Source organism: Eschrichtius robustus, chromosome 2, assembly GCF_028021215.1.
Source record: "Eschrichtius robustus isolate mEscRob2 chromosome 2, mEscRob2.pri, whole genome shotgun sequence".
In the NCBI taxonomy this organism is placed as follows: domain Eukaryota; kingdom Metazoa; phylum Chordata; class Mammalia; order Artiodactyla; family Eschrichtiidae; genus Eschrichtius; species Eschrichtius robustus.
The window spans coordinates 25,839,116-26,116,494 of NC_090825.1; the positions used below are offsets into that span (position 1 = coordinate 25,839,116).

Here is a 277,379-nt window from a genome sequence, read left to right on the forward strand (position 1 = left end):
ATCACTTGAAATTATTTCAGCCATCAGTAGGCTAATTACAAATAAGTCTAAATTGTTTCAAAAGTTCTTGAAGGAACTTTTCTGAGACAAAGTTTAACTCCTTGTCTGTAATTGTCAGTATTATTCTAATATACTTGAAAGTAGCAGTGTGAAGTAAAATAATTCATATTCTTCAGATACTTCTTATACAATTAAGTTGCATTAGTGAAGGTAGATTAAATAAAACTCAGATCCCTCTCTCAGAGTCTAATGGGGAGGTAAGAGCCAGTCACACTTGAACTTGACACCCTGTCCTTCACGTTCGGAAATATCCATATATTTATATAACATGATACATATAGACAGACATTGAAATCATGGTGAAAACCTACATATTACATGTTTGGAAGACGCTTACAAAGGGAAAATTTGGATTGCCTTCAACAAGGGTGTTTAAGATTGTAATTAAAATGATAGCTGACTTTCAAAAGCATTAAAATTTTCTCATTGTTTTTAACTTTGTTTCCACGGCAATCCTGCCATCCTTGTCTTTGAACTAATGATAAAGTAATGGTCTCAAACTGCAACAGAAAAGTAATGTACAATCCATCGAATCCATTATTTCTCTAATTATGCAATTAGCGTCATAGTTATCATCCAGAGGACCCAACTGAACTGAACTAATCCTTTTGGCAGGTTCAAATCATTTATTTCATACGCTGTTCTAATGATTTTTGTCATTAGACTCTTACATTGTGCAGTCATCAGAAATTTCCAAAGTACTGTAATGAAACATCCTTGTTTTGAAAACTTTGAAAAAAACAGGCTCTGTATGTATATAATATGTACTTAAGAATATGCTGACTTCAATTATTAGTCTTAGGGATTTATTTTCAATTAATGTTAATTTTCTACAGATAATCTTAGTGCCATTTCCATTTGGGGATAATGTCCTATCAGCACATACTTTCTATTTGGAAACACACTGTTGTTTAGTAGTTAAGTTCTAAATAGGTACCCAGGAAGTAAAGACAGCACCTTTAAAATAAGAGAAATATAGTCTTTTGGGTTACCCAATGAGAGTGAAAATTTTTTACAACCATATTATTCCTTGTGTTTCCTGAATGGATGGACTTCCCTGTATACTAACAAGTATTTCATGGTTGGGCTGTTTCCTGCTTACAAGGTTTTCTTTTCTAGTTCTTCACACACACACAGACATACACACACACAGGAACGCAGACAAAATACTACAGGAGGGCTTCACTGTAATGAATTGATATATATCATAGTCACAGGTAAGTGTCGAAAAAAAGATAGCTTAGTAAAGTTAATTAATAAGAACTAGTTATTTAGAGCAATAGAACAGCACCTTAATCACACAACTTACTGTAAAATTTAAGAGCTCTCTATCCTTATATTTCATGTCATGTAATAAAGTATATCAAGAAAGATAGTCCTGTAAAAAGAAAGGTATCATCAGAAGTCTTCCTTTTGAAATTTTGGCATTAATTGGAATGTGTGTGGGTTGACGCCAGCAACTTCCATGTTTAAGGGTAAGGTTTACGCTCTCCTCCTAAGTGAAAGTAAGGAGTTCTGCAGTGGAATTTCTGAGGTGTAATTGGAAGTTACCTTATTCCACCCTGAAGATGGGACAGTTATACCAAGAGCAGGTTAATATGACTAAGTATTCAAATAACTGTTAAATCTCTTACCACAAAAGCTGATGATGAAGTGAATTTCTAAGAAATTGGATAGATTGGAGCTGAATATTTTGCACTAGGGTCCTATAAATGTCAAGACTGAGTAATATTCTCCTAAAATTAAAGCTGCCTGATGTCATGGAAACAATAAGAGCCATAGTTCCAGCATTCTGTGCTGGTCTCACTTCCTTCCACCAAGACATCAGGTCAAGAACCTGGATTGACATGAATGATTACTGGAGAAAACATTAGTTTTCAGCTCAGTTTTCACATTGTCTCTGTCCTGATATTAGATGTTTGTGATGAGAAAGGAGGAAATTGAGAAGAGGTAAAGTTGTTTTAATATTTGCTTTAATCACTGAGAAACAAAATTCATTAAATATAGGGAGATTGCCTTTGTGGTTTGTTTCAAGGACTTTGAGGCCCTTCTCACTTTTTTTTTTTTTTTTTTTTTTTTTTGCCCTCTATTCAAAGCGGAAAGTTTCTTCATCACTGAGATGTTCCCTAGAATAAGCTGAAATTTTAAAAACATTAAGCTATTGTGCATAAGTTTAAAGCCCCTTCACGTCATGGTACTTTCTTCTGAAAGGCCTGGAAAACATTCATTCCCAAATGAAAAACTAAATCAAATGAGGGAGAATCAAAAATGGTTTCATAGAGCCATAAGAGAGGGGACCTGGGCCCAGAAAATATATGTTTTTGTAAGAGCTTTCTTAGCTTTACAGTTTAGGTGCATATAGGGAGGTTTGTATACAAATCAACTCCATTTTCAGATGGAATAACACCTGATGTTATATTCTAACTCAGTATAAAAATTTTGGTTTAGTGTTCATTTTCAGCTCCCAAAAAGTTGTACAAAAAGTTCTTATAAGTTGAATCTCTATCTTAGAAGCATCCAAATTTTATGGATCTAAATTAACTTCAGAATGTTTTCATTAGTTTCATTTTTAGGTAATTTTTAAATTTAAACATTTAAGTAATACATACATTTGAGGTGTTCTGATTTGCTGAGCAATACCTTATACGAAATGCTTTGTCTTGAAATGGGTATTTCATTGGAGATAATCATGTATAAACTACGAATTGGGCATTCCTCAATTCTATATACTTGAGGACCATTAAAAAAGTATGCAGTTGAAAGGAAAGAAGAAACTAGATTCCTGGGCACAAACTAAATATTTAAAGCAGGTACAGCTAAATTCATTTTCCCCAGAGACTGAATGAACCACCAAATAAATTATTTTTTCATAGTCACTAGTGTTGAAGTGGTGTAATTACTTTGGAAGAACACTAAAAAGTCATGATCTCCACTATTTTGAAAGGTATCCTCTGAAAAGGATCATTTTAGTGTAATTTTATTCTTTTTTTTTTTATCTAGATTAAATCTTTTTTGAATTGTGACAGGAGATTAAAAATCCAAGCAGTCTACTATTACCACTACAACCCAGCCTCCTTTATCAGATTATAAGAGTGGAAAGATTAAGACTTCGTGTGTGCGTCTTCAGGAAAATAAACTATTTCCTGAGGTCTGACAGCAGCTTTCTTTTCTAGAGAATACAAAATTACAGTATCATCTCCTTAAAAGTTCAGTGAGTCTTACAGCTGCAGCATTTTTAATCTCCCTTTGGCATCTTTATGGAATAATTTTCTAAAGGGATAATTCACTACTAAAAAATATCGGACCCCGACCATATTTTCTGTGCAGAGCAATACATTGACTCACACACTTGTTAAAAGTTAATAAAGAAATAGTTCATTTTTAAAGCCAGAAGTTTATGGTCTCTGCCTTGTCAACTTAATGTAAGCATTGCTGAGACAATCTTTAATCTACTCCCCATTTGGTAATACCTTATTTATGATGCATTTTCATTTTTAATTTGGGGGGAACGTTTGCCCGACAGAGCCAGCAGATGAAAGTGCTGAAAGGAGGTCAAATGGAAACAAAGCCTATTACCCACTGTATTTCAGACAGGACCAGGCACTTAGCCGAAGAGCCACTGGGTTATTAGATTAATTTCAAAAGAGCTTTTACAAGTTGCTTAATTCCCTTTTTTTAAAAACGCATGGACTACAAACTCAAATTTCTCCTCAAATGGGGTTAATCTGACAAATGAGGCATGGACCCAGCGTTGTGGAAAAAGCATTCCACTATAATGAGATCTTGGTCTTTCTTGCAAGACTATGCTATTTATGTAACTATGTCTAGAGGCACCTGCTATAAGCTTTTAGTTTTCTATGATCTATTAGTTTAGTGTTTATTAAGGAATCATATGTATAGAATTACTAGGCATTCATTAGGAATGCTGTGTAGCAAACGTAAAACTGATCTGCTCGGGAGAAACATAGGAGCGATTCAAAACCACTGTACTATTTTGTTTGTGATTATTTTCATTGCTTTGAAAGCAAACTGCATAAGAATAGGACTTAAAATAATTGCTATGGGCATCTTCAGTAGTATCAAGCTAAGGCAATTTGGCATTCTCCTACTGTGATTTGTGATTTTAAACCCCCAAAATAAAAGCTTTTTGGTATTGATTGTTTTTAATTAAAAATACTCCCAAGTATAAATTGAAGCTGATACCACCCTCGAAGATTTACTGACTGGAGAGCTCAGTTCATATGGTTTTTCTCGGTATCGCTCGTGTCTTTGGCAAGAACACCTGATGGAAACAATCACTGCTCAGCTTTCATCCACATTTCTATCTAGGGAGATCTTCATAACTTCACAGTTTACATGAGAAAGTTTTCTGTGTTAGAAGAATGGGGTTGAGATAATTACCTTTTAGCTCAGTGTGTCCGGGCCTTTTGTTGTAGTCAAATGGCAAATACACGCTCCTTGAAATGGCTTCTTTTATTTTCCTTTGTTTTCTTAGACGTAAAAATTTGAAAAGAATGCAATTTAAAAAGTGATTCCTCACAAAGAGTAAATATGCCTTTTGCAAATCAATTTTTGTAACAAGTTATTTATATGATATTACTTAATAAACTGGTTTTTTTCTAACTCGTTTTTTTTTCAATTCTCTCAAACTGTTGTTTGTAATCAGAGATCTTTAAAATGTACATACTGATACACACTTTATCTTTCCAAATCTGCTGTTTTAACCTCTCAGAGAGCTAGCTAAAGCCAACTTGTTATACAATAATTAGCTTGTAAACAACAGTTTCTTCCAACCAGTAATATATATCATTGGCACGGCCCTGCAGACTTCTTACCACTGGGACATCAAGAATTCTACTGTTATTTATGGAATCGCTGTATTAAGAAAGCTGTTTATCCTCATGGTAATTGCTTTAGATAAAAAAGGACAGTTCTATATTTTTGCCCATCCCAAATCTCCATCCTTTATTTCCCTCCCATAAAAGCAATTGTCTATGGATCTCTGATTTAAAAAAGAAAAAGGGTTAGTCCAAAGGGGAATAAGAATAAAATCCTTCCAGCATTCTGATACTATGAGTAAATAAAATGTTTTCAGCATATTCAGAGCTATAATATTTTACCCGCCGCTTGCTCTTTTTTAAGCTGCCTCCAATTTCTACAGAGGCAGTTTCCCAATTTTTTAACTGGGAGAATTGAATTCATTGCTTTGCTACAGAGATTTTTATTTATTCATTCATTTGTTCAGTATACAGTAGGCACTCCACTGTGTGCTGTGGAATAGTCAACAATAAGCCAGATATATTTTTCCCTTCTCTCCAGATGCCTGTCCATGAGGAAGGGCTGCCATAAACTCATAACTAGAGTACCTACCAGAAGGTGACGTGGGATGTTTTCAGAGAGGTATATATGAAAATGTTCATAGGACTTCATAGGATGGAGAAACTCTTTCTGCCCAGGTAGAGGAGGGTGTGGGAGGTTTAGGAATTAGTGGGATTGAGACAAAGGGAGGTAAGAATTGAAAAGAATAGCAGGAAAAGGAGAGAAAAGAGAGGGATGTTTAAGCAATGCCATTGATCTCAGCTGAGCTTCCGTGAAGGGGACTAGGTTTGGAAAAGTCACATGTCACCAGAACAAAGAGGATCACCAATGCCATAGCAGCTGGTTTTTCTTGTTGCTTTGTGTTTTCATTTTTTGCCATTTGGCTTAAAGTTAACTTGGTGGGAAACAGAAAACGATGGAAATGAGTGATGCTACCAGAAATATACTTTTTGAAGGATATGTACATTGTACACTAGTATGCACGGTGCACTAGAGCCAAGCCCTTCCTACCCCGCTACCCCATCCCCAGCTCTGGGCCACCCCAAGGCAAGCATAGTCTGCAGGATCTAGGAAACTTCCCTGACCTAATAGTAACATAAGCAGGAAGTGCAATGTGCTTTCTCAAGGACCCAGTTCAGGAAGCAGATTCCTGCAAACATTCAGATGGGCTAAGCCCTTTCCCATCGCCTTAACAAACCACTTCCCATAATGATATTTACTAGTAATTCACGCTAGCTGCTGCAGTAGACAAAATCCAAAATCTCTATAAAATTTATGTCTCACCCTTGTGAACGTCAGGGTTGCTGTGGGCCTTTCTCCCTCTTGTAGCTGTGCCATCCGCAGCTCGCTGCCTCCGAGGGCTAACATGCCTGGGGAGCAGAGCGAGATGGATGATATATGAGCTCTTCCCAAAGTCAGGGCCTACACGTGGCTTATGCAACTTCTGCTCATATCTCATTGGCCAGAACTCAATCATATGGCCCCAAAGGCACTGGACAGCAGCTGGGAGATGTAGAAAGACGAGCAACATATGAATCTGTTCAGCACACGTATATGTATCTGCCACATATAAGTTCAGTCTCTGTCAATCTTGCAATATCTTTCCCAATCCCCGCCCCAATTTCAGTCACCCTAATAAGCCATATCCCATAATAATCTTGAGTGTGTTATCAGAAGAGCAGGTAGAAAGTCATTTATATTCCGCCAAGGGAATTCCTTGGCGGTCCAGTGGTTAGGACTCGGCGCTTTCACTGCTGTGGCCTGGGTTCAATCCCTGGTCGGGGAACTAATATCCTGCAAGCCATGAGGGGCAGCCAAAAAAAAGTCATTTATAAATTCAACCTCCAAGTTGAAAACCCTTGTAAGAGATGTTTGTCTACCATCCCTGGACTCTAACACCCATGGTGGGCATTGCTGATGACTTGACTCATGGATTTCTAGCCTTAGCATCTCTAACAGCAATGCTCCAGCAGCCGTCAACAATAGAACAATGTTGACCTATTTGCCATCCCAAACCTTAGAGATTAAGTCCTCTAGTAAAAGACTTGCTTTTTTTTTCATTCTAAATTTTGTTGACTACTCGCCACTGACATTTGGGAAGAGCATTCTGGTCTTGAGGTTATCAAAAATTTGGAACAATTAAGGAAGCTAAAAGGCTCAGCCTGCCATTATAATTAGCTCACATCTTTATTTCATAAATCTGAACCAACAAGCCTGTATCTCTTTCAACAATTCAGATGTGAATTTCAGCCTTGTTGTTGCATCTCTCCATAGTGATACTCATGAACCTTTATATTCATTCTGCAAAAACCATTTGAGAATTTACTATGGGCCGGGCACTGATCAAGGTGATAGGGATACAGGGGTAAAAAGACAGACACACACCCTGCTCTGTGCATTCCCTTCCCTCAAGACTGCCCTGATTTAATCTCCTATTATTAATCTTAGTTTACCTGACTAAACATTTTGTACAGAATGACACCCTGACTCTTTAGATCACTTTTCTGGGTCTTATATTCCTGAATTCAATACTTTTCTAAATATGCTATGAATAGATATGGTTCTTTAGAAGGAGTAGATTGTCTCCTACTTGTCTATAATATACTTATTCCTTTTCTTAAATGTCTCCCTTGACATATTAGATCATCTTTATTGCTTCCTGAGCCATTTAGTCTCAAAAACTTAACTTTTAATGGTGAATATGTCTTGTTTGCACATTGATAAGAAAATGTCTCCTTATAGTCAGTAAAGGATAGGTTTTATTAAAGCTTTTAACTCTGCTTAGCTGCCTGATAATAATGCCTTACTTTTATGCAGCACTTTAGAAATAACTATCATATATATGACTTAATATAACTCTCACAAATGCCCTGTACACTAGGCTGTATCATTCCCATTTCACAAACAAAGTGGGGCAATTTGTCCCTAGGTCCCATCACAGGAATTAGGATTAAACTCAATTCTTTTAACTCAGGCTCTGCAATCCTGCCACTGAATCCCCCATTTCCCCCTTTGTACACATAGGCCAATCCCATCCATTTGAGATAAATATTTACTGGCAGAAAAAAAGGATTATTTTTTCCTTTATATAAATTCAGATGAGGTTGGACTCCACTGATGGCTGCAACCTTAAAGACATTCCTCTCCATAACATCAGTCCAAATACTCCGTGAAGGAAAAAAGAGACTGAAAAGCAAAATTCTGCCTATTAACACCAATCATCCAACTGATTCCTATTATAAAATACCACTGAAACACAGTTCCCAAGGAAAAATATTCCTGAGAAACATAAAATTCCACCCCAGACTGCAAAACCTCTAGTTGTTTATATAATAATCATCTTGACAGTATTGATATTTCACACCATCAAATCGTGGTAAGCCCTCTGTAGGGTAACCATGCCCTTCAAGAGATGGGAGAGAAGGAAAAGAATTAGGACTTCCTGTCGCAATTCAGATTTCATGAGTTTGGAGGAACAAAGGAGACTTGCTCTAGCCAGGAGCATCCGTTGAATCCAAGCACCCACACCAACAGCCCGGTGTCTGTCATATCCTTGGAAAACCCAACTGCCCAGTTAGGTGGTATCCATGGGCCAGAGCAGTAGCTACAAATCTTTGTTTACAAACTAAAAGTAATGTACTTTCCATATTTTTCTACAACTGAACTTCATTTCTGATTTGAACCTTGATTCCTGTGAGCAACAGAAGCTCAGCTTTAGTCATTTAGGGTTTCTTTCCACACCCTTTCGCTGATATTATAGCTAAATTCTAAGGGGCCAAAGTAACGTCAAGAGTGGGGGTCAGGAGAAAGACGAGGCATAGTCAAAGCTTAAAGCCAACCTGCTAAGGGAGCTAGGAGGAGTAGATGGATTCCAGAAAAAATAGGATAATTCTCTTAACCCTCCCTGTCTGTCCTCCCACCTATCGCAAAATGGGGAAGCTGCAGTTTATTGATCAGAAATGCTTTTTATGTTATTGTCATTTCTCATTCTCAGAAGGTCAGGATCAAAAGCTTAAGAAAGACACCTGTTTCTTTCCTGACTTATGGCTTTGGCAGAGATTCAGAAAGAACTCAAAGTTGCCTTAGAATGTCACTGCGTCAAACTGAATGCTAATTTATAACAGTGTTTTCTTATTCTTTACTATCTCAAGCATTATAAAAAGTATTCATGATAGTATTAAAATATAATAAATCATATATTAAAATTGAGCCAATCTTCAAAGATTTCTGAACATCTCTTATGTGATGAAAACTTTAGTACCTACTTTTTGTATAAAATATATTTTTCCCTTATCATAATCAAGAAGAGCATGACAAAGTATTTTCTGATTTGTGAAGACATTTATACAAAAGAATCTTGCAAAGTTACAAAAATTAAATCACAAATGAATATATACTTAACAAATAATTTGTATTGAAAATAATAAATGTACAATCCAGACTGTTTGGTTCCCTTTGGATCCAAAGAACTATATCTACCTTAAAAGAACTTGGCAAAATGACACCAAGATTCAAATGATAGCTCTCAAGTGAGAAAAGGTTGAGGGGCAGATTGATTTCGGCATTAAGACCTGAGCTGGGCCTCAGAAGGAGTGCTAGAACCTACGGCAGTGTCACTGGAATGCTTCTCTAAAATGCAAGTTCCCTGGTCCCATTCCACAAATAACCAGGGCTATTTTATGTACTCCAGAGGCTGTAGGCATTCCAAAGTTTGGAGGCTCCACCTTCACTATATTCAACATATTAAATTATACCCACACTTTAACCTGAAGATGTGAATCAAGCTGCAGTTCACTAGTTTACACAATATTGTTATATACTCATATATATATATATATATATATACCATTAGATTTGTATTGATTTTATATTTGCAATTTTCCTTCTGTATTTTAAAGCCTTTTTAAAAAAAAAAAATTAGGTTTTTTTTGGGCTGCAGCTCATCTGAGAGCATAAATAAGTACTGTGTGTACTGTGCCTAATATATTAAAAGATGTCATGGAGAAAGGGAAGACAGGATTGGAAATCTGCATTTATAGCAAGTTCCCCAGTGATTTTTATGCACACCAGAGTTTAAGATAGAAGCAATTCTGTTGAGGTAACAAAGGCAAGGCATGCTCAAGGAACTTCGGGTAGATGGATTTGACTAGCAAAGAAGGTTCTTGAAGGGAGGAGGAGGGATGGAAGTTGTAATAGTTGCACGTGACTTCCAACTTTCCTTTACTTATTGAATACAATGCAGGTACTTGTCTAGCAAATGATAAAGGAATTAAAACAGGTGCCCTCCCTAGAAAAGTTTGCAAGTTTCCAATGAAAATACCAGGAGTAGTTCATACACGTTGGTTTAAATCCTCAGGTGAAGCTCTTCACTCTCCCATCTTATTTTCAGAACTTTTCTGGCTATGTTCCCTGCATATGTCAGTCAATAAGTAAATAATTGAAATCCCTATAGAGTCAATTCTCCAGTCTTCCTAAGCATTTGCTTCTGTTTCTCTTTTTAAAGTCAGCTGTTATTCTATGAGCCTCAGCTGGGGAACTCCTCCTCTCCCAGGGCCCAATCAGAGTTCCACTTCAGTTAGCTTAATTGGAAGAAGACACAACCAAATTTCCAATTAAAGTTCTAAATGAGCTATTAGAACAGACTATTTTTGTCTTTTCAGAGAAAGCTCTTCTAATAGTCATGTTTTAAAAGGTAAAAATCCTTAAAGGAGGAAAGGTGAGCACAATCCGATCAATTACCGCTGTTAATCATTCCTGCTAGGAAAATGGGTCTTTTCACTTAGGTACTTTGGAAGTAAGCCACTTATTCATCCTTTTATTAATTTTAATTTTTATTAAATTAATATATGTATATCGTCTAAAATGCCAAATAGCTCTATAAAGCTTATAAGCCAAAACTTCCCACTCTACCCTCACTCCCTTTACCCAGAGGTAATCCCCTTCAACTCTTCCAGATAGTTTACTTCCATATTTCTAAATAATGCTTATGTTAGGTTGAATCATAAGAAATTGCAATTTTTGTAGGTAAAAAGTGGTTAACATCAACGGTTTCAGATGGTTCAGCTTAATACTACTGTCTCTGGGGTTTACAGTTCTGAACATTGTCTACTGACTTCCCACTATGGAGAGAAAGGGTTTAGATTTCCTACAACAACCCCCCAAACACACGCACACGCGCTCACTTCTCCCCCCATCCTTCCCATATAGTTATAGCACAACTGGTGATTAAGAGTTTATTTACATTATTAGCCTGTGTAAATATGATGACTCACAGTTGAGCCTTACACTATACTGTGATTTCACCTTTCTTGCTCAACTTTATTTTTCCCTGAAATTAGTAATTGTCTCATTTTAAACTTTGCTTGTTTTTTTATATACCTGTCATAATTCAGCCACAAACATCCTGATGTGATTCTTAAATTTCTCTCAGTTACATAAGGTAATCTGTCAATTCTCTTTTGCTTGCATATCCGTCTAGAAACTCTCCATCTCTCTGATACCAGGAATGAATTTTTAAAAGCATTTTCTTCTACTCCTGTTTGCTTATCTCTATTTTTTCTGAATTTCTTTTCTGTTTGCTTTGGTCTTTGTCTTCCACATTAGAAGTCTTCCTCAAATGTCTAGCAACCCTTAGCTGTCTGTTCCTAGTTAACAGCAAGGTACTGAAAAGCTAATTAGAAGGTCTAATTGTCGGCTGGCAGGCCTCCCCATAGTGTGATTGAAGTAAGAACCGATGGTTTCACTGGGCACTCAAATGTCCGCATTCATGAATGTCTTGTCTTGGGTCAATTTCCACTGAGAGGATTCTTCCAATCTCCTCCCCAGGGGTCCAATCCTGGTTGCCATATTTAGAAACCTTTACACGGGGAAGGAACTGGAGGAATCCCAGTGTTCAGAATAGACATTTTTCATGTAATTCACCTTTAAGGTACAGCTCTTCCCCCCTGCCCTCAGCTATACCTGTTGTTCCTGAGCACAGGATTTCACTGATTCAGTGTTTCTAGAGAGTAAACCTCCTAGCTTCTGCTGGGATGGGGAAAGAGCAGTGAAAAAAATCAGCTGGATGTGCAGGGTAGGAAAGAGGGTCTGGATACTAACTGCTCCTGATACAGATTTACAGTCAATCTGCTTCCAGCCACACCCCACCCCCTGGCAGTCAGAGGTACCTGGCACCTCTACGCCTTGACCTTGCCTGAGTGTTGCATTATAAATTAGCTTGCTTCTTATTACATTCCCACCCCATGCTAGAAATTAGGCTGCAGTTTCTCCATTCTGCTGAGTACGTTGTTACTCATTTATCCTCCTTTCACCTTCTAAATCCATCAGTCAGTGAATATGAATAAATACTTATGGTGACAGATGTTTGAGACTACAGCTTTGAATATGACAGACACTTGGGGTTTATAGTCTAGCAGAAAAAACACCAAAAAATTAAATCACGAGTCATAATAATGTGCTACGATAGAAGTATGGGGGGGAGGGGGAACGTAGATACAAATCACAGCTTCTGAGAGGAATGCATGATTATGCTAAGCAGTGAAAAATAGGCATGAGATTAGGGAAAGAACATCCAAACAAAATGAACAGCCTACGAGAAAACCTAGAATTGGCAAAAACCATGGTACATTTAGATAACTTTAGAAGTTTGGTGTGATTAGAGTGTAGTGGGCGTGGGGACGGGAAAGGATGGTGAGATCTAAAAGAGAAGGAGGGTGGAGACGAGGTGGTGAAGAGTAATAAAAGACATTTTAAAGAGCTGGGACCTTAAAATGGGGGCCATTGTAATATTTGAAGAAGAGGAGTGACATGATAAGATTTTCTTTTGAAAGATACCTCTGGCTCTAGTGTGGAGAAAGGCTTGGGACAAGATGGATTTACGCACAAGGGAACACAATAGGAGGCTAACGTGGTCATTCAGACAGGAGGTGAAAATAGCCAGTACCAGCACAGTGGTAACAGTGATTTTATTTTTATGTGCTTGGATTCATGAGAGATTTAGAATGGTTTTGCCCATTGACTGGGTTGTGGACCATCCCTACATGTTTCTGGACTGAGCATTTATGTGGCTTGTGGTGCTATCATAGAGAGGGTTCAGGAAAAGGAAACGATTTGAAAGAAAGATAATCCATTCAATTTGAACATGCTACGTGTGAGGTATTCGTGTGACATTCAAGAGAAGTCAGGCAGCAGTTGAATATACGGATCTGAAGTTTAAGGTGAGCAATTTGGGATGTAGATGTAGCTTTGAGAGCCAGCAACATATAGATAACAACTTCAGGCATAGGAATGGAAGAGATTGTGCAGAGAGAGTCTATAGAGTGTGAAGAGGAGAGGGACAAGACACAACCTATCCGAACACCAGTATTTAAGGAATAAACAAAAATAAAAGAACCTGCTAAGTAGACTGAGAAAGATTTTCTCAAGAACTAGGAGAAAAGCAGGGTTTTTTTTTCCAATTTAGGGAAAGAGTTATAATAAGGATGGAAGGGTCAACAGTACCAAATGTCACCCAAGGGTCAACTAAGATAAGGACTGAAAAGTTTCCAGTGGGCATAAAGAAGAGGAGGTAGTAGATGACCTTGGCTACAGCAATTTCAGTAGAGATGGGACATTAGCCAGGGTGTAATGGGTAAGGAGGTGAAGTCAGTGAACTTTGCCAACTCTCTGTGGAAGTTAAGAAGTGGTGAGAGAGTGTAATGGCAAGGAAATGAGGCACTCATAAGATAATAGATTTGGGGTCAGGAGGTTCTGTAGTTTCTGTGGAGAAGCAGGCATAGCTACCTGTGTAGAGAGTAGGAGAGAGAGATGACTGAAAAGAGAAGGCTTTCCAGGTAGCACTAAGATCCAAGTTAGCATTCAAGACCATGAATTTACAGTAGCTCTAATCTGTAGCCTGATGTGATTAAAGTTTGAATCATCTCCTTTTTCCCCAAAGACAAAAAAGATGTAATGTGATATAAAGCCATTCACCTTTCCATCAAACTTTGTAAGATGCATAGAAAATTTAGGGAAATAGTAATACTGTATTTTGTAGAACAATTCAATGACATATTTAGCAGTGTTAAAATTTCAGTCTCTTGACAATCTAGTTCACAGTTTGGAAGCTCATGTTTCTTCATAGAGGAAGCCTTTAAGTGACTCTCTTAAACAACCTATTTGATTATTCTTGCTCCCTTACTTTCAAAGGCTATTCATTAGATCCTTAGAGAATGAGCAGCTTGCTATACATTAAAAAAAAAAAAAAAATCCTTCTAATCATGGGATTCCAATGTTGCATTGCATTGACACTTTTTGTTTTAAATCTGTATGATTATCTCAGAGAACAGATGACCTCTAATCAAGTCAGGCTTATCTCATTTCACTTGGAAATTTTTTAAAGCATTGGTTCATAGTGTCTGTTCTTAACCAAATTTGGTCTAGGACCATTTCCTCCATAGAGGAGTCATTTTAAATTCTCCCTGGTTACTGGTAATATATAATGGATCTTTGGGGCGACAAGGTTGTTAAAGGTATACCTGGTCATGTTACTACCGTACATAAAGAATAACTTTCAACACCATTTACAGTAATCGGTCCTCCTCATTTCTGCTTTGTCAGCAAAGCCCTCTAGGAAATGATATATACATGGTCAATATCATATGTTATACATCTTTGTTATCCATCAGTGTACCTGCCGTGTTACGTACACAACAGGCTCCCAATGAATATTTATTGACTACCTGAATGAGTGAGTTTTTATATCTTTGAAGAACAGTTACTCTTTAATATCTGTTCTTCGGGAATGTCAGGTTGTGTCTATAAGTAATCAAGTGTGACAATTGTAATATTTTCCTAAGCTTTTGTACATTAATTTACATGCTTTCACATTCACTTTCAGATAGCAAGTGCATAAAGCATCTTTTTCATGTTTGCAATGATCCCACATAGTCAAGATTCTCAGTGGAGCTATCACACATTGACCTTGAAATCCCAACGGTACAACATCGGATGGTGACTCAGGAAAAGACGTGTGTTTGTGTGTGTGTGTGTGTGTTGTTTTGTTTTGTTGTAGGGTTGAATATTGCAGCTGGGCTTCTTAATAAGGAGACAAGAGGTTGAATACCTGGGGGACAAGTGTTATACACACACTGAAAGGCAACGTTCATCTCTTCTGAATACATGATAACGGAGAGCAGAATGGTGCTGAGCAAGCAGTATGTTCAGGATATTAGTATGGACCATGAAAAACTGCTGCACAGTCAAAACCGATGGAAAAAGTCTCATCGAGCAGCTTTGAAAATATTTTTTTTTCAAAAGTTAGATTTTTCTAAAGATTTGGGATTAAGATTGCTTTCTGAATTTTTGGCTCTCTGTAAAAAGAAAACATTGTTTTCTGAATTTGGCTACTTATGTCTATTGGTCTATAATTGGGGTGAGGGTGTGACAAAGAGAGATTGTTGAGGCACAGCACCAGAAAGTTCGAGCCAGGAAAAAACCTTTTAAATCACTGCTTTAGAAAAAATAATAATTTTCCAAATGAGAGTTCATGAAATGGATAACCTTTTACATGTAAAAACTCTTTTGTTCTAAGTTTACTCTCAACATCCCAAACATCGAAGACATTCAATGTGGGTTTTGCTTTCAGCACACTCTTGTACTAACTTCTCTTTGTTTCTGCATCCATTTTTTTCAGTTGTTTCTAAAAGCATTTGTCACGCACCTGCTCTGTGCAAAGTTCTTTGCAAAGTCATGTCAGAGATAAAAAGAGAGTAGGATTCTTATTTATCCTAGAAGAGTTGTTAAATATTTTCATGCTGGGAATGGTTCAGCATTGTTCATTAAAAATGTCTGTATATACTCTCAGCAGTTAGAAGAAGAAATTACTTGATTCTCTAGCTATTTTACCCATAATGGATGCTCTTCTAACTAGTCTGTTTTGTGGTTTGAGTTAATAAATTCCAAAGGAGATATTAATAGGCTACATTTCCATTTGCAGAATTGGATACATTGAATCATGCTTCTAAGTGTTTCAAAGTCTTTTACTTTGCATTATCTTGCAAAGAGTGAGGAAAGAAAAAAGCTTTACAAGAAGTATTTTTCTACTTGTAGTAAAATTTTAAATTTAAAATAGTCCAAATTACTAGTGTCCTTCATTGTATAAATTATTAATTCCTGTCATGAAGTTAGTGGATAATTATTATAAGAATTAAATATTTAAGCATTTTTATTGGTGTAAAATAGTATTTGATGTAGCCAAATGTGTATAATCATTTGATATATATTTCTTATTATTTTCTTGTGTCTGTATTTTCTATGGAGGAAAGATTTGTATTTCTTTAGATAATTTTCAAATTTGGAGGAAAACAGTATACCTTAAATGTGTTGATAGAACTGTGTTTTTATTACAACTTTCACAGTATTCCATCTGATGAGGCAAAATTATGTTACCAACGAATCTGCATCAAATATTTTTCTCAAGTACCAAAATAACTCGTAATTAAGGAGCATACTTAATTATCAGAGTTCATCATCCTTTGAGAATTCATGTTATATCTGTAAAAACCAAGTATGATAATAATTCATATGAACAAAAATGCAGGATATAAAACCCTGAATTTAATAATAATGCTAAACCAATACTAAAATTGGTTTAACATTATTGAATTGCCTATTGGAAGTGCCTATTTCTATTTTCACCAGAAATAGAAAAAAAGATGGACTTTCAAATATTTATAAGCTGGTTGAGAAACAAACGGGTAAACCAATGAATATTGTGGTAGACACCTGTGGAGTCATGTGACCAGCCTTGACTACCTGAGGACGGACAATCCCACCCCAGTGTGATTGGGGTCTCCTGGCCATAGCTGATTAGGCAAATGCTTTAGGTAGCTCAAGTTTTGTTTCTATTGCTTCTAGTCACTTATATAGTTTGCTTGCATTATTTTGCAGAGCGAAGAGAGAAATAATGTTACTTTTGTTTCTGTTACTCACCCAAACAAAATGTTACTAAGAAAATTATAAAAGTGGTAGTTTGGGGTGCAAACAATAGGCAATGGTCAAATCCCAGAGGACTCTGCTCAAACACCATATGCTGGTAGCAGAAGGAAGTCCTTCTATCATCCCAGCTCCCACATGCGGGAGAAGCTCTGAGGAATGGAAGCTGGCTATGGCTGAGTGCGGCTAAAGCACCATAAGTGGAAAAAAGACCCTGTGCCACCAGCTACCAAAGCAATAATAACTCCATGAGGTTGTTCCCTCAGTGTGAAGGAAACCAGCCAAGGCCTTCACATCAAATCTCTTTCCATTCCCTCCCTCAGCACTTCAGGGGCAGGTGGAACAAATTCTGGTGTCTGTCACCTCACAGCCTGTAGATGGCAGATATTTGGGCAGCAATGGAAAATAATTGCTTCAGGATGAAGAACCATTCCTGAAGTAAAAATGCAAGGAATGGCTGCTGCAGCTGTCCTGTCTCATGCTAAGTGCCCAGTTCCATGGTGCTTGTGAGAATATCCTTCAAGGGAAGATGGTCCATTCCATCCATCACGGCAGGCCATGCCTTGCTGAGCCTGAGTTATCAGCCCCTTCTGTTCTCATGTAACCACTTCCTAGGGCAAAACAGGTCCCATGTGAACCCATTCAAGGCCATGTCAGCAGCACCTAAAGTCCAGCCTTTCACATCTCTCTCTGGACTCAAATTAGCATTATGTGAAAAGCTTTGCTGTCCTTCCCTATCATTAGACATTCATCAGGTCAAGCCTGTAAGCCCTAATGTCTCCACGAACTCAAATTTCAGTGCGAAGAGACAGAGGAGTGATTAGACCATCTTTCCCAGACACCTCTGAGCTTCCTATGCAAAATGCCTCATCTCTGCTCCAAAGCTGGTCATACCCTAAGACAAGCATAAAGATCGAATTTTACTTCTGGACCTGAACTAGACCTTGTCTGGTGCAATGCACGTCTGCATGACCCTGGTCTAAATCCAAGGTCTCTCTACATTTTGGGAGAATGGTTGTCAGGATCTGTCAGTGATGAAGGGAAGAAAGCCCCCTATTAAGGTACCCAACTATCTAATGAAGAGGACCCTGTGAGAGAAGTGTCCATATCTAACTCATAAAACACTTCCTGGAAAGGGATGATGAGTTTTAAGGATGAATAGCAATTTTTCAGACAGAATTGGCAGTAGTCTTCCAAGCACAGAGTAGTGCAAATATGTGCTTCCCTGTAGCAAAGGCAAGTAATTTAGTATAACTAAAGCCAGTGTGAGAGAAATTCAAGCTGGAAATCTTATGCCAAGGAGTTTGGATTTTCTCCTGAAGGCTATAGGATGTCCTCAAAGGAGTTGAAGTAGAAGAGTGACGTAATCAAATTAGGGATTCAGAAACTTCAAAACAAGAGCAATGTAGAGAATTGAGTAAAGCTCTGAACTATGAGGTTATTATACAATTATAATCAAGAAGTAATGAAGGCTAAGAGTAGATCTTAAAAGTTCTCATCGTAGGAAAAAAAATGTGTGACTATGTGTGGTGATGGATGTTAACTAGACTTATTGTGATGATCATTTTGCAAAATACATAAATAGCAAATCACTATGTTGTACACTTTAATATAATGTTATATGTGTATTATATCTCAGTAGAAAAATAAAAATTAAAAAATTAATGAAGTTTTCAAAATAAGACCACTCAGTGAGAATAAAAATTAGAGGAGGTATTTGGGAAGGACAAGTGACAGAACTTGTTGACTAACCGAGAGTGAGGAAGAGGGGGAAGTGGAGGCTAGGATGACTACCATCTCTTTCTGGTCTAGTCAATGGGTAGGTGTGGAAGAAAAGAGTTAACATTATATTTTGGTTTAGCCTCTCTTTGCAAAAGCATTGCAATATTCCCTTACTTCTTCCTATCCAGAATTTATCATCCGATTTTTCTCTGAAACATATGAAGCAAGTGAGTGATGTTTATATATTAGTTTTCCATTGCTGTGGAAAAATTATTACAGACTTAGTGACTTAAAACATCCAATTAATAGCTCAAAGTTCTGTAGGTCAGAAATCTGGCATGGCATGCCTACATTCTTTGCTCAGGGTCTCACAAGGCTTGTAATCAGGTGTCAGCTGGGCTGGGCTCTTATATGGAAGCTCTGGGGAAGAATCTGCTTCCAAGTTCATTCAGGTTGTTGGCAGAATCCAGTTCCTTTCAGCTGTAGGACTGAAGTCCCCAATTATTTACCGACTGTCAGCCAGGGGCTATTGTCAGCTTCTAAAGGTCAGCCACATTCCTTGGCATATGGTCCCTTCCATCTTCAAAGCTAGCAACGCTGTGTTGAATCCTCATTCTTTGAATCTCTGTGACTTCCTCTTCTGCCACCAGCCAGAGAAAACTCTGCTCTTAAAGGGTTCGTGTGATTAGATCAGGCACACTCAGATACTCTCCCTTGTGTCATATAACATAACATCATGGGAGTGATACAAGGTGACAATGGTCATGGGTGCCATCTTAAAATCCTGCCTACCACACCCTACAAGGGTGGAGCTAAAAGAAGCAATTCTCCTCCAAGACCAGGTAGTGTGAAGAGGGATATTAAGATCAGAGTAGAGAGTTGAATAAAAAGCCAGACTCAGAGAGCCAAAAGGAGAAGTGAACAGATCTCCAAAGAGAATGTCCAAAAGCAGAAACTGAAACAAGGATATGGACATAGAGGAATAAAAGCCAGGAATACAGGAGTCCAATGAGTCAAGACAAAATGGGAAAAAGGAACTGTATGTAAAATGGTGACTTGAGCAAAGATGTCTAACTGTCTTCCCAGGCCCTTGTTACAGTGACACAAGGATCTTGAAAACAGTGAACAAGCTGTCTCAACACTTGAATGAGGAAAAGTTCCTCCACATGCTATGACTTCAGAGAGATACAACAGAGATGGAACAAGATGAAAATAAGTAGAGGAGGTCTTGGGGAAATTCCAGCGACATCTTCCAAGTTTGAAGGCTGAAGAAAAGAATGGATCATGGGAAAAGCAGGAAGTGTGTCACAAGGGAACCACAATCATCTAGAAGCAACTGTTCTGTGAGCCCATAAGCATGGGCCAACCTACCTAACAGACAGTTGGATAGCAGCTGGACTGGATGACAAAATGGGTAGAAGAAACAGGAAAGGCACAACTCCATGGCTTGTGCTTGGAGTAGAGGTTGAACCACATCAAACATAAAATATAGATATTTGGCCCCTGGAAGACAGTTAGCAGAGATTCAACATACAGATAAATGGAACTTCTGAAAGACACCAGAACAAATGGAACAGAAGCAGGGCTCAAATAAATGAGAGGATAGCTAGCATTCGTTGAGAACTTATGATGTTCTAGGTGCTTTGCTAAGCACAGAACATATATCACCTCTAGTGGTACTCCTTCCATTGTTTTTGGGAATAATCGCAACTGTGTGGATGACTCATCCAACACTCTGCCTTCTCAGTTTTTAACTAGTTCACTTCTCTGAGCTGTCGTTATGATTTATCTTAGATGATATTCTAATAACATTGCAACCCCTGCTTCCTTTTTGTTTGCATTGGCCTTGATTAATTGTGGGTTTTTTGTTTTTTGGGGTTTTTTTGGCAGGGGAGGGGGAATGGGGGGTTTCCACACACCTTTAATTTTCAACTTTGCTAAGTTACTTTGTTTGAGATGTGTCTCTTTTACACTTCATCTTGTGGTATTACATTTTTAAAGCAATGTGAGGTATGAGGAGTTTTTTTTTTCTTTCTCTCAACAGATTGTTTACTCCATTTACATTTATTAATTTGACACTATCTTTAGTCTTAGTTCTATATTTTATGTATTTAATACTTCCGTTGTTTTCTCTATCTTCCTATGTGATCTGGGTTTCTCTATTTTGTTTTTGTGTGATTTTGTGTTTATAATAAATTTTTAGTTTTTAGATTTTATACTTTCAAACAATACATTTAAACAACTTTTAAAATTTATTCATCAACCTTAAACAGCATCTACCAATTTCCCCTAAGGAAGATGAGGAAATTATCGTACATATCTATCCTACTAAATTTATACACCCTCCACATACTGATTCGGTTGGCTATATTGCTATTTTAATTTATTCCGGTGTTATCTCTATGCATTAAAATAACACACTTAAACCTTCATAATTTGAATTATCAGCATTTGTTAGAATTTCTTATGCTCCATAATGAAATAAGAGGAAACAAACACTTCCTCTCATCTCTATTTTCTTCTGACCTCCTGATTATTGTATTGAGATCATTATTTCTATGTTGTTACAATATATAACCTTTGCATTCTCTTCTAATGCCATAATCTCCAGGTTATAAACTAAATGGTATCACTATTCTCATCATTCTATTCCTGAAATCTTCATTTATCTCTTATCTCTTGATTGGCTGGATTTCATAATCAAATAGTTTTTTTTCCCCAAAAAAACTAAAGAGCGCCATGTTGCCTGAGTTCTTTGGTGTATCAAAATAATCTGTTTGTATTCTATATACTCGAATGACATTTAACTGAGTATAAAAATCTCAGAACACATTTTATTTCCCTGAAGACTTTGCAGTAATTGCCGTAGCATTTTCTAGCATTGTTGCTAGGAAGTTTAAAACTGGCTTGGTTTTCCTTTGAAATAGGTGAATTTCTTCATTTTCTGGCTTAGTTTCACTCATTAATTCAGAGAGTATTAGTTGAAAGTCTACTGTAATAGGTACTTTTCTAACTGCAAGATCCACATCAGGTTCTTCGTTCTTGACGTCCAGCAAATTTACCATTATCAGTTGTCCTATGGCAGTGATTTTTTTCTTTTTACCTTTAAAATGTTATGGGGTTTCCATGAACTCTGTTCTCTTTTTGTTGAAAAGTGTTTGAAATTTTATTCACTGCATGATTTAATTCATTTTCTGACGTGTATTATCCACTTGCCTTTTTAAATGTTCTCTTTCCTCCACTCACGCCACTGGCTATTTTTTTTCTTTATGTTTTTCTTGTTTTTCCTATCTTTCAAATATCTATACATTAGTCTATGCTAGTTTCTTTCTAATTATGACTCATTTTTTAAAAAATTTTTTTATTTTTTTAATGCTATTCTTGTCTGCTTACACTCTTTTTATGTATGTATGTATGTATGGCTGTGTTGGGTCTTCGTTTCTGTGCGAGGGCCTTCTCTCGTTGTGGCAAGCGGGGGCCACTCTTCATCGCGGTGCGCGGGCCTCTCACCATCACGGCCTCTCGTTGCCGAGCACAGACTCCAGACGCGCAGGCTCAGCAATTGTGGCTCACGGGCCGAGTTGCTCCGCGGCATGTGGGATCTTCCCAGACCAGGGCTCGAACCCGCGTCCCCTGCATTGGCAGGCAGATTCTCAACCACTGCGCCACCAGGGAAGCCCATGACTCTTTTTTAAATGAGAGTGGCTCCATCTTGTTCAGCTTTTTGCACAGGAGTCATATCAGGAAGGAATGTGGGAGAGAGCCAGAATCACAGGAGCCTCATTGAAGCAGTGTCTTCTTAGAAGACTTTCTCATCAGCTCTGCCGTGCCTTTGCTCCAAGCACGTCTCCTCCCCATGACCCGCATTCCTTCTGGGAGGGAGCAGAAGATTTTGAGACTCATGGGGAAGCCCCATAAGGCTCAAGTTCTCTTGTGGTGACTTGACATTTACTTTCATTCTCCTTCAGCTGACCTTGAGCCACTGATCAAAGTTGATTCCATGCGCAGAAGGCGTGGAGGTGAAGAGGACAGGCTCTATAAGTGACCAGTAAAATTGGGATCATGATAGTACCCTCACCATAAGGTTACTGTGAGGATTACCTGAGTTGGTGCATGTAAACCACTTAAAGCCGTGCCTAGCACATAGTAAACACTTGATAACCATCGGCCATTGTTATTGTTGATACTATTATTAGTGGTATTGATATTCCCATTGTATGCCTCCAGGATGTTTCCTGCAAAGTTAATGGATTTTTCTTCTTCCAGTCCCATCGGGTCTGCAGTTCCTCAGTGTGGGATGTGGAATTAATGGTTTCCAGTAAAGGGTAACTGGTGAAGCAGTTCCAAGCAGTGCCACCTACTATTGGAAAACTCTGCAGTGTGTGCGTAGACTGTCAAGTGTGAATCTACTTTTGGCATCCTTTTGGAATTGAGGCCAAATGTCCCTATATTTAGAAGCAGTGCTTCATAGTTTGGGGTTGTATCTGTCTCCTGGTTTCATTAAAGATAGACTATTTTTTTTAGAATCTGTGTTGCTTTCAGTTGATATTAGAGAGTGGTGCTTAATCCAATTATCTTTATGCTGCCATCTTTAAGCAGAAGCTTTTCATGTTTTTAAATCCAGGAATATTTTTAAATAAGTGAGAGAATGATGAACTCCTCTTTTTTTCCACTGAAGCTTAAATATGAAGACATTATAAGAAGAATTTAAGAGTTAATGCAGTTTAAAAGGACAATTTAAACCTTAAAATCACTTCCTAAGGGAGCTTATTAAATCTTATTCCAATTTTATACTTGTCACTAAATATTTTTTATTTAGAAAATGGCTTTGCATTAGTTATAAAATCTTGGTAAATACATTTCAAGTTGTTATTTAAAGCTTCTGTGAAATTTCAACTGAGTATAAATAGATTTATTTTATATTTCTATGTAAATATCTATGTATGTGTCTGTGCATATATATGTGAATATGTATGTGTATATATGAACATAGATATTCAAAAGATATATTTCAAATTACATTAATCTGGTTTCAATCCATTTTACCCAGGACAGAGTTTGAATTTTATGGATCTTACTTTCCCTTTGAGTCTATGTCTTACTTAGTATATTGAGGGAAGTAAAATAATTAAAGAAGTTGATGGTTATTTGTTATTTTCATGATGATGATGATGATGATGATTTCACAGTATGTTTGTAAATTATTTCATTTCTTTTTCAAACAGTCACATGAGAAAAAGCAATTATTATGCCTACTTCACTGATAAGGAAAACAAGGCTTAGGGGGTAAGTCACATGCCCAGAATCATCCAACCAGCAAGTAGCAGATTTATCAAGTCACGCTGGCTCAAAACCCACACTCCTAAATAAATAATGTGCTAAACTACCTCCCCTCTTTCTCCAGTACTGCCTACTTGTGTCACAATACTCATTTTACAAGGGGAAAAAAGTAAACTTCAATTCAATAATTGTCCAAGGTCACCCAATTCAAAAGAGAAAGAGATAAAAGACGTTCTTTTCACTACAGCTCTTAAAAATTAGAAAATTAAGGTTATGTGTCCCAGAATAAAGAACAAGTAAGAAACTTTTAATTAATATTTTAAAATTCATTGATAATTTTTGAGACCTATTTTCCTGTACTAAGGCAGCAGGGGGAAAAAAACACTCTCAAGGACATTCTTTTCCATCGATGGTCAAATCTTCCAAAGTATGAACGCATCTCCAAAACAAATGATCTCTTGGCTATTAAACATAGGGAAAAAGAAATTGCTCTGAACAATGGTGCATATAAACTGAATTTCTGAGGTATAATAAATATGATTTTCCTTGAAGGTGATTTTTTAAAAATTCAGGCTGCCGAAGTAAGTCAAAAGAGAAAAATATAGCTCTTCGCTTCTATATGCCAAGGTTAATCATAAAATGCATCTTTGTTTTAAAATCCTATGAATGTCAGAATAGGAAACCATCCAGTGTCAGTTCATAAATGGACCATTCTGTTTGAAACTTTGACAAATGACTCCCTGGCTTTGCTTTTCTTTGCTGCGGAGGGAAGCAGTGGCCTTCTGGGGCAACTCCTTAAAGATATTTCTATGAGATTTATGTGACATAAAGCACTCTCAAAGACAAATCAATATATCCAAGTTGAGCATTCTGATATAATCACACTGATCAAGAAAAGTGCTTCATTGCCACAGATCTGTCATTTCTTCCTTTCATTGTGTGGTGATGCCTAAAGATTGTATGTCCCTGAAACAAAGCTCTGAATGACTGTCTTCAGTCATGTAGGGTATTAACAGAATTCCATAAAATCAGCCATCACTCTGGATACAGAACTTATTTCCCTTGGGAAAACCATTCAAGCTCAAACTTGGTGGGAGAAATACATATCAGAGAGCAAAACTTAATGAAGAAAGATAGGCCCGGATTATGGCCTTATAATTAGTTGTGAACTTAAATATACACACAACGTTAACCTCAGATATTTTGGCAAATCGTAAATTCCGTAGGGTTGTAGAAATGATGATCTCATTGCCCCACACTGTTTCTGAGGGAAGATGTACAGTCGTCTTGATTACCAGGGGCTCAGGTTCTCACCAGGCCCTGTCCTGAACTCTCTCCAGTTCCCAGAGATACACAGCCCAGCAACCCTCCCCCTACTGGGATCCAGCCTCTGAGCGTCACTGACCTGCTTTTTCTTTAATGAAATTAAACAGTGCCCTGATTAAAATTTTCCTAGTTCTTGGCATTGAAGCAAATAGAGTGAAGGGGGAAAAAGTCGGTCTCAAAATTGTGTTTGAGAATGTATTTAGAAAGGGAACAGGATAGGGGCTGTTGATGAAGTTTTAGAGGATGAATAAATACCATTCTCTCTCTGTTGTGGGCTGAATAGCGACCCCTCCTCCCATTCATATGTTGAAGCCTTAACCCCAGTACCTCGGAATGTGACTGTATTTGGAGAGAGGGCCTTTAAAGAGGGGATGAAGTGAAAATTGGGTCATTAGAGTGAGTCCTAATCTAATATGACCGGTGTCCTTACAGGAAGAGGGCATTTGGGCACAGGCTGCTACAGAGGGAAGGATGATGTGAGGACCGGGGGTGGGGGGAACAACCATCTATAAGCCAAGGAGAGAAGCCCTCCAGAGGAATCTAACCCTGCTGACAACCTGATCTTGGATTACTAGCCTCGAGACATGTAAGAAAATAATTTTTGTTGCTTAAGCCACCTGATCTGTGATACGTTGTTATAGCAGCACTAGCCAGCTAATACGCTCTCCTCCAGAGCTCTGAACCAACTGATAAATAAGAGATGAGGAACAGAGAGATGGGAGCAAAGGGTCAGCTGTATTTTTGATAACACTGATTTGGGAATGTGGCTTTGGATCCGCAGTAAGGTGTGCACTGAAATGAAAACATCAGGCCTTCCCTGGACACATACCGTATGGAGGATCCTGCCCAGGAGGCACTCTGGGTGGGCAGACAGATCTGAAAGAAAGAGGACCAGAGCCAGTCAGGAAGAAAGAGGATCCCCTGTGAAGGAGTGAGTAAGGGGGCGGAGAGAGGTTGGGAGTGTTCTTCCCCGACCTTTCTTCTCTGGGTGGGGCAGTGTAATTTTGTCCCTCAATGGAAATGTGAAGAGTGAGAGATTAGCACCTCCAAGCTCCCACCCCAGCTGATCTCAAGCTTTGCAGAGCGCTGAGGGCATCTCTGCTCATCTTCACTTGGAAACGCCACATGCAACGAAATGCCCCAAATGAAATCTCACGTTGCCCCCTTCAACATGTTCATCCTTCTACAGTTCTTTCCTTGAGGAATGACTTCATTGTCCAGCCAAGGGCCTGAGGCAGTCTCTGGGGGTTATCTAGTTTTCTCTTTCTTTCTGTCCACCTGTAGTCTCATGGATTCTTCCTCTTCAACGGCTTAGAAATCTGTCTGTCCTACTCCAGCCCCGTCGTCAATGCTTTAGTACATCCCCCTCCCCCTTCTCCCTGGATTCCCCCAATCTTCCTAAATGGTCTCTCTGCCACGTGCCATTTTCCACACTGTCATCAGAGCGAACCTTCTAAAACCCCAATCTGACCACAGCACATCGTCGATTCAAATCTTTCACACTCCTTATGTAAGCGCTAGGAAATCTGTCTGATCTGGATGCCTCTCCCTCTCTGTCTAATCAGAGCCAGGCGGAGCCAGAGTCGAGAGGCCACCACGAATCAGGGACCTCGGGTATTGACAATGAAGAAAGGGAAGACAGTTCTGCAGGAGGTCACGGGAAGGCCCCCACTGTCAGTAAGGGACCAGACCCCAGGCCTATCTGTGGCCTTCTCACCCCTTCCTCCCCAGGGAAGAGGAAGGACTTACTGATGAATGAAAGAAATGGGCCAGTATGTCCCTCTTCTCTCAGGGGCCTGCCTGCCCACAGAGACAGTGCCATTCTCTTGGGACACGGTGTAGGTTTTCATTCAGAGTTTCCGTCCCTGCAGGAAATCCTGCATCCCGAGCACTGACTGTAAATCAGTGAATCTAAATGCTCAGGAGCAATCTAAGGAAGTCCATCTGAGCCTCACACTAAGCCTCGTTCTCCCACGGTTTTACTAAAGATACTATTTAGATCACCATCTACCTGACTTCAGAGTTTCATTTCCAAACGTGCTTAAGGATCCCTGTTGTAGGCTTATGATCTTGCCCCTGGGTTATGGCTCTGTGATGCTAAGAGCCAGTGAAATGACACAGTTAAAAAAAAAAGGTCATAGTTAACAACTTTTGCTCATAAAAGAGGTGAATTATAACAGAGGGGCCCCTTTGCTTTTCAAGAATTAAGAATCAGCTGCCACGGGGGCAGGCAGTCTTTACTGCCCCTCTTGTGGAGCTTGTTGCTCTGCAAAATACCTGTGCCTTTGAGGGCTCCATTTTCGTGAATAATAGATACCACTTTCTTGCTCATCACAGTGACATCAGAACTTCCATCAGTACCACTCTGCCTTTAACCCTTTAGAACTAATTTATTAGAAGGCCATGAAGATTCTCCCATCTTAAGTCTCTCATGCCCATCATCTCCTTCCACTTCTTAGCTGCCAGCCAACTTCATTGCTTTTCTTCTGAAAACGACAATAGCTTCCTTACCCATCTCCCTGAGTTGTGTCTCTCTCTGCTGCGATTCATCCAATTCATTGCTGGCAGATTAATATTTCCAGCAGGCATATTTGGTTATATCTTTCCCCTATTCAAAACCTGTCAATGGCTCCCCACTGGTTTCTAAATTAAATAAGACTCCTCCTGCTGGAATTCAAGGAAAGCCCATCACAGTAAGTCTCCAACTTTCCTTTTCAGCTGCGTCTCCCAGCATTTTGTATTGTAGTCATGCTACATTCATTAGTGTCACTGTAATACAACTCGACAGTTTTCTGCTTTCTTGTTTTTGCTGCCACGTTCCTACTTCTAAGGATGTCTTTTTGCGTCTCTAACATAGACCTTTAATGATATGTAGGAACTAATGCACAACTACTTAATGAAATCTTTTCTTATCTCCCGAACTTTGACAAAAGGTTGACCCTTTCTCTTTTTGACACCATAGCATAAGTACTTTGTGCTTATCTTACTACATTTATTTTATTCTACTATTGTACTGACTCACCTCTTCCCTCCAGCAATACACAAATCTTTCTTTGGACAGACAATCGCTCCTTTCCTATTCTCAGCCATGTAATTTGGGTGGAAGTTACTCCTCCTTTGTTTTCATAGGAGGAACATAAACCAATCCACTAGTTCTATCTCCTCCCCCCACCCCCATCCCTGAGTCTTGATATTTTGTTTAGGGAAGAAGATACGATCCCATTAAGGTCATGAGGCTTAAGAAATATTTACTGGAGCTTTGACAATAGAAGCCTCCCTTGTCTTCCAAAGACAGTATAGTCAAGAAGACATTCTCTCTTTCTCAGGTGGTGGTGAGGGTATGAGGGCTAGAATTGCAGCAGCCATTTTGCTAACATGAGGGAAGCCGGCCTGAAGATAAATCTGGCACAAAGAGGAGGGGAAAACTAAAACAATCATGGAGAAAACGTGATATTTTGAACTTCTGTGTGAGACAGTACTTGGAGCCAGGCCTAGTTTTAGACTTTTCAGTTAAGACAAAAAATTCCTTTAGGTAATAATGCTGTATTGTATATTTGAAAGCTGCTAAGATAGTAGATCTTAAAAGTTCTCATCACAAGAAAAAAAAAAATGTTTGATGGATGTTAACTAAACTTATTGTGGTGATCATTTTGCAATATATACATATGTCAAATCATTATGTCACCTAAAACTAATAAATACAATGTTACATGTCAGTTATATCTCAATTAAAAATAAAAATAAAAATAAAGTAAAACATTCAGTGAATAACAAAACCAAATGATGAATGCTGATGTCAGCCAATGATGAAGAAAATGTATATAAACATAAAAAAACCATTAATCTTGACATGCTATTATGTGACTATACCATCTGTATGAGAATACAAATATTCCTCAATTTGTTTCAGCCAGTCTAAGTTTGGTGTTCTGACCCTAGCAACAATCTTTTCTTCTTCATACTAGACATATGGTATCTTCTCCTTTAAAGTTATTGGAGAGCTTGTAGTAACTTACATTGCAGGCTTATAATAGACATCTTTTAACGAGATTGATTTTTGCAATGGGGAAAAAAGCTCCCATGAATTCACTGAGACAAAATTTTTAAAAAGAAAGAAAATAGAATAAATAGTCACTAAGTGTTTGCTGAATTGAATGGGATACACTGATACTGACTAAGGGCACATTTTATCAAGCAGATTGATTATGGAAAATAACATTCAAAACGATTTTTAAAAATTCTGGCTGTTTAGGAAAGTAATCAGCAGGCTCTTTTTGTCAAACTAGATTTAAAAATGTGTGTGTGTGTGTGTATACATATGTGTATATATGTGTGTGTGTGTGTGTGTATATATATATATATATATATATATATATATATATATATATACACATATGTATATATATAGTTCTCAGACCCAATTTATGAGGGTAACCAATTCTTAACATTTGACCATTTTAAGGCCATTTGTATATTTAACTTAAATGGCCTAGTCCATGGATACAAATAGAGCCGCACTGGTATGTCAATAACAAAATTATAAGGGCTCTGAGGCCATATGCTTAGCTTCAGAAAGGTCAGTCTTTCATAAAGATCAAAGTCCCCAAGGGTAATTTCTAAGGGTTCCAAAATTTGTCCTATTCATGGCTCATCTCAGAGGGTGGGCAGAGCTCTCATGCATGTGTGGCTCCAAGTAAGAGTTTCACTGTTTAACTGAGTCTCAATCTTATGAAAGCTGGAGTCCATATGCCCAGAATTGGAGAAACTGCAACAGCAGCACAGACTGCTGTATTAGTTATCTATTGCTATATAACAAATTACCATAAATGTAGCAGCTTAAAACAACACCCCTTTATTAGCCCACAGTTCTATAGTATGAGGTTTGGCATGGCATGGTTGTGTTCTGTGCTCTGGTTACCAAAGGCTGACATCAAAGTGTTTCTGGGTTGAGTTCTTATCTGGAGGCTCTAGGGAAAAATCTGCTCCCAAATCATACATGTTGTTGGCAGAATTCCATTCCTTGTGGTTGTACAACTTAGGTCCCTGTTCCCTTGTTGGCTGTGAGCCAGGGACCACTCTCAGCAGCTCAAGGCCACCCATATTCCTTGGCATGTGGTCTCCTCCACCCTAAAGCCGACAACTGTGCATCAGATCCTTCTTGTGCTTAGAATCACTGACTTCCTCTGTCTCTGACCTCTAGACCCAGATTTGAAGGGCTAGTGTGATTAGATCACCCAGATAATCACCTTATCTAATGCCAACTGTTTTGAGACCTTAATTACATCTGCAAAAATCCCTCCATAGCAGCATCTAGATTAGTGTTTCACTGAATAACTGGAAGAAGGTGTGTGTGCACCAGGGACCAGGAATCTTGGGGCCACCTTGAACTCTGCCTGCCACACCTGTAAAGATGATGAAATGCCAGCCCCTCCCACCAGGACCCATCGGGATCTCAGGCATTAACAACTCCTCTGAATCTTGGGTGTTTCTGCTTACTCTTGGCTGGCTTGATCTCTTGTAAAACCAGGGCGATATGAAAATCAAGCCTTACACCCCTACTCTTATTTCCTTTCAATATCTTAGTCTGCTCAGGTTGCCATAACAAAACACCATAGACTGGGTGGCTTAAACAACAGAAATTAATTTTCTCACAGTTCTAGAGGCTGGAAGTCCAAGACCAGGGTGCCAGCATGGTCCAGTTCTGGTGAAACTCTTATAAGGACACTAATCCCATCATGGGAGCCCCACCCCCCATCATGACCTCATCTAAACCTAATTACCCTCCGAAGGCCCCATCTCCAAATGCCACTGCATTGGGGGTTAGGGCTTCAACATATGAATTTGGAGAGGACCACAGTTCAGTTCATAGTAGTATCAAAATAAATGACAACAGCAAAAATTCCACCCATCACTCAGGGATGATCAGCATTTTAGCAGAACAAAAAAAATTTCTTCCCACCACTATCTCTACCTCACTCCCCCACTGCACACTATTGCCCAAAAACAGCAACAGTAAATTTCCTGGAGACACATTTCTATCTAAGCTGAATGCAGAAAGGTATGCTCCTAAGATAGGCATTTAGCTCCTGGGTCTCAAACATGCATACCCAGTACTGGCTTCAGCCCAGTCCTCTAGAACAAAGGGTGGGCAGAGACTTACATCTCACAAAGGCTGTCAAATCAACAGGTTTGCCACAGTGGCTCCTGAAAATTGCACTACTTTTCAATTACTCTTTTTAAAATTAATTACTTCTGTTAGTTTCCTACTGCTCCTGTAACAAATTACCACACACTTAGTGGCTTAAAACAACACAAATTCATTATCTTACTATTCCTGAAAGTCTAAAATTGAACAACAGAACTGTGCTCCTTCTAGAAACTCTAGGGGAGAATCCATTTCCCCATTCTCCTGCCTTTTCCAGCTTCTAGAGGCCATTTGTCTGCACGCTTGTCTAGTGGTCCCTTCCGTGCATCACTCTGACCTCTGCTTCCATCATCATATACTTCTCTTTGACCTCCTGGCTCCTTCTTATAAAGACCCTTGTGATTACTTTGGGCCCATCCAGATAATCCAGAATAATCCTCCCATCTCAAGATCCAATCACATCTTCAAAATCTCTTTTGCCATGTAAGGTAACATATTCACATGTTTGGAGGATTAGGACATGGACATCTTTGGCGGGGGAGGACCATTACTCTGCTGACCACACTCCTTTTTTTAGTGTAATGACTTTTGCATCCCAAAGCAGACTAAATCAATGAGCTATAAGAAATGATATTCTGCAATTATACTTTCAGGCAAAGACACACCAATTTTCAGGCCAACTGCTTCTAGTTAGAGAATATCATCTGAAATAAATTGGAATTGTGTACATGTTTGGATGTTTTGCTTTGTGGACATACACTGAGCAAGAGAAATGAAGAGGTGGTATCTTTTACTAATCTTCAGCCTGTTGTACCTATACTATTTCCATGACTTTCAAAGTGCTCTCATGTTTAGCCTTTATTTTTCCCTAAAGATATTTAACTGTGCTTAAATTTATTTTTAAATGCAGTTTGAGTACAAGATAATCACGAGCCCTAAAACAGTTGAAAACTGGTGAAGAAAATGGTGCAGGGAAAAAAGTGTAATAAGCCTCCATTACATTACATTTTATGTCTAAATTCTATCTATGTATTTTATAATTGTTGTTTATTAACTAATTAATCTGGTTTCCATTATCCAATTGATACATTTCTCTCTGGGAGAAAATTGTTTGAGAACCTTGACTGAGAAAAGAATTCCTTACAACTAATGGAAATATTTTTCATGCAACAGCTTTTCACCTAATGGCTAGGATTTCAGGAAAGAATTCACAGTGATACAAGAGGGTTAGGTGTATTTCCGTGTAGTTGACTAAGCAGCCTAGGGTTGAATTGCAATGAAGGCACCCTGTTGTAGGTATAAAACATGTGTACGGAGCCTGATTTTCCATTAAACCTCTTTCTGGGCTGTCAGCAGTGAATAAGACCTCTCCTAGGTGGCGAGACCAATGGCTAGAAAGCCAAGGCCAGTTTTCAGGTATTGCATTCTAGGGAAAGCAATCTGCCCCAGTGCTTCCAGGATGCTGTTAGGGAGAAAGCAAAATTGCACTGTTAGAGGTCAGAAGCTTGCATTCATCTCTCTGTGGCCACAAAAATAGAATTGTTATTTGATGGAACCATAATATAGTTGTGGAATAGCATGATTATACCCTTGGTGTCATGGGTTGAAATCAATTTTTTAAAAGAAATCTAGTTCATTCTCTGATTTTCAAGAGTTGCTTCAAATAATTTCAGAAAATTTTTTCAGGCTGAAAAGTTTCACTAATCCCACTAATAGTTGTTACCAGTCATACACCAACTCGAATTGATTTGGGATCTAGAATATATATAACCCTCACCTGCCTCTTCAGACTCCATGAGAGTGAACTTGGTAGCATGTTGAAAATGCTACTTTGCATGCATTGCCTGAAGAATACCTACACTATTTCTATGTCTTTCAAGGTGCTGTCATGTTTAGCCTTTATTTTTCTCTAAAGACATTTGTCTGTGCTTCAATTCATTTTTAAATGCTATTTGAGTGCAAGATAACCATGAGTTCTAAAACAGTTGAAAAAATGGTGAAGAAAATAGTGCAGGGGACTTCCCTGGTTGTGCAGTGGTTAAGACTCCGCACTCCCAGTGCAGGGGGCCCTGGTTCGATCCCTGGCTGGGGAACTAGATCCCACATGCATGCAGCAACTAAGAAGCCCCGTGCCCCAACTAAAGAGCCCTCGAGATGCAACTAAAGGAGCCCTCCTGACGCAACTAAGACCCGGCGCAACAAAATAAATAAATATTAAAAAAAAAAAAAAATAAAGAAAGAAAGAAAACAGTGCAGGTGGGAATTCCCTGGCGGTCCAGAGATTAGGATTCTGTGCTTCCACTGCAGGGGGCAGAGGTTCAATCCCTGACCAGGAAACTAAGATCCCACATGCCATGTGGCAAAACAAATGAACAAACAAACAAAAACCCACTACAGGAGAAAAAAGTGTAATAAGCCTCCATTACATTATCTTTTTTTGGTGTAAATTCTATCTATGTATTTTACAATTGTTAACTATTTAATCTAGTTTCCATTTTTCAATTGGTATATTTCTCTCTCTGAGAAAATTGTTTGAGAATGTATCTCTACTCTTAGGGTTCCATCAGCTCAAGAGATAATGAAGGCTGTTGGCTAGAGTTGTTGATACAAAAGTCATCCAAACTTAAAAACAAAAAGTGGTTTTTCTGCTGTTGCACAGGGGTGATGTGCTTGACAACACTACAAGGATTTGCTGTGCTGTTTCCTAGACCCCTGCAAAGTCACAGTCCTTTGTTCCAGGGACCTTCTCTTTTGGCATGGGTCAAACAACGGCTGATTTCAGGCATAACCCCTTGCCCTCTGTTTGTCAGCCCTCTGCCTCTGAGAGGACAGGGCAAGGTTGGGGGATCAGCAACTGTCACAGACTGTTGCTTCTGGGGCCTTTAATTGGGCTCTCAAGACCCAAGGGCTAAGTGAGAAGAAGACGATGATTAGTGGGCTAGAGCACAAGCTAAATGCATTGTGTGTGTGTGTGTGTGTGTGTGTGTGTGTGTGTAAGCCTTAAAAACCAGGCCCAGTACATTTCACAAAAGACAATCCAACTGCCACGTGTATCATCCCACAGCTCCAACTGTTATGACACCATATAATCTCTTAAAAATGTCTGTTTTGAAAAGTCTCCCTGTCCAAGCTTTGTGTGTTATTTGTCCTTCTCTTCTGTCTTTTTGCCCCATAATATCCATCCTATTGGTCTGGTGGTTGCCATACTTGCCCATAGAGTCTAGGAATTCCTGCAGAGCTCTGCAAAGCCACTCTGCAGTACATGGTAGCCCATATTCTCAGAACACTTAGGAGTACTTTTATCTTTACTACAAGTATTCTGTTAGCATATACCGCTGCAACATAAAACTCAAAGGCACACAGGCTCATAATTAATTCTTTTCTAGTTTATATCAAAGTAACACAAGTATGTTGCAAGAAAAAAATCAAATAGTAAAGAACAATTTATGATGAACAGAAAGAGTCTCCTACCTCCCCCCAGTCCCTCTCCCAAGCAAAACCTCTTAACTATTTTCTAATTCTTATATTTATTATTTTCAAAATACTAAATAACATGAATATGAGATTTGTAGATGTATCAAATTTATATTTAGCCTAGTGTCTTCCAGAAATGAAAGATGAGGATTAATTATCTTTTATAACTATCCTCCTTTCCCGCCTCTTCCTCTTTATAATATTTGATGTATTATCATTTTTATTTCTTGCCTGTTTATCTGTAATTACCTTAAATAATATACTTGTGCCTCAATTTCTTATGTAACAGGTTCAATTTTCTCAAGCCATGTTCCTGGGCGTAAAAAGGATTAACTTTATTTTCTCTAACTAAAAGACCCTATTGTACCAGCTGGCAGAAACCTTAATCATTATTAATTCCATGCAAACTACGTTGTTTTACATTTAAAATCTATAAAGTCAGATTTAATTCCTCCCTTCCCTGTTCACGGGAGGGCAGGTCATTTCCGGAGGGTTGCTGTGGTGCCGAAGCAGTGGGGGTAGGTCGGCTTCTATTGGTGATTAACCTCTGACCTCTTTGGCAGGTCCTGATCTTTGGTCATTGACATCTGTGTTGGTGTCCACCATACTGATCAAGGCACCACTGTGATCTCTGGTTACTAGTCCAAATGGTTTGTATTACCCATGCTCTGATAAGAGCTCCCATCAGATCCACTAGCCAACTTAACCCTGCTGTGACCATTTTTCACTCATGAACAGTTTTCTGATTCTCTTCTATGACTATGGGGCAAAAGGGAGCTCAGCAGTGCTGTCTCAGGCCCCCTTTGCCTTGGCCTGCCCCACTATAACTCCCATTTTGTGGCTATGGCACCACTCTGTTAAGCATTGAGGGGACCTCTGCAAGCCTTGCTGTGTAGGTTGCTGCCTTCCAGGAGTTGAATACAGAGAGGTGTGCACTGCTCCCCTCTATTCTTACTTACTCTTACTCAAATCTGTCTCCTCTCACCCCAGGACTGGGGTGGTGGGCAGAGTTCAAGCAACTTCCCAAGTACTTGCTTACTCTCTAAACCTCTTGTTTCCTTCCTCACATCAGGCAAACCTAATTTTAGGCCCTGATACCTTCAGAGATTTTTTTTCTTTGGATATGCAAAGCCAAGCTTTTGGAACTCAATACATATTCTTCTCTAAAATCCTGGCTCTTGAAAGCTGAAAAATCTTTGGATTTCTAGACAGTGAATTTCAAATGCACACTCAGAATCTCAAAAGCCAATAACTTGACTGATGCATGGGGCTAGGTCAGCCTTCCTCCAGTAATAAGCTTAGAATGTCTCAGCCTAATACACGAAGTTTAATAGAGAGAAGTTTGTGGAATTAAAAACCAAAAAATGGTGAGCGTCGGTGGGTAATTACCAAATATTACCACAGACTATGTTCCAAAGACAGAAGTCAGTATCTCAATTCCACTGCACATAAGGTGAGGTTATTAGCATCCGTATCCTTCACTTCAGCCTTTCTCCTTCACTCTGCCTTCTTTTATGTTACTAATTAGTTGCTGTTCAGTTTCAAGTGATAAAATACCTGATTTATAATGACTCAAATATACCTGACTTATAAATTACTCAAATATCTATAATTTCAGAGACTGACAATCCAGAACTGATAAAATGGATAATGATGGTATGGAAGGCCTAGACTCTATCTACCCACTATACCATCCTTAGCATGTTGGCTTGTTGCTTCTTGGTTGCAAGATGACTAGTTCCAGGAATCACATTCGTGAACCAGGCAGGAGGAAGTGGAGACAGGAGGAAAGGGCCGGGGCCAGTTGCATCTGTTTCCTTTATCAATAACGCAAATGCTTCCCTAGAGTAGTCCTCTCCCTAAACTTCTGTTTATGTCTTATTGGCCAGAGCTGTGTCATGTGGCTACCACAGGCTGTGTGGGTGACTGGGTAAGTATGCACACTTACAACCTCTATGGTAAAGACAGGGAAGAGTGAAGGAGGTTGGACATAGATGTTTTATCCAATTTGTAGTGTCGGTCAAAGTCCTCCCTTTGGCTCCTCAGTATCCATATACCCTAGCAGAACACACTCTCCCTTTCAGCAAGAAAGACACCCACAGAATATCATTCAGTCGCTGCATCAACCTTGAAGTCCACAATTTCTGAATGATGGTTTGTCCTCTGCCAATTGTAGATGATTCTCCTTGGGGTCAGATGGTCTATGCTAAGAAACAATATGTCTGATATACGATGGAGGAGGAGAAATAGAATAACTGAAAAACAAAAATAAAACCAGCAAACCAAAAAGACAAAACAAAATAGGACAAATACCCATCCGTTCGGGAAATGGTAGAATAGGAAGTGTAGAGATGTCACTGCTCTACTACATATATCAAATCTCACAATCTCACAAGGTCAGCCTTGGCTCTGCTCTCTGTATGCAGCTCCTGTGGTCCTTCTGCCCTTGGTTCTGCTCTCTAGAAGACTCACTGTTGACCGTCGTCTTCAATGTCCTACTTGAGACTGGTCAAGAGGATGCCCCTCCAGAATGGAATATGACTTTGCAGGGGTGCTGCTAAACAGCCTACCATGCACAGGACAACCACCCCCCAACAAAGAATTATCTGGTCCAAAACGTCAATACTGCGAAGGTTGAGAAACCCTGGCCTAGGCCATTCACAAGAGTCTCATTCCCATTTCTAATGATTTTATAGGCATAGGCATGAGACCCAATTCCTGAGATCCAATGTGACCATAAGGAAAAGCTCCTAGGACATTTATGGGAAAGGTATTCTCACTAACAATAAGTGACACATGGTAAAAAAAAAAAAAAATTAAGCAATCTTATTCATGTAATATCTGCTGCCACCTGTAACCACGAGAAAAGAAATCATGTGCCAAGGATAGTGGAACAGAAAGATGAAAATCTCAAGTCCTTGATGACATTGCTGAGCTACTCCATTTAAGAACTCTCCATCTCCAGACTTTTTTTAGATGAGAAAACATATGTCCTCCTTGTTCAAGTCCACTTTAGTTGGATTTTCTGTTACTTTCTGTTACTTGCAGTTGAATGCTGCTTAGCTGATACAGGCTATCTTGGTCCTTCTTTTCCATGTGGTTGGTTTTTGTCCTATGACTGATGAAGTTCATTTGTATTCAAGAGCAGAAACCAGAGAAGGTGGTGTGGCTTTCCTCTGCTGTCGTGCATGTAGATCTATATCCCAAAAGGCCCTCTCATTTTTTGAGGGAATTCTGATTGAGAAGCTTGCTCACATGGATGAGGCACGGTAGCTGACTGTTTTGCTTTAGAAAGAGGAGTCAGCCTCTGTTAGGCTGCAGGTCTACGACAGGCAGAACAAAGAGGGGTCTGCTTCAGGCACCAATACACGGCTGGGACCTTGACTTTTTCTGAGTTCATAATTGTTTTAGAAAACATCCCTCTGTTTTTGCTGATTGGTTGGTGGGTTGGTTGGTTTGGCTTATGGATAAGTCCTGCTGTTCTGCATACAGAGCTGTGGGACCCATCTGTGCAGTTCTGCCATCAGATTCTCTCTGAGTAGTGCCCTTTACTCCTGTTTTATCCCACAGTTTGATGTAGAACCTAGAGTCTCTTCAAGGTTCTTGGCTCCCACTGGCGCTGCTGGCTCCCACAGGATATTCTAGGCTTCCTTCCTTCAACACACTTCCATTCTTTTTCTGTCTCCCTGAAATCCATTGAACTTTCTTATCCATTGGTGACCCACATTTCCTGGCCCTTAACTTGGTCTGCTCACTATGGGTTAACTACTTCTATATATTTTTCCCCAATGGTTTTGGAGAAATGTCAAAAGGCAAATGTGTGCTCAACCTGCCTTCTTAAAACTGAAGCACGTACTTGACAGAGTGTATCCTGATACAACAGGCATATCATCTCTGAAAGACTGCATCACACACTAACTAGTAACATCAAACTGAGGATGGGGTCAAAGTTGAAATCAGAGATTGAGATTCAAATTACTAAGTCCTAGAAACTTGAATATATCTCTTTTTTTTTTCTGGGTATCTGATGGTATCTGTCTTTATATCATGGCTATGGGCAGGATTTGGGAAAAGTTTTGCCTCTAAAGCTTATATGAACTCAAGAAAGAAAACCTGTCTATATACACTGATAAGCATGATCTTTTTAATTTGTCTCAAATAGCCAGCCTACCAGTCCTAGTATTTGATTAATTTTCAGTCCAGCTACATAGTTTGATGCCTGCCTATAAAATAATATACGTATCTGCAAAGGAGGAATAAGTTGAAGTAGTCTATGGTTCTTATAAATTCAGCCCTTGTGACTGGAACAGAGTTTGACAAATGGGTCTCATGGAAACTCTCTCTTTCATTAGCAATGTTACTATGGCAACATGAACATTGGGCCTGATCTTAGGAGAAACTAATCTCTAAATTTGAACTCCCATGATACTCAGATGGATAGAAGCAATGTAAGAAATTTTCTGAATAACTATTTTTAAGTTTCCGGAACTGTAATCTTGTTCCAACTTCCAAGCTCCATTTCACAATTTTAACTAAGAACGAGTCTGAGGGTTGGATGCTGACCATGGAGCACAGAGGTCAGAGAATGCCACAGACCACGTGGCAAAACTCTATGAGAGATCTGAGCAGAGAAACAAAGGGTGGGGTCTGGAATCGATGGTGAATTGTTTTACCTGCTGCTCTAATGAAGTACCAAGCAACAACACGGGACATGGAAGGCCCAGCTGGCAACCTTCCTTATTCCTCATACTAAATACTGCACAATGAGCCACAGGTTCATTCCTCCTACCCTAAGGGACAAGGTCCCCATTGGGAACTTAGAGTTCCTTCTTCCCCCAATGAAAGCCCAGGAAGTGACTGTTGCTCCTGGTGACAGCAGCAGCCAGCTGTTCAAGTCATAGCACCTGTGCCTTCAACTACTCTTCCCCCAAAGCTCTGAGCTGAGCCATTGGCTTCCCTGCAGAAGTCTAGCATTTCTAGTCACTTTTGTGCTTCATACACTGCATGAAACATGCACAACGGGAAAACCATTTCATGTTCACTTTCTTGCTTCTATAAACACCCACATGTATTCGTGGTAAGAAGGGTTTTAACAAAACTCCTGTGAGAACTGTAGAGATGCAAGACTAAGTGTAGATCTTTTTTTAACCAGTCCTTTAAAATGTTTCCAGTGTGGACATATTTTAAAGCTCTCCAGGGGAGAAAGCAACTACTTATTTACAAGGTTGTGCTGGGTACTTATTCCCCTATAGTCACTGGATGGCCCCTATTATCTCATTACTGTTTAATGGATAATAAGATGTATCTAAAAGAGAAGAGACCACATAGGAGGGAATTCTGCATGAGATTGTCACAAAGCAACCTAGGGGGAAAATAACAGACTATTAGTGAAATGCTAAACTGGAAAATAAGTACCTGAACACCACATTTGCAACATAACATAGATAGAGAACAATACTGGACTGTTTAAGCTCTAATCAATCTAAAAAGAATGCTGAAAATATCTAAAACAAGGCTGGAGATCCTTTAGAATTTGAAAAGTGTTTACTTTCAGTTAGTTGGAGTATTTTCCACTCAGGCTTAGATGTCTTTCTTTCTTTTTTTTTTTTTTTTTTTCACATTCTCACTGTAAGGCAACAAGATTTTTTTTCCACAGCAACCAATAACTATTCTTTTCTTCTTGTAATTATATAAGTTTCAGGTGTACAGCATTATAATTTGACATCTTTATAGACTACAAAGTGATCACCACCACAAGTCTAGTTACCAACCATCACCATACGGTCAACCCCTTTAACCCACTTTACTCACCCCCTGAGCCTCGTCCTTTCTGGTAACCAATAATCTGATCTCTGTATCTATGAGCTTGTTTTTGTTTCTTTTTGTTTAGTTTTGTTTTTAGGTTCCACATATAAGTGAAGTCAGATGGCATTTGTCTTTCTCCATCTGACTTATTTCACTTAGCATAATATCTTCAAGGTCCATCCATGTTGTTGCAAAAGGAAGGCTCTCTTTTTTATGGCTGAGTAGTATTCCATTGTGCATATATACCACATCTTCTTTATCCATTCATCCATTGATGGGCACTTAGGTTGCTTTCATATCTTGGCTATTGTAAAAAATGCAACAATGAACATAGGGGTACATTTATCTTTTCGAATCAGTCTTTTCATGATCTTCAGATATAGTCCCAGAAGTGGAATTGCTGGATCACATGGTAGTTCTATTCTTAATTTTTTGAGGAATCTCCATACTCTTTTCCATAGTGGCTGCACCAATTTACAGTCCCACCAACAGTGCACAAAAGTTCCCCCTTTTCCACATCCTGGCCAACGTTTGTTATTTCTTATCTTTTCAATAATAGCCATTGTAACATGTCAGGTGATATCTCATTGTGTTTTTGATTTGCATTCTCTAATAATTAGTGATGTTGAACATCTTTTCATGTGCCTGTTGGCCATCTGTATGTCTTCTCTGGAAAAATGTGTGCTCAGAGCCTCTGCCCATTTTTAAATCAGATTGTTTTTGGTTATTGAACCAACATTATTCTTAAATAAATTGTGTGAGTGTGTGTGTGTGTTTTCTGCAAAGTAAAGAGCTTGTTGTAGTTCATGACCCCACTTACACACGGTCAGAATGGCAATAGCACCTTCTTGGAAGGTCTCTGCTAACTATGGCTTCAGTTGCCTTTTCACACCTGTGATTCAAACTGTTCAGTCAGCTAAAATGGATAGCAAGTGACCAGGTGCAAATTACAGGAATTTGCAGGACAAGCTCCAAAAAGCACTCGGGCAAGTGCCTGTGCAGTTCTATTAGACAACCCACAATTTCTTCTGGGAATGGTCCAGAGGCCCCTTTGACAAGGAGCAGTTCTGATTCAGGGCATCTTTCAGCCCATCTTGAAGTAAAGGGGGAGCATTCCTTGAGAAGTGAGTCACTTCCAGGGCTGAGGAGTGGCTGTGGTTTTAATTTATCTGTTGAACTTCAGTCATGATGAGTAATAATCCCACAGAGAATATCTGTTCTTCACAGGAATATCAATACCTGAAGCAGAGTGAGTGGTTTGTGGGCTTCCACATAGGACTCAGGAACTCCAGATCTTAAATGGCCAATGAAAAAAATGCCTTTTACAGTCATGATAATACCAGAGAACATTAAGGTTTTATGCCTGGTTTTTGTTTCTTGTTTTTGTTTTCTCCAGTAAACACACTAAAGTATAACTCATAAATATGCTCTTGATTTATAAAAGCTAGGAAAATTGAGTGTTCCTTAATTGCCTTTCTTCTCCCATAATTGAACTGTTTGTGTTGATGCTTACAGGAAAGGGAGGGAGGGATCTGAAGTCCCCTGAACACTTACCTTTGTCAGATCATATGTCCAGAGCATCACATATTTTATCTCATTTACCTCATATGCCACCCAAGGAGATATGAGGCCTTATTGCTTCAGTCTTACAAAGAATATGAGATTCGGAGAAGCTATTTAGCTTTCCAAGGTCACAACATTAGTAAGTTTTATATAATCTGTCTGTCTTTAAAGACTGCACTCCTCCTATGACCTTGTTTCCTTGAACCAGCTCAAAGTATTAACTAAAAATGGTGAAACGGTGATTTTTCTTCTTGACCTACCATAAAGATGAAACCAACATTGGTTGTATTCTTGTAGATTACACTATTATGTTAAGCCATGAAAAAAATCCGAGAAACTCATTGTCTTGTACTTTCATTCATTTATTTCTTTGTAGGTGCAGTTTGCTTCTTTGTTTTGTAGATTGAATTCAAGATTCATTCTCAGTCTACTTTCGAGATAACCCGAAGTAATTTACAAGCTGAAGCACAATGTAAAATGTGACATCTACATCAGAAATAGAAATGAGTTGGTCAAAAGGAACTAATCCATTCATTCAGTCATTCAGCAAGTATATATTAACCAGGTACTTCTCTAGAAGTCATCTTACCAGAATCAACATTAGCCTATTATTACAATTAAGTATAGAATAATGTTCTGTAACAAGGGGGAAAGGGAAGTGTGTTATACTACAAAGTTTGCATTTTCTAATAAGTTAAAACTATAAATTTCACACTAGAGATAAAATATTCCCAGAACAAAAATCAAGTAGATGAGTCTTATGGATCTTTATAGAAAGGGCATGAGTAACCTAGGGGAGAAAATCAAAACTACCATTTTGCAAAGGACAAGACATGCCATTCAAATGGACAACTCTTGAATCAATCTTCCATACGCTTACGCTTTATAGGACTTACAGGCTTAGTCATCAAACAACATGGATCAATAACTGGCACCAAGAAGCATCTCTGAAGCATCAGACAATAGTACAAATTTCCAGTCCTCGTGCTACACAGGGAAAAATATCTTCACCCTAGAAAATTTGTTTTTCAACAGTGAATTCAATAAAAAGATGATACCAATCATCTAGACATGCTATGGTAAGCTTTCAAGATAAATATACATTAGGCCTAAAATATTTACCATAACATGTATTAGGTGTTGTTTAGTTTTTGTGTTGTGCAGTTTGGGTGACAACTTCTCAAATTACATAAAGACGAAAAAAATGTCTCAGACATATTTGAAGAAACACCATTTGTTTCTTTGTGATAGACCCTGATTCTTCCAGCCTCCTTCCTACACCACCCACTTATTCCTGATTTGTAGTTGAGAAAAAATTGAAAAAAAGTTATTCGCGAAAATGCAGGGAGATTGCAAACACAGAGGTAATACAGTGATGAAGATGAGGCCTCCGTTTCATGATTCTTTTCTTCTTAAAATATGGCTATCATTCTTGGACCTCTCCCTGCTTTGATATTCTGCAAGCATTTGGCATTTTTGACAACCTCATTGTTTTTTAGATCCTGTCCTCATTGCTTTTAGGATACAAGTGCTTTAGTGATTATCTCCTTCCCTCTTGGATCACTCCTCACCCTTACCCTCTCTTCTTTCAGCAACACACCTGGACTGTCATGCCCCAGTGCCCCCTCTAAAATAGACAATTGACCATCTGCTCTGTTCAATCTACCTCTTCCTGAGGGAAACTCACTCCTGTCTATTGTTTCTATTGACACCTCAATTTCTCCATGAACACGGTCTTTCACAGAGTTGCAGCTCAAACTGTGCCATCTGAGGTTCCGGCTTGCTCGGTAGGTATTTAATGGGCTCTCTCACCAGCATCTCAAATACAACATGGCAGAAACAAAGCACATTTTCTTGCACTATGTCTTATCCTACACACCGTGTGTTAGGCAATGGCACCATCATTCTCCTAGATACGCAGAAAATTATTTGCACACATTGTTAACTTTACCTCAACAATTTCTAGAAAGGTGATGTTTTATCCCCATTTTGGTCATGAACCACTTTGGGAATCCAATAAAGGTCGTGTGCCCCTGTGGTGGTTATGAGAATGAGCCTCTCAGATCTCCAGCTGCAGGGGGCGCCATTCACCGGGGGCCCTGGCTGCTGTGCTCAAAGCAGAGCTGCTGCCTTTGCACCTCAGCTATGCTTCTGACGGGCTGTTCCCAGATGGTTACTAAACACAGCAGGAATACTAAGGCACAGCTGTTCCTGGGAGACTAGGGACTCCCCTGATTAGTAATTTGGCTGGAGGATTCCACTGTGGCCTTTTTGAAGCTTCCTTAGATGGAATGGCATTCTGAAAGGATTCCACCAGAACTTCCTTCCTTCCTTCTCTCTCTGAAGACTCTCCCAGCCTCTTCCAGCTCCCTCCCCATTTTCTCCCACAGGCATTTTAGCTAAGAAATTTCTTAAATGTTTAATATGATCTTGGCATCTGCTTGTTGGGGGATGCGGGCTAACAGAATATTCTCCCCAGTTAAATTCATACTTACACTTCCACAAAATTTGACACACAACTTTTGAGGTTTGTACATCCCCATAGTTCACTCATGGGACTTACAGGAACCCCTCGGCCACCATGTTAAGAATTCTCCTTAGAACCTGCCCTTTTCATTCCACCCCCACTACCTTCCCTTAACATCCTACTCATCTTTCACCTGATACCTAAGACAGTCTTATAATTTATATTTCTCCTTCCAAATATCTTTTTAGAATCTATTATTCATGATCTTTTAACTTTTTTCTAAAGAGAAAATCTATTTGCATCACTCACCTGTTCACAAACCACCATTACTTGGAGGATAGCCCATTGATCAAGGTCATGTCTGCTCTACCCAACCTTCCATCATCCCTCTTCAGGCACAATGGGGTTTTTGTCATCCCTTATGTTGCTCGCATATCCTAAAATTGCCTTTCTCCTAGTTTTGCAGGTTAAAAATGATCCTCCTCCTTTTAGGCCCAGTTTGAATGCCACTTCCCTCCTGAAGTCTATTTTATACCTTTATCTCAATGTCCGTCATAAATGGTTTTGTGAGGAGCTGCCTTTCCCACTACATCGTAGATTCCACACAGACTGTTTATGAATGCTTTCCTCCCCACACAGCAATGCCTTTCCCATAGCAAGTGCTCAGTAAGTATTTGTTGACCTGAACTACACCCAAAATCCTACAGAATGAACTCAATACTCATCACACTGGCATTTAAGACATTCCATAATCATGCTCCATACAGCACTTTCTCCACCATAGCAAGGTTGTCCTCAAGAAACCTTACACAAGGGTGATTTTTGTCCCAGCAAATTGACCACCATCTAGTGTCTGGTAGTCAGCCTCAGAAACCAAAAGCGGATCTTTCCCATGAGCCAAAGTCATGATGTAGAACACCAGAATGTCCGTTTATTATTTTACAGCAAGAAATTCTTGTTGTGGAGACTAGAATACATGAAGCGTCTATGATCAGTAACTATCTCTCTGCAGGCAAATCTAAAAGGAATGCTAAGTTACAATCAAAAGAATGTGTGGTGAGTCAGAAAGAGAAGAAGAATCAGATTAATTGAATATTTAATAAGATCCTTTATTCATTTATTTATTCATCTAATTGAATATCTACTCAAGCCCTCTGAGGCTGGCATCTCCCCATACTATGTTCTTACCTATGAGACCAGAAGACTATAAATCATTTGGGTAAAACTCTCTTCTTGACAGAGTTTGATGGGGATGGCCAAATTTCATCTGCTAGGCTTTTAAGACTGACTAACCCTACTTTTTATGATTGTTTTCTTCCTATGTGTTGATTTTATATATTGTTTCGTGTTACAGTGCGCTCTCCTAGGTCAGTAATACAGCTTGGTATTTAAGGTGACCTGGCATAGCTAAGCTCTGGCCCATTATGTATTGAACGGCCTCTTTCCTCTGTGTCCTTGGGAGAGTACATCACTGTGGCCTCCTTGCTATCCTCCCAGCATCTTCCACTTGTCCCCTTTACAGAGGGGCCAGCCCTGGCCAGCCTGCCTACTTTTGCTGATAACACACCTCACTCAACTCTGCCACAGGACATTCTTCCTACGTGACCCACCTGTGCCCCCACCTCTACCTTTCCAAAGCCTGCTCCCTCCTTTAAGATTCAGATCAGATTCCAGTTTCTCCATGTTGCCCCCTCCAATCACTCCATCTCATTTGTGAAGTCTCCCTTATTAGAACTCTCATTCATTCTGAATACCACTTATTGGTCACTTCACCTGTGCTACTTGGGTTTTTATTTAACCCTCTATTGAGTGAATATGATATATCATCAGCTAAGTTATAAACTCCTTGGAAACAAGAATTTTGCCTTATAAACTAACAGTTCAGATAACTATAATGCACTTAGAGAGAGAGGGAAGACTTTCCTCTGGGACTTTCCTGGCGGTCCATTGGTTAAGGCTCTGTGCTCCCAATGCGGGGGGCGTGGGTTCAAGCCTTGGTTGGGAAAGTAAGATCCCCCATGCTGTGCAGCACGGCCAAAAAATAAATAAAATTCAGTAGTTAGAAAAAAAAAAGTTGTTTAGAATGTTATCTCTTTCAGTGGAACTAGACTGGAAAATACAAAAGTGTGTTGTGCAGTCTTGACTTTCCTCAATACCCCCTCTCCGGGACCTTCTGCCATCATGATATTACACCCTCTAGAATGCTCCTCCTGGCTGATCCTTCCCTCTGGTCCTGATGTTCCTCTCACTTACTATGGGTCTTTCTGCTATAGTCCAGGCTTAAACCTTACTGGCTCCAACCCCTGCTTTCTGTCCCCCATCTCTGCCTTCCTCTCATCCCCTATGCTTTCTTGCTGCCTTGGCAGGGCCTATGGACTTCCGAGCCATCTCTCTCCTTCCTCAAACTAGCTCCATGGAGCACCCTGGCCTCCAGACTAGGAACCTGAACCCCAAGCTTCTCTCCCTCCACCCCATCTGTTCCTCTACTCAAAATAAAACTGCATGCTCTTGCTGAGTGTGCTGCCCTTAGAGCACCTATCCCCCACTCTCCCTCCCCAACCCCATCTGAGAGGGCGTCACCACAGGAGATGTGGAAGCATAGTGATGATTGCCCCTCCTAAGTAGCAGGTTACTGAGTCATCCAATCAGGACAAGATGTTCAGCTCCATTCCCTTGCAGGAGTTGCATTTGCAGGAAGACTTTTGGGTCTGGCTCCCGTATGATCAGCACCTTGGCCAGCACCAAAGGAGCCAGTGGCTTCATACTGTGACAGCATGGATTTTCCAAGGCCATGTAGTTCAGACCAAGGATGACCAGATGTGGGTTCCAGGACTGAACAGAGTCATGGCGACCACCAGGCACTCTTCACCATGCAAGGAAAAGAGAGGATCTGGGCAGCCCTGATTCTCACATGCGCATTCACTGGTAGGAGCTGGAGACTGGGCGTGACTAGGTCTGAAAGGCTGCCTCTTGCTCCTGTTGACTCTGGCAGCAGAATTCAAGATTATGTGCAAGCAGAGGACAGATGAACTCAAAGATGGGAAAGTGGAGGCTCTCTAGACCCCATCGTTGAAGAAGAGAAACAAAGTAGGAGGTTGTCCACTTAGGCCTTACTTACCCCAGGAAACACTCTCAGTCAAGTCTACTCTCTAAATAGCTCTACTCTGAGAACGCAGATGTGGCTGAATCAGTAAGAAATCAATAGGAAATGGCTCTCATTTCTCGTGCAGCCCTGGGCCAATCCCTCTGAGTATAATTATTGTACTTCCTGGTCTTTTCAGGGAAACTGAGGCTGAGAAAGGGTAAGACTCTGAGACAACAGCCAGGAAAAAAAAAATGTCCTTTGAAGGGGCTGTCCTTCCATAGGCGAAGAGCTACTTTGGCAGCCTCTGTAAATGCCAGCAGGCCAGGTGGGGCCCCTGCTGTACTCTTATGTGGGAGCTTACCCTCTACCCCTTCTCCCCACAAGTCAGATAGACATCAGAGAGGACCTGACACCCACCAAGCATGAGATTCCAGAAGCAGGGGCATTGGCAGACGATGGGGTCCCCAGTGCTGCCCCTCAGATGGGACACATATTCTCAACCACAGTGGTAGTCATGGTTTTGAAATGGCCTGTTTTTCCATTAAAAACAAAAAAAGATAAAGTATTAACAACTTGCCTGGAGTCACACAGCTAGTAAGAGGTAAAGCCAGGACTTGAACTTGCTTTGTCAGATACATAACCACTACACAGAAGTTAACTAAGTAAACGTCAAAAATATTTTTTCTATTATTTTAAATATAGTTTAATGAAAATCTTTCAGAAATGGAGCATACATTTCCATAGATTCAAAAATAGAGAAAATGAAACTCATTTCTGCTCCCTAGTTACTGAGCAAAAACAAGAGGTTGTCATGGTATGATCCCAGTTTAACACCTTCAAACAAACTCCCCTAGACCTTGCTGATGGGTGAACGTGGGGAGGAGACAGAGGAACCTCAGTCAAGCTGCACTGCCTTCTTTACATGACTTTGTCCCAACCCCCCCCCCAAATGTGAGCAAATGCACATATTTGGGCTTGTCTATTGGTACAACTTGTCTCCCCTCAGCATACACTGGGAGCAGCCTGCACCACCTCCAGGCAGGGCCACCGTGCTGCTGGCTTCTGTGCACAAGTGTCCTTGTGTAGGCACCTCCCTGCATGAACACACCTTTCTAAGAGCGGTGTGTGTCCTGAGCTTCCAGGCTTGTTGCCTGGAGGTTCCGCCTTGATGGAAACCCTAATGCCGGTGATTTCTTCTAAGTCTTGTGTAAGAACCACATTGAGCTCCTGTGATCCAGATTTTGTGAGAAGCCAGAGGTTTACTTTCTGTTACAGCCTATGGAAAGTGGTTGCTGTCAAATCAACGTCTTCCTTTCTTACTTTCTTGTTTTTTCATTATCCTCTTATTTTTGGTCTGCCTTTGGCGCAAACCTGTTTTTCTTCATATGGTAAAATCTACTTCCTGCTACAATATTATTTGATTTTGAGCCTACCAATTATTTTATGGTCAATTTTAACACATTATTTAATGCCCTGGAAAATAGCATTTTAGCCAGTTCCTGATTCAGAGTTATTATCATGAATATACAGTATTTGATTCTTATATAAAATATGGTTCCATGTCTAGAATTTTTTTTTTATCATTGTTATGACTCTAGACTTAACATTTCACTGGCTCTGACCATGTCTCTAGCTCCCACTGGGACATCCTCTTTCTCTTCCTGGCTTTCTACACTGCTTCTCATCTGAAGAGGAGAAACCAGAGTCAGGTACTTACTTGTTAAGAAGCCTGGTCCAGGAGAGCCAATGAATCTGAGAGAAGAACCAGGGAAGTGAATACATGGCTTTATTCAGGGCAGAGTTTCATAAGTGAGGCTTTCTAATACTTACTTCTGAGTCAGGGCTATACTTCGGAGAGCTGAAGATGTAAGGCAGGTAAGTGGGGTATCTCATTCCTTTGGTAACCCCACAGCATCCCAAAGGACAAAGGTGACCTTTTGTTGATTGACAATAGACTGGATTCTGTCATTTACCTGAGGTCTTTCCTTGAAAAAGACTCACACGTTTCTAGTTATGCTAGTTATGCTTGGTTGAGCAAAAATGTGCGAAGCAAAAGGACAGAAATATAATACGTGGCCATTACAACTTTTCTCCCCAAACCAGATTCTGGCTAGCAGAGTGGTTAATGACTTGTTTGTGAGGCTCTTATATTTCTGGACTTCCTAACGTGGCATTCCAATTATTTGGGTAATGTTGGGCCTGGGAAATGTCCCTTCACATTTCTTTTTGTCTTGATCACGTCTTAACTCTTGTCCTTCTTCACTGGTGCTGTGAACTAGAGGCTAGGGCCCTCTCCTAAACACTGTAACGCCCACCCTAAACACCAGGACTAAAGTGGAATAGTCCTCACAGTCAGGGATTTATGGCCCAAATTCCTCCAAATTACATTCAATAATGAGCAAACCCTTCTGATTCAGAGGACCTCCAGTTGATTAATCACAGGACCCAACTAAAATCATTTTTGGCAGATGTTGTCCAAAACCTAATTGGTCCATAACCAATTATCTCATAAAACAGGTACATTTATTTAGAAACTAAAACAAGTACATCTTTCAATTAATGCATCCTGGCAGTTTCATCAGAACACTGCTTTGATCAAAACTATGTTATCTGTGGGCATATTATCCAGGTTTTATACAGTCATTGAGGGGAACAAGTAACAACTGCTCCAACACTTTACAGGCCCAAAGCTTCTTTTCATGCTCTACAGTGTAAAATTTTCAGGACTTAATTAATCATTTTTTCAAGTACCAGAAAAGCCCCCAAACTATTTTCTGAGCACAATTCTAGTTTTCTGCATCTGGCCTCCATGCAGTGGTCGGATGGCTATCAATCCAAGTAGATAGCATATTTTGTCTACTCGCATTTCATAAAATAGTATCAAATTGCCATCTGTTTATTTTTTATTTCCAAAGGACACTGTTCTATCCTTGATTGACATACTGCCTTTCTTTAATATAAGACAGTGTCCAAAAATATAACGCCAAACTGTCAAGTGTCCAATTCTCATCAAAATCTCAGGCTGAGATTGTTGGACAGTCATTTAAAATATATGACATACATATGACCCAACTCCACATAAAGTCTATCCTTTGATCAAAGTTGACATCGGAAGGCCCAGAACTGAAACAAGTGGTCTTGGCCTCTGCAGAATTGCCTTTCCTGAGCTGTACTGTAGGTGTCATGCCCTTGGCTTTGATCTAGACACTAGAGGAAAAGCCTTATGAGACTAGATGTCACATGTGCTGTAGGAATATGGCTTGAAGACATTGTACTCTCAGTCACTCAGTGCACCTTTTATGAACCTACTGTGAAATGCATTTTGGAATCCCTGCTAACATTATCTATAGCCACCCGAAGAGACATAAACTTTGTTAAAGGCAGGGGTGTCACTTACTCTGGGCTGCAATAATGGGTAGGTTCCTCCCGTCTGGATAGCAATATGACAGTGCCTGGAGGAGCCTCTTAACTCAGGACTTTATGGATCCATTAAAAAGACCAGTGGGGACCATATATTTTACACTATACTGTAAACCTGAACCTTGCTTAGTTACGATGACGGGGGATTCTGGACAATGGGGTTGTGATATCAGTTCCCAGACCTGAATAAAAGGCCTGGCTGGTTGGGACTTTGAGAATCGTTTTGTTTTACTCCTCCTCTTGCCTTTGTTCCATTCCTGCTGGCGAATGTGCTCTACCCTGTTCCTGCCCCACCCAGGGCTGAGCTGGAATCTTCCTTCTTGTTTCAGAGTACTTTCTGTGAGAGTCTGTTGTGCCCTTGCTCACATTGACATCACATGAGTCTTCAGCAACTGCGGGCTGAGGAGGACACCTCTGCAAGTGCCCTGCGCTAAGTTCATTTCCAAGCCCAAGGACAGCAAACTGCCTCTTTCCTTCCTCCGTGTCCCCAGTCTATGCCCTCCAGGAAGGCTGGTTCAGCTTGCGCACTGCGGCAACAAGAGGGTTTATGTCTGTTTCTTTGGCCTTGAAACAGTAATTTTCTGCTGAATCACACTTTGGGCAGACAGTTGGGGCACCAAGACAGTCTCTGATTCTAAGAAAGAGTCTCCCCGGCTGCTGCAGCTCAGGAAGACACCTGCCGAACAATTTCACTCCTAGTGGTGGGAGGAACAGGGCTGTGGTGCTTTTGAACTTGAATTTGAAGCCTGGCTTTGCCTCCTACTAGCTGTGTGATCTCAGGCAAGCTAGGCAACCTCTCTGAGGCTTGGTTTCTTCATTTCTAAATAGTACTTACCTTGGCAAGGTTGAAGTAAGGGTTGCAAACTACTGCTTCTCTTGAAGAATGGAGGTGGGGAGGGGAGAGGAGAGGGTGAGATAGATCTGTACGTATTTTTTTCAATAAGAATGAAAAACCACATCTCCCTTTCTTCCCTTGGACTCTCAGAAAACTTAAGAGATAAACTGGATATTCAGTTTGAGCAGTACAGTAGATAAAATCTTCCGCCCCACAATTTTGAATGTTTATTTCTCCTGGGTCTTTTTGTTCCTACTTTTACCTATTTCTGGGTCCTCCTTTTTAAATCATATTTATGGTTCATTATTTCATGTGGATTCTCTTTATTCATGTGGGTTTTGAGCTCTGCTTGAGATTTGAAGAATGTCTCAAATCTTTTATGGAACGAGATGTGGTGCACACATAAATATGTATATATTGCTTGTTCAGAGACGTTGCTGTGAACATCTTTGTGGCACTATATAATAATATAATAGAGAAAGCAATCTCGCACCCTGTCTTTCTTACTCCTCCCAGCGACCTTGTGAAATAGACGTTATTAATTCCATTTCTTAGAGGAGGCAGCTTGGGCTCCGGGGCTGGCTTTCTTCAGATCACTTAACCTCTCCCAAGGGTCAGAATTTCACGTGCGACCCAAGCCTTTTGAATCCCAGCCTAATGCTCTTTCTTCTGCCGCGGAGCTGCCCCTCCAGAGAGCTATTAGCTATTTCAGATTAGCTATTGGGCCTAATAAATAACACCCATAGCAAGAGCCCAGGCTACGTGACGGGCATTTTACATGCATTATCTCATTTAGTGCTTCCCACAAGCCAACCGTGTAGCCGCTGTGTCAGCCTCTCTTATAAACCATGAACCACATGGAGGCAGGCTGTCCAAGGTCCAGGTCAGAGGAGGGTTGGGATTTGAACCCAGGTTAGCGGGACTCTAGAGCTCTCGCTCTTATCCACTACCCTCCAAGGGCATCAGCTCTGTCACCGAGTGACACTTCCTGGGAGCCGTGTTCAAAGGACTTTGGGCTTGTGTGATGTCGCTGTGTGGCTGTGAGAGAAGCAGACGGCAGCAGCAGGCTGTTCCTGCTCCCCTGACCTCTCCCCACGAGGAAGCCGGCTCTAGGCAGGCAGCCGGATGGCCGGGCCACTAACCTGTCGCGGCCCATTAAAGTCTCAGGACACTGTGATCTCACTGGGGTCTGTGAGGAATGGCCACCATCACCGCGTTCGAGTCCCAATTCACGCTGTCCTTGAGGGTCAGCCTGTGCACTGTGATTTTCTTAGCATTCTCTTTGCTGTCTGCTTTAAGATCTTCACATATATGGCAGTAATAACAAAATATGCATTCCAGGTACTGGCCCTTAGAAGCATCCTGGGACTGTTTTTGGAAGTATAATTATTACCTTGAAGTCTATTCTTTTTATCTTTGGGATTTATTCAGCTTTTGGAGGCTTTTACCTTAAGATATGCTTTTGGGTTACAATAAACAAGGCTAAATATTTCTGGATATATTCAAAGAGGGTGTGCTTTTTCATCTTGATAGGGGTACCAACTCTTTTAATGTTAGTAGGATTATTTTATTTTCTCTGTGGGCTGTTGCCCCTCTTGACCGAAGCTCCAGGCTTGTCTTTGTTGCTCTATCCCCAGCTCCTAGCAACACCTGAGGTCCAACCTCCATCCACCACCGCATAACTGATTGCAGGCAGCTCCACAACTTCTTGAAGCTTTGGTTTTGTTTAGGTTCTTTCAGCCATAAAGTGGGGATAATAATCACCCTTTCTACCTCTCGGGTTGTTAAGAAGCTCTAATGAGATACTGTATGTTAAAGTGCTTTTAAAACCATGTGTTGCCATGAAAATGTAAGATCACCACTGTGGTCCCGGGTGCAGACTTCTGATAAAGGGCATGCATGGGCTTAAGGGATATGCCAGCATTAATTACCAAGGCATTTGGGCCTGCAGCCTAATTACCTGGAAGAAGAGTGGAGAATTCTATAACTCTGTCATTTTGCCTACCTGTCATGAATCACAGGCATTGATTGTGGAACTGAGGTTTGGATGACCAGCATTTTTATCCAGATCGTCACAATCAAGTCTGCAGAGATATGGGAAGAACAGGGTGTTGTGAGTGCAGCTTCCTTTATAGTAACATGATTCATTCTTCTTGAAACAGGGGTTGGCAAATTACAACCAGTGGGCCAAATCCAGCCCACCACCTGTTATTTAAACACCCCACAAGCTAAGAATGACTTTTATAATTTTAAATAATTGTAAAAAGGTCAAAAGAAGAATAATATTTTGTGGCACATGAAAATTACATGGAATTCAAATTTCAGTGTCTATAAAGTTTTGAATTTTATGTATAAAATTTGTGAAAATTTGTTTTCTCTCCTGTTCTATAAATACCTACATAATAGTCTCACTTTTGCCTGGCAAAGTCTAAAATATGTACTATCTATCTGGCCCTTTGCACAAAAAGTTTGCTGACCCCTGTCTTGAAGCATTCATTCTGCACTCGAATCCAAGGCACTAAGAGGGTCTCATCAATTTGAATGCTGCCATGCCACTCAGGGACTTAATTTGTGCTGAGACTCTAAGGGAAAGATGTTCTATATACAGAAAAGGCTGAGACTTGGGCACTGAACGGGCAGAAGGGTCCGTTTGGGACTCAGCCAGGATGAGAATGGGCCAAACGAGAAAACGTGATAGGGAGGAAAAGAGAGATGTATGAAGCTAGCAGTGGAAGAAACCAGTTCCGCAGTCCCCTTGGTGATGCGATGTGACCCAGATCTGACAAGGCTCTGTGTGTGGTCCCAGTTCTCTCCCCACTGGACTCAACGCTGTTTATTCCATTGCCGTCTTCCATTACTGAACAATAGGCGTTTTCCTAATGCTCTCTTGGGAGACACAGAAGAAGGGAGTTTGCCATGTTGAACGCACAGCACTTTGTGCCCCTTACCCTCCCCTGGGCTTTCCTCCACGCCCCCTCCCCACTCCGCAGCCATCCCTCCTCTGCTCAGAAGCCAATCTTCCTCTCCCCCTGCCCTAGTTGCTCCCAGCCTCTGAGAACCGGCAGGCCCCATCAGTCTCCACCACTCTCGCCTTCCCTCTGGGCCTTTGGCTTCCCCCCAAGTCTGGGCCAACCCTGCATGCCCACACTCACCGCTTAACTCTGCCTTGAGGTTTGCCAGCAAGCTCCCTCCGTGTTGGGGGGAGGAGGCAATAAACGACTTATGAGCTTTCCCAACCCACGGAGCCGAGGCGCCCTGAGCACCTCCGTCGGCGGTTTGGAAGTCTTGGCCAGTGATGCCGTCTCTGCGGATTTCTCACACACGGGAGGACAGAGACATGCCTGAGGAAAACGGAGCCAGGCCCGGGCCAGAGATGGAGAGCAGAGCCAGAGGAATATTTTCCCTGGCACCTGACAAGACCCAGTGCGTGGGGCTGAGTTCTGGAGAAACGGGCAAAGGCAACCGCAGAAGTAACAGGGACTGTACCAGGCTGGACGAAAACATAATTGCTGTGGTTCCGGGGGATGCCTGCACACCACGGCTGTCCATTCCTTGTCAGGCCTCATCAAGTCTGCAGTTCACATTCGCTAGGTACGTTGTGCAATGTTGTGACACCAATTAAGCTACTTCACCTAGCTTTGCTAAGAGGGACAGACCCAGGAGAACTGAAGAAGTGGAGGGCAGTGTACAAATCACCAAAGCTCCGTGCAGTTAATGACCTGGGTAAGTTCACCGAACAACCCTTTGATTAAGGAGGAACGCATTCCCGGGGGACCTGGGAGGACAGCTGAGCCACCTGTGGAACCAAGGACAGAATGTCGCTGAAGCCTTTCCGACAAGTGCCCTTTCCTGGGAATACTCTATTGTAAGAAAATGAAAGCTTACATTTTGGCCACCAACTCCTTTAAGCAGAAATGAAGTCTCAGTGAGTAAAATAACCCTGATTAGCACAGCACTACAGAGAAGCCTCCAGAGTCTGATTTCACAGCCCCTCTGGAATTTCTCTTCAGGCAGTTAAGCGTTCACAAGAAAATCCCTTCTTTTTATGTGGCTTCTCCAGCTGCATCATTTTGTGAAACAATTTTTGAAAGACAAAACACAATAAAGCCCCACACTTGTACTTCTCTTATCTTCGATGCCTCTTGAAATTTCCAACTAATCTCTAATATGCGTAATTTCTCCCCATCCCCAAGCCTCAACCATTAAATTAAAAAAATAAGAAAAGGGGGGCAGGGGGAGAGATGTCCCTTGTGTTACTCAGCAAGAGTGTGTGATTTGTAAGATTCTAAAAATCCTTCCAGCCCTGCTTATTTTGACAAAACTACTTAACACTTCAAGCAATGAACCACGGGGCATAAAAGTATAATCTGCAGAGAAAACCTTAATCCTCTACAGTAACCTATTTGAATCTCCTCAAAAACATTTTGGTGTGTAGGCCTGGAGAATTAAGTCAATTGTTTGATCAGAGAAGAAAGGCAATTAGGGCTCTCTCTTGATCTTTCTGGTTGAATTCTACTCAGGGGCAGCCAATGTTCTCAACAGCTCCATTTGAAACCCCTATTATTATAATAATAGAGGTGAGCATTAGAATTGCTACATTTAAGGGTCTTGCTGCATTTTCATTATGAGTTGTTTTATCTGAGAGTTTCCAACTGTGATGGGCTAATATTCAGCCTACAAATATTAGCAAGCTGGGTTTTTTGGTTTTTGTCTTTAAACTTCATTTAAAACTTTTTCTTTAGTCGGACAAATATTTCAGCAGAAACGAAACTTTCAGAAGCAGCTGCTTGGGTGATGGGATGGATGTGTTCGTTCACGGCTGGGTTACTGACAGAGATCTGATGGGCGGGGCTCTCTTCAAAGGGATGTCTCTGAGGGCATTGACAGTGTAAGACAGAAATGGAGAATCTAGTCGGGGTTGTTGTGAGGGAAAACTGGGGGTTCTGCCCTTATTTGCTTATAGCAGCTCCCAAATTTCGACATAGGAGCAACAATCTAGTTGGAGGTGCCAACTGGAGCTGTGTCTAGACATACAGTTACACGGAACTGAATAAAGATCATTTGTATTTGTCCATAGCAAGGAATATTGGAGAGGGAGCTGCTGCCGGAGATTATGGGGTCGGGTGACTAAATCCTGTCCCACAACACCCATTGGTGGCATCACTGGTGTCCAAGCCATTCCTCAGGTTTCTGTGGCTCTATCTCATCATCTAGAAGTAGCTCCTGGAGCTTATTCTTTGTCTGCTTGCCCGTTTATGTGAACTCCCGGCCTCAGAGAGGTGTGACAGCAACGGCTTCAGGACGACAAAAGAGACCAAGCTCCCCTGCTTCCTGCAGGATCCCACTGAGCTCATGCTCTCCTGCTCTAGCACCGAGCTCCCAGCCAAGTCCAAGGGCAGGAGGTCCAGAGAGGGTGCAGATGCTGCAGCCTCCAATGGTCATTCTCTTCACCTTAGCCCCAGGGTTCCTGCAGGAGGGTTGCTTGGAGGACGCTGGAGTTCTGCTCTAGGGTAGCTGAGGCTTGTGGAAACATGGCAAGGAGGAGTCTGGTTATTTTTATTCAGCCAACATTGATGGTGAGCCCACAAAGAGCCCACGGTTCAAAGGTAGATTAGTGATGGTCCAGCCCACCAGGAGCTTGTGGTCTAGCAGGCAAAGATGGGTGAGTCAAGAGACAGTAAAATACAGTGTGACAAATGTGATTCAGGAAAGAACCCAAGGGTGTATGCTTAACCTACATTTAAGGTCCAAGGAAAGGCTTGTGAGAGATAGTTCCTGAGCTGAGGCCCAAAAGATGAGTAAGAGATAAGGAGCAAGGAGGTGGCCTATTTAGGGCCATGCAAAGCCCTGGAGGCGAGAGAAAGGAGAAGGTGTTTATGTATCTACAACTTGCTCTGTGAGGCTGGAGTGCAGCGTGAGGGGTCCGGGGCCAGCAGAAGAGGCTGGTGTCTGGGCAGGGGGAATTGAATGCGGAGATAAGGAATTTGAGCTTTATCCTACAGGCAAGGGAGAACCCATGAAATATTTTAAACAGGATAGTAACATGAAAGGATTAGCCGTTTAGAAAGAGAAGGGGAAGGTATTCACTTTCTAATGCTGCATAACAAATGACCACAAACTCAGTTGCCTAAAACAACATCCCTCATCTAGCCCCCACTGACACATAAAATTAATCATCACAATCATCTAGTCCCCAGAAGAATTAGAGAACTGGCACTGTTGAAATTATTACTTCAGGGGTGGAGGATGGGGAACCTGAAATACACATATGCCACAAAATTTGAACCTAAACCTAAAATCAAGCCTTTAGTTCTCATACAGAGCATAAAGGAAAAATGTAAATGACACCATAAGAAAGCAATGCATCACATCCAGAATGTGGGAAACTCTTGGAACAACTGACCAGGTTTCTTCAACTAGAAAAAAAGGGGGAGTGGAAGAATGTTCCAGATTAAAAGTGATGTAGAAGACGTAAAAATGAAGGCAACGTATGGATCCTGTTTGAATCAATAGTTGGACAGACCAGCCGTACATTTGAATATGGGCTGGTTATTCGAAGTTATTAAGGAGTTTTTGATAATTTTGTTAGGGGTCATAATGACATTGTGGCTAAAAAACAAAATATGTTTGATCTGAAAAAAGGTTTTTTGTCATGGGGAGTATGGTAAGGTGGAGTCAACAGCTGGGTGGATTGACATCATCTCTCAAAATCAAACTAAAGGTGGGCCTCCTCGGACCCCACCATTCCTCCAGAAGGAATGAGTCACTCTCTCTCTCTGATACTCTGTGTTGCGCCTTATGTGCATGGGTGTATGTGCTTCCGTTTCTAAATAGTGAGCTTCCAGGACTTCCTTGGTGGTCCAGTGGCTAAGACTCCGCCCTTCCATTGCAGGGGGCATGTGTTCGATCCCTGGGTCAGGGAACTAAGATCCCGCATGCTGCAAGGTGCAGCCAAAAAGTAAATAAATAAATAAATAAAAATAACTGGTGAGCTTCCTGAGAACAAGGATGCTGCCTTCCCCAGGATTATAGCAGGTGCTACAAATACCAATAAATCTTAGAATGAATGTTCTCTAAGCCACTAATTCATATGTAAAAATGTATTTCATTTCACGGCTGTTATAATTTAACATTTCTTTTAACATAAAGGGGCATTTCTGAACCATACATAACCATGTCAGAATGAAATCAGGAACATGACAGCATTGGTTCAATATAGCATTAGTAACAGGTGGGTGAACTTTTAAAAAACTCTTGTTGGGCTGGCAAATATTCAATTAGGGTTGTTCATTGCCTGCCTCAGAAACACTTATGTTAGTGAAGGTAACATTAGTGGCTATAACGGATAAATCCCCAAGTAGTGGTTTAACACATAGATGTTTGTTTCTCATTTGAGTAAAGTCCAAGCAGTATTCTCCTATCCTTGGAGGGGAGGTGGAGGGTGGGAATGGGGGTGGAGGCTCTGCTCCACGCAGCCACTCATGTTCTCACCGATGGTAGCTTTCAAGGTCATCCTCCCTGGATGTCGGCATCCAGCCAGCAAATTGGAGTAAGGGGATGGAGAAATGGCAAACATGCTCCTGGCACCACAGCCTGGAAGCTTTTCACATTCAACGGGTGGGAACTAGCCACTTGGCTTCACTTCAGCGCAGAGGCTGAAATGTGGTCCCCTGTTGGGCAGGCAATTCCTGACAATAATTCTATAAGAATAAAAATCTTTTGTGGCCAATTAAGTATCTCTTCCACACGCTGTTCGCTTAAATGTTCTGATATTTACACAAAAGAAATATTATAATGCCTAATTATGCTTTATTTCATCTTTCATAAAACAATAAATAGTGAAGGTCTAGGGAATATTCGAGGGCTAGTAGCTTTAGGGAACGGGTCTGCAAGACTTTAGTGTGTTGTTACTCCCAGTTCAGAACAATCTCATGGAACCCAGGTAATTCACAAAGGGTCTTCTTCACTTTGTACAAGGTAACCATAGGGAAATTTCACAAACACTTCACAAACAAGGATGATGATAGAAATAATTCTGCAACAGCTGGTTGGTTTAAGAAAGCTCATCTAGAGTTGAAATAGTTCAGATGGAAGCTGAGTTCCCTCTCTGGTGTAAATATATCTCCTGTATGAAGCCTACAGTTTCAAAGCAGTGCATCCCTGGAATGGTTTCCTGACTCCAACCTGGGAAAAACAATGTTCTCCTTTGTAGATGTATAAATACCACTGAGGTTTTTGAGTCCATTTCTAATCTGTACTTGAGCTCAGATATCTTTGTTGGGCTACAAAACCATGTACGTAACTGCTTATCCAACATCTCCACAGAGACATCCCATAGGCCCTAAAGTTCAATACAGCCAACTCAACTCAACACCTAATTCTGCTTTTCTCTAAATAGTTTGTATCTTTTTTTTTTTTAAAGCTCCTAGGTATTTAATTTTTATTTATTTGTATTTATTTTTGGCCGTGTTGGGTCTTCGTTTCTGTGCGAGGGCTTTCTCTAGTTGCGGCAAGTGGGGGCCACTCTTCATCGCGGTGCGCGGGCCTCTCACTGTCGCGGCCTCTCTTGTTGCGGAGCACAAGCTCCAGACGCGCAGGCTCAGTAGTTGTGGCTCACGGGCCTAGTTGCTCCGCGGCATGTGGGATCTTCCCAGACCAGGTCTCGAACCCGTGTCCCCTGCATTGTCAGGCAGATTCTCAACCGCTGCGCCACCAGGGAAGCCCAGTTTGTATCTTGATTGTACAAAAATTAGCCTGGTGTTTGTTTATTTATTTATTTATGGCTGCGTTGGGTCTTCGTTTCTGTGCGAGGGCTTTCTCTAGTTGCGGCAAGTGGGGGCCACTCTTCATCGTGGTGCGCAGGCCTCTCACTATCGCGGCCTCTCTTGTTGCGGAGCACAGGCTCCAGACGCGCAGGCTCAGTAGTTGTGGCTCACGGGCCTAGTTGCTCCCGCGGCATGTGGGATCTTCCCGGACCAGGGCTCGAATCCGTGTCCCCTGCATTGGCAGGTAGATTCTCAACCACTGCGCCACCAGGGATGCCTAGCCTGGTGTTCTTTCACTTCATTTCTCCTACCTTGGTGGTTCTCAACCAGAGGTGACTACTTTGTCGCCAGGGGACATTTGGCAACATCTGAAGACATTTTTAGATGTCATAACCGGGGGAAGGGATGCTACTGACATCTAGCGGGCAGAGGCTAGGAATGTGGTTAAACACCCTACAATGCATGGGACAGTCCCTCCTGCCCCCCAAAAAGAATTATCTGGCCCAAAATGTCACTAGCGCTGAGGCTGAGATACCTCGCCCTACTCCATGGCCTGTAGGTTCTACCTCCTATGTATCTTTCAAATATGTTCTTTCCTGGCAGCTCCATTCTCAATGCCTTGTTTCAGGCCTTCATCACATCTCTCATGGAATACAATAGGATCCTAAGTCATTTTCTTGCCACCCAATCCCGTTGCTTCCTTGGAAGGAAATGGCCGCATGGCGCAAGCTCTCTCTCATCTTCGAGGTTCGGTTAACTCCTCAAGTGTTAACTCCTCTGTGAAGGAGATAGTTAACTTCCCTGTCTGGCCTACTCTCGCCCTTCCCCTCCCAGTCTCAGAGGCCCTTTGTCGGTAGATGCACCATCACTTCATTGTCTCCCTGACTAGAACCTAAGTGACTTGTGAGAAGCAACCTTAACATTCAGCCTCCATGAATAACACAGCACAGTTGAACTGATGCAGGATGTATACCCTCACTGGTGCTTCTCATGATCAGACGTGGAAGGTGAGAAGACTGGGTTAGGCTGGGTCAGAGGCAAAGTGGGAACTGTAGTCACAGGGCCTGCTGAGTCGGTCTGTGGGGCTAGTTCCAGAGTTTGGCCACTGGCCTCATTACTGCTCAGCAGAGCCCCCGAAGCTAACCTGCCCTGATGTGTGTTTGATGTGTTTCACTGAAAGGGGTTTTCTACCGTGTTATGGACTTAACTTCTTCAGGCTTCAAGAGCCATCAATATGGAGAGAGAACCTGAAAAAGGCCAGAATACTACAGAGAGGAAAAGTGCAGGTACAATAAAAAGTCCTGAACCCATGCTGGCTTTGGCATTACTTTGATGCACATGCAAGACTAGTGAAAGTGCTTGTTTAAAAAAAGTTCAAATATTTCCCCTTGCTTTTTGGCTTTTGCTCTAACATTTTCAAGGCTACTGATGAATTCAGGGTTCTTTCCCTCTTAGTCCTCCTCTGGGGGAGAGAACCAAGACAACCTTTTCTTACAGCCACCATCTTACATTTCTATGATTAACAAGTTAACAGACTCTAGAGAGGTCTTCTCTCTCACTCCTCTCTATCGTGTGTGTGCGTGCACGCACGTGCATGCGTTTGTGTGTGTATGAATGTGACAGCATTGTCTAGGAGAGCAACAAATTACTTACAACCTACACATCTTTCATTAGATTAGTCAATAAATTATGGTATAACCTGGCATACAAAATACTCATTAATATGCAGCCATCAATGTATATGTGGATTCAACACTGAGAGATGATTTATTAGTTAATAAAAAAGAAAGGAGGGCTTCCCTGGTGGCACAGTGGTTCAGAATCTGCCTGCCAATGCAGGGGACATGGGTTCGAGCCCTGGTCCAGGAAGATCCCACATGCCACGGAGCAACTAAGCCCGTGCGCCACAACTACTGAGCCTGTGCTCTAGAGCCTGTGAGCCACAGCTACTGAAGCCCGTGCGCCTACAGCCCGTGCTCTGCAACGAGAAGCCACCGCAATGAGAAGCCTGCGCACCGCAACAAAGAGTAGCCCCCGCTCACCGCAACTAGAGAAAGCCCATGCGCAGCAATGAAGATCCAATGCAGCCCAAAATAAATCAATTAAATAAATTAAAAAAAAAAAAAAGGATATGGAAATCATATATAGAGTACCCGATTGTGAAGGTGCACTTGAGCGCACGTGCATACGTGTGTGTATACACAGAAGGTCTAACAGGGCTTCCCTGGTGGCGCAGTGGTTGGGAATCTGCCAATGTGGGGGACACGGGTTCGAGCCCTGGTCCAGGAGGATCCCACATGCCGCAGAGCAACTGGGCCCGTGAGCCACAACTACTGAGCCCACACACCACAACTACTGAAGCCCGCGAGCCTAGAGCCTGTGCTCCGCAACAAGAGAAGCCACCGCAATGAGAAGCCCGCGTGCAGCAACGAAGACCCAATGCAGCCAAAAATAAATAAATAAATAAATTTAGAAAGGAAAAAAAAAAAAAAAAAGAAGGTCTAACAATATAAAAATCTCTGGGTGATAGAATCATAGGTGATTTTTTTTTTCTGCTTATGCTTTCTACTTTCTCCACAATATTTCCAAAGTAACATTTGTTTCTTTCTCCTGCTAATAAAACTAACACATTCTCCAAATTTTCAACAAAACATATGTAACATTTAATAGTTATATAAAGAGAAACTCTCCAGATAACCTGAATGGCTCCCTCTCCTCCTTCCCTTCTTAACTCAAATGATACCCTTTTGGGGAGCTTCCCCAACCAACTGATTGAAAACTGCACCCATCTCACCTCCTACTTTACTGTGGCCATCATCTACATCACCCTGTGACCTCTGTTTTATGTCCTGTCGTTGTGTGTATTCCTTCATCAGCACACGAGCTCCCCCAAGGGCAGGGAATTTTATTTTGTTCACTGCTATAGCCTCAGAGACTAGAACAATGCCTGACGCATAGTATGCACTCACTCGACAGCTGTTAAAGTAATGAATAAAAACACATTTGTTTTAAAAAAGAAGTTTTGTCTTTATTAATAATAAACCAGTGGGGTTCAGTTTAAAATAACATTAAAAAGATGTTACGTCTTTTAATGCAACGTTAGCCCTTTATTACCGGGACCACTGTGAGCTGATGGAAGCTATGAACCCCCCTCTTCCTGCTCCCCGCCACCACCTCCCCAAATCCAGTACAATTTCAAGATATTCTGAGACTTTCCTGAAGTCTGTTTATAAACTTCTAAAGGGTCCACTGACCCCAGGGTAAGAGCACCTGGCTTACAGCGTCCTCTGGCTTGGAATCACGATTTCTCCCCTATTCTAGTGACTCAAGAAATATGTGTGACTCAAGTATCAGTTTTCCCCCACTGCACCCCACCATTAGCCAGTTAAGTGTTGCAGAGATACCTTCTACACAGGATTCACCAGTTAGCGAGGGTAAGCACAATGTCTGCAGCTGAGACCATGATAAACACCCAGATGAAAGCTGAAAAATCGAGTGAATAATCCAGAGATTTCAAACAGTACAGATGTTTATAGAGCACAGCCCAAATATCTGGTAAAGTGAATTTTTTGCTTGTCAGCTAAAAGTCTGGAGTCACAATCTCAGAAAGACAGAAAAATCAGGATCTATTCCACATAGAATATACGTTTCAAATTTTACTATTTAAAGAGCAAAATAATAGGGAATATGCACATTTACCCAAGTGAAGTTTTCCATTAAATAGAAGAGAAATCAAATACTTCGTAATAAAGACTATCCAGCTAAAAACTGAATATGAGATCCGTAAAACAACAAGAGTGATTTGACTGTGTTTTATTTCAGTGGGCACACTTTATTCATTCCTAATTGTCTCCAGGAAAACTAGGCTAGGTCTCAACCGGCAACAGTCACAGTTATTAAGCAAGTAAATACACCACCACTTTCGTGCTCTCCTTTATTTCTTTATGTCTTCAGTCTCATCTGGCTCTTTCTCCTGATGCTCTCTTTCCCACCTCATTTCTTTTAACTCTTGTCTGTATTTCCGTTCAATGAACCGCTTCTGATGGGCCATCTGGGGAAAGTTATCTGACACGAGGAGATATATTTTACACTTAATAAAGGAGAGCCACCAGTGCACAGAATGACGCAAACTAAACATACACACATATGAACAAACATGTATTCATAGGAAATCTATATAGTTGTATTTTGTAAGGCAAGAGAAAAAAAAATTGTGTGCTTTCTTCTCTTATTCTTTTCTCATTCGGGAACCCAGTGGAAGTCTGGATCAGCACTCGATTCTGGATTTCAGTATCTGATGTGAACTCGAGCATAAAAGGCACCGAAACACGCAGGTATGTTAAAACATAAGACATGTGGCTTCAGAATGTTTCCAGCTAGGTGTTTTAACACAGTTCTCCTAGCAACAAGTGATTTTCAGGGAGAGATTAAAGGCTATAGCAAAAGGGAGTTGTATAGTTTCACAAAGCTTAAACCAAAAACTTCAAACAAATAACGATATTATCACACCATTATTTACCAACAATTAAAGTTTCTGAAAAGAGTAAAAAGATCAGATGGACAAAAGGAGGCCACATCCTAAGTCATTATTTCTGATAATTCAATTTGTGAAGCTTATCATGAGAAGCTAAAAGCTATATGGGCAACAGCAACTCAAGTAGAGCACTTTCATTTGGTGAAAGGAAACATGTCACTCAATAGCACAGTTTAACCTACATTTAGTTTGATATCTGACCCCGCTCAAGAGTGTTGACACAGTGGAAATCTTGAATAAGATGTAAACATTTTACAATTCAGTTGTTATTTGTGGTATATAATGAGTGTAGCAATGGAGTGAGAAATCAAATATGGAACAAGAAAAAGTCACTTTACACACTTAGTCAACAAACACTTACACACTTCAGCAACAAATATCACAAAGGGATGCATGCACGAAGGAGAGCAACACAAGTTATCTGGTAACAGAGGAGAAGGACACCATTCTCCCCAACCGGGTACGGGCCTGTTAAACACAAGAGGTACTACTTCATATTTAAAAATAGGAAGAATCAGCATGGCATGTTTGGGGGAAAGTTTGATTTTGTTAAGGTTGAAGCATAATAAACGTGGACATAAATATATAGTATATTCCTAACCCCCCTTCCTTTCAGCACAGTGTCCCATTTTTCACCCCAGGTGGGAGGAGGGAAGGGGAGGGTGGTAGGAAAAGGATCTGAAAGGCAGGTGGTGAATCACCTAAGACCTAAGAGTCAGTGATTGACTTTAAACAAAAGAGGAGCATAATGGCATATTTTAGAAATAAAACAGCAATAAAATCCTATTCTCTAAACGATATTAATTTGATTCCTTATGTATTGTATAAAACACAGGTCTCAAGTATTAAGAGTACTTAATTCCACCACTCAGATCTAGCCATAGATAAGCTTTTAGAATATATCCTTATAATAAGCCCTTTTCCTATGAAGTTATACTCCACACACACACGCAATGTAAATGTGCACATATATTATACAGACACATGAACACTTAAAATCATTCCCCCAGCCATCCTTACATTGGGAGAGTATAGTTATAGGCACATTTTGATGGGTACACTTGGGTTGGTAAACTACTGCCCACAGGCCAAATACAGCCCTCTACCTGTTTTGGTAAATAAGATTTTATTGGAACACAGACACCAGCCATCTGCATACTACCCAAGCCTACGGGCTACAGTGGCAGAGGTGCATAATTGTGACAGAGTACTTACTACCTGGTCCTTTATAGAAAATGTTTGTCAATCTCTGGGATAATTTATTTAAACATTTCCCTACTTTCAAACATGCAGTTTGATTGGTTGATTTTTTGGCTATTATAAACCAAGCTGTCACATTTATCATGGTAAGTGAACTTTAGCACATAGCTCCAATTATTTTCTTAGGTTTGACTCCTAGAAATGAAATCTCTAGATCAAAGCGTATGAACCTCTTTAAGGACCTGATACAGACAGCCAAACTGTTTTCCAGCAGTTTAAACAATTCCCTTCCACCAGTATGTATGTGGAGGCCAGTCTCAGAATCAGCCATCTCTCCAGTATGTTTTACGGTTGAAAGCAAACAAACCAAAAACTCAAAAGATCATCTTTTAACAATCCTATGGCTGGAAAATGGAGTCTCATTTTTATTTCAGTATGTGATTATACACATATAAAAAAGCTCCACAACAGAGTCAACAAAACTCTCAGTGAAGATTCCATGGACATGGGACCCTGGTAACACCAGCTTCTGCCCCCAGGCCTCCTCCCCCTGCCCCCACCCACAAGCTATCATCTGCCGATTACCACTTGGCTCCCGGCCCTCCTGCCTTTCCTGGAATCTCTCCCAGGCTCTGCATCCGGGGCCTCTTTACCTTTAGCTTCCCGCACTTTGCTCTCGCCCACACTGAGCTGGCATTTGAAGCATGAGGGAACTGCACTGCCAGGTTTTACCCACAGGTTCTGCTGAGCGGCACAATATACCTCAGAAGAAAACTTCCTTGCACTTAAGCCTTCAATTTACAAAAGACTCTGCAGTTCCCTATAGGGTCAATTACATAATTGAAGTTTCTTCAACCCAGCCATCCCACTCTTGGGAATCCAACCCTTAGAACTAAAAGCAGAAATACAGAGACTTTTATTATCAACAATGATAAAAAGACAGAAACAGTGTCCACCAAAAATTTTAAAAGTTGAATAAAATACGGCATGAAATATTATGCAGCCCTTAAGAAAGAATGAATTGGAGCCACTATGACCTGCAGGGCTGCCCGTGATGTATTATTTAGCAAGAAAAGAAAGATGCAGAGAAGTACGTAAATATCCCGTTTTAATAAAACAATGGTCAAAAACTAAAAAGAAAAAAACCATCACAGGTCTAAGATTTTAGAAGTATAGAGAAATATGTAGAATGAAATATACTAAGTCACTCACATGGGTTACCTGTGCTGAGAGTGGGACTCTACAAAACAGGAAAATGAAAATCAAAAATCATTTGGGAATACTTTTTTTTTTTAAATTATAAGCCCATTTTATACATATCTTACATTCTACTACACTCTGTCTGGAGAATAATTATGAAGAAAAGATCACATTTTATCAGTACTTACCATTTTTCTACTTCCCCATTTTCTTTCCATAAAATACTCATTACATTATGAACATATAATTATAGAAAAAGAGATAGGCTTACATTTTTCAAGTGCATCCATTGCTGCTCCCATTTCTGCTTGCTGAATACTATTAAATAAAATAAAGACAAGGTACATTTTAAAGATTTTTTTTTCAAAAACACAAAGCATGGCTCCAAATTATTCAGGCTGATTTTCATGTTTGGTTCATAAAGTTTTATCTGATTACTTCTACTGTCACATACTGAATTGAACAGATAGGAATACACACAAGGGCATGCAGAAATGTCATTTATTTGCACAAAGCCTGTTAAGTTATTCATTCCACACCTTCAACACTGCAATAAAATGCCTTCCATCTATATTAGGTCTGAAGTATTTCTTACTTAAATTTGAACATCTTCAGTGTAAAGTTTAAGAGGCAAAGAGTAAAAAAATACACGTGTAGACAGACTTCAAATCATTTCTCAGTTTAAGATATAAATTGGAAGGTTCAAAGAAAGGTGATAACATACGAAATTCTTTTCACCTGAAGATGTGAGCATTTTCTACAAAGCTCAAGTGAGTAGTAATAAGAGATCAAGTGTCTAATGGCCGTGTCATGCGTGACATGTTTTATGAAATGCTTGCAGCAGTGTTGGGTAACTTAAACTGGACAGACCTTACCTGTGCACCAGGTAATGTGCTTTCCTCAGGGTAGCCAAAGCCCTTTACGCAATGGCATTCCCACTGCTCAAGGCCGATTCTCAAGTTTGGGGCTGAGCTTGGTGGGGACGTTAAGCCTTGGGATTCACTTTGCTATTACCCTCGAATACTCTATACTCTGAGTTTAAAAAGACAGGCTGCAGAGTTTGGAAATACCAAGCAGGCACCTGCCAGACACACAGGATGTTCATGTGAAGAAATTTAAAGTATCTTCTTCTCATACCTTGGGCCTTTCCCACAGCCGATTCTTTCTCCCTTGAAGTAGACAGCCACGGTATAGGTCCTAGCATGGGATGGCCCCACTGTCTGCAGAGTCCTGGAAGGAAAAGGAAAAACATTAATTATGTGAAGTGTTACTTAATTGTTATTGCTAATATATAACTCCAAGAAAAACCATGTGACTTATTGCTTAGAGAGAGGAAGGTAAAATTAACGGGAAAATTAAAGGAGTAAGGTTTTGATTTGCTAACGTGACAAATATAGACAGCTTTGAAGTAGGAAATTTAAAAAATTCTACAGTGGATTTTTATATATACATATTTTTCCCAAAGCATTATAAACAGTATCTGAAGGCGAACGAAGGGTAAAATATTTTTTAACAATTTCAAAGTGTCATTCCAAGTATCATAAAATTAACAAACTTTTGTCAGTGAAAAGTTAGCCATTTCAGTCTGTTTATTGTTTTTCAGTGCTAATCATGTGAAAAATCATAAATATTTGGGTAATACACCTCAAGCCAGAGCTGAATGGTTTCACATCCTTTATGGATTCTTTCTAATGTCTGGTATCTTATCTAAAAGATCAGAAAATATATTTAATTTCGGAAACATCAGAGATCATTTCAAAGGTATGCTATGATGTGGAGTACACAACACAATTGCCAAAAAACAAAACTCCAGGTACTCTGGATTTTAATGACAAGGTGCAGATTTCAAATGTGGTAAAACTGATAACTTCATGGAAAAGGGAAATTAAATGCAGCCAACAAAGGTAATGGAATGAACACAGTAATCTTGAAAAAACTGTGTAAAACAACCCCATCATCTTGATAAAAAAGAACAAGCTCACTGCGTACTTTCATTTGGGGGATATATGAGAAGGGAGCAGTCGTCTCCTTTGTGTGTATATACTCACTAGGATGAAAGTACACGGATGGCTTCTTAAAGGTAGTGCTTATTATAGTAATCATGCTGGCGCTATGAGAAGTTTATCATCCTCATTTTATTTATTGAACTTTAATTATCACTTTGATGAGGAAATACTTTGAGCCTTTCATGTAATACAGTTTGGATGTTCATTATGCTTATTAGACACATGTTAAAGTGCTATTTCTAAACATTTGGTATTTTTCCCAATAAACAAAGGAATCACTGTTTAGCAGTGACAGCTTCTTGGGACAATTTATAGCAGCCTGCTGTGGGGTGACTCAACCTTCTCTTGGCCTCAGTTTTTCTTTTAGTGAAAAAGCCTATAACGTGTTGTGACTATTAAATAAAAACATAAAAAAGGATTTAAATTCCCGGCTGCCACTCTGGTGTTTTCCCTTGAGTACTGTGAAGTTTGAGAAAGTCCACAGGAAGGGGCTTTTATTCCATATGAAACACTCACACAAATGTGTGTACTTGCACCCATGTGTGTACAGAGACGGGGGTAACCCAGTACTAAAACTAGATACTTAAACATCCTTAAAAACACATATCCTTGGGAGGCAACCCACTTATTTTGATAATCCCTCCCTTTTATAATTCCTCTTGGAAACCACCTTCTAAGACCACCTTCTGAGACCACCCTCTGAAACCACCTTCTGAGTGTCTCATAATTACTCTACTTCAGAGTCAAACCTCCTGTTTTCATCAAAACTGGTGTTACATGTGTAGTGACCTGCGTTTCCTTTGAATGACTTTTGGCTACTACTCAAAGGATAAAGATGTGTCACTAAAGATATTCAAATGTACATGGCAGCTTTTAGTACACATTCTGAAAAGAAAAGTTCCAAATATTTGAATAACACAGCAGCGGCAAAGAAGTGCCCTGCTTCTTTCAGTGACTGCCTATCAGGCAGTCGGGACAGAGGCCAGCAGGGCTTCAAAGAGAGTGGAGAGAGACACCCAAGTACTGTTACAAACAAAGAAGCACACACCATCTAATCTAGATGTGTAGGCAGCAGGGGTTATAAGAAATAAGAAGACAACTATAAGAATGTACATAAAACAATTTAACCTAAATTTTTCTGGTCTTGATCAGAAAAATTATCTGAGCATGTCTTTCTCCCAGGGAGCATTTCCCCAAGCATTCTAGAGATGGGAGAAAGCACAGATAATCGAATGTGACCCACTTACTTAGAGCTCGAAGACTGAGAGGCCCAAAGAGTTTGAGTGTTGGGCCCAGTCAGCGTCAAGACGTCTCCATGCAGGACTCTTGTGGTCATTACCCCACAGTGATTAGTTTTTCCTCCAGGCACATGGAGGAGCTTTGCTCTAAGTTTCCCGGATCCAGCAGTCTGGGGGCAGCAGGTACTCACTTGTACAGAGGAATGTCTGGCTCTTTTCCTTCTGTCCTAAGTGTCAAGCAACACTGCTGAAGCTGGGATTTGGGGTCATTCCAATCCTGATTCAAAATGAACTCCTGCAACAAGTCCCCAAAAAGTATTTAGTAAAGGGTTCTAAAATCACCAAGCATAGACCATACAACCAATTTAAATTTTATAGGAGCTTACTTTTAATCGTGGAAAGAAACAAACATTCATGAAAGTATGAACATATTCCAAATCCTTATCAATGTACAGAGCTGCAATAAATGCTGAAAAAGAGAATACGTAAAAATAAGCCACAATGCATTGACATTTACTAGAAAGAGTACGATTCCTAGACTTTTAAGAAACGTTAACTTCCAAGCCCTCTTTATTTTTTAGCATTACCGTTTCATCTTTCTTCAAACAAGAACTACTCTTTATCACTAATATTAGAAGCAGCAATAGAGATGTGTGATTAAGATGCAAAACCACAAAGACCAAATTACGTTTGACTAAGGGATAAATGAATAATTAGTTAAAACGATACAGAAAATGCTGCTGTATAGCAGGGAAAGAATGACATCTGGGAACACAACCATGTTAACATTAAATAAATCAAAATAAAACTTGAAGATCAGATACGATGCCAGAATGAGCACACCCTTGGGGCCAGCTATTCTTAACACCAATCTTGAGGAGATCACCCATTTACAAGGGTTTGTGTTACCTTTCATGAACAGATATGGGACAATTTATAGATTTAATCTGCCGAAACAGAGAAAAAATTAATACTGGGCTTAATGACAATAAAACAATATAACCAAATTTGCATTAAAAAATGGTGACCCCAAAGACAGCTTCATTAAAAGGTATCTTCACCACACAAACAAACGGCCGAGTTTTTAAAAGAAGGAATAAAAATAGCTTTTGTTGAGCTAAAAAAAGCCAGTGAGGCTGATGACCACTCAACTTACCTTTTTTCTAATTCTAATCTTAAGTTACTTTTCTTTAATTGAAAAAGAAGTTCTTTTAAGCGCCTTAGTCAGATTGTCTTTGCATTTTGTAAATCAGCTGATCTTGCGTGGTAGACTTTAATATCTGTATGTAATTCCAATTGCCAAAAATACCAAAACATTAAAAAAAAAAAAAAAAAGGTTCCAAGGCCCAGTGGATGGCCCACTTATTTTACAGTAGTATCAGAAACAATAAAGTTGTGTGTATAACCCTTTGGTTAGCTATAATAGGATTACTTATAATGCTACGAGACCATATGAGAAACTGCAAAAGATGACAACATTGTCCATAGAGCTTTGAGTTCATTCACAACAATAGACAATAGTTTTAGTATTTAGTGAATAAATTACCTTCTTTCTTCTAGGCCCCTATCTAAAGGCTGCTGGGTGGCAAAAACAGCTATGATTCACTATTTCCAATCTTCACATTCTGTTACTGTTTCACACAAAGAGATGTGATGGCTGAGCATTAGGATGGAGGGGCGTACAGTGAGGAGGGGGGAGCACTAGTGAACACAGACTGAACATAAATTCATTATCCACAAGTCTTTTTTGTTTTTTAATTTTTATTGGAGTATGGTTGCTTTACAATGTTGTGCTAGCTTCCACTGCTCATTATTCGCAAGTCTTAATTCCAAATCATTCTCCTTCAAACAAGCTTTGGAGAGAAGCATAAATAAAAATTAAAATAGAGAAGAGGTTTCTTTAATCAAAACATAATAATAATGAGAAGCAGCATAAATTTGGTCCATTGATTTAAACTTGAATCTGCAGGTTAAGAGAAAAGCTTTATTCCCTAGGACTCACATTCCAAAAGGTCGGCCAAGGTCTTGGTCCTAAGGGCCACAGGCCTCTTGGTCTTGTCGTTGGTGATGGCATATTCCTGCATGCCCAATTCCTCTGCTACCTTGGCTTGAGTTCTGTTATTCACCAAAGAGCTTCGCAACAGCTGGCCAAAAGGAATTGAGGTACATTTAGAAACCATTTCACTTTTGGTCTCTCTCTTGCTCCTGTGTTGGGCCCACCCAGCCTAGACCACAGGGACACCTAGGCAAGCAATGGCTCAAGTTCTCAGGCACCACCCCCAGGCAACAGTGACAAATTCCACATGCTTCTAGTTTCTCCTTAATAACTTACTCTGCTCTTGGATTTCACCTAACTGACATTTAAATAGTTCATTTAGTTGCTTTAGTAGCAGTGAGCAGTGTTGGGGGAGATGCTATACTATACTAAAGGTCAAAGATTTCCTTAAGTTTAATGTTACTAAACCAAGGAGCATTAAAACTTTAAAAAATCGGGCTTCCCTGGTGGCGCAGTGGTTGAGAGTCCGCCTGCCAATGCAGGGGACACGGGTTCGGGCCCTGGTCTGGGAGGATCCCGCATGCCGCAGAGCAGCTGGGCCCGTGAGCCACAACTACTGAGCCTGCGCATCTGGAGCCTGTGCTCCGCAGCAAGAGAGGCCGCGGTAGTGAGAGGCCCGCGCACCGCGATGAGGAGTGGCCCCCGCTTGCCGCAACTAGAGAAGGCCCTTGCACAGAAACGAAGACCCAACACAGCCAAAAATAAATTAACTAAAAAAAAAAAAAAACAAAAAAAAACTTTAAAAAATCAACTTATTGAAGTATAATTTGCATACAATAAAATGCACCCATTTTAAGTATAGTTAAATGAGTTTTGACAAGCTCCTACATTTCTGTTACCCCAAACAAGTTCCCTGGCCCCTTGGCGATCAATCAATCCAATCCATCTATCACCAGGCAAGCTTGACCTACTTTCCGTCACTGTACGTTAGTTTTAAAGGAGCATTTTTTAAAAAGTCAAAAATAAGCTTCACATTTTATGGCACTGATGCTAATTTTGATATCATAGGATTTGGGGAAGTGACGCTTTAGTATTATTTAAAATCTTGAAATTATTTATTTACATTATACTTTCGTTCTTTAAAGATTTATATTGTATATATATATATATATCAGATTTATATATATATATATATATAAAGACTATATATACTATATATCCTGACTCATAGTTTTTCAAGCTGAGACCCTTTATTTTTAATCAAATTAAAATATAATTTCCGTATTTCAACTTCAGGAATTCCAAACAAAAATTTCTACTAGGAATTTCAGTCAGCTAGCAGTCCTCTAAGGACTATCCAAGTAGTAACATTAAACAGTGCATGAAAATTGTACAACCAGTCCATTGTAGAGGTGCCCATAAAGCAAGCATGGCTTAGGAATTTAACAGTCACTGATCACTCACTAAAAGAAGGTGGGGAGGGAGGCTGGAGAAAGTGGGTAGATACAAAGATGAGAACTCACCAAACAAAAGCTGAAAGTAATTATCCCCAATCTCTAGGATTTGGGGGAATAATGTACCTAAAACTAGAACTTTTTCTTACAACAGATAAAATAAACTCTTGGTCTAGTACAATTCCTTCCTGCTAAGGAATAACCCTGACACCAGGGCCAAGGAACAGGAAGCAGCTGCAAGTTATGCTGGTATTATATCCCCTGCCGTTCCACATCGCACTTTGTTTATTAGATGCATGTTTTATGCTCTGTGGCTCCACAGTGTCAACTGAGCTTATGAAAATCAAGATTTATCCTCAATGCCTCAGACTGCATCCTTGACAATAGATAAATAAGAAACAATATGTTCTTAATTTGTCTGACAATGATTCATGAAGCAGAAATACAACTTGATCTTCACATGCCATGCTTGTTGTTGAGTTAGACTATTATTCTTTGCTTGTCTCTGCTCCTTTCCTCCTCCGATTGCCCCCCAAAACCCAATCTTTTCTTCAATACAGTGTTTTCATTAAAATTAATATCCACAGAGAAGCTCAAAATTAAAAAGGCCTAGCATATAACGTTAAAAGAAGACACAACCAGGGAATTCCCTGGTGGTCCAGTGGTTAAGACTCGGCGCTTTCACTGCTGTGGCCCAGGTTCAATCCCTGGTCGGGGAACTAAGATGCTGCAAGCCACGTGGCACAGCCAAAAAAAACAAAACAAAACAAAAACGCAAGCATTAGGGAGCCCACCAGTCTAATATCTTGTAATTACAGAATAACTGAGCTGGAAGCTGGAAGGGAGACATCTTTTTCAGTCTGGATTTATAATGGGGGAGGGGGAGGTTCACAAAGTACAGGTCATGGGGGAACAGGAGGGCTATTTTGAGAATATGGCTATGCTGCGTGAACTAGCTTCTCTCTCGGTATATGCTTTTGGTGAGAGGAGAAAACTCTAACTTGGGCTGCATGTATGGAGATTTCATGCCTTAGAATCATGGCATGCCTGATGTACATATGAGCTCACACAAACCAAAATACGTCACTGGTTATTGGGCCCCAGCTGCCGCCTTCCAGCCTCAGGGCTCCTCATTCGGTGCTGAGCAGTAATGCTGTCTGACAGGGAAGGAGGAAAGCAGTGAGGATGTAAACAGAAACACTACCAATTTTATTTAAGATATGCTCCGATGGGTCTTAAAGCACAAGCAGGGTGGTCAGCAGAAAGTGAGATCTTTCAGTTCTTGCCAAAACTTGGAGCCTGAACCAAAAGTCAGTGGGGGAGAAGGAAGATATAAATGATCCATATTTTTAGAGTCAGTTTAAATTTAGAAGATGAGTTGAAAAGAGGTAAGACCTTGCTCTTAAACAACAAAGTCTGAATGGCAGTTCTTTAAATGACAACCTCCATCCTTGGCCTTTGCTGAACCCTGTTTCAGAATAAATCATGCTGTTTGCCAACGAGTGAGATCAAGAGGGGATCACAAGGCAAAAAACCACCTAAAGTTATCGCAGTTCAGTGCAACAGCTGTGGAGGCTGATGCTATACCAGACCCTGGGCTGTTGGCTGAAGATACTGAGATGATCAACATCCCGTGGCTGCCCTCCGAGAGCTGCTAATCTCTGAAGGAAGCCATACACAAAGTGGCCAATGCAATGCACTGTGGCAGCTGCAGTGACAGCAGAGGCCACAGCACACGCAGGTACTCTTTGCCAGCCCAGCTTTTCAAAAAGGCCTCCTGGAGGACCTGACCCCCGAGGAAAAACATTTCAGAGGCTTGTTGACCTACCTGGCTGTTATAACAGAATCATTAGTTAGTTCTGTCATACTGGTGGTACTCAGGCCTCTTCCAAGAACCAAGGGATTAGAATTTCTGGACAAGTACGTTTTTAAAAATTTTAGGTAGGTGGATTCTGATGAATGTGGAGTCAGAACTGAAAAGAATGAATCTGCCAGTGGGAGAAGAATGGCTACAATGGTCTGAATGTTTGTGTCACTGCAAAATTCATATGTTGAAATCCTAATCCCTAAAGACGATGGCATTAGGAGGTGGGGGCCCTTGGAAGGTGATTAGGTCATGAGGGTGGAGCCCTCATGAATGGGAGTAGTGCCCTTATAAAAGAGACCCTTATCAGCACGGACACCAGAGGCAAGCAGGAAATGCTAAGGCTGCTACTGCAGCCACCAAGAAGCCTGTCTGCAAGCACAGGTCACTATCCACACCTCCCCTCCTGGGAGCCTGTGCAGCCCACCACTGCCAGGGTCCCGTGACCCAGGGACAACTTCCCCAGGAGAACACACAGCGTGCCTCAGGCTGTTGTAACGTCACGCTGGACTCTGCCGCCGCAAGCTCGACCTGCATTCCGTACCCCTCCCTCCCCCCGGCCAGAGTGAGCCAGAGCCCCCGAATCAGTGGCTCCTTTAACCCTGTCCTGTCTGAGCTAAGAACAGACGCCCTCAGGCGACCTACATGCAGAGGCGGGTCCAAATCCAAAGCTGAACCCCAGGAGCTGTGCGAACAAAGAAGAGAAAGGGAAATCTCTCCCTGCAGCCTCAGGAGCAGGGGATTAAATCTTCACAATCAACTTGATGTACCGACATCTGTGGAATACCTGAATAGACAACGAATCCTCCCAAAATTGAGGCTGTGGACTTTGGGAGCAACTGTAGGCTTGGGGTTAGCTTTCTGCATCTAATTTGTTTCTGGTTTCATGTTTATTTTAGTTTAGTATTTAGAGCTTATTGTCATTGGTAGATTTGTTTATTGATTTGGTTGCTTTCTTCCTTTTTTTTTTTTTTAATATACATATGTATTTTCCTTTTCCTCTTTCTGTGCGTGTGTATGTGTATGCTTCTTTGTGTGATTTTGTCTGTATAGCTTTGCTTTTACTATTTGTCCTAGGGTTCTCTCTGTCTGTTTTTGGCTTTTTTTTGTTTCTTAGTATAGTTTTTAGTGCTTGTTATCAATGGTGGATTTGTTTTTTGGTTTGGTTGCTCTCTTCTTTCTTTTTTTTTTAATTAATTTTTTACTTTTTTATTTTTAATAATATTTTTTAATAACTGTCTTTTATTTATTTATTTATTTTCTTTCTTTCTTCTTTTTTCTTTCTCTCTTTACTTCTGAGCTGAGTGGCTGACAGGGTGTTGGTACTCCAACTGGGTGTCAGGCCTGAGCCTCTGAGGTGGGAGAGCCGAGTTCAGGACATTGGTCCATGAGAGACCTCCGGGCCCTACATAATATCAAACAGCGAAAGCTCTCCCAGAGATCTCCATCTCAACTCTAAGACCCAGCTCCACTCAACAACCAGCAAGCTACAGTGCTGGACACCTTATGCCAAACAACTAGCAAGACAGGAACACAACACCACTCATTAGCAGAGAGGCTGCCTAAAATCATAATAAGTTCACAAATATCCCAAAACACAGCACTGGACATGGTCCTGCCCACCAGAAAGACAAGATCCAGCCTCATCCACCAGAACACAGGCACCAGTCCCCTCCACCAGGAAGCCTACACAACCCACCGAACCAACCTTACCCACTGGGGGCAGATACCAAAAACACGACCCTGCAGCTTGTGAAAAGGAGACCCCAAACACGGTAAGTTAAGCAAAATGAGAACACAGAGAAATACACAGCAGATGAAGGAGCAAGGTAAAAACCCACTAGACCAAACAAATGAAGAGGAATAGGCAGCCGACCTGAAAAAGAATTCAGAGTAATGATAATAAAGATGATCCAAAATCTTGGAAATAGAATGGAGAAAATACAAGAAACATTTAACAAGGACCTAGAAGAACTAAAGAGCAAACAAATGATGATGAACAACAAAATAAATGAAATTAAAAATTCTCTAGAAGGAATCAATAGCAGAATAACTGAGGCAGAAGAACGGATAAGTGACGTGGAAGATAAAAGAGTGGAAATAACTACAGCAGAGCAGAATAAAGAAAAAACAATGAAAAGAATTGAGGACAGTCTCAGAAACCTCTGGGACATTAAACGCACCAACATTTGAATTACAAGGGTCCCAGAAGAAGAAGAGGAAAAAAAAAGGGACTGAGAAAATATTTGAAGAGCCTATAGTTGAAAACTTCCTTAATATGGGAGAGGAAATAGTCAAGTCCAGGAAGCACAGAGAGTCCCATACAGGATGAATCCAAGGAGGAACATGCCAAGACACATATTAATCAAACTATCAAAAATTAAATACAAAGAAAAAATATTACAAGCAGCAAGGGAAAAGCAACAAATAACAAACTAGGGAATCCCCATAAGGTTAACAGCTTTCTTTCAGCAGAAACTCTGCAAGACAGAAGGGAGTGGCAGGAAATATTTAAAGTCATGAAAGGGAAAAACCTACCACCAAGATTACTCTACCCAGCAAGGACCTCATTCAGATTCAACTGAGAAATTAAAACCTTTACAGACAAGCAAAACTAAGAGAATTCAGCACCACCAAACCAGCTTTACAACAAATGCTAAAGGAACTTCTCTAGGCAGGAAACACAAGAGAAGTAAAGGACCTACAATAACAAACCTAAAACAATAAAGAAAATGGTAATAGGAATATACATATCAATAACTACCTTAAATGTAAATGGATTAAAGGCTCCAACCAAAAGACACAGACCGGCTGAATGGATACAAAAACAAGACCCGTATATATGCTGTCTACAAAAGACCCACTTCAGACCTGGGGACACATACAGACTGAAAGTGAGGGGATGGAAAAAGATATTGCATGCAAATGGAAATCAAAAGAAAGCTGGAGTAGCAATTCTCATATCAGACAAAATAGACTTTAAAATAGAGACAATTACAAGAGCCAAAGAAGGATACTACATAATGATGAAGGGATCAATCCAAGAAGAAGATATAACAATTGTAAATATTTATGCACCCAACATAGGAGCACCTCAATACATAAGGCAAATGCTAACAATCATAAAAGGGGAAATCAACAGTAACACAGTAATAGTAGGGGACTTTAACACCCCACTTTCACCAATGGACAGATCATCCAAAATGAAAATAAATAAGGAAACACAAGCTTTAAATGATACATTACACAGGATGGACTTAATTGATATTTATGGGACAGTCCATCTACAAACAACAGAATACACTTTCTTCTCAAGTGGTCACGAACATTCTCCAGGATAGATCATATCTTGGGTCACAAATCAAGCCTTGGTAAATTTAAGAAAATTGAAATTGTATCAAGTATCTTTTCTGACCTATGAGACTAGATATCAATTAGAGGAAAAAAATCTGTAAAAAATACAAACACATGGAGGCTAAACAGTACACTACTAAATAACCAAGAGATCACTGAGGAAGTCAAAGAGGAAATCAAAATATACCTAGAAACAAATGACAATGAAAACACGACGACCCAAAACCTATGGGATGCAGCAAGAGCTCACTACAGTGAGATATTACCTCACACCAGTCAGAATGGCCATCATCAAAAAGTCTACAAACAATAAATGCTGGAGAGGGTGTGGAGAAAAGGGAACCCTCCTGCACTGTTGGTGGGAATTTAAATTGATACAGCCACTATGGAGAACAGTATGGAGGTTCCTTAAAAAACTACAAATAGAACTACCATATGACCCAGCAATCCCACTACTCGGCATATATCCTGAGAAAACCATAATTCAAAAAGAGTCATGTACCACAATGTTCACTGCAGCACTATTTACAATAGACAGGACATGGAAGCAACCTAAGTGTCCATAGACAGATGAATGGATAAAGAAGATGTGGCACATATATACAATGGAATATTACTCAGCCATAAAAGGAAACGAAATTGAGTTATTTGCAGTGAGGTGGATGGACCTAGAGACTGTCATACAGAGTGAAGTAAGTCAGAAAGAAAAACAAATACCGTATGCTGACACATATATATGGAATCTAAAGAAAAGGTTCTGAAGAACCTAGGGGCAGGACAGGAGTAAAGACGCAGATGTAGAGAATGGACTTGAGGACACGGGGACGGGGAAGGGTAAGTTGGGACGAAGTGAGAGAGTGGCATGGACATATACATACTACCAAATGTAAAATAGATAGCTAGTGGGAAGCAGCCGCAAGGCACAGGGAGATCAGCTTGGTGCTTTGTGACCACCTAGAGGGGTGGGATAGGGAAGGTGGGAGGGAGATGCTAGAGGGAAGAGATATGGGGATATATGTATATGTATATTTTATTCAGTTTATTATATAGCAGAAACTAACACACCACTGTAAAGCAATTATGCTCCAATAAAGATGTTAAAAAAAAAAACAACTAAATCAGAAGCTATCAAGAGAAAGAGGAACTTTATTAAAAAAGTAAATTTATTAAATGCTAAAAAGAAAGAAGCGCCATACTGATCTCTAGCCCCTTCCACCCTGTGAAGGTACAATGAGAAGTCTGCGAGCCAGAAGAGAGCCCTCAGCTGACCATGCTGGCACTCTGATCTCAGACTCCCAATCTCCAGAACTGTGAGCAATAAATTTCTGCTGTTCATAAGCCATCTTGTCTGTGCTATTTTGCTATAGCAGCCTGAACAGACTAAGACAGTAGGAAAGGGTTTTCCAGGATGACGAAACAGCTCTATTAAAGCAAGGGGCCAGGACTTCCCTGGTGGCACAGTGGTTAAGAATCTGCCTGCCAATGCAAGCGACACGGGTTCGAGCCCTGGTCCAGCAGGATGCCACATGCCGCGGAGCAACAGAGCCCGCGCACCACAAGTACTGAGCCTGCGCTCTGGAGCCTATAAGCCACAACTACTGGGCCCACGTGCCACAACTACTGAAGCCCACCCACCTAGAGCCCATGCTCCGCAACAAGAGAGGCCACTGTGGTGAGAAGACGGTGCACCACAAGGAAGAGTAGCCCCCGGTCGCCGCAACTAGAGAAAGCCCGTGCGCAGCAATGAAGACCCAATGCAGCCAAAAAAAAAAAAAAAAAGCAAGGGGCCATGACACAGTGAGGTGATTCCTGGGTGGAACTGGAGGAGAAATCTGAGCCTGGTGGGGAAGAGCTGATACAGGTGAGGCTGCCCAGCCTCTGAGCAGAGAGAGTCTTGCAGGTGATGTAAAGAAGTCTGTACTTTCCTATAAGGGAAGAGGAGTCCCAAAAGGTGTCAAATGGGAGTGGCAAGGTAACTTTCTGATTATAGAAAGATCATTTTGGTGGATGGATTTGAATGGGGTAAGACATGAGGTTGGAAAGCCTGCAGATGTCGATGCTATAAATTACTATTTTACAAAGAAGAAACTTTTCTTAATAGAAATCTTGAAAATGAACATTAAGCACCCAACTGAGCATGAGATGGTTATTAGACTGTTTTGCAAACAATGCCTTGAGTCAGATGTACTGGTAAAAAGCAAAAGATTTGGCGCCAAGCTGCCTGGGTTCAAAGTACGGCTCTACCACTTCCTGGCTAGGTGACCCTGTATAAGTTACTAAGTCTCTCTGAGGCTCAGTTTCCACAACCATTACATGGAGAAAGCAGTACCTACTTCACAGGGATGTAATGAGAATTAAAGTGAATGAGTATACAATCTAAGTACAATGACTGGCACATAATAAACACACAGAAACGTTAGCTGCTGTTATTACTGCATCATCATTATTAAGCAAGATATGCTTGTTCTTCGGTTATCGGAAAACGGTTATAGAAGGTTCTAGGAATTCCTCTGGATTTGTTTTCAATTAAAATTTTCTGGATACATGTCCACTAATAGTATTCAAAGCTCTCCATTTTACTAAGTGCTAACCTGTCCGTAACAACTTTTTTTAACACCTCCCCACCCCCCGCAAAAAAAGACAAAATTTAACTTGAAATTAGCAGAAAAAGCAAGGAAAGCTGTAGTTAGGGCTCTCTGTGAAGCTGAGAAAAAGACTGCTGAGTTCCTGAAGCAATGGCAAGGACCGACAAAAATATCACAAATTGCCAACTGTGATTTTGAGAATCCAGTATGTTTTCTATTATCTCAGCATAGCAGTCTTTCCTAATTAGTGTAAACTTCAATTTTAATAAGAAAAAGGTTTATTGGTTTAAAATAAGCAAAGAAACATATTGGCACTCTTCCTTCAACTTCTATTCACTCTTGATTCTAAAGAGAAAACCACAGCTGTGGGACGTGAGCTACCAAAGAGGGCCATCTAGTGTAAAACAGTAGACTCTGATTTATTATTTTGAGGACTTTACTATAAGAGCATGGGGTGAAAGCAGAACATATCATTAAAAATGACAGTGATGTGCCACACAGGTCTCTCATACCAACAGTGGTAGCCAGATGGCCTCCATTTCCCGTGATAACTAAAGAACTAGTTTATTTCTGGTAAATGCTCATATGTTCTTAAGAATTTAATATTAATTCAAGAGGAATTTCTTGTCCATCCAAAAGCAGTTAACTTTAAGTGGTAATCAAACTGCTAATTTTAAACTAAATTTAAAATAATAGTACTCCTGATTTCCCATATAATGGTATGGGGCATAGCAGCAACATAATATTCAGTGAATAATATTCACTGAGTGAATGAATTAAAGGACCATATTTTGTTGGGCTTAGAAATTCTGCTGAAAAATTACATCTAAGCATAGTCAAATAACCATATTCTCCCTAAATCCAATATTTGTGTCTCCCATAGACTATTTCCAGGGTTCACAGTTGCAGAGATAAGATCCAATTCTACTGAAAGGAAAACATGAATAGAAATTGTAGAGATGCAAATGCTACCCGCTGGAGTGCAGGTCAGATACAAACAGCCAAATTATGACAGTGATGGAGAAATTCTCAAACAGGAGGCTGCGGAATCTACCCTCTCAAAGAGATCTGTTAGATAGCTTGTTTGATTTATGCTTAGTGCTGTCTGAAGGCAGCAGGGAAGGATTAGATCACTGGTTCTCAAATTTTATCTGTAATCTTTGCTTTCTCATTACCCCAAATCATTCCTCTACAAACAAAAATTTCTGCAAGTTCATCTTGCTGGTGGACGCCTCCACTAGGCACAGTGCCTTGCACATCGTAGGCATGGGACTGACAACTATCTTTAGCTCGGAAACTTATAGTAAAGGCTAAGAGAAAAGAATGAAATAGAGGTGAAAAAGATGCAAATGTTAAAAGTTGAAAGTGTGACAAGAGAGGCATTCTTGTCTAAACAAATGCTCTTTGAGATCCTCTCCTATTTACCCTGACTCTACTGAGTAGGTTCTACCCTCAGAAACCAAAACTTCAGTCTATGAAATAGAAACTCTTCCCTATACATCCCAATTCAACTCCATCATGCTAGCACAATTATATAAGCCTGACATTCGTTCCCAAACAGGCCTTCTTGAACACCCAACTTATAGAACACTATAGATTTCCCCCATCAGCATTCAAAACTTGAAAACCACGATTTCATCTGCTCAACCGTCCTTATTCTCTATGAAGCGAGTGTGCAAGGGAACAGCTCTGAGCCAACTAATGCCTCCTCGTAGTTGTGTGTTCTTTAATCACAATAATGAATAATTAGCCATCCTCTCCCTGCCTTCTGCCCAGCCAAATGCAACTGCAGTAAGTAATCCGCCTCAAATTTTAAATTACTTTTAATCCTTAGACATTCATAAATAGTTTTCAGCTTCTTTCCTTACACATTAAAAAAACATGTTGTTTCCTTCCAATGCCACTTCCACTTCCCTCTCTATATGACTTAGCTGCCCACAAAACTCTCATTCTTCTACTTATCAAATATGTACTGAGAGCCTACATATACCAGGCACTGCTGCACGTATAGTGATAAATAAACACATGCTCTCACAGAACTTCCAGGCTAGTGGGACAGGGAAACTCAAATAAGTGCCAGGAAGGAAAAGAACACAGAAATTTGACTGGAAAGTTTCCCTTGCAGGCAGCAGTCATGCCGGAACTGACATCTAATGCAGAGTAGGAGATACCGGGCAGCTGAGAGTAAGGGCGGGAAGCAGAATGGTCTCCAGGTAGAACATGTACAAACCCAATGGCAGGAGAGAGCTTGGAGGAACACAAAGCAGGCCAGGTAAGAGGTGCAGAGTGATGAGATGAATATGTGACACAAGGCCGGGCAGGTGGGCAGGCTTGTTCATTAGTCACTCTCCAAAGAAAAAATGAAGAGCATTAGACTGGAATATGATGATTATTCACTCAGCATATTTGCTGAGCACTGATATGCCAGGACTGTCCAAGGACTCAGGGAATCAGGAGTGAAGAAGATAGACAAAACCTCTGCCCTCAGAGTTTACACTCTGATGAGAGAAGAGAGACGGTAAACAAGTAAAATATATAGTATGTGCTAAGTAGAAAAAGGAAGGAGAAAATGGAGGTAAGCTTCCAGGCTGGGGGAGGGGAGCTAGGGATGAGGAAAAAAGGTTACTATCAAGCAGAGTGAATTAAAGAAAGCCTCACTGGTGATGACATTTGAACACAGGTGTGGGATTTGGCCGCAAGCATGTAAAAGGCCCTGAGGCAAAGGCTTGCTTAGTGTCCTGCAGGACTCTCACAGAGGCTAATGTGAAGTGTCTAGGAGAAAAAGTCTAAGACGGCAGCAGGAAAGCAGGTCATACAGGGTCTTGTAGGTAACAACATTGTCTTTTACCCTTGAGATGAGAAATCTTTACGTTTTGCACAAAGGAAGTTGTAATCCAACTTCTCTTTAAAAACAGTCCCTCTAGATGATGTGCTGAACACAGGCTGAAGGGTGGGGAGGGATGGACCAGTTGGGAGGCTATGGCTGTAACTTAAGGTAAAGATAATTGTGGTCCAGACCAGGGTGATAACAGTGGAGCTGGTGAAAAGTAGTTATGTTTGGGACGAACTTTTAAGGTAAAATCCAACAGGCTATGCTAATGGCTAGGAGGTGTAGGATGAGAGAAAGAGAAGAGTTAAGGATACCTCCAAGGTTTTTAGCCTGAGCTAAGAACAGAACAATCCTTACTGATATGGAGAACACCAAGGTTTGGGGGTGAAAATCAGTTTTGTTTTGGCCATGTTAGGTTTGAGGTGCCTGATAGAAATCCAACCAGAGATCCAGTATATCTAGATATCCAAGTATATCTCTAAATATGGAGATATTTGAGTATGGAGTTAGGGGCAAGTAAGAACTGAAGACATAAAATAGAAAGTAACGTACAGATGTATTCAGACTCATGGAGAGGAAGTCAACAGAAAAGAGAAGAGGTCTGAGGAGGTTGGGGAGGTGAAGAGGAACAACCGAAGTGGACTGACGATGAATGGCTAGTGTGGTCACAAAATATGTGTGGTGAAGACTCCACTGGCCGCAGAAGGTAACTTGGCCTGCATGGGAGCAAGAGCTGATTCAGGAAGGCTGGTGTAGGAAGCCGTAACGCTGTCCAACAGGCCTGAAACCTGAGACAATGTCCCCCGTGGGAGAGTACAAAAATGCCCACAAGAATGGCAAAGACCAGCTTTTCCAATAGTAACACACATCTCATGGGAAATCTGAGCCTGCTGCATTGCCTACTACTTTGTATAAGCACAACCTTAAGATTCCTATCCTTTGCAATTTAGTAAATGCCACCTCTTCTAACCGGGTCTCTCTGTCAATCATATTCCTGTAACACTGTGACAGCTATGCAGGGACTACTGCAGTGGTCCAGGTGACAGAGGTCGGTAGAGAGCATCTGGGTGATGAAGACACAACACTGTCCAGCAGCAATATTGTCAAAACTTGCGAATGGACTAGAATATAGGGAAGGGAAGCAGAGGGAGGAATCAAAGATGACTCCTAGGTTTCTGACCTGCAACACTGGATGGGTCATGTTGCCGTTCAATTACTCAAGGAGTACTGGTAGAGGACCCAGGTGGGGGAAGACTTCAAGTTCAGTCTTGAACATGTGGAGATGATGAGAAGAGAGCTGGCACTGGAGCTCAGAAAAGAAACGGGATTGAAGAAGTCCATTTAAAAGTCTGCCTACAGAGTGAAACTAACGCTATACTTGGAAAAGACTGCCTATAAGAGACTCTAGTAAGAAGAGGAAATGCCTAGGAGTAAGCCTTGTGCATCCTGGAATATTCATCAGCTCTATAGAATAGGATGAGCCTGCAAAGGAGGCTAAGAAAGAGTAGCTCAAGAGGTGAGAGGAAAACCAGGAACGTGCAGCATCATAGAAGCCAATGGGAGACAGTGGCTCAAGAAGGAGGGAGGGAGCAACCACGTCAAAGAGACATTAATGAGAGTTAGTATCTTTTAAATATGTATTTCACTGATGATAGATCATCTTTGTTTTGTCAGCAGATCTCTTGGTCCTACTGATTTCTACAGAAGCTTTCTGTGAATACAGTTCATAAAACCATCATATCAGAATTTTGTTCTTTGTTAACATCTTTCTAAGAAGCTATCCAAAAATTCTTTAATTTTAAGACAGCAAGGCTGATAAACACATTTTGGATAAAATTAGTTACAGCACTGAAGTCATTTTGGAAAGAACACAAAACTGGAGTCTCTAGCATAGTCCTGCTTTTACCTTTATCCAGACTTTGGGCAGGGCTCATGCCTGTCTGAGTTCTGGTTTCATTATCTGTTCAGTGTTGGGGGTCGGGGGTGGGATGTGCCGTGGCCAAGAAGGGAAGCAGTAAACTTGCTGATCCATACATCCCTGAGCCACAAAATCCTGGAGTTCACAATTAATTTGTGGGAATATAGGGGTAAATGTGTGTATTTAAGTCACACATTTTCAACAGTGGCCTCTTTATGGCCATAAGATGAATTACCACTTAAGCCATTTGGTTTAGGTTCGCCATTTCTCAGACCAACCAGATACTCTGACAGCTATGAAGTCTATTCCCTAATGGAAGATACTGAACGAGCATTTATTGATTCCTGAATGTAGAGCAAGACACTAGATACTAGTTTATTTCCGGTAAATGCTCGTATGTTCTTAAGAATTTAATATTAATTCAAGAGGAATTTCTTGTCCATCCAAAAGCAGTTAACTTTAAGTGGTAATCAAACTGCTAATTTTAAACTAAATTTAAAATAATAGTACTCCCGATTTCCCATATAATGGTACATGGGGCATAGTAGGAACATAATATTCACTGAGTAAATGAATTAAAAGACCATATTTTGTTGGGCTTAGAAATTCTGCAGAAAAATTACATCTAAACATAGTCAAATAACCATATTCTCCCTAAATCCAACATTTGTGTCTCCCATAAACTATTTCCAGGGTTCACAGTTGCAGAGATAAGATCCAATTCTATTGAAAGCAAAACATGTATAGAAATTGTAGAGACGCAAAGTATGAAAGACTTATTTGCCTCAAGCATAATGAAGAACGTCGGCACTCACAAAATGTCTTATAGTGAGTATTCTTTTTCTTTGCCCAATAAAATATTTGCTTTTTCAATGCCCAATTCTAGAGGGACTTCTCAAAGGTTATTCCTCGGGCTGGGAGAGATCATCATGACTGGTTTCCAGATATGTTCTGTTCTCCACTCTGGTTTTATTACTGATTGGTTTCACAGAGTAAAAACCATATGCAGCAAATAAAAAAGCTCAGTGAAATTTTATAAAATGAAACAAAGGTGAGAGGAATGGGGACTATTTCACTTTGTTCATAAATCAAGCCTTGTCTCTCTAAGTCCCTTTCAACTCCACGTGGTCCAGCCAAAGTAGGCTTTTGATCTTCCATGCTGTGCCCTTGTTTCAGCAGTCCCAATGTGTGCAATGTCTTGGCATAGAAATTTCTTCCCATTAACTCCCAGTGGCCAAATCCTACTCATCCTTAAAGGCTCAAACATCATCATATCCATGAAGCCTTCTAGAAACTCCACAGCTAAAAGAAATCTTACTTTTCCTAAACAGCACAGTTTCCCTATGCCTCTTTATAATATTTAACATGGTACTACTCCCTGTATTTAGTTACAATTACTCACTTATACTTTTTATAGTGTACATGTATGTGTATACACACACCCCCCACACTATATCTATATACATATGTATATAGATATAGAAAGAGAGAGAGAATTTGTAGTTATTTACTTGTATTTTTAATTTCTCCTCATAGTTTTTAAACTTCTTATGGATAGACTAGGTGTCAACTAATATTTGCTCCCCCCATGAAGCCTAACTCAATGTCTTGCACTGAGCAGGCAGTCACTAAATGGAGTGTGAAATGAGCTCTTATCATATATTGTTTTGCACACAATTTACATAATGAAACAAAACCATATGATATGCTAAAGTCACCAAGAACTAAGTCAATTACATAAATATATATTTGGTTCTTCTAATCTTTGCTCTCTGTTATACAGCAATCGTATTGGAAGAAATGATTTAATACAAACTCACAGTTAAGTGTCCTTCATGATGATCTGGGAAATGAATGAATAAGTACTCCGTGGCTACCAGCTGCATTATGGAGTCACCAAGGAATTCCATCCTCTGATTGTGGCCTCTGGGAAAAAACATCAATGTAAAGAGATCAATAAGCATTTGTGGATTAAAAAAAAAAACACAGAGAATTTTTTTTAAAAGTCATGATGTTAAAAAGCAATGTGTTCATCTTGCTTAAAGCACAAAACTAAATATAATTCCCTAAGGCTCCTCAACTGAGAAGAGATCTGAGTCAATACAGGTTCAGTTTCAAAGGAGAGTAAAGTAAGTACTATTTAAGGATTAAACAACTGCTAAAATAAAGACTAGTAAATAGTGCCTGGCCAAAAGCTGGGGAGTATCAATTGAAAAATAAAGCACAGCTGAATCCTTGAACAGTGAGGGGGTTAGGGGCAGCGACCCCCCCATGCAGTGAAAAATCCAGTTTAACTTTACAGTCGGCCTTCTGTACCCACGGTTCCGCATCTGCAGATTCAGCCAATCAACCAACCGACCCTGTGTAACACTGTAGCACGTACTTATTGAAAAAAATCCACATGTAAGTGGACCCATGCAGTTCAAACCCGTGTGATTCAAGGGTCAACTGTACAGCAGAGACAACAATGTTGCAGAGACAATCTTCATACAGACAAAACAAAGCAAAAAGGCCCAAGAATTTTCTTTGCTAAATCTTTATCTTTTTATTGAAAAATACACTCCATTATTCAAATCTGGACTCTAGGTTAAGGACTAAAAAATCTATAACAAGAATCCTTAATCTTTACAGTGTAAAGAGAGCTGTGAATATCTGATTTGGGGGAAGGAAGCCAAAAATGAATAAAAAACACCATGCAAAGAAACAACGTTTTGGTTATTTTATTAATTATTTCATTAGCTCATGTTCAAATCACTCATCCAGAGCAGGGATTGGAGGACCAAATTCAGCCTATGGCCTGTTTTAGTAAAAAGGGACACAGCCATGTTCATTCATTTACATTTTTCCTGTGGCTGCTTTTGTTACTATGGCAGAGTTGAATTATCATGACAGATACCACATGGCCTATAAAGCCTAAAATATTTAATATTTGTCCCTTCATAGAAGAAGTTTTTACTTCCTTCACACTTCTCTTATACTTTACAAAGAAATAAGATGCATGACAATGAGACCAAAAATACTGGATAAGAGCATATCCTCTGGTCCACACTGGTGTCTGGTTGCTCATCCATCTAACGATGTGACTTCCCTGGAAATATGTTTGAGACCCTAACCTTGGAAGGGCATGCAGCAAACGTTTGGGACTGCCTGTCTAAATGCCCATGTTAGAACTACATAAGTATTTCTAACTTACAGGGTCAGATGGTTAAATCCCACAGTTCTCAATGTGAATGCTCTTGCCAAAAGTCGAACATGGGTAAAAATTACTCCAGTTGCGTCTTCAAATTCAGTAAGTTTCTGTAGAACTGGAGAAGTCTCAATAAGTTGTCGATCAGTATTTGGCTCCTGAAGCTACAAGAAGAAAGAAAGAAATAAAAATCACATGCAGTTTTTAGTTACAAAAGTAATTATCAATTCTAAGATAGTGTTTTGTAAACTTCCTTCCCCCACAGGCAGAAATTTCTGAAATGCCAATAAAACACGAAAGCTTCTTTCTCATCCCTTAGAATGGCAAACAAACCTAATATTTAAAGAAGGCTCAAATAATATTTTCCAATCTTCTATCAGATTTCAAGGCCAAATACTGTACACAGATAATTCAAAATCCCAAGTATTATACTAGCTCTCCAAGGAAGAGGCAAGCTGAAGAACCACTGGTAGAGAGTATGTATATATCTATCTGGTAACTCAGTGGTTCTCAAACTTTAGCGTTCATCAAACCCTTGTAGGACTTGTTAAAAGCAGATAGCCAGGCCCTGCCCCCAGAGCTTCTGATTCAGTATGACTGGAATAAGGACCAAGGATTTGCCTTTCTGATAAGTTCCCAGGTAATGCAGATGCTGCTGGCCTGGGGGCCAGCTTTTGAGAATCTCTGCAATGAGTAACTTGACCTCTGCGTGTCTTCTAGGGACCAACCTATTTTGGCAAATGAACATCATTAAAACTGGATTCAGCATACACTGGAGATTATTATACCACTAGTCAGGTGCTCCACATAACAATGAGCCTTTAACCACTAGCAGAGAGCAAATATGATGAGTTTAAATAAAATGAATATTTTCAGGAACTTTGAGCAAGTTCATACTCATAAAATATTTCTAAAGTACTCTGAATTAATGTCACTTATTACTGTAAAGCCTCTCATGAGAGAGTTCAGCCACTAGTGATGACTTTTATATATACATAATATACATTTACAAAAATATGTACATATGAGTATACATTTACATGTGTATATATATATATATGATGTATATCTCCAAGGTAAAATGGTAATAAAAGCAAAGAACAGTAAGAATTTTTAAACCAACTGGGGAAAAAAGTGTCACCATATGTAGATCTTTTAAATTCCAAGATCTTGAATAAAAAGTCATTATACTGTACTAAAATTTTAATTTACAATATGTTTTATGCATCGAAGTCAAAGCCTTCAACTTCTAAGATCCAAATTAGGTTACGATTTAGCAATGTTAATTTAGTATTTGTTCTACTTTGTAATAAGCCCAGACTTGCTTCCATATTATTTTCCCTATAATAGCAGGCATGTAGATACACTGGAGACAACATATTATGCTTTGACTATCACTGTTTTGGGGAAGAGAGGGGACCAAACCACAGCCACACAAGTAGTTCTTCCTGCCTCGTGAGGGAAGGCGACCCCCAGTGCTTCCCCCACCTCACCCCAGACCACAAAGAGGGCAACACATGGCATCGTTTTAATATTTGTTCCAAAGTTCTCCAGTCTGACACCCCAGCTTAAAGTCATAAAGCCACGGAAGGGAATCAAAGGATAAAAGCAGGAAGGGACAAAAGGCAAACTGAAGCATCATGAATGCCCAGAGTTATAAAGCTTACTGAAGACAGGAAGGTCACACTTACCTGGAGTGGGTGGAGAGGATAATTGAGCCAGACTTCGCGCAAGTCCTGGAAAATGGAGTGATGCCTTTAATGCTTGAGGGAGCCATTTAACACATTCTAGAGTGCTAAATAAAATGCCATTATGTGAAATACTGAACTATTTCAGATGCTGACTCCACTTACTGCAAATTCAATAGTGCTGGCAAACTAATTTTTTTAAAGTGTTTTCACCACTCAAACTGCCTGTAGTGACTCTAATTAGCCTATTAAGCTGGGGAGGAAAAGAGCCCCCCACACCCCCAAGAGTCAAAGACACCTTTTAAAACTAAGTTACCCATTTGCTTAACCTAATACACTGGATTAAGCTGCTGTTTTAATCACATTTTTTAGTTTACCATTCCCCAGAAATGTACATCAGCTGTGCCTTTTGTAATGAAAACTCATCTCAAATGGTCCTTTATTTAGGCACTAATTCATTATCGTTGAGTTGTTTTAAGATGGAGTGGAAAACACCCCATATCTACTTCCTAAACACTTAGATTTGTAAGACCACACTTTTACTGTGGATCATTACAAATGTATACTTGAAATAAGAGAAAAAACAAAAGAATAAATTTTGTGGAAAATCCTAATCCATTGAGTTAAATCCAGAGGCAGTTATAATTAGACCTTCCTCAGGATTAAAGTGTTTTTCCTTCAGTTTTAGACTCTGGGGAGCCTCCGACTGAATCTCCTTTCTGGCCTCGATGATAGGTTTTTGAGATAAATGACAAAACTTTTAAAAGAGGAGTTGTTTTTTTTTTAATTTTTGCAGGGGGGAAGTATAGGAAAATATATTATCACTTGTGATCAGATGATGACAAAGTGAAATAAAATACCTGATATTTTTGTACAACTTGCATCTTAATAAAATACACTTAGGTTTTGTTTTTGGTGTTTTATTTTGCCAATATAAAAAACAAGCTTAAATATCAAACTGTTCTTTTAAAGCTATTTAAAGGACTTCTCTTAACCAATTCAATAACCTTTCCCTTGAATTCTCTGTAGCATAAATTATACTGAATGTCACTCCCTTCCTGCAACTTTCTCATGTTCTCTCAATGCTTTTTCTCCTCCTGCTGTACCTGAAATGGACATTTACCAAACTTCAGCCCCTTGCCTGACCTATTCATTACCTGCTTCTCTGGAGAGCCCCGCCATTCCCACTGCTACCTCTGTTTAAATCACTTGTTCATCTCTGCTGCAGTTCTGACCTCTCACTCAAGATACAAGTCCATAACTCTAAGTGCCTTTATGGGCATCTTTTACCTCATACCTAAATGACCAAATCATACGTTTTTACCTTTCACCTTAAACTAGGGAGTATGGTGTTAGAAAAAGGTGCAGGATGAGGAGACAGGTTGCCTGATTTAATCCTGATTCCCCGTTGGCAAGTTACTTAACCTCCCTGAGACAACCTTTCCTCAAGTGTAAGACCAAGATAATCACAGTACCTACTTCAGACTGTTCTCTGATGCCTCAGTGAGCAATGTACTCAAAGCACTGAACCCAGTGCTGGCACACAGAAAATGCCACTATTAATAATGATGACATCAACAATGACGATAAACAACTATCTCTTCTGACCAACTTCAATCTCCAAAGCTCAAAACTGTCAGGGATTTCTAGATTCATCTTCCTCCTTTCTCCTATGTATTCTTTGCTCAAAAACACTGATTTCTTCTTTGATGTTTGCTGTCACCCATCTTGGTGTTATAGCTTAAAACCTCACAACTAGCCTGTTTCAATGGCATCCATTTCCTTTATTCTACCCTGCACACTGAGATAAGGTTATGTTGCTCCTCGGGGTCAGAGAAAATATCCTGGAAAAGATCTCGACTGGAATCCCAGCTCTGCCTTCTATTAGCCCAAGGACCTTAGGTAAAGCCTCTACCTTCAGTTTGCTCTTCTGGAAAATGTTCATTGACTGTTGGGACATTAGATCATGCAGCATATTTTTATTGAACACCTGTTACATATTAGCTTACTAAGATGAATAAGACACTATCCCTGTCCTCAAAGGAGCCTAGTGGGAAAGAATGAAGGTAAATAAGTATAATTTAATAAACTATGACAAATTCTATAATAGTGATGTATATATACCAAGTGCTAGGAAAATTCTGCCTGGGGTGTCAGATCAAGCTTCAAAGAGGAGGTGACTTTTCAGCTGTATTCTGAAGAACACAGAGTACTGAGGAATTCAGTACATCAGCAGAGGGAGGGAATCAAAAGCAGGGCACCATATATACACAAATAATAGGTCTCAAGGTACACACACACAAAAGGGTAACTCTTAATAGGCAGAGCACAGAGGATTTTAAGGCAGTGAAAACGTATGACACTGTAATGGTGGCTGTATGTCATTGCATATTTGTCTGAACCCACGGAATGTACAACACCAAGAGTGAACCCTCATGTAAACTACGGACTTTGGGTGATTATGATGTGTCAGTGTAGGTGCACTGATTATACCAAATTTACCACTCTGGTCGGGGATGCTGATAGTGGAGGAGGCTGTGCATGTGTGGGGCAGGGAGCATATGGGAAATTTCAGTACCCTCCTCTCAGTTTTGCTGTAAACCTAAAAAAAATTTTTCACACCACTGTAAAGCAAAAAATAAAATAAAATAAACAGTTATTTGTTAGTAAATTATAATAGACTCAAAAAAAAAATTAAAAAAACGTAATTCTTTGAATGGCACAAAGAGGGAGTGAAAAGAAAGGAGACTGAAAAAATAGGTGGGAGTCAGATTATGAGAACTATTAAATGCTATGTTGTATAATGCAGACTTTGGTAGGCAATAAAGAAACCAAAGATTTTAAGCCACAAAGACCATAATCAAATCTGTGCATGAAAAAGAAGACAACACTAAACGCAGCATGAATGATGGACTAGAGCAGCAGGGAAGGACCACAGGTTAATTATCGCAGGTGAGAGATGAGGAGGACAAACGTTAACGCAGCAGTACGGCCAAGAGTGAACCCACTCAGGAGATACGAGGGACCAAACTGACGGGGTTTGCAACTGAAAGGAGATGAGGAGAAAAAAGCTTAAGGACAAAAGAATACCCTAAGGTTTCTGGTTTAGATCATAAAATTAAAGAAGGAGAAATATGTTTGGGGGCTAAGGTATTGAATTCAAATACTAAACCTGTTGAAATTAGGTGTCTGTGGAACACCCAGGTGAAGTTGCCCAGAGGCAATTTGAAAAGACACTTTTTCCAATTTCTGGAGCTCCAGAGAAAGGCCTGGGTCAGAGAAATTGGGACAGATGTGCACAGACAAAAAGGGGTGTGTATGGGGGGGCAGTGGGAGACTAGGAAAGATTACATAGTAATTGCTCCCTATCTTTCTAAGACGGTCATTGGATGGTCAAATGGAAACAGTGGCTCTGAAGGTACTGGGTAAGCCGGGAAGGGTCACACAGACCTGAGAACACAGAATTGGCAAAAGCATCCTGGGGCTGAAAGAGTAAAACGTAGTTCAGGCTGAGAAAGAAAAACAGCCCTTCTGTTAACAGGGCTGATAGGACGACACACATAAAGCCAGCTTCCAAGTTAACGGGAAACAGCATCTCCCTCAAGGTCTTACAGCATCTGTAAAACTCTGAATGACCCCCTCTTTGAGAAACAACTGCTCTCCCACCAGCGCTACCCTCTGACCTGCTCTGCTATGTCTTACCCCCGGAATAAAGATTGCCAGGGGCACTCAATAGCTAAACTGCCCCTCGGCTTCTGACAGCACCCAATCCCAAATTAATCCCCTGCTTCTTCTAATCCGGCCTCAGACATGGCAACCAAACAAGAACTGATCCCTGCTTTCCTGGCCCCTCGGAACCGGTCAGCACCAGCCCAGGCCTCAGAAAGAAGGGCCCCCTCCCTGTTATGAGCATGCCCCCCCGTCCCCTCCCCCAGCCCCATGCATGGAGTCAATAAACCTACAGCTTGTCTCTGGCTGTCTTTGGCTGACTGGACTTTCACAGAACCATTACTCAAGAAAAAGTACGATGGCTCGCCGAAATCTCTCACATACTACAACTAAGAGATGTAAACCGATATGGAGATGTCAGATGAGTTAGACTGTCCAAGTGTGCACACTTGAAAACGCTGAAGTGAGAAGACCATATATTACCAAGCCCTGTTCAATTTCACAAAAAGACACACTAAAGTGACTAAAACAAATTCTGAATGTCAGCCGTCCCATTGGTAAGATAATGTTCAGACTCTGCTTTTTCATTTAGTCATTTATCCATTTCATTCCTTAAACAAATATTTATTAAACTCTGCACATGCCAGCATTGTACTTGGTACTGGAAATAAAAGATAAGCCTGCTAAGTAGACAAGTGGGAGAGAAGCAGTTTAAAGAGAGAAAAGAATCCAAACAAAACTATTGCAATTAAGAATGCCAGGTATAAAGCTGCATATAATTCAGGAAAACAGGAACACAGAGTGGATGGGGGCTGCAGGTAAGATGGGAGGACAGCGACAGGAGTAGGTGGAGGTGGAGGCTAGGTTCAAGGGGTGAGGGGGCACATAGAGGCAAGGCTGGAGGAGCAAACAAAGTAAAGAGGTTGCTGAAACTGCCAACAAAAAATAAAGGCCAGAACAAAGTTATTTTAAGTTTTGGGAAAAAGACTTAAAATACATCTGCTACAGATACAAATCAAGACGCACACTTGTTTATAGGTTGTAGGACAAAATGGGGGACATGGAACACCTGTAGATAATGTTCCCACCAAGAGGAAATTCACACGTATAAAATCACCACCTATCTCTATAAAAACAGGTAAAAGAAGATCAAATCCTCAGATATGAGCATCATCCAGGCCCCATTTTTCAAAACTATTGATTCTTTTTTTTTTTACCTATCCTAAGGAATACAGTAATAACATCTGACAGCCACTTACGTTGAAGGTTTCACAAAGGCTTAAAACCCTGGCTTCCTATGTTCTTTACTGCTCCATGAGGGCTATTTCATTCAATTATAATGACATTTCAATCAGGAATACAGAGTTGCCTCTCCCTTTAAATGTTAAATTGACTTGTTTGGGTACAAAAAGCAGCCAGTATGCTCTATTACATGCAGGATTAAAAAGGGAGCCCTGGCAATATTAATAGCTTAATACTTTAGTAACAACAGAAACTATTTTAGAATCTATCATTTTTTCTTAAACTATAATTTGCTTTAAAAAAAAAAAGTACTTCCATATTCTTTATTCATAGCCCTATCAGAAACTCCCTATGAACTGACTTTCTAAAATAAATATACATTTATCTAGTCTACATAACTTACATAAAAACAAATCATAAACAGAAAAGCCAAAAGGCTATAGCTTCAACTAAGCCTGCATGGGATAGGTACCCAATGATTATAAAATATAAAATCATAATTAATTTCAAGATACTTCAAAATAAAGCAAAGTCCTACCTTATTTCTATTCATATTTAACTTACAAGTGACCATGAGGAAACACGGGGTTTTGGGTAGAAAACAACCTAGTGTAAATGTCCACAGAACTTTCCCATCTGTGACAAAGTTGAATATGCTATTTTTTTTTTTTTTTTTTAAATTTTATTTATTTATTTATTTATTTATTTATTTATTTATTTATTTATGGCTGTGTTGGGTCTTCATTTCTTTTTTTTTTTTTTTTTTTTTTTTTTTTTTGAATATGCTATTTTTGAAGTGCTTGAAATCAACCATCTATGGTAAATTTGGGGTTTTTGTTTCTCCTACACGCTCTTTAAAATACAAAGACTAATTGATATAAAATCTTCTGTAATGATATATAACTGAGAAAAATCAAATGAATCGAGATAAATACCGGATCATTAAAGAGTAAGCGTCCAAATAACTGTTTGGCTTCCTCCAGGCTTCCCTCCAAGTAAACAGCTCCTAGATAAAAGGAAGAGAATGCCAAAAGGAAGGCTGCATTAGTATTCAGAGAAAATTACATATCTCCATAAAAAAGCAAAAAGGCAAGCCAAAACCCACTCACAGAAAAATTCGGCAAGATCAGAAGCAATTGTTTTAAAGGTAGCATTTTCCCTCTTTTAGCTATGCTTTGTGTTATAAGTTAGACTGAAATATGAAATTCAATTTACTAAAACATAAACCTTATTTTGTAAGAAAAAGAGGCCAACTATGAACTATCGTGAAGGATATGGGTATGAACCATTAGTGACTAAGGGAACTATGCACAAATACTTAACTTTATGAAAATGTTATGTTTTATTTTCTATATTTATAGTTTGTATTTCAGACCACAGATAAAATCTGAGTTCAGATCAATTAAGGTTTCTGCAAATAAAAATCAGGATAACCTTTACCTTTAATTAGAAATAATTATTAAAAATTTTTTGAAATAACTAAACACTGTACACATGTTTACCATTCATCATAACCAGTAAGTACGACAGTAACATCTTAACTGGGTATCAAATAGCTGAGGTAGGGTAGTTCTTAAATTCATATTTTTTACATCTGTCTTCAGAAAGGCTCTTTTCCACATAAAATATTCAGATACTTAGTCACCAGGGCTTTTGATGACTAAATACACTTATTATTTATCAATAGTTGTAGTAATAATGATAATAATAACAATAATAATGATGATGATGACAGCATTAGTAGTAGTAGGGGTTTGGGGGGTCACTCATGTCCTAGGCCCTGTGCAAAGCATTTTCACATTCTTATCTTCACCTTCAAGGGCACCTTAGTAAGAGGGTATTAGAAAAGATTTACAGGACTGGGGCCCATAGCAGGTGATTTTGGGGAGGGTTAAAGGAAATGGAACTTTGCTCTGGATTTGATGCAACCAGGATCAGATACTAAGATCGTTACAACTCTGTGAGGTGAGTGATACTATCTCCATGTCATAGGTGGGGAAACTGAGCCTCAAAGAGATTCAATAACTTGGCAAAGACACAGAGCCAATAAATGATACAAAAGGGAACTGAATCATGTGTGCCTGGCTATGGGGCCAACTGTAACATTAACCGTCAAAAGTATTATGTCTACAGAGCACAGTCACTCCACGTGACAAACCCTCTGAAAATAGACATATTTGTGCAAAACAGACATACCTGTGAAAAGACTGTGGATAATTATTAAACATTCTCTTGCTACCATCATCAGCATGGAACTACAATGGGAAGCTTTTATATTCATTTTCAAAGAAAGAGGGCAAAATTGATAAGGAAGTACAAAGCCCTTTGAAAAATGTACTCAATCATTTACCTTAAAAAATCAAGGAACTGTCAATCTACTGAAACGTTTCATTGTAAAGCATACTTGCAATCACCAGCTAATTAACTCTTCATAACTTTCCTGTACAAACAGCTAATTATATTCTAGTTACAGTAAAAAAGAAACTGAGGAAGTAAAGAGCCTGAGTGAGGAAGTAAAGTGTCTGCATCAGTCTTGTTTCAAGTGAATAAACAATAGTTACAGAGACTCAAGCCCTGGGATTTTAAATATGTGGTGTCTTCAAGATGTTTAAATCAGAAAATCCTGTGAATAGTTTAAAATGTGATCAAAAACAGTATTAGGGCCTCACCAGAAACTTATTTATGTACGTGATCCTGAATCAAATCTGGCAAGTAATCCATCCCCATATTAATACACTGCACTTCAGTTCAGTATATACTAAGCATGTACATGACATGGTACAAGGAATTCAAGAAAAGAAAGCATGATTGCTGCTCTGGAGGAACTAACATAACTATAGTATAAGGAGGTGGGTATTATACTGGGGACCTCACATGCTTTGGGAACAAGTAATTTTATCCCAAGTCTCCACATTGAATTTTATGTGCTCTCCAGACATTGCAGACATGCAGGAAACTAGACTATAAGTGAGAAATTACCTATTAATGCTTCAAAACAATTAGCCATGGCATGTCGAAGGTCTGATTCTCTACAAAGGTCAGGTCCATGAGCATAAAGCATAAATCGATCCAGTTCAAGTTTCTACAAAATTCAAAATGACAGAAAGTAAGAAAAAATCGACAAAATCGTATTGTAACTGTAATAACTCAGCATCTCCTAGGGGTATGGTTACAATTTAATTGGTCTTATGTGAAAATTTAGTCACCATTCCCTACGAGTCCTTACATATGGCTTAGCGCTGACAAGCCTCGACTTTTCCCCAAACAAGCTTCTATGAACTCTGATGGTTCAATCTGGTTCAGAACTGATAAGATCTGAGCTGTCCAATTCCAGGTTCAGAACAAGGACTAGCTTAAGCTGGAATAAGCCTCTGTTGCAAGACCATACCCTTGGGTTCACCCAATATGTCTAGGGAGATACAAACCCAACCCAAAGTTAACCTCTAGGATTCCAGAGTTATGTGGTACTGATGGCGTTTGTACCACATGTAAGAGATTTTTATGTGGTAGAGTAAATGGGGACCCTCAGAAGACTTCAAAATGCCTTATATCTCTAAATCTTTTTTTTTTATTTGACAAGGATTTGGGGAGCCATATATCTTTGCACTTATGTCCACTTTTTGAAGTTTCCACATTCATCCTTCTAAAGTCTCAGTGAGATCTAAGCAATGGGTGGGAACTATCTTAAGGGCTCTGGGAATACGGTTTATAATGAATTATATTTTCTTTTTTTATTTGGCCTCAGACAAGTTTAGAGACAAATTTATGGCCCAGTTCTAGAAATTGTGTAGGACTTAATGAATACATCTGTGCACACTAACTTTACTTCTGCCTTCATTTTACTGTCTTACCCATATTTTCTCTTTATTTTGAGTTCAGTACCTACTTATTTCTTATCCTATTGTATTACAATGTACAAATCAAGTCCTTTCATAACTAGACACAGTATCGTTTTTTATAAAACTCCTGAGATTGAATAAATGGAAATCATAATTCATTCCATAAAAGGAGAAAGATACAAACATTGCATAAGCATGCAATAAATCTGTTGCTATTACCATGTAATTCGGTTCAATAAATACTTACTAAGCAATAACATGCCACGTAAATGGAACAAGTCGCAAGTCAATAAACAACCTAGGACAATATGAATCTCATCAGCTCTCAGATAAAAGAGACTCAGATTTTGTGTGTCTTGATATGTATGTTAAAAATATCCGTATCTGTTTACATTGGAAAAAGGGACAATAAAAATGGGACATATATGCTATCAGCATTTTGTATTCCTAGGAATTCACGAGTGTATCATAAACTCAAGTGAGAGTTTTGACTACCTCAAATGCAACAGCAGAAACCACCTCTTTTTAAAAAATTGATCCCCAAGTGCAAGAGTTTATACTAGAATATGTAAATTGCACTTGTTTCACAACTTCACTGGGAAAATCCAATGGTTTGCTATCTCTGGAGCCGTGCTTGAGAGTAGAGTGCAAGCCATATTTTATATTATAAACAACTATTCTGGAATGCTCTGAATCTTCCAACTTCTCATAATCCCTCCTCTATATCTTTATTTTTTCATGAAGGCATTAGTGGAACTTTTAAAAAGGAGACTGGTGTTCCACTATGCATGTGTTAAAATGTTCCTGTCTGGAGCGCTGACCTAGAGCTTTCATTACCTTCTCAGAGTCAGCAGTCCTGCTCCATCAAGTCCCTCCTCCCAAACAGTTAAGAACCACTGGTCTAGACAGAAGAAGGGTAAGACCACCACTGCCTACTGCTGGAGGAGATGGGTGTTGAGTGCTATGGGAATGTGAGGGTTTGGGGTGGAGGAAGATCACACAGAAATCCCTGAAGGGAGAAACTGGCCACCCCTGTCATGACTCATGGCTTTGTACAGCACCCACTGTGTTACGTAACAGCATCCATGTTCATGCTACGGTAATTTCCCACACTTTGTAAATATCCCCTCTACAATTGTTTGAAAAACAATTATGCAATTCTATTATATCTGAAACTGAAAAGAAAACAACGGCGAGGTGGGGGGAGCATGCTGACAATCTACTCATTAAAGGCATTTCCAATGGACACTTACGTGAACTATCAGGAAGCATCCTGACAATTAAATCAACTAAACATTGAAGCAGTTTTACATAGCTTGTGGAATTTCATTCATTGTAAGGCTAAAACCAAGTTAGCATACCTGTTGCCCATAGTTTTTCCTGAAGGCATCACTGTTTATATTCTCAAATGCCACTGAAGCTAGGTCAAAGCCTACCAACATAGCTATGATGAAGATGTTATATATAATAAAGCAATGCACTCTTGCTAACACGAAAACCGTGGGATAAAAGTAACCACATTTTAGATGTAATTAATGCCTTGGCAAGATCAAATTAAGAAGTCAGGGACTTCCCTGGTGGTCCAGTGGTAAAGAATCCGCCTTCCAATGCAGGGGACGTGGGTTCGATCCCTGGTCGGGGAACTAAGATCCCACATGCCGCAGGGCAACTAAGCCCGTGCGCCACAACTACTGAGCTCGCACGCCTCAATGAGAGAGCCCGCGTGCTGCAAACCACAGAGCCCGTGTGCCCTGGAGCCCGCGCGCCACAACTAGGGAGAGAAAACCCGTGCACCACAACAAAGAGCTCGCAGGCTGCAACGAAGACCCCGAGTGCCACAACTAAGACCTGATGCAGCCGAAATAAAATAAATAAATAAAATAAATATTTTCTTTAAAAAGTCAGTCATAAAACTAGAATGGGTTTTATCTAGTCTTTTCTACCAGATTTCAACATTTATATCAAAATGAAGAAAAATAAAACTACTTAAAGCAAAAATCAAGGAAAACTCACAAAAGCTTTTCTAATGGATCTCTACTGTTTGGGAATTTAACAGCCACTGTCCCCCCTACCACTGAATAAACCCACAGGCCTATAAAATGTAATGATTTATAAATGTAATTTATAAGTGGCAGCAGCAATAAAAACAACTAACTCCTACTAGTTTATTCATATGTTTATGTGATTACTATGAACAGGCATTGCACCAAGCACTTTACAAATGGAATCATTAAAACTCAAATGATAATCTCATTTAATTCTCACAACCACCCTGTGTAGTAGATGCTAATGCCATCTCCATTCTATAGATGAGAAAGCAGAGGCTTGGCAAAGAGAATAACAATGTGTCCATGGTCCCCCTGCGGGTATTCTGATGGCCCATGCAAGTGCCCATGTCCTATCCGTTATGATTTATGATAAGACAGTGCAAGAAACTAACACAACATTGTAAAGCAACTATACACCAATAAAAATTAATTAAAAAAAGAGACACTGCACAGAGACAGGAAGATCAAATGAGATAATGTAAGAAACATGCCTACCATGAATCTAAATCAAGAAAAGGTTCTGTTAGTCACTCAGCTAAGTCAACGTGGCTAGCTGAACAGCCTAAAACCTAAATCTTAATTAATAGGATTTGTGATTTGGGGGGAATTCTCAAAGATCTGTAAAGTATCCCCTGTGGATACAAATGGACTGGAGTATTCTATTCAAAGCTATAATTCTGCTTGTTAAAGTAAATTAAAAACAAATGTAATACAGAAATATTACACAAAGGGAAAATACGAAATGTTTCATTTCTTTTACTCTGTTCTCATGTTCCTTTCCCCAAATGTTTAACTCTGTACATGCACATCTGTCAAATTTTTCCTCTTCTCTTAGCAAGTTACCTCACTGTGGAGTTCACTGGCTGCTGGTGAAACTCACTAAGGTAACAGAACTAATAAGGCTGAGTCCTTAAAACCCAAACAAAAAAGTCCTTCCTCATCTATAAAATATTAAACCCTTAATACACCCTAAAGGGTTACTTATTCAAATGCAAAATTATGCATGGACTGAAGAAGAGAATGACTTCACTACAGATGCTTCAGATATTGGACGTACCTTTGCTAGCATGGCAAGGTGCTGGTTCTGAACGATGGCAGTCCGATAGGTTGCTAATCCTCCCTCTTCTAGACTAGGAAACAAATAGTACAAATGGACACTGCCAAAAAAAAAAAAAAGCATAAAAGTAAATATGTATCACAATATTCTGTCCGTGGTTCTGAGTCCAAAAAACAGGCCTGACACATAATATCTGGGCAATACATACCAGCTGAAGTGAACTAAACTGTAGGGTCTTTGAAAGTTAAACGGTATGCACGGTATATCTGAATGTGCTAAAACCCAAACAACACCATTCACTCATATGTTCACATTGACTTCTGTAAAAAGATTTCCCTGAAATATGATAACAACAAAGACCTGAACAAACATTCACACGCTGCCGAGAGCAAACCTATCTAATACATGAAAATTGAGCCTGGAAACAGAGAGCTTTGCTTGGGTTGGGTTATGAGGGCCCCTGAAGAGGAGCCAGGGAGCTCTGAGCAGGGCAGCTGTGTGGCACGTTCTTCACAAGTACAGACAGGGACAGGAACAGGGACAGGGACAGGAACAGGAACAGGGACAGGAACAGGAACACGAGTGGCAAACAGAACCGGCGCTGCTGATCAGGAAAGTAAGGGAATTAGGAAGCAGGCCGACGGAAGACCCGTTCAGACCATGACACTAACTGCGCTCCCCTAACTCTCACACTGGTGTCTCAGACCCACTGTTGATTGGGGCAGCTGAGCTTGTCTAGTCCTACTGTGTCCAGTGAGAACAAGCTTAGAAAACAGCCCCTTTGCCTCATTATGTCCTTCCGGGAAAAGAAATGACCTAAAGAGAATAAAAATAGCTCAAGATCCCTTTAAAAGGGAAATTTTATGAGTATTGAAAAAACAAAATGTACTTTCCTACCCCTACCTCCAAATTAAGGACCCTAAAATATTTCTGCGGAGAAAACATACAAACATACAGAAACACACACACACACACACACACACACACACACACACACACACCCCCTACCCCAAAATCTAGTTACAAACATACAGAAACACACACACACACACACACACACACACACACACACACACACACACACACACACACACACACACCCTACCCCAAAATCTAGTTATTAAAATTCTTGCAAACTTTACTTCCCTTGAGTTCAGGAAGAGTGAGAAAGGGATCAAAGACAAATCCTAGAAAATGAAATGACATTTTAAAATATCATCCCTTTCGCTACAAATTGAATATAAGCTCTGAAGCATCTAGACCAAGACAAGCTGATCTCTTCTGGCTGCAGCAACTTGAACATAAACTTGACAGGACAGAGACACTAGCCTTTCATCTTGTAATCTTGCTCATTACAGCATCAGTGAGTGCAAGTTATCAGGGCAAGAGCCACAGACATGCAGCTTTTAAGCTCTACAGAGGAGACCAAAAACATGGTGTTTCAAGGCCTTATTTGGCTAATTACAAAGAAGGTATGTATTAAGTATGTTACCTATAAAATGCAATCATTGGGGAATGGCAGAAAAGCCTACTTACCTGGTCAGAAACTCAACAACAGCATCACCCAGGAACTCCAACCGTTCGTTGTGATTAATCCTACAGAATTAAAAAGATCACTTAAAATAGCACACGTTTATATTTCCTCCCTCTCTTCTCAAAGAAAAGGATACTGAGAGTTAGCTCCTTTAGTAATCAAAGCACCCTACCTTATTCCTCATAATCAAGAACACTGATGGCCATCTTAGCTGGAGGTACAGGGGCTGCCTGGTGGGAAAGGGAGGGAGTGTCCCCTCATACTACGTGTCTCAGGCTTCCCACCCTGGTGCTTCCTTCCCCCTGGGAGTCAGATTTAAAGCAAGGAGACATCACCCTAACAATTGTGACTCTTTCCACACCACTATCAGGTGGACGAGAGAAAGGAGAATGCATTCTTAGAGAGAGTTAGAACACTGAAAAATCAGCTTTGGTACAATGTTCTAGCTTCCCATGGTCCAAACTGCAAATTCTAAATTTAACCTAGCATCTAAAGTCCTTCAAAATAGGCCTAACCAACCTTTTCAGTCTCGTTGTCCACTGCTATCCTCTCCCACCCTTGCACAGGGTCCTGTTCCAAAACTGCCTGGTCCTCTCTGAAAAGGGCATCCCCTAAAATACTCAGTGCCTGTGTTCAGGCCAAGCTCCTTGCCGCCCTGGAGGCTTCTACTCTCCCCTGTGCACTGAGACACATTGAAAACCTACCCACCTCTCAAGGTCTAGCAAAATGTGAGCTCCAGAGGAATCCCTGCCTGAGTCCCTCATCAAAATTAATACTCTCCCCCTCAGTGCAGAGATTGCATTGTATTTATATCTTGATTACATGATGAATGTGCATCTCACAGGCTGTTTCTCATGTTGGCGTACAAGGCTGAACCGAATGCCTAATCCTTCAGAGACCTTCTCTGTGGTAACATTTCATTGTAATGTGCATGAGTTAAATATAACTATACAACTGAGATTTATGTGGTTAAATAGTGACACTTTAAAAAATTATGGGCGGCATATTCACTTGAGATGATGCCATCATAAAAGTTAATTATTTTGTAGTTTTGATAGGCAGACAGATTTTTATTTATTAATTTTAAGTCTTCGTGTCTTTTTGTAAATGTCAGCTGATCCCAAATCAGATTAAGAGAGTAAGCAGCCATTTAAACTTTTGATGGCCCTGACCATGACCTTTCCTAGTGCCCCCATTTCCCTATTTCTAGTCAACGGGTAAATAACCTGGAATAAAAGTAATGTCATGAATGGCATTCTTTCCTTTAAGACTTATTTACTGAGCCCCTGCTTTGTGAAAGGCATTAGTTGGAAAAGGAAAAGAAATTGAAAAAAGAAAAAAGAGAGTAGGACAAAAGACCTTCAAAACGCTCACGGTTAAAAAAAAAAATCAGACTATGACACAGTTATAATACCTGGGAGAACCAGAACCTGCACAATAAAACAAATGCTAGCAGGATCTGGGCAGGATGTCACAGGGTACACAGGGCATTCCACAGGTACAATTACTGCTGGCATTCAGGGAAGGGAGAGGGTACGCCTGGCAGCACAGCAAGTCCCTCAGTCTTACTAGTGTGCAGAGAGCCACAGGGAAGAGAGTGATGTGCCTGGATCACTGGGTGCTGAGATTGCCAGGTGGGGAAGTTCAGACTTATTCAGTAGGTGACGAGACGTCACAGAAAACTTTCAAGCAGGTTACAGCTAAGATCTAGAGAGGAGGCTCCAGAAATAGCAAGATGAAGCCTGGAGAGGCAGCCCGATGGGAGACCTGGCAGAAGGCGGCACTAATTGCACTGCAGGATGGGCAGGGGCGAGAGGAGTGGTATTTAGAGGGGTTGGGGGAAGAATTCCAACAAGCTCCCCTACCTGCCTTGCTCCTCCACCTTCAGTGCCAGACACAGATTCCCCAAACAACCTACTAGCTCGTTGGCTCTCTCTTTCCTTTCTCCAGTCTGAAATTCTGAGCAAGCTTGCTTGGGAGGAGATATAACCACTGACATTTGGAATTGGACAGTGTTTGTTTCAAAGATATACAAATACTTACAAGGAGCAGAGACTACTGCATCCCACTTTTTAAGAGCAAACTAAGAAACAAACAGGGAAGAGGGCACATCGTTTCAAGTGAATGCAATTACTCTGGTGCACAGTGCATAACTGACCTATAATCCGTGAACAACCACCAGAGCTCTCCTTAGCCCCTAGTCTGGCGTGTATGTTTTGTTTCTGACCTTCACTGAAGCACTTAGCAGAGTCTTCCTTATACGAAGTTACTTACGTTTACGGCACTTCTCCCCACCCCAGGCAGTCACACCTCCTGGTGAGCAGGGGCTTTGTCTTACTTGCCTTTGGATCCCTGTAAAATATCTACGAACTGCCTCAAGCTCAAAAGGCACTGGATAAATGTCTGTTGGACTGCATTTGTCTGAGTTTCTTCAGTATGGCTCCCAGGGCTGTACTGACACAGCTGGGGCTACTGGACAGCAGCAACAAAGCAGCAGCCGGCCCGGCCACCGAGGCTGGGAGGGTCTTTCTGAACAGAAACTTGGGGTCGACTCTGCATCAGCCAAAAGATCAGACCTACTGCAAGAGGCTCTCAGCACAAGCAGCAGAGGCCAGAGCAGAAGTCAAAGGACAAGAGAGATCATCTGTTTATTCTCTATCAGTGGTATCATTTTCAAAATGGTAAATTCAGAAAGAACACAGTTTCTCAGTTATCATTCCCTTTGCCACAGTAAGAAAACATAAACCATGAGGTTTAAACAATGCTACCAAAAGACATAATTTACATACCAATAACTGTGGTTGGGGTAGATGAGACAAAGATCACTTAAACCTGTGCTTTCATCATTGAAAAGGACACATCTATTGCGCGTGCGGCCTTGCTAAAGGGGCTGCAGGGGACCCAGGGTTTCACTTATTAAAATACAGAACCGGTCATCTGGAGACTCCACAATATAGCAAGGTAAAATGAAACCATGGCCACGCTATCCCTGAGGGTGTGATTAAGGGCTCCTCTAATTAGACAGTCCTTTTCTGATCTTAGACCCTCACAGAACACAGTAGTGAGGCATGTGATCATCTTCAAATTGGAATTTTAAAGTTCTGTCCTGCCTTTCTTTTTACCTCTTGATTGAAGAGGAAAGACAGTTTGGTTTATGATAACCTCAAAAGACAGCGACGTCAAGGCACGTCTATTTGAAAAGCAAAGTGATACATGAAGAAAAAGGTAGAAAAGGAAGCTGCACTAGCTCGGCTGGGCACCTACCTCACTGTGGAGGCCAGTTACCAGCTGCAGCAGTGTCTCAACTCTGTCACTTCCAACCCTGCTCTACCTGCCTTTCATCCATCTAAGTCTGGATCCCAAGAGGGACAAACCTGGCTATTCAACTCTTCAATGCCCCGTTTTAAAAAGCAAGCCGCCCTCAAGCAACCTCCTCTACTGGCTTTCAAAATAGAACCTGCTGTGCTTCACACACAGAGATAAGCCTCCTGAGAGCAACATCAGAGCCCCACCAGCATCTGGCATTTACTTCCATTCAGTTTTCCAGGGTGTTAACGAGTTTATATAGACTCAGCCTACTTCCTTCCCAGGTTCTTCAGGGGTTCCAGGCCACAAAGTGAGAATATTAATATATTAAGGTATCACTTAAAATCAAGAAATAAAATAAGGAAAGCTAACATATAAAACTTTCCAACCCATTACATGAGGCCAGTATTATCCTAATAGTGAAACCAGACTAAAACGTCACAGGAAAGGAAAACTAGAGACCAAAAATCCTCAACAGCATACTAGCAAACTAAATTCTAACTAAACATAGCATATAAAAAGGATTATATACCATGATCAAGTGTGATGTATCCCAGGAAGGCAAGGTTGGTTTAACACCCCAAAATCAATTAATGTAATACACCATGTGGATAAATGAAAAAAACGCATGATCATCTTAATAGATGCAGAAAAATCATTTGACAAAGTTCAACACACTCTCATGACAAAAACATTCAGCAAATTAGGAATAAAAGGGAACTTCCTCAATCTGATAAAAGGCACCTATGAAAAACCCAGAGATAACATCATACACAATGGTAAAAGAATGTTTTCCATTTAAGATTAGGAAGAAGGTAAGGATCCTCTCTCACCACTTCTATTTGATATTGTACTGGAGACTCCAGCTAGGGCAACTAGGTTAAGAAAATGAAATAAAAGGCATCCAGACTGTTAAGGAAATAGTAAGAATATCTCTATTTATAAGTGAAATGATCATCTATATAGAAAATCTTACGGAATTCACTAAAAAACTACTGGAGCTAACAAATGAGCTCATCAAGGTTGCAAGATACAAGATCAATAATCAAAAATCAACTGTATTTTTATATGCTTGCAATGAACAATCCAAAAATAAAGATTAAGAAAATAATTTCATTTATAATAGCATCGAAAAGAATAAAATACTTACGAATAAATTTAACAGAAGATATACAAAATGTATACTCTGAAAACTAAAAAGCATTACTAAGAAATTAAAGACAACAAAGAAAAAATAAAGACATCTAATGTTCAGGGAACAGAAGACAATATTAAGCAGAAGACTTAATATTAAGATGGTAAGCATTCACAAATTGATCCACAGACTCAACACAATCCCTATCAAAACCCCAGCTGGCTTCTTTGCAAAAGTTCTTAAGGTAATTAAAAAATTCATGTGGAAATGTAACAGGTCTAGAATAGCCGAAACAGTCTTGAAAAAAAAGAAGAAAGTTGGAGAAGAGACCTTGCATTTCTAGATTTCAAAACTTATTACAAAGCTACAGTAATCAAGACAGTGTGGTACTGGCTTAAGGACAGACATAAAGATCAATGGAATGAACTAAGAATCCAAAAATAAACCCTCAAATATACTGTCAAGGGTGATTTCAACCCAGATGATTTAGTGGGGAAAGATCAGCCTTTTCAAGAAGTGGTGCTGGGACAACTGCATATCCACAAGGAAAAGAATGCAGCTGGACCTCTATGTCATACCATATATAAGAATTAACTCAGAACAGAACAGATCTCAATGTCAGAGGAAAAAACCCATAAAGCTCTTAGAAGAAACAGATGTAAGTCTTCGTGACTTTAGATTAGGCAATGGTTTCTTAGACATGACACCAAAAGCAGAAGCAACAAAAGCAACAAAATTTATCTATTACGTGGAATTCATCAAAACTTTTATGCTTCACTAAGAGAGTGAAAAGATGATCCATAGAACGAGAAAAGATTTTTACAAATCACATACCTGATAAGGGACTTGTATCTAGAATACATTAAAAAATGATTGTAACTCAACAACAAAAAGTAACCTGATTAAAAATGGGAAAAGGATCTGAATAGATATTTCTCCAGAGAAGATACATGAATGGCCCATAAGCACATGAAAAGATGCTCAACATCATTAGCCATCAGGGAAATATGACAAAACCACAATGAGATAATATTTCACATCCACTAGAAAGCCCAGGTTCAAAAAGACAGATAATAACAAGTGTTGGGAAAGATGTGAAGAAATCAGAACCTTCATATATATTGCTGCTGGGAAAATAAAATGGTGCAGCCACTTTGGAAACAGTCTGGCAGTTCCTTAAAGGAAAGGTGAAACAGAGTTACCGTATCATCCAGAAATTCCACTCTTAGGTATATACCCAAGAAAAATCAAAACATATGTCCATACAAAAACCTGTATACAAATATTCACAGCAACAGCATTCATAATAACCAAAAAGTAAAAACAACAAATGACCATCAGTTGGTGACTAGATAAATAAAACATGGTATACCTATACCATGGAATATTATTTGGCAATAAAAAGAAACACTGACATATACTGTAACATGGATAAATCTTTTAAACATAATGTAAAGTAAAATAAACCAGTCACAAAGGACCACATATTGTATGACACCATTTATACAAAATGTTCAGAATAGGTAAATCCATAAATATTGAACATGGATTAAAAGAAGACTGGTGGATGTCCAGGGCTGGGCAGGCTGAGGGAAATGGGGAGTATGGGGTTTCTTTTGGGGGTGATGAAAATGCTCTAAAATTAGACAGTGATCATGGTTGCACCATTTTGTGAATAAACCAAAACCCACTGAATTGTACACTTTAAATGGGGGAATTGTATGGTATGTGAATTATATCTCAACAAAGCTATTATTAAAAAATCTACTTGGGGCTTCCATGGTGGCGCAGTGGTTGAGAATCTGCCTACTAATGCAGGGGACACAGGTTCGAGCCCTGGTCTGGGAAGATCCCACATGCCGCGGAGCAACTGGGCCCGTGAGCCACAACTGCTGAGCCTGCGCGTCTGGAGCCTGTGCTCCTCAACAAGAGAGGCCATGATAGTGAGAGGCCCGCGCACCACGATGAAGAGTGGCCCCCGCTTGCCGCAACTGGACAAAGCCCTCACAGAAACAAAGACCCAACACAGCCAAAAATAAATAAATGAATAAATAAATAAATTAAAAAAGAAAAAATCTACTTTACCTTGAGGGAGTTGGGTCATCTTGGCCAAGGCGTGACATAATATTTATTAAGGTGTTAATTCCTATTAAAAAAAAAATCACAACTAAATACTGTTAGAAGAATTCTAGGACCATCATATGACATGTAGAAAGAAAATTATCTATCTCACCCCAATTTGACTAGCATGTCTACAAGTTTGATCAACTTAGTTACTTAAAACACTTGATAGGAGAAAGAAAATTTTCTCACAAATTTATCTACTCTTATCATAATGCTCTGCTCAAAGTGAATGTTGTTACATATGGGTCAGGAAACACTAAAGAAAGAGAGAATGAAACAGTCACCAGGGAACCATTCCTGGTGGGGATTTAATTTACAACAGGAGACACAGAACAAAACAGGAGAGTGGAATCCAAATATACCTTTCTTCCGCATGTGCATGTGATGAACTTTTCTATCTCCATATTTGGGTTGCCGAATTCCACAGTTAGACAAAGAATTCCTGGCATGATCAGGATTCATTCCAAAATTTAAGTGATGACTTGGGTGGGTCATGGCCAGCTAAAATTTCAATGAAATAAGTTCAGTCTTAAAAACTCAGCATAAAAACAAAAACAAAAAAAACCTCAGCATAGAAGCACCATCTTTATATCACCTCAAATGAAACAGGAAAGAGATCTGTTTATCTAGTCAAATTTTAAGCCCTGATCTTTCCATCTTATTTCCTCCAGTGTCAAATTTCCAAAGCTTTCGTGCAAGCTCTTCTAAACAAACCTAAAAAACCACATCTTTCAGAGAAGAATTAGAATACGCAGCACCTGGAAAGAAGAGCCATAAAGGAGGAAAAGCTGAAAGAAGAGGTCAGGTTTGACGGGCAAATTTTAGCTTTAGTCTATTTCTTTAGGGACAGCATCAAAAAGGAAAAAAAAAAAGTGAGAAAAAGGGTTTGAAAGTGGCAATAAGAGTAGAGTAATGGAGAGAGCTTTGTTTCTAAACGTCCTCATCATCTCCCAGAGTAGAGAATCTCAGTGCTCCATTTGTAACCTGCAAGATGAATTACTCCTATCTTGTTATTATATAAATGTACAGGAGAGTAATTCTTACCTGTAACAGACAACGATCTTGGAAAGTATATCCTATCAACTTGTCCAGATGCATTAGGCACTGGTGGTAGCGAATATGATGGGTCAAAACAGGCAGCATCATTGCATGCTAGGAAAAAGCATATTTCAATACGTTTAACTCTATAAAAACTTATTAAAAACACTTCATTTATTTTACAACAAACAAGAACCATGTTTACATCCTAAATTCCATCTCACAAAGTATTGAAACAGTTTACTGGCTGCATGGCATCCTGGCATATCCTCTGTGAGGGGTGGTGGACTACAGCTGTTAAAGATACAGTCTCTAGAACCAGAATGCCTGGGTCCAAATCCTGCTCTGTCACTCATTCATCATGGGACTCAGGGCAAATTATCTAACCTCCCTGTTTCTGTTTCCTCACCTGTAAAATGAAGACAATCAGTGTAGCTACTTTCAAGGACAGTTAAAGGGATTAAATGAGCAAATACAAAAAGCTGCTTAGAATAAGGCCTATTGGCCTTCACTGAAGTAGGAATAGCCCTGGTTCATCAGTACCCAGCAGGGTAACCTTAAGGAAGTCACAAGAATTTCTGTGCCTCCTTGTCTATCTTTAATTCTAAGGGAATGGATTAGGACTCACAAATTCTGAAACTTCGTCAGTGTCAAGACACTTCTGAGAATCTAAGGAAAATGAATCTTTCCCCAGAAAAGTGCCTATGTGCACAAACATGCAAAAATTGTACGGAAGTTTAATGAGTTCACAGATCTCTAAAGCCCATCACTATCCTCTGGGTAAGAACTTCTCAGCCAGATGATCTCGAAAGGCCATTCTAGCTTTAACACTAAATCTAACAGTAAAAGGACAACTTTTATAAAACCACCGATAGAGTTAAATCACCTGAGGATACAGAACTTTTATTTTCATTTCACTTTTCATTTGGCTATAGATTGCTTATTGGGAGATTTCATGGAAAGCATATCTTTTTCTTTCTTTCGTTCTTTCTTTCTTTCTTTTTTTTTTTTTTTAATAATGTTTCCCTAGAACTCAAGAGAATGAAGGAGTTATTCTTATTCATCAGAACCTGGAGGATGGGCACAGCCCATCCCAGAATGACTGACATGTGCTTTATATCATTTTAGTCTTTGAAGTATTTTAAGCTGGCATTATTTAAAAATACATGATAATGGATTTGCTTGAAAGTACAGAAATCAGTTTCCTGTATTAACTTATAAAGAAAGATTAGTTCTCCCAAAAAGGATCTCTAATCAACAGAAAGTCTTTCTTTCCAGTTCAATTCAATAAATACATATTAAGCACCTCCACGTGTAAGGCTTATATTAGCCGTGGAAGAGAAAAAAGACGAAGACACTCTTTTTTCTCCCAAGGGCTTCTCAGAGATATGCCATTCTGATTCAAATTACTGGCATTTTGTCCACTTCGTTTCAATAAGTGCTGTATTAAAAAACAAAATAATAAACAAAGTGTGTGGCCAAAGTATAATATAGTTTTCCAGGCATTTCAATTGCAGGGGACTCAAGGGTGTTGATGCCAAGCACACACGGAGGATGGGTCATGAAGACTATGCAGTGTAACTATCCTTCTAAAGTATGAATTCAAACTGGTGTTTTAATACCTCCGGGAAGAGATAAATCATTACCTGTTAAGAAAACAACACTACCTTTACAGTACTCTGATTATTAGAAAATTATCATTAGTCCAAATCTGTTTCTTTGGAGGTTTACCCCTTTGAACTTAGATCTACCCCTGGAAAAGAACAAAACCTTTACTTATGTGAAACAGCTGTGAGTCCCTTTCGCCACTTCCTCTAAACTTGCTCCAAATAGAGCCAGTTTCTCTTTCCAGGTATGTTTCTTGTGACCACCATGGAAAGGTATATATGACCCATGTCCATCTTGTATCCCTGACAAACAAGTCTCAAGGTTATCTACGAGGCTCTAGCTCAGTGTTTTAAATTATCAATTTTTGAAATGTTAAAATACACACAATCACTAAGCATCTCCTCCCCACTCCATTCATGCCTAGAAACTGCTTTCATTTTTAAAAGCTCCTTTGGAAGACCATAAGAAAATGGCAGTGCACAGTTTTTAAATCTATTCAAATTCTCCACTAAAAATGAGCAACCGGGATAGCAAAATAGAACTGTGAACAATAAATACATAAAAACTAGATGACAAGGTAGCCCCATGAATGCCAAAATAAGTGTGGGTGAGGACAAAGACCTGTGTGTGGTCTCAGCATCTGAGAGAGAAAAAACACAGGGGGAGCAGCAGGGCTTCTGATGACCCCAAGAATGGAAGAGCCCCCAAATTAACATATATTCACTGGAATTGTGGCCCAAACTGGAGAGGGCTCTGCAGAATCCAATTCACTGGATGAGTATAAGAGGACAGTCTAACACTGTGGGAGAAGCCTGGGCCCTAAAAATGCTCAAAATTAAAAACTCAAGTTCCCTTCCAGGGTAAAGCCCCATGGTGTAAAGAAAGTGCTAGGAGTAAAAGCCACATTTAGCAGGAGGGAAACAATAAAGGGCAAGAGAAAGAGAATGTCCAGATAAAAGTAGAGGAACAAAACAGACGCAGCAGATCTCAGATATGATGAGCACCCGCCCCCCCCCCCATTTTTTTAATCACTTTGCAAAAACAACAGAAGGAGAGGCTCTAGAACCATGAGAACTATTCTGGCTTACATTTCCTTCTAAAAGTATAGGAAAATAGGGACTTCCCTAGTGGTCCAGTGGTAAAGAATCCACCTTCCAATGCAGGGGATGCAGGTTTGGTTCCTGGTCAGGGAACGAAGATCCCACATGTCATGGGGCAACTAAGCCCGCACACCACAACTACTGAGCCCGCATGCCTCAACTAGAGAGCCTGTGTGCCGCAAACTTCAGAGCCCATGCCACAACTAGAGAGAAAACCTGCACACTGCAAACAGAGAGGAGCCCGCGTGCCGCAACAAAGAGCCCGCACGCTGCAACGAAGATCCCTCATGCCGCAACGAAGACCCAACGCAGCCAAAAAAAATTTACAAATAAAAATAAATAAATAAATATTTTTTAAAAAGAGCACAGGAAAATATTTCACTTATTTAACATGATTTAACTTAAAGAGCAATGGAAAAGAATCATGATTAAATCACACTCAAGGATTTTATAAGAAAATAGACGAAAGGAATAGAACAAGATACCGCCGATAATAAAATGCCAGAAAGACATGCCAATAAAACCAATGAAAGCTATAACCAATTATTTCAAAACAAACTAAATTAAGAAAACAATAACATTTATAAAGACAACTATTAATAAATACTATATTAATTCAGAAATGAGATGACTAGAGGAAAGATTTGAAAAGAAGTGACAAAACTCAGGAAAAAGAAGGAAATAATGATTTCAAGAATATAGACTAAACAGAAGGAACACAACAGCATATTAACCAATGAATAGTGTCTTTGAGAAATAAAAGATGGAAAAAAGGAAAACTTTTAGAAAAAACAAAAAAATCAGAAAAAATGAAGGATTTAAGAGAAAATGATAGATATGGAAAATAAGCAAAGAAGATACAGGATGCATATAATAGGAGTCCTTATTAAAAAAAAAAAAGAAATCAAAACAATAGAATAATGAAATCAGTAATTCAAGAAAACTTTCCTGAGATGAAAGACAATGTGAAAGTATACATTGAAAGGGCACACAGCATATCTGAAAAAAACTGACCAAAAAGAGCTGAGACATATTCTAGTAAAACTACTGTTAGTTTTTAAAGAAAAAAAAAATCTTTGGACACTGAGACAAAAGGACCTAAGCTGTTCAAACCCATGTTGTTCAAGGGCCAGCTGTAGCAGAGAGTAGTTATTTTCACTAACAGACAATGGGATACACACATATAGAAAGAGAGGGAGAAGAGGGAGAAGTTTAATTATACAATAAAGGTAAACATTAGAACAAAAATATAATCTCTCCTAAATACAAAAAGAGATATGGAAAGAAAAAAAAAAAAGGCAAATAAAATAGACCTCATAAGTGACCACAAAACTTCAAAACAGTTTGACAGAGGGGAGGCCACATATATCGAGAGAGTGTGTGTGTGTGTGTCTATTTGCTTATATTAAAATGGGAAAAATTAAATCATTTCTAAAAGATGGTTACCTTTGGGGTGGGAAGGAAAGTGGCAAGAACAAGGTGGAAGCAACAGAGATAGAAATTCGATTTTTAAAAAACATAATTGCATTTGTAAATCTGAGTTTGGAATCATGGTAAATATTCTACATAATTATAAGACAATATGTAATTTTTAAAAGGAACCTTTAAAATCAAAAGTAAAATAAAATAAATGAATCTGTGTATCCAGTTTGTGGTATAAGCACAAATGACCTTAAAACATGGTAATCTGAGTGTGCATGCCTGGTGGGATATAGCTATAATCACAGACAAAAAGACCCCAAACAACTACTTCCCATAATCATATTGGTGGTGGTGCCATTAATACTGTTATTCTAAGACTACTGTTTGTGTATGTATTATGGAATAAACAGAATGAGCAATTTTTTTGGTTTTGTCCTATATGGGATCTGTACCTCAGCGTAATCAAAGAGCTGGTGAGGGGAATATTCTTTTTAAAAGTACTCTGATAAATGCAGAAGGAAAGACAGAATATCACTTTGGCAACTCCTAATGAATTACTGGGCCTCGGTAATGATTCATCAATAACTAATAACGTCACACACAAAAAAGAGAGACCAGGGACTTCTCTAGTGGTCCAGTGGTTAAGACTCCATACTCCCAATGAAGGGAGCCCGGGTTTGATCCCTGGTCAGGGAACTAGATCCCACATACCGCAACTAAGAGCCCACGTGCCGCAACTAAAGATCCCAAATGTCGCAACAAAGATCCCACATGCCACAGCTAAGACCCAGCGCAGCCAAATAAATAAATAAATATATTTTTTAAATTTATTAAAAAAAAAGAGAGAGACCACACTACTCCCTATGAAAAAGTCCTCCAAAAAAAAGAAAAAAAGAACTTTAAACTCATCACTGCTGTCCAACAGAAGTTTCTGTGACGATGGAAATATTCTATATCTGTGCTGGTACAATAGACACTAGCCAGAGGTATCCATTAAGTGCTTGAAATGTGGTGAGGGCAACTAAGAACTGAATTTTTCATTTAATTTCATTTTAATTAATTTAAATTCAAATAGCCATGTGTGGCCAGTGGTACTGTATTAGATAGCACAGTATTAGATCTAACTACCAATCTGTAGGAAATACAAGGGACAGAAACATGCGTTAAATGACCCCGTAAAGTTGCAATCAAGGAAACCCTGATCAGAGCTTAGGAACTCTACAGAATACCTGATCCAGTTTCTTCCACAATAAAAATTAGCAAGGAAAGCAAAGGGAGAAATGGAATGAGAACCCACAGTTTAAAGAGACTTAAAAAAACATCAACTAATCACAAAGTATGGATCTTGTTTGTACTCCATTTCAAACAGGCAAATAAATTTAATAGGCAAATAAATAGGCAATTTAATCGGGAAAATGTGAACATTGACTAGCATTTGGTATTATAGAAATGTTGTTGATACTGTTGAAACTGACTGATGAGTCCATGGAGTTCATTATACTTTCCTCTCTAATCTTGTATATTGACATTATAATATTGTAATATTGATATTTTTAAAAATAAAAGTATAATAATAGTTCTCTATCAGGCCAGTAAGCTTTTAAGCAAAATCTTCTTCCCTTTCTTCACAAGAAGCATTACTTCTCTAGTAAAAAAAAAAAAAGAAAAAAAAAAATCAAGTCTCTCACATGGTCTAAAAATTTTGTTAACAATAACTGTGAAGCCATATGCCTCTCAGAGGTTCTTCCTTTTTTCCCCCAAGTTTTAACTTAGAAAATACTTCCTTCAATGTGTTGTCCAAAATCTCTTAATCCCTAGAGATGTTTCATTTCACTGTTCAGTCATCACCTGCTAAATCACTTAGCAAGAACATCAGCTAGTTTGATAACACATGGCAGGCTTCCATCCCATCCTAGATAGTCACTGTAGGAAGCCAGCCAGCTATTAATCAGTCCAAATACAACTCTCTGTCCACTCAATACAAACACCAGCCACGACTCTGATTTTCTTATCAATGCCAGCAGTAGTTCGTCAGGCACCATGCCTCCTCATAAAAATAAGGAGCTGTAGTGTCCTCCAGTTTTGCATGAGCCTCATACTGGTTATATGACTGTCCTGACGCAGATTCTTTGCTCCTTTTCTTGACATCTCTGTGTGTCACATTTATTCATCCTTCATTCTCGTGATTCAGTTTATTGATTTCCATGGACAACCTCCTTAGCATAGCATAGGGCACATGTACCTACTCCTCTAAGACACCAATTCAACTTCGGTGTGCAAGACCCCATTCTTAAAGCACAGATACTGTAGCCACGTGATACCTTTTTTCCTCTTCTGAGTCATAATGCTGAATTTCTCAGCCTCAGTTTGGTTTTGATTTCTGCTTTTTCTTCCATATTACCTGGAATTCACTCTAACAAGCAGTAACACTGAGAAAATCTTTCAACAGTTTCTCTCTAAACATGGTTCAAGTCTGCATTTAGTTTACGTGTAATTACAGGTTACTGGACCACCCGTAGGTTTCCATTCCTCCTAACACTGGTTGGGGCATCAGGTAGAATTTTCTTATCTCTAACAACCCTTGCTGTCTTCTCTGGTTGGGAAATTACGCTTCTAGAGTGAGATGCTGGTCCTTAGGTTGCTCTGCCTTAGATTCATCATAATAGTTTTATCGCCAGTGGCAGCCAGACAGCATCACAAGGCTTTCGCTAGCAACCCACTAGCAATTATTACTAACAAAAAGGAGGTTCTACACCGATGAACTACCAAATAGAGGAAACCTCTCCCTGCCCCCACCCAACAATTTTAGAGCTGCGCTCACTCTTCTTCTCTTAAAATTAAGTATGAGTCCATTTTTTCACAGGCTTCAGGGTTATTCAGAGTATTCAGTGTATAATTTCCTTTAACTGCTATTTCTCAATCAGATTCTTCTTCTTCATTACCAAAAATACTAAATGCATTTATTTTGAATGTTTTAAACGACATTATTACATGCTACCTGCCATCTTATTTAAGGAACACACACAAAAAAGAAAACATTTATTCTGGGATAAGAAATTAAATATAGTTAAGAGCCAATGTTACTCGTAAAAAAAAATAGGAGGAGAGGAGAATGGAAGCATGGCTTTGAAACAGATGCCAGTTTTCTGTGGAAGAGCAGGAGTTCTCCAGATGGAGGAACCATTATTAGATCAAGAAGTATTCACCTTTGCCAGAGTTTTAATCAGGTCCATTTTCTCCAACCAGTTAGTCAAAAGAACTGATTGAGTGTGTTTGCCTAACAACCTCAAGGCAGATGTAAAATATAATAATACAGAGAGAGAGAGAGAAGATAGCCTCGTGCTCAGGCTGCTTCCAATAGCTGAGGAGCTATCTGTGTCACAGCTGAAGGACAGAAAACGGCAGGGGAACATCAGTCAGCACCCCTATTGGTTTTACCAAAACAAAGGGTAGAAAGAGCTCAATGCTGTAAAAAAAACTGTGTTCAGCAGGACAAAACTGCCTCAAGGACTACTCCACAGGGTGGGAGAGAGATCTCGTACAATGGGATGGATACTCCCCTTCATACCCACCACTCGCCAACCAGTTGTTTTTTTATCTTTTTACAAACTAGGGCGCCATAGGGTTTTGTTTAAAAAACAAAAAAACTTCAAAGTCAACCAAAAACACAAGTTTAAAAGCCACTGAACTAGAAGAACTCTCAGGTCCTTTCCAGTTCTTAACACTCCACAATGTTATGATCTCAAACGATCAACTTTGACTTATCACCAAGATCACCAGAGTTTGAGCAGATTGTTGAAGATTCCACTCATTGTTCTTATGATGTCTTAAGACATTATGTTGGCATTACGGTGTTGTGTGGGTTTTGAAGAAACACTGGCAAACAGAAAAACTGGGTGATACGGCTCAAGTGGCGCTAAGAAAGCATCAATGGACGTAAGAGAGTCACTTCTGAAAATACTCACAGTACAAAAAAAAACTGGTCAACTGGCAAAATAACTGAGGACTTGGTGGATGTACTGGCTACCACTGTAGATGATTATTTTCAAACTATTTAGCAATACTGCATCAATAGCAGTTCATCCTAGCACAAAAACATGTAGCTTCACATGGTAAATGAATGACACAGCAATTCCTTCAATGATACGATTACATTCCACTGTTCAATACAATAATTAAAGGCCAACATCGATTTTTTACAAGAAAACTCATTATGATGAAATGAATACCTAAGAGTATCTGAACTTATTACAATACATGCTACCATCACAACAGATAAGTGGCAGCCTGGAAGTATTCTTCCAAAAGGCCGAACACAGCAAACGGCATTACCTGACCCCAGCCCGGGCAATCATTTCCTTTACTGTAATTCCTGTGGAGTGCAACCAATATCAGTCGTAACAGAAGAATCACGTGAAGAGTCAAAGAACATGCTGGGTTTTGGGGACCTCTAATCTGGTAAAAATTCCACCCGTAAGGAAAACAAAAATACTTATTAGTGAGCCAGTTATATATACAGCTGAAATGTTCCTCTATTAAGTTTACCCAAAGAAAAAATATTATCATTTGGCTCAAACATGAAATGTATACTGTTTCTGTTCATAAATGCCTTGCGTTCTCTGCAATATAAGTCGGAGTCATCAGTCTGGAAAGTTTGTACACACCACCTTCAGGAATCTGCCTGTAGAGCTGCTGGAGGATCTCTTTTGACAGGCACCTACCCACGAGCTCAAACAGGCAGATGCATTTGAAGAACAGACTTGCCTTCATTCAGTGTACAGAGACAGAACTGAGCATTACTAAGTCAGTGCCTCCCATGCCCCCACCGTGCACATGCACAAGCACACACACACACACACACAACGAAACAAGACAACATGAAAACTGACACAAAAACAAAACCCAAATGATAGAAAACAATTTATGGTTGGTGTTCCATTTAGCTACAGGTAATATGTTCTGCAGAAACTTCTCAGAATTAGGAAGACTTCAGTGCCAGATGCCTTTTAAAGGAAGAGATGTTTGGGTATAATTGTGTTCTTAGAAGTATCATCACCTGACAGACATCAGAACGGATGCCAGTTTTCCAGAATCCTTGGCTACTCAGCTCCACTGTTACTTCTCGCCTCATGGTATTCTTCTGTCGTATTTTTTGGAGCGCTTCCTAGAAAAGACCCCATTATGATGAGTAACCTTTAAGTTCTAAAGCAATACTAAGCCAAACAACAAGCATTAGTAAATTAGCTGGATTCATTCACCCTTACATTCAGGTAGTCAAACCTCTTCTTGCCAAATTAGATTTTAAAAAAAATAATAAAGGCCTTGGGGATAAGCCAGCTTTTCCTGGTAAATGGATAAGAAAAAAACTAAACCGAATCAACTACTCTGGCGAGTTCAAACAAAAAATGCCCTTTTACTGAAAAAGAAACAAAATGTGGTGTTTGGAATTCGATATCAGCATGTAAAAATTATATTTAAATCAAGCCTTATGTTAAGCATTTACATATAAGAAAGACAATCAGTAAATTAACCAGAAACCCATGTAATTGTCAAAGCTGCCATCCAATTTGCAAACCCTTGCAGCAAGGGTACATTTTATTAAAAAAAGACAGTGATCCAAAACTTCTGCAAGACATAAACAGGAACTGACTCTTCCCTTTTATGCCGCCCTTCAAATAATTAATGATAAAAAATAATTTTATACTTGTATGCTTATTCAATAAAAATCTCATAGGAATTCATAATTACAACAGGAACCACCACCACCAGCTCCACCATTGATTAAGTTCCTACTACAGGCCAATACCACTGGAGGAAAGTTAAATGGAGTATTTTCAAGTCCATACAACCACCTTTTTCCCTGGGTGCACCAACAGAGGGACATTTCAGTCAGCCTCTCTTGGCCTTGGTTCTGTCCTTTATAATGAAGCTGACTGACTCAAGTCACAGAAAGTGATGAGGTCAGAATTCAAACACTTTTGCCAGCTTCAAAACCTTGCTCTTGGGACTTCAATGGTGACCCAGTGGGTAAGGCTCTGTGCTCCCAATGCAGGGGGCCTGGGTTCGATCCCTGGTTGGGGAACTAGATCCTGCATGCATGCCGCAACTAAGAGTCTGCATGCCGCAGCTAAGAAGTCTGCATGCAACAACTAAGAGTCCGCATGCCGCAACTAAAGATCCTGCATGCCGCAATGAGGATCCCGTGTGCCACAACCAAGACCTGGTGCAGCCAAAATAAATAAATAAATAAATAAATATTTTTAAAAAACAAACAAAAAAAACCCCACCTTGCTCTTACACTATGGCAACAGAATAAAACCTTACTGAGACAAAATTTATGTTGATACTGAATCCATTTATTCTTAAAATTAAAACTAAAACACAAATGATCCTAGAATACAGATAATACTACCCATTAGTAAAGAAATATGGAATCTGGGATATAAAACCTTAGAAAATCAGTTCACCTTACCAAACTAACAGACACATGGAAGCCAATCTTTTACAACCTTAAGACCACGAAATTTGAATAAGTGGTACTATGTGCAGTCTAAATAATGATAAAAGGCTGATCCAGCACGTTTTAAACTTTAACTTCTATAGAAGCTATATTTAGTCCCAACTTTCTTTAAAAAACTGGCCTTTTTAGGGGGGGGAAAATGGTCCCTTAGCTACTAAAAGATGAAAAAAATCAATCAGCATACTAACGTGAGGAGGGGAATAAAGTGTGAATTTTTTAAAAGTTTCTTTCCATCTTATTCTAGAAGTGTGGTGTAAAAACAATCTCAAATAAACCTGAAGTGCATCACCATTAGTCACAGGAGAACAAGGTCCAATACCGACCTCCCTCTGTGCCAGCTTCTGCTTGTCAGTCTGTTTGACTTTAGGGCTATTTGCTAGGAGGTGGCGAAGTTTTACGTAACTCTTCCACAGTTTCTGGTACCTAAGGAAAAGGACAGACAGACACCTCAGACAAAAAGAAGGCAAATCTAAAGTGCAATAAAGCCAGGTGTTCTAACAGGCCTACTCAATCATAAACGCATTCTTGTGAATATCCTTAATGGCAGCAGACCTTCATTCTACGGAAGGATGTGATCTGGGGGGGTTGAGGAGTAGGATGACCAAGAGTCACCTGGAACCTACTTATTAAGTTGATTATTGCCTATATGGGTTGAAATTGAGGTGTCACTATACAGATGAATCTCTCTGGAAAAAATTCCTAGGGAGACACACAGAAACCAATAGAAACATGTATGGTTTCTCATTGTTACCTCTTTGAAAGTTACACATTTTATTTAAATATGTGTTTTCTGCTGTTTGTTGAAAGAAAGACCCCTTACTTAATAAAGATACTGTCCGTGTCCAAAATGCCTTCACTGAAAGTAAAAGTTGGAGAGTATTAGAAAAGAGAACCCCCTTTGGGACAACACCCAAGCTACATAGCTACATACATCCATTTTTCCACTGGGAAGGGAAAAAAGACAAATGGTGTATATCAATTTGTGTATGCCATGACAAAAATAAGCATATTTGTAGCCAAATATGTTATAACCTGGCTCACAGTTAAAGCATCCTGGAAATGAAGAGAATATGAAGTCTTTTATCAGTTCACACTCCTGCCATCTGAGTCCACGGGAGCCTAATCACATTCTACTAACACTTTTCTGAAAAGGAGGGACTTTCCAAAGATTTTCTGTCATATTGAAACTGCTCCTTTCTTGGCCTTAGCTGGGTGTCTCCTTTTTGATAACATTTTTTTAGAGAATGGAGGAAAGAAAGAAGTACTTACACAGTGCCTGGTTCACTGCTTCATACTTTTATCCAAAGGGGGGAAAAAAGAACAAAACCCTTTAGCCTCTTCTAATATATCAGCCAGAATTGGACTTATGAATTGAAAATCTCCCATGCCCTTTTCTCCCATTATGAATCCTTTAAAAAAATTAAATCAGGAAACGGTTTGTTTGTTTAACAAGGTAGAGAATCCAAACACTCCTGAAGAATATAATGGTACTATTTCCATTCCCACACATCTTCATTTTCTCCCAGCAAAACACTAACATGCCAGTTGGAAAGTAACATCATTTCTAAGAGTCAGAAGTCATGGCTTCTCCTTCCAATACAACCCTTGACTTTGCATGGGATGTTGAGCTCTTACTAAGATGTCCCCAAAAAAAAAGAACTCTGCGTAAATGTGGCAGTGCTAAGAACCAACATGGCGCTACTTTCCTCTAGAGGGCACTGAAAAAAATAAAAAAGAATAATAACAGTAAGTACTATAATGATGGATAAAGGAAAAGTTCCTTAAAGGTTAAAAACATACAGGACTCATATTGACCAAGACTGCCAAGGATAATCTATTGAATAATAATTTCCTGCAGTCAAACATGTAGAGAAAGTAATTCTTCAGGAGCTACCAAAACTTGCTTCATTTGGTAACCTAAATTTGGAAACATGGCTCATTTCAGGTCTTAATTTTTAAAAAGGAAAAATCCACTAAAGGGGATTCCTCGCTAATTCAGCTGTTAGTAGAAGGTGAAATTGGCTAAGACAAACACTGAAAAATATCTTACTGTGGGTCTCCAGCATAACTCAACTGTGCAGGGCGTATCCCAAAGTGGACGATAATCGGAAAAGTAATCACATCGGGGTTGAACTGTTCGCGATCCAGTTGATCGATGCGGACAGAGCTTGGTTTCTAGGGAGAAAAATCAAAGCCATTTATTCCCTTAAGAAGTCTTTAAGTATTGTCTTTAGTCTAAGTAGGGAAGAAAGTAATCGGATTTTTCCCTAGGAAAGCCTTATCCCCAAAGGGAAAATGTCATTTAAAAACCCTTTAATCATAGCAGCTAAACTATATAAAATCTATAATGTCATCCCTATAAATGAGTCTGTGCCATTTGGCATAATGAACAATGATTTTGTCCTTGTTTGCCATCCACATAGAAACCTTTAAAAATTAAACTTTTGAAAGGACACTTAGGCAGATGTAACTTTTCCTTAACCTCTCCAAAGGCACAGAGGAAGTATTCCACACGACCAGAAAGAGATATGCTGGCTTATTCTGCTTTAATTTCACATTTCAAATGAACAGCTTATTTCTACTCAGGAGGCACAGACAGATGCCTCTATATCATTTTTTACCCCATTAGTTCTCTGTGTACCTTGTGTATTCCTTTAATTCTATATCTTTAAATTAAAAGGTATGATGGTACAAAGACCAAATAGTTAAGCTTCTCTTATTATGTCCATGTAGGCCATTCTTAAATTTTAATAGAGAGCTTCATAAGTCTTTTTTTTTTTCCCCCCAAGTCTAATAAAAAAAGAAGTGAACAGCTGGTTCCTTCTTAAGTTACTTAAGTATGAGGATCCATTTGTAAAATATCTTTCATCTTGAAAGCTTAAGTTTGTGAAAAGATGGTAAAATCACAGAGAGTATGCTTTAGCAACCTCGTTGCTTATACTCAATGCTCAGGGCAGTCCCTAATTAGAAACTAAATTCTTACTAAGAGATTGTGGGGTCTTTGGCTCAGTTGCTTTAGAGCCAAGGCTATAGAGTTGATCCCCATGGAGGCCAAGGAGCTTCATTCTGTTGAACAGCTATGCCCAACAACTATGACTTGTTTGTCCAGGACACAGGGGTTTCAATGTTAAGACTGGAAAAGCCCCCAGCAGCTGGGACAAGCTGGTTCCCCTACCCACAACCGTAGTCCTAGTCAGCCATGTGACAAATACAAGTTGATGACAAAGTAAAAAGATTTGTGTAAATTCATCTACATTAGTGAAAAAACAACTTAGACTTCAGTTTTTAAAGAATATTTCAATGTCATTTAACAGTCAAAATTTTACTAGCATCTTGAAAAGCTGACCTCTGCTCTCAAAATTAATAATTGGAGAAGATTTTGGTCACAAAAAACCTAAGATAAAATTATTTAAATGCCCATAAACAGTAGCAACATGTTATTTGGGTCTAAGAATTGTTTCCAATATTTTATGCATCAGAGCAGCAGAATTCATTTTTAAAAGAGGTACTGCACCACGGAAAAACGCTAGTGAAGTATTCATGTTTTCATGATTTTGAATACCATGCTATGGTATCAACAGAGGAAACAGTGATTTAAAATATCTATAGTATCTCTAATTTATAGGGGGAGGGGATGAAATAAGTTCTAGACTTTGGCCACACCCTACAGTATCTATCATACCATTTTTGTAGAAGAATAAAAAACATTCTCTCCAATGACCAAAGTATTCCCCAGCAGAGGCAAAGTACCTAGGGAGGGAGATTAATTCCTCTAAATTCTGCAGCAATAAAGTACTTAATGTGACCATAATGGTTTGGAAATTTTAATAAATTCCGCAATATCCTTACCACTGGGCAATCTTCCAACGCAAGTACTGCAGAGGATGAAATGTGGTGCCATGTCTATTCTGCCCTATTCTCAAAAGGATATAATGAAAGGATGTTTTATTATACTGAGTTTTCAGAATATTTTTCTCCTTTACACTAAGACTAAATACTAAATACTAAAAAAAGAAAAAAAAAATTAACTTCAACATGTCCCTAAGCTTGGCACCCAAACTTAGCTTTCTTAATTTATTTCCAATTACTTTGCAACATAAACCTTTCACCCTGACTAACCTGTGGTTTCCTTATTATCTTTAAAACTGGCCATATACCATCTCAAGTAGTATGTACATTCAATTGTGCCAATAATTTATACAATTTCTTGATTCCTTCCTTAAAGACCACAGTGGAATGTTTATGAAGAATACCTGGCAGCCCGGCCCAGTGATCTCACCAAAAACTACAAGCTTTCCTGACCGGCTTTTTCAGATTGGTCCATTGATTCAATAATTCATCACAGACTCCTTTCATATGGATATGCTGTGAATTTGCAGCTGGACAAGCAACATACATAATCTATATACTTCACTAGCACCTGGCTTACGTAGTAGTCCCTCAACAACTGAGTTGAATGATGATCATGGTAATGGAGTAAATATCCTCTATGCCATTGGCTCAAAAACAAGCAAGGAGTGAACCAGAAGCAACTGGGATTATTTTTTTAAACTACAGATCTTTGAACCCCATTATGTGGAGCATATGGGGTGGGGTCCATCAGGGCATTCTTATATTTTCAAAAGCTCTCCAACTGATCCTAGGATCTTAGGAAATTTTAACCAGGCTATGGAAGAAAGCCCCAGGGTGAAAGTGTTTCCACAGTAAATCATGGGATTCTTCAAGCAGACCTACCAAGGTGAAAAGGCATGTCTCCCACCACCATCACACCCACCCATCCTCTGACCCAACTATAAAACTGACAGAAGAAATGTAAATTTGTGCAACTGTTTAAAGAAAAATTAAGTCCAGAGTCACACCTGCATAGTACTATGACTTGTATACTTCTTTTAAAGTTACTTTAATAATTATTTGTGTGGCTAAACAACATAACAGTAAAAATTGTATAACTTCTTTAGTTTTAAACAACTTTAATGTTTAAATACGTTTTTATTAAACTTTCACTTTCTAGATTTGTTTAAAATAATCAGTATTAGTTGGAATATTTGATTTGCAAATAGCAACATTTTGCTTGTGCAGATGTTACTGTCATGCTACAACAAGTTGATCCAGAGTTTTTATTTTTATGAATCAAGGCTATTAAACAATTTGGCAGCCTTTTAAAAACAACAGCTTTGTTTAAATAGACTACTGTTTCTTTACATAGAAGTATTTTAATTCTCCACTTTTGGAAAACTATATCCTGATAAGATGCCAATATATAACTATTTTATGAAATAACATTTTAGACAAAACAATTTTTTAATAAATATATAAAACAGCATATTCTTTATAAGAGAAAACTAGTTATCTATTAATTCTCTGCTTTGATTTTTATATTTTTACCTCAAAATAAACATTAGAAGCAAATTTTAAAGCAAAAAATTTAAGAAACCAAATGAATAAAATGGGAAATATTTGTAACAATTACGGCAAAGAATCAGTAAAAGAGGACAAATACCACAAAAGAAAATGAGACAAAGGATATTGATAAGCCATTATCAGAAAAAAAAATTTAAAGGTCAATAAACATTTAAAATATCAATTTTTGCTAGAAACCAAAATAAACAGAAAACTGAACTAAACAGTATCAATTTTTTTCCTACCAAATTGACAAAGTTTTTTGTTAAACTAGTATAACTGTATGAAGGAATGGGCAATCTCATATACTCCTTGTCAGAGTGCAAATTCTACAACCCTCTGGAAGGCAATTTATAACATGTACCAAAAGCCTTCGAAAGCATGCCTTAAGGAATTACATGGACACATTCAAAGATAAATACATACATACGTATACATGTTTACACACATATATACAAATTCAACACAGCATTATTTGTTATAGCAAAAATCTGGAATCAACCTAGGTGCCCAATAACAGGGGGTTAATTAAATAACTTGGGGGCATTTTTTTTATTACACGCCTCAAGAGATTTAAGACTAAGGAGAAATAACAACTTTGTGGTTATTGTTCCTGGAGAAGGATAAGAAGGAAAAGGTCTGAATGTTAATATTTAATAGTATGATGCCAATTTTGTTTCAAAACAATATGAAATATGTCTATTCTAAAGAAACTAGAAAAGTGAATAGTATCATCTCTGGAGAATGGAATTATTGGGTAATTTTTATCTTCATTGGGCCGTTTTTCTATTTTCCTAATTTTCTATAGTGAAGACATATTACTTTTATACTCAGCAAAAAATTAGATCTGAACGTATCTAAAAACTTCAAAATTCTCCATAATAATCAGAATAAATTTACTAAGCAGATGAAATTACTACTAAATATGCCTACATTATATTTTTCTTATTTACTAAATATTTAAAGGAAAAAATTACTCAAAGAACAAGAAGCAATGAATTTTAAATTTTAAATCTTTAAAAATGTTCTGTTATCGTTTTTGCAAAACACTCAAACCTGAAACGAAGGTGATTCAGTCTCTGACTGTCAACACCAGCACATACCGTCCCAGGGTTGGTGACAATCATGCCTTTGCATTCTTCCGCATATTTCTGCCACTCAAGTTCTTCCCACTGAAGCATATTGGCAATCTCCTCTTCGGGAACCAGGGCTTTGCTACACCGTAATAAGTAAAGGAGGATCTGGTGCATGGACAGTACTTCCTTTCCTCCATCTTAGGTGACAGTGGAGAGAGAGGGAAAAATAAGACTACTCAGTTAACAGCCAGTCATCCACCCAATAAGGAAAAACAAGACAATGAGAAGAGAGCATTTTTAAAAAGGTAGTACAGAATTTACATCGTTAAACCTTTGTTTAACCAGGTGCTAAATAATAGGAAAGCCATTTGTTTCACTGATGAACGGTGCTCATAAACCATCTTATTTACTAAAATGGCAACAACAGCATTATAAATGACAAAAGGCCCATATGTAAGGTAGGAATATAAAAAAGGTGCCTACCTAAATAAATTTAAAACCACCTAATGTAAAGAACCACAGCTTATAATATACAGAACCGTGTTATGTTTTAAGTATTTTATCACTCTTTACAGGGTAACAGATGAAAGCTCTTCTACAGTGATGTTACTGATTTAAGGAAATTCTAAGCTTTTATGAGATATTTATGGATGTTTTCAGTAAGCTATTGTTGCATTATGGTCTAATTTTTTGGTGCTAATGTGCTGCACCTGCCATGAGGAATAGAGCTAAAGAGCTTGTACTAATATCATGAAGATCATTATGGAGTTAGTACATGGAAAAAACACCAAGTACTCTGAGACTTACAGAAGCATACATTACCAAGTACAGAGGATAAAAACAACAAAGAACATAATTAAAGTACCTTGGAAAAAATCAATTAATCTGGTACTTGATGAATCAGACATTCATCTAATGTGGGGCATTAATTTCAGATTCACAGGCTTCTGCCTTCTCTTTGGGCTTAGCTTCTTGACCAGCATGTACAACCACCTTTTCTCTGCCTAGTCCCACCCAAAGGAAGGATAAGAGCCCTGAAGGGGTAGAGAACAATAACTACCCTCCCCAGGTCATGAGACATGCTAGGAACAGTAGTATAGGACCAAACACTTCATGGCGAAACAAGGGGACCAAGATGGTGGAGATGGGTAGGAATAAACGAGGGGGTCCTATTTGTGCTAGATAGAAGAGTTCATGGCAGCCAAGGAATCTGGGATACTAGAAAATGGAAGAAGATAAAAGATTTTAATTCAAGTTGCTATGGGCCAAAAACTTAAGCCTACACATCTAAGAGAGAAGACAGTAAGGATCAAAATTTCTTTTTGATCTGTGTCTTTCTATCTCAGAGGCTGCTCTGGAATTAGATGGCACTGCTGCTACAGGGCCACTATATATGTAGGAATGCATTCATTCATTAATCTAAATATGCATTCATTCATTCAATAATTACCAAGCACCTATCATGTAGCAGGCCTAGGAAACACAGCTGTGTTAAATAGCCAAAACCCCTTATATTCCAGTGGAGGGGAAGATATAATAAAAAACAACTACATAATAATAGATCAGAGATGACTGCTATGAATAAGGATCAAACCGGGCAACTACACATAAAAGGGTGGTCAGGAAAGGCGTCTTTGAAGAGGTGCCATGTGAGCAAAGACTTGAAAGAAGCAGAGGAGCCCCATGCGGCTATCTGGGAGAGGGGTGTCTTGGGTAGAAAACATAGCAAAAGCCCTAAGGTGGAGTGGGATTGATGTGTTCCAGGAACTGCCAAGAGGCCAGCGTGGATGGAGTGAGGAGGAGGAGAGCATGAGGGAGGCAGCAGGGAAGTCAGATCTTGCCAAGCTTTACAGAGCACGGGAAGCGCTCTGGATTTGACTCTCAGACGGGAGCATGTTTTTCACCATCATGTGCCAGGCACCGTGAGTGGTCCCATGTAGCAATTATGGAAAAAAAAAAAACACAAACAAAAACACAAGCTCTAGGCCTTCAAGAAGCAAGTTGGCTAATGATGACTAATCACAACTGTTCCTAGAGGAATCTTTGCAGATAACATTCTGAAAACAGAGCTCTCTTAAAGACACAGAGTCTCTTAAAAAAAATAACTGTCTAAGAAGTAACTAAAGTACAAAATACAATCAACCCATATGAGGACATGTCCCACCTACCCTTCATATTATTGTTCACAGCAGTAAAAATCTTTTATGCCTCATTACAAAACATCTGCCTTAAACCCAGGAGTCACCTTTGATGAACAAACTTCCATGGTTAAGGGCATATTTCTCAGTCTGTCTCAATAGAAATTTTAATCCGCCTGCATGTGACATGTCTTTCTCAATCAATGATGTTCCCCTCTTTGCTTATGGAGCCCAGCATAGTCATAATGCCTACCCGTCCGTCTGAGCCCATGGTAACCTCTGCTTCTGGGGGGGCCTGAAGTGAGCAGGTAGACAAGAGAACTCTAAAGTCAGAGTAAGTTGACTTACACTTGCATGTGTCCACATACAGAGCAGCAGGGATAAAGAAAACCTAGAGAGCCCCGAGAAGAACTGCCACACTAACGAGATTCTAGGCACCATGGAAAGAGTAAAATAGGACGTAGATTGTAATCATTATATTTGCTAAGACTACTAAAGAGCACTGTAAGCCTATAAGGACACATCAGGAGTCTAGGATACTATAAGGAGCAAAGTGTTGTTTTGTTGCAAGGATTAGAAAAAAAATTCAGATTTTATTTGGGGAGGTTGGTGCCTGGTGGAAGGAGAAAAGATATGCAACTCCAGGTATACAAACTGGCGCCAGAATCTCCCCACAAGCAGTTGCAAGTGGCTGACTTCAGGGCACTTCAAATAAAAGTGAAAAGGAGTAGGGGCGCTGAATTTAAAGTGAAAAGAATAAAAAACTCAAAGAGCTAGTGGGAGGGGGTAACACTTAAACCTACAAACCAAGGGCACTGCCCAGTTTAGGAGAAGAATACCTGTGAGAGAAAGAAGGAAAGCCACTGAATGCTTATGAGAACGCATCTACCTAGATTAGGTGCAAAGCTGCTGATGAGGGGGGAGAGTTTTATAGCAGCACGGAACTAGAAATAATTTTTAAAAAACATACACACATCAGGTGCAAAATTGGTAATGCTGAAGGAGAAATTGTAAATCCATGTTGAAATCTGCTAAATATTTTAAATAGCAACTAAAATCTAAAAAGATAGATATTTACCAATGTGAAAAAGTAGAAACTCAGGACAGATAACCTGAGGTGAAATCCTTACGGAAATATAAGGAAAAGTAGACGTGACTAGAAAGTCCTGCAGAGCCCACGGGGCAAGGGCTGCATCCCTCACACCCAGCCCGGCAAAAAAGGCACTCCAGAAATATTTGTGGAATGACTTTCTGAAGCGGATAAATAATGTGGCCACTTGCTCGCAGACTGCCATGAATTTACTAATGTTAATGAATTGGCTCTTTTGGTTTGTCTGCTTCGCTACATGTTTATGTTGGGGATTTATGGAACTATGTCACTGAGGGCTAGGAAGTAATCTTTATCTCGTTGGCTGAGATAAATAGGACATGATATAAATGAGAAATTAGAGTGGGTAAGCTAAGGTTAGCAGGAGTTCTGCCAGCACTGGGACTGGTACCGTGACAATGGCTCATTATTCGGGAAGAACTGGAGTTTGTGTTTCAGGGAATGAATCTGGACAGTCATTAATGAACTGACAGACTTTATAAACTGTTTCTTAGAGACCCAATTCTCTCGGTTTATATTGCTTGATTATTTATATGGTTATTGTGGGGAGGGGCAATTTGTTAAGGAATTTGTGTTAAGAATACAGCTGGTTAAACGAGTATTTCTCAAGAGTGCAACACTCAATTTTAAGAAATATAAAAATACCTTCCTCTTTCCTTACACTGAGAATAACTATATAACTTCATTACCATGTCTCCTGTATATTCCTACTAAGACACCTTTATATAATCTTAAGTTTTGAAAATTTGTATTAACAACACAGTATTTTCTAAACTTTCCAAATACAAAGTTATATTAAGATGCTATATCAATTAATGTTTTTTCCAAACTACACTTCCCTCCTGGGAATTTTGATATACTCTCCCACCCTCTGGCCCTCTGTCAGCCATACCTAAAGAATTACTTCTCCAAAAATCAATCTGCTAGATAATTGATTTGCAAAATTGATTCAGGATTCTCAAAGCTTTACTACGGCAATGATATAAACAATGAACAGGCTTTCCCGTTAAGTGCAGCCTTCCTAACTTGAATTATGCCCTGCCCCAGCCCTGACTACAGTCAGGATAAAACCTTAAAGTGGCTCTAGGAGAGCTCATATCAACTATTTGGCTACTAGAGGTAGAGGCAGGGATAGGAAAGAAACAAAAATTTGAGAAAACTCTTAAAATATCAATAAACTGGTTGTTCTGTGATTTGACTTCTGGTAAACTGACCTGCACTGAATAATCCTTGGTTTAAACTATAAACTTAACTTTGGATAAATTTGTATAAAGCAATTGAGACAGCTGTCTTCAAAGCAGGTCAGCTGAGGAACTAGAGAAAAACTGGAATGACTGATAAACTTTCAGTTACATAGTATAATAAACTGATACAAACAAAAAGCAAATGAGAATGAGGGGACCATGTAATACTATATAAAAGCTGCTCATTCTCACAGGAGTTCAAGTAAGATGCAAATAATAATAATGAGATGACTTTTTACCTATCAAATGACTAGTAATATCCACTGTTGGCAGATGTATAGAAAAAGGGTACTGTTAAAAATGTTGGTTAGAACTACCAACTATGTCCTTTCTAGAGAAAACTTGGCCAACTCTTTCCAAATTTAAAATGTGCATACTGTCTTAACAAATAATTTCACTTCTAGAACCCCACCTTGTAGAAACACTCACACAAATGCAAAAGGATAGATACACAAGACTATTCCTGAAGTATTTATATGTAATGGAGGAAAAGTAGAGACCTCCAAAATACTCATGACTAGAGGAACTGTCAAAAAAGTTGACGTCCATTCATACTATGGAATGCCATGCAGGTGTTAAAGACTGAGGCAATGTATTTATATAGAGGATGTCCGAAACAGTTGAGTAAAAGGTCAAGTTGTGTAACATATTTAGTGTTATCCCACTTAAAGAAAAAAGCATAATTCTCTCTGTACAGGTTAAAACAAATACAAATCAAACCATTTATAGCACCTATTCATTTTCACATGTCTAGAAGGGGGTGTTCACTTTTTTACTTCATACACTTTTGTACTGTTTGTGCGCACACACACACACACACACACACACACACATACACACACACAGAGTTGACATAATTAAGGGCAAGGTAACACTTCAATTCTGTGAAGAAAGAATGGTCTTTTCAAAAAATGGTGCTGGGTCAACTGGATGTCATACTGAAAATAATGAATATTGACCCATATCTCATACCATTTGTAAAAACAAATTTGAGACAGATTATAGACCTAAATTTGTAGAAAATATAGAAGAGAATCTTGATGACCTTGGGGTAGGCAAACTTTTCACAAATAAGATACAAAAGGCTCCAAGCAAAAAGGGTAAATATGTAAATTGGACTACATTAAAATAAAGAATTTCTGTTCACCAAAAATCACCATTAAGATGGTGAAAAAGCAATCACAGAGAAGGTACTGGCAATATATATATCTGACAAAAGACTCACATAGAGTATATATAAAAAATACCTACAAGTAAATGAGAAAAAGGCAGACAAAACCCAACAGAAAAATGAGCTAAAGACTTGAACAGGCACTTCAAAAGACAACATCCAAATGGTCAATGTATGAAATGGTGCTCCATTTCATTAGTCATTAGGGAAATGAAAATTAAAACCATAATGTGATACCTCTGAATACTCATCAGAATGGCTAACTTGAAAAAGAAAGAAAAATGCCAAGTGTTGGTGCAAATGTGGAATAACTTGAACTCTCATATACAGTGCAGGTGGGATGGTAAAATGGTACAATCACTTTGGAAAACTGTAAGTATCTACAAAGCTTAATATAAACACATCCAGAATTTCCGCTCCTAGGTATATATCCGCTATAGAAAAGCATAAATATATGCTCACCAAAAGGCATGTACAAGTATTTGGTGAACACGTGTATGCTATCTGAAAGAGTCAAAAACTGAAAACATGCAAATGTCCATTAATCACAGACAGGTTAAATACATTTTAGTTTAGTCATACCATATAATACTATACAGCAATGAGAATGAACCAACTACAGTTAACTGTAACAACAGGTATTTCAAAAACATAATACAGAAGAAAACAGAAACAAAAAAGAATATACAATTCTAGTTTTTATAATTCAAAAACAGGTAAAACTAATACATGGTATTTTCAAGCCAGAATAGAGGCTACCTTGAGGGGCTGGGTAGTGACTGGAAAGGGGCTCTTGGATGCTGGTATCTTGAGCTGGGTGCTGAGTACACAGTCATATTCACTTTGTGAAAATTCATTGAGTCTTACATGTATGATATGTGCACTTTTCAGTATTTGTGTTCTACTTCAATCAAAGGTTTACTTTTTAAAAATGAGAGACAATACCAAAGAATGTTTGAAAAACACATTCACTCTTATTAGTAACAAAATACATGAGTATTTTACTAAGACACTATTATGACCAATTAAATAAAGTCAGTAAACAAGTATCTACTGAGCCCCTGCTATGCACCACTTAGTAGTATGTTAGTAGTGATACAAGACAGACTGTTTACTCCTTAGCCTCATAGAGCTACAGTGGGAACGGACGGAAGGAGGGAGGGAGGGAGGGAGGAAGGAAGGAAAGTCCAAAACGTGAAGAAGACTAATAATGCATTTTTCATGGCAGCATAAACTGATATGATTCTTTTGACAAGAAATTTGGTACTACATATCATGATCTTTAAAAATATCTGCCTGCTTGATGAATTATTAAAAATTAGGATGCAAAACATTTATCAGTATGATGACCACTATGCAAAAAAGTTACGAACAGAAAAAAATGAAAATATACATCAAAATGTATTTTCCTTTTGAACTTATCATTTTCTAAAGATTTTTAGTGAAGTCATATTGTGAAAAATGAATCAACCATAATTTGCCATCCAACACCAAAATGCATTTTATACATTAGACATTTTTCTATATCCTTCAGGGTTTTGCTTTTTTTTAAAAAAATAAATTTATTTGTTTATTTATTTTTGGCTGCGTTGGGTCTTCGTTGCTGCGCATGGGCTTTCTCTAGTTGCAGCGAGAGGGGGCTACTCGTCGTTGCAGTGCGCGGGCTTCTCACTGCGGTGGTTTCTCTTGTTGCGGAGCACGGCTTGTGGGCTCCAGAGCGCAGGCGGATTCTTAACCACTGCGCCACCAGGGAAGCCCAAAACTTATTATTAAATTAAATTAAAACTTATTATTACTGGAAACAGCTCATTTATAGTCATGCACTAATTGGGAGAATCTTCATTGTGTAGGCAAAGTCATAAATATTTTTACCAATTGTATGACTTTTATACTAACAGCTGTGTTCTGAAATCAGTTAACTCCATATTACATTCATTGGCACAGAAAAGTTACTGTTGTTCATAGTGACTTTTGTCTTTTGAAATGCATATTCTATTTTAAATTTGAACTGTTCTGCCTAATTAAAAACAGTCTACAATATTGTGTGCTCCTTCATGTATATGTAAATGTATTCATTAATGTGTATTACGTACATATGTATAATATTGACGTGTATATAACTGGTTGAAAATAAAAGTGTTAAATATGTTTCCTTTCAGAATCAAGCTTCCATGTATTTCCTTATCAGTCTCAGCAGTTTTTAAAGAGTTTCCACTAAGAGCGACAAAATATAACAAACTACAAATGTTTGGAGATGATCTGAGAACTGATAAGAAGATAATTCTAGTTGAAGTAAGGACAGCTTTTGAAATTCTGCTGTAACTATTGAGTAAACAATTGTAAGATATATTTTACGTGATAATGACATTAACTCTCTCCATAGTGTTAGTACTGGTAAAATATAACATAAAGGCTTTGTATAATAGAAGAAACCTAGCTTCTTGCAGTAAACTTGGATAAAGTAGCTATAGGTTAATGAACTTTAAAAATTTAATGGCCTAAGTATAGAAAGGCAAAAAATATTTGGAAAATGACGTCGTCTTAGTAAAAATATTATAACTTGTAGTGACCCTAAGAAGTTTGCTCCAAAATCCCATTGATGCATTTTACTATTTAGGATATCAGCTATTTGATGTCTCCCTTAATTTCTACAAAAGTTCTGGTTACAGTACATTGAATAGATAACATTTTTCCTGTTTTGGTAGATATAAATCTGAAAATAAATTTACATGGGAATAAAACTGAGCTAATGTTTATCCTTTGTTTTTGGTAGGATTTACCTAACCAGTTTCATCAAGATTCTCATACTTTACATGAAGTTCTGAGGTGAGTTTCAGCGAAGTTTTCTAAAACTCCAAATTAAATGGCAGGTGGTTTAAATTTCAACCTTGCTTGCTATCTTTTGTTATTTTAGGAAGTATGTGCAGATTGGTCAATGTCCTCTAATATTTATAATCTCTGACAGTCTCAGTGGAGATAATAATCGAAGGTTACTGTTTCCCAAAGAAATTCAGGAAGAGTGTGCTATATCAAATAGAACAGAAATAGAATGAAATTTCTGCTTAAAATTTTATATACATACTGTATTTTTTAATTAATCACGTAACCACTATCTTTCTTTATAAAACTTTGACAGTTTCAACCCTGTGGCACCAACAATTATGATGAAGTTTCTTAATCGAATAGTGACAGAAGCTAATAAGGTTAAGTCTTCTAAGAACTGATTAATTTGAATCTTACATTGTAATTATAGAAAGCCAAACTTAAGTAGTATTATACAAACTTGAGGAGTTAGAGACACAAACTATTTCAGTTTTTAAAATTAAAAAAATTTAATTACTCATAAAGCATGTCATTTTAGAAAATGTAGGAAATACTGATTTTAAAAATCCTTAACCTTTTTCTAGTTTTAAACTTAATTTTCTTTTTCACACTGAGGTAAATTTCCCTTTGCTTGGCTTAGTATTCTAAATTGTATCTGTTATCAAGAAACTGTTTTCTGGTATCTAGGTCCATTAGTCAGCAACATTCCAACTCTACTTTTGTCCTGTTGTCACTTTTTAAAGATTTAATATTTTTTTTTATTTTGATAAAAAACATATCATAAAATTTACCATCTTAACCATTTTTTTTTCAGCTTTATTGAGATATAACTGACATGTAACATCATGTAAGTTTAAGGGGTGTGACACATTGATTTGATAAACTTATGTAATGAAAAATGATTACCACCATAGTGTTATCTAACACCTCCATCATGTCATGTAATTACCATTTCTTTCTTGTGATGAGAACATTTAAGATTTTTTTCTCTTAGCAACTTTCAAATACGTAACACAGTATTATTAGCTGTATTATGTATTTGAAATACCTTAACCATTTTTAACCATCCAGTTCAATAGTGTAAAGTATACTAACATTGTTCTGAAATAGCTGTTACTTTTTTTTTTTTATTTGGTTGTGCCAGGTCTTAGTTGCGGCATGCGTGTGGGATCTAGTTCCCTGACCAGGGATCGAACCCGGGCCCCCTGCATTGGGAGCACAGAGTCTTATCCACTGCGCCACCAGGGAAGTCCCTGAAATAGCTGTTACTTTCATTAATTAATTAATTAATTAATTAATTCTGCCTTAGGTCTTCGTTGCTGCATGGGGGTTTTCTCTAGTTGTGGTGCATGGGCCTCTCATTGTGGTGGCGTCTCCCGTTGCAGAGCATGGGCTCCAGGCGCGCGGGCTCAGTAGTTGTGGCTCGTGGGCTCTAGAGCACAGGCTCAGTAGTTGTGGCACACGGGCTTAGTTGCTCCGCGGCATGTGGGATCTTCCCAGACCAGGGATCGAACCCGTGTCCCCTGCATTGGCAGGCGGATTCTTAACCACTGCGCCACCAGGGAAGTCCCGGGTTTTTTTTAGTAAGTGTATTTTCAAAAGGAAGTCTAATGAAAAAGTAAATCCTGTTTAAAAATAAGTCAATAGACCTTTCCCTTCTTGACAACCTAAGTGTTATCCCTATACAGTTACAAGAAACATTTTGTGAGAGTTGAAATCCCACAAAGTAAATATCTGACATAAGATTCTTCTTTAAGATGATTTTAAAAATGTCCACTTTCTCTTAGAGGTTTGTTTGGTCATAAAATGCCTAGAGGCAGACAGATACAGAAAGGAAAGGCTTTTCAACAAACTCACTCCAACACCATTTTCTAATAAGTTTACTGCTAAAGCTCCATTATAAAATCGTAGATGCATTCACTTGAAAAGAAGAAAAGGACTCAGGACTTCCCTGGTGGTCCAGCAGTTAAGAATCCGCCTTCCAATGCAGGGAATGTGGGTTCAATCCCTGGTCGGGGAACTAAGATCCTACATGCCTCAGGGCAACTAAGCCCATACGCCACAACTACTGAGCCCTCGCGTTCTAGAGCCCATGTGTCACAACTAGAGAGAAGCCCGTGTGCCGCAACAAAGAGCCGGCAGGCTGAACTAAGACCCGATGCAGCCAAACAAATAAATAAAAATAAATAAATATTTAAAAAATACAAAGGACCTCTCAATGAAATAAAACCAGATGTACAAAAGAGAAAATCTTTTGAATGCATTTTCCAAACAAAATGAACATTAACAATACTAAAAATATGATTAACACCATGCTAAAATAAAAATAAGCCATTGTGACTGAGTGGACTGAGGAAAGGGTACCATGGACAAAATCTGGAGGAAAAGCTAAACTGGAATGTAAAGACAAGAAACAAAAGCCACAAAGGACGAATCAGAGAGCCAGAAGGCAAGTAAGGAGAGTGCAGCAGGCAGACCAGAACAAGAGCCCAGGTACCACATTAGGGAGGAGACTCAACTGAAGAGTGTCCACTGGTTTTGGTCTTCTGGAGGCTGGCTCTGGCATCAGCAGCTGCAGCGGGGTGGGGACAAGGTAAGAGGCAGGTGGGGCACCAAAGCAAGGCCACACTGTGAACGGCCCAGAATCTGACAGGCTCAAGGGATGGTTCTGAGGCATGAGGGAGGCAAGGGCTCCTGCCCCCAGGAGGACAAGGGGCACGAGGAGGAGAGCATGAGCATGAGGCTGAACTTCTGAAACTGCTGATATGTAAACGTGGGCAGAAAGCTTACATGCTGAAAAGCTCCCCAGCTGAAATTATAAACCACAGTTTTATCGCAGCGGCCATTTTTTTCCCTCCCCTATCAATGAGTGGCCCAAACATCAGAGAAGAAAAGGCAAATGGTTGAACTGACATTTCCATGGAAGGTGGTGGTTAGCACAAGGGGCTGAGGTCACTAGAGCTGAGAGACAGAAGTCAGAGGACAGGACTTAAGAAAGCAAGGAAAGGTGGCGGCACACAAGGAGAAAAAAGAAGAGTCAAGCAGAAGCAAAGGGAATAAGGGAACGAGAGGTGGAAGTATAGATGGATATCACCAGAAAGTGAGATATGGGAATGAGATTCCAGGGATGAATTCATTCAGGATGGTGAAGACTTTACAAACAAAAAGGCATCCAAACATTTCATTAAAAACCCAACCATTTTAAAAAACACTAAATACAATGCCATAGCTCACAGCTAGCCTCTTGACAAAAGTTTTAAAATAGTTAAAATATTGCTCTAAAAACATAAAAGTCATATATTTACTTATGTATTTTTAATTTCATGAGAGAATAAATTATTGTTTTTTTCACTGTAAAATGAATAAAAGTATATGTCAAAAAAGAGAAAAAAAAAACCCTATAATACCACTATCTTACTACAACTATTACTGCAGTAATTTTTAGCATAGTTATAATCATATTGTTTATAAAATTTTATAATTGTTTTCTAATTAACTATATGCATTTTTTTAAGCCACATGCATTTTTCCATATTAATTTTAATACTTGCATGATATTTTATCAAGTAGACCCTCAAAATTTATAAATCAATTTTCCCATTGCTCATCTAACTTGGGGCTACCATAAATTATGCAGGGGTACAAATCAACATGTATCATTTTACATTTTCATGCCTGACCTGAGAAGTAGATATTAAGTGTCTGAGGTGGGAAAGTTGTCCCTGAAGACTGAAAGGAGAATGGCAGGCTTATTTTCAGATGCACTATCTCACTGGGTCACTGACAAGTCAAAAGATTTACCTGGAAGAAATCTTACAAAACGTGGCATGAAATGAAATCTTGGGCAGCAGGGAGGACTGTCTTCAAACAAAGGACCTAAAGCAAACAAGTGAAAAGGAAAGAAAAAATAAATAAAACCACCTTAGGAAACAAACATTGCAACTTAACTCCTAAGATTTATAATAACTACAAAAAAATACCACCAGAAGTAGGGACATAAGAAAACCGCCCCTTTCTCCTCAATAGCTAAATCAATCATGTGGTAACTGCCACAAACATCCCATGAAGACTGCAGGGAGGGGACCACCCAAAAAGGAGAATGAATGCCCCAAGGTTATATACAGTATATGGTATATATGGTAAAACTAGTTTTAGAAATTCAAAGATATAAAGATTTTTGTTATAAATGAACTACTGGATGATATAATATGCTTGTGTTTTCATTCCGTTCCATTCTAACCAATACAACTGGGACTATAACAACTTATTCATGTCAAATGATAACATGCATTCCTATGAATAATAAACTTTTCCCTGGGTATTTCAAAAGTACGAGGAATTTCAACTACATCCCCCCACTTTTATAAGAGTTTTCACACATACCACAACGTTCTTTGACAAGCACTACACTTTTCTTTAAATCCTATTATTTACCTTTAAGATTCCAGTCATACAATTCCAAAATATCTCTGAATAGAAATAATGAAAAGAGTTCAAGTCCTTTCACACAAAAATTCTGAAAAATAAACCAAAATCAAATTACTGTAGTACTGCAAACATATATTAACAAGGTTCAGCTTGTCCTACTCAAGTGTTTTAAAAAGTGTCTATTGCAACTGTACTAAAACAAGGTAATTTCCTAGTTTGGCCACCATCCTATAATAACTCATTGGCTTGAAACATTAATGAAGTAGGCGATAATGTCATTAGAATTCCTAAGAAAATGTGAACTTGGCCCTTCTCAATGTACAAATAAAATGATGTGAAATTTAAAAATCAGTCTCCTTTATGTCATATTTTTCTAACCCAATTATAAAATATATCAGAATCTCCTAGGGACTTTCTGTTAATTCAAATCACACACTGGGAGGCCAGCTCTGAGATGCTTGTCCCCAGCACCTCCCCCGCTCCACCCCTGCTCACCTCCACCCCTCAAATACACCCAGAATCACTACTACAAAGTTACCATAAACAAAGGTCTCTGTGCCAAAAAAGTTCCAATTCTTAATGAAGGCAAATAAAGGACTAAGAAAAACTACAGAACTTTGTACCAAAATTTCTGCTGTAAACAAGCTTAACAGATGATATATTTGCAAGTGAGACTTGTCTCATAATTCTTCCTCCTACTTGTTTTGCTCGGGGTTCATAAATCACCCTGCGTGAGATCATGCCAGAAGTCATAAACTTTTACAATAGCAAATGAAGGCTTATGACCTTAAAAATCAAAAGGAAGCAAAGAAGCCCTTCCAAGCTGAAGAATGAAGGGGCGGCCCTTTCTCTTCAATTCTTTTTGAAAGACAGGTGGAATTAACAGGACTTGCCCAGAATGAAATAGGTGCAAACTAAGCACGCCTGTCATGCTCATCAATCCCCCTGGGTGCTCCACTGCCCTCGACAGAGCCTCACGTTAAACAAGGTTTGCAAGAGGAGCCAGGAGCTCAGGAAATCGACCCCGACTCCAACACAATGTTAAGTGCACAAGCTTGTTTGCTGTCTAGTTGTTATTTCTTAGTGTGATTTGTTGACACCACTAAATTCAAGATCAGGCAATGAATCATTCTGAGATTCACATTTATCTTGCTTTGGAATTTTAAACCTCTTGCATATATTTAGATAAATCTGCTGCTGAGCATACGTAGTGAAAAACAATTAGGAAAAATATGTAAATATATGGGAAGAAAAATGAACCAAGCATTGATCTTGTCACTGGAGATAATGAATAAGATTATTCCAACAGCTATCAGATTCAGTTTCACTTTTGTAATTTCCTCTTTGATAAGGACCAGTAACCAAAAGCTGTCCCCTGTCCAAAACAAACTAGAAACAGATGTAAAGTTACTATCAGTAGCTGCAACACAAGGAGAAATGGGTTCAAAAACAGGTCAGTAAGTTGGAAAACAACCCGAATTTTAACCTCATTCCTAAAGCTACATCTGACTACATCTGACTACAGCTACATCTGACTGGTCCTTTCAACAGTGAACACAATATTTAAGGGTATGCTTATGGCAAAAAGCCAGACCTGGCCAAGTTCAATGCTTTAAAGATATGTGTGGAATAAACAAAAGAGCAAGCTGCATCAAGCTGTTAAATAATCTTTTCCCTTACCTCAGGCATCATCTCCTCAATGAAATGAATCGTGTAGTCTATGTTGAATCTAATTACTTTACACAGTGGAATCTGCAATAATAAGAAGGAGAAGTTCAGTTTCAAAATACCTTCCTGCGCTCACACTGTACACGTGTTTGCTACCTAACCCAGAAGGCCATGAACCAAATGAGAAAGCTTCACCTTAATCTAAGCTGCTAACAATACTGCAAATGAAACTTGACCACAACTGCTGAATTTTAATGGCAAGAACCCAGCTGGCCCAGTCTCTACAGGAAACCTGAATAACGTTGGTGCTTAATTAACTGTATTAGCAGCAGCAACACAAACATGACAAGAACTCATTAAAACCAAATATATTGCCTCTAAAGAATTAATAAAACCACAAATAAATACTTCTTTTTCTCAGGTTTTAAAAATCTTTCAGAATCTTCAGCTCTTCAGGCAGAGCAGGGATAGCAGGCTGACAATTCATCAGTTATAGATTCATAAGTCATTGTCATAGACACAACTCATGCTGCCTCTCTGGCTCTGGAGCAAAAGCAATCATGGTAATAAAAATAATAATAGCCACCACTTATTGAGATAGGCACTGTTCTACTGCTTCGCATACTGTCACTCATGTAACCAGCCCTGTGAGACAGGTACAACTACTCTCCCCAGGGTACAGTGGAGGAAACGAAGGCAGAGTCGTCAGATACTTTGCCGAAGGAAGCAGGTAGCTGGTGAATTAGAAATTCTTGCTCTAGACCCCAGCTCTGAGCCACCTGGGTATCCACCTCTCATTTCCTGTTCTAATACTCAGGGTATGTGTGAAAATGAAGGAAAGCTCAGATGAAATAAATCCACATCTGTCTTGCTTTACCAATGTATCATGAGACACTAGCCTAGTGCCTAGATTTAATAGGTTTTCTTTAAGTATACTGTTGAATGAATGAAGGACTGAGAAAGGAAGGGTGTGAGGTTAATGCAGTGGCTTGGTGACTAGCTGGGGAAAATAATAGACTCAGAAGCCCAAGAGATGTCTTAAGTGGACTTTTCTGGCCCCTTGATCTGTCCATAAGACGACTTTATAGAAAGGTAATCGTTTTTACAAACCACAGCAATCAGAAAGAAACAAAGTTTAATGCCACCAGCAAAAGGAATGGTAAGAAAAGCAAATAGTCCTATAATGCCATCTACTGGAAATCTTTTTCTCAGAAATGAAGTTTAGCTCTTAGGTTCTTTCTATTATTTTTCTTTTCTTTTTTTTTTTTTTTAGGATGGTGGCTAATTTGAGTGAAATTCATAACTAACATTAATAAGAGATCTACTTTCAGCCTTCTCATGGTAATGAGTTCTAAACCAGATGAAGTGACATGCTAAGGCCACTATCATTTTTTAGGTCTTCTTTCTTCCTACAATCATTTAAAAATATTTGAGAGCTACAAATTTGTGCAATTATTCATATTTTTAAAATACTTTGCTAACAACTGTTAGATTCATAGTTACTCTAAAATATGCCACAGACCTTACCTTTTAAAAAGGTAGGTAGGGATCTCGAATAGCCAAAGCAATCTTGAGAAAGAAAAACAGAGCTGGAGAAATCAGGCTCCCTGACCTCAGACTATACTAAAAAGCTACAAAAATCAAGACAGTATGGCACTGGACAAAAACAGAAATACAGATCAATGGAACAGAATAGAAAGCCCAGAGATAAACCCACGCACATATGGTCACCTTATCTTTGACAAAGGAGGCAAGAATATACAATGGAGAGGGTTTCCCTGGTGGCGCAGTGGTTAAGAATCCGCCTGCCAATGCAGGGGACATGGGTTCGAGCCCTGGTCTGGGAAGATCCCACATGCTGCAGAGCAACTAAGCCCGTGTGCCACAACTACTGAGCCCGTGCTCTAGGGCCCACAAGCCACAACTACTGAGCCCGCGTGTCACAACTACTGAAGCCCGTGCGCCTGGAGCCCATGCTCTGCAACGGCAGAGGCCACCGCAATGAGAGGCCCACGCACCTCAACGAAGAGTAGCCCCTGCTGGCAGCAACTAGAGAAAGCCCCCATGCAGCAACGAAGACCCAACGCAGCATTAGTTAATTAATTTAGGGCCCGCGAGCCACAACTACTGAGTCCGTGTGCCATAACTACTGAAGCCCATATGACCTAGAGCCCATGCTCCGCAACAAGAGAAGCCACCGCGATGAGAAGCCTGCATGCCACAATGAAGAGTGGCCCCCGCTTGCCGCATTTGCAGCAACTAGAGAAAGCCTGCACACAGCAACGAAGACCCAACGCAGCCAAAAATAAATAAATAAATTTATTAAAAAAAAAAAAAAAAGAATATACAATGGAGAAAAGACAGCCTCTTCAATAAGTGGTGCTGGGAAGACTGGACAGCTACATGTAAGAGAATGAAATTAGAACACTTCCTAACACCATACACAAAAATAAACTCAAAATGGATTAAAGACCTAAATGTAAGGCCAGACACTATAAAACTCTCAGAGGAAAACAAAGGCAGAACTCTTATGACATAAATCACAGCAAGATCCTTTCTGACCCACCTCCTAGAGTAATGGAAATAAAAACAAAAATAAACAAATGGGACCTAATGAAACTTAAAAGCTTTTGCACAGCAAAGGAAAACATAAACAAGAAGAAAAGACAACCTTCAGAATGGGAGAAAATATTTGCAAACGGAGCAACTGACAAAGGATTAATCTCCAAAATATACAAGCAGCTCATGCAGCTCAATATCAAAAAAACAAACAACCCAATCCAAAAATAGGCAGAAAACCTAAACAGACATTTCTCCAAAGAAGATATGCAGATTGCCAACAAACACATGAAAGGATGCTCAACATCACTAATCCTTAGAGAAATACGAATCAAAGCTACAATGAGGTATCACCTCACACCGGTCAAAATGGCCATCATCAAAAAATCTACAAACAATAAATGCTGGAGAGGGTGTGGAGAAAAGGGAACTCTCTTGCCCTGTTGGTGGGAATGTAAATTGATACAGCCACTATGGAGAACAGTATGGAGGTTCCTTAAAAAACTAAAAATAGAACTACCATACGACCCAGCAATCCCACTACTGGGCATATACCCTGAGAAAACCATAATTCAAAAAGGGTCATGTACCACAATGTTCACTGCAGCACTATTTACAATAGCCAGGACATGGAAGCAACCTAAGTGTCCATCGACAGATGACTGGATAAAGAAGATGTGGCACATATATACAATGGAATATTACTCAGCCATAAAAAGAAATGAAATTGAGTTATTTGTAGTGAGGTGGATGGACCTAGAGTCTGTCATACAGAGTGAAGTAAGTCAGAAAGAGAAAAAGAAACACCATATGCTAACGCATATATATGGAATCTAAAAAAATGGTACTGGTGAACCTAGTGGCAGGGCAGGAATAAAGATGCAGATGTAGAAAACGGACTTGAGGACACGGAGGGGAAGGGGAAGCTGGGACGAAGTGAGAGAGTAGCACTGACATATATACACTGCCAGATGTAAAATGAATGGCTAGTGGGAAGCAGCCACATAGCACAGGGAGATCAGCTCGGTGCTTTGTGACGACCTAGAGGGGTGGGATAGGGAGGGTGGGAGGGAGGCTCAAGAGGGAAGGGATATGGGGATATATGTATGCATATAGCTGATTCACTTTGTTGTACAGTGGAAACTAACACAACATTGTAAAGTAATTATACTCCAATAAAGATGTTAAAAATAAACATAAAAAGGTAGGGATCTAAAAGAGAAAAAAAGGCATGTAAACAAGCATAAACAGAATATGGTACAGTGTAACTTATAAGTGCATTTAAAAAACAAATAAGCAAACAAAATAGTATAAAGTACAAAAGAACCAAAGAGGAGGTAACATTTGAGTTGAGTCTTCAAAGATGGGAAGGGATTTTCCAGGTCATCCCGAAAATTAACTGGGGAAGAACAGGTGTTTAGTTTCTAGCAAGACAGAGAAAAGGGAGCTGGGGGAAGGACAGGTCATTTAGGTCTTCAGAAGTGAAATGCATGGAGACAGAGACATAAGAAAATTCTAGAAAGGAAAGTATGAACTATATTATGCAGATCCTAAAAACCATGTTAAGGATTCAGAGCTATCCTTACGGCAACAAGAAGTCATTCAAGTAGTTTAAAAGACTATCACAGTTTACATGGATGGGTTGCTATGTAAACAGGGTGGGAATGGCTTGTAGGGGAACAAGGCAAGAGACCAGAAGACCAGAATGGAGTCTAACGAAACAGTTCAGAAGCCAAATGAAGAAAAGATCAAAAAGGAGGGAGAAGAATTTAAACACAGGAGATATGACTGAAATATACAGTGACTGTTCTGATGTGGAAGTGAAAGAGGAGAAAGAATAGAGGATAATTTCTAGGTTTCTGGCCTAAGGGACCAGATAGCTCACGATGGCATTAATACAAAGAATTTCATAAGGTGTCCCCTGAGTACCTCAAACTCAGTACGCAGAGAAGATGATGAGTTCAGCTTCACACAGGTTGAGGGTGAGGTACCTGAGGGAACATCAAGGTAGGTATGTCCAATAGGCAATCTGAAATGTGAGTGTGGAGCACAGAGCCATACGTCACAGCTATAAATATCAATGTCAGAACATGCATGGGAGGAAAAACTGTGGGTGACACTGCATTACTCGGGGAGTGTATTCAGGAGAGAAAAGGACCAGAGCCCTTGGGAATAGTCCAGAGGCAAGAAAAAGAGCAAAAGTATAAACTTTACTTCTTTTACCATGTGCAACAGCAACTCTGCTGGATGATTTATGCAAGTTCAGTCCTTTCCCCACATTATTTCAACTAAAATCACTTTTGGGGGATTCCTTCTTTGACCTCGTTTCTTATACACACTCTATTTTCTTTGGGGCTCTTACCTGTACCACTAGAGCCCTTCTCAGACCCACAAATTTGGAAAGGCAGAATCTCCTTTTCCATGCGAACTTTCATCTCTCTCTAAGACTCAAAGAGACTTGTCACTTTCCTACATATTGGGAACTCAGTTGATTGAGAGCTCAGTTGGCCAATCAAATAATATAAATGCCCACTATCATTTCTTAAAACACGTTTGAATGCTGATTTGACACTAACTCTTATCTCATCCTACCAGAAACAAACAAAAAAACCCTCCCTAAACTTCTACATTCTAACTCTACTACTTCCAGGAACTGAAAGACTAAATCCAGGGCAGCGAGTCCACTGGAAATGGAAAGCAGCAGGGAAATGATCATGGTGCTGCCTTGTGCTTTTGAGGACGCGATAAAATATTATGCATGTAATACATATACCTAGGTAATTTTAGTTATGTTGTCAAAGTCCCCAATAACATCAGGTATTATGAGTAATAGCAAATGTACTACATAAAAGGATAAAATTTTCCCACAATGCTCTATACTTAGCCAACAAGGCTTTCAATCCACTTCAATTCAAGACCTTAAGAGAACTTGTCAGTACTAGACTGGGTTGAGATTCTAACACTGCCATCATTTGCATGCCCTTCTTGCTGATGAGCTCTCTCTAGCAAAAAATGAATCAGAACAGTAAAGCGATTTAATAATTCTTTTTCTTGGGAGGCTATTTCAAATTCAAGAGGCCTTTGATGGATCTAATCCCTATGAACTGTACAACACTCAGCTTAAAACTTGATTTATTTTATCAACATCTCTAACATAAATGATGGGGCTTATCTTCTCATTACAGAGTTAAGTTCTCAAGTTTTGAGAACTTGAATATTTATAAAAAATATACTCTGAAGCCAGGAATTTTTCAGTCCTATCTTTTATAACAACAGTAACAACTGCAATTAATTTCGCACTAGCGGCCTCTCAGTGCCAAACCTTGTGCTGAGGAACTTTAATAAAGCTCAAAGAATCACTCTTCCAACGTCACATAAATATTGAGAATCAGTTAAAAAAAAAAAAAAAGAATTAGAAGAAAGACTCAAATCCACGTCTGCCTGACATCTTATCCAAAATAATTAGTGCCAATATGTACTGTATATTAAACATCATGATAAACACTCTTCATGTGTCATCTCATTTAGTTTTTTACAAAAGCCAGTAAGACTGCCACAACTAATAACGTCTGTTTTACACATGAGAAAATCAGGGTTTATAAAAACTGAAATGTCAAATCATACAGCTAGTAAGTAGAATTCACTAAGGTTTAAACCCTCTCTGAAGTCATACTGCTTTCCTTCTTTAAGGTGATCCTAAAAGTTAAAATGAGATCCGTATTACTTGTAGGGAATTAATAGATAAGACAGATAATTTTTAAATATTTTCATGGTAACTAATTATTTGTATCTGCAAGCCCGCTGAGGAAAAAAAAAGAGAAACATATTATGTAGGGGGGAGTTGGACCAGATGACTTCTGAAGGCATTTTCAACTCTAAGACTATGAGATTTGGTGTAACAAAGGGTTTGAGTGCCTAATTGAGACATTTAAAAAAATAATAAAATAAGAAACCTTCAAAATTCAAAAACTTCCCAGTGCCTTTTCATAAAGATTGTTTAAGAATGGTCCAAACAACCTAAACGTCCATCGACAGATGAATGGATAAAGAAGATATGGTACATATATACAATGTAATGCTACTCAGTCATAAAAAAGAACGAAATAATGCTGTCTGCAGCAACACAGATGCAACTAGAGATTATCATATTAAGTAAGTCAGAAAGAGAAAGACAAATACCATATGATATCACTTATATGTGGAATCTAAAATGTGGCATAAATGAACCCATCTACAATACAGAAACAGACTCAGACATGGAGAACAGACTTGTGGTTGACAAGGGGGAGGGGGGAGGGAGAGGGATGGACTGGGAGTTTGGGGTTGGTAGATGCAAACTATTACATTTAGAATGGATAAACAACAAGGTCCTACTGTATAGCACAGGGAACTATATCTAATCTCCTGGGATAAACCATAATGGAAAAGAATATAAAAAAAGAATGATTACAGCATATAACTGAGTCACTTTGCTGTACAGCAGAAATTAACACAACACTGTAAATCAACTATACTTCAATTAAAAAAAAAAAAAGAGTAGTCCAATTTAAAACTTTGTAAGTATGATGATGGATGTTAATTAGACTTATCGTGATCATTTCACAATATAAACAAATATCAAATTATTATGTTGTACACCTGAAACTAATAACATTATATGTCAATTATACCTCAATAAAAAAAAGTCCAATATTACACCCCTTTCTATATTATGGTCCACCCTAGAGATAGATGTGATGTGTATTATCAAATGATTTTATTTTTACATTTACAGTGTAATCATCTTCTCAAAAAAAAATTCTCTAGGATAAAACATACTGTGGCATGAAGAAAATCTCATTAAGAAAACAATCTGTTTTAAATTAGTATCACTACTATAGAATCATGTCTTCTAATAAAAAATAATAATAGAAAGGAGCAAGATTAGGCAAAGATTTTATTCTTTATTCTCCAACGGAACAGAATTTCACAGTTTAAGTAAACAGTACTAAAATAACTTTTCAAACTGCAGATGTAATTTCTTTTAACCAAACCAGAAAGGATTAAAGAACATTCTACTTTGATGTACATACACCATAGCTATAATTCAGTAAGTTCTATAGCAGCATGTAGACTGGCTCAAGTATACCTCTACACTCCCTTCCTGAGCCGCCAGTGAATTCCACTCTACGTCCAACTGGAATACAGAATAAGTAAGACAATTCCCATGACTGACAGCTTTGAGACAGAAAGATTCTGACTTACAGATACAGAACTTCCATTTGAACTGATTACCAACAAAGCAGCCTTAATACCTATATAAGAATATCATGGATCTGTATGTCAGAGTGTCTTAGAGAAGACATATTCCTGGGATTCAAAAGCACAAAACTGTATGAAGTTAATTCAGGCTCCAGATGTCCTGAACAAGCTCTATTTCTTTACCTATTACTCAGAGACTAAATAATAGCTTCTCCTTAAAACTTTCCAACTTTCTTTTGAAGGACACCCAACCCAAAATAGCTTTGACACATTACTCCACAGTTTATCCTTCTTTTTCAATCTTTCACACTCTCAAAATGTTATTCTGACACGTTTACTTACACCATTTAATGTGGACCAAACCTGTGACTCATTAGCACAGATGTCACATTCCCACCTGACACACACTGCCGTTGACTTCCTGCAGCTCAGGTAGAGGGGTGCAAAGTAATTGTTACTTAGAAGTCCGATGAAAAGATATTTCCTTTGACTTTTAGAAAGAAAGAATGAAGGGAAGGAAGGGGCCTCAGGGAAGGAGAAAGCCAGCTGATCAGCATATACTTACATTGGTCAGGGGGGCGTGTGCAAACATAGAAAATCCTTCAAAGATATACTCATGATCATCATATTCGATAACAGTTGGCCTGTCAGTCTGAAAGCAAACAGAAACACAAAGTATGAACAAATGACATGATGTGCATGTGCAGAAACCCATCAGGACACACAAAGCAACCAATAGGTGAAATGTATGGACTTCTGTTAACGTTTTCCCAAACACCAGGGAGAAACTTTACACAGAGGATTAAGTCTAGCTAGAATTCTCCTGCTTGGTGGAATTCTCTAGCTTCAGTAATATTTATATACTAGACAATCAAGAATGTTTATTATGGGTGCCATAAAGAAAAAAAAAGGCTAGCTACATGGCTTCATTTTCTAGGAACTTGTTTTATTTAATCCCACAATACTACCAGTCCTGTTCTTACTAAGCTATATTTCTGAACTAACAGAAGCTCTAACAAGAACAAGATAATAGCACAGTCGAATCAAAGCAAGTGGAGAAGACTCAGCATCACAACAGTCAAGACTAGCAACAGCCTGGAAGGCTCTGAAAAGCCCCAAGGTGCCAGAGGCTCATCCCCTCACAGCTCCATTCCCAGGCCCTCCAAGGAGAAGCCAACCCATTAAACACTGTAACAAATCAATTCCTGCATAATGTCAAAGATCTTGATTACCTGCAAATTGAATCTAATTAAAATATACAAATGTTGACCTAAGCATAAGAGACTCTCTGCTTTATGCCATTCTTATAGCCCACCATTTTTAATCCTAAATGCTAAACATGGAACGAATTATCAAGATTGGAAACCTAAAAGACATGTTTTTTTACATAGGTATTGAACATTATTCTTCTAAACATTCATTTATACACACACACACACACATATATGAAGAACTTGGGTGGGTGGGGGGAAATAAAGAATATCCAAATGCGTATTATTTGTTTTTCCAATATTACTGTTACTTCCCATTTGAATAACTCAACAAAGCTGGTCTAAATTAAATATTATGAAAGAACTTCTAGTGAAATGATAATGGTACAGCCACTTGGGACAACAGTTTGTTAGTTCCTCCAAATATGAAACATATAGTTACCACACAATCCAGCAACTCTAGTCCTAGATTTACACTCAAGGGAAAGGAAAACATACATCCACACAAAAACTTGTACACAAACATTCACAGCAGCATTATTATAATAGCCCAAAAGTGGATACCACACAAATGTTCATCAACTGATGAATGGATAAATAAAATACAGTATATCCATACAGTGGAATGTTACTTGGCCATAAAAAGGAATGAAGTTACATACTACAACATGGATGAATCTTGAAAACATTATGGTAAGTGGAAGAAGCCAAAAGATCACATATTCTATGATTCCATTCATATGAAATATCTAGAATAGGCAAATGATAAAGACAGAGAGTACCTTAGTAGTTGCTGAAGGCTGTGGGGTGGGAAAGAATTGACTGCTAATAAGTACAGGGTTTCTTTGGGAGATGATGAAAATGTTCTAAAATTAGATTGAGGTGATGGTTTCACAATTCTGTGAAAAGACTAAATATCATGAAATAGTACTTTAAATGGGTGAGTTTTATGGTATATTAATTATATCTCAATAAAGTTGTTAAAATAATTAATAATAATCTAATTTTGAAACTGAAATCTCTTAATTAAAAAGTAACCAGAATTAATTAATTTTGTACTGTGAAAAGGCAGTATGGCACAGTGGAATGGCATACAGCCATGCACCGTGAAGTCAGTCTGCCCAGGCTCCAGTCCTCACTGTGCCACTTATTGCCTGAATAATCTAGAGCAAGCGGCTTAACCTTATCTGTAAAACATGGACGACTGCCCCACCTGCATAGTGGGGATAATAATACCTACTTCATCGGTTTTTTTGTGTGAAATAACTTAATACATGTCAAATACTTAGAATGGTGCCTAGTACCATAGTCAACAAACATTAGGTATTATTATCACTGTCATATATGCAATACTTATGGTCATAATCTATAGATAATATATAAGCTATTTGCTGATTTTTAAGAGATGTACAAGCATTCTCTGCATTCTTCCAACCCCATAGCTCCAACGAACAAGCTCTCCATAATTCACTGGCTATTATGTGGTACCAACAATATAAATGAAAAAAGATACAGAAAGTAGTATAATGAGAGGAAGCCAAAAATAAAAGTCATTATGATAAAGGTCAATTTTATTGGCATAAAAATAAAATGTTTTTAAAAGAAAGAACATTTAAGAACGGAATCCATATTTAACCAATTCACATTTTAACCTATGTACACACATAGAACCTATTTACGGGGGCTTCCCTGGTGGCGCAGCGGTTGAGAGTCTGCCTGCCGATGCAGGGGACACGGGTTTGAGCCCTGGTCTGGGAGGATCCCACATGCCGCGGAGCAACTGGGCCCATGAGCCACAACTACTGAGCCTGCGCATCTGGAGCCGTGCTCCGCAACAAGAGAGGCCGCGACAGTGAGAGGCCCACGCACTGCGATGAAGAGTGGCCCCCGCTTGCCGCAACTGGAGAAAGCCCTCGCACAGAAACGAAGACCCAACACAGCCAAAAAAAAAAAAAAAAAAAGAACCTATCTACTACATTTTTAAACAAATGAAATCTAATTTTGTTAGGAACTCACTAAAAAGTTTGTAGGAGGTGAGACTGTAATTCGATAGTGGAAAAGTCTGCCAGCATTGTTGGTCATAGGACGACAGGGCTTGATGGCCTGAGGGGAAAAATAAAAATGAGATTAAGAGTAAAGCAGCAAAATACTGTTATTTAAAAATAGACTGTATTTTCTAGATTCACATCTGACAAAAGAGGTTGTATGTGTGTTCTTTCACAAACTGGTAGGGAAGAACAGTATTCACTTTACCATTAACTAGATAGATAAAAATGGGCTGCTGGTCACTGACATTCAACCCACCGACTCATGTACAATACAACATATAGATCTCTCTAGATCTAAATTTCCATGACTATCTTCCTTTCATTTATAATAACATAATAATTGACCTTTGGCTAACCTCTCAATAAACTAAAAGAACAACAACAAAAACAACCAGAAAGCAAGAAAAATAATCTCAGAAGTAACAGCAGTAGGTTATAATAGGAAGGGGAAAAAAGTGAAAGGGTTAAATATGCTGAATAAAAATAGAGGGAACCAGAAATGCAGGAAGCACAAGAGGTGGTGGACAGAATATGCACAGAGCTTAAGATGGGGAAAGGAAAACAGCGAGCGACAGAAGCATCAGTGGAATCACTGGGTACGTTGTGACAGACACAACGATGGGTGACCCAGACCACCTTTCAAGGAAGGACTTGCTGCCTACTGTGAAGAGCATGGACAGCAGTCTCCAGCTGTCGGCTCCTTCAGGATCTGCGTCAACTGCAGAGGCCCCTCGCCTGACGTCAGGCGTTTACTGAGCGAGGCAGAGGTACAAAGGCCCAGCCCCCCAGCCCAACTGGAATGGGCAATGCTCATTCCCTGGATCATCAGCAGGTTGACAGGGGCTTTGCTGGGGCTGACTCATAGTCAGACTAATCCGCCTGTCCAATGCTGCTAGTATCCTCTTCCTCTCACAGGTGAAGGTCCCTAAGAAACATGCACCCCACACTTCACCTTAGCATCTGCTTTTGGAGAATCCAGTGTGTGACAGTTGGCACCAGAAGTGATCCAAGAAAGCAGGAGATAAGATAGGGTTTTGGAGCTGAATCACTTACCATCCAACTGGCAGAAAGGAACCCATCACGGTGGCTGGTGGAGCACACAGCCCCTGGCACCAGATGACACGCCAATTGAAACTTTCAAAGATGCTGAATTGGGAGACTGTACCAGTGGAAGCAGGTGCAATGCACCAGGTGTTTAAAACTATGAGAGACCGGTAGCTGTAAGGATAATGGGATGGATGGCTATTGCCGAGCACCACTGATGCTGTACCATGCTCTTCAAACTTTGGTGTGATCTCAGATGGCTTGCTCCCCACGCCCAGAAGTTTCTAAGTCAGCAGCTGAGGCAGGCTGAGAATCTGCATTTCTCACAAGGCCCCAGGTGATGCTGATCCTAGTTGGAAGGCTGCACTTAAGAGAACCACTGCTCTACAGAAATGCAGCAGCAGAGGAGAAGGAAAGGCAGCTAGAAGCCAGATGTGAAAGCCTGCTACTGCACACAAAGAGGCTCTTCCCACCTGCAGTGAGAGGTCGGAGAGCGCCAGGACCAAGCCCAGGGCTTACCTGTCCGAGTGGGTGGACCTTAAAGACTAGTTAACAGCCAACCAAGGTAGGTCTGCTATGCCAAGGTCAGGGATATGAAAACCCGGGATGAGACATACAGGTTTGGACTCCTCAGACGCCTCTAAACCTTCTGCCTCTTCAGAGGTGGCCCATCCTTGTTATTAAGAGCAAGCACTCACCGGTCTGAAGACAATGAAAGCCCCCGAAAGGCAACACTGTCCTCACTCTCCCGGCACCCAGTCAGTCTCCGACCTCACAACAGACCTATAATTAGGGTCATTTCACAGCATAACTGGTTGCACATTTTACAGCTGGGAAGGTGCTGAGAGGAGACATACTATCCCAAAGGAACTGTAAGAACCAGCTGGCACCAGCACGGGCCGGCAGCAGGGGTCCACACACGACCAGATGCTGGGAGTGCTCGAGCAAAAGGACCAGAACACACAGCTACTTAGGGAAGAACTTACTGACTTGGGAGCATTCAGGATTCAAAGGTGTCAGGAGATGCTGAGAACTCCCTACTAAGACATCTCCTAAAAGCATGAAAAAGCGATGGCCCGCGCCGAGTAAAGTGAAAATACCAAAACTGCAGTGACCGACAGAGGAGGAAGGAATTCAAAGATTCAAGGAAACGGGCACGTTGGGATGGATATAGTATCTATGACTGAAAAATATTATCAGATAATCATATTCCATGGGAAGGCCCAGAGGACACACCATTGACCAAGGCCAAAAGGAATGTGCTGGTGAAAGGGCACCAGCTTCACTAGGACGATCAGCGGTGGCCTCCTCGGCAGGCCAGGGCTGATTGTAAGAGAGGTGGTTACAGCATCAGGGATGACAGGACTCTGAAACAAGAGAGGCCAGACGATGGGGCTCATTATAAGAAGCCAGGTCACACAATTATCATTATCGCCAGCAAGACGGAAGTGGCAGCCAAGGGGATGGGACCCACAAAGAGTCATGGAAGTGGTTTTCACAACACAGTGTCCTTAGGTACAAAATAAATGGGTAGCTGATAAGAGTACTACCTTAGTTTGTACCAACGGAAGTAATCAAGGCTGGGTAACCAAGAGGCTGAAGGTAGGCGGCTCCAGTAAACACTCATGGTCCCTTGCCCGGTTCCAGGCCTGATCAAGTTACTGGACTGAAATCCACTGACTGAAGAGGTGGCCAGAAGGCAGGAGGAAGGGCCCTGCAACACTATCACAAGCAAAAATGGGCATGATGGCCCTGTCCTTCCCCCAAGGGGCCTATGGCCATTTTGCTCAGATAACTGTACACCGGGGAAGGAAGAAGCCAGACAGTTCAAGGAGTGTTAGACACAGCGTCTGAATCAATTGATACTCAGAGACTGGACGTATCGTCCTGGTATCCCTGTCAGAGTGGGGGAGACGAGGCCAAGGTAGTAAACAAAATCTTGGTCAAGGTCTGGCTTACAGTAGGTCCACTGAGTCCACAGAGCCACCCAGTGGTCATTTCCCTGGTTCCCAAATGTACCACTGGAATTGACAAAATTGGCAGACGGCGCCACCTCACACTGGGTCCTTGATCTGTGGAGTAAGAGCCATCGTGATGGGAAAGGTCAAGCAGAAGCCACCCAACCCGGACCTCAAAAACAGTATGACTCTGGGGGAATGGTGGAGATTAGTGCCACCCTTAAGGATCCAAATGACACAGGGATGACTGCCCCTATCACATCTCTGTTTAATTCACCAGTCTGGGCCCTAAAGAAACCAAATGGATCCTGGCGGATGACTATGTACCACCACAAGCTCAACCAAGTAGCTCTAATTGCACCTGCTGTGCCAGGTGTTGTAGCATAGTTACAACAGATTAATCTGCCCTCAGGTACAAAGTATGTGGCAACTGATCTGCTGAATGTATCCTTTTCTATCCCCATCAGGATGAGGACCAGCTCTGATCAGAACCGGTTCACATTTATGTGGAACAGACAACATTTATGGGTTTGCCACCGGGTTAACTCTCCCACTCACTGTCATAATACCGTTCAAGGTGCCCCTGACCTTCTGGAATACTGTAGAATGTTATATTGCTCCACCGCATCTTTGACATTATTACATTGAGCAAACTAAGAGCCCTGGTAAAATGGATATGCTCCAAAGGGTGAGAGAGAAACTCTGCAAAGATTCAGGGTCTACCACAGCCACACCATTTTAGGGGAGCGGTCTGGGGAGTTCCAAGACATCCATCCAAAGTAAAAGACAAAATTATTGCCTCATCCACCTCCTACAATGAAGAAGGAAGCAGAACACTAGGTGGGCCTCCCCGGGCTCAGGAGGCAGTGCAGTCCTTAGCTAGGAATATTACTGCAGCCCATTTATAAAGTGGCACAAAAGGCTGCCAGCTGTGAGCGTGACTCAAGTGAGAAAGGCCTCAGCAGTTCCAAACCGCAGTGCAAGCAGTCCTGCTGCAGGGGCCATACAATTCGGCAAATCCCACACTGTTGGTGGGAAAAGATGCCGAGAAGAGTTTGTGGCCACACTGGGAGAATCACAATGCTGGTCTCTGGGGTTCTGGAGCCAAGCCATGCCATCTATAGTGAAGAATTACATGCCTTTGAAAAGCAATTCCTGGTGTGCTGCTGGGCCCTGGTAGATATGGAAGGCATGGCCAAGGGGCAGCAAACAGCCATGTGGCTGGAACTGCCCATCGTAAGCTGGGTTCTGCCAGTCCCACCCCGGCATAAGTTTGGGTGGGACCGAAAACGGACCGTGCTGCAGCCTCATTCAGGGATGGCTCTGAGAGACAGCGATGAGGGAGAATCTTCCCAGGGGGCGGAGTTTCAGGTGGTGTACCTGGTCATCCACTTTGTGTGGAAAGAGAAGTAGCCTGAGGCTAGAATATAGATGGACTCATGGCAGAATCAAGTGGCCATGCCAGCTGTCAGAGGCCTAGAAGGAAAAAGATGGGAAGATCAGGGATAAGAAGGTCTCGGGGGAGAGACCTGTAGGTAGATAAACAGGAGAGAACAATGATCTCTCCATCACATGTGGATGTTCACGGGAGAGCACCCACTGTGGAAGAGGTTCTAAACCATCTAGCTGACAAAATGGCATGGCCAGATGATGCCGGCCAGCCTCGGTCATTAGCCACCTAGAGTAGACAGGGTGGGCACATGAACGAAGCGGCCACAGTAGCAGAGATGGAGGCTTCACATGAGCCCCACGGCATGGACCTCACTTCCCCAGGCTAAGCTGGCTAAGCTGACTGCCACTGCCGAACGTCCAGCCAGCCACCTCCAATGACCAACGCTGGGCCCCCAATATGGCACCATTCCTGGAGGAGACCAACCTACCACTTGGTGGAATGTTGACTACATAGGTCCCGTCCATTGTAAAAGCGCACATGTACACTGAGGATGGGTTTGCCTGCCCAGAAGTCCTCAGCCAGCACCACTGCCCACCTGAATCTCCCTTCACGGAAGGGCCTGCTGCTCAGCTCTGGGAAAAGCAGTCAGCACACAGCCTGCCGCTGGCGGCTCCTTCCAGGTCAGCCTCCAGTACAGAGCCCCTCCCCCTGCCAAAGTCATGCCCTTCCTGGGGCAGCTTGCTCGGGACGAGGGAGACGCAGGTATGACAGCCACTCCAGCCCCATGCAAGATAATTCCGACAAGCCCGGCTTTAAAGGCCCATCACAGGTGGACTTCCGCCTCTGCTCAGTCCCAAGCCCACACTCGTCCTGCCTGGTCCCTGTGAAATGTCTCCACTGCAGCCCTGCCTGCAGAGACCCCGGCCTGAAGCACACGCATGGACACTCACAGAGCGCAGATCTTGTCCCACAGGCCCTCGCTACACTGGCCGACTCCCAGAGACAAATGAGGCCAAAGGGAGGCAAGTAGTTCAAAGTATCCGCCATCGGCTCATAGTCTTTAGTCTGATTACTGTTATGGCCTCAAACAAGTTTTACATAGAAATTAAGGATTTACATAAACTATGTTTAAACATAATGTGCTGAATCATAAAGTGACAATCCTGGGATTAATGAGAATAGTTTGTAAAGATAAAAGATAATGGGGAAAAGACGAAGGAAAATAACTGAACAGGAGTAGTTATATATAACTCTGTGATGTAAAAGTATTCAACTCATCAGGCAAACACACTTGGTGTGTTCCTGACAACCCAGGGACTGGGGTGTGACACAGGTAAAACAAGTCCATGTGCCACTCCCAGTTGAGTGGGGACAACAGACAAAGACTACCAAACACAACGGTGTACACTCATGTCCCCAAGGAAAGAGGACATGTGCCTTACAGCACCTCAGTAAGATCATTTCTCCGGGGAGATTCACAACCACTTATAACAAAAACATGAAAAAAGATTACAATATGTACCATTTTAGGATACTTAAAATAATAAAAAAGCAACTCAAATTCACTTTGCCTATTTTAAATAATGAACCTTCCAAAGTTTCCTTGATAACATTCCCACTCCACCTCCAAAACCCAAGTACGTTTCTTCTCCGATTATCAGTAACAGAGACTATTAGGGAACATGAGAAGACTATTTCCACGGTATTACTTCATTTACGGGGAAAGGAATAGCAACAGCATCTGTCTACTTCTGGCTTCTCAGTGCTGACAAATATAATAACCTGAACCAGTTACCTCTTCTCCGGGATAAATGCTGTGCCTGATTCCCGTGCGTCTCGCTTTTGCGCTGCATTTGCAGAGTGGGCCATCATTCATCTGTCAGAAACAGAATGCAATTCGTTTTTACTGGGGGAAAATCCAGTCCATGCACGATGATGTCTCGGAAACTGTGTGGGTTTTAATGTCATGAGTACCGAAGCTCTGAAGAGGCTGTCACGGTTAGAAGATTAAACGGATGTTCCAAAACCAATAAAGCTGCAAAGTGTCTCTATTGTCTGATAAAGGGAAATGGTATGACAACGCTGGATTCCCGACTTATTTGTGCAGCCAAGCAGAAAATATCAGTGTCAGCGCCCTGTTTGCCCCCATCTTCTCCTGTCACTTTCCAGTATGTTCCCCCTATTTTCTGTTTCAGGAAAAATGACTCTTTCACAAAAGAAAAGCCTATTTTATATTCTGAAGGAACATGTAGAATGCTTTGAAGGTGACCTGCAGATTAAATGTTTTCAAAGACAGACCTAAAGGTATCTGAAGCAGAGGGAAGAAAATGCCTACCTGAACCAGAAAAACTTTCAACACTAATCAGGTGAGTCTGTATATGTTTTGTTCACCTGAATTCATTTTACTGCCATGAGCTCCACCCACATGATTCAATAAGTGAATAATCCTGAATGCCTCCTGGGTAGAAAGGGGAGAAGGAGGGTGATACATAGCTAAGGGTCCACACAGTCAAGGAATACTTATTCTAATTTTAGTGTATGCACCGCTGAAGCGACACCAGGAATACTTATACCACATGGGAGAAAGAACACACATATGAAATGCTTAATAATTTTAAAGAAAAAGGAAAAATGTCCAGGCTTCGAGAAACCAAAATGTGAAGGGTTGAACAGGACGGGAAAAGAAGGTGGCTATTCTACACGAGGCACCAGCATGAGAGAAAAGAGAGAAGGAAGAAATCCTATGTTATGCTCCAGGGACGTGAGACCCATCTAAATGGAACGGACCATACGTGTGAGTGAGAGAACCAAAAACACAGAATTGAGGTCAAAATCTTAAAGGGCCTTAAAAGCCAATTTCATGAGTTTATTCAATATAAATGGTTAATATGGAATCAAAAAGGAGATGAGAGCATCAGTTTAGAGTATGGGGAAATGGAGTTCCATTTCGCACTTTCTTTGTATTAATTAAAATATATAATTTATAAATATGACATATTATGAGACATATATATTCTATATACACACACATATTTCTTTCGATTTCCAGGGATTTGTAACTCGTGCCCAATGAAAATATCTCATTAAACTTTGAAAAGAAATATTAAAGTAAAAAACTGTAACTTTCTTTATCCTTTTGGGAAATCTAAAGCTCCAGGTGGTAAGCAGAGGAATAACGTGGCTACCTAAAACAAACAAAAAATCACATTAAGATACTATCCAAAGTAAAAGCTGGCAAACAGAGATGTGATGGAATTCCCTCAAAAGTCACAACACATTCGTAATGCTGGGCACAACTTGTTGTGATGAAAAATGTGGAAAAATCACTTCGTGCTCACTCAAGGAGAAGTGAGATAGACATCATACATTCCTGCCTTTTACCAGGGTCTGGGCCCCAATGCAGATCAGCCCTTTATAAGGCTCAACTGTACAGAGGATGCAAAACCATACAGTAAACACAATGTTGAGACTGTACAGAAGGCCCTGGTAAATCTCTGACAGGAATAAGAACCCACCGAAACCAAGGAATAGGCTTCTTGATATGACCACATACAGGGTAAGGGGAGTGACTGATGGACACAGGAGTCCTCTTAGGGGACACAAAAATGCTCTAGAATTAGATTGTGATGATGGTTGCACAATCCTGTGAATATACATAAAAACACTGAATTGTACATTTTAATTGTGTGAATTGTATGGTATGTGAATTATAACTCACTAAAGCTGTTTAAAGAGATCATATACATGATTAATATATCAAAGTAAGATTTCAAAATGCAATGACAATTTGCAAACATTTCTGCTCAATTCTCAAGAGGGCAGTTCTCAGAGAAAGTACACTTCTGTCAGGCATCCTAACTATATTAATTCTATCATGAAAAAAAAATTTAGATAGCTGTCATCTAATAAGAACCAGGAGAAGAGCATTCAAAATAATATAGAATGGTATGAATTTATTTATAAAACATAAATTTTAAATTATCTTTTTATAGGGCTAGGTTTTATTATGCTTGATAACTTCATATGCATTAAAGAGACTATTTTTGTGTGTACTGTATATTTGTAAAATACAAATCTTTTATAGATACTATTAATATTTTGTATTATGTATTAGTTTATAATAAAATAGTAAGCAAAAATAAAAATGATTATGTCCAGCCATGATGTAATTAGCTCAAACATGCTTATGAACAAGGAAGAGAAGTTATAAGACATTGTGACTACTACCAACTAGGAAATATGGAGGCTTACAGGACTTGGGACCCTGTTTACTGTACGGCTGCAAGATAACGTCCAGATGAACTGCTTTTAGAAAGAACTACAAGTGCTCTCTCCCTCATCCCACCACTCGTCTCCTTCCATTTACTGCAAGTTTAATGAGGCAGCACCATCACCCTGCTCCCCAACACAGGATTTACAAACATCATCAAACATGATTCAAGGAACACTTGCTCTGGTGCTTATGCTTTGGAGCTGAACTCAGAAGCTGAAAAGAAATAAGCTGTGAAGCATGACACCCAACCCTGAGTAAAATTCAGGTTCAGTACCAGCTAACACGCATCTTCTGAGCCTGGAGTCATAAATGTGATGTGTGCGTCCGCAACCTTCACAGCAAGAACATAAAAGCCTGCGCACCTGGCCTGGGTCATTGTACCAAAGTTCATCGTGAAGTCGGTCAGGATGGGCCTTTTTGCGTTTGATTTCTGCAATGACATCGAAGACTTCAGAGTCTGAGCTGCTAGAACAGGTGCTGTCCTCATCGGACTCACATTCGGATTCACTGGAACTCTCTATAGTGGTGAGGGGAAAACATGGAGAGAAGCTGAAGCAATCTGCAAGCTGGTTCTACCTGGAGACTTACTTTCTAATAACCCAAACCTCTAAATATAAGGAGAGCTGTTTATCTTCCAGCAAATATTCGAGTGCCTACTCCATACTAGAACTCTGCTAAGCAACCCCATGAAAAATAATAAGAGTCCATAATCCTAAGTCACAGTCTAGTGGGGGAAGCAAAGAATCAAATATTTTTGCAAAGACTTGATGAACAATGCCAGAGAAAATGCAAACCACTGTAGCAGTACGAAGTGTCACATTCAGAAAGGTGCAGTGAATCCACATTGGTCCAGAAAGGTCACTGAGGATTTCCTAGAAGGGGTACACGCGACCCAGGCACAGAGTGGGGGTGGGGTTAGGCTAATGAGGCGGAAAGGAACACAGATGGGGCGCTGCAGGCGAAAGCACAGAGGCAAGAGCATGGGTGGACTCTGGCTGGAGCAAAGGCCTCACAGAAAAAACCTGGAAGTGAGGGGCTCAAATGTCATGAATGCCAGGCTCTGAACGTCAGACTGAAGATTGTAAATGTTTTTCTCTCGATGGTAGCAACAGAAGATTTTAGTCCTTGGAAATGACCGGATAAAAACAGACCAAGAATTACGCTAATGAAACAAGCCTGCCACAAAAAGACAAATATGGTGTGATTCTACTTATACGAGGTACCTAGAGTAGTCAAATTCATAGAGACAGAAAGTAGAATGGTGGTTGCCAGGGGCTGGGGGAGGGAGGATTGGGGAGTTGTTCTTTAATGTGGATAGAGTGTCAGTTTAGCAAGATGAAAAGAGTTCTGGAGGTTGTTTGCACAACAATGTGAATGTACTTAACACTACTGAGCCGTACATTCAAAAATGGTTAAATGGTACATCTTATGTGTCTTATGTACATGTTGTAAGTATTTTACCACACTTAAAAAAAAAAAAAGACCTAGAACTTCGACTAATCGTACAAGAGATTAACGTAGTACAGCATAGTAATAAGGAACCCTTACATGGTTGTATTTTCGAGTGTACTGTGTGAGATGGATGCTGTCATCCCTCTTTTACAGATGAGAAAAGTAAGGCACAGAGAGATTAAATCACATGCCCGAGATCACACTTTTCAAGTAGTGGAGCAAGGATTCAAACCCAGGCCAGCTGGTTCAGTCAGTGCTTTTCCCCACCATGGACACTGCCTCTCAGCGAGGGAGACATAACGAAGGTAGGCAGATGAGAGCCAGAGAACACGCAGGAAAAGGCATGCTGAATGTCTTGTCTGCGAACAGCGTTCTGTTAGCGACTAAGGACACCAAGTGGTGAAAAGCAGTTTCTATCCTCAAAGATCTCAGCATGTAGTTGGAATCTCAGAATACACACATGAAAAAACCATCACCATATAAGAAAGTTATGGAAACTTTGTGAATAGAGAGAAACCTTCAAACAGAGCTGGGCTATAGCTGGAGTTTCCTCATCACACCAGGAGCACCCTGGCAGTGGGGAGGGCCACAGGGAATGCCTGCCCATCAGGGGCACGAGGCACAGGAACAGGCTCCTGCTTTTAATGGGAGGCTGGACTATGGTCTTTTCTGAGTAAGACAAGACGATTCTACAGGAGACACAACTGTCAGCACACCTTGCAAATGAGATCTCTTATGTATTCTACTGCATGTAACTAAGGAAAAATAAGATCAGAAAGAAGAAAGTTTCATTGCTATGTATCTGCTGACTGTAATTAAGGAGAATCAAATGGGCGAGAGGAAATTTCAATCTGGGACTCTCAAGGACACATCCCAAAAGTTCAGGATTAAGCAATAATGAAAGAGCACAGGATCTCGGTCCAGTACCTTCTGACTCACCTAAGTCTTCATCTAGCTTCGTCTTGGGAGGCTCCCATGGGGGTCTAGCAGCTTTGGCCTTCTCTTGCCTGCTCCCCAACTCTTCCTCAAATTTATCATATAAGTCGCGGAGCCTACTTGTTCCAACTACCGTAGAATCTCCCTTTGAAAAATAAAGGATCAATATTAGGAACTATATTAATAATAGTCATACCAAAGAGACAATAAGAGCTCACCAGTAACCAAAGATTTGTAACAGCAAGGTGTCATTTTTCAACCCTCGATTTAATAAACATTTAAAAACAAAATGCCCAGTGCTGGCAATGATGCTCTGAATCACACACACACATTTATGGCTGACAAAGTCCTCAGGAAAATGCACATTGCCAACATTCAGAAGCATTAGAAAAGTTTATCTGTGCTCTCTTGATATAACAACAACAACAAAAAATCATAAACCCCTGAGAATTCATGACACTTGACGCCCTGCTAGGGAACATATACTCCTCCCCTACTGAAAGTCACTGATAGTCTATATCCCACATTAATCCAATGACCGCCACAAACACATGCACCCCATAAACACAGGGACACACACACACACTCCACAAACACAAGGTTCTGCAATGCATTCCTAGAGGAAGTTTTCCACTTTTCCCCACTCTCCTCCCCGGTTGAAAATCACTTTAAATGTCCATACTCTTTGACTTAGTAATTTTCAAAATGTACCTTTCAGACATAAAATGAATATTAAATCATAAAATCTGCAGCTATCCCAAAAGGGGGTAACTGCTTTTCCTCAGCCCCACCTCATTACTGACACTGGCGATGCTGGGATAGCTCTGACATTCCTACCATCTCTCTGCACCAACGTTGCACAAACACAAAGGCCAATATTGGGCTTCTGGTTTATCAGCCTTCCTTCTACACTGGAGTTTTAATACACCCACAAAAAGGTGAGGGGGAAAAATATAGCTCTGCCTGTTTAAATGCCCTGAACCTCAGTGCCTTCAACTTTGTTATTTCAAGAATAATAATACCCATGGCAGCCATTCTGCCATTCCTCCCTGCTTATAGAACCACGATTCCCTTCAGATTTGGGGCAGAAAACTCATGATCTCAGAAGGCAGGCTGAGCCACAGTCCCCCTATCCCTAAAATGCCTCTGTCCTAATCCCTGGAAAATGAACACATTACCTTACATGGCAGAAAGGACTTTGCAGATGTGATTAAGGCTACAGAATTTGAGATGGGATAATGTGGGTGGGCCCAACCTAATATGAGCCTTTAAAAGCGGAGAACCTCTCCTAACAGGAGCCAGAGATGCAATGGAAGAAGAGGCAGGAGATATTCAAAGCACAAGAGGGACTCGACCCGCTGGCTGCTGGCTTTGAAGATGAAGGAAGGGGTCCACGGGCCAAGGAACGCACATGGCCTCTAGAGGCTGGAAACAGCCCTTACCTGCCAGCCAGCAAGGAAACAAGGACCTCCATCCTACAGCCACAAGGAACTGAACTCTGCCAACAACCTGAATGGGCAAGAAAACAGGCTCTCTCCAGAAAGGAATGAAACCCTGCTGGTACCTCAATTTAGCCAGTGAGACCCAAGTTTGACTTCTGACCTGCAGAACTGTGAGGTAATAAACGTGTATTGTTTTTAAGCCGTGAAGTCTGTGGAAACTGGTTACGGAAGAGGTGGAAAACGAATCCATGGGGAGGACACACGACGCAGTTCTGGGCAAAGGGATGGAAGAAAAGATCCCCAGGCACCCTAGGTTCCACCCAACACTGCCCTCTGCATCTGTGTCTGGACAGAGGTGTGTAAGGACACGATGCCTGGAGCTGCTGCAGGCATCCTGCAACCGTGGTGGACCCCCCAGAAGACAGCAATGCCAACCTAGGACCCTGCCATCGCTGATCCACTAAATGCTCACCGGCCACCACCGCCCTCCAGACAGCTTGTTGAGAAAAATAAACCCAGCAAGTTTAAGTCATGGTTAGTCAAGTATTCTTATTTACAGCAACATTCTAAAGTAACAGATGCCTTCTTTCCAGGGATGTTTTAAGGATTAAATGAGATAATCTGAGATTCATGGAGTAAAGTTTCGGCACCAAACAGTGCTCGGTATGTGAGCTTCTCCCTCCCTGTAGCACGTGAACTATGACTTAAAACCCTGCTTTACTTTATCAAGTAAAATATCATGCCACCAGGAGAGATTTCTCAAACCCTTTTTTCAAAGGCAAGGGAGTCTCCTCTCTAGTTCCCCATAGGTAAGGGCCCAGTCCAAGTCAAAGCTATGTTTACAAAATTCCAAACAACGCTATGCTCTCTTATCTACCCCATGCACTAAACCTAACATCTCCAAGCTCTTCTGTCCTAAATCTGTAGATATCCATTCCTTCACTCATTCATTTAATCAATGAACATTACTGTATGTCCATCCCATGGAAAATACAACTAAATTAATGGGATAGAGGCATGACACCTACTGGGAGAGAGAAAGAGAAAAAAGAAAGGAGAGCGACAGAAAATAAAATGGAGATGGAAGAAAGAAAAGAAGTGAGCATATGGAGGTCGGGGGGTCCCCACTTCAATGAGGTGCGGCTGCCGAGCCCCAGGAGCCCCATCTCGCACAGCACGTGTGCTGAGTCTCTCGAGAGCCCACCAAAGGTAACGACACCTGCCACTCCACAAAACCAGCAATGTGCTCGGGAAACTTGTCAAGGATAGACTTGTAAGAGACAAACTCAATTCTCCCTTGTTTCTCATTCTGAGGGGAAAACACACACACACACACACACACACACACACACACACACACACACAGCTATAGATCACAAAAGGCATAAAGCAGCTATGAGTGAGAGCTTACAAAACCACCAGTATTAAGACTAGCAGTGTCATAAAAAAATGCAGAATGCAGAGATCCTTTCATTAACCTGCTGCACTCTTGCGTTTGTAAAGCAGCTTTTGTCTACAGCAGTAGTGGTTCTCAACTGGGGGGGATGGGGGGTGGGGGCGGAGGGGTATTCTGTCACCCCCAGGGGACATGTGGCAACATCAGAGGACAGCTTTTGTTATCACAACGAGGAGAGGGTGCTACTGGCCTCCAGTGCATAGAGCCCAGAGATGCCGCTCAACATCTGAGAATGCACAGGGCGGGCCCCGCCACAAGGAATTCTCCGGCCCAAGATGCCCACAGTACCGAGGCTGAGAAGCTCTGGTCCACAGCTCCTCTCCTACTTCAGACCTACCACCTGATCCATGGGGTCACTGGAGTAGTAGCTTTCTGAGTGGGTGCATCGGATCCACACAGGCTTAAGGAGCTCTTCCTCCTCCTCCTCATTTCTGTCAGGCAGCACCTCCTCCGGCTCTTTTTCCTTGACTGAGCTATAATTCTTTTCTTTGCCAGAGCTCTGGTTGTCACTCCATCTGTCTTTTTCTTCCTCCCAACGAGCTCTCTTCTTCTCCCTACTTGGGGAGCGACTTCAAAAGGGGGCAAAGGAGGCTAATTATTAAAAATGTTCATCCATTGTAAAACGGTTCTATTTCACCTCTTTAGTTCATTTTTCACCTAAAAGAAAAACGTCATGGCAAACCACCATATTCATTTTTATTAAACCAGTGACCCCCCCTGACACCAGTCTGGTGACATCAGAATCACCTGAAGTTATTTGTTTAAAAATACAAATTCCCAGGCCCTACCCCAGATCTACTTACTGATTCACAGTCTCCGGGGGTGGGGCCCAAGAATCTGTATTTTTAATAATCTCCCCAGGTAATTCTGGTGTGCATCCAGCAGGTTCAGAAGCACCCGGCAAACCATAACTCCTAGAAGAGAAAGATATCTGGGAAATATTTGGAAATCTCCACATATAGACAATCTCAGCATTGAGCATACTAGTTTTGAATCCTTTACATCCTGCTTTGCCAAGAAAAAAGAAAAAAATCTTCAGAAAACATCGTCTCAACTTGGCCATAAATTTAGCCTGAGGACCATAATCCAATAGTGAACCAGTTATACTATCCCTAAGCATCTCTCTGGAAGCGCACACTGGGTATTACTGCTTAATGAACCACCACTTTGCCTAATTCGAATTCCCACAAATACTAACTCAATTAGAAAGGAAAAAAGCAATTCTATCTCCTTGAATCTCTGGGGCATGAAATTTGCAAAGGCCCAGCCTATGGATGTGCTTGGAGGGAAAAACTTATAGGATAGATTTTAAATCAAGCCCAAGAAATTTAGGTGGAACCATAAAGGCCTTGAGAATCCAGCCCCGGAGAGTAACTGCTTTATTAGGGTTGCACTGGCAGCCTGATAATAAGAGTCACTATTATCCAAGAAAGTTTACACCTGGGTCAAAGTCACAAATTAACTTTTTCCATCAACTCTACCATTCACTCCTGATTTTATGACAGGTAAGTGTGAGTGTGTATACATCAGGGGGAAAAGGGTGAGTGATTAGAAGGGTTATATATATTGATTACTTATTGATATAACTTCCAAATATTACAATGTACATCACTAGGTTTGTTACCAGAAAAAAAAATGTACTGTGAAGTAAAATGTATATATGTTCACTGTAGAAAAATAATAAAGCATTAACAAAAACAAGACAAAAATCACCTGTAACACCACTCAGAGATAAACACTATATTTCACAAATGTGTTAAAAGATATAGATATATAAACATACAAGTTTTAACAAAAAAGGAACTCTATAGCCTGCTCTCCGCAACTCAGTAGTAAATCAGGAACATCATTCTATTTCAATATATCTTTATCTGAACCACTTTTAATAAGTTCATATTATTCTTTTATATGTATATACCATAATTTGACAAATCTGATCAGTCACTTAGGTTGTTACTACTTTTTTTTTTGCCATTGTAAACAATGCTACTGTAAACACACGTGTGTTCTCTGCAGACTTGTCAGATTATTTCACACAAAGAGTGTGTACTTTTTTTAAGGCTTCTCTACAGATAGGCAGTACCAGTTTAGATTACCATCAAAACCATATGTGATTTCCCATTTCTACACATCTTGTCAACATGACTGTTTTTAATCTTTTCCATTCTTATGAAAAGAATATCTCATTTAATTCGTCACTACTGAAATGACACATTTCACATTCACTTCTTTTCTGAACATCTGAGTCAATATGCCATGCCAATATTTTTAAAGTTAGGATTATAGTCTTTTTTATTTATTGAAAGAGTTTTTTATTAAAATAATCACCTGTCTGCTGTCATATGTAATGTAACCTTTGTCAGTTTTTTGTTTTCCTTATAATTCTTCTTACGGCTACATACAATTTTTATATGGCCAAATCTAGAGATTTTTTTGTTTCTGTTTCCAGTCTTAGTGTTACGCTTATCATCCTTTCCCATCCCAAGGTTAAATAAATATTTTATCTTTTCTTCAGTTACTTTTAACATTAAATTTTTTTACTGTATCTGTTCAAGACCTAAGGCAGAAATCTGAATTCAATTTTTCTTCCATATGGCTTGCTAATTGTTCCCACGTCAGTTTCTCCTCTGATTTGAAAAAACAGCTTCATGATAGATGTAAAATTTTACATATACTTGAATGTTGTTCAATATTTGTTTCATTCATCTATCTATATCCATACCAAATTGTGCATTATTATTTTTCTTCATTATACTCACTTCTATTCCAAAGAAGAATTTTAGATTACTAAAACTGGTACTTCAACCGAACTTACACTAAAATTATAGATTTTTTGGAAGGCAGCTATACTCACCACTATACCACCAATGCCGCTAAAAACTACAGATTTTTTTGGAAGAAAACTGGTATTTTATAACCCTGTCTTCCACTTCCACTACAGGAATATGGCATGCCCTCCATTCATTTACATCATCTTCTTTGTCATCTACTACACTTACAGTTTTCTTCCCATTGATCTATATATGTTTTAAGTTTAATAACATATTTAATTTTTATTAATTTAAAATTTCTGTAGTCAATCTACATTTTTTTCCCTGTTATATTTTCCAAGTAGGTATTCCTAGTATTTAGGAAGGTTATTAATTATAGTATGTTTATTTTATAGCTGTCAACTTCAGTGAGTTAATTCTCATGTTTCTTAGCTAATTCTCTTGAATTTTCCTGATAATATCATTAGCTAATAATGGCAAATCTTGGCTCCCAGTGGTGTGGTTTTGTTTGTTTGTTTGTTTATTCGTTTGTGGTGCTTCCTGAGAGCCTGACACTCTTGTAAGCACCCTGACACACTTAGTCCTTACAAGAATCCTGAGGCAGATACAAACATCCCCTAGAGAGGAAACAATTGGAAATTATATCACTCGCCCACTATCACACAGCTAATAAGTGGTAGTTAAATGCTAATATGGTTGTTTGACACAGACATTTTGACATGTACTAAAAAGCCCACCAAATGTTTATTATTATCATCAAGAAACACAGGCAGAAGACGTCGTCACCACATCCCCTTAGGCAGGTATCTTGAATAATGGATGGTCAGGGTTGTCTGTTGTGAACAACAATTAGTATTCTTTTTTTTTTTTCTTTCTTTCTTTCTTTTTTTTTTTTTTTTAACACTTTGAGAGGGACATTTCAAAACAGGAGCAAAACATCTTTTTTAGGTAGGTGTCTCAGGAATTTCAAATTTCAAGATCCAAACTCGAAACTGTTTTTTAACAATATGCTATATTACAAACTATGATAACTCTCCCTCCTTTACAGGATTTACATCTGTAATTTTTATTTTCTCATCTACTGCATTAGTTAGACTCATAGAATCCAAGTCTCTGCCTTCTCCACAAGCTACTGCGCATGGGGAAGAAACCAGTAGACCGAAGAGATTTCTAGCACTCCACATTAAAAACCATCAACCTCAGATGGGTCCTCAATGATTTCCACCAACACAGTATCTTTTTTCCTATCCTCATCCCCTCCTTCTTCTCCTCCTCCTCAGGCCCTTTCTCACTGAACAAACTCTTCCTAGTTGACCTCATCTAATCCATGGCATTTAGTATTTCCAGCGAGGATCTCTTTTCTGAACCTTGAACCTCTGTGTCCAAATAACTACCACACAATTCCATCTGGTTGTCTCACAGATTCTCAAATCCCACTTGCCCCGAACTGAACTCTTCCTTTACCTGTTTCTTAGTGTTCCCAGCCCTCAAAGGGGAACACCAGACCTCGGTGATGACTGCTGCCGCCTCTTCCTCACGATCAGTTATCAAGTCCTCCCGCCTCCCTCATTGATCTCTCAATTACCTCTACCTTTCCCTATCGCCACTGTCACTGTGCCGGTCTAGGCACAATCATTTCTTCTGTGGATTACTAACAAAAGCCTTCTAAACTCATTTCCCAACCTCCAGGCTTGATCCTCTGAGACCATTTCTCCATACTGCAACCTTCACACCTGCTCTCTCTCTTCCCCTACCATCCCCCTTCCCTCATGCATTCCTACTCATACTCTAGGTATCAGTAAAATGTCAATTTCTCTGTGACTACCCTAAACTGAGTTATCGACTACTGTGTTCCCAGAGCAACATGTAATTGCTCTACCAAAAGCACTTCTCACAGTACTTAACTTTCTTATTCCTGAAAAGTGGGGACTCTTGTTAATGACTATATCTCCACACCAGTACAATACCTGGGACACACAAGGATGCAATGTTTTTCGTTTGCTTGTTGATTTAGCTATGCATCAGGTGACAGTGGTAGGCAATTGGGCCCCCTTGTCTTTTTTTCTAATGTGTATGGGAAGGTCTATAAGGTTTCAACATTGAATTTGGCTCTTCTGAGATGGTATCAATCATGTTCGTCACGAGATAATGTTCTCCATCATGTTAAAGAAGTCTGCTTATACTCGAGGTTTACCAGTTTCTACTCATAAATGGATGTGACTTTATTTTAAATATCTAATAGGCAGGTACTGAGATAACCCTACAGATTCTGACACAAAGGATTACAGTTACAGATCTCCTAATACTAACCTATCTTCCCATGCAATCTTGGAATAATCTCTCAATTATTTTAACACACAACTGAAAACAACTTGCTAATACACTAATCAGTATTTTCATATCCCTATTCATAAGAGATTGTTTTGTGGTTTCTTTTCATTGATTAGGTTTTGCCATTTGGATTTTCCTGGTATCACAGCATGAGCTGAGCTTTCCTTCCATCTTCATCAGTGTTCTAAAATAGTTTAAAACTTTTTTGAAAGTGGCACAAATTCACCTTTTTCAACTTTTTTCCATGGTTATCAGCCTATTAAAATTTTCTGCTTCTTGTGTAAGGTTTGTAGTTTTTGTTTTCATAGAAAACAACCCATCACATCCAAGTTTTAAAATCTCTCAAATAAAATATCTGTACTTATACCAACATACAATAATTTTTAAACCTCCTTCATTCCTATAATAATACATTCTTTCTTATACTTAATGGAATATATGTTTTTCTTTTCTTGATTTGCCACTTTTTAAATTGTATGGCCTTTCAAAGAAATGTTGCATTTATTTACAAATATTATTATAGTACTTCAGTTCTATTTTCTATTTCATTAATTTCTTTTATCTTTAAATCCCTTTTTCTGCTTTTCTTATACTCTACCAATTTCTAGAGTCAAGTGATCAGATAATAATTATATATATAGTTACCATTTATTTGGCACTACTGGGCCCCGTTCTAAGTGTTTTACGTGTATTATCTCAATGACCCCTCACCACTCAATAAGGCAAGTATAACTGTCCATATTTTAGACAAAGCCACTGAGGCTTAAAAAAAGTTAGATTACTTTGCTCAATAACAAAGCTGGGAAAACTAATAATTGACCCCAAATCTGTCAGATCCTAGAGTACTGTTCTTAATTACCATTACATAAGACATGAATTTTACTTATCGATATAGAATTGGTTACATCCTGCAAGTTTTGATTTGCAGCAATCTCAATGTCATTTTTCCAAATAAGGTGTGACTGCAGTTTTGCTCTTTTTTTCTGAAACAAGTAAATTTAAGAGCATAATTATGAATTTTCAAGGTTTTTTTAAAAAAACCTTGAATTATTAATGTATAGTTTTATAGCAATTGAGGTCAGAAAGTGGCCCATGTAATTTCTAACTTTTGGAAATGTATCAAGACTTTCCTTGTTCATTCTCAATACATCTTGAAAGTAAAGGTTTTTAAGTAATTGGCTACTTTAACTTTTCACAGGGCTCTTTGGACAGACTCTCAGGCTATTCCTAAGACCTGGCTGATACTTTGCACAAGCACAAAATCTGAATTCCAGGAGATAATCCTATGACTTCTACCAGTGTCAACTCCTTGCTTACCTTCCAGATCTCTTATACTCTTTTTTGTAGGACCTTTCCAGAGATGGTGATCTTCGGCTGTCCCGGTGCCTGTGTCTCTCCCGTTCCCGCTCTCTTAAAGGAATTAATACACAGAGCTGTTTTCAACAGAAAGACTCAAAACACCATCTCTTTTCACTGAATTCACCTTCTAAATAAATGAACCTCACCTCACCTAAGAATTCTGCAGGCACTGTTCACTATGGGAATTTTTATTCATCATTTATTAGAGGATAAAGGAGTGTTTCACGTTACAGAAGTTAACTAACTTGGACATTTCTTGCTGTTTTCTTTAAAAAAAAAAGGAAGTCATACTTAATACTGAGCAACAAAGGGAATTTTATCATAATCTTCTCTTGAGACCTTCTAACCAGCCAACCTTGATTATTTAACCTAAGGGGAAAACTTCAAAGGATTCAACTGTCTATTGATTTCTAGAACACTCTTAATTTCATCTGTCAAATATATGCAAGTTAAAGCTTTTACAGTAAAGATTAGGACAAGGATCTATAATGAAAGAGTTCTAAACTCTTATAGGTTATAGGCCTGAGGTATAGTTCTAGCCATCACTAATTGCCATGAGATTCTAAGTCACTTCACCTTTAAACGCTGTCTTCATCTGAAAAAAAAACTCTAAATGGAGACACTGAGTTTACTCAGTGTAAAACTAGAATGCAGGATTTTGAACCTTCCAATGTGACACCGGAATTTAGTAATAATAATAGTAATAACTTCTGAGTCTATTTAATAAGTACAATGAGATCTGAAACAAAAATCGGAACTCCAGTGTGTTTATATCAGAAATAAATCTAAGGGAAATAACTACTAGGTCTTAGAATGGGGAAAAAAAATGCTATATTAGTCTCAGTCCAGCAAGAAGACTACAAAAATGTCTGAACTCAAAAACATCTCCCCCTCCCCCCACCAGGCTTCCCTGGCAGTTCAGTGGTTAAGACTCCATGCTTCCACTGCAGGGGGCACTGGTTTGATCCCTGGTCTGGGAACTAAGATCCTATACACTTGCCATGTGGCATGGCCAAAAAAAAAAAAAAAAAAAAAATCCCCCAACCTACAGCCAAATAGAAGAAATGTAAATTCACTGAAATCAAAACTTACAAAACTGATAGAGATCTTAGATATTAAAACAAAAATTGTTTTTTCACTTAAAAATCACCCCTTCTCAAGAAAGACTCCTTTGAATAATACTTTTAACATATACTTAAGCCTCGGGTACACACACCCACTGTCCAAAGTAAAGTAGCCAGTGCTTGGAATTCTACATTCTTTACCTGATACACTTCTAAATTTACAGTTTACTTTTAGGCAGTAAATCCCAGCTAGTGAGTGGTACCACATGACAAAGATATAATGTAATTTGTGATGGCATGGCTGCTGAAAAAAATAATTGCCTATATTTCCAAATAAAAACTGTATTTAGGGACTTCCTGGTGGTTGGGACTTCGCCTTTCAATGCGGGGGGCGCGGGTTTGATCCCTGGTTGGGGAGCTGGGGTCCCACATGCCTTGGGGCCGAAAGGCCAAAACATAAAACAGAATCAATATTGTAACAAATTCAATAAAGAGTCTAAAAATGGTCCACATTAAAAAAAAAAAAACCCTCAACTTAAAGGATATTCCTAATTTTGTGTTTGTTTTTTTAACATCTAGGGGATAGAATTTTGCATTCAAGAGTGGCATTTCTGATGATGATTACTACCTCTGAGTGGCTATGAATTGAAAAGACCAGTATGGACATAAGTCACAGTAACACTATAGGATAAAGCCATTTAAAGCAAGAAAAACAATGCTCGGGTTGTTTTTCCAAAAACTTTTCCGTTTGGAAGCATAGTATTAGATACATAATACTAGCTCTCTGATGACTACACATTGTACTCAACACGACAGCTATGGGGATTACTGTGCTATAACACTACTCATTTGTGGGAAGCCACTGCACTGCTCCTTACTGGTTGCATCTGCCGCTGCTTCTTTTCCCACTCCCCGGAGGAACCCTGATCTTTCACGATAGCAAATGCATACATCCACTTCTTCACAAACTTCCTCTAGAAATGGTTTGCCCTAAAAGGATCTTGTAATTATTATTCAACCAGATTTCGGAGGAGGAGAAAAAGAGGGAAAATGAAATTTGAAAAAGGACAGATTAACTTACCCCAAGAAGCAAGGGGAGAAGTAGCCAGAGGACAGACTAAAGAATTTGCATAAACTTAACACAACCTAATGCACAAATCTGTGAACTTTTGGTTTTCTCCAATATACTTCTAGAAGTTATACTAGGACTTCAGGTGCCCCATGTTTGTTTCACAGAAGCATTCCATATAAGACAGATGACTGACACGCTACTAAGACCCCAAAAGGAGCTGATTTTAATGTGGCTGTGACACTAAGGCAGCTCCTGGGCAAATATCCCAAGTACAACATTATAAAACAACTCCAAAGTAAATAAAGGCCATTTAGAAAGATGAGCTAACTGCCTAAGGTCCTTCATGGTAAAGGGGTTGCGGCTTAGAATAATGGAGATTAAGGGTAATTCTTTTGGCACTTGATTTCACTTACTGATAGACATCCTCAGTTTACAGGACATCTGTGTTTCTTCAAACAAACACATTAACTCCAAGCTTAAGCCTGGATGGAAGAATTCAGGATTTTACAGCAGAGCCCTAAAAACTACAGCACCCCCAAAACGGAAAAAAAAATGCCACCTAGAATGCTGAAGTTTGCAGCAAAATGTTTCCCCAGAGACAGGTTTATTAATAATCACTTTGTCTGAAGAAAACTATTAACAAATTCTTTCTGATTTAGATTTTCACCATAAAACTGTAAAATAAACCATCACAGGCCTCTGCCAACTAGTCCATCACAGAATTAAGAACAAAATTGACCAGGAACAGTAAGTCGTGCTGAGAAGACTTTTAAAAGTCTACCGACTCTGTCAGCTTTGGCCCACCAGAATCAGTCACCTCTGCAAGAAACATGTTCCTTCCACCTTCCACTGGGCGTCAGGGAGAAGCAATAGAGCATTTTCCTTCCAAACCTTCCGAGCACTGGTCACTCTCTTCGGGACTAAGAATGACTGCTACCGTTTACTGGCAAAATGTTCAGTCAGAATCAAGCCCCCAGCCATGAGAACAACATGGGAACTGAGAAGCACATTGATTCCACAGGAGCCAAGACCAGCTCTCCACAAACCCAAGTAACGGAGTGACCGCTTTGGGGACCTCAAACTTTTCAGCACAGAAGTTCCACAAGACAATGAAGGTAAACACACCACAGCAGACAGAAAGAGCAGCACTGTTACCAGCTTGACAACTGGAAAACCTCAAATCTTCATCAATATAAAGAGTTCACTGACGGTACAAATAAATATTAGTACAATCGATATCTGTGCATTTTTATTTTTCCATCTAAACCAATGGTTCTTAGATTTTTGGGGTGATAGACTCACACCATCTCTTAAGAATCTGCTGTAAGCAACTGATTTACTTATAGAAAAACATACATACACATAGAATTTGCATATAACTTCAGAGCACTTCTAGATGCCCATCTATGAGTGTCTGCTGGAAACCTTATTCTCTTGTATATATAGATATTTGGTCTTTTGAAAAAAAAAAAAGAAATGTAATCTGGAATGGAATAGTATGTTTTAAATGCAACTTTCTTTAGTATGAATATGTTTCAATGCAACAAAATCAAATTAAAAGCTCTTTTGAAAACTGTAACTTTGACAATGTGTATTATTTCATTTTATAAAGAAACAGAGCAAGAAAGCAACAATATATGATAAACTTCCACTTATCCTAAACATCAGAAAGCAAGTTCTGCTTGTTAACTACTTTGATTCCTGACTGATAACATACGCAGATCAACAATCCCAAAAGAACTCAAGTGCTGTAACCTGATATGATGATCACACTGAACATAATTAAATACAACCTCCACACAAACAACTACAAGATCTTTTATTGATCATCATTAAAATGTAAACTGTATTATGCAGAGTAACTGGCTTACATTCATTGAAATGAGTCTGTGTTGATAATTTTGGGATGCTTTTCCTTTTATAAACCGAAATGCACAGCTGGACCTTTTTGGTTGTTGATCAACAGGTTTGGCTGTTGATCAACAGAAATGGCCTGTGTCGGGGCCTCTGCACTTCATTAAAAAACACACATGTGCTTTACCTGCTCCGCTCATAGCTCCTGTGGCGGGACGGCGTCCTCCCCCGGTCGTAATCGGATCTGTAGCGGCTGTCCTGCCTTCTCCTGTCAGGACTTCGGCCTCGCTCCCGCCGATCCAGGGAACGATGCCTCTCGCCCCTCCCGTGACTGTGATCCCGGTGCCTGTGATCATCATGGTGCTTGAGCCTCTCCGGGGACCTCCTCTCACTGGGAGCCTTTGGGAGTGGGTATGGAGGGAGGTGCCTAAAATGAGGGCTACTGCTATTATTAGCACTGGGTGAGAAGGAACTGAGGTTGTTCTGGAAGCTATTAAAATTGGGAGGTGGGAAACTGTGGTGCGAGTATCCCGGAGGGTACTGGTAATTGACCTGCTGAGGCACTACGGGAGGGGGTGGGGGGTGGGGCATGGATGGAGGGGGCATCATGAAGGGGAAAGTGCCCTGTCCAGGAGGTGCTCCAGGGACTGGGGGGTTATTGGGACAGGGCATCGGAGGCGGCATGGGAGGAAAACAGGGAGGCACGGGGAAGGGGGGCCTCATCTGGTGGCTGGGGAAGGGGGGCCGGATCGGGCAGGGGGGAAGGGGACCTTGTGCTGATGGAGGCATGGGTGGAGGGAAGGGCACAAAGTCTGGTCGTGGAGGCAGAAAATTGGGAGCTGGAGCGTTGGAGAACGTGGTGGAAGGGGCGCTCGGAGGTTCGTATTGGTATTGCACAGGAGGCTGCTGAGGGTGAAGCAGTCTCAGATTTTGGGGCCTGAAGGCTGGTGCTGAGGGTCTGGATCCATGTCCTCCTCGCCCTCGGGGACACCCTCGTCCTGGGTGGAATGACATTCTATGACTTTGTTGGAGGAAAGAAAAAGATAAAAGAAAAACTCACTATATAAACAGGGTTTTACAAATGCCTGACCATCCCTTAGGCCACTGCAATATTCCACCCATCTAATACTGAGTTCTCTGTAATAGCTGAACCTCCTCATGGCCAATAAACTCCTCTTCCCCAGTCCCGGCCACCCAATCCACTGCCATGGTCAGTCCCTGGTCCTTGTCACTCCCTAAAGCCGCTCCACCTCCAGCATGACAAAGTCACATCCCAGTGTTCAACCATCTGCTATCACGTCCTTGCTCAAGTTTCCCCCAAATCTTGACCTCACCATGTCATCCCGTCCACACACCCCACATCTCTACATCTGCACCAGCATCTTCCTGTCTACACTTTCCTCCCCACTCAGCACAGACTCGCAAATTCAACCTAACACATCCTAAAAGGAATTCATGATCTTCCCCTTCAAGACACCGCCACCTGCTCCTTTTTTAGTGTTTCCTGTCTCAATAGATGAGACCATTTATTGGTCCTCAAGTCATATACCAGGGGTTACCTGACAACTTCTCCCTTATCCCCTCTAGTTAAAAATTTATTTTCAGGGCTTCCCTGGTGGCACAGTGGTTAAGAATCCGCCTGCCAGTGCAGGGGACATGGGTTCGAGCCCTGGTCCGGGAAGATCTCACATGCCACGGAGCAACTAAGCCCGTGCGCCACAACTACTGAGCCTGCGCTCTAAAGCCCATGAGCCACAAATACTGAGCCCACTGCCACAACTACTGAAGCCCGTGTGCCTAGAGCCCGTGTTCCGCAACAAGAGAGGCCACCACAATGAGAAGCCCGCGCACCGCAACAAAGAGTAGCCCTCCGCTCACCACAACTAGAGAAAGCCCGCGTGCAGCAGCGAAGACCTAATGCAGCCAAAAAAATAAAATTAAATTAAATTAAAAAAAAAAAATTTATTTTCAAATGCCGATCATTTCTGCTTCATAAATACTCCTTGAGTGCATCCATTTCACACCATCGTCTCCTGCCTGGCTACTACAATAACACCCTTGCAGGCCTTTCTACAGCCACTGCCACCACCCCAAGGGTTTTGTTAGGTTCCCTGCCCTCACACACTCTGTGCTTCTTCTTGGCAGGTCGTACAATGATTACAGGCCACCAACTCATGACCTCATCCCACCTTTAATGTCTGCCGGCACCTCAGAACTGCCAGGGCCATCAGGGCAGGCCATGTACATGGCCCACATGACACACTGCCCCTCTCCTCACATACCTAAACCATCCCCACCCTCAGTGGCCCAGTGCCAGTGTTTGCTCCTCCCTGTTCTCCCAAAATGGCTGCCATCACTGCCATACCACTCACCATGTACTGCCTTGCATGGTGACGTATTATCTGGATATGTCACATCTTCCACAGAGAATATAAGCTCTAGAAGACAGAAAGAATAAATAGACATAAAAATGATTCCCAAACTGCTAATGCTAGAAAACATTTCTACAATTATCTTAACACTGATTTTGCATCTTCCAGTGCAGTTAGCATACTAACAAAATTAAGAGCATGCTGAACTGAATTAAAGTTTACAGCTAACTTTTTAGATGTCCTTAATACTTGTCTTGCTGACTCAAAATAATCAGTAGCTTAAAAGACTGGAAACTTAGGCATATTCTATCTCCAATTTGCTAAGAGACTGGGAGAAAAAAAATCATTTCTGCTCTCCCACTCCACACTCCAGTTTACTTCACAATGAGACCAGCATTCAAATTCAAACTTAACTATAATCTTGTCAACACAACAATTTCCCTTGATTCTCATTCTCAGTTCTTTCCACTGAAGAATGTTGCAAACAGGAACGGCTTTCCAAATACTTAGGCTTCAGCAAAATGTTTAAAAAACCCAAATAAATATTAACTGCAAAAAGCTTTAATGTAGAAGCATCTTCCTTCTAACTAAAAGCTTTACCAATAGGCTTAAGGTAGATTTTCAAATGGCTCATGAAAATAGTTTCAGATTATTTAGCTGTATCAATCACTGTGCTTAATAAAAAGTAGACACCAAACAATATCTGATTAATGATTATTATTCAGTTCAAGGCCCTCAGGATAGACCTAGGACCTAGACAGCCCATCTTGCCACCACAGGCTACTCAGGGCCCACAGAATCGAGTTCAAACCACATGCTTGGCATTTAAGGCCCTCTGCAATCTGGTCCCAACTTCTTCCAGGCTAATTCTCCATTAAACTCCCCATGAAGTGCCTATCACCCCAGATTTTCCCAGTTGCCTAACATACAAAGTACTATCACCCCGCTTGTTCTTTGCTCCTGCGCTTCTAAAATCCCCTACCCTATGAATTTGCCCATTGAATTTCTTCTACCCACCAACCAGGCCAAATGCCACCTCTTCTGTGCTGCCTTTCCTGGCTCCCTTCAGGAAGTAATCCCACTCCCTCTAGACGTCCCTTGCTTAGTCTGTACTTACTTCTTTTACAGCACTTACCAGAGACTGCCTCATATTACAGTCATGTGTGCGCATGTCTAACTCCTCCACTAGATTATTAGCTCCTTGATCAAACGGGTTGATTCACAAACATTTCTGTATCCTTCACAGCCCCTGGCAGAGCGTCCTGCACACAGTAGGTGATCAATAAATGTTTACTGTCTCACCAGTGATATACGTTTCTGTGTTGCTACTGTACATTTCCCTACTGCATATATCCACAACAGATTGGCATTACCAAAACCAGACAAAAAGCAGGTCTTTTCACTGATTCATGCATCATTTAAGGGGCCTATACATGTGGGGCACTGTCACAGGTACTAAGCACTCAAAGATGAGTAAGACACAGAGCCCACAGGACTCATGAAGCCCAGAATCCACATACAAATACAATTAAAAAAATAATATAATGCTATAAACACAAGAAAAGAGGTACGCATAGGGTCCTGGGGAACACAAAGGAATGTACTGAATCTAGAGGTGGGCAACAGTCAGGATCACCAACACTCCTGTACTGTGTGTTCAGACTGCTGTTGAAGACTCACCATTAGATCCTCATGGATGTTTCTAGAGACAGAATATCTGAAAACACTGATTATGAAACTGACCTATTAAAGGCATAGTCAGGCTGTGTTAGGGTGCGACAAAAGTCAAAAGTCAAGGAACTCACTGCAACTGGAAAAGTAATTATTTTCTGCGTGTGCCTACTCCTAAGTTGCTGTTTGGAAGCAGGGAAACTGAGGGAGCTGTTTTGCATAGTTAACACGTCCAGGAACATCAGTCTATGTAGAAAAAGTTGCAAAGTGTGACTACATTTCTATTAACACTCTCTTTCCCCCAGCTGAATCCCCAGGCCGGTCATCTTCGGCTGGCTGATCCGAAATTACGTGTCTCCCTGTTCACATCTCCCGCCAGATCGTGCGCCCCACGCGGTAAGCTTAAGGTCTCACTCCCCTCCGAGATCCGGGCGGCCCCAGGGCTGGACCACCGCACGCGCTCCACAATGAAAGAAAGATCTCATTTTTCACTTCTATTTATTCGCAGAATCCGGGCCTAAGGTCGCTTTTTCGCCCTTCGCTGCAGATCTGAAGAGGGGCTGCCCGATCCTAATTCTCAGGCGCCTCTCGCCCCAGCCCCAGACTCCAGCCCCGTTGAAATCAGGACACTTGGAAACACTCCCTCTTCCAACACCCGCAAGCTGTCCCTTTTACCTACAAAAGGCTCTCAGGCCGCGAGGTCGCCGTTAGAGTAAAGCCACCCTTTCATTGCAGCCGCCAAGACCTTAGAGCCGCCATCGCCTCCGGAACAGGAAACCGAGAGAATTAAAAAGCAAACCTGCGAAAGCCAGACCACAAGAGGGAAAGCTCTTGGGCTCGCCGCAGCGCCTTGTGCGCGGTGATTGGTGCATCAATAAGAACGATGAACATCTAAGCCAATCGTTCTCGTCGACTCCTCCGGCGCCCGCCCCCTGCCCCTACATCCTCCAATCCAGAACCACAACCGGGTGAGCGCGCGTTTCCTCTCAGGAGAGGAGGCGGCGTGGTAGCTCCGGCTTCTCGGAGTGCAGCTCCCTGGGACGCTCCTGGGAGCGAAAACATGAGCGAGTTCACGGGAGAGAGCGCCCGGCTCCGGCGCTACCATGAGCTCCCGGTGTGGGTGGTGGAGGATCATCAGGAGGTGAGAGGGCGGCTGCCGGGCCTGGGGCAGAATCGCGCGATTCTGAGGCGGCGGAGCCTGGGCATCTGAGGCCAAAGAGATAACCAGCATTAGTTATCCACGCGAGTTGCATTGCTGTGGGGAAAGCACCAGAACGGTTAGCTTGGAAGAATAGGCGCTGACGTTTATGGGGCGCTTACTACGAGTCGGGCGACTCCTCTAACCCTCGAGGCTCTGGTGGCATCAGGAGTCGAACGCGGGCAGTGTAACTGCAGAGCCCCGAGTCCTCAACCTGCGCATTAACGCAGGCTTCCTACTGTGTCCCGGCCTCCCTACACGTTCCCGTTGTGTAGCTGGGAGGCTTTTGTTAAGAATGTGGACTGTCATCTGTGAAATGGGTACAAAGTAGCACTCATAGGGCCGTTAGTATTATTGTGTGCGTAGTGTGTGCATAAATCTTTTAACAGGGTACCCCGAGTTTATAGACACTAAAGATATTTTCTGTTTTTGAGGTAGTGCTACTTTGGAATAGCTAAAATGGTGCCCTAATCTAGATTTCTGGAAGCCTACGAGACAGTCCCGTGATCTAAGACTTTTCTTTTTTTTTAAATAGCATTCATATGCCTTGGGAATGCTCTGGCTATGAAAGAGGAAGAGGGTGATTCCAGATTTGTGGATGAATAAAGTAAAGAGAATAAATAGGAAGGAAGTTGGGTCTCTCAGGACCTAGAGATGGTGTGTATGGGTCTGAGAGAGCAAGCATGGGTTAGGTGGTGCTTTCAAATTCAGTCTTAAACTTAGAACTCTAGAGACGGTAACAGGACAAAGAGCCTTACAGACGACACAGCCCTGCACCACCATCCTAAAGGTGTGGAAAAGACCCAGAGACCCAGGTAGCTTGAACACATCTTTAATGCCAGAGAGGGTATTAACCAGCAGTTTTTTCCTGAGTACCAGTCCTGTCTGTTTCCCCACATTATCTTTGTGTTTGAAGTGGAGGCAACATGGTGGCGAGAGATGCCCATTAAAGCCTTTGGAGGTGTAGCTTGGAAGTTCTGAGGAAAAAATAAAGCTTGAGATGACCGTCTAAACCATGTGCAAGGAACAAATTTCATATTTCCCTTCTTTTTAACAACTTGGTGTGCTTCAAATTATGTGCAGTTATGTTTAGCATTGTTTTTCAGTCTGCAGTTGAGTGTATGGTCATGATTTCAGTTCCAATTCTAAATGTGTGCATCTATGTGTCTTTTACAGGTTCTGCCCTTTATATACCGGGCCATTGGCTCAAAGCATCTTCCTGCAAGTAATATAAGTTTTGTGCATTTTGATTCACATCCAGACCTCCTTATTCCTGTGAATATGCCAGCTGACACTGTATTTGATAAGGAAACACTTTTCGGGTAAAATGTGATTTTTGTTAATGTACCTGAAATACAATTTGCAGTAGATGATAAGCAATTAAGAGAAATAGTCTTTGCTAAGCTCATGAGTTTTGCTTTTGTTTGCCTTTTTTATTTTATTTAGAACAAGTATGGCCAAACTTTTTCTTAACAAACCAGATAGTAAATATTTTAGGCTTGCTGGCCATATGGTCTCTGTTGCAACTACTTATTTTTGCCCTTGTGGTGTGAAAGCAGCTGTAAACACTACGTAAACAAGTGTCAGTGGCTGTGTTCTGATAAAACTTTATTTTCAAAAACAGGTGGCCCAGCCAGTGTTTGCCAACCGCTGCTTTAGAATTAGAATTTTAGAAGTCGGAGACTTTAGAAATTACCTAAGCCAGTTCTCTCTTCTTTACCCCTTTAAAAGTCTGGTTACGGAGGCACAAGAAAATGTGTCTTGAACACATAGTTCAATAATTGTATAAGCAATGCATCTTTAGTTTGTGTATCCTTTCTTCCAGTATTGAGTCCCTGCAACCTCCCAATTTGTTTCTTTTCAGGTCACAAATCCTATTGACTTTCAGTTATACAGAATCATAGAGATGATGTGAAATTGGTAATTTGTAGTCCGTTCTTCAGGAAAGACATACCTAGTGTATCTCTAAATAGTGACTTACTGACCTCTCTTCAGTGATATAGTTCCCTGAAATCCTGTCACTGTCTCTTTACTTATGCATTTGTTACAATGTAGCCTACTCGTATAAAATGAAAAGTTACATAGCAGTAATTTTCCTGTTATAATATAAAATTAAAATTAAAATATAGATGCTTGTGTGAATTAATTTTAGCCTACTACATTTCTTTTAGTTGACTAAAACTAAAACTCAGAGCACTAATTTCTAAAGAAATGTGGTAGCTCTACCATTGTCCTTACTCTCTTTTATATTTAGAGATTTTATATTTTAGAAATTAAAAAGAATTATGAAGCAGGTATGACAACTGTACAGTTAGTCATAGAATAATAGTTTTTAAACTTTTTTAATCTCAGGATTGCTGTACACCCTTAAAAATTCTTGAGTTTTTTTTTAATGTGAGTTATATTTATTGATATATACCATATTTGAAATTAAAACTGAGAAATGTTTAAGATATTAATTCATTTCAAAATAATAGGACTTTATATGTTAGCATAAGATATTTTTATGAAAAACAAATATATTTTCTAAAGCAAAAAAAACTTAGAAGAGTAACAATGTTTAAATTTTACAGATCTCTTTAATATTCGCCTTTATAGAAGACAGCTGGATTCTCAGATTCTGCATTCAGTCCGTTACCATATGTTGTTTTGGTGGAGGTATATGAAGAGTATTTTCACAGCCTTTTCAGATAATTGTGAATATTCTTTAATACTATACCAAAACTTGACAAGTGGTCATTTCTTAAAGCTTAGTTGGAATGTAGAATCCAGCAATTCAGGTTCAAGTCTGAACAGCTATGGTTTATGAGTCAGTCTTCCTTTCAAGAAAAATGGTGTTCAGCTTGCAATTCAATTACAAGTGCTTTTCCTTGAGACAACCGTTGTACTTCAAAATACGTAGCAGAAGTGCTTGCCGTGCACTTCCCATCTTGCCACACAGGTTTTTTTTTTTTTTTTAAGGTTCATATCACTTTTTTTTTCTTTTTTTATTAATTAATTAATTTATTTATTTATTTTTGGCTGTGTTGGATCTTCATTTCTGTGCGAGGGCTTTCTCTGTTTGCAGCGAGCAGGGGCCACTCTTCGTCGTGGTGCACGGGCCTCTCACTATCGCGACCTCTCTTGTTGCGGAGCACAGGCTCCAGACGCGCAGTCTCAGTAGTTGTGGCTCACGGGCTTAGTCGCTCTGCGGCATGTGGGATCTTCCCAGACCAGGGCTCGAACCCGTGTCCCCTGCATTGGCAGGCAGATTCTCAACCACTGTGCCACCAGGGAAGCCTCACACAGGTTATTTTAAAACGTATATTCAGGATCAAAGTTTAATAAAATTATGAAAGACTTTCTCACGTGAAACTGGATGGGGGTGTGGGACACTGGTGCTTGGTAGTGATGAATACAGTGACTACTAGTAGAGTTTGGTGCCTTTGCCTTGATTAATCTTACAGGACATCAACCACCATTGCGTTGTACTGTCAGTGTAAATGTCAATACAGTGAAAAAGGGGAATAGTGCCTTGGTGTTCTTAGAAAAATTGTTTTGAACTAGTTACACTGAAAAGGTCTCAGGAACCCCTGCAAGGGTCCTTGGACCCCACTTGGAGACCTACTGTCTTAAAATATTGTTCTGAATGAAATTACATTTGGAAAAACCTACTTACTAACAGTTTTCATGCTTCCTCTCTATTTCTTTCCAGAGAATTAAGTATCGAGAATTGGATTATACCTGCAGTTTATGCTGGCCATTTTTCCCATGTAATATGGCTTCATCCCACATGGGCTCAGCAAATCAGAGAGGGCAGACATCATTTTTTAGTAGGCAAAGACACTTCAACCACAACAATCAGGTAATTTCCTCATATTTATGAGTATGAAAGGGATTGAATACTTCTTCTATCTGATTTTAGATCCCTGTAATAACGTATAAGTATCTCTACACAAAAATGGGGTCAGATTAGCCCTCAACTCTTCCAAAAAGAGTTCTCGAAACACCAGGAACAAATTTGCAAGTCTCTTGATCTTTTTCACACATCATTTGTATTTTGTTGCTAGTCAAGTTGGTTTTTGAATAACATGATCTTCCTCCTCTGGAAACCTGGCTCCATTGATGACTAACTCCATTAAATCATTGAAGTACCTTATAGATTTATATATTTAATGATAACATTTTAGTTTTTCCTTCCAATGTAACTTTTGTCTGCTGAATTTAACAATTTGCAGTGAAAAAGCAAAATTATCTCACTTTGGTTTTTTTATAAATTCAGTGGCTGAAAAGTAGATTTGGGGTTTTAATTTTATTAATATGGTGAGCTCTAGATAATTACCTAATCTAAATTAAATAGCAGCATTCTCTGACTTGAGTTACATATGCAATTATTTTTGGTGTATAAGCTATTTAACCAATGTTTTATGTAGCTTGTGATACTGTAATATCTTTAGAAGTATCAGAATGTTCTTGGCTTTCTAAATTCTCTTGTTATGGGATGAATGTTTTAAGCAGTGGAATCATGACTTTCTAGAACCTGAAGGATAGTGGGATGAAATGGTAATACACTGAAAATGAAATACAGTCTATCTCACTGAAAATGATACTTTTTATTTCTGATTTATCTTTAATGATACAATTAACTTTTGTTGTATGTTCTTATCAATTGGACAAGTAACTTTTCTGTGTGTACATAAAAATTGTATTTATTGAGGATATAATAACAAATAAATAGGGCTCCACATACAAATATTATACATAATACTGGTTTATATGAAAGAGTGGTAGGGTTTTTATTAAGTACTTTGGTGAGTAGGCCTAATTTAACCTGTAACAGGTTTCTGCAAAATCAAATTAATTTTGAGCAATCTGAAACAGACATTTGATACTCAATGTGTAATAACAATATTAGGAAGATTTTTATTATCTCATGATTTTAGTTAATCCTGCAAGTAAAAATTTATGGAAAAGACACACATATAGGTATGCAGTCTGAGATGTATGTATGTGTTTGTACGGATGTGAACAAAGTAAAATGTTCCTTATTAAAGAAGAATACAGATTTAGATTGGGGGATACAGCCTTTGTCTTTCTTAGGATGGTACAGTTTTTAATAATCTTGGACATTAGTTTTATTGTCATTAATCTTTTCTTAGAAAATTGTATCTTTTTAAACTTAAGGCTGTATATGCTAGAGGAGGGTGGGTGGGAAATAAATGTTAACCATTATTTTAATTGGGTAGATCCTACCTCTGGAAGAAGCATTTGGTTTTGCTGTTCAAAGTATTTACCAAGGCGTAATATAGTTGAAAAGCTAAGAACATGCTGATATGTCTAAAATCAGAAATCTACAACTTGTGAAATGCATTCTGCACATGCACAAGATTTTTTAAAGTTGCTTTTCATATTAAAATGTTATAGTTATATAAAATTTAATGAAGCTTTGAAATATGTCAGGGAGCTTCTATTATTATTATTATAAATTATTTCCAGATATAATTTTTCTCTTAAGTGATTTTTTTGGGTAAAGTTCCAGCTGGTATGAGAGAGATCCAAAGCACTGGCTAAACAGGACCATTTATTTCTTTCTCATGTTAGAGTTGACCACACGCAGTCCAGGGCCAATGTGACCGCCCTACAGTTTGGAGAACGCCAGTGTCTTCTGTCTTGTTGCTCCCCCATCTCTAGAGTATCGCCTTTGTCCTCAGAGTCCAAGTGGGGCTTGCCACCACCTTGTTCACATGCCAGTCGATGGGGAGGGGAGGGCGAGGCTCTGTATTCTTCTCTTCCACTCATGGCTTTTGACCAGAATTTAGTCAAATGACCACACCTAGCTGCAAGATAGACTGTGAAATACGGTCTTTACTTTGGACAGTTGTGTGCCCAGCTAAAAATTTGGGGAACCCTATTTCCTTAGAAGAACAGGAAGTACAAATATTAGAGACAGCTCTCAGTTTTTGTCAAATATGTCCTTTCTTGTATTTCTGAAATTCTATATGAAATGTCAGCTAATTTGTCCTTTCGTCTTTAAAATATTTTTTTCCTCTGATCCAGGGTTACAAGTACAGATCACTACTTTCTAAGTGATGGTCTTTATGTAACTGAAGACCAGCTAGAGAACCAAAAACCTTTACAATTGGATGTAATTATGGTGAAACCTTATAAACTCTGTAACAATCAAGAAGAAAATGACGCAGTGTCTTCTGCTAAGAAGCCAAGGCTAGCACTGGAGGACGCAGAGAACACTGCCTCTACTAATGGTGAATCTTGTTCAGAAGGACTGGAAAATGACTCAGTGACACAGAGAAGAGACCAAACTTGTCTACAACCATCATGTTCATGTTCTTCTGAAAGCCAAGAATGCCACACTTCAGTCAGCACTGGAGAAATCCTGGAAATTTTGGAGAAAGGGGATGCATTTGTTTTAGATATTGACTTAGATTTTTTTTCAGTCAAGAATCCCTTCAAAGAAATGTTCACTCAGGTAAATGGGGTATTTTTTTTTTTTGATGTGGACCATTTTTGAAGTCTTTATTGAATTTGTTACAGTATTGCTTCTATTTTGGTTTTTTGGCCACGAGGCATGCGGGATCTTAGCTCCCCCACCAGGGATTGAACCCTTGCCCCTGCATTGGAAGGCGAAGTCCCAACTACTGGACCGCCAGGGAAGTCCCAAATGTGGTATTTTTAAAACATGGCTCGGGAGAATTGTATGACATTTCTGTAGATCAGGGATCAGGAAACTTTCAGCAGACAGCCAGATAGTAATCACTTTGTGGGGGACCCCATGTGGTCTCTGTCACATATTCTTCTTTGTTGTTTTTATACCCTTTAAAATTGTCAATACTATTCAATTTTTGTATACCCACTGGAGGGATATACAAAAACAGATTGTAGGCCATAGGTTGCTAATCCCTGCTCTAGATAGTGTTCATTATTTTGCATTTATTAGTTGGGGTAGTGTGTAAACAGGTGGTTGAAAAAAATAAAATCATATACAGTTGACCCTTGAACAACATGGAGGTTGGGGCACCAGCCCTCCGCACAGTCAAAAATGTGCGTATAACTTTGTAGTGGGCCCTTGGTATCCACAGTTCCACATCTGAAGATTGACCCAGCCGTGGATTGTGTAGAACTGTAGTGTATATTCACTGAAAAACGCCACATATGGACCCACGTAGTTCAAACCCATGATGTTTAAGGGTCAGCTGTAGCACAAAAAGGTGTATACGTTAAGAAGGGTATATGTCACTCTCTTACTCCTTCTCCATTCCCCCAGTTTCTTAGAAACAAATACCATGGCTAGTTTCTTGGTATATCTTCCCAGAGATATTCTATGTATATACAATCCCATGTGACAAATTTTTCACTGAACATTGAGGTGCCTGATTACACATGTATGATTTGTAGCTAATGATTCAGTCCTGTGATCCTTCAGGTACCTCATCAGATCTTAAATGCAAATCACCAGACACTATTAGTATGCACAGGTCTGAGGTAGAACTATGTGTGCCTTTAAGAAACTGGTAAATTCATGATCCAAGTGAGCATTCCCAGGTGCATTTTATGAGCACATATAACTGCTTACCTTAACATATGGGAGGTTGTTCCAGATTGGTTCTTTTGGGGATTCAAATTAACTGTCTTTTTTCTACCTAAGTTCAGTATTTGATTCATGACAATGATGTTGCACTTTACACTCCTTGTTCTGTGTGCATATTGGAAGCCATTGTGATTTATCTAAATTATCAAAGATCTTTAATAGGTACTGATTAAAAATAGGTGAAATTGGAGAATGTACAGTTGACCCTTGAACAACACAGAGGTTAGGGGTGCCGATTCCCTGTGTAGTCAAAAATCCAGGTATAACTTTTGACTCCTCCAAAATTTAACTACTAATAGCCTGCTGTTGACCGGAAGCCTTACTGATAATGTAAACAGTAAATTAACACATACTTGGTATGTTATATGTATTATATACTGTATTCTTATAATAAAGTAAGCTAGAGAAAGGAAAATGTTGAGGACATCATAAGGAAAACACATTGACAGTACTGTACTGTATTTATCAATACCATAAGTTTATATCATGTTAATAAGATGAACCTACATCAGTATTGTCTCATATGATACAAACACTGTTATACTGTTATACTGTTATACGTATCTAGCACTAGATATCAAAAATGAAAAGATAATGTGACAAAGTCATATTTATTTACAGTTATAACGATTCATGCATTGATGATGAGGAAGCAGCAATGTGATTGCTTTACGGTAGCCTAGTGTAATTGACATGATTGCTTCACGGTAGCCTAGCCTGTATGCTAATGAATGAATCATTATAAAAATTTTATGGCATACCGTATTACAGTCATATTCATAGTACACTATTGGAAACATTGTTAAATTTTTTTAAAAACCACTTATGTGATAAGATGATATGCGGTTTCTCCAATTAGGAGAGAGAGGGGCATACTGTACAGTAATGTGATTCTTTGAAAGCAAAGTTGTAAAACAGTAGGAAAACTAACCCATTATTAATTTTATAGTAATATCATTCATCTTGTGCCTATGTAAGGATAGGTTAGTATCTTTCTACATTTTATGCATTCATGACATACTTAACTTGTTCTTAATTTTTTCAATATTTCTAGGCTATACAGTTGGCCTGCAAATTTTTTCAAATTGTTGCAGATCTGCAAAAACATTTCCAATATACAGAAAAATATCCATGTGTAAGTGGACTTGTGTAGTTCAAAACCATGTTGTTCAAGGGTCAACTGTAGTGTAATCTGGAGCAAGAATGGGGGAACTAGAGTGCTCTCCCAGCTTGCAATAAGGGGGAAAAATTGCCCTCTGCTTCTTTCCTGCTATTGTATATGGACCAGTGACTATAACTACCAGCGTTCAGAATTATGAAATGACCTTAGAAATATTTAGAAAACATGAGAATGGGCATACCTGGAAGCTAAAAAACCTGACTTTATGAATTTATCCTACAAATATACTCACCAAATACTTGTAATGGGAATTTCTAAAAGGTTATATAAGAAACATAATGACAGTTATTCCTTTTCCTGTGCTATAAGGAAACCTGAGAAAGTGGGGATATTGTTTCCTTTATATCCTTTGGTTCTGTAGAACTTTTTGAAAAGAGCATGTATTATACCTTATAGTTTAATAGCTATTTTTTAAAAAAACATGTTCAAAAGTCAGAAAGCGTTAAGTTCTGTTTGTTACTTCTGCTTATTAGCTGTATGATCTTGGGAAAGTTACTTAACCTTTCAGACCCACAGTTTCTTCAAGTATAAAATCAAAATAATAATCATACCCAGCTCACAGGATTGTTATGATGAGGATAGTACACAGCATTGTGCTTAAGGAATTTTAGGTCTTGTGTGTAACCCCTTCCTGACAATGCTCCTAAATAAGATTATTGGGGCCAGATATACCTACCTGTAGTGGGGCTGCCTGGCTGTGCTGAATAAGGGGAGACATTCTCCTGCAAAATCCTTCCATTGCATCTGCCTCCAGGATTGCCTTTGTACTCCAGAGCTCTCTTCTCTGGCTCGGGAAAGGGCTGCAAAGTGAACGTGGAGAGTTTTGTTATTGTTGTTACTAAGATATGTGTATTTCCCATAAATAGGGAAAATCTGTTCAGGTCCTAGGATGTATCCATTTATAGAGTAGAATATTATTAGAAATATTTTCATCTTATTACCTGTTAGCCATTAAGTCTTCTTCCATAGCTAATTTTTACACATTCTTGTCATGCCCAGATGGATAGAGTTACCCTAAAGAAGTGATAATATTTACAATGAAATATGAATTATACATATTCCCTGACTAACTTTTAAATGATTATCTAAGATGCTCTTGTATCACAGCCATTTTTTATTTAAAGCATATCATTGAAAAATTAATCTTTTTTCTAGTATATGGATTTTTTGTTTTGTTTTCCAGGAGGAGTACAAAATCCTACAAGAGCTGTACCAATTTAAAAAGCCTGGTACCAACCTGACAGAGGTATCCTCCATTTGTTTCTTTTGTGTTTGTCTATTTATCACATATCTAATAATATCTTACATGATGTTGGAGTACTCGCACACAACTGTCCAAAATCTTGGTGTGTGTTTCTTGAGGAAGCCCATGGTTAGTACTTGAAAAATTATGTTTTAACTAATTGAATCAAATTTTCATTGTAATGGGATTTCACTTGTTTTTTTGAAAGAGTAACTATATAATCTCGGCTTTTCAATGTGTTTAAAGGAAGATTTGGTAGATTGTGTTGATACTCGAATTCATCAATTAGAAGATTTAGAAGCTGCTTTTGCCGATTTGTGTGATGGTGATGATGAAGAAACTGTACAGAAATGGGCTTCAAATCCTGGGTAAGACCCTCAAATTTTTTTTTTCTCCAACTCTACTGTATTTAATCCTAGATATATTGCTAAATTTGCTAGATAAATTGCTTTTTAAAAATTAGTATCTTCTTGGGACTTCCCTGGTGGCGCAGTGGTTAAGACTCTGCGCTCCCAATGCAGGGAACCCGGGTTCGATCCCTGGTCAGGGAACTAGATCCGACACGCATGCCGCAACCAAGAGTTTGCATGCTGCAACTAAGGAACCCACAAGCCGCAACCAAGGAGCCCGCCTGCCACAACTAAGACCTGGTGCAACCAAATAAATAAATAAATATTTTTTAAAAAATTAGTATCTCCTTTTGCTATGTGTATTACCTATTTAAAATATTCAGTGCAATTTTCACTTAAAAATAAAATGTTCAGAAACATCCCTGAAATATAAGTATCGTAAAACTTTATTGTCACTAAGGAAAGCAGTGGTATGGAAGAATAAACCACAGTAGTATTAATCATATCAGTAAATACTGATCAGGCACTTTAACATAAGTTAATGCTTTTCCTCTTCACTATAGGGCGCTAGATCTAAAAATGATTCCCTCCTTTTTGAAATTATGATGGAAGATGGAGATATAGAAATAAGTCACAGAACATGATTCTTCCCAGGAATATTGAAGAATACCTACTATTTTGTGAAGTCTCAAGCCAAGTTTAAAATTAAATGAAACAAAACGAACAAAATAGCCTGACAACTTTAGAATCCTGAATCTAGCCACCTTCCACTGAAACCCACCTGCCTACTGAGCACACTTAGCTCTTCACCACCTGCAGGCAGTTCTGTCACAGCCTTGAAGAAACAACAAGGCTACAGCAGTGGTGCGTTTAAACTGTGACTGGAATTGGAGGAAAAAAGAATAGCACAAAGGAAAAGTGAGTCAGACAGCAAGAAACGTCTCCCCAAACTTACCATGCCCCTAAAGGGTCAGACCCTCAGCATGAAGGAGTCTTCACTATTCCTAAGGAAATAGAAGAGGTGGGTGATTAGGGTCCAGAAGCCCAGAAAGTGTCGTTAATAAAAAGGGAGACGTAATAGGGTGAGTGGGTAGACAGGCCTCCATGCCTTCCTTTTGTCTTTATTTTTTCCCTCCCAGCAGATGAGTGGGTATTGGTAGAGGTGGCATTAAAATACTAGAAACACTAATTAATCAGGGCTTCCAAAGAGTTCCATCTATATTAAATAACTTAAAAGCACCATTGTTATTATATCAGACAGTATAAAACTTTTCCAGTTATAATTGTATATGTCAATAAATATGTCCTTAATTTTTTTTTTTTTTAACTTTTGGGAAACTATCTTTTTTCATCACAGGGTGCTAAAGGCACTTAGTTTTCTTGCTGATCAAAATAATTTTTAAAGTCACAGTAGAACTTCCATTTTTAAAGAAGAGGAAAGCCTCAGTTTCTTGAATGCCAATTTTTAATCTTTAACACAATCTGTAATCTTTTAAGTAAGAAGACAGCAGGGAGGGGCTTTCCTGGTGGCGCAGTGGTTAAGAATCCACCTGCCAATGCAGGGGACATGGGTTCGTTCCCTGGTATGGGAAGATCCCCCATGCGGCAGAGCAACTAAGCCTGTGCACCACAACTGCTGACCCTGTGCTCCAGAGCCCGCGAGCCCCAACTACTGAGCCCGCGTGCCACAACTACTGAAGCCCACGCATCTAGAGCCCGTGCTCTGCTACAAGAGAAGCCGTAGCAATAAGAAGCTCGCGCACCGCAACAAAGAGTAGCCCCCGCTCGCCGCAACTAGAGAGAGGCTGTGCACAGCAACAAAGACCCAGTGCAGCCAAAAATAATTAAATAAATTTTTAAAAAAGAAAAGAAAACAGCAGGGAACCTTTGTTTCTTAATATTTTAAGATGACATTTGAACAACTTGAATTTCCCAAGAATCATATGAAACATATTGTTAATGGTAAATTTCATTTGCTACTGTAATTTTAGTTGAGGTGATGTGATGTTTAATTGAGGGCTGCTTTTTTCCAGAATGGAATCACTAGTTCCACTGGTACAAAGTTTGAAAAAACGGATGGAAGCGCCGGACTATGAAATGGTAAATACTTACATTGAAGTATAAAATGACCCTTTAAGAAAGGCATTTTTCTGGCTAGAAAAATGTGCTCTTTGTTAAAGTGATTCACTTTTATTTGTGTTCCTGGAAAGTGTGAGTGGATTTAAAAAAAAAAAAAAAGAAGAAGTGAAAGAAATACATACTTTTTAGAAGCCAGAACACTGGAAAAGTTTTCCAGGAAAAACACGCTTTTGCCAATTTTATGTATGAAGCAGAAGTACTGTGGATTTATTAATTTTGCCTATGGTCAGATCTCTCCTTGCCAGAGAAAAGATTTCTTTTAGAAGAGAAAATTTCTACATTTGCTTATTCTTTATTGATTCATTTTTATACTCCCTTCCCCCTTCTTTCTTTCCTCTCTCTCTGAAAACTTTTCTGATTGTAAAAACCAAATAGAAGGACAATAGAAGCCATTGTGGCCAGCACATCTTAACTATATTAGCTGTATAAGTTTGTTTGCCAACAGCAATCTGAATGCTGTGTCAAAAGAGGACGCCTTTAATGATAATTTCTTTTATTTTTGTATCACTTTGTAGTATTTAAGCATAAATTTTCCCATTTGAAGTTGAAGTTCGGGTGCCTTTTCTCAAATTTTGTGCCAGAGCTGAGACCTCCAGGTCTTCTGCTTCTTTTACTTCTGGTGTTTCTTTTACTTTTAATAAATTGTGGTTTTGCTGTAGTGTTTTATTTATTTGTGGAATATAATCAAACCACTTTATTTGAACTGAAGTTTATGTATTTATTTAATGCTAACTTTGTAAGAATAAAAAATACCAGCAAAAGAATATTTTGGTTAAATCAGAGATAACTCAAGACTCACCCTTTTTTTTAATGGCAATTACTAAGAATGATAGTGAGAAGACATTTAGGGTTTAAAACTGCTTTGAGTGCACATGATATTGTTTAATGTGTCTTCATGCAGGTCTACTTTAGTCATCGCATTGCATCTGAATTTTCTGGTGGTGGAGGGGGTGCGGTTTTGTACATTGTTTGTTGAGAAAAAGGATGGCATAGGCTTGGTAGCAGATTATGTAATCAAATATAATGTGCCCATAGCTGCAGGGTTAGAACACTAGGTGTTTTGATCATTTTAGTAGAAAAGAACATGCAGAGTCTCTTTTTTTAGTGCATTGACTGATCATTGCCAGTTAAATCTTTGATGTGTATCCAGAGCCTCCAATAATACAGTAGATTAGTGTTTGTTTCCATACTTCGCACTTATGTACCCTAGGCAAAACTGCAATATATTTGAATTCCAGTTTTCAGAACTTTAAAGCAGAGGCTGCAAAATGTCAGCCTGTGGGCCATTTCTAGCTCTTAGGCACATTTAGTTTAGTGCTAAGACTGGAACACCAGTCATTTACATTTACAACACATGTATAAGATATCAGTATATATGGTTATACATGAAGCGTACACAAGAAACTCAAAACAGTAGGTTCAGTAAGGTAGGAGGAAGTCTTCCCCTTGTATCATCTTGAAGCTTTAAATGTAGTACTCATTACATGTATTTAAAAAGTAAATAAAATAATTTGTTGAAAGAAAAGTAAGGTGAGAATACTATGTACCAATTTATATTAGCTTTTAGAGTCCAGGTGAAATGGACAATTTGCTAGAAAATGTAAATTATCAAAATAGACTGAAGTAAAGACAGAAACTGAATGAATCCGCAATCATAAAATAAAGAATTATTCCTAGAAAAGGCATCAGGCCCAAACTGGTACACAGGCCAGTTCTTCCAAAACTTCAAAGTATAAATAATTGCTATGGCATGGAAACTATTAAGGAAGAAACAATCCTAATCCACAAAAATATTAAAAATTTGTCAGCAAGGCCATAAATGGTTAAAGAATCTTCTGAAAACAACAACATTACCTTGTAATTTTTAATTGTCTTATTTTCAGGTTCACCAGGCTGGTCTAACATGTGATTATTCAGAACTTCCTCACCATATCAGCACAGAACAAGAAATTGAATATCTTATTCAATCTGTGTATTACGTTCTAAAAAATTTGCCAAAACCTACTGTAGTGACAATTGCAAGGTAAGTGTGGTAGCTTGAATAATGGCTCACCAAATATGTCCACATCCTTATCTCCAGAGCCTGTGAATATGTTGCCTTATATGGCAGAAGGGACTTTGCATATCTAGTTAACTCAAGGAGCTTGAAATTGAGGAGATTATCCTGGATTATCCGGGTGAGCCCAATGTAATCACAGGGGTTATTATAAGAGAAAGGCAGGAAGGTCAGAATCAGAGAGATTGGAAGATGCTAGACTGCTGGCTTTGAAGATGGAGGATGGGGCTTTGAGCTAAGGAATTCATGCAGCCTCTAGAAGCCAGAAAGACAAGGAAACAGATTCTTCCCTAGAGCCTAGAGAAGAAATACAGCCCTGACAGCACCTTTGTTTTAGGACTTCTGAGCTCCAACACAACTGTAAGGTAATAAATTTGTTTTGCTTTAAGTCACTAAGTTTGTAGTAATTTGTTACAATGGCAGTGGGAAATTAATTCATCTCCATAGATGAATCTAATGATTACTAATGCAGTAGTTCTTACCTACTAATCTTTTACCTACTCAGCTCGAAATTCAGGTGTTATATTTTCTCTTTCCTGTTAGTGATGGTTGGCAAACAACATACAACTCCTGTTAATCTTGTCTTTGAAGTTGGTGATGTTATTCAGTTGAACATAAGAATTCCCATTTCTGTGTCCTACAGATGAATATTTAGCTGCTACCATGTTTTAAATTTGAATGTACTAATGTGCTGAATAGTTACAACAATTTAATAAACATTTCTTTTCTATGTTAATCTTTGGACTCATTTTGTATGTAACTGTGAGTTTCTAAAATAAGTACTTTAAATGCTCAGGCAAGTAATATTATATATCTTATGAGAAATATTTTGAGAATTCTTTTACCATCCTGAATGAAATTCATAGATAATCTAATCTATATACACATAATTTAAATATATTTAGATAGCATTTATAATATGTAGATGATATCATTGTCTTAATCCATTCAGGCTGCAATAACAAAAATATCTTAGACTGGGTGGCTTATAAACAACGGGAATTTATTTCTCACAGACCTGTAGGCTGGAAAGTCCAAGATGAAGGCACCAGCAGATTCAGAGTCTGGTGAGGACCTGCTTCCTGGTTCATAGACAGCCATCTTCTCCCTGTAACCTCACATAAAACGAAGGGGTGAAGATGCTCTCTAGGGCCTCTTTAATAAAGGCATTGATCTCATTCATGAGGACTCCATCCTCATGATCTAATCACCTTCCAAAGACCTCCACCTCCAAATAGAATTACATTGGGGATCAGGTTTCAACATAGTAATTTTGGGGGCACACAAACATTTCGTTTATAGCAGTAACCTACCTATACACATAATTTAAATATATATTCATATCTCCACACACCAAAAAAATCATAACATAAAGGAGAAATGAAAGTAATTGATAATAGAGTAATATATATTAAAATGCTGCACCAAACTGGCATCTTTACAAAGAGTCACTAAATGCAGTTGTTAAAAATGCCAACAGATCCAGTGTGTCGTATTGCCCAAATACCATGAACAGCACTCCCATGGCAACATGGTTAGTCTAGTCACAGGAACATCTTGGTAAAGTTCTGAAATTAAAGTCCACTCTTCCCTCAATTCACAGAGTATTTGCATTCCTGGAAAATTTAGTTTAATCCATTTTCAAAAATACTTTGTTCATATGTAGAAGAGTATTAAATTCTAGGCTCAAAAAATTAACAACAGGTTTTTCACTTACATAAGTGCTCCGTGGACCTTGGAGACTGTACAGGACACAGGACAATTGATATTCACATTGCAGGACTATCCTGCATATTGCAAGCACTCTAGCAGCCCTGCCCTCTTCCCTGGTCCCCTAGTTGTCATTGTGACAATCAAAAATGTACCTGCAGATTTCCAAAACTCCCTCTTGTGGGTAGCTCCCGTCAAGAGCTAATCTAATACTGTTTTAAAGAAGCCAGAAATCTTTGTGAAAGCATTGAAATGCCCCTTATTTTTTAAGGCTAATAAATTAAACTTTTACATATCCTGCTTTCTTAAAGTAGGCCTTTATCCATATGTGTATGTTAGACAGTATTTAATAATTAAAAATTGTTTACATCAAGCCTCAAAAATAAACTAATCACCATAGAATGAAATGAGTTCATCTGAAGTCTTACAGATTGTTTCTTTAGGTCTAAAATACTTGTGATAAGGAGTAGGCTAGATAACTAGTTCCATTTCCTCCTATAAAGATTTCTATGCCATTTTCCAATCCAGTGGGATTTCCAATGGATTTCCTCACCCCAGTTCAGAACCAGGAGACACTGATAAAATCATTTTAGATACTAATCTGGCTAAAATTATCAACGACATTGTTACTGGCTGGTGCCACTCAAATTACAGTTGGTGATTCTAGAAAGACCCAAAGTGCAGATTGCTGCCCCATCGCACTTTGCTCTCTTCTCTTAATACTACCTAAGAGACCAATCCGAACACCAGCACATCCACACATTTCATTTTGGTTGATCTTGTACGCTTGTGTGGTTAGCAAATTGTTTATAGAAGCAGAACCCTTTTATCGGTTGGAATGCCTCTACCCTCATAATTTCTAGCCTGAGTGTACACATAATAAAAGAATGTGAAACATGATGCCCAGTCACTAATATAATTAGCCCCAGTGTTCCCAAGCAACATCTCCCTTTCAGGGAAACAACAGTCTAGTATTAAGCACTGAGGCTTTGAAGACATGCTGTATGGTTCTGAATCCCATCACCAACACTTACTAGTATGTGGCCTGTGCAGGTTAATCTTTCTCTGTTTCAGACTCCTTTAAAGGGATGGTAAATGTACCTATTTCAGAGAGTTGCTGAGAAGATTAAAGAACATAATTCATGTAATGCGCCTGACATAGAGTAAACGTTTAGTAGCTTTCAACAGTTATTATACCAAAATTCAACACACCTTCATTTCTAATTTACATTGAAGTCAACACATGCAGGCTTTTCCTCACTGCACGGTATGATCTCATCCTATATATGTGTATTTTTCTTTTCCTTTCTCTTTCTCTGCTTGGTTCCAGGTCAAGTCTGGATGATTATTGTCCTTCTGAGCAAGTTGACACCATTCAAGAAAAAGTCATCAGTGTGCTACGCTCCCTCTATGGGCCTCTAGACGTTCACCTGGTGTATTCAGCAGAGTCCACTTCATCTTGAAACATCCCAACGCTAGGCTCCTATTAACATCTTGATGTAGTAACAGGGTTTTCATTAACTTGTTTACAAGTGAATCTTCCAGAGAACACTTTGTTTTAATATTAACTTTCATTTAAAATCTTTCAGGTATTTTGAATCTCCAAACAGGTATCACCAGTTGTTGAATGATGGCAATTTTTTTTTGGCATCAAGTCTACCCCCAGTTGATGGAACTGATGCTCATCTCTCTTCTGTCCATCACTGTCGTCTTCACTTTTGTGAGGGTTTTTTTCCTCTTTTCGCCTCTTCCCCTTAGGTTGGTTGTACTGTACGAGATGTATTCATTTATTCATTCACTCACCCAACTGACATTTTTTGAGCACGTACATGTGCCAGACATAATTAAGTGCTGGTTATATGGTAACAAACAGAATAGACAAGGCCCCTGCCCTCTTGGTGGACAGCTGAGAAACAAATTATGGACTGTGAGACATGTTATGAAGGAAAGGAGAACCACAGACCTGTCTTAGGCAAGCTCTTAGTACTCAGGGCGCCCTGGCCTTACACGAAGGTAACATTCTCAAAAGCTACTACCAAAGTAATGATGATAATAATAATAATAAAAAAACTTGCCAGTCCATGAAAATGTTCTAGGAAGTCTACCTTTCCAAGACTTAGGATTGTGCCCCAACTCTTATGGAATGCTCTCAGCATTGTTGGTATTGAGGGGGTCTATTTGAGTAAATTCAACCAAACAAAAAATAACTTTGCTAATCAAAAAAACCCTCCAGGGTTTTTTGTTCCTCCAGATGGTCAGTATGGGTGTCAATTATCATTATATCAATAGTTCCTAAGTGCCACTTTATTGGCAGTCTGGGTTGATAATTTTTTCAAATAAACCAGCTTTTTATGTAAATAGCAGGGGAAAAAAGTTAAGTCCTTAATTCTGATCTGCCATAAATACCCAAGGACATAACTGCCTTCCACCAGTCTCTCCATGAGTAAGAGACCCTACCTAAGTCGCTCTTGATCATGGAACTTTTCGTTTACTTAATTTGCCAAAGTCTTCCTCTCTTCAGTATTCCTCGTGTTCAGTAATCATTTTTAACTACCTCCTTGGTTTCCTTTCCTTTAAAAGGTCGGGTGGCATTTAAAGAAAAAAAAAAACATCCATCAAGCCTCATTCCTAATACAGCAGTCGTTTCCATTTTTGCATGTAGCTTTTAAGCCTTGACCACAGGGGTACTGTTGCATGTAGCTAAAATTATAGTGTGTTACCTAACTTGATGGCTAATACCCAAGGTCACATTGCTATTGCCGCTCAGTAGGTGGCACCAGATCCTATTTTTCCAATGATTCTGTTTTCCAGCAAACTTTTCTTGTCATTAAGTTGATCTACCAATGCTAATAAGTATAAATGCTTATTTCTGTTGTGAAAAGCAAAGCAAACTGATTCAGCTTTCCATTTTTGATAGAACATTATGTGCCAAAAAGCTTTATTTCCCTGTAAAATCAGAATGCAAAATAGTGCTATTGTTTATTTTTAAATTTTGAAAAAAATGTATTAGAGTTCTGTAAATGATGTTACTTTTATAAGTAAGTTATTTTGTCTGCTAAAGTAAATAAAAAGGTGTGTTTTGAAGTTTTAAAGATTTAAAACCAAACTGTAGCACTAATTAATTGTATATGATCTTGGTGTGTTCATAGCATTGATCTTAAGTCTGGTTTAGTAGTTATTTATTACGATTCCCATGAACTCTGATGAGATTCATCATTGTTTTAACTCAGGTAGAATAAAAGGGCATCAATTTCCTTTTTAGGGACATTGAGATCGTTTGGTTCTCATGCTCTGTAATTCTCATTGAAGAATAAAATTCAGTCCCTACTTGTTGACTGTAACCAACTTAGTAAATTATGTCTCTGCACATTTCAAATAGGAAGATACTTAGTTTATCAAGACATCCTTCATTTGTGTTCTAAGTGCCAATGAGGAATACCACAGTACAGTGCCTTGAATAATTTACAAGTATCACTAAAGCATGGGATTTTGAGCAGCTTTTTGAAAAATGTGACTTAAATGTAAGATTAGGCCATAACTTTGATAATTGACAAGTATGTATTTCCCAGTATCTAGGGGGAATTTTTTTTTTAATCTCTAGAAGTGTTTTCTGTAGACATCGATCTGTAAGTGTTCTAGGTTCTCAAGGAGCTCTTAGTCAGGTCCTTCACTTTTATTATATAACATTCTCTCCAAATCTTCCTTTGGTTTTAGCAGTAGTGGTCCCACATTGCTGGCACTATATGCATTGTACTGCCAATAGTTTACAGGATGTTTCTTAGTATAAGATTATCTCACCAAACTTAAGAGAAAGGACTTTCATGAAACTTAGGGAGTTTTTGTTGGACATCTTTCAGAAATGCTCAAGATACATGCGGATCACATGTAAAAATACTCACTATTGGACTGTGCTGTACTACCTGGTCATCCTGAGCTGCGACACTCTCTTGAAGTGCTTGTTTGTGAACTAACTGGTCCTGGACCGCCTCTGTGGTTTTGTAGGTCTAGCTGCCCTCGTGGAATTCCAAACATCAGTGCCATCCTTTCCCTTTATTCATTATTTGAGTTCAGCAAATGAAGTTATAGTGACTAAGGAGGCTTCTGTGAACCTTGATTCTCAGGAGAGAGTTCTCTGAACAGTGAATATTCTAGTCACTCACCGGAAATTAGTAAGTTGGCATTCTGTACATTAGTATCTTGTGAGTTTGGTTCCTGTGATTCAGAAGCAGGAGCCCATTTCAGAGGCTGAGGCAAGCCTCAGGGTGTACAGTGTCTCTTCCTCTGAAGACCTTCCTTGGTGACTTGTCAGCCAGCCTACAGCTACAGCATTCCTACCATGTCTCTAACTTCAAAATGTTCTTCACCAGCAAGCAGATCTCTGAAGCTGATGGATCAGACATCAGCACTGCTTAGAAGCCTTAGCACCCTAGCTGATGAGATCATGCCAGGATCAAGACAAGAAGTGTCATGACTGAAACAGAGCAGCGCATCGTGGTAAGAGTGTGAACTTCCAAGGGCCACTGCCTGGCTCCATTGCCCCCTTCTCCATGTTCCGGCTGTGTGACCTCAGCCTCAGCTTCTCCTTTGCAGTGAGAGAACTTAACGCATCAGGATATTGTGAGGAATAACACATAATAAAGCCCTTAGCACAAGAGCCATTCAGCAAACATTGGCTGTTATTTGGAAACTCAGCCCTACTTAGAGTATCCTGTGATGGCTGTTCCAGGTCTCAGCTGCTCTTCTCATGCCTCCTAAACCCCTGATCTTTTTAAATCCCACATTAGCTTCAACTGTATTTCTGTGAATAGTGGAATTTCACTTTCTTTATTCAAAGAAGGCAGGTCCTTGCCCATAAGGAAAGTAATGGAGGGGTTTTAAGCAGATACTCATAATTTAAAACTCTTTTGTCTTGAATTGGTGCAAGCATCCATTCACAATTTTAAAACTTGGGCGATCAGCGGGGTTAGGGAAGTCAAAGCCTGGCGCAGCTTTTTTTCCTCTGCTCTTCCCTTCCTGCCTGCTGGTAGATAACGCTAGAATTGATGGGGCTAAACCTGTGATGTAGACAATGTCTAGAAGTTGCTACCCCCGTACTTAGAAATCACCTTCATAGAATCTAGAGTTATCCTTAACCATTTTTGACCTTGCTGATTTATTTATAGGTGACCTCCAGCAAAAAAGTCCCTCATGAATCAACCAGAGCATGACAGGGAAGTGGGGTAGGGTGAGTATCTCCAAGCAATTCACTATCATTTCCAAACCCTCCACAAGCATTCCCTTCATCTGGACCTCAGTCTTACCACGCAGCAGCCTCCGCTGCGGAAGGTTAAGGAAAGTGGAGTCGTTCGAGAAAGGGGGAATGCCTCTGTCAGCTTGGTCCAGTAAGGTTATGGAGCAGCCTGTCAGACGTGACCCTGAGCACTCAGGGAGGGCGAGACAGGGCTGAAGTCAGAGTTGGAGCCAGGCTTGAAGGCCAGCTTTTTGGACAGAATCTGCCCTGGGAACTCTACCGCAGCACCGTCTACCCTCTGCAGCATTGCCCTGCCTGGAGCAGACCTGGGTAATAAGGGCACCAGCGTCACAGAGTGGCACCTGAGGCACTGGTGGCTTTGAAATCAGTCCAAGTTCAAACTCTACCTCTGCCAGTTACAAGTTAGGTGAACTTGGGCAACGTAACTTGCCAGAGTCTTTGTTTTAGGCATGGTTCGAGGCCTTCCCCGTGTCCCTAGAGGTCTTACTGTGCTCCAGCATCACACAATAGTCAGCTGTTCACATCTGTCCTCCCCGCTAGACAGCCCCTGACTGCATCATCATACGTCTTTATAGCCCCAGGCTCTGGCATAGTCACTGTCATATTATAAAGCCTCAAAAAATGTTTAATGAATTGAGTACAGAAAATACCAGTGGTCACTGGAGCCCTGACAGTAATAAACCTTACTATGTGCTCTGTATTATATATCCTCTTGCAAGCATGCTGTCTCTGAGAGCAAATTGAACAAATACAGGTATTAATATAGGAACAAACATTTACTAAGGACTGGATGTGTTAAACACATGAGCCCAAAAGAGCTAAAAGATAATACCTGTAATCTAATGATTGTGTCCATAGAATAACTTTGTTAGAAACAAAAGAAAGGCAGTCGTGTCAGTTATACAGCTTTTTTGTGATCTTTTCTCTTATGGATAAAACCTGATAACCATGTTCCACAATGCTTATGTCAGCATGACATAAAAATCCATGTAGTTTGATTTTCTGCCTAAAATTCAAATCTAATATTTGACACTAGCATCCAAAAACCGTAGATATGAACTTTTGGTCCCTAAAAAGAATATCGCTCTTAGAGCATAGCTTTGCTGATTCTCAGAGGGGTAACACCATTCATCACTTCTGCTTTTCTTTCCATATGGAGTCACCTTCCGTTACAGTCCTGACCTTGCTCTGCCCTTTTACTCACTCCTCCCCAGGCAAGGAAGAGTGAAACAAGGGAATTCTAGGATGCTTTCTTATCGAAGTATGTTCTGCTCTGCCCTTCCATGCCAGAAGTTTGTAAGAACAGGCATGGTTGTCCAGTGGTGCCAGTGTATGGCAAAGTCTCTATATCTCTGGGGTGCGATGTAGGAAACAAGTTGTTGCCACAGATTTAAGCCTTGTTCTCTACTATCAGCTTTATCAATAATGATGACACTTTTACCTCCATCTGGCTGAATACCTGAGCCTGTTTCTAAGTTGCTTAGGAGCTTAGTGGAGAATGGTGATGTTATTGACCTTCCTCAAACCCCAACTTGACAATACTTATTTGTTAAATAGTATGGAAATTTTATAAATGTGGGTAGCTCTTGGAATTCCAATCCAAAAGGAGGACATTCTCTGACCATTCTGAATAAACTGACAACATACCTTCTCTTTATACAGTCTGTTTTTCTGCTATTGCAGTATAGACATTTTAAACTTCTAAGATTTATTTTGCTTAAAAACTTTTAAAGATTTATTTTGCTTTTAAGTGCTTTTCTTGGGTGGCAGACTGATATTTTATTTTTATTTGACGTCATGCTAAGACGCAACACATCATCCTAGTAGACTTCCTATATAAGCAATGACCAATTATAAAATATAACAGAGGAAAAGGTCTTACTTATAATAGCATAACTTCACCAGAAAAAGATACCTATGAATAAACTAAATGAAAAATTACCACCTATACAAGGAGAAGTTTACGAAGGTATTGAAGAATATGATGAAGACATGAATTCTATGGAAAGATGTTTATATAAGAAGATTCAACATTATAAAGATGTCAATTCTTCCCATATCAGACTCTACATATAATGCAATTTCAATAAACATAGCAAGGAGATTTTATTTTGGCTAGTGATACTGGTTCTAAAGTTCATATGGAAAAGGAGGGAAACCAGGAAAAAAATTGTAAAGTAAAAGTTAATGAAGGGATTGGCCCTACTATGTACCAAAATACATTGTAAAATTGTATTAATTAAAACAATGCATTACTGGCACGTGAGCCGGCAGACAGATGAATGGAACAGAATAGAGTACAGAAGTAGACCTATATTAGATAAAGTAACAATATGTGGTTTAAGGAAAGATAGAAAAAAAAAAAAAAAAAGAATGGCTCATAAAATGAAAGATTATTTCTCATTTTCATAAAGTCCAAAACAGGTGTTCCTGCTTGGCAGGCTGTCCTCCAGGCAAGGATTCTGGAGCTCATGCTCCTTGCATCTTTAGCTCTGCCATGCTCAATATATGGCTTCTCAAGTTTTTCTGGAGGATATCTCCATTCCACATGGCAGAAGGCAAAGAGGATGGAGGATCATGTGTGGGAAGCTTTTATGTGCCAGGTCCATCACTTCCTGACTGCAACCAAAGCTGGGAAGCTAACCTGTTGTGAGCCCAGAGAGAGGAAGGAAAAGCTTTGGTGAATAACTAGCATTCTCTCCCACAAGACCCAGATGCATATGGAATTTAGTATATCACCAGGGTGGCATTTGATATCAATGGGCAAAGATGAATTATTCAATTAATGATCCTGAAGAACTGGATAGCTGTCTCAAAAAAGAAAAAAAAGTTGGATTCCCAATCCATTCCTTGCAACAGAATACATTATAGTTCAATCAAATTTGAATGGGAAAAAAAAGGAAGGAAACTATTAGAAAACACAGGAGAAAAGGGAAGTTCTTTTTATAAGTAAGCATGCCCGCCCAGAAGACTCGAGGAAATGTGGGGTTAAGATTGTATAGTGCATTCACCCAGATACAACTATTCCAAGTTTCACAGTCGTATTTCTTCATTTTCAGGGCCCTCACGTTAACGCAGAACACCTGCTTTGGCTTGCATTCGGCATCCCACTGTAGCTCTGACATTTTTATTATCGTATTCTGAGGCTAATGTTGAGCATAGTCTGCCCTCCTGCTGCAAGAGGTAAGAGTCGAATTAAAATCAGCCATGAAAGCCTTCTGGCTCTCGTGACATGCCCTGCGTTGATAGTTGGCTGACCTGGTGTGCCAGTCTCTTTCTTCAAGGCTTCCAGGAGAGTTAACAGAAGTCAGCCACCTCTACAATCCTTAGGAATACCATTGTCCCACACCATTCAAGAGCTACCACGTATTCCCTAGCCTGGTCCCTTCCACCCGTTCCTCATTCCTAAACAAACAGAGGTGAAAGTCTTAGTAAATGTGCTGCTACAGCATGCTGTGTGTTGTCACCACCCCGACTTAGACCAGCAATGAGGTTCTTGATGCCTTCTGACCAGAGAGTGAGCAAATTCTCTAGTCCCATTCTTGAGGGTCAACTTTCCATGGCCACCTCTGGTACCAGTTTAGGTCTCCGCAAAAGCAGACCTTGAGGCAAGGATTAGGGGGCGTGTAGCTTATTGGGGAGGTGACATCAGGAAGAGAGGAAGTAGGGAAAGTGAGATAAGGAAGGTAGAAAAGTCAATAAAGGATACATTAAAGTGAAGATTACTGCTGTAGTCAATGAGAGCTGAATTCACTCTGAGGAACTGGCAAGAACTGCCTGCTGAAAGATGGAGAAGCTTACATATTTATCCACTGATTCCTATTCTTTATTGGTTGGGCGTTGCCTCCGAGAGGCGGATAGACTGTTTCTTCCCAGCCATCCTGGAAAGTCCACCCTTGCAGGGTGGAGCACGTTCCGTGGCACCTCAGAATGGCTTGGGAGGAGAAGCAGAAAGATTCAGACACAAGTTGGATGCTGTCAGAATGTGCAGGAACTGTTATTTATGGCTGCAGGTAAAGTTACTAGCTGGGACATTAACAGCATCTGCCACAGCAAGAATTAAGATACCAATTCTGTCTATATTCCTTTCAAGCAGTTTTAAACAGCATCTGTTGTATTGCTGAAGGTGTAGGCAAACAGCATGCTGATGTACTGTTGTTCCGAATGTGTATTGATACAGCCTCTATGAAGGGCAACTGGACGGTAGCTGTCAATATTGAAGGTGTGGGAATTCCCTGGGGGTCCAGTGGTTAGGACTTCACGTTTTCAGTGCCTAGGGTGTGGGTTCAGTCCCTGGTTGGGGAATTAAGGTCCCTCAAGCTACATGGCATGACCAAAAAATATATATATATAATATATATATTGAAGGTGTATATACTTTTTGATCCAGGTTTAGGAATTTCACTGCTAGGAATTGATCCGAAGATATTGATGCAAAGCCTTTCATACAAGTATTTTCATTGTAATCATAGAGGATTGGGCACCGGTTTCCTCCACGGGGCACTGGGTGAATTATTGTACATCCATATCGTGGCACCCTTAAATAGAAGAGGATCCTCTCTGTGTACTGACATTGAACACTCTTATCAAGAGGCAGCAGAAAATGATTAACTGTTTATTCAGTATACTACTGTACCGTATAAGTGGGAAAAGAAAAAGTGTGTTTGTATATGTACAAACTATCTCCAGATGGAGATTTCTACTTGCTATGGATTGTATTCTTCTTATAACTTTTCTGTTATTTCTAGGGACTTGGGATAAGAGGTGGCGGCTCCAGGGTAGTATTAGTCTACCAAATGGTAGATTGTGAAAACAAGTGTGATGAAAACTGACAAATAATAACAGAGTACAGCAAAGTGACTGGATAGCAGGTAATCATTCACAAACTGGTGGTTTTCCTGTTCACCAGCAATAGATAGTTAGAAAATGTAATGGAAGGGAATTTGCAACAGAAACCTAAGTATAAAACACCTAAGAATAAACATAACAATAAATATATAAGATCTTTACAGGGGAAAAAGTAAACTATAGGACATAGAAAAATACCTAAATAAATGGAGACTATTAATGGTCTCAATATATTATGATGCCAATTCTCTCCAAATTGTTCCATAAAGACAATGTAATCCCCCAAATATCCTAATAACATTTAGTATATAGTTTAACAAGCTAATTTAAGAATTCATAAGTAAGGCTACAAGTGTATGCGTAGCTTAGACAATTATGGAGTGGGGGAAATCAAATGATCAGTAAATATAAAAATCAATGTCATTCTCCCTAGTCATTCCAGACATGTAAATTAAAATAAGATGTAACTTTTCACCATGTAATTGGCAAAAATAAAAAATGTTGATACTACCAATCAAGAATGTGAGGAAATGATATTCTCCCACTCAACTGACAGAAAAAAATTATTTAAGGCTCTCTGAAAAGCAACGTGGCAGTAACTTTGAAAATGGTAACTATTCATTCTCAATGACCCAGTAATTCCACTTCTCAATATCTATCCTGTATGCATCAAACATGTATTTTAAGTGGCATGCACAAAGATATTCTTACCCCTAGTTCATAGTTGCAAAGAAAAGAAAAAAGGACAACAACCTAAATACCCATCGATATATTCATAAATGGCTAATAAGCCATGGTAAATCCCTACTGTGAAATATTATGTAGTAATTTAAAAGAATGATGTAAATCAAAATCTACTGACATGAAAAGAATAAAAAGCAAGGTTTAGAATACTGAATTCAATAGCATCCCACTTATGAAAAATATAAAACACCACAAAACAACACTAAACACTTGTACAGATACAAGTGCATGATTATACATTAATTTTTTTTTGAATTTTATTTTATTTATTTTTTTATACAGCAGGTTCTTATTAGCTATCCATTTCATACTTATCTGTGTCTCTATTTCTGCCCTGCAAACGAGTTCATCTGTACCTTTTTTCTAGGTTCCATATATATGCGTTAATGTACGATATTTCTGACTTACTTCACTCTGTATGACAGTCTCTATATCCATCCACATCTCTACAAATGACCCAATTTCGTTCCTTTTTATGGCTGAGTAATATTCCATTGTATATATGTACTACATCTTCTTTATCCGTTCTTCTGTCAATGGGCATTTAGGTTGCTTCCATGACCTGGCTATTGTAAATAGTGCTGCAATGAATATTGGGGTGCATGTGTCTTTTTGAATTATGGTTTTCTCTGGGTATATGCCCAGTAGTGGGATTGCTGGGTCATATGGTAATTCTATTTTTAGTTTTTTAAGGAACCTCCATACTGTTCTCCATAGTGGCTGTATCAATTTACATTCCCACCAACAGTGCAAGAGGGTTCCCTTTTCTCCACACCCTCTCCAGCATTTATTGTTTGTAGATTTTCTGATGATGCTCATTCTAATTGGTGTGAGGTGATACCTCATTGTAGTTTTGATTTGCATTTCTCTAATAATTAGTGATGTCCAGCAGCTTTTCATGTGCTTGTTGGCCATCTTCTTTGGAGAAATGTCTATTTAGTCTTCTGCACATTTTTGGATTGGGTTGTTTGTTTTTTTTTAATATTGAGCTGCATGAGCTGTTTATATATTTTGGAGATTAATCCTTTGTCCATTGATTCATTTGCAAATATTTTCTCCCATTCTGAGGGTTGTTTTTTCTCTTGTTTGTAGTTTCCTTTGCTTTGCAAAAGCTTTAAAGTTTCATTAGGTCCCATTTATTTATTTTTGTTTTTATTTCCATTACTCTGGGAGGTGGGTCAAAAAAGATCTTGCTGTGATTTATGTCAAAGAGTGTTCTTCCTATGTTTTCCTCTAAGAGTTTTATAGTGTCAGGTCTTACATTTAGTTCTCTAATACATTTTGAGTTGATTTTTGTGTATGGTGTGAGAGAGTGTTCTAATTTCATTCTTTTACATGTAGCTTGTCCAGTTTTCCCAGCACCACTTATTGAAGAGACTGTCTTTTCTCCATTGTATATCCTTGCCTCCTTTGTCTTAGATTAGTTGACCATAAGTGCATGGGTTTATCTCTGGGCTTTCTATCCTGTTCCATTGATCTATATTTCTGGTTTTTGTGCCAGTACCATATTGTCTTGATTCCTATAGCTTTGTAGTATAGTCTGAAGTCAGGGAATCTGATTCCTCCAGCTCCGTTTTTTTCCCTCAAGACTGCTTTGGCTATTTGGGGTCTTCTGTGTCTCCATACAAATTTAAAGATTTTCTGTTCTACTTCTGTAAAAAATGCCACTGGTAATTTGATAGGGATTGCATTGAGTCTGTAGATTGCCTTGAGTAGTATAGTCATTTTCACAATACTGATTCTTCCAATCCAAGAACATGGTATATCTCTCCATCTGTTTGTCTCATCTTTGATTTCTTTCATCAGTGTCTTATAGTTTTCTTCATACAGGTCTTTTGTCTCCCTAGGTAGGTTTATTCCTAGGTATTTTTTTCTTTTTGTTGCAATGGTAAATGGGAGTGTTTCCTTAATTTCTCTTTCAGATTTTTCATCATTAGTGTATAGGAATGCAAGAGATTTCTGTGCATTAATTTTGTATCCTGCAACTTTACCAAATTCATTGATTAGCTCTAGTAGTTTTCTGGTGGCATCTTTAGGATTCTCTATGTATAGTATCATGTCATCTGCAAACAGTGACAGTTTTACTTCTTCCTTTCCAATTTGTATTCCTTTTATTTCCTTTTCTTTTCTGATTGCCATGGCTAGGACTTCCAAAACTATGCTGAATAAAAGTGGCGAGAATGGGCATCCTTGTCTTGTTCCTGATCTTAGAGGGAATGCTTTCAGTTTTTCACCATTGAGTGTGATATTAGCTGTGGGTGGCCTTTATTATGTTGAGGTAGGTTCCCTCTATGCGCACTTTCTGGAGAGTCTTTATCATAAATGGTTGTTGAATTTTTTTTAAAGGGGTTCTTATTTATTTTATTTATTATTATTATTTTTGGCTGCGTTGGGTCTTCATTGCTGCGTGCATGCTTTCTCTAGTTGTGACGAGCGGGGGCTACTCTTCGTTACAGTGCATGGGCTTCTCATTGTGGTGGCTTCTCTTGTGGAGCACAGGCTCTAGGCACGTGGGCTTTAGTAGTTGCAGCATGCAGGCTCAGTTGTTGCTACACATGGGCCCTAGAGTGTGCAGGCTTCAGTAGTCATGGAGCATGAGCTCAGTAGTTGTGGCGCACAGACTCTAGGGCCTGTGGGCTTCAGTAGCTGTGGCATGCGGGCTCAATAGTTATGGCTTGCAGGCTCTAGAGCACAGGCTCAGTAGTTGTGGCACATGGGCTTAGTTGCTCTGCGGCATGTGGGATCTTCCCAGCCCAGGAATTGAACCCGTGTCCCCTGCATTGGCAGGCGGATTCTTAATCACTGTAGCTTTTTTCTGCATCTATTGAGATGATCATACGGTTTTTATTCTTCAATTTGTTATGTGATATATCACATTGATTGATTTGTAGATATTGAAAAATCCTTGCATCCCTGGGATAAATCCCACTTGATTATTGTTTATGATCCTTTTAATGTATTGTTAGAGTTGGTTTGCTAGTATTTTGTTGAGGATTTTTGCATCTATGTTCATCAGTGATATTGGCCTGTAATTTTCTTTTTTTGTGATATCTTTGCCTGGTTTTTGTATCAGGGTGACGGTGGCCTCATAGAATGAGTTTGGAAGTGTTCCTTCCTCTGCCATCTTTTGGAGTAGTTTTGGAAGGATGGATGTTAACTCTTCTCTAAACGTTTGGTAGAATTGACTTGTGAAGCCTTCTGGTCCTGGACTTTTGTTTGTTGGGAGCTTTTAAATTACTGACTTATTTTCAATACTGGTAATTGGTCAGCTCATATTTTCTACTTCTTCCAGGTTCAGTTTTAGGTGATTGTTCCTTTCTAAGAATTTGTCCATTTCTTCTAGCTTGCCTATTTTATTGGTGTATAGTTGCTTGTAGTAGTCTCTTACGATCCTTTATATTATATTTCTGTGCTGTCATTGGTAACTTCTCTCTTTTCATTTCTGATTTTATTGATTTGGGTTATCTCCCTTTTTTCTTTTTTTTTAAAGATTTATTTATTTTATTTATTTTTGGCTGCATCGGGTCTTAGTTGCAGCACGCAGGATCTTTGTTGAGGCATGCGGGATCTCTCTAGTTGTGGTGTGTGAGTTTTCTCTTCTCTAGTTGTGGCACATGGGCTCCAGGGCGCCTAGGCTCTGTAGTTGTGGGGCGTGGGTTCCAGAGCACGTGGGCTCTGTAGTTTGTGGCATGCAGGCTCTCTTGTTGAGGCGTGAGAGCTCAGCAGTTGTGGCACATGGGCTTAGTTGCCCCGTGGCATGTGGGATCTTCGTTCCCTGACCAGGGATTGAACCCGTGTCCCCTGCATTGTAAAGCGGGTTCTTTACCACTGGACCACCAGGGAAGCCCCTCCCTTTTTTTCTTGTTGAATCTGGCTAAAGGTTTATCAATTTAGTTTATCTTTTCAAAGAACCAGCTTTTAGTTTCATTGATCCTTTCTGTTGTTTTTTAGTCTCTATTTCATTTATTTAGCCTCTGATCTTTATGGTTTCTTTCCTTCTACTCACTTTGGGTTTTGTTTGTTCTTCTTTCTCTAGTTGCTTTAGGTGTAAGTTTAGATTTTTTATTTGCAATTTTTCTTGTTTCCTGAGGTAAGCTTGTATCAGTGTAAACTTCCCTCTTAGAACTGCTTTTGCTGTGTCCCATAGGTTTTGGATCATTGTGTTTTCATTTTCATTTGTCTCTAGGTATTTTTTGATTTCCACTTTGATTTCTTCAATGATCCATTGGTTGTTTAGTAGCAGATTGTTTAACCTTCATGTGTTTGTGTTTTTTGCAGTTTATTTTTTTCTTATAGTTGATTTCTAGTTTCATAGCACTGTGGTTGGAGAATTTTTTTAAAGCATAATCCAGTGAGAAATACTGGCATAGTAACAAGAGATAAATTAAACTCTTAATAAAGAACTACTACAGTAAGATTAGCATCTTACCTTTTAAGAAAAAAAAAAGCTGAAAGTAGCTTGATGAAAGGCGGTATAAAAAATGGTTGGGGCATCTGGGATATAGCAAGAAAATCAAAATGCATAAAGATGGTGAAAACTAAGTACTATGCCCATCTAAGACAAAACATGTAACCACACTGAACCAAAAGGAAGAAGGGGGGCGATATGGAGGGGGGTGGAGAAGAAGCAAAGTACAAAAGAGTATCTAAAGAGTATCTATGGCATGTTACTCTTCACATAGCAAGAAGGAGATGACCTAGAGGGGTGGGATAGGGAGGATGGGAGGGAGGCTCATGAGGGAGGGGATATGGGGACATATGTGTGCATATGGCTGATTCACTTTGGTGTACAACAGAAACTAACAGTATTGTGAAGCAATTATACTCCAATAAAGATCTATTAAAAAAAAAAGAAAATACATATGTATCTTATTTGTGCAAAAGATATATTCCCTGACTTACAATGCAGTTACATCCCGATAAACCTATCTTAAAGTTGAAAATACATTTAATACACCTAACCTACTGAATATCGTAGTTTAGCCTAGCCTACCTTAAACGTGTGGAGAACACTAACATTAGCCTACAGTTGGGCAAAACCATCTAACACAAAAGCCAATTTTATAATAAAGTATTGAATATCTCATGGAGTATTGAATACTGTACTAAAAGTGAAAGACAGCATGGTTGTCTGAGTACAGAATGGTTGTAAGTGTATTGTTTGTTTACGCTCATAGTCACGTGGCTGATGGAGCTACAGCTTGCTGCCCCTGCACAGCATCACAAGAGAGTATCTACCGCATGTCACTAACCTGGAAAAGATCAAAATTAAAAATTCTAAGTACAAATGGGTATAGCTTCACACCACTGTAAAGCCAAGAAATCATAAGTCGAAAAATCTTAAATCAGGGATGCTGTGTACAGGAAAGATAAACCAGAAACTGAAGAGGTGGGCTGCCTATATGGTATGGGTAACAAAGAGGTGAAAGGATGGGAAAATTAGAAGGGGGTGATGGGGTGAGGAGGGAGTGACACTTTGCTGAGTACAATGTGTGTAGCTTCGACTCTGAAAACCTTACTAATGTCTCACATAACCAAAAAATAAATTATTAAAATCAACCAGGATGGGAGAAGAACCCAAAATGGAGTATGAATAGTAACAAATTAGCAAGTTAAATATATTACAAATGACTAACATAACCATACTGAAGGAGATGGGGAAGAAAAACAACTAACCAAACTAACAGGAAAACAGTATATTAACTGGATACTGAAAGCCTAAAGATAAAAAGCACTGTTTATAATGACTATAATCTAGCTAGTAAATTTGTTTCTCATAGGGGTGTGGATTAACCATTCAGTAACTACTTTGTGTGTATACTAGTACTCAACAAATAAGTGAATACACTGTATATCAGGGCCATGATTCTATTAATAATTCTCAGAGGTATGTTACAAATAAGGAAAGGGGGACATGGCTAGAAGGAACCCTGGTGTTGAGTTGGAATCAGAGGTATCAGTATTGAAATCATTATTTTTAGTACATATCTAATACACACACACACACACACACACACACACACACATTTAGATGTGTGTGGGGGGGGAGGGTTAGTACATGTACTTACATCTCCTAGCTCCATGTGCTAAGATGACCAAGAAGCAGTGGTACTCTTACTGCAATAAGCACACCTAGAACCTAGATCTTGAATTCTAAACACCGTTCCTCAATGAAAGGAACAAGACCTCCTTTGGAAAATACAAGATGAGTATGGAATGACCTGTTGTACCGGAAAATAAGGAGGTAGTTGAGGTACTTGAAAAAAGATGGGAACATGTCAAAAAGACACAGGAACCGGTGTGAAGAAGTTCCCAGTGGACAAAGCTGGAACAGTTTGAGCTTAACAAAATTAAAAATAATAGTATTGAATTTGAGCTCAGAATAAAACAAATTTCCATGAATCCATACCAACATAAAAAAGGATTGAAGGGCTTCCCTGGTGGCACAGTGGTTGAGAATCTGCCTGCCAATGCAGGGGACACGGGTTCAAGCCCTGGTCCAGGAAGATCCCACATACCATGGAGCAACCAAGCCCATGTGCCACAACTACTGAGCCTGTGCTCTAGAGCCCGTGAGCCACAACTACTGAGCCCACGTGCCTAGAGCCCATGCTCTGCAACAAGAGAAGCCACCGCAGTGAGAAGCCCGCGCACCACAACCAAGAGTAGCCCCCACTCTGCACAACTAGAGAAAGCCCGCATGCAGCAACGAAGACCCTACACGGCCAAAAATAAATAAATTAAATAAATAAATTTTTTTAAAAAGGAATAAATACAGGTATAGGGGAAACAATAACTCTTCTTACAAAAAAATTCCAACTAATAAATGTAGAAGAAATGAGAGAAATAAAAAAATTACCGGGCTTCCCTGGTGGCGCAGTGGTTGAGAGTCCGCCTGCCAGTGCAGGGGACACGGGTTCGAGCCCTGGTCTGGGAAGATCCCACATGCCGCGGAGCAACTGGGCCCGTGAGCCACAACTGCTGAGCCTGCGTGTCTGGAGCTTGTGCTCCACAGCAAGAGAGGCCGCGATGGTGAGAGGCCTGCGCACCGCGATGAAGAGTGGCCCCCGCTTGCCACAACTAGAGAGGGCCCTCGCACAGAAAACGAAGACCCAACACAACCATAAATCAATAAATAAATTAAAAAAAAAAAAAAAATTACCACCAGGCAGACACCACCATAATAAGTGTTGCAGGTCTGGTCAGTTTGATGGATGCTAAAATCAGTTGTGAGTGTTTGAGAAGAAATAAGATATTTCATAGTCTCAGAGTATTTCTCTAAGATATTTGTCAATTACATAGGGAAAACTGGTAACTTTACTGTGGAGAATCTCTGCAGACACCTCCTTAGCCAAGTGATCAAGGTTAATAAATCACCAGCAACAAATCACATTGAAATCATTATGCACTGAGATGGACACAATATCACTTCTGGGTTAATCTTGCTAAAAATGCAACACCTCAAGCTAATCATGAGAAAACATCAGACGAACCCAAGTTGAAAGACATTCTACAAACTATCAAGGTCATGAAAGACAAAGAAAGACTGAGAAACCATCACAGATTGCAGGAAACCAAGGAGCCAATAACTAAATGCAATGTGGATCATGGGTTGGATCCTGAAGCAGAAAAAGGACATTAAGGGGAAAATGAGTGAAATTTAAATAAGATCTGTGTTTGGTTAATAGTATTCACCAATGCTATTTTTCTGGTTTTGGTAATTGTATAATGGTTATGGAATTGTGAAAATTACGGAAGCTGGGAGAAAGGCATATGTAAGCTATTTGTACTATTTCTGCAACTTTCCTCTAAGTGGAAAATTATTTCAAAAGAAAAAGAGAACATAGAGAGAAAGGGCATTGTTCTCAATACTCTATTTCTTTGTATTTGCTATATTCAACCCTGCCAATGTGCTTGCATCTCCCTGCTCTACTTGATGGCACAAAATATTACATGCTGGGAAATCGTGCAGATGAACCAATATAGTTTCCATGGCATACTGACATCATTTCCCTACTTTCCAATCTCATATGAGCTTAATTAATGGACCTTAAAGAATTTTACCAAAATAGACTATATTAAAGTTGCATGTGACATATTTGATTAAAATGGAATCATGAAATATGAGGGGGGAAATCAGTATTTAAAAGTCAATATAAGCCTGCAATAGCCAAAACAATCTTGAAAAATAACAAATTTGTAAGACTAACACTTCCTGATTTCAAAACTTATTACTTACCTATAGTAATCAAAACAGTGTGATAGTGGCATGAGGATAGACATATAGACCAAAAGAATAGAATAGAGAGCCCCCAAATAAACCCAAGCATATCTGGTCAATTGATTTTCAGTAGGAGTGCCAAGACCATTAAATGGGGAAAGACAGTCTTTTTAACAAAAGGTAATGAGAAAACTGGATATGCACATGCAAAAGAATGAAGTTGGATCTTTACCTTATACCATATACAAAAACTAACTCAAAACAGATCAAAGGCTTAAGCTTAAGAGCTAAAAGTAAAGAGCTTTAAAATGAAAACATAGGGGAAAGTCTTTATGACATTGGATTTGGCAATAATTTCTTGGATATGACACCAAAAACACAGGCAATAAAGAAAAAATAGAAAAATTGGGCTTCATCAAAGACATTTGTGCATTAAAGGACATTATCAAGAAAGTAAAAAGACAGTTTATAGAGTAGGAGAAAATATTTGCAAATCATCTATCTGATAAAGGATGTTAATCCAGAATATATAAATAATTCCTATGAGGCAATGGGTTAAAAAAACCTCAATTCAAAAATGGGAAAAGATCTTGAATAGGCATTTCTCCAGAGAAGAAATACAACTAGACAATAAGCACGTGAAAAGATGTTTAACATCATTAGTCATTAGGGAAATGCAAATCCAAACCACAATGAGATACCACTCTATGCCCATTAGGATGGCTATGATTCTAAAACAAACAACAAAAACAAACAAAAAAGGAAAATAACAAGTGTTGGCAATGCTTTGGAGAAATTGGAATCTTCATATATTGCTGTGGGAAAGTAAAATGGTTTAGCCGCTGTGGAAATTAGTTTAGCAGTTCCTCAGAAAGTTAAACATTGAATTACCGTATGACCCAGCAATTCCATTCCAATGTATATACCACAAAAAAACTGAAAGCAGGGATTCAAACAGGCACTTTTACACCAATATTCATAACAGCATTATTCACAATAGTCAAAAGGTGGAAACAACACAAAAGTTCATCTACAGGTGAATGGATAAACAAGTTGTGGTATATATATACAATGGGATATTATTCAACCATAAAAAGGAATGGAATTCTGATACATGCTACATACAACATGGATGAACCTTGAAAACATTTTGCTAAGTGAAATAAGCCAAACACAAAAGGACAAGTATTGTATGATTCTACTTCTATGAGGTACCTAGAACAGGCAAATTCATAGAGACAGTAAGTAGAATAGAGGTTACCAGGGCCTGGAAGGAAGGGGCAATGGGGAGTTGTTGTTTAATGGGCACAGATTTTCTGCTTGGGATGATAAAGTTCTGGAAATGGATAGTGGTATTGGTTGCACAACATTGTGAAAGCACTTAATGCCACTGAATTGTACACTTAAAAAGGTAAATTTTATGATACACATATATTTTTTTCTTTAACAGTTTTATTGAGGTATAATTCACATATAATAAATGACACATTTAAATTTTCAGTTTTATATGATACATATATTTTAACACAAAAGCTCAATACTATACATGAAACATATAATATTGTATGTCAAATATACTCAATTAAAAAAATTAAATTACATTCCAAAAAACTCAATAAAACATATGATGTGAAATACAGATGTATAATCATAGTAATTAACAATTATAAGTAGACATTTAAAAATTTTGTCTATATCCCCCGAAGTTTGTATATTCTAGTTGTCCAAAGAACATTTTGAGAAACTTATCATTAGGAAAATGAGGGATCTCCTAGATATAGTCTGCCTTATCTGTAAGTGTATATGCTCGTGTGCATGTGTGTGTGTGTGTGTGTTGTATGATGGGAAATAGAAGAAAAGAGAAGAGGATACTACCTCTTCATATTGAAAGAAGGTCATCCTTTTTGCTTGTCCTGGGGAAAAAAGAACACTGACATGACATACTTTTGGGAATGCTGCAGACTGATCAAGAAAAAAAGGAGGGAAAGTACACATTACCAACATTAAAAATGAAGGAGGGGATATCACCACAGACCCTACATACATTAAAAGGCAAATAAAGGAATGTAGTGAATAACTTTATGCCTATAAACTTGACAAATAGATGAAAGGAAAGAGTTCTTTGAAAAACACAACTTACCAAACTGATACAAAAAGAAATAGAAAATTTTCATAACTCTATTTTTAAAGTTGAATTGATGATGGAAAGCCTTCCTGCAAAGAAAACTGCAGGTCCAGATGGTTTTCTTTGGGAATTCTATCAAACATTTAAGGAAGAAATTATACTAATCTTACACAAACTCCTTTAGAAAATAGAAAGTGTTCCCAGCTCATTTTATGAAGCCAAGATAATACTGCCAAAAACTTGACAGAAGCACTACAAGAAAATTGGAGACCAACATCTCTTAAGTTGCAAAAATCTTTCACAAAATATTAGCAAGTCAAAAGCAGCAATACTACATCATGATTAAGTAGGTGTATTCTAGGAATAGAAGGTTGCCTTAACATTTGAAAATCAGTTGGTGTTATTTGCCACTGTAACAGAATAAAGGAGAAAAACCATATAACCATACCAATAAATGGAAAAATGCCTCATAAAATTCAATAGCCATCATGATTTTAAAACAAAAACCTCTTTGCAAACTAGGACATGAAAGGGAACTTTTTGTTAAATTTAAAAGCATCTAGGAAGAACCTAAAGATAATATCATACCTAAAGGTGAAATATTGAATATTCTTCTCTCAAGATTATAAACAAAGCTAAGATGTTCACTCTCACCACATTTTTCAATATTATACTGGAGACCTTAGCCAATGTAAAAAGGTAAGAAAAAGATATAAAAGTCATACATATTACAAAGGAAGAAATAAAATCATTAGCATTTAAACAAGCATTAAAATCCACAAAATACTTAGGAACAAATTTAACAAAAGACATGCAAGACCTCTACAGTGAAAACTATAACACATTACTGCCAAGGCTTGAGCTGCAATTTAATGACTGCTATCCATGAAAATACTTTGTAAGGAGATTCTGTTTGAGGCACTTTAATATTTTGATGAAGTGTTCCTCAAGCTGGACAAAAAGCAATACCCTGGCCCTGGAAAGATTTGCATTACTACTACTCAGTCCGACTAATAGTGGGCTAACAATTTTATAACAAAGAAATAAGTCTGCAATTATTATGTTTTTTTTTTTCCTCAGCCCACCTGGATAATATTGATGTACCCTTCCCTCAGAGCACTATACATGACATTCCAGAGAAGGCTGGCAGAGACCTGCTGAAAACCCAAGCATTGTATCTTGTTGATTTTCCTTCGATGTTTGATTAGCATACCCTACCTACATCATCCTCCAACTCTGGATCATCCAGTGACTCTGAAAGCCACTCCGGGAGCGGCCCATTGAAACCTGGTGGGTGCAGAGCAGTCTCTCTTGCCCTTGCTGGAGAATGACCTATAAAAAGTGGGGTACTCACCTGCTACAGTAATGGAGAGGTAGGTACATGTAAAGAACCACAATCTACCTGTTCTCTTTCTCTTTTCTCCCCTCCTTTAATCCCTTCAGAGTTTGTTTTTTTTTTTTGGCCGCACCCTGCAGCTACGCAGGATCTTAGTTCCCTGACCAGGGATTGAACCAGTGCCCCCTGCAACAGAAGCGTGGAGTCTTAACCACTGGACTGCCAGATAAGTCCCCAGAGATTTCTATTTTTGAGTTTTTATGAGCTTAATTCTGAACAGTTTTCGAACAAAACCTATTGCCCTGTAAACAAAGACCCTCTACTTTTATACTTTGTGTATTATCAAGCAATATTTGGACTTACACCTGCCTTTGTCAATTTGAAATAATTTAAGGTTAATTTAACAGGTTTTTCTTCCATTTTGAGTTTATTTTTGTATATGGTGTGAGAAAATGTTTATAGTTCATTCTTTTTTTTTAATTTAATTTAATTTAATTTTTTACACAGCAGGTTCTTATTAGTTATCTATTTTATACATATTAGTGTATATATGTCAATCCCAGTCTCACAATTCATCCCAGCCCTCATCCCCCTTTCCCCCTTGCTGTCCATATGTTTGTTCTCTATGTCTGTGTCTCTATTTCTGCCTTGGAAATAGGTTCATCTGTACCATTTTTCTAGATTCCACATATATGCGTTAATATATGATATTTATTGTTCTCTTTCTGACTTACTTCACTCTGTATGACAATCTCTAGGTTCATCCACATCTCTACAAATGACCCAATTTCATTCCTTTTTATGGCTGAGTAATATTCCATTGTATATATGCACCACATCTTCTTTATCCATTCATCTGTCAATGGACATTTAGGTTGCTTCCATGACCTGGCTATTGTAAATAGTGCTGCAATGAACATTGGGGTGCATGTGTCTTTGAATTATGGTTTTCTCAGGGTATATGCCCAGTAGTGAGATTGCTGGGTCATATGGTAATTCTGTTTTCAGTTTTTTAAGGAACCTCCATAGTGTCTGTTATCAATTTACATTCCCACCAACAGTGCAAGAGGGTTCCCTTTTCTCCACACCCCCTCCAGCATTTGTTGTTTGTAGATTTTCTGATGGTGCTCATTCTAACTTGTGTCAGGTGATACCTCATTGTAGTTTTGATTTGCATTTCTCTAATGATTAGTGATGTTGAGCAGCTTTTCATGTGCCTCTTGGCCATCTGTATGTCTTCTTTGGAGAAATGTCTATTTAGGTCTTCTGCCCATTTTTTGATTGGGTTGTTTGTTGTTTTGATATTGAGCTGCCTGAGCTGTTTATGTATTTTGGAGATTAATCCTTTGTCCGTTGATTTGTTTGCAAATATTTTCTCCCATTCTGAGGGTTGTCTTTTAGTCTTGTTTATAGTTTCCTTTTATGTGCAAAAGCTTTAAAGTTTCATTAGGTCCCATTTGTTTATTTTTGTTTTCATTTCCATTACTCTGGGAGGTGGGTCAAAAAAGATCTTGCTGTGATTTATGTCAAAGAGTGTTCTTCGTATGTTTTCCTCTAAGAGTTTTATAGTGTCCAGTCTTACATTTAGTTCTCTGATCCATTTTGAGTTTATTTTTGTGTATGGTGTTAGGGAGTATTCTAATTTCATTCTTTTACATGTAGCTGTCCAGTTTTCCCAGCACCACTTATTGAAGAGACTGTCTTTTCTCCATTGTATATCCTTGCCTCCTTTGTCATAGATTAGTTGACCATAGGTGTGTGGGTTTATCTCTGGGCTTTCTATCCTGTTCCATTGATCTATATTTCTGTTTTTGTGCCAGTACCATATTACCATATTATCTTGATTACTGTAGGTTTGTACTATAGTCTGAAGTCAGGGAGTCTGATTCCTCCAGCTCCGTTTTTTTCCTTCAAGATTGCTTTAGCTATTTGGGGTCTTTTGTGTCTCCATATAAATTTTAAGATTTTTTGTTCTAGTTCTGTAAAAAATGCCATTGGTAATTTGATAGGGATTGCATTGAATCTGTAGATTGCTTTGTGTAGTATAGTCATTTTCACAATATTGATTCTTCCAATCCAAGAACATGGTATATCTCTCCATCTGTTTGTCTCATCTTTGATTTCTTTCATCAGTGTCTTATAGTTTTCTTCATACAGGTCTTTTGTCTCCCTAGGTAGGTTTATTCCTAGGTATTTTTTTCTTTTTGTTGCAATGGTAAATGGGAGTGTTTCCTTAATTTCTCTTTCAGATTTTTCATCATTAGTGTATAGGAATGCAAGAGATTTCTGTGCATTAATTTTGTATCCTGCAACTTTACCAAATTCATTGATTAGCTCTAGTAGTTTTCTGGTGGCATCTTTAGGATTCTCTATGTATAGTATCATGTCATCTGCAAACAGTGACAGTTTTACTTCTTCTTTTCCAATTTGGATTCCTTTTATTTCTTTTTCTTCTCTGATTGCCATGGCTAGGACTTCCAGAACTCTGTTAACTAATAGTGGTGAGAGTGGACTTGCTTGTCTTGTTCCTGATCTCAGAGGAAATGCTTTCAGTTTTTCACCATTGAGAATGATGTTTGCTGTGGGTTTGTCATATATGGCCTTTATTATGAGGCGATAGATTCCCTCTATGCCCACTTTCTGGAGAGTTTTTATCATAAATAGGTATTGAATTTTGTCAAAAGGTTTTTCTGCATCTATTGAGATAATCATATGGTTTTTATTCTTCAATTTGTTAATATGGTATATCACATTGATTGATTTGTGTATATTGGAGAATTCTTGCATCCCTGGGATAAATACCACTTGATCATGGTGTATCATCCTTTTAATGTGTTGTTGGATTCTGTTTGCTAGTATTTTGTTGAGGATTTTTGCATCTATATTCATCAGTGATATTGGTCTATAATTTTCTTTTTTTGTAGTATCTTTGGTGTTGGTATCAGGGTGATGGTGGCCTTGTAGAATGAGTTTAGGAGTGTTCCTTCCTCTTCAATCTTTTGGAAGAGTTTGAGAAGGATGGGTGTTAGTTCTTCTCTAAATGTTTGATAGAATTCACCTGTGAAGCCATCTGTTCCTGGACTTTTGTTTGTTGGAAGATTTTTAATCACAGTTTCAATTTCATTACTTGTGATTGGTCTGTTCATATTTTCTATTTCTTCCTGTTTCCGTCTTAGAAGGTTATACCTTTCTAATGATTTTTCCATTTCTTCCAGGTTGTCCATTTTATTGGCATAGAGTTGCTTGTAGTAGTCTCTTATGATGATTTGTATTTCTGCGGCGTCTGTTGTAACATCTCCCTTTTCGTTTCTAATTTTGTTGATTTGAGTCCTCTCCCTCTTTTTCTTGGTGAGTCTGCCTAAAGGTGTATCAGTTTTGTTTATCTTCTCAAAGACCTGCTTTTAGTTTTATTGATCTTTGCTATTGTTTTCTTTGTTTCTATTTCATTTATTTCTGCTCTGATCTTTATGATTTCTTTCCTTCTGCTAACTTTGGGTTTGTTTGTTCTTCTTTCTCTAGTTCCTTTAGGTGAAAGGTTAGATTGTTTATTTGAGATTTTTCTTGTTTCTTGAGGTAGGGTTGTATTGCTATAAATTTCCCTCTTAGAACTGCTTTTGCTGCATCCCATAGGTTTTGGATCTTCGTGTTTTCATTGTCATTTGTCTCTAGGTATTTTTTATTTTCTCTTTGATTTCTTCAGTGATCTCTTGGTTATTTAGTAATGTATTGTTTAGCCTCCATGTGTTTGTGTTTTTACATTTTTTTACCTGTAATTTATTTCTAATCTCATAGCGTTGTGGTCGGAAAAGATGCTTGATATGATTTCAATTTTCTTAAGTTTACCAAGGCTTGATTTGTGACCCAAGATGTGATGTATCCTGGAGAATGTTCCGTGTGCACTTGAGAAGAAAGTGTAATCTGCTGTTTTTGGATGGAATGTCCTATAAATATCAATTAAATCTATCTGGTCTATTGTGTCATTTAAAGCTTGTGTTTCTTTATTAATTTTCTGTCTGGATGATCTGTCTATTGGTGTAAGTGAGGTGTGAAAGTCTCCCACTATTATTGTGTTAGTGTCGATTTCTTCTTTTATAGCTGTTAACATATGCCTTATGTATTGAGGTGCTCCTATGTTGGGTGCATATATATTTATAATTGTTAAATCTTCTCCTTGGATTGATCCCTTGATCATTATGTACTGTCCAAATTGTAACATTCTTTAAAGTCTATTTTATCTGATATGAGTGTTGCTACTCCAGCTTTCTTTTGATTTCCATTTCCATGGAATTTCTTTTTCCATCCCCTCACTTTCAGTCTGTATGTTTCCCTAGGTCCAAAGTGGGTCTCTTGTAGACAGCATATATACGGGTCTTGTTTTTGTATCCATTCAGCAAGCCTGCGTCTTTTGGTTGGAGCATTTAATCCCTTCACATTTAAGGTAATTATCAATATTTATGTTCCTATTACCATTCTCTTAATTGTTTTGGGTTTGTTTTTGTAGGTCCTTTTCTTCTCCTGTGTTTCCCACTTAAAGAAGTTCCTTTAGCATTTGTTGTAGAGCTGGTTTGGTGGTGCTGCATTCTCTTAGCTTTTGCTTGTCTGTAAAGCTTTTGATTTCTCCGTGGAATCTGAATGAGATCCTTGTTGGGTAGAGTAATCTTGGTTGTAGGTTCTTCCCTTTCATCACTTTAAAATATATCATGCCACTCCCTTCTGGCTTGTAGAGTTTCTGCTGAGAAATCAGTTGTTAACCTTATGGGAGAATTTAACAATATTTTTATATTTAATTTGGGTCTTTCTAGCTAAGATTAGTAAAGCTAATTAGTAAGGTAAATATTCACTGGGTGGGAGTGGTTTCTAAATGCTTGGTTTGTGTCATAGACATTGGTAAAAGATTTTTTTTTTGTTTTTCATCAATTCCAAGTTCCAAATAAAGTCCAAGAACCCCCCAGTTTAATTTAATATCTTTATCATTTGATTGAAGCATAAGAAGTAGCATATTTGCCCCCAGAAAAAGAAATCAACAGACTCTGTGGTAGGCGGAATAATGCCCCCTTCCCAAAGATGTGTGTATTGTAATCCCCAAAACCTGTGAATATGTTCTGTTACATGGTAAGGGAGAAATAAGGTAGCAGGTGGAATTGTTTGCTAATTAACTGATTTTGAGATGGGGGGATTATCCTAGATTATTCAGGTGGGGCCTATGTAATAACAAGGGTTAATAACAAGGGTTCTTATAAGTGAAAGAGGAGAGGCAGTGTCAGAGTGATTCACCACGAGAAGACTCAACTAGCCATTGCTGGCTCCAAGCATAGTAGGGAGCCACCAGCTAAGGAATTCAGGCAGCCTCTAGGAGGTGGAAAATGTATGAAAACAGGTTCTTCTCTAGGATCTTGAAGGTACACAGCCCTGCTGATACCTTGATGTTAGCCCATTGCGATCTGTTACACCCTTATGACCTACAGGATTATAAAATAATGAATCTGTGTTGTTTTAAAGGCATTAAATTTGTGGCAATTTGTTACAGCTGCAATAGGAAAAATAGGAATTGAATACAGTACAGAATCTTTACTATTAAATCACATTGTAATTGAGTAATTTGATCACAAGGTGGCACTAGACTACCATATTTATCATAGAAGTCCTTTCAGTTTTATGGTATAAAGGGCAATGATACAATTTTCTTCTAATACAGGTTTTTAAATCATTTTGTCACATTTGTATCTAAGTCTTCTTCAGTATTGATGGCAAGTCCCTTAAATTGGCCTTCATGAATTTTTTTTAATTGACATGTAGTCGATTTACAACATTGTATTAGTTTCAGGTGAACAGCAAAATGATTCAGTCATATGTATATCTATATTCTTTTTCCGATTCTTTTCCATTATAGGATTTTACAAGATATTGAATATAGTTCCCTGTGCTATACAGTTAATGCTTGTTGTTTTTCATGGATTTTTAAGTTGATTTCTGGCAATGATTTTTTTTTTTAATTCAGAAAGATGAACTATAAATGAATAGAAGTCACTAGAATATGTGTCACAAGTGTGAGGACTTTTTTGTTCTTGGTGCCTTGAACACTGACGGCAGCCCATAGCAGATGCCCAATAAATAATTGTTAAACGAAAGAACATCTCACGTCCAATTTGCATGTATAAATTGTTTGTCAAGTCTTTTCTCACATTAACCTGAGTCATCTGGAACCTGAGGAAAATCCTTTTGTCCACGAATTTTAAATTTAGCACTATTCATAGAGCAGTCATTTGTTCGAATGAACTTACAATGCATTCTTCTTTGTGCTAGAAATGAAACAGGCATGGCTTGTTCTCTAGAGCACCCTCCCTCCCCCACCTGCCCTCCACCCAGGAATGTCCGGTTCTAATGAAACACCCCAGCGTGTCTCTCCTCCTCCCGGTGCGTGTGGGTGACTTTGGGGGCAGTGTGTAGTCAGGGTAACCAGGGACCACAGGTGGACCACCTTGGGAAGTGGGGTTTCCAGGTAGTCTGCATTTCACTGTACCTGTGTGGCCTTGGATGCTTTGCACTTGCTGATCCCTCTGTCCCAGGGCATTAGGCCTCTCCCTTGGCTTGTCCAACTCTCCAAGTCAAAGAGAGAAAGTGTACTCTTTGGAGAGTGTCTTCCAGATACTCTGTCTCCAGACACCCTGTAAATTCTGATTCCTCTCTATTCTTGTAGAACTTTGTTCCTCTCACCCTTTCCATGTTGCTTTACAGTTAGTTGTATAAAGTGGCACTAGCTTGTAATTTCTCTGTAGAAGAAGATCATATTTTATTCTTTTTTGTATCCTCAACACCCAGCCAATACTAGGAACGAAGTAAATGCTTCTGGAAGGAAGGGGGACGGGAAGGCTGTCCCATCATTGGGCTCAGACTGCAGATGGGTAAAATAACTGTTGCTGATTTCTTAATATTTCAGTATGGGTGTGTGAACATATGTTTAACCCAGAAGAAAGAAGTAATCAGGATTACATTCATCATTTGGGTATAATTTCCATTTACAGACTCGGGATAGTAAATATAATGAGGCCTAAAATAAATGCTGTCTTTCCTCTTTTAAAAAGATAAGGAATTTGAATGCAAATTGTAATGTTTTTCTTCAAAGAGGAATGATTTGCCACTCTTTAATTTGATAAAGCTCTTTATACTTCAAAAACAGACTCAGGCTTTAAATATTAATAAACTTCAGAAAGCAAGAATCAAATCCTCAACTTTTCATGAATTAATTATCATAATTTTAAAACTCCAGTTTTATAAAGCAAATCATAAATTGCAAAATGGCTTTTCCAAATTGTGTCTTTTGGGTATAATTCATATGATTAAATAAAATTTTATGTATATTAAATTGAGTATTAATACCATAATTTGAAGTTTCCTGTTTCTTGTTATTGTATAACTTTATACATTTTTTTTGCATTCAGTAAAATGACGTGTTATTTATTTTTTTTAAAGAATTTGACTTTATTTATTTATTTATTTATTTATTTATTTATTTATTTATTGGCTGTGTTGGGTCTTCGTTTCTGTGCGAGGGCTTTCTTCAGCTGCGGCGAGCGGGGGCCACTCTTCATCGCGATGCGCGGGCCTCTCACCATCGCGGCCTCTCGTGTTGCGGAGCACAGGCTCCAGACGCGCAGGCTCAGTAGTTGTGGCACACGGGCTCAGCTGCTCCGCGGCACGCGGGATCTTCCCAGACCAGGGCTCGAACCCGTGTCCCCTGCATTGGCAGGCAGACTCCCAACCACTGCGCCACCAGGGAAGCCCATGACGTGTTATTTTTAATCAACTTTTATTTTTATCAAAGTGCTGTTTGAATAGTATAAAAGATCAAATATTGCTAAAAGTAACTTTTATAAAACAGCAGTCTCTTTTCTTTACCTTTCTACTCCCATCATCTGCCAAGTAATCAATTTCAACTTTTTTAGATATTTTCTCTGATTTTACTTTCTTATTTCTAAATAATATGCATAATATATACTGGTATCTCTTGACTCATCGGAATAGACTTACCTGTTGATTTCCAATTATAGATAACAAGGATTTTAGCTCAGGTATACCACTCTTTCCTTTCCACCATCTTCTCAATAAAATTATATCTTAAATATCTGTTAAATCTATGTTCAGTGTTTTCTTAATTTTGACAATGTATGTGTAGTACATATTATGTTATTGCATCAAGTAGCATGATTATATATCCTTTCTTACATAACTTGTGTTTTTTGGAGTTAATAATTGCCTTATTTGAAGACATTTTCTTAATTTCCTTTGAATATCTGACTAAATATTCCCATATCCTCAACAGCTGTGTAAAATGTCTCTCATTACATTTTATACAAAACATGTTAAATAACTGAAGAACTACATCCCGGACCCCCAGCCTGCTTCAGTCCAAGACAGTCCTAGTGCCTCCACCTTCTGGTTACAATCTAGATGCTTCCACTGTGGGCCTTTTCTCCTCTGTTGTATTGGAACTTCCACTGGCCATCACCCTGGGGATTCTTTTTGCCTCTATTAGATCCTCTGTTTCCTCAACCCCATGTATCCCAATATCCCAATATCCTCCTTCTAAAGGGAGCCCTTTCGTGTGAGTGTGGTATGTGTGTGTGCACATTCGCAAATAGCTTCCTAAGAAAGGTGCTTGGAAGGGATATGTCTAGAGGTCTAAATTGTCTCTTTTCTACCCTCTCACTTGATGGAGAGTAAACATTTCCTTTGGAAATGTGAAGGTGCAGCTTCATTATCTTCTACCTCCCATTCAAGAAGTTTGATGCCATTCTTACACTCTTCTGCTCATTACCTGTCTCCCCCTAACCTCCACCCACCACCCGAACTTTTAGAGCCTTCTGTTTATCACTAGTGTGCTAGTGTTTGAAATTTTATGATAATGAGTCTTTTGGGTTTTTTTTTTTTATTGCTTAATGGGTTTTTAAAATTTTTTATTTTTCTTTATTTATTTGTCTTTTATTCATTGGGCTGGATATCCAACTGGCCTTTTTTTGAAAAAAGGCTCATGTTCTTCAGCCCTGGAAAATTCTCTTATGTTATTTTATTAACACTTTCCTTTTCTTTCTTTTTAAATTGATGGCTTACTTTTTTTTTTGGCTGCGTTGGGTCTTCGTTGTGTGCGTGGGCTTTCTCTAGTTGCGGCGATCAGGGGCTACTCTTCGTTGCGGTGCGCGGGCTTCTCATTGCGGTGGCTTCTCTTGTTGCAGAACACAGGCTCTAGGCACGCAGGCTTCAGTAGTTGTGGCACGTGGACTCAGTACTTGTGGCATACGGGCTCTAGGGTGCACGGGCTTCAGTAGTTGTGGCTCGAGGGCTCTAGAGCACAGGCTCAGTAGTTGTGGTGCGGGGCTTAGTTGCTCCACGGCATGTGGGATCTTCTTGGACCAGGGCTCGAACCCGTGTCCCCTGCATTGGCAGGCGGATTCTTAACCACTGTGCCACCAGGAAAGTCCAACACTTTTCTTCATCATTCTCTTCTGTTCACCCTTTCTGGAGCTCCTATTATTTAGTTGTTGGGCCCCCTGGATTGACCAACTAATTTCTTAAGTTTTCTCTCTTATTGTCCAATTATTTGCCATTTTGCCCTAAGTTTTGGATTCCCTAACTATATCCTCTACTTTTCTACTGGGTTTTCCATTTCTGCCATCCAATTTTTATTTTCCTAGTATTTTTGTTGTTGTTGTTCTCTGAATGTTCTTCTTTTTAAAACTACCATTTTGTTCCTGTTTTATGGATACAATATTCTCTCTTATTTCTCTGAGAACAGTAATGCCTTTTTTTCCCACATTTTTCTTCTCCCTCCATAGTTTCAGTGTCCTCTGAGTTCCTTTTCTTAAAAAACAGGTTTATTGGAGGTGTAATTTGTATGCCATAAAATTCACCCATTGTGAGTGTCTAATTCACTGATGTTTAGTATATTTATTGTCAGTCAACCATCACTGCAGTCCAGTTTTAGAACATTTCCATCACCCCAGAAAGGTCTCTGGTGCCCGTTTGCAATTCATCTCCATTCCTAACCCTAGTCCCAATCAGCCAATAATCTGCTTTCTGTCTCTACCCATTTGCGTTTTCTAGGCATTTCGTATAAATAGAATCATACAGTATACATTCTTCTGTGTCTGCTTTTTCACTTCACGTGCTGTTTTTGAAGGCCATCCTTGTTGCAGCATACATCAGGAGTTCATTCCTCTTTATTGTTGCAGAGTATTCCCTTGTGCTGATGTACCACATTTTGTTTTGACATTCACCAGTTGACTAGACATTTGTGTAGTTTCCACTTTGGAGGAATTAGAAACATCTTTTTGTTATTTTAATATTTTATTTTGTACTCTGTGTTTCACATTAGAGAATTTTTCACAAATGTATGACATTCTCTAGCAGTCTGCTCATATTTGGAAAAAGAGGCCAAATAAGTTACTTGGAAGCTGTATGTGTGCGTGGTGGGTGGTGGTGAAGTGGGGGCTTCTTTGTAATTCTTCGGGGAAATCTTCATATCAGTGTTTTTCATCCTTTTCTCTTGGGCTGGTGGTATTTTCCAGAAAAGACTCTTCCAATGTCTTGGCTGGAAGGTATAATCCTAGCTTCCAGTATTCCGGGAGTCGAGAAGAGGGAAAAGGCTGAAATGTCCCAAATTCTAGGACATAAACTCTTACTTAATCCCCCTGTTTTCAGTGGGAGATCCCTGCCTCCTTTAGCTGTGCCTGGTGTCCCTGAGTCCAGAGACCCTCTGTTTTATTATCTTCCACTGCACAGAGTAGAGAAGGAGATCTGGAGATGCTTTTTAAATAGACTTTCAAACAGTCTTTCTATTCTTAGCCCTACCATTATCTTCTCCCCCCCACCACCATTCCCACAGCTATCTGGTGCCAATTTCTGAGCCTCTGGGCTTCTGCCATGTAAAGTAGGATACCTCCCTGCTCTGCCCACTGCCAGTTTTGGATTAGCTTTCTTGGATCCACTAATCCACCTACCACTTTTTCATCTACTTTGCAGTATCTGAAATTTTACTGCTATTGTGTTCTTTCCTGTTATTATTATGGGTTTGTGCTTCTATAAAAATCCTTTTACTCTTATTTTCATAGCATTTTCATCAGAAAGAGAATATTTATTCAACCAGCCATCTTTATTGAGAATCTCAATTTAATTCTTTAATGAAAAATACAACTTCCAGTTCCAAATAATTTATGTAAATACCTCATTCTCAAGGAAGTACTGAATAACCCACCACTCTTTAAATGTGAGCTGCACATAGTGACTTCCGTCCAAGAGTACAGAACAGAACGGGGTGAGGGAGGAATAGCTTTATTTTGGAGATACCTGACAAACCCTCCCACAGCCTGGTGATCAAGGTCAACATCAACAGTGATAAATCATGCTGATAGTATGCACCCTTTGTGGCCTCACTCCCCCAAACCTGTAACCTCAGTCTCATCGTGAGAAAAACATCAGATAAATCCCAATAAAGGGACAATCTACAAACTACACGACCACTACTTCTCAAAACTGTCAAGGTCATCAAAAGCAAGGGAAGACTAGAGAACTGTCACCACCAGGAGGAGCCTAAGAAAATATGACAAATAAAGGTAATATAATAACCTGGGTGGCATCCTGGAACAAAACAAGAACATCAGGCAAAAACCAAGGAAATCTGAATAGTGTATGGACTTTAGTTAATATTAATGTATCGATGTTCATTAATTGTGACAAATGTGCTGCATTAATGGGGAAACAGCAATGGGGCATGTGGAAATGCTTTACTATATTTGCAACTTTTCTATAAATCTGAAATTATTCCTTTTAAAAATTTATTTAAAAAATAAAAATAAATGAACCTCTAATTTATACTTTGGCTATTTATTGACAACTTTATGCTGATAGAAATGTTACCAGGAATTATCATTTTACAATTTGACTCATATCTACCTCACACCAAAACCATTAGCAATCTGTTCTAATTCGTGTATTTGAATACTTTATTCATTCTCTTTTCCAAATACTTATTGAGCAAGTACTATGTTCCAGGAAATATACCTGGTGCCGGGCTACAGAGATTAATAAAATATGATTCCTGTCCCACAAGAAGTTTACGTTCTGGGAACACAGACCGTCCTAGAACACTTATTGTATTCCACTTCTCCAGAAGCAAACCAGCTGCAATGAACACATTTTGCTATTCCTATTAAGAGTACAAAGAAAATAATAGCTGAAATTCTTCTCTAGCTTTTAAATGCTTTTGTTTAGGTGAGACATGGAATTCATTAAAACTGCATTATCAATTAAGAAACGTGCAGGAATGATTAGCTTAAAACCTGGTAGAAAAGGGCATATTGACAACCGAGAAACAGAACTTCCTTCTTTTTGACATGACGACACATCCCCTCACCAACAACAACATTAAGCAGCGCCTCATCAAGAAGGTGCAGGAGGCCGTTCTCGACAAATGGGTGAACGACCCTCACCGCATGGACAAGCGCCTGCTGGCCCTCATCTACCTGGCCCACGCCTCGGACGTCCTGGAGAACGCGTTCGCGCCCCTCCTGGACGAGCAGTACGACTTAGCCACCAAGCGGGTGCGGCAGCTCCTGGACTTAGACCCTGAGGTGGAGTGTCTGAAGGCCAGCACCAGCGAGGTGCTGTGGGCAGTGGTGGCCGCCTTCACCAAGTGACCCTGCGCAGAACCGAGCGTCCCCCTTTCTCTCGCGGGAGCCAGTCATTTTTCTTCCAGGGACTTCTGGTTTTCTGCAGTTTGTACTTCCCACACTATAATTGGCTTTTGTTTTATGAAATGGTGGGTGGCTTTTCGTGTTGTGGGTGTGTACGTGCAGGAAGCTGCTGGTATGAGAGACCTTTCTGTTTAGGTTTAGAAAAAAAAGTTTTGCTGCCTATTGGCATTTCATTCCTTCTTGAGTTCAAGAGAGTTGCCATTCTCACTGTAATAGGCTTTGGATTTTTGTTACGTTTACTTTCAAACTACCTCCAGTTTCTTTCTTTCCTTTTTTTTTTTTTTTTTTTTTTGTCGATTTTTGTTTTTTATTGAAGCATAGTTTGATTTACAATGTGGTATGAGGTTCAGGTGTACAGCATAGTGATTCAGTTATATGTATATATATATATCTATCTATTCTTTTTCAGATTCTCTTCCCTTATAGGTTATTACAAAATATTGAGTATAGTTCCCTGTGCTATACAGTAAGGTCTTTGTTTTCTATTCTATATACAAAAGTGTGTATATGTTAATACCAACCTCCGAATTTATCCCCCGCCCCTTTCCCCTTTGGTAACCATAAGTTTGTTTTCTATGTCTGTGGGTCTATTTCTGTTTTGTAAATAACTTCATTTGTATCATTTTTTTTAGATTCCACATATAAGCAATATGATATTTGTCTTTGTCTGGCTTACTTTACTTAGTATGATAATTTCTAGGTCCATCCATGTTGCTGCAAATGGCATTATTTCATTCTTTTTTTATGGCTGAGTAGTATTCCATTGTATATTTGTGCCACATCCTCTTTATCCATTCATCTGTCGATGGACATTTAGGATGCTTCCATGTCGTGGCTATTGTAAATAGTGCTGCTATGAACATTGGGGTGCATGTATCTTTTTTTTTTTTTTAAACATCTTTATTGGAGTATAACTGCTTCACAGTGGTGTGTTAGTTTCTGCTTTATAACAAAGTGAATCAGCTACACATATACACACGTTCCCATATCTCGTCCCTCCCGCATCTCCCTCCCTCCCACTCTCCCCATCCCACCCCCCCAGGCAGTCACAAAGCACTGAGCTGATCTCGCTGTGCTATGCGGCTGCTTCCCACTAGCTATCTATTTTACATTTGGTAGTGTATATATGCCCATGACACTCTCTCACCCTGTCACATCTCACCCCTCCCCCTCCCCAAATCCTCAAGTTCATTCTTTAGTATGTCTGTGTCTTTATTCCCATCTTGCCACTAGGTTCTTCATGACATTTTTTTTTCCTTAGATTCCATATATATGTGTTAGCATACTGTATTTGTTTTTCTCTTTCTGACTTACTTCACTCTGTATGACAGACTCTAACTCCATCCACCTCATTACAAATACCTCCATTTCATTTCTTTTTATGGCTGAGTAATATTCCATTGTATATATGTGCCACATCTTCTTTATCCATTCATCCGATGATGGACACTTAGGTTGCTTCCATGTCCTGGCTATTGTAAATAGAGCTGCAATGAACATTTTGGTACATGACTCTTTTTGAATTATGGTTTTCTCAGGGTATATGCCCAGTGGTGGGATTGCTGGGTCGTATGGTAGTTCTATTTTTAGTTTTTTAAGGAACCTCCATACTGTTCTCCATAGTGGCTGTATCAATTTACATTGCCACCAACAGTGCAAGAGGGTTCCCTTTTCTCCACACCCTCTCCAGCATTTATTGTTTGTAGAGTTTTTGATGATGGCCATTCTGACCGGTGTGAGGTGATACCTCATTGTAGTTTTGAGCATGTATCTTTTCTTGAAACTACCTCCAGCTTCTTTTTCTTTAATTTTATTTATTTTATTTTTATGGCTGCATTGGGTCTTATCTCTGGCACATGGGATCTTCGTTGTGGTGCACAGGCTTCTCTCTAGTTGTGGCATGAGGGTTTTCTCTTCTCTAGTTGAGGTGCGTGAGCTCAGTAGTTGTGGCATGCGGGATTCGTTTCCCCACAGCATGTGGGATCTCAGTGCCCTGACCAGGCTTGAACCCCCGTCCCCTGCATTGGAAGGTGGATTCTTTACCATTGGACCACCAGGGAAGCCCCTCCCTCCAGCTTCAAAAGCACATCATTAGCATTTCTTGAGTTTAAGTTTTTCCACAAGTACAAATTCTTCTGTATTCTTAACTCACCAAAAGTAAAAAGCTGTACCTATTAGAGTATTTTTCAGTAAAGCTCAATCTAGATGCATACCTTAACAATTTTTTGCTGGCATTATGCTAAGTGACATGAGTGAGACAAAGAAAGACAAATACTGTATGATATCACTTATGTGTGGAATCTTAAAAAGCCAAACTCATAGAAACAGTGAATAGAACAGAGGTTATCAGGGGCTAGGGGTTAGGGGTGGGGGAAGTGGGGAGGTGTCGGTCAAAGAGTACAAACTTCCAGTTATAAGATGAGTAAGTTCTGGAGATCTAATGTACAGCTTGGTGATTATAGTTAATAATACTGTATTATATACTTGAAAGTTGCTAAGGGAGGAGATCTTAAATGTTCTCACCATGAAAAAGAAATGGTAATTATGTGATGGAGGTATTAGCTAAGGCTATGGTGGTCATCACTTTGCAATACATAAGCGTATCAAATCAATAGGTTGCATACCTTAAACTTACATAATGTTATATGTCAATTATATCTCAATAAAGCGGGAAAAATTTTGCTTTCCATAATCTTATATTTGTATATTTTCACTATTAAATCATAAAAGTAAATTGCTCCATAAAGCTAATTGGGTTGTGTACATCGATTGATGCTGTATATCTGTGGACTTCACATGAATTTCTCCTCAAATTGCTGTACCAATACACAGCTGTTACCGTAGCTTTATAATAAATCTCGATATCTGTGAGGACCTGTCCTTCCTCAGAACTGCGTTAGTGATTCTGAGCCCTTTGCTCTTCCATATGAATTTTAGGAACATCTTATCAAGTTTCTTGAAATACCTGTTGGGATTTTGATTGGTATGACATTGGCTGTACAGATTTATTTGAAAGAACTGACATCTTTATGATATTGAGTCTTTCTATTTAGGACCATAGCATAACTTTCCGTGGTAAATTAAATACGGCCACAAATTATTTGCAGCTCCTTCTATTAAGAGGTGGATTCTGTTCCACCACCTCTTGAATCTGGGCTGGCTTTGCTCTCTGATTTATCCAACAGAATGTGGAGGAAGTGACATCTTGCCAGTTTCAGAGCTTGGGACACATAAAGTGATATGGTGTCTGCCTTCATTCTCTTGGAATGCTGCCTTGAGACCACCATACCATAATGAAACCCAGGACAAAAGGGCATATGGAAAGAGAGACCCAGCTGTCCCAGCTAAGTTCAGCACCCTGCCAGCTGACCTGCCAGCTGAATGCAGCTGTGTGTATGAGCACAAGTGAAAGCAGCAGAGAACTGCTCAGCCAACCCAGAGAACTGCATAAAATGGTGTTGATTTAAGCTATTAAGTTTTGGGGTGTTTCATTCCACAACAAAGACTAGTTGAAAGAGAAACTGGTATCTAAAAATGAGTTGCTGCTATAATAAAAACCAAATACATGTGTCATGGCCTTGAGACTGGGTAGTAGATAGAGCCTGGAAGGGTAGCAAGGAGACTATTAGTAGAAGCTGGAAAATTAGTGAAGAAACTACCATTGAAGTCTGGAAGGATGGTAAACCATGTCTTGTGCTAGTGAAAAAGTTGGCAAAACTGTTACCAACAACACATGAAGCAGAAGAACCACCTGGCCAACCCATAGAATCATGAGAAATATTGAATTGTTGTTTCATTAAGACAATAAGTTTTGGGGTGGTTTATACAATAAATAGTTGAAAGACTAATGAGCTTGTGGATCTGATTGTTATGGACTTAATTGTGTCCCCTCAAAAATGTATATATTTAAGAATGGGATACAGAAAAGCCATCTATACTTGTAAACAAGTTTGTCAACTTTGCTGTAGAGTGATCAGGTGGGAGCAATAGGCATCATCTCAGCGAACCCACAAAAGCCAAAAAGTGGAGATCTTTTCTCTTGGACCGTTCAATTTCTCCAGGGAGAAACCTCTAATTTCTTGACTACATGGTAGATATCTTGCTGCAGGCATTCTCAGAGAGAATGAGTTGGGGTGGGGTTAAGAGGAATAATAACCAGTTTCCTTCTTGATCATCCTACACAAAGAAGGCAAAATGACAAGCCCTGATAACAGACCCAGATTTCCCAATTATTATTTCAGTGCCTCATTTGAAAATATAAGCATAACAAGAATCACCAGACATCTGTTTTTCCATCAGTTCTGTTTTCAGCCCTACATCTCATTTTTGTCCACGAATGTATGTCCAGTTTTTGATCCCAGAATTCTCTTGGGATCTATGAGTCAAATCTTCCTTCTTGTCCCAATTTTCCTTTGGGAGCCCTTAAAGCTGTGCCTTTCTCTGCCTTTCCAAATCTCATCTATCTTGTTTTCATCAACTGATGGCCCTTTTACCTTTTATTTCATTATTTGGGTCTACATATTTTTCATTCATTAACTGTAACTATAGAGACATCTCAAGAGAGATAAAAAATTGTAAACAAATGTGATCAAATCTTTTTAATGAAAAATATGTGGGCACAATAAGATCTTTTCTGCAGAGAGTCAAAAGCATCTTAAGACTATGGTAAAATCAAAGAGAAATGCTTTACAATAAAGTAAGAAAGCAATTTTCTTGATTAAATCATATATGCTAAGTTATTTTTTTTTAATTAAAAAAATTTTTTGTAATGTATTTATTTTGGCTGCGTTGGGTCTTCGTTGCTGCGCGCGGGCTTTCTCTAGTTGCGGCGAGTGGGGGCTACTCTTCGTTGCGGTGCGCGGACTTCTCATTGCGGTGGCTTCTCTTGTTGCAGAGCACAGGATCTAGGCACGTGGGCTTCAGTAGTTGTGGCTCGCGGGCTCTAGAGTGCAGGCTCAGTAGTTGTGGCTCACGGGCTTAGTTGCTCCATGGCATGTGGGGTCTTCCCGGACCAGGGATAGAACCTGTGTCCCCTGCATTGGCAGACAGATTCTTATCCACTGCGCCACCAGAGAAGCCCATGTTAAGTTATTAATTCTGGCTTCACCACCTGCTAGTCATATGATTTGGGGCAAATTATTTGATCTCTCAGAGTCTCAATTTCCTCCTCTCTAAAATACCTTAATTATTATTGAGTTATGAGCACATACAATGTGCTTAATAAATATATTTCATTTTTTGCTTTGAAATTATTAACAAAAATGGAAATTAGTGAAACGCTCATCAAGACTGGTCAAACAGGGAATTCCCTGGTGGTCCAGTGGTTAGGACTCCATGCTTCCACTGCAGGGGGCCCAGGTTTGATACCTGGTTGGGGAACTAAGATCCCACATGTCACGCAGCCCGGCCAAAAAAAAAAAAACTGGGAGTAGGTTGGTGACCATTTTGCTTAGTGATATTGTACTAAGAAATCTATTTTCTCTCTTGAGAATCCTCTATAATCATAGCTAATGAATGAAAATATGTAAACCCAAACGATGAGATAAAAGATAGACAAGCCATTAGTTAATGAAAACTAGATAGAGGAATGCTAATTAACTTAGAAAGGCAAAGGAAAGCATAGCTTTGGAGTATTTGTGAAACCATAGATCTTCTTCCTAGAAAAATGTATGTGTGCCAAACATTTTGCAATCAATTTTAAGGGTTTCACAGGCCTCTGAATCCTATCCACTGATTCCTGGTGGAAAAAGTCATCAACCTGAAATAGGACACATGACTTGATAAATATTTATACTGCTACAAAGCACCAAAATGTCAGCCAGAGCTTTGCCAAGTGGGACATAATTTTGAATCACATACTGTGATTAGTCTTTAGTATTAACAAAAGGGAAAGCAGCCTGGCATACCATTAGGCTTTAAGTAAAATGCAAGGAATACATACTCTTGTTCTCAGGATCATATTAAACTGTCATCTAGAACTTATAACTGAAGGCACAGTGGATTTCTCAGCATAAAATAAACAAATCTGCGGCATCTGAATTTTTTAACAAATCCTTAGAGACATCCATCACAAGGCTGAGACATTTCCTGAAATTGCACTCATGCATACATTGGAAACAGTCCTTGATACAGTAGCCTGGTAAGTTCCACTAGTTCAGAGCTATTTTGCCCTGCCTCTTTCCCCTGAGTGGCAGTTGGTTTCATCATTGAGGTGATAAACTAGGAGTCACCTTAAGGCATAGAACATGCAATATGAAACAATCTTGCTTTCTAATTGGAAATGCCTTCATTTCTATCCTCATCTATTCCTACATACAACAGGCATCAAAGATAAAGTGAAGAAAAAAAATTTTTTTCACAAGATTGCTTGCAGTTTTCTGTTTTAGCCAGTTTATATCATTGAGAATGTTTAGACTTCTCACACATCTTGATTTCCCCCAAAGTAATGCAACAAATATTTCTTAAAATCTTCATGTGCTGATCATTCTCCTTTTGCTTCCTTTTGCTCCCTGGAGGTGCACTGCATGAGTGGGTTGACCACTGTGGGCAGCATCACTCAGGGTCCCTTGACAACTGGCTTCCAGTAGCCAAGGGGAACTGAAGATGGAAGAAAGGTATATAGGGTTATTTCTTCTTTTCTTCCTTCCAGTTTTGCTGAGTCTCAGATAGCTGCTGCATTCCTCCACAACTAGAGATTCTGCTGGGTGGTTCGTCCTCCACATCTCAGCTCTCACTGGGGTCCAGTAATTCTATTCCTCCCCTTTGTCCCTGTTGTCCTTGATGTGGTAATGACTGCCCGCTATTGCTAGCCTCTGGGTGCCTCAGTACACTGTGCTTGTTTCCTGAAAGAGTTCCCTTGTTAAAGTCCCTTCTTTGGAACTAACTGAGGTGAAGTCAGCTTCCCGCTGGGACCATGGCTGACATACTTCATCGATTTTCTTTTCAGACAGGTAAGGCTTATGAGGCAGAAAGAAGAGAGGAGAAAAATTTTGAGGAAGAGATAGAAACAGTATGGTTTTTAAAGACAAGACTTACCTGGATAACAGAGAGACTAAAACCCATCAAAATGAAAATATTCTTTTCTTTGCAATAGATTTCTTAGTACAATGTCACTAAGCAAAATCATCACCAACCTACTCCCAGTTTTTTTTTTTTTTTTGGCTGGGCTGCGTGACATGTGGGACCTTAGTTCCCCAACCAGGTATCAAACCTGGGCCCCCTGCAGTGGAGGCGTGGAGCCCTAACCACTGGACCACCAGGGAATTCCCTGTTTGACCAGTCTTGATGAGCATTTCACTAATTTCCATTTTTGTTAATAATTTCAAAGCAAAAAATGAAATATATTTATTAAGCACATTGTATGTGCTCATAACGCAATAATAATTAAGGTATTATTAATCTCATTTTAGAGAGGAGGAAACTGAGACTCTGAGAGATCAAATAATTTGCCCCAAATCATATGACTAGCAGGTGGTGAAGACAGAATTAATAACTTAACATGGGCTTCCCTGGTGGCACAGTGGATAAGAATCTGCCTAACAATGCAGGGGACACAGGTTCTATCCCTGGTCCGGGAAGACCCCACATGCCATGGAGCAACTAAGCCCGTGCGCCACAACTACTGAGCCTGTGCTCAAAGCTATGCTTTCCTTTGCCTTTCTAAGTTAATTAGCATTCCTCTATCTAGTTTTCATTAACTAATGGCTTGTCTACCTTTTATCTCGTTTGGGTTTACATATTTTCATTCATTAGCTATGATTATAGAGGATTCTCAAGAGAGAAAAAAGATACACACGTGTGATCAACTGCTTTTAACATTAAGAATCATGGCTGAATACAAATCTACTGAAAGGGAAATTGGGTGAAAGATGAGAGAGCTATAAAAAATTTTTTTTCGAAGAGATAGGAATTTATAACAAAGATACCCTCCCTGACAGTCTTGTTGGCTGGTCTTATGGTGCCTTAGGTGAGAGAGTTTGGGATGTAAAAAATAAAAAGTAAGACAGTCTCTCCCTGCTTTTAATGATTTGTCCATGAACAGGATTGGTCTAATGATTCTGGATTGGGACCCATTCTTTGAAATTGAGAATTTCATCATAATGGGTTGGCCAAAAAATTTGTTTGGGTTTTTCGTTAGATATTACGGAAAAACCCAAAAGAAAATTTTGGCCAGCCCGATATTTATTCAGGGTTTTTATGTGATGGTAGGATAATATTTTTGAGCCTGCCAAGATGATTACAGGCAGCCCAATGGGTAAAATAATTGGTAGTCCATCTTGGGAATGGTGCATTGATATAAAAGATTTGCTGTCTGTTTGGGCAAGTGTTACATAGATATAAGGAAGGGGTCTCAAACTCAAATGCTATTGGGACCTAGGCTTTTATGAGGTAGGCAAATAATGCTGAAACAAAGAAGTTATGCTCTATATCAAAAGGGGGCAGCCTTTAGTCAACTCCACTTTTTTGGATAAAAAAAAATTATGATTTGTAGAAGTTGGCAACTAATTCAAAACATTTTAAAACACTGTGTGGGATGAACATATGTTTCGAGGGTGTATTTGGCCCAAAGGGTACCGGTTTGGGATCTCTGGTGTAAAATAGTCGTTCCCAAGCCTGGCTGCAGATCAGAATCATCTTTGGAGCTTAAAAAACACAGATGCCCAGTCCCCTCCCCAGACTTGCTGAATCGCATCTCTTGGGGTGATGCTGATGCACAGCCAAGTTTAAGAACCACAAGAGCAAAGAATGGTTGATGGAAGAGCATTTACCACCCTTAAAACTACAAAATTCAAAAATGATCACCATAAAGGGAGTCAGAGAGAAATGAACAAACTATCCCCATGGAAGAGCAAAAATGGTGAAGACTTACAGGAATGTTTTTTAAAACGTGTTTGCCCATGTTTCAGATTTTGTTCTTCTGATCTTTTTAGAGAGCTGTGCATTCTAAGCCACTAGCCATGTGCAGCTACTTAAATTAAAATTAATTAAAGTTAAAAAAATTCAGAATTCAGGTCATCCTTAGTTGCACTAGCCACATTTCAAGTGCTAAGTAGCCACATGTGGCTTGTGGCTTCTGTATCGGATGGTGCAGATATAGAACATTTCCAACATTGAAGGAACTTCCATTGGACAGCCTAGATATAGAGAGCATATATGAAAATCAAGAGAACTTTGTAGACTTTTTAAACCACTCGTGGAATTCTGATATTTCTAGCGAGTAGTAAATGTTAGTGCAGAATAAAACATTTCTGAATTGGCCACATAGGTCTATGCCCTTAAAAAGAGTGGTGCTTACTCTAATGCAAATTAATTGTAGATACGGAGATAATTTTAAGTGCAAAAGTATTCATGCGATCATTGGACAAATATTTATTCAGTGCCTTCTATGTGCCAAGCACTCTGCTTTGTGTTTTTAAATTATTCATGGAATTGAGTAAGGTTAAAAACTTGTCTTGGATAGCTTCCAAGAGTTATATTCTCAGGTGTAAATATTACCTTTAGTTTTCAGTCTACTTTTCCCTTTTAATTCTCCGGAGCTCCCCTTACTTAATGCAATAGCTATCATTAGGTTGAAACATGTTATTTGGAATATGTAATGTAGCTTAATGATTTAAAAAGAAGAGAAAGGCAGCAATGGCTAACAGCAGAGAAGTTTTCTCTTATCTGAAAAGTGTAGATGCCTGGTGATGGGTTTTGATCTGACTGTGACTAGGTGCAGATAACGGCACTCTGCCCAACAGTGTGACACCAGAACAGCATCCTACATGGCCGTTCAACCCCAGTCAGTGCATGCTTCTTAACTTCTTTCAAATGACATGCAGTGGGATAAAAATCCAGAGAGACAGACAAGACAGAAAGAACCCTAAAGTTAAGGGCTTTAGGCCTTGGGGTTAAGTACAAACTTTTAAATTTGTACAAAAATCTGAACTCTTGAGAATCAGACATCCTAAATAAAAAAGCAGATGTTTACGTACAAAAATCATGAAATACTTTAGAGAAAGCATTGTTGGATAATGTTAAGAATTGTTTATTATAATCTAGCTTTATGGAAATCCTGATTAAGATACGACCAAGCTGAGGGATAAATAATTGCTGGGCACAAGATGGGAGTAAAGCTGACCATTCAGAAGATGGAGTGGCTTGGTGCCTAGAAGTCTCTAATCATGAACAGTTAATGAATTCCTCAGGGACATATGGATTGGATTTTAAAATGGTCCAACAAGTTAACTTATTTTTTGTCTGTAGCATAAATCTGATTGGGTATTTTATAGTCTCCATATGGCTCTTAGGATAATAATAATAAAGGCTGAAGCTGCTTCTGGAATGCTGTAAATACTTGAGTCCTTATCTTTGCAGTGGTTACATGTCTCTGATAATGTTAAGGAGTCATGACTAAGGGACTTAATTCTGAGAGTTTTGCTTCTGGTCTTCTTTCAGAATTGCAAACCCTGTTTATATAATCTTACCTCATAGCATGAGCCACCTCCTTTGTGAAAGTGGCAACCAGGCCTATTAGTTCACCATCAATGAATGACTTGCACACAGTAAGTGCCATGGTGACTTGAGTCACTTGCACACACACACACCTATATTCATAATCCATATGAATAACATGCCAGGCTCTGAGTTAGGTGATAGGGACAAAAGATCAATAAAACACAGACCTTACCCTTGAGGAACCCATATTCTAGAAGGGAAATTCTATGTGTGAACAAATAATTACAATGTGATGTAATAAATGCAATAACAGAAATACAAAATTGGGGGAATGATGTAAATACATATAGGAGGAGATTGTTTGGGGATTGTGGATAATAATCCTCTCTTATTTGATGTTGACTTTACAACAAAGATAAAGAACAACAAGGATAAAGAACACATAGGTGGGGGAGGGGCCAAGATGGCGGAAGAGTAAGACGCGGAGATCACCTTCCTTCCCACAGATACAGTAGAAATACATCTACACGTGGAACTGCTCCTACAGAACACGCACTGAACGCTGGCAGAAGACGTCAGACCTCCCAAAAGGAGAGGGGATTCAGAGCGCCACCTAAACGAGCTCCAGAGACGGGCGCGAGCAGCGGCTATCAGCGCGGATCCCACAGCAACAGGAGCCCAGAGGGAAAAACGGAGAGATTCCAGCACAGAGGCTCGGCGCCGAGCAGCGCTCACCAGCCCGAGAGGTTTGTCTGCTCAGCCGCTGGGGCGGGTGGGGGCTGGGAGCTGAGGCTCGGGCTTCGGTGCTAGCCGGGAGGGAGTCCAGGAAAAAGTCTGCAGCTGCCGAAGAGGCAAGAGACTTTGTCTTGCCTCTTTGTTTCGCGGCGCGCAAGGAGAGGGGATTCAGAGCGCCGCCTAAACGAACTCCAGAGATGGGCGCGAGCCGCGGCTATCAGCGCGGACCCCAGAGACGGGCAGGAGACGCTAAGGCTGCTGCTGCCGCCACCAAGAAGCCTGTGTGCGAGCACAGGTCACTCTCCACACCGCCCCTCCCGGGACCCTGTGCAGCCCGCCACTGCCAGGGTCCCGTGATCCGGGGACAACTTCCCCGGGAGAACGCGCGGCGTGCCTCAGGCTGGTGCAACGTCACGCTGGCCTCTGCCGCCGCAGGCTCACCCCGCCTCCTCCATACCCCTCCCTCCCCCGCGGCCTGGGTGAGCCAGAGCCCCCGAATCAGCTGCTCCTTTAACCCCATCCTGTCTGGGTGGGGAACAGATGCCCTCAGGCGACCTACATGCAGAGGCAGGTCCAAATCCAAACCTGAACCCTGGGAGCTGTGCGAACAAAGAAGAGAAGGGGAAATCTCTCCCAGCAGCCTCAGAAGCAGCAGATTAAAGCTCCACAAACAACTTGATGTGCCTGCATCTGTTGAATACCTGAATAGACAACGAATCATCCCAAATTCAAGAGGTGGACTTTGGGAGCAGGATATATTAATTTTTCCCCTTTTCCTTTTTTTGTGAGTTTCTGGGTGAGATTTTGTCTGTATAGCTTTGCTTTCACCATTAGTCCTAGGGTTAGGTCCGTCCATGTTTTTCTTTTCTTTTTTTTTTTTACTTAAAAAAAACTTTTTTCCTAATAAATGTTTTCTTAATAATTTTTTCCTTATTTTTAGAAATTAAAAAAATTTTTAATAAGTTTTTTCATTTTTTTATTTTAAAAAATTAAAAAATTTTTTTCTTAATAATTTTTTTCTTATTTTTTACTATAAAAAATTAATAAATCTATTTTTAAAAATTAAAAAAAATTTTTTTCTGAATACATTTATTCTTAATAATTTTTTTCTTATTTTTTATTATAATAGCTTTATTTTATTTTATTTTATCCTCTTTCTTTCTTTCTTTCTTTCTATTTTTTTCTCCCTTTTATTCTGAGCTGTGTGGATGAAAGGCTCTTGGTGCTCCAGCCAGGCATCAGGGCTGTGCCTCTGAGGTGAGAGAGCCAACTTCAGGACACTGGTCCACAAGAGACCTCCCAGCTCCACGTAATACCAAACGGTGAAAATCTCTCAGAGATCTCCATCTCAACATCAAGACCCAGCTTCACTCAACGACCAGCAAGCTACAGTGCTGGACACCCTATGCCAAACAACTAGCAAGACAGGAACACAGCCCCATCCATTAGCAGAGAGGCTGCCTAAAATCATAATAAGGCCACAGACACCCCAAAACACACCACCAGATGTAGACGTGCCCACCAGAAAGACAAGATCCAACCTCATCCAACAGAACACAGGCACTAGTCCCCTCCACCAGGAAGCCTACACAACCCACTGAACCAACCTTAGCCACTGGGGACAGATACCAAAAACAACGGGAACTACGAACCTGCAGCCTGTGAAAAGGAGACCCCAAACACAGTAAGATAAGCAAAATGAGGAGACAAAAAACCACACAGCAGGTGAAGGAGCAGGGTCAAAACACACCAGACCTAACAAATGAAGAGGAAATAGGCAGTCTACCTGAAAAAGAATTCAGAATAATGATAGTAAAGATGATCCAAAATCTTGGAAATAGAATAGACAAAATGCAGGAAACATTTAACAAGGATGTAGAAGAACTAAAGAGGAACCAAGCAACGATGAACAACACAATAAATGAGATTAAAAATACTCTAGACGGGATCAATAGCAGAATAACTGAGGCAGAAGAACGGATAAGTGACCTGGAAGACAGAATGGTGGAATTCACTCCTGCGGAACAGAATAAAGAAAAAAGAATGAAAAGAACTGAGGACAGTCTCAGAGACCTCTGGGACAACATTAAACGCACCAACATTCGAATTATAGGGGTCCCAGAAGAAGAAGAGAAAAAGAAAGGGACTGAGAAAATATTTGAAGAGATTACAGTTGAAAACTTCCCTAATATGGGAAAGGAAATAGGTAATCAAGTCCTGGAAGCACAGAGAGTCCCATACAGGATAAATCCAAGGAGAAACACGCCAAGACACATATTAATCAAACTATCAAAAATTAAATATAAAGAAAACATATTAAAAGCAGCAAGGGAAAAACAACAAATAACACACAAGGGAATCCCCATAAGGTTAACATCTGATCTTTCAGCAGAAACTCTGCAAGCCAGAAGGGAGTGGCAGGATATACTCAAAGTCATGAAGGAGAAAAACCTACAACCAAGGTTACTCTACCCAGCAAGGATCTCATTCAGATTTGATGGAGAAATTAAAACCTTTACAGACAAGCAAAAGCTGAGAGAGTTCAGCACCACCAAACCAGCTTTACAACAAATGCTAAAGGAACTTCTCTAGGCAAGAAACACAAGAGAAGGAAAACACCTACAATAACAAACCCAAAATATTTAAGAAAATGGGAATAGGAACATACATATCAATAATTACCTTAAATGTAAATGGATTAAATGCTCCCACCAAAAGACACAGACTGGCTGAATGGATACAAAAACAAGACCCATATATATGCTGTCTACAAGAGACCCACTTCAGACCTAGAGACACATACAGACTGAAAGTGAGGGGATGGAAAAAGATATTCCATGCAAATGGAAATCAAAAGAAAGCTGGAGTAGCAATTCTCATATCAGACAAAATAGACTTTAAAATAAAGACTATTACAAGAGACAAAGAAGGACACTATATAATGATCAAGGGATCGATCCAAAAGGAAGGTATAACAATTGTAAATATTTATGCACCCAACATAGGAGCACCTCAATACATAAGGCAAATACTAACATAAAAGGGGAAATCGACAGTAACACAATCATAGTAGGGGACTTTAACACCCCACTTTCACCAATGGACAGATCATCCAAAATGAAAATAAATAAGGAAACACAAGCTTTAAATGATACATTAAACAAGATGGACTTAATTGATATTTATAGGACATTCCACCCAAAAACAACAGAATATACATTTTTCTCAAGTACTCATGGAACGTTCTCCAGGATAGATCATATCTTGGGTCACAAATCAAGCCTTGGTAAATTTAAGAAAATTGAAATCGTATCAAGTATCTTTTCCGACCACAACGCTATGAGACTAGATATCAATTACAGGAAAAGATCTGTAAAAAATACAAACACATGGAGGCTACACAATACACTACTTAATAACGAAGTGATCACTGAAGAAATCAAAGGGGAAATCAAAAAATACCTAGAAACAAATGACAATGGAGACACGACGACCAAAACCTATGGGATGCAGCAAAAGCAGTTCTAAGAGGGAAGTTTATAGCAATACAAGCCTACATCAAGAAACAGGAAACATCTCGAATAAACAACCTAACCTTGCACCTAAAGCAATTAGAGAAAGAAGAGCAAAAAAACCCCAAAGCTAGCAGAAGGAAAGAAATCATAAAGATCAGATCAGAAATAAATGAAAAAGAAATGAAGGAAACAATAGCAAAAATCAATGAAACTAAAAGCTGGTTCTTCGAGAAGATAAACAAAATTGATAAACCATTAGCCAGACTCATCAAGAGAAAAAGGGAGAAGACTCAAATCAATGGAATTAGAAATGAAAAAGGAGAAGTAACCACTGACACTGAAGAAATACAAACGATCATGAGAGATTACTACAAGCAACTCTATGCCAATAAAATGGACAACCTGGAAGAAATGGACAGATTCTTAGAAATGCACAACCTACCGAGACTGAACCAGGAAGAAATAGAAATATGAACAGACCAATCACAAGCACTGAAATTGAAACTGTGATTAAAAATCTTCCAACAAACAAAAGCCCAGGACCAGATGGCTTCACAGGTGAATTCTATCAAACATTTAGAGAAGAGCTAACACCTATCCTTCTCAAACTCTTCCAAAATATTGCAGAGGGAGGAACACTCCCAAACTCATTCTACGAGGCCACCATCACCCTGATACCAAAACCAGACAAAGATGTCACAAAGAAAGAAAACTACAGGCCAATATCACTGATGAACATAGATGCAAAAATCCTCAACAAAATACTAGCAAACAGAATCCAACAGCACATTAAAAGGATCATACACCATGATCAAGTGGGGTTTATCCCAGGAATGCAAGGATTCTTCAATATACGCAAATCAATCAACGTGATACATCATATTAACAAATTGAAGGAGAAAAACCATTTGATCATCTCAATAGATGCAGAGAAAGCTTTCGACAAAATTCAACACCCATTTATGATAAAAGCCCTACAGAAAGTAGGCATAGAGGGAACTTTCCTCAACATAATAAAGGCCATATATGACAAACCCACAGCCAACATTGTCCTCAGTGGTGAAAAACTGAAACCATTTCCACTAAGATCAGGAACAAGACAAGGTTGCCCACTCTCACCACTATTATTAAACATAGTTTTGGAAGTGTTAGCCACAGCAATCAGAGAAGAAAAAGAGATAAAAGGAATCCAAATCGGAAAAGAAGAAGTAAAGCTGTCACTGTTTGCAGATGACATGATACTATACATAGAGAATCCTAAAACTGCCACCAGAAAACTCCTAGAGCTAATCAATGAATTTGGTAAAGTAGCAGGATACAAAATTAATGCACAGAAATCTCTTGCATTCCTATATACTAATGACAAAAAATCTGAAAGTGAAATTAAGAAAACACTCCCGTTTACCATTGCAACAAAAAGAATAAAATATCTAGGAACAAACCTACCTAAGGAGACAAAAGACCTGTATGCAGAAAATTATAGGACACTGATGAAAGAAATTAAAGATGATACAAATAGATGGAGAGAAATACCATGTTCTTGGATTGGAAGAATCAACATTGTGAAAATGACTCTACTACCCAAAGCAATCTACAGATTCAATGCAATCCCAATCAAACTACTACTGGTATTTTTCACAGAACTAGAACAAAAAATTTCACAATTTGTATGGAGACACAAAAGACCCCAAATAGCCAAAGCAATCTTGAGAACGAAAAATGGAGCTGGAGGAATCAGGCTCCCTGACTTCAGACTATATTACAAAGCTACCGTAATCAAGACAGTTTGGTACTGGCACAAAAACAGAAATATAGATCAATGGAACAGGATAGAAAGCCCAGAGATAAACCCACGCACATATGGCCACCTTATCTTTGATAAAGGAGGAAAGCATATACAGTGGAGAAAAGACAGCCTCTTCAATAAGTGGTGCTGGGAAAATTGGACAGGTACATGTAAAAGTATGAAATTAGAACACTCCCTGACACCATACACAAAAATAAACTCAAAATGGATTAAAGACCTAAGTGTAAAGCCAGACACTATCAAACTCTTAGAGGAAAACATAGGCAGAACACTCTATGACATAAATCACAGCAAGATCCTTTTTGACCCAGCTGCTAGAGAAATGGAAATAAAAACACAAATAAACAAATGGGACCTAATGAAACTTAAAAGCTTTTGCACAGCAAAGGAAACCATAAACAAGACGAAAAGGCAACCCTCAGAATGGGAGAAAATATTTGCAAATGAAGCAACTGACAAAGGATTAATCTCCAAAATTTACAAGCAGCTCATGCAGCTCAATAACAAAAAAACAAACAACCCAATCCAAAAATGGGCAGAAGACCTAAATAGACATTTCTCCAAAGAAGATATACAGATGGCCAACAGACACATGAAAGAATGCTCAACATCATTAATCATTAGAGAAATGCAAATCAGAACTACAGTGAGGTATCATCTCACACCGGTCAGAATGGCCATCATCAAAAAATCTACAAACAATAAATGCTGGAGAGGGTGTGGAGAAAAGGGAACCCTCTTGCACTGTTGGTGGCAATGTAAATTGATACAGCCACTATGGAGAACAGTATGGAGGTTCCTTAAAAAACTAAAAATAGAACTACCATACGACCCAGCAATCCCACCACTGGGCATATACCCTGAGAAAACCATAATTCAAAAAGAGTCATGTACCAAAATGTTCATTGCAGCTCTATTTACAATAGCCAGGACATGGAAGCAACCTAAGTGTCCATCATCGGATGAATGGATAAAGAAGATGTGGCACATATATACAATGGAATATTACTCAGCCATAAAAAGAAATGAAATGGAGGTATTTGTAATGAGGTGGATGGAGTTAGAGTCTGTCATACAGAGTGAAGTAAGTCAGAAAGAGAAACACAAATACAGTATGCTAACACATATATATGGAATCTAAGGAAAAAAAAATGTCATGAAGAACCTAGTGGCAAGATGGGAATAAAGACACAGACATACTAAAGAATGAACTTGAGGATTTGGGGAGGGGGAGGGGTGAGATGTGACAGGGTGAGAGAGTGTCATGGGCATATATACACTACCAAATGTAAAATAGATAGCTAGTGGGAAGCAGCCGCATAGCACAGCGAGATCAGCTCGGTGCTTTGTGACTGCCTGGGGGGGTGGGATGGGGAGGGTGGGAGGGAGGGAGATGTGGGAGGGAGGAGATATGGGAACGTGTGTATATGTGTAGCTGATTCACTTTGTTATAAAGCAGAAACTAACACACCATTGTGAAGCAATTATACTTCAATAAAGATGTTTAAAAAAAAAGAACACATTGGTGTATTGTTACATCCAAGGCTGTAATATTATTGTTTTAATCTTGGTCATCATCCTGTGTTGAAATAACCTCTAAACTTCCTACTCCCAGACTGAAGCCAGGGGAGGGAAGAACCTGAAATGAGGCCAATAAAGAACTAAGTAGTGGATGGGAAATCAATTCCTTTTTTTTTTTTCCAAGCCACATGGCATGCAGGATCTTAGTTCCCCAACCAGGGATCGAACCCGTGTGCCCTGCAGTGGAAACACAGAGTCTTAATCACTGGACCACCAGGGAAGTCCCAGGGGAAATCAATTCTTAACACCCAGAAATGTCTGGGTATGAAACACCAATTAGGTGGGTCTGTTATTTAGGCTGGGGACATCAGGCCATGTGGAGTGGCACATGGCAAAGGAGAGCCTCAGCTCAATGTCAGGAGTAGTTCAACAGACTGGCCTTTCAAAATAGCAAGTGTGGAGCTGACTGGTTAATTGTGAGGAGCGGTGATCTAGAACAGCACAAAATGCAATAGATTCATTAAAAGAAGTTTACACAAATGTAATTAAAGAAATAGAAGCAAAACCTTGGGTTTTAGCTACATTGCTTAGTGACTTTATGTATGTTAGGTGGACCTGGTCATGAGTGGGCAGTCATCTTCTATTGACATTATGAAAAGTGAGGCCATAAGCTATAATTGCAAAATATCATTATGGGCAGGATAATAAGCTTAAATTAATCTTTAATATCTGAAAAGATCTTAAGCCTTCAGATTGCTTTTTCTCTGGATGGAAGGCAAGAACTCTTGCTGAACTATTTGTGATCTTGTCCCTGCCCCAGTTCATCTGAGTTTACCATGTAGTCTAAGATTAAGAGTTCTCGAAGGCAGAATTTGTTCTCCATCTGTAGTACTATGGTGTTAATATCCCAGACTACTCAAGGCATGTGAATCCTTTGATCTATTTCACTGCCAAATAGTCAGCCAGCATGCCCTGGCACTGCCTTCACACCGGGTCTGTTCTGATAGGTTGGTGCACTAACTATACCAATTGTTGAATATCTTGGATATTAATCCTGCTATATTACTAAAAGATAGAGATGTGCTTGAGGTGGAAGTATAAAATAAGGCGATGGATTTTAATAGGCACTCTCAAATTTGTACTTTCAAACTGACAAACTTAAAAATAGTCTTCTTGGATGAGTCCTCCTCAGAACATATTAAAAACAACGTTAAAATTTTTTCCTGAGATATTTCTAGAAGGAAGAACATTCATTTGGTTGTATAAGTTATGGCCTGTTAAGAAATCATTCATGGTATTTATAGTTGTGCTGTGTGTTAGATCTCACAGTAGACCGTGGTCAGTTTGTTTAATTAAATAATGCAAATACCTTTCTTTTGAGCTGTGCCCCTCCTCCATGTCACATTATGTGACAGTGTTAAGTTGCACCTAAATACAAGCAGTAAATAAAACACTGGAAGAGCTGAAAGCATGTAATTTTATGTCTTTGTGCCGGGGCAGACATATCTGTGGCTGATTAAAAAAAAAAAGGTAAGAAGCTGTACTAATTCACTCCGTAAGGTCAGATCTCTGCTAGTCAGGCAAAAATGCACATGAAGACCTGCACTCACCTTGCTATCTGGGACAGCAAGTGTGGTCCCCATTTAGGTTAAGAGAGGGGCAAGTAGAAGGATATTCAAAACCTTTGTAACGAGGCTCCCTCACCTATTGTCCTTGATATTTCTCTTTTTGGAAAATGTAATAAAAAGTGCTTGTCCAGGGACCAGACATGTATTAAATGACAGGATCTATTCAAGTGACGAATCTGGATTTGTGTAATCCGTATAGTTATGCAGTGCTTACAGTTTTAAAAATAATTCCCCACACACTATCCCAGTATGGGACCCAGGATATTTTTTACCCTCCTTTTATAGATGAAGAACCCATGACTCAGCGAGGTTGAGAGATTTTGCTCATGATACACATTCAGGGTGGGGCTGAGGACACACCCAGTCCCTCAGCTCTCAGTAGTTCTACCTTGTTCTACAGTTGAGAGCAAAGACTTAGTGGAGGGAGAAGTCCAACCTCAGTGTCGGTCAGGTGACATGGCAGGTTGTATACTTGGTCTGTGGCCACTTTGGCAACAACTGGGGCCACCCTTTGGTAAGGACGAGTCCCACTTGTGCTTATAGGGCTATTCCCTATTCTGTTGCAGAATCAGGACTTTGGGCCTTCTTGGTATGCACCTCATTCCTAGTTCAGAGCCTGGCACATACGAGGCACACAACAGATATTTGAAGACCCTGAAATGTCACCAGGGCATAAAAGAGAGAGCTGGCCCAGCTACGCGGCTCATCCACTGGTGTAGGCGACAATTACTATATTCAGCTGGCAACAGTCTATTGACTGGCCTACTTTTGGCCAACTCAAGAGGTCTTATTTCTTGCATACAGAGACAGGAAGGAGAGTTGTTTTCCTATTTAACCAGATGAGAGTAATTTTGACTTGTCTAATCACTGCCCAAGTACTGCCAGCCACGAGGAAAATGAAGGCCATCCATTGAGTAAGTTTTCATTCATTCAGAAATTTGGCTTTGTTTAGTCAGTCCCAAGAGTCTCATTGCAAATATGAGATGAGAGAGCAAGGTCTCGCCAGGAAGTTGCTTGATTTACAGCGATTGCCCTTGTTTGTGTGTGTGTGTGTGCATGTGTGTGTGTGTGTGTGTGTGAGAGAGAGAGAGAGAGAGACAGGGCCTGGGCGTTAGACCTCACCCTCTGTCTTATGGGAGAGCCCGCCCCAGGGGCTGGGGGAGCATCTACAGCACCCACTTTGGTCAGCCTAGCTCAGCAGGGAATGTCTCCTTCAGAGAAAGAGCCGTGGCAGCCAGGAGAATGCCCCATCCTCCATCATACCAGACTTCTAACTCACTGCTCTGCATGCTGCCTAGTCCTAGACCAGTAACTGCCAAACCAACTTGATAAAATATGCCTGCACCATTAACCAGCTTCCCTCCGTGTAAGCAGGAAATTACCTCGGAAGAAAAGCTAAAACACAGTCCAGATTCCAAGTTGCTGGGAGTGCATTGACAGTCTTTCTCTAGCTTCCAGAAGGCACCCCCTCCCCACATTTATGCATCATAGATACCTCTTTTTAAAAATTATTTTAGTTATTGAGGCATCACCACTTGTATCTTCAGATTGCAGCAATTCTTAGCAATTACTACTGGCATACAATAATTGATTTGCGCATTTCCACATAGGTTACTCTTTGCCTTCCTTTTTTTTAATGTTTTTTAATCCCCAACAGAACTCTTGCATGGAAAGCTCTTGGAAGGACTGTGAGGAAATGGAGGAGTGGAGAGAGAAATTGTGCTTTTTAAAAAAATTTCTCACTGCACTTGTCGTAATTTCTGGGTCAGCAGTTTTCCTTTAGGGAGCCTTGATTTTTAATTAATAGAAAAAGCATAAGCCTCAGCCAAGGCCCTTGGTGCACATATGATCCACCGTGGGAATAGCTCATGAAAAGCAGTGTCACTTGAACTTTGTAAAACACACAGCCCTGAGAACAAGCAGAATACCGAGGCGTCGTGTGCGCCAGAGCGAGATGTGGCTTCAGCGCATGCCCTTCGTCCTACGGCCACGACAGCCTTAGCCACGGCAGCTGTTCTTTCCTACATTTCTAATTGCACTAGAAGGTCACGAGCCTATGTGGCATCCAACATTCTTCTCTTTCTCGGGGAAGCTCGCCCAAAATTCAGGGGCAAGGAAATCCAAAGGTTATTTCTTGAGGGAACCAAGAACAAACAGCAGTGGAGGGGCTTGCATACCTTGGTCTTGGTGGGAGTGGTCATGGGGAAGGTTCCCATGGCATAGTGTGCTGTGTTCTTCGGAGGCATGGGGCTGCCACAGGTGCTGGGCTCATCCTTGTGTATCTATCTCTCTTGAGAAATGCACTGCCCCCGCAGCCCCCTGAGGAGTGTGAGACATTCCTCTGTTTCCAGCAGTGAGAATCAAGTGTCAGGACAAGGGCCTTGTGTTTGGGACGACTGAAACCTCCTACAGTCGGGTGCCGTGATGGCTGGCACCCTGGCTGGGGCTGTTCATCACAAGCACCTTGTTCTGAGTTTGGAAGGTCTGTGGAGCTCTTTGTTTTTAGGGTACCTCTGGGGAGCTGCCCACACCTAGCAGAATTCCTCAGAGGCTCCGACAATGAAGAAACTCTGTTTTGTGCCCAGGGTTTGTGGCTTTGGTTTACTGAACCACCTGGCCTGGCCCACGTCTTATCTTTCTCCCACCTTCTAGCCCCACCTCCCCTGGGCCATTTACCTAAGGCACTTTCTTCCCTACCTCTCTGCTCAGAGGCTGCCCTCCCCTCCCCTCTCTGCTCAGAGGCTGCCCTCCCCTCCCCGCTCTGCTCAGCGGCAATCCAGCTTCTCCTGGTTTTGAGCTCAGCTCTCCCCGCTCCGCCGTGCCCCATGTGACTCCCAAGCTTTCACACCTGAGGAGTCTCTGAACACACCCCTATCTCTGTCCCTGCCTGCTCTCTTCTATTCCTGTTAGAGTCGATCCTCATGAAGGCAGCACAACTGCCCCTCAATTCTACTCTGATGCCTCTCAAGGTGCTGGCAACTGCTACATGCAGGCAAGGAAGGAGGACTCGTGGCTCTTGGCTTGCTGTGCTCACCTGTCACTGCTGCCCAGGTGGGTAGTAAAGCATCCTGGCCAAAGATATACAACGGAAGCTGCCTAAGATCATGTATAACCTTTGGCCCAGAAATGACTAAAGTCAGGATAGCCTGCCTTCTAGTAAGCTGGGAGTGCTGGGATTGGTTGAACCACTAGAAAGATAGAGGCTCACACTGACATTACTCCTTCCCAGCCCCCACCCAGTTCTGACAGTCCCCTGGGTGGGTAGAGGAGGGATGGATATGTGTGGTGACAGCAGGCCAGATCTTTCTTCCTTCTGGCAGAATGAGGTGGCTAATCATGCATAGAGGGATGGGGAGCTTTTCCCTGGAAACTGGAGACCATAGTGACCAGGGACCCAGGGCCAGTGAATCCGGGAAGTCAATGTAGAAAAGAAATGCCAAGAGGGGCCGGGAATCGGTTGACGAGGGATGACAGCTGAGTGCTGTCCCTGAAGCGGGGGGGGGGGGTCATAGCAAGCAGCGCATGGGAGTGTCCACTGCACTGTGCAATTTGAGGAATCATAAGCAGGAGACTCAGAAAAAAGGAAATCTCCAAAAGGTCTGTAAAGAATTAACAAGAGCTACAAGGATTGTGGGGCTAGACCAAGAAAGGGTCCACTGTCACCCCTCCCCCATCCCATCCCCACCTTCGTCTTGTTCTTGGTAATTGTGGCAGTAACACTGTGGCTGGGATGAGGGTGGCCTGACCTGGATTTTAGCCCACCTGAGGCCAACAGGAAGTGACCCAACTCTTCTTGCAGAAAAAAGAAGAGATTGGACCACAAAGAAGTGTTTGACTTTGCAGTACACTGATAAAGGAAGCCACTCCCCTTTGCCCAGATTTCTGACTTTGGCTTGGCCCCATTATGCCATCTCTCCCACTGCCAACACAATAGGTTACTGGAAGACTGACCAATTTTCAGTTGTTTTAAGGATTACTTCAGGATAAAGATGAATCTGAATGAACCCCTGTACCAGCAGGTGTACCTAGAGAAAACAAGCATGCCCTGTTTAATGCCCCATGACTGAGAGCGTCTCTCTTAAACAAACCTCCTAACCTCAGGTGTGATCAGGGCCAGGGATGGACTGATAACTTACCATATTGCATTTTAATAATGACCCTATCAATATCATTTAAGTTTCAGTTGTGTGTGTGTGTGTGTCTGTGTGTGTGTGTTTCACTCTAAAGCAATGCTTGCTCCAGGATATGGGGAGCCAATCTGAGAATGTTTTCTCACTTGGTCTCTTCCACCCACTCTGCCCTGGCATCCGCTCACTGAAATTTATTAGTCTTCTGTCCATATCATTTGTTACTGATCGTTTCAAATGTTGGAAGCTCCTTCCTGATGGTACATATATCCTTTCTTCAGTCTTTCATTTTTATTTAGTTTTTATTTTATTTTATTTTTTAATTTAATTAATTAATTAATTAATTTATTTATTTATGGTTGTGTTGGGTCTTCGTTTCTGTGCAAGGGCTTTCTCTAGTTGTGGCAAGCGGGGGCCACTCTTCATCGCGGTGCGCGGGCCTCTCACTATCGCGGCCTCTTGTTGCGGAGCACAGGCTCCAGACGCGCAGGCTCAGTGGTTGTGGCTCACGGGCCTAGTTGCTCCACGGCGTGTGGGATCTTCCCAGACCAGAGCTCGAACCCGTGTCCCCTGCATTGGCAGGCAGATTCTCAACCATTGTGCCACCAGGGAAGCCCCAGTCTTTCATTTTTAAATATCACAGTTCATCATTTTGAACACTAAGCATTTTGAATTATTTTCGTTGGCTATAGGTTTGGTTTCTGAGTTAGGATTCAGGGGGCTTTTATTTAAAAATGAATGTCCGGGCTTCCCTGGTGGCGCAGTGGTTGAGAGTCTGCCTGCTAATGCTGGGCACACGGGTTCGTGCCCTGGTCTGGGAAGATCCCACATGCCGCGGAGCAACTGAGCTCGTGAGCCACAGTTACTGAGCCTGCGCGTCTGGAGCCTGTGCTCCGCAACAAGAGAGGCCGCGATAGTGAGAGGCCCGCGCACCGCGATGAAGAGTGGCCCCCGCTCGCCACAACCAGAGAAAGCCCTCGCACAGAAACGAAGACCCAACACGGCCAAAAACTTTAAAAAAAAAAAAAAAAAATTAATTAATTAATTAAAAGAGAAAAGAATGTCGTCTTTAACAGGTTTGATGGGTCTTAGAGATCAATTGTGGCTGTTTCACAGATGGCACACAGACATGGCTGATGAAGTTCATGTGCTCATTCAAGTCCATTTCTTCCTTGTCTCCCATTGATTTATAGAGTTGCTCATCCTCAACAAATTCATAGAGAGTGGTAGAAAACATTCTAGGGTGCCTTGCCCTCACAAAGGACACAAAATTGGTTTTGAATGACTTAGAGGAAGTTTGATCAGGAAACAAAGAGGAGCCCTCATTTTTGGGACCTGGGCACAGTGCAGAGCGCACATGCTCACTGCATGAGACCGGAGCGTGGACCATGGAACATGGACCAGAGGGGCCGATTACTTGGATTCGAGTCCTGGGTCTCTCACTAACTGACGGGAAGTGCACATGATCCAAGGATAATTGAGACTGAAATAGACCAAAGTCAAGCTATTTGAGATGAATCAAAATTTTAAACAAGGCTTCTTTTTAATATAAAAAATGTAAAAAATGTAGCTACAAATTATGAAAATAAAATTTTATCTTTTCCAATAAAATAAAATAAAATAAGATAGATTATCGTTGCAACTCTGTGTTCATTCTTAGAATGAACACAAATAAATCTCATGTGGATATTTCGGCATAATTTTTAAAATGATACATGGCGTGATACAACAGCTTTCACTTAATGTGTAATTTAATAGCAAAAATTTTTTGGCAAACATATTAGAAAGTTTCATTCATTTTTCCAAGGATCTCTCATAATCCCTTGACATTTAAATTATTGTTTTTTGAAACCCACATCCTGTTACCATGCTTGTTGATTTTTCCTCTCCAAATGTTAACTGGTTTACCTAGTTCGTCATTGGTTTTTCATGCATTTTCAGCAATACTTCAATTCTTTCATCAACTTCATAGACTCCTGTATCTTTTGAAATAATTGCAAAGGAACTTTGTAATCAATTGGCATTTTTACTTGCACTGCACTGTGCTCTTTCATTTTTTATTTTGAAATTTTAGGCTTACAGAAAAATTGCAAAAGCAGAGCTCCTATATACCCTTTACCCAGATTCCTCCTAATGTTAGCAACTTACATAACTAGGGTAAATGATCAAAGCCAGAAAATCAACACTGGCACATGATTTTTAACTAAACTATAGACCTTATTGAAACTACACAAGTTTTTCCACTAATACCCTTTTTTCTGCGTCAGGACCTGGTCCAGAATCCCACATTGCATTTAGTTGTTATGTCTACTCGGTGCCCCCTGAATCTGTGAAGCTTCCTCAGTCTTGCCTTTTCTTTCATGACCTTGACATTTTGGAAGAGAACTGGCCAGTTATTTTGTAAACTGTCTCTCCATTTGGGGTGTATCTGATGTTTTCTCAGGATTCAATTGAGATTATAGATTTTTGGTAAGATCTCAGGAGTGATGTATCCTTCTCTGTGCATCCCACCCGGGGCTATATGATGTTGATGTGTCCTCTCACTGATGATGTTAACGCTGCCCATTTGTTAAGATGGTGCTGCTGGGTTTCTCCACTGTAAGGTCGCTGTTTCTCCCTTTGAAATTAAGCAAGATCTTGAGAGAGATATTTTCAGAGTATGGACATATCCTATTTTTCTTCAAACTTTCATTCTCTAATTTTAGCCTCTATAGACGGATCTTGCATGCAACAGTTATTACTGTGGTGTTTGTTTGACAAATGGTGATTTTCCTATTTCCCTCATTCCTTCTACATTTATTAATTGGAATTTGGATTTTGAAGACTTGGGACAAAAAAAGAATATAAAATATCTCCTTAATAACTTTTATATTGATTACATGTTGAAATGTCAATTTTAAGATCTATTGGGTTAAACAAAACATATTATTGAAATTAGCTTCCCTTGTTCCTTTTTACTTTATATAATGTAGCTGCTAGAAAACTCAAAGTGATATATGTGGCCACACCTGTGGCTCATATTACATTTTTATAGGACAGCGCGGCCCTAGAGGCTCAGATGGTGGACTCTTATGCCTATGCCAGAATGATTGTGAGAATTAAATGAGAATGTTATATAAAGTGTTTGGCAGAGTGCCCAGCATATAGTAAGAACTCAATAAAAATTGGCCATTAATACTGAGTTATGAAAGGACAGTCACTCTTGTGAACTCTTGACTTCTCAGGGGAGCTCAAATGTTTTCATTAAGAACATCACTCAATCAGGACTTCCCTAAGAGGAGGAGGGCCTTCTGGAGACACTGAGCTCTCCTCAGACCTGGAGGATGGATGTTTCAGTTGACAGCCAGCAGAGAAAACCAAAGCTTGCTTATGGAAAACTGGGCTGGTCACTGATTTCCAACAGGAAATTGAAGAAGAAGAGGAGAGGAAAGGGAAGGATGCATACTAATCCAACCTCTGAGATGTGTCTGCCTTGTGCAACAGATGCCTAAGTGAAAAGACTTTGGTGAATGATAGATAAGGACTCATGCTAGGCCTTCAGTTATCAGTGATGGATGGTCTGCTTAAAAGGCACCTCTTCATTCTCCATCACTCCTGCAGGTAAGGCCACCTGGTGCTCCCCCTTATTCTTGGGGCATAACTGATGAACGTGCCAGGCTGAGTCTACGTACCAAAATATGCTTTTCCAATTATTAGCCTCCCAGGTATATTCTCTTCCTGATGGCAGTTGGGACACAAGCCAAATTCCCTTGATCTAATGACTGGCAGTGCTAGCAAATCTTCTCTGGATCTGTTATTTTACCCTAAAAGTTATTTGGGCTACAGGCAAAAAAATAATGAAAAATCGTGAGATGATCAGTATTCCACATGTGTCTCTGTAAAGATACATGGATAATTACTGAAATCATTTTACTCAACCACCTTATATAAGTAGTCTTTACCACATACTAGGCATCATTCAAAGTCTTTCCTTATAATAAGTCATTTAATCCTCATGTCAACCCTATGAGGTAGATACTGTCATTATCCTTCTTTTACAGATAAGGAAACAGAGGCATAGAGAGGTTAAGTTACTTTCCCAAGATCACATAGCTAGTTAGTGGCTAGAACTGGGATTTTATCCCAGGTAGTCTGGCTCCAGAGTCTATGCTCTCAACTATGACTCATATTGCCTCCTGCCCAAAAAAGGAGAAAAATCAATGGTAGCTTTGTATTTGAGGTTTTAAAATTAAGGCCTACGGAGATTTCTACTCACCTTAATGGGAAGTTGCTCCCCTTGTCACAAACTGGCAGGACTCCATTTTCCAGAGGTGGAAATTGAGAGGATAGTCTGAAGGGCTGTCTGTGATTTGCCCAAAGCCAGGGGCAGTTGTTTTTAAGAAGGGCAATTATTCACAAAGAGGATAGAAAATCTTCTACACTGGCTGTCCCTTATCTTTAAAGAGTGAATTAGTTCAGCTGGGTAAATATGTCTCTCTCTAGTCCTTTGGCTTTCTATATTTTGTGTGCTATCATTTGCTAAAGATATGACAGTGTGCTCTTTGCTTGGGTTTGCAGCTAGGAGACCTATAAGTGTTTTCCCACCTCCCCCAGGAATGCAGCCAGAAAAAGTCATGGCATCCAGGAGCCATCTGGGAATGCTTCCCAGACCTGCTCCAAACTGGGGCACAGAGCCAGCTGTACACACCCACCAGCTTCAGCCTTCACCTGGATTAGACTCATTGCAGAGAGCTTTGTTACCAAGAATGATTTATCTGAGATCCTAGCTGTCCAGATTCTGGCAGGTGGTCCTCTGGGAGGGAAGTAGCCGAGATAAAGCTCTGAGTTCAATGTGTAAGGTTCAGACTTGATCGGCAGCTTTGACTCTGCCACCACCAAGCTCTGGCAGTGTGGATACATTCCTTACTTTGATTGCTTCAAAACTCCTTTGTCTGCCTGAGAAATGAGGGTAATGGTACCTAAGCTCATATCAACCAAGCTTGCAGAGGTAGCTGAGAGATCTAGAGAGGCACTAAGAGCCTCTTGATGTGTTTTCATTATATTTACTTCGGCAATGGAATTGTATGAGTCAGGGTTCTATCAGAAAACAGGAAGCACACTCAAACAGGAATAACTAGGATTTTAATTGACAAAGGTGTGGACAAGTTAAGGGAATCCGAAAGGGATAATGAAACATGCCAAGGCCATCAGCAGCAGGGAGCTGTAACTATCCTAGGCCAAAATAAGCAAGAGGAAGCCATATCTATAGGGAGAGGGCCTGGTGATTATAGTGGTGGATTAGAGAAATCCCCTGATAGGAGCTAAGACCTTAGATAGAGCAGCGGAGTCACTGTCAGACCACAGTCTAAAGAAGGAGCCGGAGGGATTAAAGTCTCCTCCTTGCTGTCCTGCCTCCAATCTCTGGCTGGTGGTACCCATTGGTCAAACCAAACCAGAAGGCAGAAGGCAAGGAGCACAACAGGAGGTCAGCCTCCTGAGGCATGCAGAAGGGTGTAGAACAGTGGGAAGCAGATCTGGAGGGCAGGCAGGAACTATCCAGACTGGAAAACACAAGTCAGTATAACTTTTGGCTTCCGGGATTGGATACGTTGATTTTTTAGAGGTCTTGCACTATGAAAAGTCAGATATGTTTGTTATAGACAGCCAAACAGGAGAATGACTGAACTGAAGAATGATTCATGCTACATGTTACAAGAACAGAATGTTTTTTAGGTACCTTCTTTCTTTGCCAAATCAAGAAGTGCAGAGGCGATTCAAAATAAGAACATAATAATACTAAAATATAAATATTATCTAACTTTGGCCAGTACCAGGCAATTAACTAAATGGTCTGTGTACATTACCTCCCAGTATCATCAGCGCAACCTTAGTATGCTATTGCTATTCATTCATTTATTCAACAGGTATTTTCTGAGTACCTGTCTTGTGTCAGGCACGGTGTCAGTAACTGAAGATTACATTTCTGAACCAGATAGACAGAGATTTTCTAGCATGACGCTTACAGTCTATCTTAAAAAGCAAATGTTAAACAAACAATTTCACAAAGAATTAAATCCAGTTGAGATAAATACTTTAAAAGTACATGGTACCGTGAAACAGGGTGCCTAACGCAATCTGAGAGAAAGGGAAGGCTTCCTGGAGGAGGGGACGTCTAAGCAGAGTCATGAAGAATAAGTAGGAGTTGGATGAGGGGCAAATCGAGGTAGTAAAAGAGCCTCCAAGGCAAAGGAAATAAAAATTTTCAAATTCTGTGGAATGAAAGAGCATGGTGCATTGGATGAGCCGAAAAGTGGCTAGCACTGCTGGCTTTAGTGAGCAAGGGGTGGAGTGGTACAAGATGAGGATGAGAGGTAGACAGGGGCGGATCATAAGGGGCCAAGTAGGCCAGACCAGGGACACTGCATGTTATCCCAAGTATGGTCTTCATGCGCTGAAGGGATCCAAGCATGGTGTTACAAGGTTTTAGAAAGATGATCAGCTTTCCTGTGGATAATCTGAGAATAGATTGCCAGGCTTGGTGCTGGGTACACTTAGGAGGTTCTCGCAGTAGTGTAGATCAAGGGTTGTATTGGCAAACTTTGTCTGTAAAGGACCAGAAAGTAAATATTTTCTGCTTTGTGGGCCATATGGTTTCTGTGGCCCTTGTAGTACATGCAACCATAGACAATCCATAAATGATGATCGTGGCTGTGTTCCAATAAAACTTGTTTGCCAGCCCCTGGTGTAGACAAAAGATGAAGGTAGCTTGGACCAGAGTGGTAGAGCCTACTTGAGAAAAATTGATAGAATGTACTTTTTGGAGATGAGGAATGAGGCTTTTGGTTTGGGCAAGTGGACAAGCTCTGATACTAGAGCTCTATTTACTGGGATAGCTAAACAATACAGGAGAAATTTGGGGGAAAAGAGTGTAAATTCACTTTATATGTACATTGTTTGAGGCACCTATGAGATAGTCAAGTGGAGAGACACCAACTCCAAGAAGGAAGAGGAAGGTGGTGCTGATTTTAGGAAAGATCTATTAATCTGGAGGTAGGAAGTTAAAGAAGCTCCTGTCTCATAACTTTTATTTTATCTGAGAATTAGAAATCAGGATCACCTTCAAATAACAAGAGGGTAGGACAAAGATAAGACAAGAGGAGTCAGAAATTTGAACATAGTGCAGAAGGTTTGAAATACTTATTGTGCAGATGGGAGAATGGGAGTTACTAGATAGTAACTGAACACCGTTTAGAGACAGTTGAGGTGGATAACCAGGAATTCACCATCTATCCAGGTATGTTTTTTTTTCGGTCAGTGAGTCAACTGTCAGGCTCAGGGAAGGGCCAGTTCCATCCTGGGTTGGGGCTTTCCGGGTAGGTGCAACCAAGGCAAAAGACAGTTTGGATACGAGAGTGATGGAAATGACAGGCTGTAGAATAAAAGCATGGGGGTTCCTCACACCGCTCCTGACCCTGGGTTATAGGTAATGCTTGTTGTGACCAAATGAACAGACTCTGCAAGAGAGAGCTGCAGGGGAAGTTGCGTCTTCAGCGAAGGCGAAAGTCTGGAGTTGGAAGGAATGTCTAGGGAAGACATGGGGCAGTGTTGAGGAAATGGGGAAGCTTGTTGATGAGGGAGTGGAGGTGCTAGCCGGCAGTGTGGGGGGCCGGGAGAAGAGGAAACTGCACTGGGACTGCGGCAGAATGTCGTGGGGATGAGAGCGTGGCAAACGGCAGGTAACCAAAGAAGACTTAGCGAAGAAGGCCCTGTGATTGCTGTCTCCAATGTCTCTTGCAGGCTGCAGAGCGCTCAGGCTGCCCAGAATTCAGCTGAGATGTAGAAAATAGAAAGTGGCTATGGTGGCACCAAGCCTGCCCCCGCTAATCCTCCGTGAGGGGCTGACAGCTGTGCCTGGCGGCGTGGGTGTGGTCATCCAGGAGGTGGAGGGCAAGGCAGGGGGCACAGCACTGCATCGCGGGGCGTGGCGTCTGGGCCCAGCTGGCCCAAGGTCACCCTGTGGTCATTGGCAAAGGCTAACTGGTCTTTAGCACTCGTTCTATTCATCACGATTGCTACACTTCTTCTGGCTGAATCAGTGTCCAGACTTTTCCGGTGACTTCTGCATTCTCTGTTGTGGTCTGTCAGAGGACCGGGGCCAGGGCTAGGATGAGGCAAGAGAGGTACCTAGGGCGCAAGATTAAGGAGGCCTTCACTCTCAGAGTCAGGCACAACCTTGCGTGTGAGCGCCTCCTACAATTCTGAACCTCACCCTGGTTTCTAGCCCAGCAGAAAAATCTAATATGAATGCTACCTATGGGACCATTCACTTCGATTTTAGATAAAGGTTTGCCATTAGCAATTCTAGGAAAAACATTTAGTTTTGGAGTAAATTGTGCATCCTTGTTATTTAGTTATTTACTTATTTACTTTGGCCATGCCGCGCGGCTTGCAGGATCATCTTAGTTCCCTGACCAGGGATTGAACCTGTGCCCCCCGCAGTGGAAGTGCAGAGCCCTAACCACTGGACTGCCAGAGAATTCCTTTTAGAAAGAAAATATTCAGACACAAAGAAGCAAACTTTGGGCAACTCGGCTACGTGACGCTCTGCATTACTGCATTTTCTGTGAACTTTTTTGATCTCTAAAAGCCCTTTCTTGGGGATTCATGCTGGAGATACAATATTGATAAGCCCCATGACATTCCAACTGATGGTACATGCCTCAAAAGACTTTAATAAGGAAAACATCATTCTTTAAGGAGCATTTGGCATTTATCATAAGGAATTAATTTATAAGTCTGCTCCCTTCGTCAGAGAATATTTCCTCTACTCTGGCATGACACAAAGATATGTGTGCACCCTTCAATGACAAGGAAATGTGGACGCTGAAGTCCTTAAGTCAGTCTTTCTATGCTCAGAGCCCATAGCCCTGTGACACAGCGTCTCGATTGTGAAAACCAGGCTTATATATTATGCGGTAGATAGAATTAACGTTGTCGAAATGATGGGCAGAAAGAGAGCCCCTCTGAGCCTACAGGATCTTTCTCCACGGCCTTTCCAAAACACACTCTGCCTCCCAACAGAAGTACTTCTAGGCAAGTCACAGAAGCGAGCTGGGCAAGTTGATGCCTAAGGAGTTTCCTTTGGGCTGTAGAATTCTGAGATCTTGTCATCTTGTGTTTGGCCTTCACTCTTTTGTTTTTTTCTCTCTTTATTTCCAGATGGTCTGATTGTCTAAGTTACAAAAGCAAATTATTTAAAAACAATATAGGTTATTCGCTTTGTTGACAAGTACACGATGAAGTGGAAAAGATGATTCACTTCTCCCTGGATTCATGAAAAATTTTAACAAATTGAGAAAATGGGCATTTTTTAAAAAATTATTTATTTATTTATTTATTTATTTATTTATTTATTTATTTATTTATTTATTTTTGGCTGCATTGGGTCTTCGTTGCTGTGCACGGGCTTTCTCTAGTCGCGGCGAGCAGGGGCTACTCTTCGTTGCAGTGCACGGGCTTCTCACTGTGGTGGCTTCTCTTGTTGCGGAGCACGGGCTCTAGGCACACAGGCTTCAGTAGTTGCAGCATGCAGGCTCAGTAGGTGCAGCATGTGGGCCCTAGAGTGTGCGGACTTCAGTAGTTGTGGTGCATGGGCTCAGTAGTTGTGGCTCGTGAGCTCTAGAGCACAGGTCCGTGGCATGTGGGATCTTCCTGGACCAAGGCTCGAACCCTTGCCCCCTGCCTTGGCAGGCAGATTCTTAATCACTGTGCCACCAGGGAAGTCCCGAAAATGGGCATTTAAATGTTATTTTAAACAATGTTCTATTAACCAGAAATGAGAAGGACACCGTGACTTAAATAGAGGCCAACCAAGAGTATGATCCCTGGGGCTCTTTTCAAGCAGCAGCCCTACGAGGAACCCACTCAGATGGGCAGTTAGAGAGAAGGAGTCACTCAACATTTGCTAAAACCAAGCAAAATTAAGATGTTCTTACGTATTTTCCAATAGACAATGACTGTGTTTTCACCAGATCTGACTTTTTCAAGTTCACTGTATCCTATCTTCAGAGGTTCTACTTTTTATGGACTTCATTGACTGGTTCATGGCTCTTTGACACAGCAGAGATGCAAAATGCATTTCTTATGTCTGGCCCACTAATTCATACGTCAAGCAAATAAGTCATTAATGATGACATTGACAGTTTTATCAAATACCCTTGGTGATTCTTGCTGTACAATGAGATGAAACATAAAGCATCTTATTCGTGTACATTCAACAACAAACTGAAGACATCATTCAAAGAGCTATTGCTCTCCCCTTGTATTATTTGAAGAGACTTTTAAATTTTTTTTTTTTTTTTTTTGGTCAAGGAGATGTTTAATCTACCTTTGATCCTAGGATAAACCAGGCAGTCAAATAATTTCAAAATGTGCAAAACAGACATTCCCCTTGAGTTACCAAGGTGCTACAAAGTGTCTTTCAAATGATCTATGAGTCCTACTTATTAAACAGCCACACAGATGAGAATCAAATTCAGGTTTCCACCAGAAATTGTAGAATGTTACTTGGCAAAGCTGCAGTTCGCTAAGACAGCTTGTCAGGTAGTCGGTCAGTCTAAATTACTCTGGCTCCTCTGGAATTGTTGTCAAATCCCACTTGGCTGAAAGCTGAGGTCAGAGGACATGAAGGCCAGCAGCCGCTGGCTGAGCAGGGCATTGTGCCGCTTCAGGTACTCTATGATGTCTCCCTGCTTCTCCACAATCTCTTCCAGGCTCAAGAGAGTCCTGAATCCAGTCTCTGAGGTACCATTGTTGGGGTGAGCATAGATTTTTTTCTTCTGCAAAGACTTTTAAATTTTTTCAAAGTACTTTTGCCTCTATGATCTCACTGGGGACTCAAGTTCCTCAGGAGACCTTTAGAGGCAAGTGTTATTACCCCCATTTTAGTGAAGCTTACCAGAGGTTACTCCACCTTACTGTGTTACTGTGATTGGCCACAGAACACAGCACTGTCTCTCTGTTCCTTTTTCAGACTGGATATCATTACCTGCCTTTTATTTCCATGTCCATTTTAGCTGTACCAGTAAAGACAGGTGCTAAGATTGACAAAAGAGGCAATGAGGCATAAAGACATAAAATTAGAAAAATAAAACAAGAAAACAGAAGAGGTAGACTAGCAATATGTTTATTTTTATAATTGCTTTTTTTGGTGATTATTAAATGAAGATATCTGGAAGCAGAAGTAACTGAGGAAGGAGTAAAAATAGCATATGATTGACTTAGAATGATGCCTTTTCATAAGTAAGTAGAGCAGAACAGAACAAGGGGAATAATCATCAGGGGAGACAGGAGTTCGGAATGAGATTGTGTTGTGCACAAAGTGAGGAGTGAGGAAATATCTTACTTAAATAGTCAACAAATTTAGATACGCGGTGACTTGACCGAATTGCAACAAAGTGGGAACAGGGAAGGGGGGACACAAGCTCCCAACTCCTGGGGGGGGAACGTATCTTTTACACCTGTGCCAATGTGATAGACACCCTCAGCCCCAAGAAGAACCCCGCACCCTGTCTCTTGTGTGAATCAAAATAAAGACACTATAAAACAAAACCTATGTATGTGTGGAACTAAAATAGCTTCTCTTTAGATATGCTGATTGCAAAATACTGGTTACTTTCATCAAAGCTGAACCTCTCTCACTTTCTCCCTTTCTTTCAGCAGCCTTGTTTCACTGGTGCCCTAAGTACAAGGGGGTAATTCAGCACTGGACAGAATTATTGAATCATCTGTATAAACTGTGAAAGTAATAAGGATACCTGCTTTATGCTTGCTAGTATATAAATTCATTTTTTCGTGCCAAAAACTGTGTAAAAGATTACCCTGGCAACCAGTGCTTACTTAGTATAAATGGAAGGCTGAATCAAAGATATAAAATAATGGATTATTTAACCACCTAAATAAATAGAAGGAGAGATAGTATATTCTGTATTTTCTCCCCCAGGAGGAAATAATAAATTCTGCACGTGCGGTACTATTATTACAACACTGAAAACAACAAAATACATTTGCATAAGTTCCAATGCCATGCTCATGGATACAGTGAAACGCCTCATTTTCAATATACATGGGATGAAATGTACTTAAACCTTTCCCCTAAACAAGTATTTTGAAACAGGACACATCAAATGTAGGTCCATTTCATGTACTGGCTAACCAAAAAGTTGGTCTGAGACAGAATAAATATTGCAAAATTTTCATCTAGGTTTAAAATAAAATCTATCACCACTATGACTAAATACTAGAATGTGATTTAACTTGGGCTCCCTCCCAGTTTTAAAGTCACTCTATTTCAGTGTTTCTACAAGTATCCTCTGGGAGCTACCCAAGTCACAATCACTGGCGTGCTGGCTAAATTGCAGTATCCAGAGCCCCTTTACAGACTCAACATACATGGTCTCAGGGGGTGAGACCAGATTTGAATTTTCAAATCTGCTGGGGAGCCTTAAACACATTCCAGATTAGGATCCGCTGAATTGATGCTTTACCATCATTGTTCTTTGTATTCTTTACCATCATTGTTCTTTATATTTAAGCCCTTCCTTGGCCAAGGGATGGCTCATTCCAAGGTGAGTTCATGAATGGAAGATTTAGTGGCCAGGAATTTGCAGAAGAAAGAAAGGAGGGTAATTTGCTAGGTAAACAGGAAGCTAGAATCTGTTCTGGAGGTAAAATGAACGCACAGAGGCTGGGAGGAAACAGGGAATTGAGCCAGTTGTTGACTAAGGCTCCTCCTCCTTCCCCCTGGAAACCCACTTGGAAGAACAACTAAAGAGGAAAGATGGAAAGCAATCTTCAAGATTTCATTTGAGTTGGTGATGGAACATCCAATTTTGTTCCAGCTGCCTGAGGGTAGATTCTTCTTCACAGAGGGGGAAGCTCGGAGGTAAACCAAAGCCACTATAGTCCATATGAATCCACTCAGACTCACCTAAAGAACGCTGCATTCTTTTATCTATCACTGACACGACTGTAGGCCAGGATCATACATTTTTTCCCCTTAGTTCATTATTTTAATCTTTATTTGTCCTTAAACCTTAGATTTTCTATACAGAAAATCCTTAGATTTCCTATACAGAAAATCCTTAGATTTTCTAAACCTTAGATTCACTATATCCTCCTCCACATCATGTATATTATCAGCAATAAATTAAAATGGCAACTTCAATAGAAGTACTAATCTGTGACTAAATATTTAACAAGGGGGCAGAAAGAATTTACATTTTGATCTTCAAACACTGGAAAATAAATGCCCTCAGTTGTGAGCTTTCCAAATTGGCAAGCCTGCAAGGGCAAAACAAAATTTCCATCCATTTGATTGACCCCTTGAGAGGTGAGCTATTATTAGCAAGCAAGAACTTGCCAGAAACTATCTGGAAAATATCGGATGAAAAGACATTGAAACGAGAAGTACGTATTTTCAGCTGGTCAGCGGAGACATGCCTGAAGGAGACAGGTGATAAAATATTACATATGTATATATAATATTTATGCCTACATATAATGCATATAACATATCATATATTTATCTATATATTTAACAATTCATTTTAATTTAGCAAGTATTTATTGAATGGCTACTGAGTTGGACACTATGCCGTGCTAGGTTCTGGGAACACAAATAATAAGATCTACGTTCTCTTACCTCCAGGAATTCACAAGCTGGAAATGTGTGAGAGGGAACACTGTGATTTCTACAACTTAACACAACCTGACAAAGGTGATATTAGCCACTTGCAGAAAGTGCTCCCATTACCATGATTAATGGAGGAGAGAAAACCAGTGGTCAGAGAAGCCTTCCCTGAAGAGGTGATATTTAACTCTTTGGGATTTCAGCAGACACAGGAGGGTGGGAGTGTCATTCTGGAAGAACAAAATTTACAGGTGAGGAGTACATGGCTGGGATGCAGGGATTGGGAGTGGGTTGGGTAAGAAACAGTAGTGCTTATGGTTTGAATGATAAGTTCATTTACGTATTCATTTATTCAGCAAACTTCCAATGGGTGCTGAAGGAGCTAGGTGCTGGGTACAGAGGTAGAGGAGACACGCATTGCCTCTTTGTGGCTCATGTAATTGGAAGAGAGTGGTGGAACACAGGCCTGGGACTGTGAACCAAACAGAAACCACCAGTCCTGTTTGATTGTAGAAGGATTTTTTGTGTGTTCTAATGATATCATTCTAGTTAATAGCTGCCATTTCATTAAGTACCTCCTAAGTGCTGTGCTGAGTAGCTATGTTACTGCTGATCCTTACAACACTCCTGCGTGGAAGGCATTTTTTCTATTCACAGCTAGGAAGAGAAACTCTGGGTGCCTAAGACTGCATAGCTTGTAATACATGAAGCTTGGACTTGCGCAGACATTGATCTCAGTGACCTGGTAATGATAAATGCTGAAGAACAGCTGAATTCAAGTAGTTCCCCACCCCATCCCCTGCTGAACATACCATCTCGAAATGCCTTGGGACCACCCTGGCCTCTGATGCTGCGGGACAGCTCTGCAGAATCTGTGCAGGTGATTTATGTCTGTCTGCTCTTCCAAGAGACCAGAGCTTATCGCCTTGCTGGGCAAAGCTGCAGCAGATCCCTGCCCCACCCCATCTCCATCCCCCCAAAGCAAAGATTTCCAATTACTGCTGTGCAGAAAATGTCAAAAGCATTATTCAACTATTCATTATCCCAGGTTTTGTAATTTTTCATATGTTTTTACTCTTATCTGCTAGCACTTGAAAAAGACCAGCTTGTTCCTCTTAAGAGAGCTTAATTTGCAGAGCTGTGCAGTCTCCCTATTATGTTCTTATCATCCTCTCCCTGTGGTAGGCAGAATGTCAAGGATGACAAAAAAAGAACCAAAAATATTTGAAGGCCTTCCTGAAAATCCAGGAGAATGAGGAATCCGAAGAGCCCGAGGCTTCTGTTCCTCGAGTGACCTGGAACAAGGCCAAGGGCAATTGGCATTAGCTGTCACAGTACACTCAGCAGGGGCTCGTGGCTAGTTCTCACAATGACCTAAACCACCACCCGGGAGCCACGGGACTTTGCTTCTGAGGGGTTTAACTGGGGGACTAAGCAGCTCTGAGGTGCCAAGAGGTTCCCCGAAATTCTCGAAATTCTCATACCAGTGTTCAATTAACTTTGGTATCCCAAAGAGCAGAGGCCAAGGATGGCTTGGAGTGGCTTAGTCCTTCCCCCCTCTCCTTTGGCCTCTCCGCCCCATTGTTGTATTTTATAGCGACTGACATTTTTCTCAGTGCTATGTGAAGTGCCGTGCAAAGGCAACTTCCCGTCCCCTAGCGCACTCTCTTCCACCTAGATGGCGCCCCAAGCCCCACCATCTGGAAATTCTGAGCTGCCATCTCCCCGGATCCTTTCCTCCCAGGATCCCCAGGTTTCTTAGCCAGCGCCCCAGGGCTCCCGGTTCACCCGGAGGGACTCGGTCCGCGGTGTGCCGTGCTCGGGGGAACCCCGCCCACCTTGTCATTCCTGCAGGGGAATCCCCGCCCCCCGTCCATGTCACTCCAGGAAGGGAGTTCCCGCCCCTCGAATCTACCAGAGGGAGGGAATCCCCGCCCATCCTGGAGGCTCAGTGGAGCCCCAGCGCCGCGCAGCTGGGAGAGCCGGGCGAGAAGCGAACTCCCGGCGCCGGTGCGTGCGGCCCCGGGCAGGGAGAAGCGGTGGGTGGCGGCTGCGGGGACCCGCCGGGCCGTGGACGCCCGGGATTGCGCCTCCTGTGGCTGCGGACGAACCTAGGCGCTGCAGCTCCGGGCAGGCGCGGTGGTGGCACCGGCGGTGGCAGCAGCGGCGGTAGCTGCGCCGAGACCCACCGGGCGGCGCCTCGGTCCGGACGCAGGAGGAGCAGCCGGAGCCTCCGCCGAGCCGCGTGCAGGTGAAGCGACAGTCCCGCTGTGTCCGGGACGTGGGGCTTAGGGTGGGTGGGGGCCGTTGGGGGCCGATGGGGGTGGAGGCTTGGCACCCCCGAAACCGCGTGCGCCCAGGAAAGTTTAGGGACCAATCCAGGTGCGGGAATCCCAGCCCCGGCTAGGCGGCGAGTAGGGGAGCTGAACCCCGGGCCCACGTTGGGCGGTGCAAACTCCCTGTGCATCCGGCTGGGAGCAGGGAGAACGCGGCCTCGGGAAGAGGGCCCGACAGAGCGGGCCGGGGACAGCGGGACAGCCCGAGGCGCACTGCTGGGCACACTCAGGACAGGGCCTGAAGCCCCTGCCGGGGCGCGCGCCCAGGATCCCCATCCCTGGGCCATCGCCAGGTCCCCTCCTCCAGGACGGAGGCACTCAGGTGCTCTGGCCTCAGGTACTGCCTTGGGGTCCATCCTCCCGCGCTTACTCATCTCTTGCCCCCTTCCTGCCTGGAGAAGAGACACGCGGCGCGAGGGCAGGGCGCGCAGAGAGCAAGGGCATCTTTGGGGAGGTTACCGGCGTCTGCCAGAGAGATGGGGAACTACGGCTGAGGCGATGCTGCTCTACCTTCTCTCCCACTGAAGTCCAGTTCCTCCGCAAACCTGGCCTTCTCCTCTTTTCTCTCTCCCTCGCTCTCTTGGATTTGCGTTGACGTTTTAGGTCTTAGGGCTGCTTGTCTTCCTGCAATGCTGAATTGGGGAGGGGGAGGGTCTAGGGTGCCTGGTTGGAGTTTGCCAGAAGCCTGTCCTCAGCAGCCCTCATCCACGCGGAGACCTTGATAAGGGACACTGGAGTGTGAAGAGGACAAGGTCTGACATAGGCTGGTCGCAGAGACTGGAATGGCAGGCACGAGGGCATTCCAGAGCTGCAGACGTGCGCTGGCACTGGAGGTGGAGGAGCGTTGGGGGAAGGAGCGGCCTCTTGCAGCTTGC

At 39.9% G+C, this 277,379-nt stretch overlaps 3 protein-coding genes across 11 annotated transcripts; 2 read left to right on the forward strand and 1 right to left on the reverse strand.

Annotated features, from left to right (window-relative positions):
• Positions 1 to 64,535: 64,535 nt before the first annotated feature.
• Positions 64,536 to 184,789, reverse strand: DROSHA (drosha ribonuclease III). Of its 9 annotated transcripts, none has more exons than XM_068535180.1 (35): positions 184,677 to 184,788; positions 183,462 to 183,588; positions 182,327 to 182,392; positions 180,142 to 180,975; positions 175,923 to 176,015; positions 170,307 to 170,417; positions 169,841 to 170,072; positions 166,609 to 166,750; positions 164,580 to 164,734; positions 161,740 to 161,820; positions 155,518 to 155,604; positions 152,856 to 152,942; positions 144,503 to 144,574; positions 142,829 to 142,910; positions 142,196 to 142,270; positions 129,938 to 130,107; positions 125,485 to 125,609; positions 123,758 to 123,857; positions 121,971 to 122,078; positions 112,791 to 112,898; positions 112,109 to 112,247; positions 111,708 to 111,768; positions 105,184 to 105,243; positions 103,648 to 103,747; positions 99,683 to 99,785; positions 97,639 to 97,709; positions 91,796 to 91,840; positions 90,111 to 90,268; positions 88,738 to 88,843; positions 72,919 to 73,060; positions 71,303 to 71,385; positions 71,108 to 71,211; positions 68,810 to 68,902; positions 67,944 to 67,990; positions 64,536 to 64,803 (listed from the first exon to the last, which is right to left on the reverse strand). In XM_068535180.1, the coding sequence occupies exons 3-35, from the start codon at positions 182,341 to 182,343 to the stop codon at positions 64,673 to 64,675; spliced, it is 4,122 nt and encodes a 1,373-aa protein (XP_068391281.1). In that variant the 5' UTR covers positions 182,344 to 182,392; positions 183,462 to 183,588; positions 184,677 to 184,788; the 3' UTR covers positions 64,536 to 64,672. The 9 variants fall into 9 exon arrangements, with proteins under 9 accessions (XP_068391281.1, XP_068391284.1, XP_068391282.1 ...); XM_068535183.1 differs by having other exon boundaries at positions 121,971 to 122,074; positions 123,754 to 123,857; XM_068535181.1 differs by having other exon boundaries at positions 184,673 to 184,788.
• A 200-nt stretch (positions 184,790 to 184,989) lies between these two features.
• C2H5orf22 (chromosome 2 C5orf22 homolog) lies at positions 184,990 to 204,428 on the forward strand. The gene is made up of 9 exons (XM_068535189.1): positions 184,990 to 185,138; positions 186,372 to 186,517; positions 188,890 to 189,039; positions 191,232 to 191,661; positions 195,144 to 195,206; positions 195,450 to 195,571; positions 197,587 to 197,653; positions 199,576 to 199,715; positions 202,789 to 204,428. Exons 1-9 carry the CDS (start codon positions 185,058 to 185,060, stop codon positions 202,919 to 202,921), a joined length of 1,332 nt encoding a protein of 443 aa, XP_068391290.1. The 5' UTR covers positions 184,990 to 185,057; the 3' UTR covers positions 202,922 to 204,428.
• A 31,884-nt stretch (positions 204,429 to 236,312) lies between these two features.
• Positions 236,313 to 236,718, forward strand: LOC137756010 (Golgi phosphoprotein 3-like). The gene has a single exon (XM_068532198.1). It carries the CDS (start codon positions 236,370 to 236,372, stop codon positions 236,670 to 236,672), a length of 303 nt encoding a protein of 100 aa, XP_068388299.1. The 5' UTR covers positions 236,313 to 236,369; the 3' UTR covers positions 236,673 to 236,718.
• The last annotated feature ends 40,661 nt before the right edge of the window (positions 236,719 to 277,379 follow it).

Coding starts and splice junctions, on each gene's coding strand:
- LOC137756010 (XM_068532198.1), top strand. CDS start 236,370: ATGACGACACATCCCCTCACCAACAACAACATTAAGCAGCGCCTCATC.
- DROSHA (XM_068535182.1), bottom strand. Junction 176,016..180,141: donor AGGAGCTATGAGCGGAGCAG/GTAAAGCACATG, acceptor AATTCCTTTAAG/AGAGCGGGAACGGGAGAGAC. Junction 71,386..72,918: donor CTTGGCCGACCTTTTGGAAT/GTGAGTCCTAGG, acceptor TCTCTTTTTCAG/CATTTATTGCAGCTCTGTAC.
- C2H5orf22 (XM_068535189.1), top strand. CDS start 185,058: ATGAGCGAGTTCACGGGAGAGAGCGCCCGGCTCCGGCGCTACCATGAG. Junction 186,518..188,889: donor GATAAGGAAACACTTTTCGG/GTAAAATGTGAT, acceptor ATTTCTTTCCAG/AGAATTAAGTATCGAGAATT. Junction 189,040..191,231: donor ACTTCAACCACAACAATCAG/GTAATTTCCTCA, acceptor CCTCTGATCCAG/GGTTACAAGTACAGATCACT.